General features: G+C 40.6%; 4 protein-coding genes and 1 pseudogene across 4 annotated transcripts; 2 read left to right on the top strand and 3 right to left on the bottom strand.

Annotated features, from left to right (window-relative positions):
• Positions 1 to 46362: 46362 nt before the first annotated feature.
• LOC123335205 (ras-associated and pleckstrin homology domains-containing protein 1) lies at positions 46363 to 48824 on the bottom strand. The gene is made up of 2 exons (XM_044948557.1): positions 48389 to 48824; positions 46363 to 46922 (listed from the first exon to the last, which is right to left on the bottom strand). Exons 1-2 carry the CDS (start codon positions 48734 to 48736, stop codon positions 46779 to 46781), a joined length of 492 nt encoding a protein of 163 aa, XP_044804492.1. The 5' UTR covers positions 48737 to 48824; the 3' UTR covers positions 46363 to 46778.
• CTNNA1 (catenin alpha 1) lies at positions 48694 to 227803 on the top strand. The gene is made up of 18 exons (XM_006070838.4): positions 48694 to 48828; positions 74220 to 74326; positions 75405 to 75600; positions 106050 to 106216; positions 106727 to 106846; positions 115469 to 115738; positions 118176 to 118379; positions 178687 to 178767; positions 179958 to 180110; positions 192893 to 192985; positions 205701 to 205857; positions 216845 to 217045; positions 217791 to 217942; positions 222197 to 222307; positions 223842 to 224023; positions 224146 to 224251; positions 225575 to 225709; positions 226614 to 227803. Exons 2-18 carry the CDS (start codon positions 74222 to 74224, stop codon positions 226899 to 226901), a joined length of 2721 nt encoding a protein of 906 aa, XP_006070900.3. The 5' UTR covers positions 48694 to 48828; positions 74220 to 74221; the 3' UTR covers positions 226902 to 227803.
• LOC102407186 lies at positions 125498 to 127746 on the top strand (annotated as a pseudogene).
• LRRTM2 (leucine rich repeat transmembrane neuronal 2) lies at positions 163352 to 165396 on the bottom strand. The gene is made up of 2 exons (XM_006070836.3): positions 165255 to 165396; positions 163352 to 164898 (listed from the first exon to the last, which is right to left on the bottom strand). Exons 1-2 carry the CDS (start codon positions 165256 to 165258, stop codon positions 163352 to 163354), a joined length of 1551 nt encoding a protein of 516 aa, XP_006070898.1. The 5' UTR covers positions 165259 to 165396.
• A 2337-nt stretch (positions 227804 to 230140) lies between the features above and the next one.
• LOC112587047 (transcription and mRNA export factor ENY2-like) lies at positions 230141 to 230595 on the bottom strand. Its single transcript, XM_044948558.2, has one exon. It carries the CDS (start codon positions 230533 to 230535, stop codon positions 230245 to 230247), a length of 291 nt encoding a protein of 96 aa, XP_044804493.1. The 5' UTR covers positions 230536 to 230595; the 3' UTR covers positions 230141 to 230244.
• Between the last annotated feature and the right edge of the window lie 2755 nt (positions 230596 to 233350).

Here is a 233350-nt window from a genome sequence, read left to right as displayed (position 1 = left end):
AAATAATTTGTAATTATCAAACTCCAGTTAGGCTAGAAGACTCCTTGCAAAGGACTTTGATATGATTAGGGAAAGGCTTGGAAATGTAATTTGCATGGTTCTTGTCCTCTCTGCCAATGACATTCCTGGAGAAATCACCTTCCTGGCAGCAGAAATTCCAAGGGCAGATAGGAGCTGGGGACCAGACTTCAGAGTCCCTGGGGCTGCTTGCTCTAAGGCTCGCCCAAGAAGAAGATGCTTTCCTGGAATAATGAGCCTGAAAGGTTTCCTATCTCAGCATTTCAAGAACTGAGAGTCAGGGAGTGGCCCAGATGCTGCTGCTGCTGCTGCTGCTAAGTCGTCCCAGTCGTGTCCAACTCTATGCGACTCCATAGATGGCAGCCCACCAGGCTCCCCCGTCCCTGGGATTCTCCAAGCAAGAACACTGGAGTGGGTTGCCATTTCCTTCTCCAATGCATGAAAGTGAAAAGTGAGAGTTGTGTCCGACTCTTAGCGACCCCATGGACTGCAGCCCACCAGGCTCCTCCGTCCATGGGATTTTCCAGGCAAGAGTACTGGAGTGGGGTACCATCACCTTCTCTGTGGCCCAGAGGAGACAGTGCCAAGTACATGCTGACCTGCAGCTGTGCCCAGCACCTGGCATGGGTTATCCCAAGAGAGCCCTGGTCTTGCTCCTGGCTGAGAACAATCCTACCTATCCCTTCCCTCATCTTAACCCTTCAGCTCTGTAGCAGCTGAGGCAGAGAAGGATAAAAGTTAAGCAAAGGTACACTGAAAAATAAAAATATTATGGAAAGAAAGAAAGCCTAAATAAATGAAAATATATCCCATGTTTGTTACTGAACCAGGTTCATTTCCTTTGACATGCAGCAAGTAAAACGCTGAGATGCAGCAGAGAAAAGGGTTTATTCACAAAGCAGCCAAGTGAGAGATGTGAGAACAAGTCTCAAATCTACCTTCCTGAAGGTGAAAGGCTTGGGATATTTATGGGATAAAGAAGCAGAGTGGCCTGAGATATGGGGAAAGATAATTGGAGGCAAGAGAAAGGTGAAGCAATTGGCATTCCACACAGGCCTATCTAAGTTACATGCTTCTTCATGGGATGCATGTTCAGAAAATGGCTGCATTAACATGAGGATAGAGGTTTTGGCCCTCTGATATCCAAATGTTATCCTTCAGAAAGTCGAGCAGACTCAACTGAATGGTTGGTGGTCTTGACTGGTTTGAACTGGCCAAGACTAGCTCCATGTTTCTAGAAAACAATGTAAGCAACGGTTACTATAGTGATCCATACATCAGAGGTATTATCTATAAGATCTGTCAGTTAAAGAAGTCTTATGGTATGTTGTCTAAGTGATGTAAAGCTTAGAGGGTATGTAATTGCAAAGACAATTGCAATGAATTGCAAAGACAATTAAAGCAAGCTTAGTTAGTAAAGGCAAGTTATGGGCTATTATTTATTAAGCAACTTATAGTTTGAGGGTTCTAACTGATAACTGCCCCGATTTCATATTCATGGAAGACTCAATATTGTTAGGATGACTGCTGCTGCTGCTAAGTTGCTTCAGTCGTGTCCAACTCTGTGCGACCCCATAGAGGGCAGCCCACCAGGCTCCCCTGTCCCTGGGATTCTCCAGGCAAGAGTACTGGAGTGGCTTGCCATTTCCTTTTCCAGTGCATGAAAGTGAAAAGTGAAAGTGAAGTCGCTCAGTTGTGTCCGACTCTTAGCGACCCCGTGGACTGCAGCCTTCCAGGCTCCTCTGCCCATGGGATTTTCCAGGCAAGAGTACTAGAGTGGGGTGCCATTGCCTTCTCCTGTTAGGATGGCACTACTGCCTAAATTAATTTACAGATTCTGTTCAATTCCTATCAAAATGCCCACTGTCTTACAATAAGAAAAAAAAAAAAACTAAAGATCAACAACTTTTCTTAGACTCATCAGAAACTGAGATCACAGGACAAACTGCCATCCTGAAAATGAGGGAGCTAGGTGAATGCAGAGAATGCAGACCAGTTTACCTGAGGAAGAAGTGGCTGGAGCCAGGAACCAGTAGCACTGAAGTACTGATACATAAGGCAGTATAGATGAACTTTGAAAGTAAAATGCTATGTGAAAGAAGCCAGTCATCAAAGACCATACATTATATAATTCCCTTGAAATGGGTATCTGGAATCCACAGAGACAAGAAAGATTAACGGTGGCCAGGCTGGAGTGAGTGGGGAGTGAGGAATAGCTGCTAACTGACGCAGGATTTCTTTCTGGGATGGTAAGCATGTTAGACTGTGGCGATGGTTGCACAACCATATGAATATATTAAAGACCATGAAACTGTATGTTTTAAAATAGTATTAATCTATGTGAATCGTATCCGTTAAAAAGTAACAGTTAACCAAAGATGATTTGGAGTGGGAAATTCAAATTTCCCTTCAGATTCAGCTTCCAGACCATTTTTGGGAGCCAGAGCCTCTGTAGGTCATTTTCCTACTGATTGAGCAACCCAACTTTTGGCCATTTTGCTCCCACCTCTCCACAAGGCACTCCCTTGGGCTTTGCTGATCCAATTAGAGGAGTTCTGGGATATGAAAGGAAAGAGAGTAAAGAAGGGGCCTGAAGGAAGGGGGCTAGGGCCGGGAAATGCTTGAAATGAGACTCCAGGGCCTTGTTACTGTAGCTGCTCTTCTGCAGGTAGCTACCTCCTCCTTGAAGTCTCCCTGGTTTCTTCTTTCCCTAATGCATTTCATCTAACATGTATCATTTTGACCCACAGACCTCTCTCTCTACTGCCTTGCTGCCTTGTAGGCTCTCTGTTTAGCCTACAGTGGGCTATTTTACTTGTCCCAGATATGTATTCCCTCCACGACAATACCACAGCCCCTTCCAGGGAAGGACCCCTGATCTTGGTCTCACAGATCCTTAATGTAGGAAAGAATTTTGGGCATCACTGGCCCTCTGTTCCTATTTTTTTTTTTTAAGTAATAGAGCCATTTTGTAAGATAGACTGGTAGTTTCTTTTAAAAAAACATTTATTTGTTTATGGCTGCCCGGGGTCCTTGTTGCTGTCTGCGGGCTTTCTTCAGTTGTGCTGCATGGACTCGGGGCGCACCGGCTCAGTAGTTGTGGGGTGCACAGGCTTAGTTGCTCTGTGGCATGTGGAATCTTCCTGGAACAGGGATTGAACCCGTGTTCCTTGCATTAGCAAGTGGATTCTTAACCACTAGACCATCAGGGAAGTCCCCTTCCTTCCTCATTTCAATGTAATTCAGCTATCAGCCTCTTGGGTTTATCCAAGTCTCCCAGACTCCTGGGGTCTCTTTCCCCTCATGTTCAGCTAGGAGGACTTACCTTATGCTGCTCCCCACCCTCAAGTACAATAGAAATCTCCATGTCCTGAGCCCCGTGTCTTGGGAATTCTTGTGAAGTGTTTGAGAAGAATGGCTTTCGGGCCTTTGTTCGCATTCCAGCTCTGCCATTTATTGGTGCTGTGACCTTAGACAAGTTATTTAACTTCCCTGCGCCTCAGTTTCCTTGTATATAAAATAGGAATAGTCAAAGCTCCTCCTTCATAGTATTAAATGAGTTACCAGTAATATATGAACATAAGCCACTTAGAACTGTATCTACCACTCCGTTAGGGTTATAAAAATATTTACTCTTATCACCTATTTCTGCTGAATTCTTGACCTGCTGTGCCTCTCATCCCTTTCTTCTCTCAGGCCGCCAATATTCTTCACTCTTCAAAGCATCTCTAATTCAAGTCAATATGTGACAGCCTTTTACTGAAAGCTTGAGGAAAAGCAGAAGGGGCCCCATACCACACAGCTCATCAACAACTTAAAATTTTGTCTTGGGCCTCATTGTTCTTCAAAGTCCCCTGATCATTCTTGCCACCAGGGATCTCTCAACCACCACCAGCTTGCTGCTTTGCTCTGTACACCCAGTTTCCATCAACACCTTCTCTCATCTCTTCCCTTTCCCCAGTCAGCCCCTTATCCTGGAAACTTGAAATTTCCTAGTGGAATTCTGTTCTCTCACTAAGCCTCACAGTAGTCATCTAAACCTTGCATGAGGGGTGCAGGGGAGCATAGGGCGAAGCAGGGAGAATATCCTGCATCCAGAGAGGCCTGGGAAGCTGGTTTCCTGTTACAGAGGACTCTCACTACCAGGACTCAAGGAGGCCCAGCAGGAGCCAGGGATACCCCCAAGATTCCCCTGATGGAGAGAAGTTACCATCTTCCCGAAGAATGCATTTCACACCCAGCAAAAGCTGCATAAAGCACCCACTGCACAAAAGACTAGCCAGAGAGCCTCAGAGTAAAACTAGCTTCTTTGTGCCACTTGCCTTGCATAATTTGTTACTAGGCCCAGATGATCATGGAGTTATTGTTTTCCCAGGAAGGGTTGGAGGTGATATTTTAGCCCATTTAGGCCTCTGCTTCCCTGGGCCTGATTTTCCTCTGGCTCCGCATTGAACTTTTCCTCTAGCTGCCAGAGCAGGCAGGATTTCAGGCGAAGGTAATTTATGTTAATTTTTTCCCTTTCTGGTCCATTAACTTTTGTGATGTTAATATATCTTACTCGGGCCTCCTCATCGCACTAGCTGCTGCTTCGGCTGGGAGCTGCAGGGCCTGCTCAGGGGGGCGCCTGCTGGCTCGACCTCCTGGGCCCTGAGCATGCCCTTCCTCCACAGCTTGAGGATGTTGGTTGAGGGCTCCCGCCCGCTCAGATGAAAGTTAATGGTTCCCTGAAGTGGGATTCCTGGAAGCTCTGGGAGAGAATGTTGCCAACAAAGATCTTCCCTGGGCAATTCCTTCTGGCCACCCCCTTTCCACACACACAATTTGATAGAATGCTAATGAGAGCTCTCCTGAGAGGAGGCTGGGGTGGAATAAATTGAGCAACGCACATTTCCTTACATTATATGTGCAGTCTTGCAGGCAGAGCTTTGGGGATTAGAAAAGGAATAAAAATCACGTTGCCCTTCAGGTGCTTTTCCTATAGTTCGGGGGCGGGGAGCAGAGGGTAGATGTACCCAAATAGGGTCAGATCTGTTAGAAGGTAATGCTGAGGAGGGAGAAATTTCCCCCTCTACTTCTCTGGAGTTCTTGTGAACTGATAATAAAATGGACATCAGACAGATTAACAGGAAAAAAAGAAACAAATTTTAATTCATATGCATGGAGGTTCCATAGAAGTGGCACTTAAGACATGGCCAAAGCAGGCAGTTTTACACTTTGAGAACAAGGAAATAATAAATTAGTGAGAAATTGACAGGACAAAGAAACCTGGGTTTTGAACGCCCAATTAGTGAAGAATCTAAACAGTGTTTGGGCTTGGGGTAGCAAATTAAAGAAGTAACATGGTTCATATACATCTCTTGGCCTGAATTCCCTGTCTGTGGCCATAAGGGTGTCCTTTTACCTCCAGATGCAGGATGCATCTTGCACATGAGAGATTGATTTCCTGCCTTCAGGGAGACAGAAAGGAGAGTCACGCTGTCCCTCTTGTGTTGGCAGTTTAAGTAATTTTAATTTAAAATAAGCAAAATGCCATTGAGGTACATTTTGGGGTAGCCTAACCTGGGCCCCAACAGTGACATGTGTGCTCATAAACATCACGGAGCTTTGCAAAATCCCTCAGGGCTTATAGAAAAATGGGATTAGGAGCACAACAGTGAAAACTTCACCAGTGACACATTTAAAAAAGATAAAAAATGATAGCATAGCTTTGTAGATGTTAAACAGTTTAAAAAAAACATAAATATTATAGTAAATATAACACTCTGATTTGAAAAAAAAAATAACTGCCGTTTGTGGAATTTGGTGTTGGCAAAGTTGCATCTTGTGAATTGTGAAGTGGAAGAAGGTGGGCTATTTGAATTTGTTGGGAAGTCGTCACACTAGATGTGGATGGGTATGGATCGTAATACATGTGCGGTGTTTGTGTGTATTGTATTGTGTGTTTTTCTATGTGGGTTGATTCAGGTGGGTGCATTTTTCTGCACTTATCTTGTGTTTCTTACAGATGAAGTTGCACAGAAGCAAACTTTGCATTTTTGTTCAAATTGTTTTCTAATATATTAATCAGTTTGGAACAAATTCATGTTTTCAAAATAAGCCTTATAGAGACATAAGACTATACAGACACCAAATTCTATAATATAGGTTTATAATTGGATAATTTATTAAGATAATAATTCATTAGTTCTCTCTACAGTTTTTTCCTCTTCTCCATTCCAAGCAGATGGCTAAGTTCTTTGTAGTTCTTTGCTTCCATGACGTTTGCAGAATAGAAAACATGCAGTCATTCAATCAATAAATAAACTTTCATGAGTCTCCTATGCACCAGGCAGGGTTCTATGCACAAGAGGATAGAGCAGTGAATGAACCACACAGCCTTTGTTTTCATGGAATAAGGGTTCTAGTGGGAGAGAGAGACTAAGAACAAATACAGGTATCATAGAATGTCAGGCAGTGAGAAGTGCTGTAAAGAAATATAGAGCAGAATAAGTGGTTTGAGTGTGACTAGGGGTGGAGAGAGGGGACATAACTCCTTTAAAATCAGACGAAATAGTGGTGGGAAAGGGGCCATTTGAGCAGAGATTTAAGTGAAGTGAGGAGGTAGGCCATATGAGTATTTAAGGTAAGCATGTTCAAGGCAAAGAGAATAGCAGGGGCAAAGGCTCTGAGGAAGAACCATGCTTGGTACATTCGAGGAATTTCAAACAGGCTGAGGGCTGGAAGGAGTGAGAGATGGAGAGGGCAATAAGGAAACTAGATAGGAGGCACAGCAGGAACCTGGTCACACACACACAAAAAAAGGAACCTGGTCACATAATGTTGTAGGTCATGGTCATGTCTGTGGATTTTTTCGGGAGGAGGTGGTTAAGTGTGATAGGAAGTCACTGGAGCACATCGAGTAGGTGCCAGACATCTGACTGAAGTGTTAAAAGGCTCACTGTAGGTCGATGCTGTCCAAAAAATCTTTCTTCAGTGATGAAAATGTTTTGTCTTCTCTGCCCAGTGTGATAGCTGTTGGCCACATGTGGTTATTGAGCATGCAACGTGTGGTAAATATGATTGAGGAAATAAAATTTCAATTTATTTAAATTTATACTTGAATAGCCACATGTGTGTGTGTGTGCTCAGTCGTGTCTGACTCTTTGCAACCCCATGGACTGTAGCCCACCAGGCTCCTCTGTCCATGGAATTTTCCAGGCAAGAATACTGGAGTGGGTTGCCATTTCCTCCTCTGAGGGATCTTCCCAACCCAGATATCAAACTTGCATCTCCTGTGGCTCCTGGATTGGCAGGTGGATTCTTTACCACTGCACCACCTGGGAAGTCCTCCACGTGTGGCTAGTAGCTAATATAGTAGACAGTGCAGTTCTAGATGCTGAGCATAAAACAGACTAAAGGGGATTGAGAACTGAAGCAGAAGGACTAGTTATGAATGCAGTAGTCCAAATAAGAGGTGATAAGCGTGTGGACTGAGGTGGTAGCATTGGACGTGGTAAACAAGTGGTTTTATTTTTATTCTGGTTATATTTTGAAGATAGAGCCTTCAAAATATAGATATATATAGAAGATAGAGACTGATGGATTAAATATTATATAGTGTAAAAGAAAGAAAGGAATTGAAAATGATGCTTAAGTTTTTGGCTTGAGGTTGAATGAAACAGGGCTTTCATTTCCTACTGTGGAAAATAATGGGAAGTGAGCAGAAAGTTTCCTTTTTGTGTTGTTTTGTTTTTTCTCCCAACCTAAGCTCATTGATGAGGCTGTACTAGGGTCCTAGAGTGGGTAGGAGAGAGGAAGCTGCCCTGGCAGGCAGCCAGGTTGGGAAGAAATCTAAAGTCAGGAGTATTCTAAACTGAGCAGACCTAAACCCTACTCCTGGCAGAACCTCTGAGAGAGTGCAGTAGAGAGGTTGGCACCCCAAGAACCCACTCCAAAGCAACAGAGCTTCCTGATCCAAAGGCACCAGGGGGCTGGGGCCGAGGGTGTGTCAGAGGTGGCTTGGGTGGCTGACATGTGGAAGAATCTATATGACTCTGCCTGAGACGTTGAGCTTTGTGAGGGTGGGTAAATGATTAGACATGAGTGTTCTACCAGCCTCAAGAGATGGTTATTTGGAGTCATCTTTGGGCTTCCCAGGTGGTACAGTTGTTAAAGTATCCGCCTGCCAATGCAGCAGACCCAAGAGACACGGATTTGATCCCTGGTTGGGAAGATCCCCCAGAGGAGGAAATGGCAACTCCCTCAAGTATTCTTGCCTGGAGAATCCCATGGACAGAGGAGCCTGGCGGGCTATGGCCCACGGGGTTGCACAGAGTCAGAGGTGACTTAACTGAGCACAGAACTTCACATGCGTTTAGAGTAGAGAAAGAAGTGTAGGTCCTTGAGAAGCCTTGTGTATGGACTGAGGCACTGTGGACGGCTGTGGCGGGGGAACTGGGAGATTCAGAGGCGGAGTTAGGTGCTTCTGCTGCATAGACTCTAGATTCTGAGTCCCACAGTTAACATTTAGTTTCTTCTAGAAACTTCTCAAGAGTTGTAAAAGAGCCTTTCATTCAAGTCATTCAATAAACATAGTGGAAATAATGTTCAATCTCTCCTGTTTTCATTTTGAGGAGGTGGGGGTCACATGCTAGGATGTCTGTGTCAAGGCAGGGATATACGTCTCACAGTCAGTAGGTAAAACGAAGAATGCAGAGTTAGCAAATCTGAATCCCAGGTCCTTCCCACACTAGGTGTGTGATTTGGGGCAATTAACCTCAGTTACTTAATCACTTTTTTCTGAGTCTCAGTTTACTCATTCATAAAATGGAACCTCCCAGGCCTGAAATGAGGAATAAATAATATATGTACAATATCTCGCATGGCACCTGGCACATAGTAAGAGTTCAGTAAATGCTAATTTTCCCTTCCTATAGAATTGCCCAGAGTTGCTCATTGTAGCTTTGGTCCCAGAACCCTCTAACACGCTGCCTAGAATCTCCTATTTGACCTGGGTTGTCCATGACCTACTCAGGTCATATCATGGCTTTTTTTCCCCTGCATTAATGCTAAGCACTTCCTGTTAGTCAAGCAAAATTCTCTCTTTGCCTCATACCTTGTGATCTGAAAAAGGAGCTGTAAATAGAAGGTGTGCCCCCTGTGATGCAGCACTGTTGGCATTTTGCTCTTTAAAGGTTAATGGCCAGGGCTGTACCTTTGGAAAACTCAGCCTACAGCACTCACCAGAAATTGCTATGCAGGAAAGTGGGTTTGAGAGGATGTGGGGAGGGTGCTAAGGAAGGTCTGTGGAGTGGAATTGGGAACCTGTACAGGAAGAATTGTACATTCTGAGGAAAAAAAGATGGGCCAGGGAAGCCCCTAGACATGAGAGGTAGCAGGACTATGGCCTCCATCTGGCCCCCTTCCTAGATGGGATGAGGTCTTATTGTCTGTCTATTGATAGAGAATTCCTGAGAGGATTTGCAGTGATAATTTGATGCTCGATTATGCTTCAGTTGCAATTTATTTAAAGTCGACACTAGGGTTCCTGCCTTTTATGAGCAGATTCCCAGTAGTTGAATCTCTGAGGTTGGATTTTTTATCTTGATAAAAAAGAAATTATATTCCACACTTATTACAGCACCTGACACCTGAAATCCTTCAGAGACTATAGAACTAATGAAATGAGACCCTCAGCACCATTGTAAACAGGGAAGAGAGTAGAAAAATCAGACCCCATCTCCTCTCGCCAAAGGAGACAAAGGATCAAACCCGCCTTACCTTCACCCTACAGGTAAATCCATATTTTTTTTAAGCCCATCTTCAAAGGGCTTTTGATTGGTTCTCAAAGGGATCCTAGCTCACAGCATCTCCTGGAGGTCAGGATCTGCTTAAAAAATGAGTGAATCAGGCACCAGCATATAGCTCTGATGTGTATGGAGATGAGTCTTGCAGACCCAGGAATTCTGTTCCAGCTTTTTATGCTGAGCATCAGACAGTAACAAAGAACCTGGATTCATCTTTGCCAAATGTCCCTAGGGCTTGAACTATATGGGCATTTCTGCCCTGAGATGGAAAGGTGAATGCAGGATTTGGGGTTCAACCAAGGAAAAGCACAACCATATGATTCTCCCAGTCCTGCAACCCAGCTGTCCTAATATCTCATCCCTGATTGGGTCCCTCATGGAAGAACAATGGGCTTTATAGTCAGAAACCTTTGCCACTTTGTTGTTTAGTCACAAAGTCATGTCCAACTCTGTGACACCATGAACTGCAGCATGCCAGGCTCCTCTGTCCTTCACTATCTCATGGAGTTTGCTCAAACTCATGTCCATTGAGTCAGTGATGCTATCCAACCATCTCATCCTCTGTCGTCCCCTTCTCCTCCTGCCCTCAATCTTTTCTCAGCATCGGAGTCTTTTCCAATGAGTCGGCTCTTTGCATCAGGTGGCCAAAGTATTGGAGCTTCAGCTTCAGCCTCAGTCCTTCTAATGAATATTCAGGGTTGATTTCCTTTAGGATTGACTGGTTTGATCTCCGTACTGTTCAAGGGACTCTCAAGAGTCTTCTCCAGCACCACAGTTCTAAAGCATCGGTTCTTTGGCTCTTAGCCTTCTTTATGGTCTAACTCTCACATCCGTACATGACTACTGGAAAAATCATAGCTTTGACTATATGGACCTTTGTCAGCAAAGTGATGGTCTCTGCTTTTTTAATATCCTACACACACACACACACACACACACACACACACACACGTTTGTCTTTAAAAAAAAAAACAAACAACCAATTTGTCATGCTCACAGATTCTGCAGGTTAGTAATTTGGACAAGGCACAGTGGAGATGAATTGTTTCTGCTTCATGACATCTAGGGCTTCACTGGGCTGACTTGAAACTGGGCTCGCCAGTCAGAATGGCTGCGATCCAAAAGTCTACAAGCAATAAATGCTGGAGAGGGTATGGAGAAAAGGGGACCCTCTTACACTGTTGGTGGGAATGCAAACTAGTACAGCCACTATGGAGAGCAGTGTGGAGATTCCTTAAAAAACTGGAAGCAGAACTGCCTTATGATCCAGCAATCCCACTGCTGGGCATACACACTGAGGAAACCAGAATTGAAAGAGACACGTGTACCCCAATGTTCATCGCAGCACTGTTTATAATAGCCAGGACATGGAAGCAACCTAGATGTCCATCTGCAGATGAATGGATAAGAAAGCTGTGGTACATATACACAATGGAGTGTTACTCAGCCATTAAGAAGAATACATTTGAATCAGTTCTAATGAGGTGGATGAAACTGGAGCCTATTATACAGAGTGAAGTAAGCCAGAAAGAAAAACACCAATACAGTATACCAACGCATATATATGGAATTTAGAAAGATGGTAACAATAACTCTGTGTATGAGACAGCAAGAGACACTGATGTATAGAACAGTCTTTTGGACTCTGTGGGAGAGGGCGAGGGTGGGATGATTTGGGAGAATGGCATTGAAATATGTATAATATCATATATGAAACAAGTCACCAGTCCAGGTTCAATGCACGATACTGGATGCTTGGAGCTGGTGCACTGGGACAACCCAGAGGGATGGTATGGGGAGGGAGGAGGGAGGAGGGTTCAGGATGGGGAACACATGTATGCCTGTGGCGGATTCATTTCGATGTATGGCAGAACCAATACAATATTGTAAAGTTTAAAAAATAAAATAAAAAAAAAAAGGGAAACTGGGCTCAGCTTGGACTGTTGACCATGGCCTTTCCATATGGATTGGGCTTCCTCATAGCATGGTGGCCTCTTGGCCTTCTTACATGATGATTCCAGGTTCCAAGAGTGAATGTCCCAGCCAGCAAGGCAGTAACTTCATGGCCTTTGATGATCTAGCCATGGGGCTCACATAGCATCATTTGTACCCTACTCTGTAGTCAAAGAAGTCACCAGCCTGCCCAGATTCAAGGGGAGACAACACAGGATAGGTATCACCTTTTGCTGGAAGGAGAAATAAAAATTTAAAGCCATGCTTTCAAACTGCCACGAATTCCTCCCTCATTGGTTCCTGAGAGGAATGATATAACAACCTTGTATATAGTAGGAGCTCAATAAACAGTATTCTGTATTCTCTTTATCTCCTTTGGACCTTGCAGAACCATTTGCACTCACTCCAAAGGAGAGGAGCACAACCAAAGCTGCCAAAATAAGCAAGACTGCGTCTCTCTTTTCTGTCTTATGTCCAACTCTGGATGATCTCAAACCTAGCAAAATGGTTCCTCAATGCCAAATCTTATGATGGTGACCTGGGGTAGGTAGGTGATTTAATGTCCCTTGGGAATTTTCAGAGCTACTTCTCAGGATAGAAAATTAAAACAAAAAGGGGAAAACCGAGTTAAGAGTTTGAATCCTCTGCTGATAGAGAATGCAGCCCTATAAGTCAATTCTCAGTATGTCCAAATCCTGCACTATAGCTTTAAAATAAGCCTGTATTTGTGTATTTCCTTTGTGCTCTGTGAGGAAACTACCCTGGGAGTGTTTGCATATCTCTGATGGAAAGAGCCGTCCAGTGAGGCAGAGGGACTGAGTCAGAGGAGGACAAGGAAGCAGCCAGGTTTGGAGTCCACTTAGAGAACACAAATTCCAGATTCAAAATCCAGCTCCAACGTTTTGAGGTCCAAGTTTTGTTTTCTCTTGGTAAGCTCACTTCTGTTGTTCACAGAGAATAGAAACTTTTTTTTTTTTTTTTAATACCACCAGTGATCTATCCATCCACATACCTTCTCACCCACTCACATACTCATCATCCATCCCACCAGCCAACAGACATTATTTAAGAGTAGAAGCTTTAAGGGTCTCAAAGATAGACCTCTCTTACACCAAAAGCCCTTTCTCAAGGCCATGGGGAAAAAGTTAAGTATACACAAATCAGGAAGTTAATGCTTCTTTTTTTCCTTTGAATTGTAAATAAGGGAACATAAATTAAGGGGGAAAACTGCTAAGGGAAAGTAAAGTGGGCAGAGTTTCAGCCAACTCTGAAGCTTTGAAGGCATCTTGGGAATCATGTTGTGATGCCTTCTACTAGGCCCAGCAAGAGATGCTGGTGAGCAGACAGACAATGAGAACGATGTGGGACAAGCAGAAAGGCCTTGGGTATCAGGGGGAAGGAGGTATATTAAGGCAGTATATTAACCTATTGCTGTGGGAGAAGGCAATGGCACCCCACTCCAGTACTGTTGCCCGGAAAATCCCATGGATGGAGGAGCCTGGTAGGCTGCAGTCCATGGTGTCACTAAGAGTCGGACACGACTGAGCGACTTCGCTTTCACTTTCCACTTTCATGCATTGGAGAAGGAAATGGCAACCCACTCCAGTGTTCTTGCCTGGAGAATCCCCTGGACGGAGAAGCCTGGTAGGCTGCAGTCCATGGGGTCGCACAGAGTCGGACACGACTGACGCGACTTAGTAGTAGTGGTAGTGTAACAAAGTACCCCCTCCCTGCAATGTAGTAGCTTTAAACATTTAATATCTCCCCTAGTTTCTGAGGGATGGAAATTGGGGAACGGTTTAGCAAAATGGTTCTAGCTCAGGGTCTCTCAGGAGATTGCATAGCCTAGGACTGCAGTCATCTGAAGGCTTGACTGAGGCTGGAGGATCTGTTTCTATGATGAGTCACTGTTATGGCTGTTTGCTAGAAGTCTCATTGTCCCCAGAGATGCTTATGAAATGGCAATGGAATCTGAGAGAAAATAATGTGAGAGAGAAAAGCCCAAGACAGAAGCTGCAGTGTCTTTTATAACCTAATCTCAGTAGTGATGTACCATTCAGTTCAGTTCAGTTCAGTCGCTCAGTCGTGTCTGACACTTTGTGACCCCATGAACAGCAGCATGCCAGGCCTCCCTGTCCATCACCAACTCCCGGAGTTTACCTAAACTCATGTCCATCGAGTCGGTGATGCCATCCAGCCATCTCATCCTCTGTCGTCCCCTTCTCCTCCTGCCCCCAATCCCTCTCAGCATCAGGGTCTTTTCCAGTGAGTCAACTTTTCGCATGAGGTGGCCAAAGTACTGGAGTTTCAGCTTCATCAGTTCTTCCAATGAACACCCAGGACTGATCTCCTTTAGGATGAACTGGTTGGATCTCCTTGCAGTCCAAGGGACTCTCAAGAGTCTTCTCCAACACCATAGTTCAAAAGCATCAATTCTTCAGCACTCAGCTTTCTTCACAGTCCAACTCTCACATTACTTCTGCCATATTCTACTGGTCACATAGACTGACTCTGGCACAGTGTGGGAAGAAGCCACACCAGGTGTGAATACCAGCAGACAGCATTTATTGGAGGCTGAATACAGATGGGAGAGGCAGAGACCAGGAAGGCAGTTGGATCTGGGATCCTCCCAGAATGTTTTTTGGATCAAAGAAGGGCAGTCTTCCTATGATCTCCATTCTGTCTCTCCCTTCTGCACCCCTAAAGGTCTGTAAACTCTGTAAGGAAAGAAACTGCGGAACTGTGTCTGTCTTGGCTCTTCCCTGGTGCTTGGCCCATGCATGTTATGTAGAAAGCCTTTGATTTAAAAAAAAAATTTTTTTTTTAATTTATTCATCTGTACCAGGACTTAGAATTTTGGTACACAGGATCTTTGATCTTCCTTGCAGCATGCAGGGTATTTAGTTGCAGCATGAAAACTCTTAGTTGCAGCATGTGAATCTGGCTCCCTGATCAGGGATTGAACTTGGGCCCTCTGTACTGGGAGGTCAGTGTCTTAGCCATTGGACCACCAGGGAAGTCCCTTGATGTTTGTTGATTAATGAGATACATAAGAAAAGACAGAAGTAGATTAGGTAAAGAATGGTAAATTGGATTAAAGCATTGAATTCCAGGCTCAGGAATTTTGTATCCTGGGTGATGGGAAGCCACTGGGAGGGGTACCCTTAGGCCTGATTTATGAGCAGACTCTTATGGCTTCTGCTGCCTGGAATACTCTCTTTAGTATTCCTGCTCCTCCTTTAAGGAGGGTAACTGATAATAGAACAAAGTCTTGGAGGAAGCAAGAGGTGTGTATGTGTGTGTCTGTGTATGTCTGTATGCAGGCTCTTAGGCACATACGTGTGTGCATGCATAAGCTCAGATGGAAGGGAAATATTCCAAGAAAAGAGCATAGAAAATAAACATGGGTTGAGGTTCAAGAATATTTTGAGGTAGAGAAGAGGGACCTTTTAAGGCCATAGAGACAAGAGAAAAGAGGAAGAGTGAGGGGTTTCGTGCTGCCATAGCTAGCTACTAGGGATGATAAGGGAGAGGGGGGATAGCTTAGTGAGGGGCTGTTTAGTTTCAAGGGATAGAAACCAACTCAAAGTGGCTCAAGTTAAAGGGTGTTGATTGGAAGGCTACAGCAGTTTGTATCAAACATCGCTGTTGTTTAGCCACTTCAAGTTGTGTTCGACTCTTTTGAGACCCCATGGACTGTAGCCTGCCAGACTCTTCTATCCATGGTATTTTCCAGGCAAGAATACTGGAGTGGGCTGCCATTTCCTTCTCCAGGGGATCTTCTTGACCCAGGGACTGAACCCATCGTCACCTGCATTGGCTGGTGGATTCTTTACCACTGAGCCACCAGGGAAGAAAATGTTGCTGTGGCCCTGCTCAAGTCCTCTCAGTGCTCACCTCTACTCACCAGAGGCTGCTTGTTGCAAACACAGGGGACTTTGCCTGAAGGCTTTGTTCTGGCCAAAGGAGCACACTTGGCCTAGACACAGGGAAAGTGAGGAGCACCGGGGAGTTCATGGCTCAGCTCTGAGCACTACTGTCAGCCAGTAATGGGAGTGTGCATGTAGCCCAGCTTCCTCATCCCTCAGCAGGTAACCCTGGGGCACCTTCACGTTACCTTCCAGTCCCCAGTACATCTGAGTTCCAGTGGTCCATGTAACTTTATAACACACCCTTTATTGGTTTCCTTTCCTTCTTTGTCTCACTTCTCACTTCCCTACCAGTGTTTCTTGGATCAGATCAGATCAGATCAGTCGCTCAGTCGTGTCCGACTCTTTGCGACCCCATGAATCCCAGCACGCCAGGCCTCCCTGTCCATCACCAACTCCCGGAGTTCACTGAGACTCACGTCCCTCGAGTCAGTGATGCCATCCAGCCATCTCATCCTCTGTCGTCCCCTTCTCCTCCTGCCCCCAATCCCTCCCAGCATCAGAGTCTTTTCCAATGAGTCAACTCTTCACATGAGGTGGCCAAAGTACTGGAGTTTCAGCTTCAGCATCATTCCTTCCAAAGAAATCCCAGGGCTGATCTCCTTCAGAATGGACTGGGTGGATCTCCTTGCAGTCCAAGGGACTCTCAAGAGTCTTCTCCAACACCACACTTCAAAAGCATCAATTCTTCGGTGCTCAGCCTTCTTCACAGTCCAACTCTCATATCCATACATGACCACAGGAAAAACCATAGCCTTGACTAGACGAACCTTTGTTGGCAAAGTAATGTCTCTGCTTTTGAATATGCTATCTAGGTTGGTCATAACTTTCCTTCCAAGGAGTGTTTCTTGGAACCACCTCCCAAATAAACAATTTGCACCTGAATCCCTGTTTCAGGGTTAGTTTTGTGGGAATCGAAAACAAGATGTCTCAGAAAATACAGGTAGAGATGTTAGTCTTTAGGTCTTGCTTGGAGGAGATGCAAGACAGGGTCTGCTTTTCCAAAGTCCAAAGTCAGGCTTAAGCATCTACAAGATGCTTTTCCCTCTTATGGTCTAGCTCTGTATATTAGTATATTAGTATATATGTACTAATATAGTACATATGTATACATGTATACATTAGTATACATGTATATGTATATTAGTATATATACTAATAATGTATCTTTTCTCCAACAATCTCTCTTTCTCCATCTTTTCAAAGCCTGCCTTCTAATTCCCTAGTTTGGTATGTGCCACAGTCCCTGCTCTGTCGCATATGCCACTGAACTCATCTTACCTGAAAGAGCTTCATAAATGGTGGTATTGAGCAAATAGAAGAAGGGAGGAAGAGGGGGAGAAGAAGGAGGAAGAGGAAGACAGAGGGAGGGAGGTGGAAAGTCTATAAAGTAGGACACCTGATGCAGAGTCTGGCATAAAAGGCAAGGGCAGGGCAAGGGGAGGTAGGTTACAGAAAGGAACGAGTTTGGGCACTGAACTTTTGTAGGAGGCCAGTGTTGGAACAGCCTGTGAATAGCAGACACGGGCCTCCGCTTGAGCGGTTCTTCAACGCTCCTTGACTTCATTTTAAGGAACCCTTCTGCCAGGCTGGCATGTGGCAGACTGAAGCTGCAGTGACTGTGCTGGGCTGCTCACAGCTGTACTGTGTGAGGCTGTGTGGCATTTCTTCAGTTTTCTCTTTTGCTTCTGTGTCTGCTGGTAACTGGGAGGGGTGGCTCAGAGGACCTGCAGAGCTGAGCCATATACTGTTCTGGATTGTAACACTCAGAACCCTCCCTGGAGCTAACTGCAGATCACTAGATACACAGTATTGGCTTTCTTCAAGGCTAAAATCCTGGGGGTGGAGCAGAGGCAAGAGAAGGGTTAGGAGAGTGGTGGGGGTTGGGGGGACTTAGGTCAAATGTCTAGAAGGCCGACCTAGCCCTCTGGGTGTTCTGGGGAGAGAATGCAAAGACTGCAAAACTGACAAAGAATGCAGGGTAACTGGGGATGAAAGCTGCCTTTGCCCTTTCCCCGGAGAGGAGCCTTTGTGCTTCGTGCTTTCCTGGAATTCTGCAGCAGGCAGGGGCCTGGCCCACAGTGAAAAGGCTGGGTTTGCAGAGACTCATTAGGACACAGGAAACAAGGCCAGGAAGGGGGAAGGGAGTGGTAAAGGGTTCAAACCGCGGAATGAGACCATTTTGGGGTGGGAAGAGCCTTTGTTGTGTTCATTCATTCACTTATGCTTCCATTCATACATTCATCTACTCGCAGGCGTCTATTACCAGAGGTGCTGCACTCAGACAGAGGCGGCCGAGGTGCACAGAGCTTTCAACTTGTGTGTCAGGCTGCTGCCCTTAAGGACAGCTCGCCGGCTATGCTGAAACCAGTCTTTTCTGTCCTCTGAGGTGCAGATTACCATAGTTCAGGCACAGGGGTAGTTGTGAATTCCAGACTACTGCCTGTGGAGGGCATAAGCTTTCAGGGGTAGGAGGCCTGCCAGGATCAGTGTGCCTCACTTTCCAGCCCATCTCCCACATCCCCCTGAACCCCAAAAGAGGACACAGCTGTGTCTGTTGCAGCATGTTCCTTTATTTATTCACTTTTAAAACTTTTAATTTTGTATTGGGGTATGGCCAGTTAGCAATGTTGTGGTAGGTTCAGATGCACAGGGAAGGGACTCAGCCATACATATACATGTATCCACTCTCCCCCAGAGCAGCATGTCTCCTTCACTTGGGCAGTCTACCTTTTTGCTTCCTCGGTTCGTCACTCCAGCACTGCCTCCGTCCACTGAATGGGAGGGACTTGCAAGATGATATATTCTTCCTTCTTTCCACGTTTTCCCTTTCCTTTCCTTCTTCTAGTATTTACTGAACATCTGCCAAGAGCCAGGCACTCTACTCGGCCCCTTCCTTAAAGCTGTTGGAGTGAAATGGTACTTTCCAAACAGGAAGTATTCTGTAGTCATTCCTCTTTCTTTAGCCACGTGGAGCTAGGCAGAGATGTTTTTTCTCCCTCTCTCTTTTCTCCACCTCAGCTTGTTTTTCTGAGGTCACAAAAGCTCACCTTTGGCTCCCTTCCTGAGGACAGCCCATTACAGCCCTCCCTTCCTTTCCCCACTTTCTTTGGCATCTATGGGCCAGATGAGACCAGAGCACCATGAGTCCAGCCATCTTTGTCACTTTAGGGTCTCTGGGAGCCAGGACGCTTTCATAAACCCCGGAGAAAACCAAAGCCACCCCTTCTGGATGCCAAAGGTTCCCTCCCATGTGGCTTCTGAATCAATAATCTACCCACCTCTCCCCACCGCTTTATTCTGGTGGTTTTTTTGGTTTGTTTCTGCCTCAGGCACATTTTCTCTGTAATTTTTGGAACCCAAATATAAGGGAAATCTCATTTGCTCCGTTCTGACTCATTTACAATTAAATACACTTGTTCCCATCTGTGTCTGTATACATCTGCATACATTTGCTATAGCATCACCCTTAATTTTGGAAAATGATGCTCCTGGTGTTATTTTTACCCTGACTGCCAAATTGGCTGAGACCAGTGGGTGTTCACCCACCCAGTGACAACCCCCACCCAGGCCTGTCCCTGAGGGAGGTGGTGACATTTCTTGCATTGGAAAGACATCAGACCCCTGACCAGTACTGATCTTTGTGGTTGCCTGTCTTAGAGGGTCCAGCTGCCAGGTCTGGGCATGTTCCTGTCCATCTCAATGCCAAGGCCTCCCTGACCACAGAGATGGGCGTTCATTCCCTAGGCCACTTGGTGGCAGCTGCTTTGCTAAGCATGGAATTTACAGTGGAATGGGGGGCTTGCTGATGTTCAAGGAAAGTGACACTGAGGAAGCACTGCCACGTCACCTCAGCCCATCCCTCTTGGTCCAGGAGAAGTGAGGAGCTGTCTCTATTTTTCAGAGGGATGTGGTGACATGTGTGAGTGCCTACCTTACCTACGTACCTAAAAATACCAAAGCATGGTTGTCTACCACTTTCTTCCTCAAAAACCCAAGTTATATTCATATTTAATGGGATGATGGTGCCTCTCAGTACACATTGAGACCTTTTTATATTATCTAATTGAATAATTTCATTTATGGTCATATGCTAAAATAGAACTTGGTCAACAATAATATAGAATGCAGAAAATAAGATGTCAGCTGCTGCCAACCAAAAAAAAAGTTTATAGCAAAATAATTCTTGAAACAATACTCGCTTTTTGTTGATCGTTAACATCTCTTGGAAATTCTGTGATGGGCAGTGTTGCTATTGCTGTTGATAAATAATTCAGATCTTCTCAGAGAAAGGCTAGGCTTTCGTATTTTTTCTGCATTACTTCCAAGACCCTGGAGTCTATTCTTCATGCTGATGCCAGAATTGTCTGGAGTGTGATTCTTTAGCCTGAAACCTCCTTAGGCTGAGAAACAATGATCCCTGGGCACTAGTCATAATTAAGAACCCTGTTACTTGACTTTGTCCTGGACCTAAAGTCTCCACAGAGGGGGAGTAGCTGCCATCCTTGCCCTTGGAGAGCTGAATGCTTGGCCAGTATTTCCAATCTAAAGTTGGGGATCAGTTAGCTACTCTCCTCTAGTGGGTTCCTGGGTCTCTGCCATCTCCATTGAGAATGTCTGCCCAAGATTCTTCGACTGGTTAAGGCCTTATCCCTTGCTGAGTCTGAGTGGCTGCTAATCACACACACACACACACACACACACACACACACACAGTTAGTTGTTTACAGAGTCAGCTGCTCCTTAAGCAATCAAATCTACTATGCATGATCCCCTATACCTAGGTTCTAGCCCTACAATGCCTCTTAAAATTTCCTGTCTTCTGGCTGGTTAATTCTTTGCCATCCCTTGAGTCTTGAATGAGATACCACCTTCTCTAAGAAAGCAAGTTGGGAAGTTGGGCTGGGTGGCCCTGCTCTGTGTCTATACAGCAGCATATTGTAAATGCCTAGAGAGCGTCTTTGGTTACATTGCAGACAAGAGCTATCTGTCTTACATCCCTTGTGCCTAGAGCAGGGCCTGATATTTGGTAGCTGTTCAATAAATATGTGTTAAATGAGTGAACGAATGAATGCATTCCTAAATTATTTTATACAATCCAAATTCCATAGTCATTTCCACTCAATCCATTCTATGAAAGAAACCAGTTTGCTTAAAAAGAAACTGATGTTGCATATGTAGAGATAAACATCTAGAGAGAGCTACCCCAAAATGAAACAGTAATGACGTTAATGGTTGAAAACAATATGAGGTAGTACAATAATGGGTACATTTAATTTTCTTCTTTTTACTTGTGTGTTTTCTAACTTTTCTACAATGAGAGATATATACCAAAAGAAGTTATTATGCACAGTTATGCTATATAACTGTCCTAAATTATTTTTATGAATTTGCTTTATATGCTTCTTCCCCTTCCCAAGAAATAATGATAATGATAAATAATGTTTATTAAGAAGCTGTTGTGACAGTATGGTCCTCTGAGAAATAGACATCAAGATGAGATTAGGCATGCAAGAGATTAATGGGGGAGCATCTGTGAAGGATAAAGGGAGAGGGAGCTAGGGGAGATGATGAGAGTCTTTTGACTACAGTGCAGATTAAACAACATGGAAAAGGAGATGGGCAATAAGGGAGACTTGGGTAGAAAGAGCTTCACACTGAAGTGCAGTTCTGAAAAAGTTTCAGCCAGGCTCACTGACAGTCCTGAGCAAAGGTTGGCAATCCAGTCAGAGAATAAACAAAATGAAAAAAAAAAAAAAAGAAATTTGCATGGTCAAATAAAATTTTTTAATTAATTAAAAAAAGAATAAACAAAATGTCATATATACAAAACAGAGTATTATTCAGTCTTAAAGGAAAGGAATTCTAACACATGACAACATGCATGAACCCTGATGGCCTTATGCTAAGCAAAATAAGCTAGTCACAAAAGGAAAAATACTGTAGGATGCCACATACTTGAAAGACCTGGAGTAGTCAAATTCATACAGATAGAAAGTAGAATGGTGGTTGCCAAGGGCTTCAGTTGGGGTGGGGGGCGGGGAATGAGGAGTTAATGTTTAATCGGTATGGATAGAAAGATGAAAAAGTTCTGAAGATGAATGGAGGTAATGGTTGCACAACCATATGAATACACTTAATGCCACTGAACTGTACATTTTAAAATGGTTAAAATGATAAACTTTATGTTATATATATTTTACCATACACACAAAAATAGCAATCCCATATAGGGCAAGGATGACCCAACTCCAGTACCCCTGCTAGGTTCAGTCATAGGTTGAGTGTGGCCCAGAGGATGCGTGGCCTTGGTGTGGATGCTGTGATAAATCTTGAAGTCAGTCAGCTCTGCTCACTGTAGGAGTTTTCGCAAAGGGAAATCTGAACAGCACATCACTGGCCACCATAGCCACCACAAGTGTGTAATGCCTCTGGACTTCAACTGCCCGGGTTCAGCACCTAGCTCGGGCACTTTCTCGCTCTGTGACATGGGCAAATTACTCAGCTTACCTTTGTGCACCTCAGTTTCTTTATCTATACAAGGGCTGATGGTATTAGTTCATACCTTATAGGGTATTATATAAATGAGCTAATCTATGTAAAGTGATTAGACCATTGCCAGTCATAAAGTAATGCTGTTTGTATTTACTAGTATTATCATGAAGCAATTACTGTGGTATAGGCTCTCTGATAAAGAGCTTATTTGGTTACTTCCAAAGAGCCTCCCAACAACCTAAGAGGTAATCTCTCTCCATTTAGAGATGGAGAAACTGAGGCTTGGTGGGGTTACACAGCCGATCAGAAGTAAAGCCCTGAGGTGGTCACTGTTGCCCCAGCTTGAGTTCAGACAATTATTGGGCTGTATCTTGATCAGCCCTTTGCCTGAGGTATTGGCTGTTGCTCCATTCTAAGGACAAGGGTTCCCTCTTGGCCCTTGTCCTCAAGGATAGCCTCTGCATCATTATCATTCTCAAACCTGCCATCATCTTCAGCAGCATCAGCATCACCCAAAAGGCCTTTATTAAAAGCAGCTAATTACAAATTCTACTGTTCTGTATTTTAGGCAGTAATTATACAGACTTCTAGGAGCTTAGCAGCTAAAGCTTGGATGAGCATGTTGCTGCTGCTGCTGCTGCTAAGTCGCTTCAGTCGTGTCCAACTCTTCGCGACCCCATAGATGGCAGCCCACCAGGCTCCTCCATCCATGGGATTTTCCAGGCAAGAGTACTGGAGTGGGGTGCCATCGCCTTCTCTGGATGAGCATGTTAAGAGTTCCCAAATAGCAGGATAAAAGCACAGCTATAGAGCAACTCACTCCTGGTGATGTCTCCTTGAGCAGGCAGCTCTCTGAGCCTCTTTGATAGGATAAAACCTACTTTCCTTCCCCCAAGACCCTAGTGAGATAAGGCTTGAGGACATGCTTGGAGGAGTGGGAAGCACTTTAGCTCAGAAGCTAGCACTTCTCCCAGGCCTCTTCGCTTGATCTTGCCAGAGTTGATAGTGAGAATGCTCCTGTACTTCTCACCTGTAAAGTCACTGCTCTTTTTCACTTCGGGAGTACATGGATAATTAGAAGTAGCATCTTTCTGGCCACACCTTCAGCCTTTTGTTCTTAGTTATCAGGATTTAATATGGTGTTATTTTCTGGTTTGGTCCATAGGAAGGGGCTGCCTCTCTGCTTTTAGGTCTCGATTTATAACAACCCATCCTACTCCTGCCATAAAAATGACCACAGTTTCCTAATCCATATTTCTCTGAACCACATTTTTCTTAATCAGTCAGCAAACATTAGTGAAGTATCTATCGTGTGCTGGTTATTGTGTTGTGTGCTAGGGATAAGGAGGTGAATGGACGCCTCCTTGAGGAGCTTACAGATGTGGGCAAGTGGGGTAGATGACAGGTAAACATCTCATTGCAATACGGGAAGATCAGCCTTGACAGAGGTGTGTACCACGCTTGAATATCTGGGAGGATTTCAGAATTTGGAAGAAAAGAGAGAATAGTTGTAGGGGTAGGAAGGTAGGTGGTGGGGAGAAAAGGAAACTTGTTCCAGGATGAAGGAATTAGAGGCTTTGATTAGTGAAGCAGGTCTAAGGATCTCCATAACCCTCCATCCTTCCAAAGCTCAGGGAATGAATGTAGGAATTGAGTGGTATAAGGTTGGAAAGATAAGTTAACACCATTCATTCATTCAGCACCTACTATGTGCCAGATATTCTCTAGGTACTGGGGATAAACCAGTGAATCAAGACAGACAAGGTCCAAGATGTCAGGCTACATCCTCGTGGGAGAAGACAAATAACAAGTGGGTAGACAAATATGAATAATTTTGGATGGTGACATGTACTTGAAGAAAATACAGCGGCATGATGGGATAGAGAGTGACTATCCAGTTACCTTAGCGTGGGTGATCAGGGAGGCTGAGTTGAGGCAGTGACTTTAGAGCTGAGACCTGAATGATAAGAAGGCACTGCCATAGAGAGATTTGGGGAAAGAGCCCACCAGGCAGGGAACAGTTGGTAGAAGAGGCAGATCCCCAAAGGCCATGGAGGCAGGCTAAATTGTTTAGGTTTGGTCCTGTAATAATGGTAAGCCACCTGAGGCAGGGAGTACCTGCCTAGGCCACATTTTGGAAATCTTACCCTAGTCTCCTGGGCCTCAGCCTCAGTGAAGACACAGGACAACTTCTCCCTACCCCCCAAACTGAAACACCCCTTGATGGACAGGGTAGTCAGAAGGTATTGCTTACCACCAAGTAAAAGGTGCTTTGGTCCAGAGAGCCAGATGTTTGGCTGAAAACTCAAGGTAAGAGCAAAATGCTGAGGGCAAATGATAGCAGTCAGGGGATCACATTCCTCACCTTAAGCAAATTAATGAAATGAATAAGGCATTGAGATCTAAGGGGACCTTGCCCTGTGTACTCCATTGTGGCTTATGAGGCAGAGGAAGCTCATGTGCCCAGTCTTGGAGGCACTGATGGGTTGTTTCTCAGCACAACAGGCAGATGTCTTCTGCATTCACAGCTGCTATTGGTCCTGAGCTAGGCTGTGGATGCTGGGGAGAAGTAGTAATAAGGTGGCTAATTTCATTTGCTAAATTGGACCTCACTTAAGCCAGGAAACCCCAAGAAGGGTTTCACTGAGGGCATAATGCCCACATTCAGTAGGATCTGCTGCTTTAGATAAAAGTGTGGCATGTTATGGGGGGCAGAGTTCACTTTCCTCTCTGTGTCCAGAGACGTTTCTAATCATCTGACCTCATCGTTCTCCTGCTTAAAATCCTTTACCAGTCAAAAGAATTTATTAGCATGGCATGATTCTAACCTGCTTGCCTCTCTATTCTCTTTAACCTTGCTGTGCCCTTCTTATCTATAGCCCAGCCATATTGAACATCTTGCTTTCCTCCAGAATCTACTATGTTCTGTAGCCTTTGTGCCTTTGCACACATTATTCCTTTGCTCTGGAATGTCCTCTGTTCACCACCAACAGCCCAGCATTGTTTCCTTTTTTATTTTTAAATATTTATTTAATTTAATTATCTGTCTGTGCCAGGTCTTAGTTGAGGCACCATCTTTGCTGAGGTATACAAACCATTAGTTGTGGCATGTGGGATCCAGTTCCTTGACTAGAGATTGAAACTGAGTCCCCTGCATGGTGAGTGCAGAGTGTTAGCTGCTGGACCACCAGGGAAGTCACCCTTTTTTTCTTCCAGTTTTATTGAGACACAATTGACAATCTTCCTTTCCTTTTTTACCTACCTTTTTACTTGTAGCTCATCCTTTGTCTCCCGCATCCTCCCAGACTAATCCAAGCTCCCCTATTATACATTCTCACATTACTTTTCTTTCATAGCTCATATCACAGAGGGTAATGATATGTCTGTGAGAGTGTTTAATTAATGTCTGCTTCTGACATTAATCTGTAAACACCATGGAGGTATGTATGTTGTCTGTTTTGTTCATCATTGCATTCCAAGAGCTTGGCACATAAATATTTACTAAATGAATGAATGAATTCCCTGGGTACCCTTAACAAATGGAGATTACTCCCAGCACAGCACTTAGCTCTTTATAACAGTTTCTATACTTCTCTGTCTCTCCAGTTATCTTGTAAACTCCCTGAGGGGAGGAATGTTGTTCGGCTTATCATGATTTCCTAGTGCTTGGCATACGGTCTGGCAGTTAGCCGCTCAAAAAATATTTTTGAATACGTGAATAAGTTAATGTATGATGACAAGCATTCACTCATGTTCTCTTATACTTCATTCTTTTTTTTTGGCCACACCCCGCAGCAGGGTAAGGGGGATCTTAGTTACCTAACCAGGGATTGAATTCCTGCCCCCTGCAGTATAAGCACAGAGGTTTTTTTTTTTAATTAATTGCTTTACAACATTGTTGGTTTCTACCATACATTAAAATGAATCAGCCATAGGTATACATATGTCCTCTCCCTCTTGAACCTCCTTCCCACCTCCCACCCCACCCACCCTTCTGTGTTGCCACAGAGCACCTGTTTGAGCTCCCTGAGCCATAGCAAATTCTCACTGGCTATTTTACATATGGTAATGTATATGTTTTCATGCTACTCTATTCACCTCACTCTTTCCTTCCCCACTGTGTCTACAAGTCTGTTCTCTATGTCTGCATCTCCTTTGCTGCCCTGCAAATATGTTCATCAGTACCATCTTCCTATATTCCATATATATGTGTTAATATACGATGTTTGTTTTTCTCTTTCTGACTTACTTCACTCTGTATAATAAGCTCTAGGTTCATTCATGTCATTAGAACTGACTCAAACGTGTTCCTTTTTATGACTGAGTAATATTCCATTGTATATATGTACCACAGCTTCTTTATCCATTCATCTGTCAATGGACACTTAGGTTACTTCCATGTCCTAGCTATTGTAAATGCTGCAGCGACATTGGTGGAGAAGGAAATGGCAACCCACTCCAGTGTTCTTGCCTGGAGAATCCCATGGACGGAGAAGCCTGGTGGGCTGCAGTCCATGGGGTTGCACAGAGTCGGACATGACTGAAGTGACTTAGCAGCAGCAGCAGCAGTGACACTGGGGTACATGTATCTTTTTCAATTATGGTTTTATCAGGGTATATGCCCAGTAGTGGGATTGTTGGGTCATATGGTAGTTTTATTCCTAGTTTTTTAAGGAACCTCCACACTGTCTTCCAAAGTGGCTATATCAATTTACATTCCCAGCAATAGTGCACGAGTGTTCCCTTTTTTCTACACGCTCTCCGGAATTTATTGTTTGTAGGTTTTTTGATGATGGCCATTCTGACTAGTATAAAGTGATACCTCATTGTAGTTTTGCTTTGGATTTCTCTAATAATTAGTGATGTTGAGCATCTTCTCATGTGTTTGTTGGCCATCTGTATGTCTTCTTTGGAGAAATGTCTGTTTAGGTCTTCTGCCCATTTTTTGTTTGGGTTGTTTGGTTTTTGATATTGAGCTGCATGAACGGCTTGTATATTTTGGAGATTACTCCTTTGTTGGTTGCTTCCTTTGCAAATATTTTCTCCCATTCTGAGGGTTGTCTTTTTGTTTTACAGTTTCCTTTGCTGTGCAACCATGCTTCATTCTTAATATAGCAGTCCAGTGACCTTTTAAAAATGCAAATCAGATCATGGTCACTTCATTTCTTAATAGTCTGAGGGGGTTTGCATTGCTCTTAAAGGACAACCCAAACTTTTTACCATCACCTACAAGGTCCTACATGATTTGGCCCCTGCCTATGCCTCTGACCTTATGCAGTACTATCTTTTCCTCATTTTTTACTCCTTACACACTTGCTTTTTCATGTTCCTTGAATATGCCAGGCTTTTCCCCATCCTCAGGCCTTTACACTTGCTGTTTCCTCCCATGAGATATCCTATCCCATCACAGGACTCTTTCTGGTCATTCAGGTCTCAGCTCAAAGATCACCTTTTCAGTGAGGCCTTTCCTGACCTTTCTATCCAAATAAGCATATTTCCTTCTAGTCACTGTATCTGAAATCACATTGTTTATTTAATTGTTACTTACTTATTGTCTTTCTCTGTCTCTGGAATGTAAATTTCATGAGGACTGCCCACTACTGTATTTCTAGGATCTAGTACAATGCACATCTCATAGTAGGTGCTCTAAAATATTTGTTGACTGAGCAAACAAATGGATGAATAAATGAATATGGTAATTGTCTTCTGTGATAGAGGGGCAGGTCCTGCCAAACTCAAGGGCAGATAGAAGAGTGAGTTACTGTGACTAAAGAAATAAAGAAGTTGGACTGGTAAGAACTGATGGCGGGAGACAGACAAGAGGGAATGTATGTTGGCCAGACTCTACTGTGAGCTCATAGAGTCTAGGAATCCTAGGGCCTACTTGACCTCCTAACTCTAGTCAACCCAGAATCAAATTCATCCTGGGCAAACCAAAGACAAAGGCTGCCCGGCTTCTACTTTAAGTTCTCCTGTATTCAGTGTCCATCTGGGACACACGTGGGCATTAAAGATTCTTGGCAGATGTATATCTCTGCTCTGTTCAAACAGGTTTTCTTTTTCTTAGAATTTCTTGGAATTTAGAAAAACTGTTGTTAAGCAATGAAAGCAATGAATGGAGACAAATGACTCATTCACTGCTGCTGCTGCTAAGTCGCTTCAGTCGTGTCCGACTTTGTGCGACCCCATAGACGGAAGCCCACCAGGCTCCCCCGTCCCTGGGATTCTCAAGGCAAGAACACTGGAGTGGGTTGCCATTTCTTTCTCCAATGTGTGAAAGTGAAAAGTGAAAGTGAAGTCACTCAGTCGTGTCTGACTCTTAGTGACCCAGTGGACTGCAGCCTACCAGGCTCCTCCGTCCATGGGATTTAGCCACCGCCATTTTGGAATCCTTTTTCCTATTCTACCTACCTAACATTCCCCCCCCAAGAATTCCCAGTTCTTCGGGAATAGGGGCGTCGAGATCTTTCTGTCTACTTCCTGGTGAACTGGGACGGTGAGGGGTATTGGGCCTCCCCATCTTGCTAGTCTCAATCTTCAGAGTCCTTATAGCAGTGTCCAAGGGTGTGTGATATTTTCCGTGGTCAGCTGTAGTTTTATATCTTTGTTGAACTGGCACTGCATGTTGTAGCTGGTTGACCTGGCTCTTCTTTTTCCATCCAAGACAAAGCTGCTTCCATCAGTGTACCAGACTTCCTCAGGATTGGTCAGAGGATCTTCTGACAATCCCTCTCGGGGTTTTGTCCAGTGGTCCAAGGTTTCTTAACCGGAGGTCTTCTGGAATCTGAGACTGGGCCGCGTGAGCTTTCTGCTGAGTTCGTTTTTCACTGTCCCGGTTTCCAGTATGATGGGCCTTCCCCTGTTGGGCTCCTGCTGTGCTTGGCCTCTTCCACTTGGACTCATTCACTAATACATCTTAAATCTAAAGTGTATTAATTAGTTTATATTACAGTGCAACAATTCTTATCTTGATAGAACATTTCATACCCTTATAAAAATCTAAAAATGTCAAAGAATTTTTAGAATGGTGAATACAAACAACAAGCTTTCTATAATAAAGCCTACTGATACTTTAAAAAGAAGAATAAAGCACTACACCCATCTCCATCTCCTTCCCTTTTTAAAAGACTTCTTTTAGATATGACTGTGTTTGGTTGTCTTTAACTTTTCTCTTTTAAGGTTCTCTTTCTCCATTGTTATCAATAAAAATACAAGCATGAAAGGGCAAGGGGAGTGTTTGTTTTTGTGTAAATGTCTTTGATCATATCAGAGGAGAAAGAATCATGAACACCCACTGATTACTGATTTTAAGAACTAAATCTTGATTTTAGTTTCTACAGGGAAGATGAATAACACAAATAAAGAGAACATTATGCATGTTTCATAAGTGTCAAGGACCTAAGTTTGGTTGTTTTTATTTAAAACTTAACTCACTGATTAAAGCCAGTAGCACTCTCTTATTAGAAGAGGCCTGTAAAGGATACAAGTGAGCACCTGTCCTGGCACCCCACCTCCTAAAAAACCCCCAACCAGCCCCACTTATCACATTGTTGTAATAGTATAACAACTAGGGATTGAAATTACCTCCATCATAATATAGTCTTAAAATGAAAACTATTCTGAATGTAGCAGGTCAACAAAGAGTTTTTAAAAGCCATTGATGTTTCAGAGGCTAAGTGGGACAAAGTTAAGAGTCTTGTTCTGGATTCTGGTTGATCTGGGTCCCAGCACTGCCATATTCCCAGTGATCCAAAGTTCTGTTTCTCATTTACAGAATGAGGAATACAATAGTAACTTCTTTAGGATTGTTAAGAAGTTCTGTTTCTCATTTACAGAATGAGGAATACAATAGTAACTTCTTTAGGATCGTTAAGAAGTTTTGATGACATGTGAAGCTCTTAACATGGAACAAAAGTTCTTAACATGTATCTAAGACTTAGTAAATATCAGATCAGATCAGATCAGTCGCTCAGTCGTGTCTGACTCTTTGCGACCCCATGAATCACAGCACGCCAGGCCTCCCTGTCCATCACCAACTCCCGGAGTTCACCCAGACTCAAGTCCATCGAGTCAGTGATGCCATTCCAGCCATCTCATCCTCTGTCGTCCCCTTTTCCTCTTGCCCCCAATCCCTCCCAGCATCAGAGTCTTTTCCAATGAGTCAACTCTTCGCATGAGGTGGCCAAAGTACTGGAGTTTCAGCTTTAGCATCATTCCTTCCAAAGAAATCCCAGGGCTGATCTCCTTCAGAATGGACTGGTTGGATCTCCTTGCAGTCCAAGGGACTCTCAAGAGTCTTCTCCAACACCACAGTTCAAAAGCATCAATTCTTCGGCACTTAGCCTTCTTCACAGTCTAACTCTCACATCCATACGTGACCACAGGAAAAACCATAGCCTTGACTAGACGGACCTTTGTTGGCAAAGTAATGTCTCTGCTTTTGAATATGCTATCTAGGTTGGTCATAACTTTCCTTCCAAGGAGTAAGCGTCTTTTAATTTCATGGCTGCAGTCACCATCTGCAGTGATTTTGGAGCCCCCAAAAATAAAGTCTGACACTGTTTCCACTGTTTCCCCATCTATTTCCCATGAAGTGATGGGACCGGATGCCATGATCTTCGTTTTCTGAATGTTGAGCTTTAAGCCAACTTTTTCACTCTCCACTTTCACTTTCATCAAGAGGCTTTTGAGTTCCTCTTCACTTTCTGCCATAAGGGTGGTGTCATCTGCATATCTGAAGTTATTGATATTTCTCCCAGCAATCTTGATTCCAGCTTGTGTTTCTTCCAGTCCAGTGTTTCTCATGATGTACTCTGCACAGAAGTTAAATAAGCAGGGTGACAATATACAGCCTTGACATTCTCCTTTTCCCATTTGGAACCAGTCTGTTGTTCCATGTCCAGTTCTAACTGTTGCTTCCTGACCTGCATACAGATTTCTCAAGAGGCAGGTCAGGTGGTCTGGTATCCCCATGTCTTTCAGAATTTCCCATAGTTTATTGTGATCCACACAGTCAAAGGCTTTGGCATAGTCAATAAAGCAGAAATAGATGTTTTTCTGGAACTCCCTAGAAATTGTTTTTATTTTCAGTTACTGAGTATTAAAATAATTATGATTGTGTGAAGAAATGAATTAATGAGTGAGTTTTAGGTATGTGTGATTTGACTTTATTTTCTGTCCAGCCTTAGATAAATTATCAGTGATTCTCAATTCTGGCTGCACAGGAGAATCACCCAGGGATATTTTTTATTGTTGTTGTTTATATATATATTTATTTTTAGTTGTGCTGGGTCTTTGTTGCTGCTTGTGGGCTTTCTCTAGTTGTGGTGCATGGGCTTCTCATTGCAGTGGTTTCTCTTGTGAAGCGTGGGCTCTATGCATATGGGCTTCAGTAGTTGTGGCACATGGGCCTAGTTGCCCCTTGACAAGTGGAATCTTCCCAGAGCAGGAATCAAATCTGTGTCTCCTGCACTGGCACGCAGATTCTTAACCAACGGATCTCCAAGGAAGTCCACCCAGGGAGATTTTTAAAATGCTTAGTCCCTACCTAAGAACAACTGAATCTGAGTCTTTGAGGTGGTACCTGGGTATCATATTTTTAAAAAACCTTTCCAGGTGATTCTAAGGTACTGACAGCATTGTGAACTGAGCTACACAGAAATGAGGAAAATCTCTGGTGTTAGCTAAGCTAATAGATAACACTGCCAGGATGGCAGGGCTTTATGGCTTTCCCCTACTCATCTGAAAGGGAACGGAAAGGCAAGCAGGACCAACAGGCATCCAACTGCCTTTGACCCTGTTATGGTCCCACCTTTAGGTTTTACCTTTAGTGTTTTTCTCTCCTGTCCAAATCTGACTTTGTTTGTTGGCTTTCTTCAGGCTAATCCAAGAGTCCTTTTGATCTTTTCTATGGGCCTTATTGGGCTTCCCCAGTGGCTCTGTGGTAAAAGAATCCTTCCGCGATGCAGGAGTCACAGAGGACGCAGGTTTGATCCCTGGGTCAGGAAGATCCCCTGGAGGAAGTCATGGCAACCCACTCCAGTATTCTTGCCTGGAGAATCCCACAGAGAGAGGAGCCTGGCGGGCTACAGTCCACAGAGTTGCAAAGAGTCGAACACAACTGAAGCAACTTAGTACCATGTACATGGGCCTTATTGGGGGAGGGGGTGCCCATCATTTCATGGCAACAAACAAGTGGTAAAGTCTTCCCAAACTCTGGCTGCAAAGCTGCCCAGTCAGTTCTCATCTTCATTGTTTTTAGATCTTTACTCATTCTGGTTCTTCCCTCCTCAAATGAGATAACATTCAGGAATGTGCTTTGTAAACTGGTAAGCTATTTACCAGCACATGTAGATAAATAATAATGAAATCCTCACAATATAGCCCTTCATGGATCACAGCCTTGTTGTGGTGAAGGGGCTTGACTCAATGAAGCTATGAGCCATGCCATGCAGGGCCACCCAAGACCGATGGTCATAGTGGAGAGTTCTGACAAAATGTGGTCGACTGGAGGAGGGAATGGCAAAGCACTCCAGTATTCTTGCCTTGAGAACCCCATGAACAGTATGAAAAGGTAAAAAGATGACACTGGAAGATGAGCCCCCCAGGTCAGAAAGTATCCAATGTGTTACTGGGGAAGAGCAGAGAAGTAGGTCCAGAAAGAATGAAGAGGCTGGGAAATGACACTCAGTTGTCTGGTGGTAAAAGTAAAGTCTGATGCTGTAAAGAAAAATATTGCATAGGAACCTGGAATATTAGGTCCATGAATCAAGGTAAATTGGATGTGGTCAAGCAGGAGATGGCAAGAGTGAACATCGACATCTTAGGAATCAGTAAACTAAAATGGATGGGAGTGGCAGAATTTAATTCAGATGACCATTATATCTACTATTGTGGACAAGAATCCTTTAGAAGAAATGGAGTAGTCCTTATAGTCAACAAAAGAGTCCAAAATGCAGTGCTTGGGTGCAGTCTCAAAAATGACAGAATGATCTGTTTGTTTTCAAGGCAAACCTTTCAACATCACCGTAATCCAACTATATGCCCCAACCAATAATGCCAAAGAAGCTGAAGTGGAAAGTTTCTATGAAGACCTACAAGACCTTCTAGAACACTAAAAAAGATGTCCTTTTCATCACAGGGGACTGGAATGCAAAAGTAGGAAGTCAAGAAATACCTGGAATAACAAGTAAGTTTGGCCTTGGAGTACAAAATGAAGCAGGGCAAAGGCTAACAGAGTTTTGTCAAGAGAACACAATGGTCATAGCAAACACCCTCTTCCAAAAACACAAGGGACAACTCTATACATGGACATCACGAGATGGTCAATACTGAGAACAGATTGATTATATTCTTTGCAGCCAAAGATGGAGAAGCTCTATACAGTCAGTAAAAATAATACAGGGAGCTGACAAGGCTCAGATCATGAGCTCTTTATTGAAAAATTCAGACTTAAATTGAAGAAAGTAGGGAAAAGCACTAGGCCATTCAGGTATGATCTAAATCAAATCCCTTATGAATATACAATAGAGGTGATGAATATAGATTCAAGGGATTAGATCTGATAGAGTGCCTGAAGAACTATGGACATAGGTTTATAATATTGTACAGGAAGCAGTGACCAAAACCATCCCAAAGAAAAAGAAATGCAAGAAGGCAAAGTGGTTGTCTGAGTAGGCTTTACAAATAGCTGAGTAAAGAAGAGAAGCCAAAGGCAAGGAGAAAGGAAAAGATATATCCAACTGAATGCAGAGATTCAGAGAATAGCAAGGAGAGATAAGAAAGCCTTCTTAAATGAACAATACAAACAGCAGAAAACAATACAATGGGAAAGACTAGAGATCTTTTTCTTGAAGAAGAAAATTGGAGATATCAAGGGATCATTTTAAGCAAGGATGAGCATGATAAACGGCAGAAATCAGAAGAGATTAAGAAGAGGTGGCAAGAATACACAGAAGAATGATATAAAAAAGGACTTAATGACCTCGATAATCAGGATGGTGTGGTCACTCACCTAGACCCAGACATCCTATAGAGTGAGGCATTACTACAAACATACCTAGTGGGGGTGATGGAATTCCACCTGAGCTATTTCAAATCCTCAAAGATGATGCTGTTAAAGTGCTACACTCAATATGCCAGCAAATTTGGAAAATTCAGCAGTGGCCACAGGACTGGAAAAGGTCAGTGTTCATTCCAATCCCAAAGAAAAGCAATACCAAAGAATGCTCAAACTACCATACAATTGTGCTCATTTCACATGGTAGCAAAGTAATGCTCAGAATCCTTCAAGCTAGGCTTCAACAATACATGAACTGAGAACTTCCAGATGTACAATCTGAATTCAGAAAAGACGGAGGAACCAGAGATTAAATTGTTAACACCTTTTAGATCATAGAAAAAGCAAGGGAATTCTAGAAAAACATCTACTTCTGCTTTATTGAATATGCTAAAACCTTTGGCTGCGTGGATCACCACAAACGGTGGAAAATCTTCAAGAGATGGGAATACCAAACCACCTACCTGTCTTCTGAGAAACCTGTATGCAAGTCAAGAAGCAACAGTTAGAACTAGTCATGGAACAATGGAGTGTTTCAAAATTGGGAAAGGAGTATGACAAGGCTGTATACTGTCACTCTGCTTATTTAACTTATATATGCAGAGTACATCATGTGAAATGCTGGGCTGGATGAATCACAAGCTGGAATCAAGATTTCCAAGAGAAATATCAACAACCTCAGGTATGCAAATGATACCTCTCTAACAGCAGAAAGCAAAGAGGAACTAAAGAGTCTCTTGATGAGGCTGAAAGAGGAGAGTGAAAAAGCTGACTTAAAACTCAACATTCAAAAAACTAAGATTAAAAAAAAAAAACACCTAAGATCATGACATCTGGTCCCATCACTTCATGGCAAATAGATGGGGGAAAAAGTGAAAGCAGTGACAGATTATAATTTTGGGGGGCTCCAAAATTACTGCAGATGGTGATGATGACTGCAGTCATGAAATTAAAAGATGCTTGCTCCTTGGAAGGAAAGCTATGACAAACCTAGACAGCATATTAAAAAGCAGAGACATCACTTTGCCGACCAAAGTCTGTGTACTCAAAGCTATGGTTTTTCCAATAGTCATGTACAGATGTGAGAGTTGCACCATAAGAAGGCTGAGGGCCAAAGAATCGATGCTTTCGAATTGTGGTGCTGGAGAAGACTCTTGAGAGTCCCTTGGACAGCAAGGAGAGCAAACCAGTCAATCCTAAAGGAAATCAATCCTGAATATTCATTAGAAGGTCTGATGCTGAAGTTGAAGCTCCAATACTTTGGCTACCTGATGCGAAGAGCCGACTCACTGGAAAAGACTGTGATGCTGGGAAAGATTGAGGGCATAAGGAGAAGGGGGTGACAGAGGATGAAATGGTTGGATAGCATCATTGGCCAATGGATGTGAATTTGAGCAAACTCTGGAAGATAGTGATGGACAGGGAAGGTTGGCGTATTGCAGTCTATGGGGCCGCAAAGAGTCGGACACAACTTAGCAACTCAACAACACCACAATGTAATGTAGAAAATCTTTAAAATGATCTCTCATGGTTCATCTTTATTGACATTTTGACATTATTTTATGTTACTTTTCATAATACTCCATTAAGTCTTTCTGATTGACTTTTTTGGACTATTTTTTCCTTAACATACTGTTTTGGGGGGTTTTGTTTAGAACTATTAGACTTCCCTGGTGGCTTAGATGGTAAAGTATCTGCCTACAATGCAGGAGACCCGGGTTCAATCCCTGGGTCGGGAAGATCTCCTGCAGAAGGAAATGGCAACCCACTCCAGTATTCTTGCCTAGAAAATCCCATGGACGGAGGAGTCTGTTAGGCTACAGTCCATGGGGTTGCAAAGAGTCGGACATGACTGAGCAACTTCACTTTCTTTCTTTCTTAGAACTATTATTTTTTATTAATTAATTTATTATCTTTTATTTTTGGCTGTGCCAGGTCTTCATGTTTTGCGTGGGCTTTTCTCTAGTTGTGGCAAGTGGGTGCTACTCTTCATTGCAGCATGCAGGATTCTCATTGCGATGGCTTCTCTTGTTGTAGAGCACAGGCTCTAGGTACGCAGGCTCAGTAGTTGTAGAGCACAAGCTTAGTTGCTCCAAGGCATGTGGAATCTTCCTGGACCAGGCATGTGAAATCATCCTGGACCAAGCACATGGAATCTTCCTGGACCAGGAATCCATTTCTCCTGCATTGGCAGGTTGATTCTTATCCACTCAACCACCATAGAAGTCCTCTTAACATCCTTGATGCACGTTAATCAACCTGAAGTTGAAAGGTGAAGTTTCAACCCAAATACCATCAACTGACAATAGTGGACAAGTCCTTGACTTTAATGACACTTGGCTTTCCTTCTATATCTATGGCCACTCATTCTTTCTCCGAATATTTTTAAAGTGTATTTTATCTTCCAGGCACTGTGCTAAATTATTTGAGCAGAGAAGTAAAAAATGTCAGACAAGATTCCTATCTTCATGCAGTTTATAATATAATAGAGGAAATAGAAAATAAATCAGGGGTTTCCTTGGTGGCTCAGTAGTAAAGAATCTGCCTGCCGGAGTGCAGGAGACATGGGTTCGATCCCTGGTCTGGGAAGATCCCACATGCCCCAGAGCAACTCAGCCCATGTACCACAACCATTGAGCCTGTTCTCTAGAGCCTATGTGCCACAACTACTGAAGCCTGTGTGCACTAGAGCCTGTTCTCCACAAGAAGAGAAGCCACTGCAATGAGAAGTCCATGCGCTACAACAAAGAGTAGCCCCTGCTCACTGCAATTAGAGAAAGCCTGTGCAGCAAGGATGAATAAGCACAGCAAAAATAAATAAATACATAAAATTATTAATAAATAAAAGAAGTCATTAGACAGGACAATTCTAGAGAAGGGATAAGTGCTGTAAGTAAGAGAGTGTAGTAACATGGGTGGAGAGGGACTGGGGTGTAGAGGATGTGGTCAGGGAAGGTCTCTGTGACCAGGAGATGTTGAAACCCCTAATATGTTAGGTGGTGACAAGTGCTAAGAAATAAAATGGAGAGGGGAAGAAAGGGTGCTAGTGTTATTTTACTAGGGAAAGCCTCTTAAACAAGATGATATTTGAACACAGATCTTGGTGAAGCCATGGAGTGAGCTAAGGAGCTATCTGGGAGACTATTCCAAGCAGAAGAAACGGGAAATGAAAAGGCCCTGAGGAGGGAAAGTGCTTCATTGTGTTATGGGAATGTCTAGGACTCCAGTGTAGGTGGGAGTGGAAAGATAGAAGGGAAAAGCCAAAGACGGGTTTGAGGTTGCTGGGCAAGACCACTCTTTAGAGTGAGATGGGAAGACCTGGAGGTTTTGAACAGATGGTGGGATTTAAATGGCTCAGATGATGTGAGAAAAGAGCATTAAAACAAATATGTATACAGTGTTCAAACATAAATGGGATATTATGTGCATTGCTTTACAATCTGCATTTTTGCAAAATGAATTAAAAAAAAAACCCAAAATGTGATCAACTTACCTCTTTGTTTGAAATCCTCTGTGGTCCCCATTCCCTCACAATCAAGTCTGAAGCCTCACAAAGCCTTCTCCAGTTTGGCCTCTGCCTGCTTTACTGCTCCCAAATCACAGAACTTCTTTTCCAGTAGTGGGATTTGGGGCTGTCAAACTTGCTTGTCCCTTGTCTAGAATTACTCTTTCCTTCCTTCCCTATCCATACAGTCAATGACTTTTCTATATATCTCATGCATTCTTTCTTTCATGTATTTAACAAATGTATATTGAGGGACCTGCTATGTTGGAAAAGGAAATGGTAACCCACTCCAGTATTCTTGCCTGGAGAATCCCATGGACAGAGGAGCCTGGACAGTTCATGGGGTTGCAAGAGTTGAATATGACTTGGCAACTAAACCACCACCACCACCATGTCCTTCAGGTCCTCTGCTAGAAGTATATTCCAGGTACCAGGGATATAGCACTAAAGAAAACAGACAAAAAGTCTAACCCTCATGGGGCTTAAATTCTAGTGAGAGTTAGACAGGAGAAAACAATAATTATGAAAATATATGTATAAATATATACTATATGATTTTATATGTAAGATGGTGATACATCCTAAGGAGGAAAATAAAGCAGTGAAGGAGGGATGGGATGCTGGGGGGAGGGAATGCAATTTTAGATACTGTGGCCAAGAAGAAGCCTCACCAAGAAAGTGAAAGCTGAGCAAAAGACCTGGGGGAGGTGAAGGAGTGAGTCAGGCAGCTATTTGAAGGAGAACATTCCGGGCAGAAAGCAAAGGCCCTAAGGCGAGAGCCTGCCTCCAAGTGTTCCAGGATTAGTAAAGAGGCCAGTGTGTCATAGGGGTGTGTGGGGGCAGGTGAGCTCTGGAGGCCCTTATATGGAATTTGCCTTTTAGTCTGAGACAGGAGCCACTGGAGGGTTTGGGGTAGAGTAGTAGTGACATGTTTGGATTTATTAAATTTTTTAATAGAATCACCCCAGCTACTGAATTGAGAAAAGACTGAGGGAGGCAAAGGCTGACGTAGGAAGACTAGTTAGGAGTCTCCTGTTAAATTCCCAGGTGGTAAAGAATCTGCCTGCCAATGCAGGAGCCGCAGGTTCAATCCCTGGGTCGGGAAGATCCCCTGGAGGAGGAAATGGCAACCCACTCCAGTATCCTTGCTGGGATAATCCCATGGAGGAGCCTGGAGGGCTACAGTTCACGGGATTGCAAAGAGTCAGATGTGACTGAGGTTGCACGCACATGAAATTCAAGCTAAGTGATGATGATAGCTTGACTCAGGATGGTAACACTGGAGATGGTAAAAAGTTGGTAGATTCCAAATATATGTTGAAGAAAGAGGCACAGGATTTGCTGAGGAATCAAATATGAAATGTGTGCATGAAATAAAATAGTCAAAGATGACTCCAAAGTTTTGGCTTAAACAACTAAAGAATGGGATTGCAATTTATGAAATGAAGAAAATTGTTAGATTGGTAGGTTTGGACAGAGGTTTCAGGAAATCAGCTTTGGACACATAGATATACAGTGTGAGATGCCTAAGTGCCTTCTGGATATTCTTATGATGGTATCAAGTAGGGAGCTCGGTCTGCAAGTTTAGAATTCAGAGGGAAAGGTTCAGGTTGAAATACAAACCTACAGTTGCCAGCATATTTAAAGCAAAAAGATTGGATGAGATCACCAGTGGATTGATGGTAGACAGAAAAAGAAGTTGAAGGATGGAGTCCTGGGACACTCTTAACAGCAGTTCTTAAACTTTTAAGTCTCAAGATCCTTTTACACTCTTAAAATTTTTTGAGGATCTTGAAGAGCTTTTCTTTATGGGAGTTTATCTATCAGTATTGACTGTAGTAGTGCATGTTATCATAAATAGCTTTTTTTTTTAGTATAGAAAGTCTTAAAGTTTATTTTGGCAGATCTGCTTTTATAGGCATTAGTTTAAAGTAAACAGTATTTTTAAAAAGAAAAATAACAGTGTTTTCTAAAACAAAAGAAAATTCAAGGGGAGAAATGTAATTGTTTTGCATTTTTGCAAATTTTTTAAATGTCTGGCTTAATGAAAGGTAGCTGGATTCTTGTATCTGCTTCTGCATTCTGAGTGATACCATATTATACATCATGTAACCTATAGACTGCTTCCCAGCTGGCTCAGTGGTAAAGAATTTGCCTGCCAATGCAGGAGACCCAGGTTCGATCCCTAGGTCAGGAAGATTCCCTGAAGTAGAAAATAACAACCCACTCCAGTGTTCTTGCCTGGGAAATCCCATGGACAGAGGAGCCTGGTGGGCTATAATTCATGGGGTCACAAAGAGTCGGACACTAATTAGCGACTGAGCATGCACGCAACCTGTAGAACACTCTACTCCATAAGAGATTGTGAATGGAAAAAGCAAATGCTATTTTAGTATTACTATTAAAATAGATTTTATCTTACAATCCCTTGGAAAGGTTTCAGGAGTTCTTAGACTGCACTTTGAGAACTCTGGAAACTATTTAGAGGTTGCGAAGATGTAGAGGAAATTAATACAGAAGACTCCGAAGTTGTATTCAGGGAGACTGAAGGAAAATCAGAAGAGCCTAGTGCTTGGAGATCCAATGGAGATGGTATTTTAAGGGGGAGAGTGACTAAACACTGCTGATGGTACAAGTCAACTGTGGGCAGAGACTGATCACTGGATTTGGCATCATGGAGGTCATTACTGACCTTGATAAAGGGTGGAGTTTGGGTGGAGAAGTGAGTGAAAAAGTCTGGCAAGAGTGGGTCACAGCATAAAGGAGACTTCCTTGGGTCACTGAACCCCAGATTAGGTTCAGTTCAGTTCAGTCACTCAGTCGTGTCCGACTCTTTGGGACATCATGGACTGCAGCACACCAGGCTTCCCTGTCCATCACCAACTCCCAGAGCTTGCTCAAAGTCCTGTCCATTGAGTTGATGATGCCATCCAACCATCTTATTCTCTGTCATCCCTTCTCCTGCCTTCAATCTTTTCCAGCATCAGGGTCTTTTCTAATGAGTTAGTTCTTTGTATCAGGTGGCCAAAGTATTGGAGTTTCAGCTTCAGCATTAGTCCTTCCAATGAATATTCAGGTCTGATTTCCTTTAGGATTGACTGGTTTGATCTCCTTGCAGTTCAAGGGAGCCTCAACTGTCTTCTCCAACATCACAGTTCAAAAGCATCAATTCTTTGGTGCTCAGCTTTCTTTTTTGTGTATGTGCTTTGATATTTTTATTTATTTATTTATTTATTTATTTTTTAGGTTTGATAATCTGCATTGGAGAAGGAAATGGCAACCCACTCCAGTATTCTTGCCTGGAGAATCCCAGGGACAGAGGAGCCTAGTGGGCTGCCGTCTATGGGGTTGCACAGAGTCGGACATGACTGAAGCGACTTAGCAGCAGCAATCTGCATTTTATTTTTTTACTTTAAAATATTGTATTGGTTTTGCCATACATCAACATGAATCCGCCACAGGTGTACACATGTTCCCCATCCTGAACCCCCCCTTCCACCTCCCTCCCCTCAGGTTTCTTTATAGTTCAACTCTCACATCCATACATGACTACTGGAAAAACCGTAGTTTGACTAGATGGACCTTTGTTGGCAAAGTAATGTCTCTGCTTTTTAATATGCTGTCTAGGTTGGTCATAGCTTTTCTTCCAAGGAGCAAGCATCTTTTAATTTCATGGCTCCAGTCACCATCTGCAGTGATTTTGGAGCCCAAGAAAAGAAAATCTAAAACTGTTTCCATTGTTTCCCCATCTATTTCCCATGAAGTGATGGGACCAGATGCCACGATCTTTGTTTTCTGAATGTTGTTTTAAGCCAACTTTTTCACTCTCCTCTTTCACTTTCATCAAGAGGTTCTTTAGTTCTTCTTTGCTTTCTGCCATAAGGGTGGTATCATCTGTGTATCTGAGGTCACTGATATTTCTCCCAACAGTCTTGATTCCAGCTTGTGATTCATCCAGTCCAGCATTTCACATGATGTACTCTGCATATAAGTTAAATAAGCACAGTGACAATATGCAGCCTTGATGTACTCCTTTCCCAATTTGGAACCAGTCTGTTGTTCCATGTCCAGTCCTAACTGTTGCTTCTTGACCTGCATACAGGTTTCTCAGGAGGCAGGTGAGGTGGTCTGGCATTCCCATCTCTTTAAGAATTTTCCACAGTTTGTTGTGATCCACATAGTCAAAGGCTTTGGTGTAGTCAAAGCAGAAATAGATGTTTTTCTGAAACTCTCTTGCTTTTTCGATGATCCAACAGGATGTTGGCAATTTGATCTCTGGTTCCTCTGCCTTTTCTAAATCCAGCTTGAACATCTGGAAGTTCATGGTTCATGTATTATTGAAGTCTGGCTTGGAGAATTTTGAGCATTACTTTGCGTGCATGTGAGATGAGTGCAACTGTGTGGTAGTTTGAACATTCTTTGGCATTGCCTTTCGTGATTGGAATGAAAACTGACCTTTTCTAGTCCTGTGGCCACTGCTGAGTTTCCCAAATTTGCTGGCATATTGAGTGCAGCACTTTAACAGCATCATCTTTTAGGATTTGAAATAGCTCAAGTAGAATTCCATCACCTCCACTAGCTTTGTTTGTAGTGATGCTTCCTAAGTCCCACTTGACTTCCCATTCCAGGATGTCTGGCTCTAGGTGGTTGATCACAGCATTGTGGTTATCTGAGTCATGAAGATCTTTTTAATATAGTTATGTGTATTCTTGCCACCTCTTCTTAATCTCTTTTGCTTCTGTTAGGCTGATACCATTTCTGGCCTTTATTGTGCCCGTCTTTGCATGAAATGTTCCCTTAGTATCTAATTTTCTTGAAGAGATCCCTAGTCTTTCTCATTCCATTGTTTTCCTCTATTTCTTTGCATTGACCACTGAGGATGGCTTTTCTGTCCTTGCTATTCTTTGGAACTCTGCATTCAAATGGGTGTATCTTTCCTTTTCTCCTTTGCCTTTAGCTTCACTTCTTTTCTCAGCTATTTGTAAGGCCTCCTCAAACAACCATTTTGCCTTTTTGCATTTCTTTTTCTTTGAGATGGTCTAACCCTGCCTCCTATACAATGTCATGAATCTCCATCCACAGATCTTCAGGCACTCTATCAGATTTAATCCTTTGGATCTATATTCATCACCTCCACTGTATATTCATAAGGGATTTGATTTAGATCATACCTGAACGGTCTAATGGTTTTCCCTACTTTCTTCCATTTAAGTCTGAATTTTTCAATAAAGAGCTCATGATCTGAGCCTCGTCAGCTCTCGGTCTTGTTTTTGCTGACTGTATAGAGCTTCTCCATCTTTGGCTGCAAAGCATATAATCAACCTGATTTCAGTTTTGACCATCTGGTGATGACCATGTGTATGTAGAGTCTTCTCTTGTGTTGTTGGGAGAGGGTGTTTGCTATGACCAGTGCTTTCTCTTGGCAAAACTGAGCCTTTGCCCTGCTTCAGTTTTTACTCCAAGACCAAACTTGCCTGTTACTCCAGGAATCTCTTGACTTCCTACTTTTGCATTCCAGTCCCCTATGATGAAAAGGACATCTTTTTTGGGTGTTAGTTCTAGAAGGTCTTATAGGTCTTCATAGAACTGTTCAACCTCAGCTTCTTTGGCATTTGTGGTTGGGGCATAGACTTGGATTACTGTGATACTGAATGGTTTGCCTTGGAAAGGAACAGAAGGATCATTCTGTCGTCTTTGAGAGTAAATCCAAGTACTGCATTTCGGACTCTTTTGTTGACTATGAGGGCTACTCCATTTCTTCTAAGGGATTCTTGCCCACAGTAGTAGATATAATGGTCATCTGAATTAAATTTGCCCATTCCAGTCCATTTTAGTTCACTGATTCCTAAAATGTGGATGTTCACTCTTGCCATCTTCTGTTGTGCCATCTTCTGTTTGACCACTTCCAATTTACCTTGATTTAAGGACCTAACATTCCAGGTTCTTATGCAATATTGTTCTTTACAGCATTGGACTTTACTTCCATCACCAGTCACATCCACAACTGGGCATTGTTTTCTCTTTGGCTATTTCTTCATTCTTTCTAGAATTATTTCTCCACTCTTCTACAGTAGCATATTGGGCGCCTACCGACCTGGGGAGTTCATCTTTCAGTGTCCTTCCTTTTTGCCTTTTCATACTGTTCATGGGGTTCTCAAGGCAAGAATACTGAAGTGGTTTACTATTCCTTTCTCCAGTGGACCACATTTTGCCAGAACTCTCCACCATGGCTCGTCCATCTTGGGTGGCCCAACAAGGCATGGCTCATAGTTTCATTGAGTTAGATAAGGCTGTAGTCCATGTGATCAGTTTGGTTAGTTTTGTGTGATTGTGGTTTTCATCTGTCTGCCCTCTGATGGATAAGAATAAGAGGCTTATGGAAGCTTCCTGACGGGATAGACTGGGGAGGGGTGGGGCCATGCTCAGTAAATCTTTAATCCAATTTTCTGTTGATGGGCAGGGCTGTGGTCCCTCTCTGTTGTTTGACCTGTAATGAAGATAATGGCGACCTGCTTTAAAACGTCTGTGCACCCATAGATGCACTCAGTGCCCCAGACCCTGCAGCAGGGCACCACTGACCCACACCTCCGCTGGAGACTCCTGGACACTCACAGGCAAGTCTGGGTCCGTCTCTTGTGGGTTAACTGCTCCTTTCTCCTGGGTCCTGGTGTGCACAAGGTTTTGTTTGTGCCCTCCAAGATTCTGTTTCCGCAGTCCTGTGTAAATTCTGGTGGCTCTATGGTGGGGTTAATGGCGACCTCCTCCAAGAGGGCTTATGCCACACCAAGGTCTGTTGCATCCAAAGTCCCTGCCCCTGTGGCAGGGCACTGCAGACCCATACCTCCTCAGGAGACACTCAAACACTCAAAGGCAGGTCTAGCTCAGTCTCTGTGGGGTCTCCTGGTGTGCACAAGGTTTTGTTGCGCCCTCCAAGCATCTCTGGCGGGTATGGGTTTTGATTCTAAATGGGATTTCACTCCCCTTATGGTCTTGCTGGGGCTCCTCCTTTGCCCTTGGACAGGGGGTGTATTTTTTTGGTGGGACCCACCATTCTCCTGTTGATGGCTGTTCAGCAGCAAGTTGTAATTTTAGAGTTCTTGCAGGAGAAGATGAGTGCATGTCCTTCTGCTCTGCCATCTTGGACTCATTTCCAAGGGATGCAGGTTGGATTGAACCCATATCTCTTACATTTCTTGCATTGGCAGGCAGGTTCTTTACTGCTAGCACCAACTGGAAGCCCCAGATTAGGTTAATTTCCCCCAAATCGACTTGTTGCTCTACCCTATTTTCACACTTGACCTTTTTTTTTTTGTAGTTTACTTGTTTTAATACCTGTCTCTTCTATTACATTTCAAATTTGTGAGAACACGGATCTCAATTTTATCTCAGTTTTAAAGTCAGTTTTATTCATTGCTGCTGCTCCATCACATAGCAGGTACCTTGGACTTAATGAATGCTCAAGTTACCCCTAGTAAGCTTGTCATGGTTTCTCAGGGGTCAGGAAGTGACTCACCATAGCTTACAGGGAACACTGCAAGTCTCTTATCATATTCTTTTTCTGTCACCTGATCCAACAAAGGTCCGTCTAGTCAAGGCTATGGTTTTTCCAGTGGATGTGAGAGTTGGACTGTGAAGAAAGCTGAGCGCCGAAGAATTGATGCTTTTGAACTGTGGTGTTGGAGAAGACTCTTGAGAGTCCCTTGGACTGCAAGGAGATCCACCCAGTCCATTCTGAAGGAGATCAGCCCTGGGATTTCTTTGGAAGGAATGATGCTAAAGCTGAAACTCCAGTACTTTGGCCACCTCATGCGAAGAGTTGACTCATTGGAAAAGACTCTGATGCTGGGAGGGATTGGGGGCAGGAGGAGAAGGGGACGCCAGAGGATGAGATGGCTGGATGGCATCACTGACTCGATGGACGTGAGTCCGAGTGAACTCCGGGAGTTGGTGATGGACAGGGAGGCCTGGCGTGCTGTGATTCATGGGGTCGCAAAGAGTTGGACACGACTGAGCGACTGAACTGAACTGAACTGATCCTTCTTTTCCTCAAACAAATCCACACACTTTCATCTTTAGGGCCTGTCTTAGTCTTTTGGGACTGCTATAACAAAATGCCACAGAATGAGTAGCTTATAAATAACAGAAATTTATTTCTCAGTTCCAGAGACTGGAAAGTCCAAGATCAAGACATTTGCATCATCATGTTGTAGGGAGAGCTCTCTTCCTGATTCATAGTCAAAGCTCTGTTCTGCCATGGCAGAAGGGGAAAGGGAGATCTCTGGGGCCTCTTTTATAAGGGTACAAATCCCTCATGACCTAATCATGTACTAGAGGCCCCATCTCCTAATACCATCACCAAGGGCATTAGGTTTTCAACATAAATTTGGGGGAGAGGGGAAACAAACATTCAGTCTATACCAGGGCCCTATGCTTAGGAAGGCTTCTCATATGTGTGTGTGTTTGTGTGTGTGCACGTGTGCTCAGTTGTGTCCAATTCTTTTTGACCCCATGGACTGTAACCCACCAGGCTCCTCTGTCCATGGAATTTTCCAGGCAAGAATCCTGGAGTGGGTTGCCATTTCCTGATCCAGTAGATCTTCCCAACTCAGGGATCAAACCTGCATTTCTGTGTCTCCTGAATTGGCAGGCAAATTCTTTACCACTGTGCCACCTGGGAAGCCCCATGCTTGGTTTAATGCTCCAATGTTGGGATCTTGTAATTGTTAGCAATTTTTGAACATGGGACCTTGCAAACTAAGTAACTGGTACTTCAGTGAAGTGATGAATATACAAAGTTATGGAACATAATCCTTTATTTCTTGTTAGTTCAAATATTTATTGATTGAATACTATGTTCTAGGGTAGCTAAGTACAGTGGGGGAGGGGGAGGGAAGCCATAGCCACTCCAGGCAGAGGCCATAGGAGCAAAGGTTCTGAAGCTAGACATAGAATGAGATGTGGCTGGACAAAAATTGCCTTGTTAAGGTCTTTCTCTTGAAGGTTGTTCTCTCCCTTCATGGTCCTACTGCCTTTTGTCAGCAACTCCCAACTAGCACAAATCCATAGTGCTTTGAATTACAGCGGACACATTCACCCACAGACATTAATTGCCTAGGGGATGAGCATTGTGCTGGGTGCTGTAGGGAACACAGCTGCTGTCTTCTAGGAGTTTGCATTTCCTGGGAAAGGGAGATATAAGTAGTAAAGGGTAAACATGTTGAAGGCAGGTCTCCCTAGCACCTTGTTCAGTGCTCTGTGGGTATTGTTGTCTTGCATTATTTTGGATTTATAGACCAATACTGAAGTGAAAGAGGAGACTGAAAAAGTTGGCTTAAAGCTCAACATTCAGAAAACGAAGATCATGGCATCCGGTCCCATCACTTCATGGCAAATAGATGGGGAAACAGTGGAAACAGTGGCTGACTTTATTTTTCTGGGTTCCAAAATCACTGCAGATGGTGATTGCAGCCATGAAATTAAAAGATGCTTGCTCCTTGGAAGGAAAGTTATGACCATCCTAGACAGCATATTAAAAAGCAGAGAGATTACTTTGCCAACAAAGGTCCATCTAGTCAAGGCTATGGTTTTTCTAGTGGTCATGTATGGATGTGAGAGTTGGACTATAAAGAAAGTTGAGCGCCAAAGAATTGATGCTTTCGAACTGTGGTGTTGGAGAAGACTCTTGAGAGTCCCTTGGACTGCAAGAAGATCCAACAAGTCCATCCTAAAGGAGATCAGTCCTGGGTGTTCATTGGAAGGACTGATGTTGAAGCTGAAACTCCAATACTTTGGCCACCTGATGTGAAGAGCTGACTCATATGAAAAGACCCTGATGCTGGGAAAGATTGAGGGCAGGAGAAGGGGACAACAAAAGATGAGATGGTTGGATGGCGTCACCGACTCGATGGACATGGGTTTGGGTAGACTCTGGGAGTTGGTGATGGACAGGGAGGCCTGGCGTGCTGCGGTTCATGGGGTCGCAAAGAGTTGGACACGACTGAGCGACTGAACTGACTGAAATCAACCGTGTTCATCATCCCATGATGGAGAAAAATGTCGTTATTGTTTTTTGTACCAGGCTGATAGTGAATATGTATTTTGTTTATCTTGTAGTTTTTTGGGGGAAACATTTACCAGGAAGTTAAGAAAGGAAGACAGGGAATAAAATTCCCTAAATGGCCAGAGGGATAGGGACAGATGCCAGGTCCTTCAAATTTGTGTGTGTGTGTGTGTGTGCGCGCGCGCGCGCGCGCGCGATTGGGGGCAATCTCTGGAGGGGACACCTCGTGACAAGACTCTTGTCCTCCATCAGGATAGCTCTCGGTTACCCCATCTGTCAAGTGACAGATGGATTAGGTTATTTCTCGGAGTGCTTCCATCGCACATTATGAGGTCCTTAGAGTCGGATTCTAGCTCCACTTCGCCTCAAGCTACGGGGCCTCAGTTTCTCTTGCTGTGAAACTAGGAGCGGGGGCTAGAGCACTTTTTTCCGGAAGCCGGTCATTGAAGAACACCTGTGGCACTCCTCAGAGGAGAGTGCCCGGGACTCGGCGTTTCCTCGCCCAGTCCCTGGGGCACCAGCGAGGGGGTGGGGCCTGAGCCGGCCGCGCCCGGGGACTCACCTGTGCGCAGAGCGGTGACTCACCTGCTCTCCCCAGCTCGCGGGCTGTTCCAGGAGTGAGCGTTCCTCCTTCCTCTCGGGGGTGGGAGGGGTGTCACTCCCATCTTTGGTTACTAGTAGCCTGGGATGAAGTAACTCAGAGGTGAAGGGCGGAGAGCGAGAGGTCCTTTTAGGGGTCCGGGTCTGCCATTGCCAGCCTCTTTGGCCGAGGATTCGCCCCCAAAGGGAGAACTGGGAAAGCTGGGCGGCAGCGGGAGGCGCTGGGAAGAGCGCGCCGGAGGGAGGTGCTGGGAAGGGCGGGCGGGGCTCGGGCCGCGGGGCGGGGGCCGCGGGCGGGGGGCGGGCCGGGGGCGGGGGCGCCGGGCGGCCCATTTCCTCCTCGGAGCAGGACTTGGGGAGACAAAGCGAGGGCCCGTCGTCTTCTGGCCTCTGGAATCTTCCAGCGCTCGCCCAGCTCGCCGCAGGTAATTGTCTTCGTGCGGGTGCGGGCTCCCCAGCCGTCCGAGGGGCTCCTCGAGTGGGCGGGCCGGGCGCGGTCACCTCAGCGACCTTCCCCTGAATCGGGCTTCAGGCCGGCGCCTTTGCGGCCTTCGGCCCGCTTCCCCGGCGGGGCCCCCGGCCTGGGCCCTGGCCCGGCGGGCGGGGCCGGCGCTTCCTGGCCTTTGGGAAGTTGAGGGGCCGCGGCGGCTGGAGCGGAGCGACTGGCGGACCCCGCGCTACCGCGGCGCTTCCCTTCTGGAAAGTTTCTCCCGGTGTCTAAACTTTGTTCAAGTGGGCTCGGTGCGCGCGCCAGACCCGCGGTGGGCCCCCGCGGCCGCCTTGCTTGCGGGGAAGAGTGCGCGTTGTTGGAGGTGCGGGTGGTTCCGGGAGTTGAGTTTTCCTCTGAAGTTCGTGTGGTTTGTGGTATCTGTGGTCGCACCCCTCCCCCACCACCGAAACTTCCAGGTCAGGTGGACGCGACGTAGGCTGAGCCCGCAGCCCCGCATTGTCGGCCGGAGCGAATGGAAAGTTTGTGGCCCTTTCCCTGACACAGCCTGGCTGGGAATGGGCGCCACACCCGTGTGTGGACTTTTGGCGTGCACCGAATTAACCTTTGTTTTGAAATTACTCTGACTTACTGTGCTGGTTAATTGAATACTTAATTCTGATTAGTCCTAGTTTTCACGAGTGGCGTTGGAATCTCTTTTTGTTAACTTTTAAAGGAGTGTGCTTGTGTGAAACACTTGTTGGAAAAAATGTTGACTGAATGCCTAACCTTGGCTTGGCAGGAATGGCTTCCTAATAATGCGGGCGGCAGTTGGCTCAGATCCAGGACTCACACCCTCTTAATGTACCCCTAAGTCTTCGTAATATTTTGTGTGTGTGTGTTTTGGACAAAACTTACAGTAATTTAGAATAGAGTAAGTTGTGTTAAGTCTCCAACCAAGTTAAGGACTTTTCTTGTTTATGGTGAAGGAAATGATTACATCATTGTATTGTTGCAACAGGATAGGCATTTCGGTAAGAGGGTATTTTCTTTAGCAGTGATTTTTAAAGACGCTACAGGTGTATGTTCCTTTAGGAAAGGATGAATTTATAAATCAAGTTAATTAGGATGTTATTTTTACAAGAGGAACGGGTTGAGAAGTTATTCAGAACCTCTGCCCAGTTATTTACTCTTTTTGAGTTTTACTAAGTGAAATATTTTTTTATCCACTTTAATTTTAAGAAATGATATCTAACCCCAAGACCTCACACTGTAATAAGAGACACATACACCCCAGGTGTAGTACAAGAATGATGACGTTTACTACCATAATAGTGTTGATAAGAAGCTTGTGAATGGTCAGTCTTACATAATAATAATGATAAAAACTGGTGGAGACATGGAAAGGGGGCTAATGAGTTTTGTTGGATAAGACCAGAATGCTTCCAGGGGAGGACAGCTTTTGAACTGGATGAAACAGGAGTAGGGTTTGGTTAGGAGGAAGCATAAAAGGGCAAAGGAGTTTGTGGAATTGTGATCTAAGTCTCTGCTGGTTTTCCTTTTACTCTTGGTTCTTGTTTCTCACTCTGGGTTTTTGTTTTTGTATTTGTTTTGGTTTTACTTGTTCTATACACTCTTATCAAGAATTCTATCCAACGTATCTCGAAAGCCTTACATCATTGATGGGGTGTCACCCTCCTTTCATTAGTAACATCTCATTCCATACAGTGACTTAGAGATCAGGGGTGCCCTCTTCCTCTAAGTTGAGAATCACTTTTCTGCATAGTCTTCCTGTCATCAAACTTAGGTTAAAAATCCAACACTGATGCTAAAGTGGAAGCTTCTTTTTTGAATTAGAAAGTCTCACTTGATCCCTAGGGTCACTTGTGCACCAGAGAACTGCTTGGGTGTCCCAAGAGGCTTCTCAAACTCGAGGACCAAAATGAGATACCTTTTTCTTTTTTAGACCTAAACCAGATGTGGAGATGGGCAGTAACTGGCAGAGTCCTGAGATTTCTTTGAAAAAGGGACAGTGTGAGATAGGATAGAGCTGGTTGTTGTGGTTTGTTTGCTGATGAAGATCTGCACAGGGGGAACAGGGATCTCTGCTTGTCTGAAGGTCCTGAGACAGGAAAGAACTCCATGTGTTGAGAGACCTTAGAGAGGACTTGTGTAGCTTTAAGTTCTTTTAGAGTAGGGGGAAGGCCTCACATGAAATTGCCAGGAAACTCCAGATCACATGTTTGGATTTTCTTCTAAGAGTTGTAAGAAACTGTTGTAGTGAGTTTCATGGTCTGATTTCCTTTTTAAGATCACTTCTGCTAGTGCTTACAGGGCTTGTATTGTGTACAAATGGAAGTAGGGAGTTGAGCTAGGAAGATGGTGGGACTGAGAGTGGTGAGATAAAGGGAGCTGTATTTTGGAGAAATGAGATAAGCTTAACATATGAAATATGAATTGGACATGTTGTTTGCTCAGTGATGAACCCCCTCCCCCTTTGTATTCCATCATTTTTATCCTATTACAAGACTTCAAGCTAGCACTTTCCTTTTTGGTAGCAGATCTCTTCCACCAGGTGGTGTACTCCATTACACTATACCTTGTTATTGATATCGTTGTTTGTCTTTTCTGTTAGAAAGTGAGCCTTGATCTTTGGCATGGTACCTGGCCTGGAGAGTAAAGAAAACATTAGATGCCCATTGAATGAAGGAGGAAGGAGTCTTTTCTTTATGGAATCTGGCTTCTGGGTGGAACTATGACAGATGAGCAACAGTCAGATTATGGATTACCAAGTTGGTATTTTGAGTGAATGATAACTATGTTCATTTCATTCTTACTCCTTCCATCCAGCTGTAATCAGATTAAATCCTTTCCATTTTGTCTTCCTCTTATAAGTTCTTGTTTTCCCTTCTCTCTGCTTCCACTCTAGTTTAGATTAATTTTTGAACTATCAAAACTGCTTGTAGTTCTCTGGAGAACTTGTTTTATAATTCATGTATATTTTAATATATTTATAGAAACAAAAATTACATTTTATATAATTTATATTTAGAAATTTTATAATTTCTACTGGAGAAGGTAATGGCACCCCACTCCAGTACTCTTGCCTGGAAAATCCCATGGACAGAGGAGCCTGGTAGGCTGCAGTCCATGGGGTCGCTAAAAGTCGGACACGACTGAGCGACTTCACTTTCACTTGTCTCTTTCACACATTGGAGAAGGAAATGGCAACCCACTCTAGTATTCTTGCCTGGAGAATCCCAGGGATGACGGAGCCTGGTGGGCTGCTGTCTATGGGGTCGCACAGAGTCGGACACGACTGAAGCGACTTAGCATAGCATAGCATAATTTCTATATATACATTTTTCTAAAGGACCTCTTGATGAAAGTGAAAGAGGAGAGTGAAAAAGTTGGCTTAAAGCTCAACATTCAGAAGACTAAGATCATGCCATTCGGTCCCATCACTTCATGGCAAATAGATGGGGAAACAATGGAAACAGTGAGAGACTTTTTTGGGGGAGTCTGGTATGCCGCAGTCCATGGGGTCGCTAAGAGTTGGACAGGACTGAGCGGCTTCACTTTCACGCACTGGAGAAGGAAATGGCAACCCACTCCAGTGTTCTTGCCTGGAGAATCCCAGGGACGGGGGAGCCTGGGAGGCTGTTGTCTATGGGGTCCGACAGAGTTGGACACGACTGACTCGACTTAGCAGCAGCTTAATGAATTGAGTAAATACCACCATGTCCACCACCCAGATCAAGAAACAGAAAATTACTAGTACTCTAGAAATCCCTTTGCAGTCACTACCCATTCCTCCTCTCCCTTCAGTTTTTATAATCTGAGAATTTGGAACATTATTGTTGCTCTATAAATGTCTGCTAAAGTTAATTGAATTTCTTACTGTTTTCCCCTCCACCATTCAGTCTTTTACATACAAGCAATACTTATTCTTTTGGGGAGATACACTGCTGTCTTGTTGCTGCACTAGTCAGAATTTTAGATTGGCATTTAACACCTTCTGAGTCTTGGCGTTAACTTATTTTTTCAGCCTTATCTTCTATTGTGAATTGTTGCTATATGTCTCTGCATCTGCCAGGCATTTGTTCTGGAATGCTCAGTTCTTCTCTTGACACAAATGCTATCCATCTGATCGATATGCCTCTTCTGTTGAGACATTGATCATTGTTGTTGAAAGTGATCTTTAACTTACTGGAAATTGTGAAATTTGCACCTGATTATGACATTCTCATTATCTTTTAAAAATATACATAACAAGATGTACCGTTTAAATTATGTGTACACTTCAGTGGCATTAAGTGCATTCACTTTGTTGTGTAACCACTGTCACTGTCCCTATCCAGAAAAATTTTCATTGTCCTAAACTGAAGCTCCATAACCGTTAAACAATAACTTTCCATTTCCTCTCCCCCTCTGGCCCACTGGCAACCTCCATTGTACTTTCTGTCTCTCTGAATTTGACTGTATTAATACCTGGCTTGTTTAACTTAGCATAATGCTTTCAAGTTTTACCCATGTTGTCAGTATATCCTTATTTTTAATTGTTGAGTACTCCATTATCCAGTCATCTGTTGATGAACACTTAGGTTGCCTCCACATTTTGGCCACTGTGGATTATGCTCCTGTGAACACAGGTATGCAAATATGTGTTTGTGTTCCTGCTTTCAGCTCTTTTGGATATATACCTAGAAATGGAATTTCTAGTTCATTTGGTATGGTAATTCTGTGCTTAAATTTTTAAGGATCTGCCATACCATTTTCTACAGTAGGTGTGTTATTTTATATTCATAACAGTAATGTGTAAGTGTTCCATGTTCTCCACATTTTCATCAACACTTGTTAATTTCTATTTTTAATTTTTACAAAGATTTGTTTACTTTTTAATAAGTTATCCTGATAGATGTGAGTTGATGTTTCATTGTGGTTTTGATTTGTATTTCTCTAATGTTGACTGATGTTGACTGTTTTTCATGTGGTTATTGGCTATTTGTGTATTTTCTTGGAAGAAATCTCTTTTCAAGTCCTTTGCCCATTTTAATTGTTTGGGTTTTTTGTTGTTAAGGTATAGAATTTCTTAGTGTCTTCTGGCTGTTAATCCCTTATTAGATATAGGACTTGAAATATTTTCTCTCAGTTTTACCCTGTTGGTATGTCCTTTAGTGTTCAAAAGTTTTAAATTTTGATCAAGTCCAGTTTATCTATTTTTGTTGTTGTTGTTGTTGTTCCTCATGCATTTGGTGTCTTCTAAGAAATCATTGCCAACTCCGTTGTCATAGAACTGTTCTCTGTGTCTCCCCCCGCACCCCTTCCTCAGCTGAGCTGTGACTTCTTTGAGAACAGGAGATAAAGTTTTTTATTGTGATCTCTTTACAGTAAGCACATAGTGAGGAAGGAAAACTTACGAAGAGAATTTTTTTTAATGTAATTCTTAAAATGTCATAACAAACAGTAATTGTATGACAGGGTATTTTCTGCTGTTGATAATTTGTCATTGATTATGTGTCTGTTACCTGATTTATGATGATAACCTGCTTGTAGTGAAAGTCACTCAGTCATGTCCGACTCTTTGCAACGCCATGGACTATAACCTACCGGGTTCCTCTGTCCACGGAATTTTCCAGGCAAGAATACTGGAGTGGGTTGCCATTTCCTTCTCTGGGGATCTTCCCAACCCAGGGATCAAACCCCGGTCTCCCAGGTTGTAGGCAGACGCTTTACTGTCTGAGCTACCAGGGAAGTCAACTGCTTTTAGGGGTTTTTAATCTTAATGAATCTCAGCTGGAGAATTTGAACTTTGTCGTCTGTGTAACAAATGTGATGAACTTATAAAGGATATTTGGGCTTCCTTATTGGGTTAGATGGTAAAGAATCTGTCTGCAATGCGAGAGACCTGGGTTTGATCCCTGGGTTGGAAGATCCTCTGGAGAAGGGAATGGCTACCCACTCCAGTATTCTAGCCTGGAGAATTCTGTGGACAAAGGAGCCTGGCAGGCTACAGTCTGTGGGTTCGCAAAGAGTTGGACAGAACTGAGCGACTTTCACTTTCATAAAGGATATTTATTTTTAATGTCTGATGTGATAAAATGCTAATGTATTATTTTACTTATGGAGTGCTGTTATTTACATAGCACTGAGTTGCTGATTTACCTTCCTAAAGGCTCTTGTGGACCATAAATTCTTTTGCTACATGATGAGTTCCTTCAAGGCCATTACATTCTTTAGCATTTTTCAGTCTTTTGTGATACCTGACTCATGTCTAATATGAGTAGATATGCTATATATAGGATTTGCCAGATTGATATGGGGGTGGAGGCAGCTTGGCTTTACATCCAATTTTTTTTTTTTTAAACGTTTTATTTTTATTTATTTGACTGTTAGTTGTGGCATATGGCACATTCCCTGACCAGGGATCAAAACCAGCTCCCTGCATTGAAAGCATAGAGTCTTAGCCACTGGACTGCCAAGGAAGTCCCTATACCCAGTTTTTTTTTTTTTTTTTTTTTTTTTTAAATAAAACCACCACTCATTTTTATCACCTAGGGATAAACACTGTTAACATTTTGGTGTACATCCTCTGATATTTTTTCTAAGAGTGTATTGACTATAACTTTTATAAAAACTAGATTTTTACTTTATTTGCTCTTGTCCATTTATCATGCTCGAACATTTCCCCTGTTAATAGCATTAAGATTAACCTTTATTTTATGTACCACTGAGAAAAAATAAGGGCTTCCCAGGTGGCTCAGTGGTAAAGAATCCGCCTGCCAATGCAGGAGACACAGAAAATGTGGATTCTATCCCTGGGTTGGGAAGATTCCCCTGGAGTAGGAAATGGCAACCCACTCCAGTATTCTTGCCTGAAAAATGCTATGGACAGAGGAGCCTGACAGGCTACAGCCCATAGGGTCAAAGGGACTTGGACATGACTGAGCCCACACACAAGAAGTAAACACTACTAAATACACTAGGAAATACCATCAATTTTAGAACACATCCAAAGTTTAGAGACTTAAAGATGTGAAATATGTATGCTTTAGAATTGATGAAATATGTTAATCTCACAGTGTTAACATAGCATGTTAATGATCCCCTACTGTTCCAACATAGCTTCTTTAATCAGTCCTCTGTTGGACATTTAGTTTGCTTCCAGAGTTGCTTTAATTTGCAGCTGAATCTTCTGCCTGTCCTGATATCTTAAGGGAAACTTCTTTTTTTTGGGTGGGGGCGGAGGGGGGGAACTTCTTAGGAGTGTAATTCCCCAGGGAAAGATTTGCTACTCTTAAAAGAATTTTTTTTTTAAACTAAAGTTATTAAATATATATAACGTAAAGTTTACCATTTCACTATTTTTGAGCATTAAGTGCGTTTATATCATTCCCATCCGTTTTCAGAACTTTTCCATCATTCTGAACAGGATCTTTACTTATTTAGCAGCAACTCCCCATCCTGCTCTCCTCCCAGTTCCTGGTAACTTCTTTTCTACTTTATTTATCAGTTTGCCTATTCTAGGTAGCTCATATAAATGGAATCATATATTTGCCTTATTGAGGACAACAGCAACATTATTTTATATATATTCCAGTTAGCTTATCCGTTCAATTGTTAATGAACATTTGGATAGTTCTACTGTGAAGAGTATACTGCTGTGAACTTGGTTCAAATATCTCTGAGACCTTGCTTTCAGTTCTTTTAAGTATATACCCAGAAGTGGAATTGCTGGATTATATGGTAAGTTTATTTTTAACTCTTTGAGGTACTGCCATACTATTTTCCACAGTGGCTGTACCATTTCGCATTCCAACCAGCAGGGCACAGAAGTTCTAATTTTTTTCCATATCTTTACCAACACTTTTTTTTTCCTGTTTTCTTTTGTTTTGATAGTAGCCATCCTAATGAATGTGAGATGGTTATCTCATAGTTTTGATGTGCATTCCCCAAATGATACTGAGTATCTTTTCATGGGTTTATTGGCCATTTGTATATCATCTCTGAAGAAATGTCTAGTATTTTGCACATCATTGAAAGCATCACTATGAACAAAGCTAGTGGAGGTGATGGATTCCAGTTGAGCTATTTCAAATCCTGAAAGATGATGATGTGAAAGTGCTGCAGTCAATATGCCAGCAAATTTGGAAAACTTTCCAGTGGCCACAGGACTGGAAAAGGTCAGTTTTCATTCCAATCCCAAAGAAAGGCAATGCCAAAGAATGCTCAAACTCCTGCAGAATTGCACTCATCTCACATGCTAGTAAAGTAATGCTCAAAATTCTCCAAGCCAGGCTTCAGCTATACGTGAACCGTGAACTTCCTGATGTTCAGGCTGGTTTTAGAATAGGCAGAGGAACCAGAGATCAAATTGCCAACATCCGCTGGATCATGGAAAAAGCAAGAGAGTTTCAGAAAAACATCTATTTCTGCTTTATTGACTATGCCAAAGCCTTTGACTGTGTGGATCACAATAAACTGTGGAAAATTCTGAAAGAGATGGGAATACCAGACCACCTGACCTGCCTCTTGAGAAATTTGTATGCAGGTCAGGAAGCAACAGTTAGAACTGGACATGGAACAACAGACTGTTTCCAAATAGGAAAAGGAGAATGTCAAGGCTGTATATTGTCACCCTGCTTATTTAACTTCTGTGCAGAGTACATCATGAGAAACGCTGAACTAGAAAAAACACAAGCTGGACTCAAGATTGCCGGGAGAAATAACAATAACCTCAGATATGCAGATGACGTCACCCTTATGGCAGAAAGTGAAGAGGAACTCAAAAGCCTCTTGATGAAAGTGAAAGTGGAGAGTGGAAAAAGGTGGCTTAAAACTCAACATTCAGAAAACAAAGATCATGGCATCCGGTCCCATCACTTCATGGGAAATAGATGGGGAAACAGTGGAAACAGTGTCAGACTTTATTTTTCTGGGCTCCAAAATCACTGCAGATGGTGACTGCAGCCATGAAATTAAAAGACGCTTACTCCTTGGAAGGAAAGTTATGACCAACCGAGATAGCATATTCAAAAGCAGAGACATTACTTTGCCAACAAAGGTCCGTCTAGTCAAGGCTATGGTTTTTCCTGTGGTCATGTATGGATGTGAGAGTTGGACTGTGAAGAAAGCTGAGCGCAGAAGAATTGATGCTTTTGAACTGTGGTGTTGGAAAAGACTCTTGAGAGTCCCTTGGACTGCAAGGAGATCCACCCAGTCCATTCTGAAGGAGATCAGCCCTGGGATTTCTTTGGAAGGAATGATGCTAAAGCTGAAACTCCAGTACTTTGGCCACCTCATGCGAAGTGTTGACTCATTGGAAAAGACTCTGTTGCTGGGAGGGATTGGGGCAGGAGGAGAAGGGGACCACAGAGGATGAGATGGCTGGATGGCATCACTGACTCAAGTGAGTTTGAGTGAACTCCGGGAGTTGGTGATGGACAGGGAGGCCTGGCATGCTGCAATTCATGGGGTGGCAAAGAGTCGGACACGACTGAGCGACTGAACTGAACGGAACTGAGTTTTTTTGTTTTTGTTTTTGTTTTGGTGGTTGAGTTTTAGTTCTCTGTATATTCTGGATATTAATCTCTTGTCACACGTGTGTTTTGCAGTTATTTTCTTTTGTTGTCTGGATTGCCTTTTCACTCATGGTAGTGTCCTTTTATATACCAGTTTTTAAGTTCAGTTTTTTTTTTTCCTATTGTTACTTGTGTCTTTGATGTCATATCCAAGAAAGCATTACCAAATCCAGTGTCATAAAACTTTTGCCCTGTGATTCTTCTCTAAAGTTTTATAGTTTTAGCTCTTAGGTTTAGGTGTTTGATCCATTTTGAGTTAATTATTAAATATTATAGAAGGTAAGAGTCTAACTTGATTATTTTACATGTGGATATCCAGTTTTCTCAGCCCTACTTACTGAAAAGACTATCCTTTCCTCCTTGAATGGTCTTGACATCCTTGCTGAAAATCGTTTGACTGTCAGAGGGTTTGTTTCTGGGCTCTTCATTTTGTTCTGTTGATCTCTTAGTCTTACATGGTACTTTATGCCAGCACCACATCGTTGTTTACTGTAATTTTGCAGTAAGTTGATGCCAAATTTGATCTTGAAGTAAATAATTTTTTGTACATTTATCTTGTGTGGTTTAGTTGAATGTGTGTGCTGTTGTGAAAATAACATTCTTTTAACTGTTCTGTCTCTTGATTTTGGAGGTGATTACACAACTGTGAATTTTTCAAAAGTTGTAGAATAGGAAACTGAAGTGAATTTTACTGCATATAAAAAAGAAAAACAGGTAAAAATAAATTCATTTAAAAAAATCTGTATTTTGAAAGTTTGACCTTCCATATAAACACATAGTGAAAAACATGAAATCAATTATTCTTTATGCTTTCCCAGCCCAATTAAGTTTTTTTCTCTTGAGTGACTTTGAAGCCATACCCTTAGAAATCTTTAAGCAGTTTTAGTTATACTTTATGTGTTGGAGGATTTAAGTCTTATTAGTACCTTCTGTTTTCTCTTAAGAAAAAAAGTTAAATACACCAGGCATTGTAGAGAGTCTTACAAAGCATCAGTTACTGAAATTTGAGTGTGCTTGCTTTGAGACGGTGAGAATGTTGTTTGTTTCTTGTGCACTGTGGTGATTGACTGAGCCCCCATGTTGTGGGCCTGGGCTGAATGGGCTGAATAGGGTGGTGAGGTGAACAATCTGGCCTGATTTACCCTGTTTCATGCTGTTTTTGCCCACTTGCAAGAGCACTGTACTAAATTTGTCCATTATTGAAAGTTCAGAGTGTGCAGAAATAACTGCTTCAAAATAAAACTTCAGCATTGCCCTTTCTCTGTTGGAGCTTCCAAATGTTCATTTTCCCCTTTAGTTTTTTTTTTTTTTTTCTTTTCTTTCTAACAACAAACTTTCTCCATGTGCAAGCATACCCCCTACCCCATTTCTAATGGAACTTGAAATGAGCATACATTTCTGTTTACTTGTTGATGGACTGTCATCTATCAAGCCCCCTTTTGATTGGGATTTAATTTGTGCTTTTTCACTGGCTGCAAGTTTGGAGCAGTGCATTTAAGGCAAATACAGTTAGAAAGGCAACTTTGAGTGTTTTTCTGAATATTTGTAGCAAAGATTTGATCGTTTGGAACAAGTATTGTATGAGTAGTGTGATTAGATTTTAAAATTTCTTGTCTATTCAGTGTTCCCATTGTAGTAAAAGAAGAGGGGGAATTATATTGTGGAAGTTATTTTCATCTGTAAGAGTTTTTGAAAAAAGACTTCAAGAGCTTTACTGAAGAAAAAAATGTAACATTTCTGTTATTTTTTTTTTTTCTTTTGGTTCTCTTTTGTGATGAAATAATTTAATCCAATTTAATCTTAGTGTTAAATAACTGATGTTATTCCTTAATTGCTAATTTAAAGAGTAGTTCTTTTCTGGATTACTTCATTTTGGCTCTTCTACTTCATTATATTAAGCTGTGGATTACTTTCTTTCTCTTGCTCTGAGATTTCATTGTTAAATACTGTCATAAACAAGTGGAACATCGATTGTATTTTGAAAATATTCTATTGCTCTGGTTTATTTTGTTAGTATTAGACATTATAAATTGAGGAGTAAGTTGGAAGCCTGGTTAATTACCAGATTACATAATCTTGTACTGGTTTATTAGCCAGGATAGAGTGCAGGCTGTTCTTGAAACTGAAAGTGTGGTCCTAACTCAGAAAACGCATTCACAGTGGCCCATTTCAAGTTACATGAAGGATAGGAGCCTTTGCTAATAGTCCATTTGCCCTGTATACGTACTTTGTTTCCAAGCAAAGATGATCCAAACAAAGCATTGTTAACTAGTCCCTCATGATATGTTGAATATTTCATTATGTTAAATATTTCAATATTAATCTAGACTGTTAATCATGGTTTATGAAAAATGATAGTGCACTGAGTAAGGCAGAGCTGTGAGGGTAAGTTACTATTATTGATGAGTCAGTGTTCATGGGGATTTTCTGTTCCTGGGGATCTCTAAATTGGCAAAGTTTTCTTAAAATCATCTGTTACCATTTTCTTGCTTCCTTGGACCTGGGGTCATCATGTTCTCAGAAAAGCTCTGGACTGACTTTGAAGTGTATCTTTAGAAACCTGTCATTTTGCACAGAAGTGGGAAAGTGAAATGTGAGCTTGATCCCTTGGGAGGAAAGGAAAAAATTCAAGGAAATGGAATATGGCAACCCTTGAGAGAAATTTAAACTTATTTGGAGTCACTAAGACCAGTGGAAAGGTGGTATTTTCGAGGTATCTTTATTGAGTTAGAGTCTAAGGCTATATTTGCTGTATCTCAGCTTCAAGGAAGGGTTCAGTTAAATACAGTGCATTTATTAAGCCTGACTCTAAAAGCAGGTGCTAGGGGAAATGTTAAGAATGTGCAAGTGGTACTTCCTTGGCTGTCCAGTGGTTAAGACTCTGTATTTCCACTGCAGGGGGCACAGGTTTCATCCTTCTTAAGGGAAATGATCCTACAGGCTGTGTGGTGTGCCCAAAAGAAAAAAAAAGTGTAAGTCACCATTGCTAAACTCAAGAAGTTTACAAACTAATGACATTAACTTTGGTAATATCGCTGATAGGTAAGAATTAGCAATCTGTACCTGTTTTGCTAAAGTATTACAGGAGAGAGAGAGTTCTTAATTCTTTCCACATGTTTCAGTGTTACTAGATGAAATCTTAAAACAGTTAAGCCAATTCAGTTAATCATTTATAGAATGTTGTTAGATGAAAGTTACCGTGCTCACAAAAGGCATGGTCCCTGTGCTCAAAGGAGCTGTCAGCTTTATGGGAGACGGACACACTGCTATCCATGCTATGCAGCAAGTGCTGTAATAGAGATGCTTATAAAATGATAGGGGAACCAGAAAAGAGGGAACAGCTCTTAGAAGCAGAGGACATCTGTGTGAGCCTTGAAGGAAGATGGAAGAATTTGAAGGTCTGCCCTGAGCAGAGGATCCAGGTTACACAAAGGTCTGGAGACATGCAGTCCCTGGAGAAGAGTTTGGAGTGCAGGCAGGTGATGAGGTTGACAGACCAGTGTGAGTAAGGTTGGTCTATTGGAGTTTCAGCTTTATACTGTCTTTGGTTGGGGAAGCAATCTTGTGTATTTTTAAGAGGGAAGTTGATGCCATGGTTATGATAACTGTCTGGGGCTATCTGGAGAATGATTGGAAATGAGAACATTCCTGAAAACAGGGAGGGTAAGTAAAGTAAGGTGCAAGGAGGGGAAGGAAGAGGAAGAAACGGGCCTAGTTAGGTAGAGCTTTGGTCAGTGGAGATGAGGAGAACCAGAGGGGGAGTAGATGAGGAGGAAAATGCTTGGCTCTGGCCTTGCGGGTTTTGAGGAATTGAACTCTCCAGTGTGGGTGTGAAGGCCTTTAGACTGGGGAAGTGCTACTGGCCAGGATGGTACTGGCTTGTGGTTTTTAATATGGTTATTGTAGGGGGGGCGGTTTGCCTTTTATCTTTGTGTTTCTTTGGTGGGGGGTGCTTTTCAGGATTTCTCAAGTAATATAAATAGTAAGAATAAAATTGTATTTTTAAGTTAAGATAATCTCCGATGCCTTCTTGTTTTGCTTATCTTTCAGCCTTATCTTCTGCCATTTCACTATCTAATATTTTTCCTTCACACCTGTGGTTCTTGGAAGGTGCCAAAGGTCTTTGGTCCCTTTGCACAACCTGAAACAACTGCCCTCCCTCCTAGGACAGCAGATCTTCAGTGATGACTCTCCCCACTGGGGATTCTCTCCCGGGTGCTCCTCTTGCACCAGTGGATTGCTTTACGACTTTATTCTTTCTGTTGTATTATAAACTGTTTTTCTTTCTAGACTGTGAGCATTTCCCTCAACTTTCTTTTTTTGAAATTCTTCAAATGTACAGAAAAGTCAAAACTAATACAATGAGTACTTGATTCTTCAGTTCATCTAGTTTCATCAGTTGCTAACAGTTTTCAGATTTCCTCCATTACTGTATATAAATTTTTTATCTGAGGCATTTGAAAATAAACTGCAGATACCAAGTATTTCACCCTTATGTTTTTTAGCATGTAACTCCTCTAAGAGTAAGGACATTGCCTTACTTAACTAGCTATAATATATAAGAAATTTTACTTTGATATAGTAACATGATTACTTTTAAAGAGTAGTCCAGAGCCAATGTCTGCCGGCCCTGGAAACTTGTGAGAAATGCGGACTCTTAAATATCACCCTAGACCTACGGATGCAGAATTTGCCTTTAACAAGATTCCTAGAAGTCCTGATCTCCTGTACAATCCATATTCATGTTAAATCCCACCAGTTGTCCTGGTGATGTCCTTCATAGTGTGTTTTTTTTTAATGCAAGAATCAATAAAAGATCCTGTACTGAATTTAGTTGTGTTCCTTTGGTTTTGTCAGTCTTTTTATTTTTTCTATGACATTGACACTTTTGGAGAGTTTAGGCCAATCGTAGAGAATGTCTACAGTTTGGATTTGTCTCATTGTTTCCACTTGTGGCAAGAACAGTACATATGTGATGATGTATCTTTCTCAGCATTGAAATGATTGTCAGGTTGTTCCACCTGTGGTGATGCTAATAAGTTTAAACACTTGTGATTAAGTGGCATCTGCCAGATAGCTCCATTGTAAAGGCACATTTTTCCTTTTGTACTTAATAATTGATTGCTGTGATTGCTATGATGATCTGGTAGTGGTTTCTGATTAGTGTTTGTGTGCCTGACACCTAGCAGGATCCTCAGGATGTGGTAATTGGTCAGTCATTGACAAATGAATGGTAACCAAGCCATCAAAGGTATATGCTACAAGTTTTAGAGACATTTCTTTTTTTTTTTTTCTCAGTTCTTTCTCACTCAGTCTGGATAACTTCCTCTAGTCAAGTTTGGGCATCTTGTCTCCTGGCTCTCTAAGAAAAGTACAGTCTTCTTATTCCTGTGTAGCTTCTCAGCTGGGTGAGAAGTTTCTCTGCCTTTTAGTCCCATTGTTGTAAAACAAAACCCTCTTTTCCCTTTTGTCTCTGTTTTCTTGAGCTTCCAGTCCAGATGCTGGCTTCATCTTTGTTTTTCAGACCATCCAGTCTCTTATGGAAAAAGGGACTTCCTGTGCATCCATAATCAGTTATCTGTTGTGAGGGCTTGGTGCAGTTTTCTCTTAAACACTTGCATTGTTAATGGTCTCAACCATGTGGAATGGAAGCTGAGTAAATGGACATAGATATCCGGCCCACAGTGCAGTTATTCCAGCAGCTCTGGAGCTTGTTTCTGTTGTTCTCTTCATTTGATCTCTTACTTCTTCTCTATGCTCCAGGCACACTGATCACTTCTTTCTCTAAGTCCTGGGAGATTCTGCCTTATCTCTGTTATCTCTGTGTGCAATGCTCCTCCCCCAAATAATTCACTTGATTGGCTCTTTATTGACTTTCAGCTCAAGTGTTATCCAGATAGAAAGGTCCTGGAAGAATCCTACCTCATTTCATTACCATTACCCTGCTTAATTTTCTTTCTAGCACAGATATTGTTTTGTTTACTTATGCTGTTACTACAGTGTAGTTTCATGAAGACTTTTTTTTGGTCTTGAATAGTGTCTGTACAGAGAAGGCAGTAAAATATTTGATTGAGTGACTAGTGGACCAACCATTGTTTTTTTAGGTTTACCTTTTGTCCTTTGCTTAGTGCTTTTGGTAATCATTGTGTTTCCTGTGTTTCCCTATTACCTTCAATACTCTAGAGAAGATAAGAAAATGAGAGTGATGGTATGTTTTATTATGATTAAAAATAATTATAACCTTTAGAAGTAATAAAATCATCATAATATTACAACGTTGAAATAAAACAAAGACCTAGCCGTGTCCTTTTTCTTCTAGGTCTGTATATCTGAGTGACAATTTGTATTGTGTGCCATATAAATGGTATAAAATGTATATGAGTGGATCACATAAGATGATGGTTTATGTAATCCAGTACTCTGCTGTAGATGGAAACTTTTTACTCGTTATGTTTTGGCTCCCAGGTTTGACCAAGGCTAAGTATTTTTTTTGGAATGGGCGGGTGATGATACTGTACTTGTAATTAGAAAGAGACTGCATTTTTTTTGGAGCGGGGAGAAGGGAACAAGTTTTCTTTTTGTTTACATGAACCTGTGGTTTTATACATCTTATTTTCTTATCCCTCCTTGTCCCTCTTCCCCCTATTCCCAGCTAGTTTACATTTTAGGAGAAAGTGATGGGCTTGGGGACCTGTGGGTGCACCCGTGTTTGCTCAGTCATGTCCAACTGTTTGCAACTCCATGGGCGGTAGCCTGCCAGGCTCCTCAGTCCATGGGATTCTCCAGGTGAGAATACTGGAGTGGGTTACCATTTCCTACTCCAGGGGATCTTTCCGATCCAAGATCATCATAGGACCACTGGGGGAGAAACCCAGGCTTGGGGATGGATTTATTCAAATAAACAGGTGTCAGTCAGTTTTAATCATAAGGTTTTGTTTTGTTTTGTTTTCTTCTTCTTCTTCTTCTTTTTGTTTTTTACAGTACCCTGGAGATGTGAAGGTTAAGATCCCAACAGCTTTGTTAATTCTGTTTAATACAGATGTAGCCTAGCATCCCTAGGACTGCACTGATTAATCCACAATCCTGTATCTTGTGCACTGTGACAGTTAGCATTACTGTGGGTGCTTTTAATTTCTAAATTTCTTGATTTGCATTTAAATGAACCATCCAACCATTGCATTAACTTAACCTTGCTGTTTATATGAAAAAAATAGTTGGCATTGAGTAGCTAAGTAGGGATAGTCTAAAGCTTTGGAGCAGACACATTTTAAGAATGATGTGGCCATTCCATTGTAAATGAACATTTAATGTCTTTGGAGAAGGTATGTAGCTCTTTGCATGAATGAGGCCATTTGCCAACCATCAGCCTCCTTGGTTCTGGAGGAGCTGTGCTTTTACTTTCTGCTTCTCCATCTCTCTTTGTCTCATGAAGATTGCTAGTCAACTGCCCACTGTCTCTGCCCCTTTCTGAATTTATAGTGAACTTTTGCTTTATAGCTAGGATTGCTATTTATAAGGTATTGAAGACTGAATAACTACAGTTTAACGTTTTATTTAGTTTCACCAAGCATGATCCCCTCCTGGAAAAACCTCAGGTTGCTGTAATTCATTAAGGTTGGTTAGCTCTAGTAGGTTTTGTAATAGATCTTGTGAAGGAGTACTCTGTAAGTTAATTGGAAAACTAGAAATTGCCTAGAGTTTAAAAGTTATTTGTTTAGCTACTTTAAATGATGTCATTAATTGTAGAGAAGCAGAAGATATGACTAGGATTGAGGTAGGAGCTTTGTCTTGATAGGCTTGTAAATATTTTAAAATCATATTGCATAAATATAATTCAGCTAATACTGTGTCTGCTCTGCATAAAGCATCTTTGCTTAAAGCACCTTGCCAGCAACTTAAGGCTTGTAAAGAAGCATAAGCATAGTTGTCATCTTTAAACTTACGATACAGCTAGGGTTACCACAGTCTAAACCTGGGAAAATTAAATTATATTTAATTAAACAATTCAGAGGCTATTGAGAGATCATTTCAGTGAAAGGAATACTAGAATTTCAGAACTGAAAAGACTTGGAGCTTAGAATTCAACCCCTTCCATTTTGTAGATGAGAAAACTGAGGATTCAGAAAGCTGAGGTAACTTGCCTGATGTCAGAGAAAACGTAAATGATGAAGCTGGTTCCAGGAGCCATGTTCTTTCCAGAGAATATGTTTTCATTAGATTTTAAATGTTCTACCTCTACTTTTTGAAATCGTTTTAGGGTTGTAGTCACAAAAGCATAACTTGATTTTGTAGTATGGTTTAATAACGTTTGGTGTCACTCATGGCAGGACCTTTGATTAAAGATGCATCACAAAGCAGTCTGCTTCCTTCATGGTTGTTAAGACTTGAAAACACACTGAATGGGTTCTCAGTTTTCAAGTGTCAGTATATTTCAAGTTTCTCAATGGAAGTGAGTGAGTGAGTAAGTGAGTCCTTTGTCTTAACGTCTTTAGTGGGAGCCTGAATCTAGTGTATCTTATGGGGGAGGCTGAAGACCTACCTCCTCAGAGACATTACTTAAGAGGATGTGGAGTTCTGGAATGTATAATCAGAAAGGACTTCATGGGAAAATCTTTAGTGACTGCAAAGTGGTGACCGAAAGGGCAAACATAGTACTCAGACATGATTGTCCCATACAGTGGTAAAATTTTTTGGAACAAGTTTCTAACAGTAAATTTGGAAGATTTAACATAAAAATCTGCATGTTCGGATCTCTTAAAAAATGGAATGATCTGCCAACCTTAGATGTGTGTAATAAAGACTGCTGCGGCTCATGGGAAGCTGGGCACAGGCTTTTCCCATTTACCAGTTCCCAGACCCAGAGAGGTCAGGGTTGTTTCAATTTTGTTATTGTGTTTACACTCTGCCTTTTTTCCAGTTAACAAGAAAGTGAAATTACTTTATACCCCAGAGTATCAAAATTAGGGAAACAAAAGACAAAAAGACATTTTTTGAGAATGTTTTGATCCTTTTTTTCAACATGTGTACGATAATCAGGGGACTCTTGTTCTTTCTCTAAGGCAATTCTAGTTTTTCACCAAGCGTCTGAAGCCTTTTTTACCCCATGACTGGACTGGTCCAGTTTGCCCAGGCTCATCTTGGGCAGCTTGTTCCCTCTTTGAGTTATCTGTGAATAGCTTTCCTTTTCCTTGGCAGCTTTTCTGTGGCCTGAACCCTGTCTTTTAGCTAAGGATTCTCATCCTGGTCTTCAGTTTTGCTCACTGGGCTTGAGCTGTGAATTCTGAAGCAATAAGAATGCATGTGTACGGTGTTTGGATTTTGATTTGCGGGTTCTCAAAAGTGATCAAGTCCTCAGGCTTGGTGCTTTTCCCCAGGCAGGGATTGACCTAATGTTTTTCTCTGGGCTCCTTTCATGAAGGCTTTTTATTTCAAGAAAAAATGAGCATATTTCTTTGGGAAAGTGAATTGTTGTGTGTCGTACTTGTTTAATAATTAAAATCCAAATGTGAAAATGTGACTACACGTCTACTTGCAAGTAGCTTCACTTGAGTTGTCTTTGGGCTCATTCCCTTTACAACCTTTGAAATAATTTCTGTTTTGTGTTGATACAGTGGCTGGAATACTAGGATACAGAAATGTGGGTCGCATGGGGAAAATCATTCCTTCTGAAATGTCTTATCTTTGACATTTCATGACATTTGCTTGAGCTACAGTTGTCAGCCCTGTAGCGGTATAGACTAGTCCCATCTCCTAAGGTTTACTGACTTGGATTGATCAGTTTAGTGGACAAATAACCTTTAAAAACCAGAATATAGGCTTTACACAGTATGAGTGTAGAGAGAGCAAATTTGCCCACTTGAGGTGAGACAAATTCTGTGGAAACTGGCATTCTTTGTTACCAGATTAAGCAAATCTACATTCCTTTTGGCATCCTATTTTCAGTGATTTTAGAATTTGTTTAATTTTATTCATTTATTTGGCTGTGCTGGGTATTCATTGCTGCATGGGCTTTTCTCTAGTTGTGCTGAGCGGTGTTGGGGGGTGGGGGGCGGCGCTACTCTCCAGTTGTCTTGCATGGGCTTTTCATTGTGGCAGCTTGTCTTACTGCAGAGCACAGGCTCTATAGAGTTTTTGGGCTTCAGTAATTGTGGCATGTGGGCTCAGTAGTTGTGGCTCATGGGTTCTAGAGTGCTGGCTCAGTAGTGATGGTGCAAGGGGCTTAGTTGCTCTGCGGCATGTGGGATCTTCCTGAACCAGGGATTGATCCCATGTCTCCTGCATTGGCAGGTGGATTCTTCATCACCCAGCCAACAGGGAAGCCTAGGTTCTAGAATTTTTGATGCTTACATAAGTCTTTGTGAAATGTTAGATGATGCTTGCAGTAATATTTTCAGCAATATCTAAAGCAGTCTTATCTATTTGTGCCTCAAGCATTCATTTAGGGAAGAGGATACAGACCGATGTTTTTATATTTAAGTTGTTAGGAGTGGACTAGTCACAGACATGTGCAGTTCTACTTTGTCCTGGTCATTATTCAAATATGAGATGTAGACGTCTGTTGCTATTCTGTAGAGGGTCTAGAACTGTGCTGTCTGATAAAGTAGTCATTAGTGGCTATTTAACATTAAAATGAAATAAAAATTAAAAAAAAAATCAGTTCTCAGCTACATTAGCCATTTCAGGACGTCTCTCTCCTTCCTTGGCCGCCCGCCTCCCCCCCCCTTCCCCTCCCTCTCTCCTGCTACCGCTCCCTCTCTCCATCCCTTCCTTCTCCCTATCCCACATTCTTCCATTCAGTTTCCCTCTGTTCATTATCTCTCTTCTGCCTCGCATTTTTTCATTCTTCTTTGAGTATATGTATATATTTAAGAAATTATTTTTTTTTCTAAACCATATGAGAGTATGTTGTAGATATCATTCCCATTATGTGTAATAAGGACTAGCTACAATATGATGATGGGAATTTTCAAAATTTAACATTGATATATTACTATTTATTATCTATTTCAGAATCCCTGATCAAATTATATCAGTTGTCTCAATTGTTTCTTATTCCTAGTGCAATTTTCAGTCCAGGATGACTGCATTTAGTTTTCATGTCTTTTTTTAGCCTCTTTTAATTTGGAAGTATTTCTCAGCCTCTTTGTTTTTCCTACCTTGACATTTTTGAAGACTGTAGCTAGTTACTTTATAGAATATCCATTACTTTGAGTTTGTCTGATGTTTCCTTTTGACAGGATTGGGGGTTATGTCACTTCTAAATACCACAGAAGGCAATGGTGTATCCTTATTGCATTGTATTAGGAAGTACATGATGTCCATTTATCCCATTATTACGGATATTTTTGTCACTTGGCAAAGGTGGTGTTTGCCAGGTTTCTGCTCTGCAGAGTTAAATACTTTATTTCCCCTCTTGGTAATCTGTTGGTAATCTCTTGGGAGTTACTATGAGACTATGTAAATACTCAGTTTCCTTTTTATTTAAATTTATTTTTAATTGGAAGATAATTGCTTTAGGATGTTGTATTGGTTTCTGCTGTACAACAACAATGTGAATCAGTCATAAGTATACATATATCCCTTTGCTCTTGAACTAACCCCCCCTCCTCCCCAATCCCACTCCTCTAGGTTGGCACAGAGCACTGGGTTAATACTCAGTAAACTTTTCACCTGTTTGCTTTAGCATTCTTTGCTAATTCTTGCCTGAATATATTGTGAGGTTTCTTAAATGGTGATTTTTCTATATGTGTTACTCCTTCTATATATGTTAGCTGATTTCCTATTATGGAAGAACTTTTCCTTCTTTGTTGGTGTTATCATGGATTCATTTAATTCAGTGGATCATAGTCTGTTTAATTTTCACACAGGCCCTCTAAAGATAGTGATAATCTTTTTTTTTTAAGTAAATGATAACCTTATTTTATAAATGAGGAAACAAGTTCAAAGTGGTTGAGTGATGATCAAGCATGCCTTTTGATTATATTGTCCTCCTTGCACCTTGTAAAATAAAGATTCTACTTCTTTTATTACAAAAGCAACTTTCTAAATAGCTGTAATTTTATAAAATCAGAGAATACAATTGTGAAAAAAGAAAGTTAACACCACTCCTAATCCCCCAATCTTAAGATGTAACATCGTTGTTAATATTTTGGCTTATATATCCCACTGCAGTTATACTTCATCTTGTTTTTGAAATCTACTTTCTGTCTTCAGTAGTATGTATTTTGAACATTTTCTCATAAACCTCTACAACATTTTCTTTATTTTTAAGATGAGAAATTTCAGGTGTACCCAGCCACTTCACACGATCTCCATCTAGATTTAATGGTTATGAATATTTTTAAGTAATTTGTGGTCTCTCTGTGTATGTTTACTTTTGCTGAATTTGAAAGTTGCAGTCATCCTGACATTTGATTTCTAAAGATTTCAGTACAGATCTCCTAAAAATAGTCCTTTTTCTATATAGCTGCAGTTCATTATCACACCTAAGAAAAAAAGAAAGAAAGTGAAAGTTAAAGTTGCTCAGTCTGTCCAACTCTTTGCAACCCCGTGGACTGTAGCCCACCAGGCTTCTCTGTCCACAGGATTCTCCAGGCAAGAATACTGGAGTGGGTTGCCATTTCCTTCTCCAGGGGATCTTCCCAACCCAGGGATTGAACCCAGGTCTCCCGCATTGCAGGCAGACGCTTTAACCCCTGAGCCACCAGGGAAGCCAGCTATGAAACTGAGCATTAATTCCATAATATAATTTAATTTGTTGTTGTTCAGTCGCCAAGTCGTGTCCAACTCTTTGCGACCCCAAGCATGCATTTCATACTGTCCTTGGGGTTCTCCAGGCAAGAATACTGGAGCTGGTTGCCATTTCCTCCTCCAGTGAATATAATATTTATTATAAAAATTTACCAGTTTTCCTACAAATGTCTTCTTAATAGTTTTTTGTTTCAAACCAGGATCCAAATGAGATATGTGTGTTGGTTTAGATTCTTTTGTCTCCTGAGTCTTTTAGTCTAAATTATGTCCCACACCCCAATATTGACTTTTTGAAGAGTTAAGGCCACATTGTTTTATAAGAATGCCTTATATTCCAATTGTCTGTTCTCTTGTGGTATTTAACATGCATCTGTATCCCTTATATACTTCTGTGAAATTCAGTTCAGGTTAGGGTTTTTGAACCTGCACTGAATATGGATTGGAAAAGTTTTGTCTTTGTTATTATTAATAGGAATTTATTATTAACAATAGAAAACAAACTCCAACTTCAGTTGAACCTATAACTTTGTCCCAACAGTAGGAATCTCAGGGCTTTTCATACATGAAGTAATTGTAATCTATCTTGAAAAAGTGTGTGTTCATTATTACTTTGAAGTAGTTATCAGAATTCTTGACATCTTATTTAGTATGTTAATAAAGAGCATATATATTGCTTTTGATAGCTAAATCTCAATATATATGTTTCCTTTGTAATCTTTTGAATTGTATTTCATGCATTTAAAAAAAAATTCTGAGAAAGGGTCTGTAGCTGCACCGTGCAGTACTGAAGCCACTATCCACATGTGGCTACTGAGCACTGGAAAGGTGACTTGTCTGAATGTAAATATGCCTTAAATGTAAAACACACCTAGATTTCCAACACTTAGTACTTTTAAACTATCTTATGTAATCAGTAATTTTAAAAAATCAGTTACATAATGAAATGATAATATTCTGGATATACTGTGTTAAATAAATAAATTCATTAGTTTCTTTCTACTTTTTAATGTGGCTACTAGAAAAATTTAAATTGCATAGGTGGCTTGTATTATATTTCTACCAGACAACATTAGTCTATAAGATTCACTAGACTGCTTAAGGGATCCCTGCATTGAAAAAGGCTTAGAATCCCTATGCAGAGGCTTCATTAGACTCAGGTTAAATATTTAATTTTCATTTTTCTCTTGGACAATTAACTTTGCTCAGTTTATATAATACTGGGGCTCTTGAAAAACATCTAAAACTTTTTTTTTTCATTAAGAATACTTTTTAGGGAATATAGGGCACTTCATATAGGGCACTTCACATGCCAAGGCATGGCATGTGAGGCATGTAATATCAGAGTTGCATTGTTAGCAATGCTAAATTTTGTTACTTAAGGAGATGGCCATTAGATCTCAGTGTTGTAAAGATATGTCTTGCCCCCTTTGTAATTATAGAAGTGAAACCTGTCAGGTGATAGTTTGGCACCTTACAGATAGTCTGTTCCCCAGTAGTCCATCACCTAATGGTGTTAATATCCATTGATAGTCCTAGTTTGAATCAGTTATTACATTGGGGTTTACAAAATGGTCATTTTTTAATTCTATTGTACATTTATGGTACAGAAATTTTCTTACCCCTTTCTTTCCTTTTGAGGATCCTTAGAGCTTCCCCTGTGGCTCAGAGGTAAAAAATCCACCTGCAGTGCAAGAGAACATGGGTTGGGTCAGGAAGATCCCCTGGAGGAAGGCATGGCGGCCCACTCCAGATTTCTTACCTGGAGAATCCCATGGACAGAGGAGCTTCGTGGCCTATGGTCCATAGGGTTGCAAAGAGTTGGACACAATTGAGGTGACTGACCATGCATGGTCATAGGATAGCTAATAGGCAGTTACAGTCATCTTTTTGATATTCAACTTGTGAATTTAGCCAGTGGAGCCCTTGGTTCTTGTATCTTTTTTAATATGCTCTTGTTAGTCATTGTGTCTTTCCTTGCTTTCTGCATGATAGGATATATCAGACCTGGAATATACCTTTTTAAAAAAATTTTTTTTTTAAAGGCATTAGTACTTAATAGAAATAAAGACCTGGGCAGTGAGAATACTATTATTTCTTCCTAAATTTTGTTACTGTAGTTTTTTAAGAGCAGCACAGTATCCAATTTTGTGATTGGTTCTGTGATTTATTTATTTAGTGGTCTATTTTTTGAAATATAGATAGTTTCCAGATTTTAATGACTATATATAGTGCTTTTGTAAACATCATTGTACCCAGGTTTGTCCATGGACCTTCATTTTTCTTTTAGAGTGAAAATCAAGAGGTAAAAATTCATAAGAATGCACCCTTTTAAGATTTGTATTTCTATGAACAGGTTGTTTAGTGTTTACCTCATCTACATACCTCACCTGTTTTTCTGTTTAATCTTTGAGGCACTGCTTTTAGAAGCAAACACCAACTGCTTGGTATTATGGCTGAAGTCTTTTCCCTTAGTCTTAAGACCTCTGTCTAATAGAAGTTTACCTTGACAGTGATACAGTGATACTTGACTAGGTGTGACTTGAAATTTCTTCAGGCTGTGAGTGATAATAGCTGTAGGTACAGAAGACAGTAGATTGAAGTGTTAGGTTTTAATACAGTAAGATAAGATATTCTCTAAGAATCCATCAGAAAATGAAGTGAGGTTTACCTTTTAGATAATAGTGTGTTATAACCATTGCGGAATAAGACAAATCAGCGTCTTCTGTATTAGCCTTCTTTTCCTTGAGCTTTTCATCCCGATTCTAGGTTAGTATGAAAAAACTGGAGGTAGAAGTGCCTTGGTGCCAGAGAAGCCCAAGGGGAAAAGCTCATGATTTGGGAATGCCTTCTTGTAGTACCCATAATGTTTGTAAACTCAAAATCTTATGTGTAAGAGGTTGTAAGAGTTACTGGGCCCTCATGTGCAGGCGGGTAAGAATTTCTTTCATCTTGTGGTGACTGTAACTTTCCTGGTGTAAAAAAGTCCTTGAGTAAGAGAAAATTTTTTATGTTTCATATGTGTGTTTGATATTTGCCTTACTGGCTGTTTCTCTTTCAGAAATGACTGCTGTCCACACAGGCAACATAAACTTCAAATGGGACCCCAAAAGTCTAGAGATCAGGACTCTGGCAGTTGAAAGACTGTTAGAGCCTCTTGTTACCCAGGTAAGAATCTGCAAACAAATACATAGTTGTTATAATATGGTTCCATAATAGTAGGCCTGGGTAATAAACACAGGGCACAGTTGTTTAGTTCAAAGCCTTAATTTGAGTGGTTGAGTTTAGGCTGATAGTAATGAGACAGTTTGGCTCCACTAATAATTAAATATTTATGTGTGGATTCATTTAGCCTTTTAGAAATATATTTGATGCCATTTTCTTCAGTCTTGATTGGCAGTAATAGGGGCTAGTGGTATGCAGTGCACACCACTTAATACTTAAAATTATTTCTAAGAAAGATAGGATATGGAACCTTGACTATTAAGTCTGTTCACCCTGCTTAATACACCTTTTGTTGTCCAGCATCAGTTAGAAGGTCATTTAATTTGAGAGCGTAGGTTTGGTATGTTCTGTTACAAATACAAATATCACAGTGTGATGACATTTCATTAAAGTGTTAGCAGCTTGCTGTGCACATGTAGCATTTTGGCACGTGTCTGTGTCTGTGTGTGAGTGTGAGGGAGACAGACATTGTACTCGAGCACAAAAATGAGAGGTAGTGGCATGGTTGTAGTCACCATCTGCAGTGATTTTGGAGCTCAAGAAAATAAATATTTTAAATATAAATAAAGATATTTTAAATATAGATATAAAATATTTTAAAATTATAAATAAATTATTTTCTTGGGCTCCAAAATTCATTGTTAACGCCTTTCTAAACTTCTTGATGACATAATAGAAACATGTAATTTGTTTATTGTTAGTTTTTAATCTGTAAAATGAAGCTTAAAAGCCTAATGATCATGTTTGAGAAGTTAAAATATTCATTATAAATCTTAACTTACATATTGAGATAGCTAAATTATTTTGGAAACTAAATATGGTGTATCATTGCTGAATATTTTAAAATATGGAGAGAATTTTATCTTATTTGTTATTACTTACTAGACTCTCATAAATGTGATGTTTCATTTTACTATGAGTAATTTATTCTTGCTATCTGTAAAGATGTTACTCTTAGTGTTTTTTTTTTTCTTTTAATTTTAGTTGGCTACAGTTTAATTTTCAAAATTGAAACTTTTAGGTTACAACCTTGGTAAACACCAATAGCAAGGGGCCCTCTAATAAGAAGAGAGGTCGTTCTAAGAAGGCCCATGTTTTGGCTGCATCTGTTGAACAAGCAACTGAGAATTTCTTGGAGAAGGGGGATAAAATTGCAAAGGAGAGTCAGTTTCTCAAGGAGGAGCTCGTGGCTGCTGTAGAAGATGTTCGAAAACAAGGTAGGTCAATACCACTTTTTGTATGGGGAGAGCCAGGCTTTTTTAGAAAAATAATCCTTGAAGGTGACTTTGTGGTCAATATTTTCATTCTTATATATTGCCAGTTGCTCAAGTAACTACAAATATTCACTTATTGGAAATGTATTAAGTTGTACTGGCTTAAGCTTTAATCAGGAGTGATTAACGAACATCTTTTTTGGAGAAACTGAATCCAGTTCTCTCCAATGTTCTAAGTAATAGTTGTAGGAATGTTGTAACACAATTTGATGGGAAATATATGGGGCAGGCTATAGTTTTTCCTGTGGTCATGTATGGATGTGAGAGTTGGACTGTGAAGAAGGCTGAGCGCCAAAGAATTGATGCTTTTGAACTGTGGTGTTGGAGAAGACTCCTGAGAGTCCCTTGGACTGGAAGGAGATCCAACCAGTCCATTCTGAAGGAGATCAGCCTTGGGATTTCTTTGGAAGGAATGATGCTGAAGCTGAAACCCCAGTACTTTGGCCACCTCATGCAAAGAGTTGACTCATTGGAAAAGACTCTGATGCTGGGAGGGATTGGGGGCAGGAGGAGAAGGGGACGCCAGAGGATGAGATGGCTGGATGGCATCACTGACTCAATGGACGTGTCAAATTCATCCCTGTGACAGTACCCAAAAAGGGCAAGGCATTAAATGGAGATGCTATCTCCTATTGTTCTGAGTTTGTGAATAAATCTTTCTAATACTGAAAATGGTGAGATTACTTAAGTTGAATAATCCTAGCTGAGTGGATGTGTTAGTTTTCTCTGGCTGCCATAGTAAATGACTACTAATTTGGTAACTTAGAACAACAGAAATTTATTTTTTTGGCATTCTGGAGGCTAGATATCTGAAATCAAGGTGTCAGCAGGATTCATTCTTGGGGCCTTAGTTGAAGACTGTTCCATGTTCTTTCCTAGCTTCTGCTTGTTGCTGGCAGTCCTTGGTGTTCCTTGACAGGTAGACAGGTCCCTCCAGTATCTGGCTTTTTTTGTCACATAGTACTCTCCATGTATCTGTGTTGCCAAGTTCCCTCTTAAGAGGATGTTAGTCATTGAATTGGGGTCCACTCTAATCCAGGATGACCTCATCTTAATTTGGTTATATCTACAAGGACCCTGTATCTAAATAAAGCCACATTCACAGATTCTGGGAGGATCTCAATTTTGGAGGGAAACTGTTCAACCTGGCAGAGTGAATTTTGATTGAACTTAAAGTGATTTAATTGTCTGATTCAGGACCATTTTTGAGCTTTTTGCTGAGGAAATCAGGATGACTGTTATTTCTCTGCCCTCTGTGAGAAAGTTTTGCTTCCTTGGTCTTCTTACTTCCCCTAATGAAACTCACAGTATTAACAGGTGAATTTGGTCAAGTGCTTATGGGTCTACAGAGACATTTATTTTCAAAATACGTTGAATTGTAACAAATAACTTTTTCCCCCTACTATATATGTTCCTTGTTCCAGAAGTTACTCTGATACACATCTGTAGCAATTGTGATATAATACACCCTCCCACCTCCCAAGCACAGCCCCACCCCTCCCAATTGTGAATGCACATCTAAATTTCAGTTTCTGTTATTATTGTTTGTATCTGAGAAAATTTTTTATGTGGCACTGAATCATAAATGCTATCTGTTCCGGTACAACTTTGCAATTATTTTTGATCTGTTCATGATCTCGTCTCCATAATTTTCCTTCTCCTTGCGGGAAAACAAAACAGAACTAAAACTAAAGCAAATGTATAACTGCCTCCCATCACTGTTACTGTGTCAGATGTGAAAAACTGGAGTACTTTGCCTTTCTTCTGTTGGCTTACTTTTTTCTTTGGCGAATGTTAACAAATAGTGATACCGTCTCTCTCCTATGACAAATAGAACAAAATACATGGTATGATAATGGTTAAGCACAGATTCTTGAGTCAACCAAACCTTGTAGGTTATGTTGTTGAAGCTGTTTGCTCATCATTTGAAACCCTGAAGTGATGTTAATATATGAAGATTCTTTTAACACCTTTTCCTTAAAAAATGAGGCCTAACTTTGACTTTCTTGAATATGTGTTGTACTTAGAGACTCTTAGTTCTGTAAAGAAATAGAATGTGGTGTGGAAGTTACACTATCTACTTTCGAAGCAAAGTCCTAAGGAGAGTGTTGTGTTTTCCTATCTCTTTCTCATGGATTATTGACTCCAGGGGAAGCTGGCTAGGTTATGAGGACACTCAGGAGGTCTTGTGGAGAGGAACTGATGTCTCTTGTACCAGTTTACCAAGCATGTAACCAAGCCACCTTAGAAGATATCTAACTATAGTTAAGTTTCAGATGATGGCAGCCCCAGCCAACCCTGAATTCCTGACCCACAGAAAACTTGGGGAGATAATAAATGTTTAAGATACTTACTTGGGGGTAATTTATTGGGCAGGAATATATAATTAATACAAAAACCTTTCCCAGGCCTGCTTTCAGCAATCCTGAGCACTTATGGAAAACTCTGACCTAACTGCTCTGAATTTTACTGGTATATAAAATGTAGAGTAATTAAAATTTATCAAGAACTCCATGGTGGATTGACTAATGAAGTAGAGTTCTTTGCATTTCAAGTGTGTTGCTTATCCACTGGAACATCTTTAAATTGCTGAAGGATGTATAAAAAGATGTTTTTGTTCTGAATCAGTGTGGGCTACTGTCATCCAGTACAAGTTGGCCAAGTAGTAAGGATTTTAGACCTTATTGGCGATAAGGTTTCTCTTAACACTATTGAGTTCAGCAGTTGTGTTGGGAAAGCAGCTATTCAGTGTAAAAACAAATGGGCATGGCTATATTCCAGTAAAACTTATTTATGAAAATGGTGGATTGGCTAGATTTGACCCACACAGGCCATAGTTAGCTGACCTCTAATCTAGGGTTAAAGGTGTGAGCTTACTGTCTTCGAATAAATAGTTGATTTATGTTCTTATTTATAATGCTTTTGAGCCAAAAATTGAACCTTCTATATCTTTTGAGCTTGTATAAGCTCTGTCTGTGCTCTTCTGTGCAATCATTAATAATCAGAGACTTGAATGTATGCAGTTTTTCAGCATAACTTAATTTTCTTTTTGTATTTGCCCCTGATTACATGAATAATAAACACAAACATTTGTGAGGACACTAAAACCTTATCATAACACTGTCAGTGGGTAAAACATACACATACATAAATGCAGGGTTGCTTTACCTCAAGACCAGGTGAGTCTCCTGTGGTGAATGGGAGCCAGTAAACAATTGCATGGCCTCCAAACCCCTGTGAAACAGGGGTTTTGTTGTACTGCTTGTCAGCCCACATTAGTTGTTAACTACCTGATACGGGCTGAAGCTTACATGTGTCTCTTAGAGATATGTTTTTTGGGGACCCTGCCCACCCTCACATTTCCCACTCTGATTAGGTCATTCTTACCTTTATACTTTTTCTTCCTAGCTCTTGGCACAGTGATAGTTACATAGCTAGTTATCTTCCCCTCTTAGGCTCTAGCAGCATAGGTTCTGTGATGGTCTGGCAATTGTTTTCTGTGGCAGCTATCATGGTGCCTGTCTATGATAGGCACTTAAATGTTTGAGGAAGGTAATTGACTATGTTCTCCAAGAAGTATGTGAGAAAAGGTGTTTCTTAAAAATTAAGATATTTTCGCCCCAGTGCCAAATGTAAGTACTGGGATACTGGTGGAGAATCTTACCTTTAAAAAAAAAAAAAGAGAGATAATTCACTACACAAATTCACCATTTTAAAATGTATACGATTCAGTGGTTTTCAGTATATTCACCGAGTTGTGCAGCTTCACCATTATTTAATTCCAGAACATTTTCACCACTCCCAAAATAAATCTCATACCCATTAGCAGCCTTTCATTATACATACATACTTTAACAATACCTATGTGTTGCAAAGAGTATCTAAAAGTATTTCATGGATACTTGAATAGGGCTCTGATGAGAAAAAGAGGGCTCTTAACTGGTTAGGGGACATCCAAGAGGCAGAGATGGGAAAGCCTAATTGACACTTGTTTGAAAAGGGGGGAGACTTTTAAAAAGGAGGACCAGTGATGATAGTAATAAATAGGAAGTTAAGTGATGAGGAATGGTTTCTACTAGAACAGTGTTTTTTAATCCATTAGCTACAATTTACAGTAGATCTCAAAGGCCAAGAACAGAGACTTGCTGCTGCATCAGTAACTTCTTCCCTACAGCTCATGGGCATTTCTGGGTGAATGAGGGAGAAGGTCCCAAGAGTCTCAGGTGCACCTTTGTGTATTCTCATATTCTCACACGGCTTCTAAAGATACTCTTCTCAGCAAAGGGGTAGATGATTGGTGAGCTGTAGGTTCACAACAGTGGATTTCCTGGGGAGAAGCTTGTGTTAGGCCAGAGTGGGGAAAGGGTTGGGTGACCATGTGCGGTCTCTCGTGAAGAGAGACTGTTTTGGGGAATTCCCTGGAGGGTCATTGGTTAGGACTCTGTGCTTCCACTGTAGGGGGCCTGGGTTTGATTCCTGGTCAAGAAACTAGGATTGAGCATGTAGTGCAGAGTGGCCAAAATAATATTAAAAAAGGAGAGAGAGACTGTCTTCTAGCAGACAGGAGGCTGTTTTTACTGTTTTTTTTTGTCTTGGAGCTTATAATCAGGACATATGGACATAAAAAATTAATAGCATGAGTAGCATGCAAAGAATGGAATGGAATAAGAACGTACGCACGGGATTAGAAAATCTTCCTGAAGGTGTACTGGATCTTGAAAGGTAAAAGAAGGGAGGGAGAAAAAGTCATTCAGATAAGAAAAGCAGCAGACAAAGCAAGATGTGCACAGGGAACAGTAAAGGCTCTGACTCGAGAGGAGTGCTGGGAGGAGAGGTTGGATACAAAAGAGCTTGGAGCTAGGTTTTAGAGGTGGCTTGGAATGCTAAGTGAAGAAGGGAGAACTATCAGGGAAATGATACCAAGTTAGAGAGTTCTGTGGCTGTAATAGGTCTCCCAGGTTCAGGTTCCCATATACTTAAATATATCTAGTGACACAGGATTCGCACCTCTGGAAGCAGCTTTTTCCAACATGGCTTTGTGTTTATTTTTAACGCCTTTTTCTTCTTAAATTAAACTGAAATATGTCTCCTTAACTTTGTTCCTGTTTTAAGAAGTTCTACCATCTGGATAACATGGACTATGAAAAGAAATGGTGTTTAGGGAAGATTAGTTTCTCAGGTGTGTACAGGAAGCCTTAAAGGGGTTGGGGGAGAGCCTGGAGGCTGGACTAACAGTCAGGAAACCACTGGGGTCGCGGGAGGTGAGATGGTGCTGTTAAGGAAGGGACTGCTGCGACAGATCATGGAAAGGGAGAATTGGCCAGTTGTCATGCAGTCATGCGGTTGCCAAGAGTTGGACACGACTTAGCAACTAAGCGCACGCACACAGGCATGCAGGTTTACTGCCAGCTTGGCCTGTATAGACGGCTGCTCTTTATAGATAAAGCTGAGGGACCTGGTATGTGAAAAATTAAAATATCTTCCTCAGACATTAATCACTTAGGGTATATATTGAGGCAGTGTGTGCTACTAAAAACTCCAGGTGAATTACCTAACATTAACATACTCTCATCAACTTAGAGCCACTCAGATTTTGCTGTGCAGTCTTCTGTCAAATGAAAAATTCTGTTACATTGTTTGCTTCAGTGTTTATTTACACTAATAAAAAGTTAAGTAACAGATTTTTTTTTTTAACTTTTAATTTTGATTAACAGGGAGTTGCAAATATAGTATAGAGTAGTCCAGTATACCATTTACCCAGTTTCCCTCAATGCTTACATTTTATGGAACTATAGTACTATATCAGCAGCAGGAAATTGACATTGGCACAGCAATTCTCTGGTTTTAACTTGTGAAGATTTGTACAGCCACCTCTGTAAACAAGATATACAACTATTCCATCACCACAAAGCTCTCCCTCTTGATACCTGTTATAGTCATACCCATGTTGCTTACATTCCCCATCATCCCTCACCCTTAGCATCTAATCTGTCTCCATCTCTAATTCTGTCATTTCAAGAATATTGTATAAATGGAATCATACAATGTATGATCTTTTGAGATTGGTTTTCCCCACTCCCCCCCCCTCCCCCAACACACACACACACACACACACAACTCAACATGCTGCCCTTGAGAGCCCTCCAATGTAGCTTTTTAATTACAGGCAGGTATACTGTGAGTACTCCGTAATGTGGATGTAGCCTGTCTTTTCACCCTCTTAACAGATCTAAGTTTTAAATAGCATACTAAGTTTTTAATTTTGGTGAAGTCCAATTTATTGATTCCCCTCTCCCAGTGTATGGATCATGCTTTTGGTGTCATGTCTAAGAATTCTTTAACAAGCTTTATTTAGCTCATGAAGATTTTCTCCTATTTTCTTTTAGAAATTCTATGTTTTACTTTTAACTCTTGGGCTCATTTTGGATTATTTTTGTATAGCATGTGAGGTTTAGGTTGAGTTCTTTTTTCCTTTGTGAACATCTAGTTGTTCCAGTATCATTTGTTGAAAAGAATATTTCATTGAGTTGCTTTTGCACCCTGTTAGAAATCAGTCAGCTGGGGAAAAAAAATCAATCAAGCTGTACTTGTGTGGGATTATTTCTGGGTTCTCTATTTTGTTCTATTATCTATGTGTCTATCCCTCAGCCAATGCTCACAGTCTTTATTGCTGTAGTTATGAGTCTCAAAATTGGGTTGAGTGATTTCTCCCTCTTTATTCTTTTTCTGAATTGTTTTAGCTATTCTAGTTTTTTCTTTTTGCTTTTCCACATAAATCTTAGATAATCTTGTCTATAGAAAATCTGGGATTTTGATAGGGATTACATTAAACTTTGGGGAGAGTCAACATTTTTACTCTGAGTCTTTTATGAACAAAATACATTTTCATCTATTTAGATCTTTTTAAAATTTCTTTCATTGGTGTTGAGCAGCATGTATATATACAATAAATATATCCTCTATATTTTGTTAGATTTACATTTTTGGGGGGTTATTATAGTCTTTTTTAGTTTTCTGTTTCTTTTTAATTCCTTGGCTACATATATGCATTTTATTTCTAGCTTATACCATTTTACTGTTTTCTTTTAAAAATTTTAAACTAATAACAGGCATTATTTTTATGATTTACTATAACCTTGGTATTTATAATCTTTAAAACTATATACTTTCTATTGTATCATTTCCCTGTTATTGGACTTAGTTATTTTTATGTTTTTGATATAAAAATGCTGTTGTCAGTGAACCCTACACATATAATGTTTTCCCTTTAAAAAATTTGTATCTTTAAGATTCCTGGAGTAGGAATATAGGGGCACAGATCTTTTAAAAAAAACATTAAGAGTATATAAAGAAAGAAAGACTATAAAGAAAGCTGAGTGCTGAAGAATTGATGCTTTTGAACTGTGGTGTTGGAGTCTCTTGAGAGTCCCTTGGACTGCAAGGAGATCCAACCAGTCCATCCTGAAGGAAATCAGTCCTGAATATTCATTGGAAGGACTGATGCTGAAGCTCCAATACTTTGGCCACCTGATGCAAAGAGCTGACTCATTTGAAGAGACCCTGATGCTGGGAAAGATTGAAGCGGGGAGGATAAGGGGACGACAGAGGATGAGATGGTTGGATGGCATCACTGACATGATGGACATGAGTTTGAGTAGGTTCCGGGAGTTGGTGATGGACAGGGAAGCCTGGCGTGCTGCAGTCCATGGAGTCGGACTGCAAAGAGTCGGACACGACTGAGCAACTGAACTGAACTGAAGAGTATATATTTACATTATATATAGCAAAGTATACAGATTGGTGTACAGTTTGGAGGAGTTTCCAATATATGTGTACTCATCTAACCATTCAGAAAGTTTCCTCAGGGACTTAGATTTTAGGACTTCAAAATGTTCTAAATTGTTCTCTAGTAGGGCTTCCAGGTGGCACTAGTGGTAAAGAACGCACCTACCAATGCAGGAGACGTAACAGACACGGGTTCGATCCCTGGGTCGGGAAGATCCCCTGGAGGAGGCCATGGCAACCCACTCCAGTATTCTTGAATCCCATAGACAGAGGAGCCTGGTGGGCTACAGTTCATAGGGTCACAAAGAGTCAGACTCAACTGAAGCGACTTAGCACAGCCCAGCACATATGGGGTTATATCTGTCTATATTGCTTAATATTCATATAACCTCACCCATTACAAGATACAGAAACTCAACTCAAACTTGTTTAAACAAAAAGGGACTTTTGGGGTCTTTGTTGTTGTTGAGTTGCTAAATTGTGTCTGACTCTGCAACACCATGGACTGTAGCCCTCCAGGCTCCTCGTCCATGCAGTTTCCCAGGCAAGAATTCTGGAGTGGGTTGCCATTTCCTTCTCCAGGGGATCTTCTGACCCACGGATTGAACCTGTGTCTCCTGCTTGGCAGGTGGATTCTTTACCACTGAGCCACCTGGGAAATTCTTACAAGTTTTAGTTTGGCAATTCCAGGAGTAGATCCAGAGTTCAAGCATAGCCAGATGTGACTGACTGCAAGGATGCGTGACTTTCTTCATCAAATTTGTCTCCTTGTGTTTACCTCTATTTCCATATATACATATTGGATAAGATGCCCACCTCTAGTTGGAAGTGGTCGTACTAGTTTTTTCATCCCAGCAGATAAAACTTTTCTTAGTGTTTATATCTTAGTCATGGAGGGGACTGGTTAGCTTTGCTTTGGTCATGTTCAGCACTGAAACACTTCCTACTGCCAAAGGAGATTATTTAGCATGTTCACCCCAGGACACAAGGAATGTGGGAGCTCCCCGTTCTCCAAAGGAGCACAGCATATAATAGTAATATGATGTTTAATGAAAACAAATTATCCTTCTTGAAAAGTAATGGGATAGTCCATTAATATTTTTTGCTGTCTTTAGAGGTATAAAATGCTACTTTCTTTTTTAAAATTTGCATTATTTGCAGTAATTGATGTTGACCATTTCTTTGTGTTTATGAATATATCTGAAACATGATGGTGCTTGTGAGAGTCTCTAGGGCAGTGATAAGTATTTATAAATGATAGTGCTCCTTTGCAGATTTGTTGAATCCCTGTTATTTTTCTTATTGATTTGAATTCTGCCAGGTTTTCAAAAATTGAGATTTGGCTTATTGGCCCGGAGATGCTAATCTTCTAGGTTTCTCATCGCTAGTCTATTGGTATGCAGAGGTAGCATTAACTTGGAGTTGAGAATCAAGACGTGATTGTGTCTGTCTGTAGTGATTTTAATGGTGGGATCTGATTTATGGTAGTCCTTGAAAAGGTGGTTGAGTTCTGTTGAATAGAGCAAAGACTGCAGCTAAATCCATGGCTCTTACTGCCTCACAGATTATTTGTTTTGATTTTTGTTCCATGACTGCCTTGCTACTAAGGTCACCTCTCATGTATGTGTTATTATTCACATGGTGAACAACATGAAAATATCTAGATAATTCACTGTAATAATCCTCTCCAGTATTTGGAAATTTCTCTAATATTGGAAAAACATTTAATAGTAACACGTACATACCCCTTCTCTCTAAATGGATAGAAGGTGAAAATAAGTAAATTTTTTTACTAAATGTCTTTGTTCAGTAAACAGAAAGCAGACATTTTAATGTTTGGCTTATAGTTTTCCACCTTTTGTGTCTGTTTATGTCAGGCAGTATTTGTGTTAAGATTTTTTTGGAGACTTTTCCAGTTCTGGTTTTGGGATCATAATTCCTTTTCAGGTAGACTTTGATTATAATGCAAGCCCGTTATCCTTGAGTAGAGGAAGGACTTTAGCTTATGAGAACAGTCAGTGTTGTTCAGTACTTAGTTGCATTTGTTATAGGAACTGTCTTTTCTGTAGAACGTGTCTTGTCACTTAGAGCAAGAAAGCAGTGTTTATTGGTCTTCTAAAACAATAGTTAAAGCTGTTGAGTTTACCACCTTCTTGTGATTTAGCAGTTATAGTTCATTGGTGACTTGGACTTGTTGCACAAATGTCTTCTTAGCTTTTTTAAATCTTGAAAGTACAGAATTACTTGATAAAATTGTCTTTTAAGGACATTGTCATAAAGAAGGGATAGGCAGTGAGGGTTTTAAATTGATACTAAGAGACATTCTTTTATTTATCATAGTAATTATGTAGTGAAATTGAGGACAGAGAGGCCTTCTTCCTTGTTATGTGTGTGAATGATTTGTATAAAGGGAGAAAATGGTATATACATATGGAGAAATGTGTGTGCACCCACAGGTATATGTGTGTGATTGTACGTATGTGTGTGTGTATTTATTTTATTGTAAATCTTGGCAAAGCAGTTTTAGGGAAAATAATGATGTATTTTATCCCCGACAAAAGAATATTGAGCACAAGCTGTCAGGCTCTTGAGGCATAATTTTCTCCCTGGCAACTGACTAGAGTCAGATTGAAGGAGGTGAAAATTGGTCTCCTGTCCAGTGCAGATGTTGACAGCTTTAGACTGATGTACCCACATCTGATATAGGCAGCCTGCAAGATAGATGTTAAAAGGCAGATGTGATCAGGACAAAGCAGCTGTCAGTGACTGTTTCGAGTAGGATTTGAGAGGTAGACAGGAGACAGAGTGAAGTCTGGGCTTGCTAAGTTCATGATGTGAAGACTTGAAACATAGCTTCGAGGAGCTTTGTGTGGGTGTGTGAGAGAGACTGCATTTTAATTTGTCTGGTGCTGTTAGTGTGGTTTTATTCAGGTTGGAATCATGAGCTGGATCTTATACATGGGCTCTTTAATTTTTCACAGGAGAAAAATAACGAGTATTACTACCCTGGAATATTGAGTACGGGCTTCAAAAAGTGTTAATGATGCTATGGAAGAGCAATAGCAGAGAAACATTTAACATTTTGAAAAAGATTAAATTTAAGTTAATTAGGTTTCCAGATTAGTGTAATCACTTTCTTCATTAAACTTAACAAGAAATCTGCTGATTTTTCTCATACTCTTGCTTTAAGTTCTGCCTTCTCATTTGTTATCCTGTCTTTTCCCCTTGCTATCTCAGTAGATTTTTCATCCTGTTTTCACTGCTTATTTTTCTGGATGTCTCTTTGTGTGTGATCCTGTGATGGCTGTATCTGTTGTGTAAAGGGTTACCAATTCCTACCCTTCATATGTTCCTGAGGACTGTGATTAATTTAAAACTTGTTCATTATTGACCCCTGTTCCTCTACTCTATTTAATCCATTTTCTGTTGCTCTTCATTTAACTTGAGCAGGAAAAGCAAAATATAAATTACAAAAAATCATTAACTGGTTGTCATCCAGGTGTTTTATGTCTTAAAGTTATCTGTTTGACTTAAATGGTAAGCCTTTGAGGGTGAAGGCTGTATTTTCTTGCATTTGGGATGTGTCAGGGATGCTGTCCACCCCTGGATCACTGTTTTGTGTGAGCATGTGCTACTTTGCAGAGACTTGGGTTCCGGTGTAGCCATCTTGAGAGTGAGGAAAGGAGAATGAAGTTATTAAATTCTGATGTTTCCTGTCATTTTGAAATTGCTCCTCCCCTTTTTTAAAGTCTTGTTGCTGCTGCTGCTGCTACTGCTAAGTCGCTTCAGTCGTGTCCGCCTCTCTGGGACCCCAGAGACGGCAGCCCACCAGGCTCCCCCGTCCCTGGGATTCTCCAGGCAAGAACACTGGAGTGGGTTGCCATTTCCTTCTCCAATGCATGAAAGTGAAAAGTCAAAGTGAAGTCGCTCAGTCGTGTCCGACTGACTCTTAGCGACCCCATGGACTGCAGCCTACCAGGCTCCTCCGTCCATGGGATTTTCCAGGCAAGAGTACTGGAGTGGGTTGCTATTGCCTTCTCCAAAGTCTTGTTAAACTCACAAAAATAATAGTACTAACCAGGATAATAATACTTTTAAGATACAGTCGATAGATAATATTCCTGCCTTAATATATTTGTACAGTGTAGCTGAGGAAGTTAGGTACTGAATTTTTGACTTTGGCCTGACTTCAACCATGATATAGAAAAGTGGTTTCTACTAGTTAATTTCTTAAGAAAGTGATTCCAAGTTGAAATGCATGTTATGCATTTATTTGAATGTGTAATCAGGAAGTAAGTGCCTCTCTTTGGAGTGTTTTTGAATAGCAGCAGGGCACACTTGAATTAGTAAGGAAAATGAGAACATGAATATGTGTGGTACTCTATTTTAATTTTTTAAAAAAATCCATTCTGTCTAGTAGAAAAAGTAGAAATTCAAAACTCCTTTTCTTACCCACAGTGGATGGAGAAGGGTATAGTTTGAGAGTTTTTCTAGGTGTTCCCTGAACTGATTCAGATGGACTTATAGTATTTAAATAACATGATATTAAGTATTCTGGGTTGATTTTCTAAAGATAAACAGTTTTGTGGATTAAAAATGGCATCCCAGGAAAATGAAAAGAGACGCCATTAAAAATGTCATCTGTCAGAAATTCTTCGAATCATGGTCAGTTTTTCTATAACTCTGGAGTTGTCATTCAGGGCTCTGTGGTTTTTGCCGAATATCCCTCATTGATGAATGGAAAGGTGAAGGCGAAGAGGATTAAGTGTTTTATTCATGCTCATCTGAGTGTCATAGGGCGTGTGAATTATGCCAGATATATTCCACCATTTGGTTCCTTCCCATAAGTACTATGTTATAAAATCTGTTTTTCGTTGCAAGTGTACTGCCAGTTTGTCTTCATTGAAGAGCATGGAAGATGTCTTACTCTATTACCAGATCATGGAAAATGAATTTAAAAATTTTGAGGACTGGGGGGAAGGGATTGGGACAGGTTGGAAAATGCATGCTAGTCCTTGATTATCTTGAAGTTGGCAAATAATTTTATGAAGACTTGGTCCTATCAGTTTATTATTTTATAAAAAGAAAGTTGGTAGAATGATAACAAAGAAATAAAAACAGTTATCAGTTTTTGGTGAGATCCTTTAATCAGATAAATTTAGAAAATTTGGTATAAAGTAAGTTTTATCAGTGGAACTAAAGTGATAAAAAAGTAACTTTCAAGAATTAGGAATCCTGTGATAGGGAAGTTCTAGGTATTCAAATTTAGGGTTGGTTTTTTTTTTTTTTTGCTTTCTACTGTGTTAAAATGCTCATCTGTTAAGTACAGGGCTGTTTGTAACAGACTTAATTGTGATGTTGGTTGCTTGGGGTTTTTTTTTTCCTCTTCTTCCTCTGGATGCTCTGGGTAGAACTAAAAAATTCCTTTAGCAAAAGTTAATTTTCTCCCGTTAACATGTTTTGATAGAGCAAAAAAAGAACTAAAAATCAGTTATAGTTTTGTTGTTACCCATAGATGAAGTCAATGGTTAATATTTTAATCTAGACCCTTCCAGTTTAAAAAAAAAACAAAAACATTATTTGGCCTTAGTTGCAGTATGTGGGATCTAGTTCCCTGACCAGGGATCAAACCCGGGCCCCATGCATTGGGAGTGCGGAGTCTTAGCCACCAGACCACCGGGGAAGTCTGCATTTTTTTTGCCACTTAAATTATTTAGTTTTTTAATTGAAGGATAATTGCTTTATAGAATTTTGTGGTTTTCTGCCAAACATCTACAAGAATCAGCCATAGCTACACCCATGTCTTTGATGAATGTACTGACATGGGTAGAATTATGTTTTGCTTAATTTTACTTTTTTCCCTTAATGGATCCTGAACAACTTTCAGTATCTTTAAGTACTCTACTATAACATAAGTTTTAATGGCTGAATAATACCCTCTATGGAGTAATATGATTTAAGGAAGTTATTTTGAACCGGAAAACTAATGACTCCTCTTTAAATATTGTTATGACCAGAGTTTTAGTCAGTTTTCAGAAATTTAAAAGGAGTGTAATAAATAGGGCAGTTTTAAAGACTGAACATTGTTAACAAGGATAGTATGAGATATCTGAGAGGATGAAAAATTTTAGCCAGTTAAAATCATTTTGAAATGAAGAGATCAAAGTGACTTGAGCAAGTCATCCAGGAAATTAGTGGGAGAGGGGGAATTCCACATATGGTCATGAAATTGATCATGAAATGAATAAATAATTGGAACATCTTTAAGATGATAAATGGCTTTAAACTCTTCTCCTGGACACCTCTGTTGTTTTAACACTGAACTGTATTTGTTGGGCTTCAAAAGCATATTTGGGTGGATGTTTTAAAATACCTTTTTTTTTTTGGATCTGGCAGTTGATAAAATATGCTTTTATAAAATGTTCTGTTTAAGAAATGTCTATTAAGGTCTGTATAATAATTGAACTTGTCCTGCAGCAACTCAACAAAAAATAATGACAGTGAGATTGGGGCTGCAAATGGGCCCCCTCTTTATTTTACTCCTTGCTTTTCCATATTTTGGATAAGCTTCTCAAGATAGCTGATTTTACGAAGCTTTTATTTCATAATGTATGCTAATTTTCCTTTTTTGCACTGACACTAGTAGCCATGGGATTTTTTTTTATACTTCTAAAAAAAGAAATTTTGCATATAGGCTGTTTTGGAGTGTTTTAAGTTACTCTTTTTTAGGAAAACCTGAGTTTCATGTGTCACAAACATGAATTAAGGATATTTTACATTTTAAAATCATTTGAAGACTTTTTTCTTTAAAAATACATTCATTTTAGAAAGTTCAAAAAGAAAACCCACACAGAGTAGAAAATAATCACCCATCGTGCTATACAACCTGATGATAAACCACCTGTGTTAGTATTTTCATGTATGTTGAAACACCTCCCCCATCCCACCCTAATGATGTAAACACGTGATTTCTGTTCTTATTGTGCATACAGATTCTTGTATATCTGTGATTTAAGATAGAAATTTTAAAAAATTCTTTTTTTTTCATTAATAAAGATACCTGAAGTGGGTGGATTATGTAATTTACAGAAGATAAACCATGTTCCTTTGCTGGGCTGGCAGAGTTCTTTTTTTTCTGCACCTAAAGGTAGTAAAAGTTCTGGCCAAGGAACATATTAGAAGTATCCTTCAGTTCAGTGCAGTCCAGTCTCTTGGTCGTGTCCAACTCCTTGCGACCCCATGGACTGCAGCATGCCAGGCCTCCCTGTCCATCACCAACTCCCAGAGTTTACCCAAACTTTAGTATTGTTTTTAGGAGAAATATAACTGTATCTTTTGAGTCTCCTTGGATGTTTAGTGAAGTGAAGTCGCTCAGTCGTGTCTGACTCTTTGTGACCCCATGGACAATAGCCTACCAGGCTCCTCCCTCCATGGGATTCTCCAGGCAAGAGTACTGGAGTAGGTTGCCATTGCCTTCTCCAGGGGATCTTCCCTGACCCAGGGATCGAACCCAGGTCTCCCGCATTCCAGGTAGAAGCTTAAACCTCTGAGCCACCAGGGAACCCCTTGGATGTTTATCCAATAGAAATATAACTTTATCTTTTGAGTCTCCTTGAGATGTTTCCATAGCTAAATTTCTGAGGACTTGGTATCCTCTGCTATGGCATTGTGATTGGAAGCCATTCTTATGGTATGGCATGGGCTTTTGGGGATGAGAAGTTGTAAATAGGATATATGAGGAAGATGACATATTTTTACAAACTTGGAGGAACTTCAGATTGGCTTAATTCCCGCCTTACCCCTCCCCTGGGGTCTCTCCCTCTCTTAATTCTAAAAATCAGATGGAGAAGCTAAAATACCCAGCCGTGCATGCATGCTAAGTCAGTTCAGTCATGTCCGACTCTGCGCAACCCCATGGACTGTAGCCCGCCAGGCTCCTCTGTCCATGGGGTTCTCAAGGCAAAGAATACTGGAGTGGGTTGCCATGCCCATCTCCAGGGGTATCTTCCCAACCCAAGGATTGAATCTGCATCTCTTACATCTCCTGCTTTGGCAGGCAGGTTCTTTACCACAAGTACCACCTGGGAAGCCCCCAGCAAGGGTAACTATAGCTTTGCTTGTAGTTATCACAAAAGGATCAGTTTTTACCACTTTCTGCACTATGGAGACTGGAGTGAAGGAGGCACCTCTTTTACTGCTTCATCACTACAAATTAAAAGTCAATTTTTCCTTCATCATTTAGGAAACTTGCTAACATGACCTTATTTCTGAAAATTAAGAAATGATTGATGTGAGAGCAATGACAGTGTTCTGAATAGTTTTAAGAATTGGAGAAGGTAGGTGGGAAAGTGGAAGGGGCACAGAAATAATTGTTGAGCTTTGTATTTATTACCTCATTTAATTTTCAAAACAGCCCAGTGGGGGTGGGAGATAGTATTCTGATTTTACAGAAGAGAAAACAGAGCTGAAGCAACCTGAAGTGAAGTGAAGTCACCCAGTCATGTCCAACTCTTTGTGACTGAGAGAGTCATTTCCTAGGCAGGTTGATAGGGAGTCTAGGGGGGTCCCCAAGGAGAGAGGGGTCTGGAATTATCAAGGAAGAAGAAAGGACAAACTTTTTTCTTTCTCCACATTCCTTAGGATTATATAACAATAATGTATCCTGCCTAAGGACAGTCTTTGGATTAAACCTGCTGTTATCTTAAAATGTAAATTATGGGAGTAGGTCTGATGAGGTCTTTACAACCTCCAGACATTCTTTGGATTATATAACCTCATTGTTAACACTAGCAAGCGGGTACTCTTTCTGCCCCCTTCTGATGCCTATGTCAGAAGCTTTCTCTATCTCCTTTATACTTGAATGAAACTTTATTACACAAAAGCTCTGAGCGATCAAGCCTCATCTCTGGCCCCGGATTGAATTCTTCTCCTCGGGGGGCCAAGAATCCCGGTGTATTCGCGTGATTCAACAACAGCCTTTCATGACCCCATGGACTATAGCCTATCAGGCTCCTCTGCCCGTGGGATTTTCCAGGCAAGAGTACTGGAGTGGGGTGCCATTGCCTTCTCCAGGGGATCTTCCCCTACCCAGGGATGGAACCTGGGTCTCCTGTATTGTGGGTAGATGCTTTATCCTCTAAGCCGCCAGGGAAGCAACCTGAGTTACCCCAAATAGCCAAGCTGGGATTCAGACCAAGTTCAAATATCTTGTTTGCTCTATGCCAGACAGTGTTAGGGGAGAAGTGTATATTCACTAACATAGCTACATCCTTTGTTTTAAAGGAGCAATATAATCTCTCATAATATCTCATGTTTCCTAGGCTTAAGTTAGAAAAAATAAGCCTTCTCTCTGTTTTTTTCTTTTCCTGTCTGTATGTGTGTGTCTGTTTCTCGTACACCCACACACACTTTTCTAGCCTGTCGTTTCCCCATAATTTTTTATAAGTTAAGATTGTTTTGGAGGGAATTTACTCAAGGTATTTGCTTCAGAAGGCCTTTATTTTGTCCTGTTCTAATGTAGAACTGTGGTTTTTAGTTTACTTTATTTACAGTTGCCCTTTGTTCTTGTTTTGAACTCCAGAGGAGCTTAACTTTTATCCCCAGCTTAGTTAGGGGGAAATGCCAGGGGATGGACTTGTTGACAGATCTGTTTTTACGGTTGATGGAACAGTAGTAGTGCGTTCTCTTAAGTTCCATGTCCATTATATCTTGGCTAATAAGAGAAGCCAAGTAGTAGGCTCTATAGACAATTGAGTCACGGGTAGAAGACCAGCTATATTCTCAACCTGTACTGCTGACTGTGAGCAGTCTGTCTCAGTTTTCCTAGTTTGCCTTTTTTGTGTACAGAAAGTGCATGTGGTAACTTTTACATGTCTGCATTGTAAACTAATTGACAGTTACATTTTATTGTTTTTAACTTATCAGCCATCAGTTCAGTCTCAAAGTATCATGTTCCTTTTATAGAGATAACCATTTAGCAGGAATTTGAGCCCCCTGCTGTAAAGCTAAAGAGATATTTTCATATTTGTTTATAGTTTTGTGAGTAGAAAAACGTGTATGTTTTAATGCATCATACAGTATGTTTCTCATGTATATTTTCATTCCTAATAACGTATGTTTAGCTATGAAGTTAAAGATTTGCCATTATGGTTGTGAGCTAAGAGAGATGAGGGTGGATGTGAATGTATTTTACTTTGATTCTTCCTTTCAGTTCCACTTACGTGTTATCTGACTTGATACTATTTTGGAATGATATCATGCTAGCTGTAGAGGCATGAAATTGTTTAAGAGGAACTTGGGTCGGAATGAGAATTTGGAAGGAGCGGGTTACAGTGCAAAAAGAAATTAGAGCTGGGAGTAAATTGGTGGATTATTACAGTGAGATTAAGTAATTAAAGTTAAATTTAAATTTTAAGACTTTATACTTGTCCATTTGAATGTAAGCTAATCATTAAATAGTTTTGATTCATTTAGACGGTCTGTAGCTTTAAGAATCTACTTTCAGTTGATCCTGTTTGGCTCACTCTGGGCCTTTAGTTCTTCCCACAGTTCTTTCATTTACCTCAGGTTAATTCCCTTTTTCATTTTCTATAGCAGCTGCTTCAGAGTTTCTTCCACTCACCTCAAACCCTCATTTCCATTTCCATCTTCAGTTTTTTAGGAGAGCTTCATTTACTGCCTCTGAGAAAACAGATTCTCTAGCAGTGCTGAACTTCATATTGCCAGGAAGCCTCTGCTTTCACTTCTTACCCAAGGGTACAAGAACTCCATGGCTCTCACTTCCTCCTGTGGTCCTGATTATGTGTGTTCCCTGATCTAGAATCTTCATTCTTTAATATGTGTCTTTAGTGCCATTTTGCATCCTTTCCCTGCTCAATCTGTCTGTAACTAATTCCAGTAGCAATAAAAAGGATAGTATGCGAGTGCAGGCACTGTTCTAACCCCTCTCCTAAACACTGGTTTCATATGCCTGGGAAGTTGATAGAGGCAGTTCTCACTTTCCATATATCCAGTATGCTCAGATTTGTTACCACAGTTTAGTATTACCAGTCCTCCAATAACATGGTTCAGATATTAGTGTATTAGCTGAGTGCTTGCATAAAGTACAGACTTTGCTGCTAACTGTGAAGTGTACAAATCATTACATAAATAAAAGGTGTGCATCGAGATCACTGACGAATCATGTTCCTTCTTTCATGGTCTGTTAGTGATTGATCACTGCAGCTGTTCAGTTCATGCAGTGTGTAGTTGCATTGCCTCCTTGTATCTTGGTGATAAGCCCATATGAGGCATTTTATAAGAGAGCCTTGAAGGAGGGAATTTGCAAAGATGAAAGTGCAGCAAGGAAAGGAAAAGTAATAAATCCAAGTTACAGAAGGAATTTGCTGCCTGAGGAAATGTTGACAGTGCTGCTGTTTAAGAAAGTTTGGATACTCAGAGTAACTTTGTGAAGGCTAACTCTAAGTGAGATAAGTAGTTGTGATGAAAAGGATAATGATGTCCAAGAGGAAGTGATGTCATCAAAACTTTCGTATTAAAGGGACTCTTGGAGATAGTTCATGACTGTGAAAGTGCAAAGGATAAAATGTTTGAAACTGATCCAGACTTAGAAAGAAATAGGATAATTTGTGAAGTGAGAAAAAATGCTCACTCTGTATCATGTTGAAAAAGGTGATCATTTTTCAAAAACTGCTTTTGAGTAGTTTTCATACAAGGAAACATTTTAGTTCTCAGTGTTCATAATGTTTTAAGCTACATATTAAATAAAATAAATACTAGTTGTACTATTTTAGTTTCATTTCCCTGTATGTGTGTGTGTGTGTGTGTGTGTAAGGAATAGTAAGCTTTTAACTGTTTGAGAGAAAATTTTGAAGATCACAAGACAGTTGTGATTTTTCCCATTGGTAATTAAGATCATATTGCATTGTTTCAGTTTGTGTGATCATTTTTATAGACCTGCACTACTGTGCAAAGTGAGGGTCACCTGTATTATTTGTTACACAACTGTGGAAACTGATCTGGTAGTGGTGAAGCTACAGTTTCTGTCTGACTTGTAAATTCATGATCATACTCTCTTCCATTCTACTGCTGATGCTGCTACTGCTAAGTCACTTCAGTTGTGTCCGACTCTGTGTGACCCCAGAGATGGCAGCCCACCAGGCTCCCCTGTCCCTGGGATTCTCCAGGCAAGAACACTGGAGTGGGTTGCCATTTCCTTCTCCACATTCTAATCCTGCACAAAATAAATTTTTTTGTTAATAGGCTGTTGATTTTTCTTCCTAGGAGCAAATCAGATTCTTGAAAGAACAGTTTTATTTCTAACTGGTTCTGTTACCCATTAGATCTGGCTTTTGTACCTCCCCCAGTCCCTCTTCCTCATTACCTCCACTGGCTTTCTTGGCCTTCCAAGATCATTTTAGAGTTCATCTACCCTAGGGTCTTTACTTGATGTTTCCTCTGCTTGGAATCTTGCCTTGAGACAGCCACATCCCTCCTGTGCTGCGTTTTTCAAGACTCCCCAAGTGTACCTTTTCATTGAGACCTTCCTAGAGCCCCATTTTAAATTGTATCTTATATCCCCCCTCTCTGTCCTTTCTTTTACTGCCCCTCCATAATTGATTTATTTATTATGTTTGTTATCATTCCCTCAAATTAAATTGTAGGCTCCCTAGAACCAGGAATTTTTGTCCGGTTAATTTCTATACCAAGTGTTTAGTGCCTGGCTCATAGCAGGCACTCAGTAAACACTTGCTGAAAAAAGGCAAGAACGCCCTTGAGGAACATTGTTGGACAGATTTAAATACTCAGGAAATGCAATGAAGATCTTTTCTCTGTCTTCTCATTGTGTTTTGCCTAATGGTAATAATTTCTACCAACCCTGTATTATCTCCCAGTGCAAGGTAATAAAGTAGGCCTTTTATATGTGTTATTAGTTGACCCTCACAGCAAGGTACTCTCTGCATATTTCAAAGGAAGAAACAGGCTTTGGAGTTTAGTCACATAGCTGGTAAGTGGCAAAGTCAGACCTTAAGCTAACCTCTAACTCCACAGTGAGTACACTTTTAGGTCACTGCATTTAATACTCTTCTTTGTCTTTATTGAGTCATAATTCATATAGCACAAAATTCCCTCTTGTAAAGGATACAAATTCAGTGGTTTTTAAGTGTATTTACAAGGTTATAAAGGCCATCGCCACTATGTGATTCCAGAACATTTTCATTACCCTAGAAGGAAACCTCAAACCTATTAGCAGCTAGTAATCCTCAGTCTTTCTTTCTGCCCCAGCCCCTGGCAACAGTGATAGTTTCTGTCTCTATGGATTTACCTATTGTGAACATTTCATATAAGGGGAGTACTACAATATATGGCTTTTTGTGGCAGGCTTCTTTCACTTTGCATAATGCTTTGAGGGTTCATCTGTGTTGTAGCATGTATCAGTATTTTATTCCTTTTTATGGCTAAATATTTGATTGTGTAGATGCACCACATTTTCTTTATCTATTAGTTGATGAGTGTTTGGATTGTTTCCATATGTCAACTGTTAAGAATAGTGCTTCTGTAAACATTCATATATTTGTTTTTGTGTAGGCATTTGTTTTCATTTCTCTTGGGTATATACCTAGAAGCAGAATTGATGGATCACATGGTAATATATAGATAGCATCACTGACTCAGCGAACATGAATTTGAGTAAACTCTGAGAGATAGTGAAGGACAGGGAAGGCTGGCGTGCTGCAGTCCGTGGGGTTGCAAGGCGTTGGACATGACTTAGAAACTGAAGAACTATGGTAACTCTATATTTAACCTTTTGAGGAACTGCTGGTTTGTTTTCCAAAGTGGCTGTACTATTTTATATTCCCACCAGTGGGCTGTGAGAGTTCAAGTTTCCTGTATCCTCACGAACATTTATTGTTGTTTGTCTTTTTTAAAGATGGACAGAACTTAGCAACTAAACAGCAACAACAACAATTCTAGTAGATATGAAGTGAAATTCCGTGATTTTGACATGCTTTGCCCTTAGAGCAGTTGAGATTGAGTGTCTTTTCATGTGCTTATTAGCCATTTACGTATCTTCTTTGGAGAGATGTGGTATAATTCCCTTGCCTATTTTAATTAGTTAATTTATTTTTGGCCACACCACACAGCATGTGGGATCTTAGTTCCTCCACCAGTGGTTGAATCCATACCTCTTGCATTGGAAACTCGGAATCTTAATTACTGGACTGCCAGGGAAGTCCCCCTTTGCTTATTTTAAATAGGATTTTTTGTATTTTTATTGTTGATTTTTAAAGAGTACCTTTTTTGATATGCATTTTCCTTTTTTTAAAATGGTTTTTGGCTGTGCGGGGTCTTTGTTGCTGTGTGGGCTTTTCTGTAGTAGTGGTGAACTGGGGCTACTCTCGAGTTGCAGTGCGAGGGCTTCTCATTGCTTTGGCCTTTCGTTAAAGAGCATAGGCTCTAAGGCCCGTGGGCTTTAGTAGCTGTGGCTCCTGGGCTCTAGAGCACAAGCTCAATAGTTGTGGCACATGGGCTTAGTTGCTCTGTGGCCTGTGGGGTCTTCCTGGATCAGGGATTGAACCTGTCTCCTGCATTGGCAAGCAGATTCTTTACCACTGAGCACCAGGGAAACCCAAGACTTCTTTATGTCTTATTGGTACTTTGATCCTTATCAGCACCCCAGATTTTCTCCCATTCTGTGGGTCTTTTTACTTTCTTGAGCCTGTCCTTAAAAACACAAACATTTTACATTTTGATGATGTTCAGTTTGTGTCTTTTTTCTTTGTTGTTTGTACTTAATGTGTTATATCTAAGAAACTATTGCCTGATTGGAGGTCTTGAAGACATATCAATGTTTTCTTCTAAGTGTTTTAAAAATGTAGCTCTTAAATTTGGTTTTGATCTGTTTTGAAAGTATATGATATGAATTTGGGGGTCAGGCTTCATTTTGTTGTATGTGAATATTCAGTTGCCCTAGCACTATGTGTTAAAAATATTTTTTCCCCTTTATTGAATGGTCTTGGCAGCCTTGTTGAAAATTAGTTCATTGTATTTCTGAATTCTCAGTTCTCTCCTGATGATCTACATGTATATATTTGACTTTGTTGACCACTTTCGTATGCAAATACTTCTTGATTTTGACAGTCTATCATCTTAGGTCTCCTTGTTTCTCTTGTCATAGAGTCTTCCTTCCCTTACTCCTAAATCCACAGTCTCAAGGACTCCAGTTTTAAAAAAAAAAAAAAAAAAATCTTCCCTGGTTCATGTGCACACGTTTAGTATGCTCTGGCTCTCTTTTCCATCTCAGGACAGGTATACCTTGAATTCTTTAAGTGATCTTCCATGCTTTCTTTTCCTTCACTCCTTTTTTTTTTTTTTTGGTGGGAGTGCCATGCCAATGAGCTTGTGGAATTTTAGTTCTCTGTCAGGGATTGAACCCAGATCTTCGGCAGTGAAAATGCAGAGTTGTTACCACTGGATCGCCAGGGAATTCCCTCCCTCACTCTTAATAATCAAGGGTTTTCATATCATTTTACCCCAGCCTTTATAGTTTACTATTGCTCTTTCCTGGGCTCTTTCCCTGCCTCCCCAAATTTATTTATTTTTATTTGGCTGCTACAGGTCTCAATTATAGCACACAGGATCTTTAGTTGTAGTATGTGGGATCTAGTTCCCTGACCAGGGATCAAACCCAGGCCCCCTGCATTAGGAGCTTGGAGTCTCAGCCATCTGGACCACCAGGGAAGTCCCCTTTCCTGGGCTCTTCTTGTGGCTTTGTGATCCGTATCTCTGGCCAGGTTTATTATATGTTAGGTTGACTTTGATTTCCTTCTTTGGCTTAGGGATTCTTCTTTGTACTCTATGGCCTTCCACCCTCCATCATCTGATGCTTGCTTTTATACACATCCCTCATTTCCAAGTTAGACTACTCAGCCCTCAGATACACCTTTTTATTGTATATGCAGCCTGATACGTGGTCCTAAGACCATAAGCATTAAGCATTACAAAGCCTGACTCTGTCATTTACTATTAGGTGACTTGGTTAAGTTAGTTAACTTGTCTAAACTTGAGTTGTCTCTTCTGTATAGAAGGGCTAATAGCACCTACTTTTCGGTGGTGGATAGGATTAAATAAAATATGCATAGTGTCATGGAGTGGGCATTTAATAAATGTTAGATATTGGTATGTTGCTGTTTCTTTTGCTTGAGGTACTAACTCCCTTAACTCTACTGCCCCAAATTCTTCCTGTCCTTTGACGGTAGAGTCTATTTCAGAGTACTGTGTCTTCCATAAAACTGTTGCTGGCATTTCACTTATATCCCAACCTGGTCATTAGTACTTCCTTTTTTGGCCCTATGCTATTTTATGCCTTTCTTAAAGCTTGTATGTTAAAAATGACACATAATTTCTGTATGATCACTTCTCATTTATAAACTATTTGAAAGTAAGTCTTGCTCAGCTTCATATATCCCTGGCAGTGGATTTGTTTTAGTGTGTAATAAGCTCTCAATAAATAGATGGAACTCTATTGCTTAGTATTAAGGCAAATATCTTTTTTGCAAGACTTTAGAGACAACTTTGTACATGAGTAAAGAGCTTTTCCTAATGTATTCCCATAGCATCTTGTCCACAGGGCTATTTTAATTCTGGTTGCATTGTAATATTCCCTGATTTGTGGGCCCTTTGAGTAAAGATGCCTTGTCTTAATCAGCTTTTAATTGTTTGCTTGTCTGTCTTCCCCCTCCATAGAGCTCAAGGAGGACATGGGCTGTTTCTTGAGCACTGTATCACTGGCACCTAATATAGTCTTTGAGGTGCTCAAATATTTGTTGTATAAATAAATAAATGAATGATTGAGCACTCATTTTAAGTACCGTAAAATAACATTTTTGTTAAACATCCACGTAATTGTCATGTGTCTGTATCTTAGATCCAGGAAAACTTTTAACTATCAAATTCTTCATTGTGAGTTATTTCTTACAATACACATAGACATATATACAGAGCTTGTCTTTACTCTTAATACTGTATGGTTCTTCTTAGCCTAATTAATATATGAATCTGAGGGTGAATTTGTTTCTGCCCTCCAAGAGTCTGTTTCCCCAGTCCTGTGGAAGTTCTGTAATCAAATCCACTGGCCTCCAAAGTCAAATTCCCTGGTAGTTCTCAGCCCCTTTGCCGATCCCTAGGTTGGGAAATCTGTTGTGGGTTCTAGAACTTTCTTAACAGTATGAGAATTTCTTTGGTATAATTGTTCTGCAGTTTGTGGGTCATATGCTCAGCAGCTCAATGGTGGGGCTAGTGGTAACTTCCTCCAAGAGGGCTTATGCCACACGCTTTGTGACCCAAGTCTGCTGCAGCCAGAGCCCTTGTCCGTGCAGCAGGCCACTGCTGATCCGTGCCTCCGCAGGAGACACTAAAACCCTCAAAGGCAGGTCTGGCTCAGTCAGTCTCTGAGGGGTCTCTGGGTTCTGGTGTGCACAAAATTTTGTTTGAGCTCTCTGAGCATCTCTGGCGGATATGGGGTTTGATTCTAAACATGATTTCGCCCCTCTTGCGAAAGGGGGTTCTCCTTTGCCCTTGCACGTGGATTATTTTTTTTGGTGGGATCCAACATTCTCCGGTTGATGGTTTTTCAGCAGTGAGTTGCAATCTGGGAGTTCTCCCAGGAGAAGATGAGCGCACGTCTTTCTATTACACCATCTTGTTAGTAAGACTTGCTTACTTACCATGTTGTTATAAGACTGAGCCAGACTTGCTGTGAGTGTCCAGGAGTCTCCGGTGGAGGCCTGGGTCTACAGTGTCCCGCTGCAGGGTCAGGGGCAGTGAATACAACAGTGCATGCTTTGAAGGAGGTTGCCATTACCTTCATTACCCCTACCTAGTTTGGCCTCAGGCCAAACAACAGGGAGGGAACACAGCCCCACTCATCAACAGAAAATTGGATTAAAGATTTACCAAGCATGGCCCCACCCATTAGAACATGAGTCAGTTTCCCCTACAGTCAGTCTCTCTCATCAGGAAGCTTCATAAACCTATCCATCAGAGGGCAGACAGAATGAAAACCAGTCACACAAAACTAACCAAACTGATCACATGGACCACAGCCTTGTCCAACTCAGTGAAACTATGAGCCGTGCCATGTAGAGATGCCCAAGACAGATGGGTCAGAGTGGAGAATTCTGACAAAACGTGGTCCACTGGAGAAGGGAATGGCAAACCGCTTCAGTATTCTTGCCTTGAGAACCCCATGAACAGTATGACAAGACAAAAAGAGAGGACGCTGAAAGATGAACTCCCCAGGTCGGTAGGCGCCCAATATGCTAGTGTAGAAGAGTGGAGAAATAACTCCAGAAAGAATGAAGCGACTTACCGAAAACAGGAAAAAGCGAAAACAATATCCAGTTGTGGATGTGACTGGTGATGGAAGTCAAGTCTGATGCTGTAAAGAACAATATTGCATAGGAACCTGGAATGTTAGGTTCGTAAATCAAGGTAAATTGGAAGTGATCAAACAGGAGATGGCAAGAGTGAACATCGACATTTTAGGAATCAGTGAACTGAAATGGACGGGAATGGGCATATTTAATTCAGATGACTGTGATCAAAAATCCCTTAGAAGAAATGGAGTACCCTCATAGAAAACATGAGTCTGAAATGCAGTGCTTGGGTTCAAAATCTCAAAAACGACAGCATGATCTCTGTTTGTTTCCAAGGCAAACCATTCAATGTCACAGTAATCCAAGTCTACGCCTCAACTGCAAATGTTGAAGAAGCAAGGTTCTATGAAGACCTACAAGACCTTCTAGAACTAACACCAAAAAATGATGTCCTTTTCATCATAGGGGACTGGAATGCAAAAGTAGGAAGTCAAGAGATACCTGGAGGAACAGGCAGGTTGGTCTTGGAGTAAAAAATGAAGCAGGGCAAAGGTTTAACAACATTTTGCCAAGAAAAGGCACTGGTCATAGCAAACACCCTCTTCCAACAACACAAGAGAAGAATCTATACATGGTTATCACCAGATGGTCAAAACTGAAATCAAATTAATTATATTCTTTGCAGCCACAGACGGAGAAGCACTATAGAGTCAGCAAAAACAAGACCGGAGGCTGACTAGGCTCAGATCATGAGCTCTTTATTGCAAAATTCAGACTTAAACTGAAGAAAGTAGGTAAAACCACTAGACCGTTCAGGTATGACCTAAATCAAATCCCTTATGATTATACAGCAGAAGTGAGAAATAGATTCAAGGGATTAGATCTGATAGAGTGCCTGAAGAACTATGGATGGAGATTTGTGACATTGTACAGGAGGCAGGGATCAAGACCATCTCCAAGAAGAAGAAATGCAAAAATGCAAATTGGTTGTCTGAGGAGGCCTCACAAATAGCTGAGAAAAGAAGAGAAGCTAAAGGCAAAGAGGAAAAGGAAAGATACACCCATCTGAATGCAGAGTTCCAAAGAATAGCAAGGAAAGATAAGAAAGCCTTCCTCAGTGATCAATGCAGAGAAATAGAGGAAAACAATAGAATGGGAAAGACTAGAGATCTCTTCAAGAAAATTAGATACATTTCATGCAAAAATGGGCCCAATAAAGGACAGTAATGGTATGGACCTAACAGAAGCAGAAGAGATTAAGAAGAGGTGGCAAGAATACACAGAAGAAATATACAAAAAAAGATTAATGAGCTGGATAACCACAGTGGTGAGATCACTCACCTAGAGCCAGACATCCTGGAATGGGAAGTCAGGTGGGCCTTAGGAAGCATCATTGGGAACAAAGCTAGCGGAGGTGATGGAATTCCAGTTGAGCTATTTCAGATCCTGAAAGATGATCTGTGAAAGTGCTGCACTAATATGCCAACAAATTTGGAAAACTCAGCAGTGGCGACAGGACTGGAAAAGGTCAGTTTTCATTCCAATCCCAAAGAAAGGCAATGCCAAAGAATGTTCAAACTACCACACAGTTGCCCTCATCTCACCACGCTAGCAAAGCAATGCTCAGAATTCTCCAAGCCAGGCTTCAACAGTACATGAACCAAGAACTTGCAGATGATCAAGCTGGATTTAGAAAATGCAGAGGAACCAGAGATGAAATTGCCAACATCCGTTGGATCATTGAAAAAGCAATAGAGTTCCAGAGAAACATCTACTCTGCTTTATTGACTACGTCAAAGCCTTTGACTGTGTGGATCATGGAAAATTCTTCAAGAGATGGGAATACCAGTCTATGGGCATACCACCCTGAACATGCCCGATCTTGTCTGATCTCGGAAGCTAAGCAGGGTCGGGCCTGGTTAGTACTTGGATGGGAGATGGGAATACCGGACCACCTTACCTGCCTCCTGAGAAATCTGTATGCAGGTCGAGAAGCAACAGTTAGAACCAAACATGGAACAACGGACTGGTTCCACATTGGGAAAGGAGTACATCAAGGCTGTATATTGTTACCTTGTTTATTTAACTTATATGCAGAGTACATCATGTGAAATGCCGGGCTGGATGAAGCACAAGCTGGAATTCAGATTGCTGGGAGAAATATCAATAACTTTCAGATGACACCACCCTTATGGCAGAAAGTGAAGAGGAACTAAAGGGCCTCTTGATGAAAGTGAAAGAGGAGAGTGAAAAAGCTGGCTTAAAACTCAGCATTCAAAAAATGAAGATCGTGACATCCGGTTCCATCACTTCATGGCAAATAGATGGGAAACAATGGAAACAGAGACTTATTTTCTTGGGCTCCAAAGTCAGCACAGATGGTGATTGCAGCCATGAAATTAAAAGACGCTTGCTCCTTGGAAGAAAAGCTATGACCATCCTAGACAGCTTATTAAAAAGCAGAGACATATACTTGGCAGACAAAGGTCCATCTAATCAAAGCTACAGTTTTTCCAGTAGTCATGTATGGATTTGAGAGTTGGACCATAAAGAAAGCTGAGTGCCTAAGAATTGATTCTTTTGAATTGTGGTCTTGGAGAAGACCCTTGTGAGTCCCTAGGACAGCAAGGAGATCAAACCAGTTCATCCTAAAGGGAATCAGTTCTGAACATACATCGGAAGGACTGTTGCTGAAGCTTGAAGCTCCAGTACTTTGGCCACCTGATTTGAAGAACTGATTCATTGGAAAAGACCCTGGTGCTGGGAATGATTGAAGGCAAGAGGAGAAGGGGACAAAAGAGGATCAGATGGTTGGATGGCATCACCAACTTGATGGACATGAGTTTGTGCAACCTCTGGGAGTTAGTGATGGACAGGGAAGCCTGGCGTACTGCAGTCGATGAGGTCGCAGAGAGTCAGACATGACTGAGCGACTGAACTGAGGGTGAATTTAACTCCCCTGCTAAAGCTCATATTCTACGACTAAAATTTTGATAGTTAAGAGAAGTTTTGTAGGTCTCTTCAGAATTAGTGTGGCTTCATGTGAATGTGCTTTTTTTTTTTTTTTACATTTGTGGAAGAGATAAGAGAGTGAATAGCCTTTAGGCTTTAATCTGAAGTTGAGGGAGGGAGTAATTGCTTTTTCAGGAATCCAAAGATAGTCACCATAGAGAGGAACAGACCCTGGCACTCCTGCTACTTCCAACTATAAGAAAAGAGAAAACGATAAGCACCTTCAATGATTATTATTAGAAACACATAACAAAAAAGTATAAGTTACTTTACAAGTTTCTAGGAAATGTTAGAACTTCTTGGCATTGTTTAAGGTGGGATTGTATAAGTTGGATATTCCTCATAACTGTAGTAAAATGTATATATTTTTAGGTTAATTTTTAAAGTTATGAATATGATGTCTGTTATAGAAAATGTTTTTATAAATACAGAATAATATAGAATTAGATTGTATCTTGTATAATTGTTGTGTTTTTACTCCAATCTTTTTCCCTTTTTTTAAAGCACAGATTACATACATTTATCATTTCATCTTTTTTCTGTTTAAGATTTCATAAACTTTAACATTTTTCATATATATTTTAATATTTGCATAAAAGTCAATTGTAGGTTTTACCTTAATTTACTTAACTAGATGCTTGCTTGGGTATTTGAACTGTTGGAAGTGTTATGCTATGAGGAAAATGAATGAGTCCGTGACAAGCTCTTGTCTTTTCACATACCAGTGAGTTTCTGTTTGAGCTCTATGCATTAGATAGTTGAAATGCTTAATGAAGTGTGGTGGTTCTTCATAATGGTTGCTATGTTTCTGTATCATTCTTTGGATGTGTGGGTAGATTGTGTTAGATCCATTTTTTTCCTCCCATTCAAATCTTGAATTTTTTTCACGGTTAGGATACATATAGTGGTCCTTTTTGGAAAGGAGTATTATTACTAGATGAATGGAAACAAGTATTTTTTTTCTTATTGGGAAGAAGTATTTTTAAGGCTTTTGATACGTAGTGCTAAATCACTTTGCAGATACTGTGCTTTTACCAGGAATATATGTGGTTGCTTGTCTTAGTGACAGCTAGAAGACAAATGCAAGAGGAAAATAGCAAAAATAAAAATCCTTAAATTCTGTGTATGAATATACAAAGTTTGAATTACTGTTTTTTAAAATGTAGACCAGTTATTTGGTTCATTCCTGCTGAATTTATTTTCCATTCTGTAAAACAGGTGATTTGATGAAGAGTGCTGCAGGAGAGTTTGCAGATGATCCCTGCTCTTCCGTGAAGCGTGGCAACATGGTTCGGGCAGCTCGGGCTTTGCTTTCTGCTGTTACCCGGCTGCTTATTTTGGCTGACATGGCAGATGTCTACAAATTACTTGTTCAGCTGAAACTTGTAAGTACAGGCTGATGTCTGTAATTTGTTCTATCACAGCAAGGCTGCTGCTGGCCATACTTAGTTCAGCATTCCTTACGATTTGGTTTGGTTATGAACTTGGTTTACCTAAGTGGACCAGGAATGTTTTTAATTTCCACTTGCTCCTCTATTCCACGTGGACATCATACTGGCTGTGCTGTGGGCCTATGGTGTCTTTGCAGAAAAGGTATTGTTTTTGACTTCTTCCCTTTTTGTGGTAATGATTAAGCATTTCTTTGTACCAGCAGAGTTCCAGAGTTGAGAAATCAAGATATGGTAAATTATATCCTTTTACATGAAAGTCAAAATAATACGGTATTTTCCTACCTCCCGTAAAACTCCCATGTGGTACCTGCCCAAATGTAAATTTAAGAGGAAGTTTGGATTACTATCTGAGTAGCTATTGAAAGGAATAAAAAGTTCTAGATCTTCTTTATGTACAGACTTGCATTGTTGAGAATTTTTCTTTTGTGGGGGTGTGTTTTATAGGTAGAAGATGGTATCTTGAAACTGAGGAATGCTGGCACTGAACAGGACTTGGGAATACAGTATAAAGCCCTGAAACCTGAAGTGGATAAACTGAACATTATGGCAGCCAAAAGACAACAGGTACAGTCATGATTTGGGGATATATTTAAGTTGTTTATATTATTACCTAGTGGGAAAAATTCATTTAACCTAAGTCTTCAAAAGGTGCCAATATCTCCCTCTTCTAATATAGTTCCATTAAGACATTTAGTTTATGATGTGTCCTTCAGTATTGTTACTAAAGTTAGAATTAGGTTGTATCCATATTATGCTCCTATTTTGATTCCTGTGAAAATTTTGCTTTAGGTACCTTAGCAGTTTGCAATAGCATTCTGAGAAGTGATACACCTTTCTTCTCTGTGTTCAAGGATGAACTTGAGTTGATGGTGAAATTTAATTCAGACTTCTAAAAATCCAGTCAAAAACATATTGGAATTCTATATCAGAAAGTACCTTGCCCTCCATATTTTGTAACTTTTAAGTATTTCTTATCATTTGTTATTACTAGATTTTATAGTATTAGGAATTTATGTTGTGTGACATATGGATCAGTGTTCTTCTTTTTCCAGCTTTGGCTCACCCTTCAGTGTTTTGCTCTTGGGATGCTTGAAGTCTTCCTGTGCCCTTTCTATTGGATGCTGTGTGTTAGATGTGTGTCCTCTAGAGGGGATGCATGTGTCACCATCTGGCTGTAATAACTTGCATAGCCCTGATTAAGCTTGTGCTATTCTTGCTTTTTAAAAGTCCTGAAAAGATGAATTCTTATTATTGTTAGCTGATACCTGTGTTGGTTAGGATAATTTTGCACTGCAGTTTACAGAAAACCTAGTTCCTAAATTGCATGACCATTGGGGGGTTTATTTTCTCACTGATTAGAAGCCCCAGGATAGGTTAAGTGACTTCAGGATTGTTAAATTTAAAGGTTTTGCAAGTATCATCAAGGTTTCCATGTCTTTACATTTTCCAGCACTGCCATCTTCAGTGTGCCTCACTGAAGAAGCTGTAGGCATGGCATTTGCACACAGTCAGTATGTCCAGTGAGGGAAGAAAAGGTTGTTTCTTCCATATGTCTCTCTTAATAAGCAAATGATCTAGAAGCCTTTAACAGATTTGCCCTAAATAATGGATTGTATAATGTGCCCATTCCTTATTGATCATTGGAAAGAGGAAAGCAGTTAACTATATCTGACTCAGGGTAAAGAAGATCTCCTTTCTGCTGTGACAGGGTAAACCTTCCTGAGTACAGGAACATTCAACAAGAGCGCTCTAACAGGCATGAGGAACATGGGGTCAGTACTGTAAATGTCCAGTATATTACAGCTTCAGCTTTGGAGACTTAGACTTTGGTTACATTAACATTAGAATAAAAATTGAGAAGATTGAATTAAATAATGTATGTGAAGTATTTAATATAACACCAGATTCTTAGTAGGCCCTCAGCAGTGGGCAGTTGGTGAATAGTAGTTACTGCTCATATTTCAAGCTATAAGATGTGATCAGACTGAATCTACACATACGGGATCCTGATTTTACGTTCCCAGTACTTAGTATTATATATGATAATATAGCTAGATTTGTTGTATTGCCTGAGTAATTTAGTTAATGTAGGCTCAGTGCACTTTTATCATTTGTCCTTGAATTAGCTTATGTCTCTATCACATAAATCACAATTATTTTTTTCTTTTTGCTGGACCTGTTTAATCCTAAGAAGAACTTGTTGTATGATGGTATGGTTATTCTATAAATATGGCAAGCTGCCAAAATTATGTTCACAATTGATTTTACTGGATGTTCTTGATATAAGTTCTCTTTTGAATATGTGAAATAAATGTTATATTTAAAAAATAAAGTTTGATGAATAGTCCTACTCTCTTAAAACCTAGTCTGATCTTGATTTATGAAGACTTACTATTATTTGAGGAAAGTGAGAACATTTAGACTGACTCTATTGCAGCATATTCAAAAGCAGAGACATTACTTTGCCAACAAAGGTCCGTGTAGTCAAGGCTGTGGTTTTTCCTGTGGTCATGTATGGATGTGAGAGTTGGGACTGTGAAGAAGGCTGAGCGCCGAAGAATTGATGCTTTTGAACTGTGGTGTTGGAGAAGACTCTTGAGAGTCCCTTGGACCGCAAGGAGATCCACCCAGTCCATTCTGAAGGAGATCAGCCCTGGGATTTCTTTGGAAGGAATGATGCTGAAGCTGAAACTCCAGTACTTTGGCCACCTCATGCGAAGAGTTGACTCATTGGAAAAGACTCTGTTGCTGGGAGGGATTGGGGGCAAGAGGAGAAGGGGACGACAGAGGATGAGATGGCTGGATGGCATCACTGACTCGATGGATGTGAGTCTGAGTGAACTCCGGGAGTTGGTGATGGACAGGGAGGCCTGGCGTGCTGCGATTCATGGGGTTGCGAAGAGTCGGACACGACTGAGCGACTGATCTGATCTGATTGCATATCTTTCAAAATGGTGAAATAAGTAAATTGATGATGTTCTTGAGATAAACACAGCAATAGTCCAGAATTTTGTATGCTACTGGAGAAACGTACTGGAGAGTAAAGTTACCTGAGTTTTAATTCTGTGTGCTTTGAGTCCATGAAGAGTTCCTTAATTATAATCCCCTGATGTATTAAAAAACAAAACAAAACAAAAAAAAAAAAACACTTCCCAAATAAGATGTCATAAAAATCTTGAGGTTACTCATTAATGTGCCGGAAGATCTTCTATAAGCTCCTCTATATCTGTTTTCTGCCCTTGATCACCCTACTGTCTGCCCCAGAAACCTAACCTATCTACAGGACAGCATCCAGGAGCTTTTTTCCCCTCTGGCTTCTGGTTGGGTTGGCTAGCGGAAGCACCATTAGGAGATTAGAGGGCAGTAAAATGGGGTTTATCCCTACCTCCTGGTTGTCCTTGGTGGCTAAATGTCATAGCCTCTTTTGGATTGTGTTCTCCCTCTGCCTCATTCCCTGGTTTCTGATAACTGCTGTCTCATTTTGTCTCTTTGGGGCTAAGTGCCCTAATAGCCTGTGGTTTTTCTGTACTTTACCCCTATAATTTTGAAGCATAGTCTCTATAAACATCTTTGAATTACTTCGTTTGATCTTATCATCTGTTTTCTGCTGGTATCTTGAGTGATAGATTCTAAAGTTTGTCTTGGGTTTGTAGTATTTCATGGTCACTTACAGTTTTCCTTAGGCCTGATTCTTTAACCTTTATCCTCCTACAGTAGTATTTGTTGAATAGGCTGGCTGTGGGCGCCTGTGTGCCCCCGATCATAATACAACCTTTTATGGGACCTGGGGCTTGGTGTGTATTTCTTGAAACTAATGGAAAAGGTCAGTTTGCATTCCAATCCCAAAGAAAAGCAATGCCAGAGAATGCTCAAACTACCGCACAATTGCGCTCACTTCACACGCTAGTAAAGTAATGCTCAAAATTCTCCAAGCCAGGCTTCAGCAGTACGTGAACCATGAACTTCCAGATGTTCAAGCTGGTTTTAGAAAAGGCAGAGGAACCAGAGATCAAATTGCCAACATCTGCTGGATCATGGAAAAGCAAGAGAGTTCCAGAAAAACATCTACTTCTGCTTTATTGACTGTGCCAAAGCCTTTGACTGTGTGAATCACAATAAACTGTGGAAAATTCTGAAAGAGAAGGGAATACCAGACCACCTGACCTACCTCTTGAGAAACCTATGTGCAGGTCAGGAAGCAACAGTTAGAACTGGACATGGAACAACAGTCTGGTTGCAAATAGGAAAAGGAGTACGTCCAGGCTGTATATTGTCAGCCTGCTTATTTAACTTATATGCAGAGTACATCATGAGAAACGCTGGACTGGAAGAAGCACAAGCTGGACTCAAGATTGCCGGGAGAAATATCAACAACCTCAGATATGCAGATTACATCACCCTTATGGCAGAAAGTGAAGAGGAACTCAAAAGCCTCTTGATGAAAGTGAAAGAGGAGAGTGAAAAAGTTGGCTTAAAGCTCAACATTCAGAAAACAAAGATCATGGCACCCCGTTCCATCACTTCATGGGAAATAGGAAAACAGTGGAAACAGTGTCAGTCTTTATTTTTGGGGGCTCCAAAATCACTGCAGATGGTGATTGCAGCCATGAAATTAAAAGACGCTTACTCCTTGGAAGGAAAGTTATGACCAACCTAGATAACATATTGAAAAGCAGAGACATTACTTTGCCAACAAAGGTCCATCTAGTCAAGGCAATGGTTTTTCCAGTGGTCATGTATGGATGTGAGAGTTGGACTGTGAAGAAGGCTGAGTGCCGAAGAATTGATGGTTTTGAACTGTGGTGCTGGAGAAGACTCTTGAGAGTCCCTTGGACTGCAAGGAGATTCAACCAGTCCATCGTAAAGGAGATCAGTCCTGGGTGTTCATTGGAAGGACTGATGCTAAAGCTGAAACTCCAATACGTTGGCCACCTCATATGAAGAGTTGACTCATTGGAAAAGACCCTGATGCTGGGAGGGATTGGGGGCAAGAGGAGAAGGGGACGCCAGAGGATGAGATGGCTGGATGGCATCACCTACTTGATGGACATGAGTTTGAGTAAACTCCGGGTAGTTGGTGATGGACAGGGAGGCCTGGCGTGCTGCGATTCATGGGGTCACAAAGAGTCGGATACTACTGAGCGACTGAACTGAACTAAATACTTTTCTTGGGAATTAAATAGCAATTCTATTTATCCTAATGTGCCAGTCTGGTGAAATCTTCACTGTCCGTTTTAGGTACTTTGCACTGGCCTCCTTTAGTTCCTGGTCACAGTTTTTCACACTTTGTGTTTTCTGGCAGAATTCCTCTATTGCTGTATGCCTAGTGTCCTAGATTGTTTTCACCTTTGACCTTTCCTTCTTTCCCCAGGTGTGGTATGTAATAGTTCACCTCCTCATCAAGCCTTTTATCTTTATAGGCAACCCTAGTCCAGAAAAGGCATTTCCTCACAAGCAGTATTTGGATATGATGTGCATACTTGGCTGCTTTAGCTCCCCTGTACCATTTAAGCAACAGCCACCCAGTGAGGAAATGCTGAACCTTATAAGGTGTACAGGAGCTCTGGAATTTACCAGTTTGTCTTTAAGGGTTTTTTGGAACATGGTGTAGGGCTGAGGATGTTGTTGAAAATAATAGTGAATAACTTTCAAAAGGTGTTTACTATGCACTAAACACTGTTATAAGTACTTTGTAAGGACAAATTTGTTTAATCCTCACAAAAGTAGTATAAAGTAGATCATATAATTGATCAGATATTAATTTTATAGATGGAGGAACTGTAGTGTAGAGAGGTTAATTAATTTGGCATGGACATTCATCTAGAAGTGGTAGAGCCAGTTTTGAACCTAGGCTGTATGGCTCCAGAAAACAGACACATTGTTTAATCTGCTACTGTAATCCCTAGTACCTAGAACACTGCCTAGATGCAATAGTGTTCAATAAATACTTGTTTAACAAATGAGAAAAAAAAAACCATTTTGCTGTACTGCAGATCCATCTGGAATGGGATTCTGTGTGTGGCCATAATCTGTTACGTTCTTGGGTTAGAATATTATTTGCTGAGTAGAAGTTTTGAATTTCCATTCGACTGGCTGCAGACTCGTCTTTGACTGTCAGGGTGAAATAGATGGTAGGGGTAAGCATCTGCCATAGCACTGACGCTGGTTTTTCTGAGGAGGACTATTTCTGCCTTACATTGTCAGCTCTGCCTCCCCGGTATGCTAAAGATGGACTGCTTTGATGTTTACATTCCACCCACCCCGGTACAGGAGCTTGTTGAGATGGGTTTGTTAAAAACATAGTGCTTCTTACCTAGTCTGTCAACTCTGATTTTCGTGATTCTTTTTCTGAAAGCATGAACAAATTTGTAGTGGATAATATTGCCACTGTCTGTTTTATGTGTAAATCATGTGGACTGGATGAGTTTGACCATGGACCATTTTTTAAGTGTAGTAATTTGAATCCAAGAGAAGACATCTGATCAAAAGTAACTATGGCTGCAATTTTATATTGTTAAGAGGTACATGAGAGGAAATTGTCATTTGAAGTTCCAGATCTTGTTTAGAAAGTGTTTTGGATTGCTTAGAATTTAACTTCTGTTTCTTGGTTACTTGTGTGATGGTTAGTTCAAATTATGTTGGAAGGAGTCATTTCCACTTTGTTTTGTGTCATTTCCACTTTGTTTTGTTTGTTCCTGAGTTTGTTTGGTCTCAACTGGGGAATTATGAAGCCTGAAGTAGACCAAGGAACTCTAATTTTGTATGTAATCTATTACATTGCTTAATAGTTTATTTCCCCCCATTAATGTGGATTACTTACCAGACCCATGTATCTTATTTTTGGCTGCATTGGATTTTAATTGCAGCATGTGGGATCTAGTTCTCTGACCAGGAATCAGACCTGAATTGGGAGCATGGAGTCTCAGCCACTGGGCCACCAGGGAAGTCCTAGCACTGTATATTTTGAAAAGAATTCTTATGATTGATCATTTTTCTTATTATAGTAAATAGTGCTGCCTTGTGATAGTGTCTGTTTTCCTATCTTTACTTAAAATCTAGTTCTTTATCCTATGGCAGAAGCACTTCTAAAAAGAGAGAAGCTATAACACTTTAGCAGTTAGGACAAATGATGGTAGCTGTCATTTTCATCATAGATTCAAATGCATCCTCCTTACTTGTAAAAAGAAGTCTGTCAAAGATACATTGTAGTGAGGGCAAGATCTTTAGAAAATGCCACACAGCACGTGTGCACCAGCGGCTTTCATATAATGGTGAGCCCTAGCCCTTTGTCGTAGCTTGAGTCTTAAAATGATCATCCTCTAAGTCCATGGTGTCCTTTTTGAGTATTGAACCTCATGTAGTCTTTGGGAAGGTAGGAGTTTATCATACCAGGCTGGGAAGTGGCTCTAGAAAAATTATGTGAACAGGAATTGTGGTACCTATTGTAGCTTTGGGTGACTACAAGTGTCTTTGCTTAACCTTTGCAACAGACTATGCTGATTTAGGCTGTGGATACTTAGGAAGTCTCCACAAAGTTGATTGCAAAGTGTTTTTATGAAATAGAGGACATTATAAAGGCAAATGCCTTCTTAGAAAGCATAAAAGTCCCTGAGGTTGTGGTGAGGGAAGACATTAAGGAAATGCCACGCAGAACATGTGCACCAGCTGTTTAAGCATAATGGTGAGCCTCAACCCCCTGTCGTAGCTTGAGTCTTGAAACGATCACTGATAATCAAAATCCACGGGGTCCTGTTTCTAAATATTTAGCCTAATGTACTGTGCTACAGGGCATTTGAAGTGCTATGAGCTATTACTTGGCAAATTCAAATTCCAAATGAGAAAAGAATTCTAGCAGGAAAAGTAAGCTGTCATATTGTACAAAGTTTCAATAAAGATGCAAACCTAAAACATAGTGAGATGAAGTTTCAGAAAAAAGCCAGTTTGGTGTCTCTAATGCTTAATTAGGAACTCATTTAGAAAGATGACCCATAAACAGTTAAGTCAGACTTTAAATTGAGTAATTGACTTTGGCCTTTCTAAGTCAGTTTTCTCTTACTGTTTGCACGTGTTGTACTTACTTTAAAAACATTTAAATTATACTCTAGGACTCAGTTGATGACATTAATGTTTAAATTCTAGGATCACACATAAAATAGAGTTGAAACAGTTGGTGGTCAGTTATGGTTATCACTTAAATTTTTCTTCTGTGGTAGCAAATCCACATTTACTGAAGACTTAGTTTTCTCTGAGTAATTGCAGTAACATAGGAATACCAGAAGTACTCCCTTCCCATCTTGTTTATTGTTGGTATCACTTAGCATATTCACCCAGTTTACCAAGCAAATGCTGGTAGTTGAAACCATGTTAGGAACCTCAAATCATTTTAACTGTGGATTATAATTATGGGATAGAGGAAATTGAGAAAGGACAGTTCACCTAAGATTGCATGTCTATAGAGTATTATAGTGAAATATTAATACAAACCTTTTGGGTTAAAGTCATGGAGTCCATGGACTTCAGCTTTATGCCCTAATAATCTGGGTCCTAAGGTGGTCTTTGGGATGAGAAAGGGGAAACGAGATGTTCTGTACTTGGAATAACAGCCTTCCACATCCTCACCTGGCTGGTTTGAGTAGTTTGTGGTTTTGAGATATCTGTGGTATCTCATCCCAATTTTCACAAAACTCTCTCAATGAACTTCTATAACTTAATAAAAAAGAAGTCCTCATAATAAATTTTGCTGTGTTTAAATGTCTCTTTATCTTTTGTATTTTAGTTGAAATAGGTATATCCATCTTAATAAGGTTGTAATCAAGATGTTAGTTTTCATGGTTTTGTTTTTTATTAGTGCTGTTCTAGATGGCTTACATGTGTTGGTCCATGTAATCCTCAAGGCATTTGTAAGAGAGCAAAATATTGCTCCTATTTTACAGAAGGAGAAAGTGAGTATGGAGAGTTTAAATAGGATCATAACAGTAAAAACTAGAGCTGGGGATTCAAATTCAGGTCTTCGTGTTTTGGGAAAGTTTGAACTCTCAGCTACTAAGCCATACTGTGTCCTTTGTGATGAACTTTCAAGCCAAACTGTTAATGAAAATAACATCTGATTAGCAGAAATTCTAATTTTTTAGAATTCACTGACAAATTTTTATGAGTAGAACCCATATTCTTGTTTTACTTTTGTAGGAACTGAAAGATGTGGGCCATCGTGATCAGATGGCTGCAGCCAGAGGAATCCTGCAGAAAAACGTTCCAATCCTCTATACTGCATCCCAGGCATGCCTACAGCACCCTGACGTTGCAGCCTACAAGGCCAACAGAGACCTGATATACAAGCAGCTGCAACAGGCAGTCACAGGAATTTCTAATGCAGCCCAGGCCACTGCATCAGATGATGCCTCTCAGCACCCGGGTACAGGAGGAGGAGAACTGGCCTATGCCCTCAACAACTTTGATGTAAGTTATACTTGGGAGGAGACTTCAGGCTTTTGATGATCCCTCAAAATTAACAGATTTGTGGGGAAATGTGATTAAGGTTTCTCATGATAGCTCAATTTCAACTTAGATTCGCAGTGTAAGTTGAAAGAAATTTTATGAACCATCATTCAACTTGATCTGCATTTATCTTTTCTTCCCCCTCCCCTCCTGTCCCTTTTCACCGTCCCTTCTCTTTTCTTTTTTAGTTTTAGTTAAACTTCTGAATTTTTTTTAATGCAACTTGTGTTTCCTAAGAGGTCATTCTTGAGATATGAGTTCAATTCATTTCAACCAAGATTTTAACCTTCTGGGAGATGTGAACCTATGGAAAATACAGAGGCAAAGTGCACTTAGGCTGTGTGCTCCAGGTACTCACAGTCTAGTGAGAGTTATAGACACATCATAAATGACTACAGCAAAAGTGCTGTCATCTTAATCTTATTTGCCTAGACACACTTCTCAATAACTAAATTGTAATAAAGACAAAATTCAATCAAGTGGGAGCAAATTTAGGATTAAAATACTTTGTTAGCATAAGGTCATATAATCACTTTTTATAAATGATGCCCTAGATATGTTCTGTGTATATATTCTGTGCACACACTATCCTATGTGTCAACTCTAATTGTAATTTTGGGGGATGTATTTTATGGTTTTAAATTTCTACCCACAATGCCTCATGGCTTCCAGTAGATGGCAGCAGTTCAAGATTTCTTTAAGTTTGTTTGTGTTTGTTTGTTTTGAACCCAACTGTTAATTTTTTTAAAAATTAGCATTAAGAGAAAATTACCTTCTGGGTGACAAGCATCCTTTCATAAGTAGGAATGCTTTAAAGTATAGAATAAATATAATAGAGTGCATTTTAACAGTTTTTCTTGATATTTTTTCCTTTGTCTCACCTCTTTACTTTGGCTTGGGTAAAGACAGTGTTAAGCCAAAAGTCTATGATGTTAGAACTGAATTTTTACCTTGGAGCCTTAAACATTAAATGAACTTACAGCAAATTCTTAAGATATATCTTACAATTAACTGGCACTGTTGTTTTTCCCTTTCAAATTTGACAGTATTAGCACTGGCCTCATTCAAGGCAATAAGGGTTACATTTTGCCCTAAGTTGAGTAGTATCTATTAGAGGTCACTTAACCTCTTCAGGGTACAGAGAAACTTCATTCATAAAATGAGGGGGTTGGACTAAATGTTTATAGGTCTGTTGAAGTTCTGTGACTATTAAAATCCTGTGACCATTCCTTCCTCCTTCCTATTGGTCATTGTGAAGAAGGCATTGTGTATTCAGTTTTGACCAGAGAAATAACTGCAGTAACTTAGTCTGGTAAGAAAAATGATCAGCTATCATGTACGTTAATAATAAACTGAAGGAATCGTATGTTCAGTTTTGAAATAGATGATTTTTTGGAAAAGAAAGAAGAAATGTATACTTATTGGAAAAGGGCAGGCTTTTTTTACAGGGGAAAAAAACTTGGCATTTAAATTGAAATCAATAAGAACATAGTCCCTATAAAGAAAAATAAAGGCAAAATATTTGTACAGACATTTACTGGTGTGAGGATGAATTGTATCAAGTGGAAAGTCTATGGAAGGCCAGTAGATCCTGTCCTGTGACTGTTGATGTTAGACCTTGTACCTATAGCTTACTTGTGACCTGACTTTATTCATCAGTGGTAAATCTCAATTTGAGTGGAGTCGGGGGAGTAAAGGGGAGACAGAGGAAGGATTTATTCTTTTGGGGGTAATTGTATCTTAGAGAGTGGCTTTTTTGGGACAGATTACTGTCATCTCTTACAGAATTACCTGAAGGTCTTTGAGGTAATAAAGTCTCAATTTGGAATTAGCAGAATAAATTTGAGACTGAATCATTTATAAACTTTGAAATGTATAAGGTGAGGACAGTTGAAACTGATTATAAATGACTTTTCTGAAACCTTGAAGACAAAAGTCAGTGCTTTGTTTTTATTTTTTTTGTGTGATGAAACAGTTCTGTTACTATCATGTGACAGTTTTACACTCTGTACATAGAAAAAGAGTGCTGATGTTTATTTTTCTTGTAATTCTTATTTGGTAACTTACTAGACCTTTAGATATTCATATTAAGTTGCATGAACATAATTTTTATGCTGACATATTTCTGTTTGCATTTGAGATATCATACCTTATTCAGACCCCTTCAGCTTGAAAGTATTGCTTCCAGTGCCTTTTTTAAGAAGTAATCCACCATTAGCCAACTTGTGTGGAATGCCCCTCATCTGTATAATGTATAAAGTTAACAAGTATAACTTTGTTTCAGGCATTGAAATTTTTTGTGTTATATGTTGGTGTTTCTAAACAGCATTTTCCTCACCTTCTTGAATATTGGAGGAAATAGAGATGACACTAATAGTCACTAACGCTTCCTTTGCAGAAACAAATCATTGTGGACCCCTTGAGCTTCAGTGAGGAGCGCTTTAGGCCTTCCCTGGAGGAGCGCTTGGAAAGTATCATTAGTGGGGCTGCCCTGATGGCTGATTCGTCTTGCACACGTGATGACCGGCGTGAGAGAATCGTGGCAGAGTGTAATGCTGTCCGCCAGGCCTTGCAGGACCTACTCTCGGAGTACATGGGCAATGTGAGTAAGAGGAATTTTCTCTGACAGGTGTTGGTTCTAAGGTGTTTTTCAAAACTTTCTCTGAAGTAACAAGAGTTTTCTGTAATAATTGTTGGGTCTGAGGTGTTTCAACTGTAAGTGTCAAATGTGTTTTTAGCTTATTGACTTGGGTGGAGTAAAATTTTTAAAGGAATGGATAGATAGCTTACTGTGTGTCCCCTTTCTCCTCAGCTTTTTAGTGTGAAAAATTTTAAGCTTATAGAAATCATATAGTAAACCCTTTATCTTGATTTACCAATTAACGGATAAATATGTTTGTGTGTATAAATATATGTTGTGTGTGTGTATGTGCGTATATACACCCCTTTTTTCTATGCAACATTTGAAAGTAACTTGCAGAAATTGTATTTCTTCACCTTTGTCTACATATTTCAGCATGTGTCTACATGGATAGTAACCTTCAACACCCCTGAAATTGTTTTACCACATCTAGGTGACCATATAATTTTGAGCAAAAGGGAATATTGAAAATATTTATAACAGATGAAGTTTCTTGAATGAACTGTATACAATGTGATAAGACTAGGTTTTTGCCAAGTGGAGCAAAGTTGGACATGACTGAGTAACTGAACTGAACTGTTGTGTTAGGTGAAGTGAGTAGTGTTTTTGAACTTTAAGATTTGTGTTTAAAAACCAATGCTGTGAAATTTAACACTTTTTTTTTTTTTTTTTTTGGCTGTGGAAAATACTGTACTTGTTTTCTCTATCGGTAATGTCTTTTTTACTTCCTTAATACTTTTACATTTCAATTATTTAATGCTGGTTTAGGGTTACTACAGTTTAGATCTTGCACCCAATATTTTACTGTGGCAAAGAAGGAATAAATTAAATAAAAATTATAGAGAATCATTTTAAAGGGAAGAAGGACAATGCAAATTATTTCTAACTTGTGATTTTTGTCTACTTAATAGTTTTCAGGAAAAGATCTTTGATACTTTCTCATGTTCATTTGCCATACATCTTGTTTGTTCATTTATATTCTTACCTAAGTGAACATATAATGGTGGGTCATGATGGAATTCCTGGGGTGAAGATGAATGCCTTCCTGTGTTTATCTTGTTTCTACCATATTGCGAAATTAGTCAAGCATATTGAATTTTTTTAAGCCATTGCCATGTTTTGATCGTACGCAGTCTACCTCAGAAAAATGAGATTAGAGGCTTAGTTAAATCAGATGGAAAAAGCAGTTGATAAGTCCACAGTGAAAATGTGGGACACATTTAAAAACCCATACGTAAGCCTGGAAATCAGAAAATGTAAAAAATGAATAATTTGAAGACTAACTCACGATATTGGAGTCTTAAAGAGGGAAACAAAGGCCTCATGGCATGTATGTGAATCAGTTCCCTGCTATCATGTGCAGTGCTGAAGTGATGTGAAAGTGTCTAATAGTTATGATTGGGAAGCCACTTTAAAAACAGCCTTTGTAGGGGAGAGTATGTGATAAATCTGTTCTCATTGCTCCATACCAGAGCTTCCTAACCAGTCTAAAAAAATATTCCTTCAGTCTTAGGTTTGGTCAGGTCTCGGGCTAGTCACCTCTGGTTGTGAGTCACCTCTTCGATTCTTTTAAATAGTACTTTCTATTTTGTGCCATGGATGTAAGTAAAAGTGGGAGATATTCATTTATGCTGAAGATATGGGGATCATAACAGCCATCTTACATAACATCTTACTATGTAAGTGAAAGCTAGAACAGTGATTGATGTTGGGCAGAATTTAAAGGATTATGATGGGGCTTTTGAAGGGAATTATGTCAAGAATCAGAAATACATTTTAGAAAAAAATTTTCTGAGCATGTTTCTCCTGAAGATAAAAATATTTAATAGTTCGCTTGAATTGACTCACATAACAGTGATCAGGCTGTGTCCTGTCCAGAAGTATTGGAGTGAGGATAAAGTGGGAAGGCAGTGAAGCACATTTGAAGAAACCTTAGGGTAAAAGGATCTGCAAGAAGCAGAATCAACTGGGGATAGGGTTTGCTTATTCATGAAGCATTCGAAAACCTCCAGTGACAGTCAGAACTCACCTGGCAGTATCTTCTTGTCACTCAGTTTATACTGTGTGTCATCTGCAGAGTAGTGTGCTGGGCACTGTGTAAGAGGAGGAATGAGGCTCTGGTCCTTCCCTTCGGAAATGTGCAGCATCTCTACAGTACATTTTTTGTGAGTGCCATCATAGGTTTTACTCAAATACCATGGGAATTGGAAGGAGGGTGAGTTTATTTCTAGCTGGGAAACCTGAGGCAATTTATCAAGTATTTATTTTATAGTCTTTGCATTGAGCTTTACCTTGATTTTTTAAAAATGGTTCACTTTCAGTTTTGATTATTTCTTTTGAAAAATATTAGATGAGTAATTATGGTATATGGAGAATTGGGACAGTTTGGATTAAAACTGGTTTAGTACATAGAACTTGTTGATGGAGTGGTAAAAATCCAGAAAGGCTCGTGTATTTTTACTTTTTCCTCTTCTTGAATTCTTCTAGTCATGTCATAATTTTTATAGATACATACTTCAAAAATTTTGTTGTAATTTCTTGAGCCTTCCTTCTTCATCCTGTGTTGCCACTTAACAAGTTACACTGGTGTTTCTTCTGAGGCAATGATTCTTTTTTTATAAAGTTTTATTTTCAACTACAGTTGATAAGATAGGTCAGTGATTCTTAACTTTGGATGGAAATTAGAATCCTTGGGCAATTTTTAGAAATCCTGATGTCTAGATTGTACCCAAATTAGGTCAGAATTACCAGATTCAGTTCTGGGCATCAGTATTTTTAAAAGTTCCCCAAGAGATGCCAATGTACAGGTAAGGTGGAGAAGCTGCTAAGATGGTTTATTACATTTGTCCTTTTTTGTCTCCATTGCCATTGTCTTATTCCAGGCTCTATTCACTTTCTCCATTTCCAGTTTGTTCTACCTGCTCAGGTCAGTCTGAGCTTATGCGTTCAGTAGGACATTGTTTATTATGTTTTTGAAATTCCCTTCCTACTTGATTAAATGTAACCTGCTCTTCATTCAAGGCTGACATTCTGTCCCCACCCTCCCAACCACCCCCCGCCACCCCCATCTCTTTTCTGAAGGCCATTTCAAACTACACCATTCTATATTATTTCTTGCTACTTGAAGCAAGTCGCACTCAATTGTTCCTTGAATTGTTGCTTAATTGTATTTCCTTTATCTGCAGCTGGGTTTTAAAGTTTTTGAAAGATGAGCCTATTTTTAAAATATTCTTTCAGGGTCCAGTGTAATGCTAGAAGAGATACTCAATAGGTGCTTGCTTCATAAGAACTCATGCTGACTTGGGAAAAATGGATAAAGTGAACAGTTTGGGATATTCTTGGTGCTAGGGATACATTAGTGAAAAGAATAAAGATTCTTGTTCTTATTGGTCACATTCTAGAGCGTTATGGAGGAGGAGGCCATGGGTGGTTTACCCCTGCTTCTGGTAGATTTTTCAATTTTTCAGTATACAGATGACATTTTTGGAAAAAATTAAATCAGATACTCTGAAATAAGCTGTGAGGGTAAATGATTATAAGGTGAGGGCCCAACTCTCTTTTAAAGGCTCCGAGGGCCCGAAGGTCAGCAGCCTTAATGCTGCTTCTTGCATTGTAGTTTGGAGAGTTAAGAGATGATGTTAGATCTGTTGCTGACTTACTCTGAAGCTTTAAGAAACATTGATGTTAAAAATAATTCATTTGACCCCTGCTTACTTAACATTATGGAAATACTTCAGATGCCTGACAGTAGAGGGTTTTTGTTCAGTGGATGTCTGTAGTTTCACAAATGACTTCCCAGGTTTCCTTGATATGAAATGTGGTTATTGTGGTTAAGTTTAATTTGTTCTTGCTTTATCAACCTAAGGTTATTCTGCCTGTGAGGATTCTAGGGAAAGAAAAACAGCCTGGATGGGTTTAAAAGTGAATGGATTGAAATTGAAATGTAATTGAATTTGAGAAAAGTTATTGCCACTTTGTTTATTTTTTCTAATTGAAAGTCACACAAGTGCATTAAATGATTGAACCACCATTGCTACTAACATTTAAGTATATGTATTTCCAGTTTGTCCATTTTCTTGTATGCATTGTTTTCTAAATTTTAAAATGTTTTAACCCTCTTAATATTCTCTACATAGTCATAAGATATTCATAAAATGTTCAAACTGTTAAGTTAATGGGACATCAGCATGGATGGACCTGGAGGATATTATGCTGAGTGAAATAAGCCAGACACAAAGGACAAATCCTCTATGATCCCACTTCCATGAGGTTCCTAAGAGTTGTTAAATTCATAGAGACAGAAAGGAGAGTGGGAGTGCCAGGCACTGGGGGAGATGGGAATGTTGAGTTACTGTTTAATGGGAACAGAGTTTCCCTTTGGGAAAATGAAAAGTTCTGGAAATGGATGTGGTGATGGCTACACAGTAATATAAATGTTCTTGAGACTTGTGACCTATATGCTTAAAATTGACTAAGATGGTAAATGTTATGTTATGCAATTAACATAATAAAAATAATAAAGAACAAAATGAAAAAACAAACAATTAACTTGAATGTTAATTGTTAAATGTTAACAATTTTAAATTTAACAATGTTAAATGTTAAACCAGGGTTTAACCTGGTTAACAGGTTAAAACCGGCTACTAGTTCAATGTGTTCAAATTTGTTTCTTAAATGTGTAGTTGACTTTGGAGCCCAATTCTGTGTTATAATATTCTCTGAAGATATTTCAGTGCCAGTGAAACACCTCCTTCTGAAGCGCTCTGTACTTGGTACAGCTGAATTCTTTATTTCACACTCTTCCTTCTGCTAAGGGATATGCTGATCTTTAATGTGGTTCTTTCTTCCTTTGTTAGGCCATGCGCTTTGAGTTTTTCCCGGTAGTAGAATTTATTAGGACCAAATGTTTCTATTACCATATTCACATTCCCCTCAATAAACAAGTGAACAACCCTTCCCCCGCACCCAAAACCCTCTTGCCCCCCAGTCTGAAAATTCTTAACACAATGTCTGAAACATAAAAGACCTCAGTCTTTGAAATGAATTCCATTTGGGTGTGTTTTGTTTGTTTTTTTTGCCACATGCACAGTTTATGGGATTTTAGTTCCCTCGCTAGGGAGCAAACCTAGTACCTCTGCAATGAAAGGGCAGAGCCCTAACCATTACACCACTAGGGAATTCCCAGAATCCCACTTGGTTGGGAGCTTAGCAGTCTTGTCTAGCAGTTCAGTCATGTGGTGAGTTACTAGAATTAGAATTTGTAATTGGTGAGAAGAAGTACATGTCTTGGGCTTGAGTAGCTTTAGCTTGGTTCCATCCAGTGTGGTAACCAGTAGGCATATGTGTCTATTGAGCACTTAAAATGTGACAGATCCAAATTGAGATGTGCTGTGGGTGTAAACTATACACCAAATTTCTAAGACATACTTCACTGAAAAAGCTGTAAATACCTCTATCTCATTGACAATGTTTTGGATATATTGGGTTAAAATTTGTTCTTAAACTTATTTTTTTACCTGTTTCTTTTTACCTATGGCTACTTGAAAATTTTAGATTACATATATAATTTTTATTTCTTGCTTGCCTTATATTTCTCTTGGGTAGTTACAACTACTGGATAGCCAACCAGTTAAGAGGAGTAGCTAAAGAGTTAAGCCATCAACTTCTTCCTTCAATATCTGGATGGTAACTTACATAGTAGCTATTATAGCTTGTATTTTTTTATACCTTAAACTAGTTTTAGGCAGAATAAAATTGGTACAGCTTAAGACCTGGTGAGGATGATGATGTTTAAGGTTAAATTTGTCTTGGTTCTTGCCCTGAAACATTGGAGACAGTGATTTTAGGACCTTTAAAGAGTAATGAAATAACTAGACATTTTTTGTATTGGACTGGGCCTGTATTTGAGGGGTTTGATTATGTTAACATATCAGGTATAAAATTTTTATCTGATTAAGATAATAGATATGGAATGTATGAATAAGGTGCAGTTAATTTTCGCTCTCAAAGATATATTGTTATTGCAGTGAAGGGAAGCACTTAATCAAATGCTGATCTCTTCTCAGTTTTGCAAATGCTTTCCTGGAACCACTTTAGCAGAGCCAGACCTTCCAAGCTTTGGAAGGACTCTTCAGGAGCTTGTTACTGTGTTATTTTGTGGCTACATTTTCGAATTTTCAGAATTAGAATAGGTTATTTTATTTCTGATTATAAAGTTCTCTGTTCATTATATATCACCATTTTTGGTATATAGCATGCCAGACTTCATTTGGACTGTGTGTGTATGTACACATTTATCTGTTCTCATTGTTTATTTTTTTGATAGCAGAACTAAGGATTATTGTACTATTATAGTGCTTACCATATACTGGTCATTGTGCTGAGAGACATATATTATTACCTGTTTGACTACCATAGTAACCCTTATTGAATTGTTACTTGCTCAGAAATGTGTAATCATATAGCTGCGGTTTGAACTCATATCCCTGTGATCTGAAAATCTGAACACTTACTACTTTTATTATAATGCATCTTTGTAAGTCAGAAAATATGATTTTATACCATCATCTTTAATAATCATGGAATTTTTCACTGTATAGCTCTATAAATGAAACTTATTACTGAAATACTTCACAGTAAATAAGGTAAACCCAGGTCTTGTATAGCTGCTTGAAGTGAGCTAAACAAGAAAAGAAAGCTCTTTTAGAGTATCCTGCAAAGCTAGACTCTCTGGTGTTGCTTGATGTCATGGATGTTTCAGTTGGTTCTATGATATGCAGCTATAGGGCCTGAGTTTTGTTATATAATATGCTACAATTTCCATCTTTGTGTGAACCCTTGGGTTTCCTGCAGTAGACTCTTCCCTGTATTGCTAGTCCATAGTTCTGTAGCTGTATGATTTTATTGATTTGTTAGTATAAGCTTCAGAGAAGGCAATGGCACCCCACTTCAATGCTCTTGCCTGGAAAATCCCATGGACGGAGGAGCCTGGTAGGCTGCAGTCAGACACAACTGAGCGACTTCACTTTCACTTTTCACTTTCATGCATTGGAGAAGGAAATGGCAACCCACTCCAGTGTTCTTGCCTGGAGAATCCCAGGGACGGGGGAGCCTGCTGGGCTGCCGTCTATGGGGTTGCACAGAATCGGACACGACTGAAGCGACTTAGCAGCAGCAGCAGCAGTGTAAGCTTTTCTGTGATCTGCCTAGCATATTTGAAGAATTTAGGTATAAATAGATGTTGCATTGAATGCAAAATTCAAGCATGTGTAGGACTTCTTCTTCTTGACATTTATGTAATTTGGAAAGCATATTTGTCAAAAATTGTATGATTTTCTTGTGGTGTGAGATGAGAGGTTTAAAAGACCTTAAGTCTGAGGAAGATGTCTCTAGTTGTATTTTATGTTGCTTTCTAAGAGGTTTGAGGTACTTCTAGCTATGCCACTCTGGCATTATGATTTGCAGTATTTAACAGGCAAGATTGTAACCTTTTGTACACAGAAAGATGCATGTTTATATATTAGATAAAATGGCACTGGCTTGATGGAGCAGTAGTGGAGCAATCTCTTGAAATTAGGATGATGGAGCAGGCCCAGAAGCCTGTCCATTGTCAGGCTGCAGATGCATTGAGTTTTAGCCTTTACCTTAATAATGTGATTCTTTTTTTTTTTGAGGTAATGATTCATTTAGGACTAGTTTGACTGAGAGAGTGAGTTGTTGGAGGGAGGAGGGTACTTTGTTTACTACAGTATATACTTGTAGCAAGTCTTGATCAAAACAGTCAGTTAGGAACAGTGTTGGTCTGAAGAAGACCTTTAACGGTGCCCTGGCGGAGGGAACAGGCACTCTGGTCAGAGATACGTGTAACACACCAACTTACTATGACCTAGGAAAGGCTGCCAAAGATGTCTTCAACAACGGATATGGATTTGGCATGATCAAAATAGATCTGAGAACCAAGTCATGTAGTGGAGTGAAATTTTCTACTTCTGGTCATGCTTATGCTAATAAAAGGAAAGCATCAGGCAACCTAGAGACCAAATACAGGATCTGTAACTGGACTGACCTTCACCCAGAAGTGGAACGGACAGAAATAGATATCACTTGGGAGAATAAGTTGGCTGAAGGGTTGAAACTGACTTTTGATCCCATATTTGTACCGAACACAGGAAAGAAGAGTGGGAAATTGAAGGCCTCGTATTAATGGGATTGTTTCAGTTTTGGCAGTAATGTTGATATAGATTTTTCTGGACCAGCCATCTGTGGCTGGACCGTGTTGGCCTTTGAAGGTTGGTTTGCTGGCTATCAGATGAGTTTTGACTCAGCCATATCCAAACTGTCACAGAATAATTGTGCCCTGGGTTACAAGGCTGCAGACTTCCAGCTGCACACTCATGTGAATGATGGTACTGAGTTTGGAGGGTCGATCTACCAGAAGGTGAATGAGAAGATTGAAATGTCGATAAACCTCGCGTAGACTACCAGCAGTAACACCACCTGCCTTGGCATTGCTGCTAAGTACAAGCTGGACTGTAGAACTCTCTCTGCTAAAGTAAACAATGCCAGCCTGATGGGACTGGGTTACACTCGGACCCTTTGACTAGGAGTGAAACTGACCCTGTCAGCTCTAATCAATGGAAAGAACTTCAATGCCGGACGGCACAAGGTCAGACTGGGATTTGAACTAGAAGCTTAATGTGGTTTTGAAAAAAGCATCAGCTTTGTTCCTGGAGGTGAAGAGAAATGAACCCACTATGTTTTGACCTTAAATTTCCAAAGTGTGAACTTTTTATTCTTCCAAAGAATTGTAATACTCCTGTAATCCTGCCCACACTGAAACTTAGGTACCGAGTCCACCTTAAGGGAGGTGCTTGAAGGCATGCCTGGAGGTTGTCACGTTCATCCACATTTCAGTTCAGTTCCTCAGTGTTCTTTTCAGTGTGTTCTGCAGTGATGGTGTAGTGTCATGTTAAAAAGGAATTGACCATACCCTCTAGTTGTCCATCATGTCCTGCATGTCCCACACCACTTTTTCATGATCTGGTAATATATTGATCTCTGTACGGTAGTAGAAATCTTTGGTTTTGCATCAGAGTAAAATAAACCCATCACATTTTGGGGGGGAAAAAGTCAGTTATCTCTGTGATAGGGTTTGCATTATCTTTTTTCTTCAATTATTTATCAGTGATATTTGACCTTGAAAGGATCAGATCAGATCAGATCAGTCGCTCAGTCGTGTCCGACTCTTTGCGACCCCATGAATTGCAGTACGCCAGGCTTCCCTGTCCATAACCAGCTCCCGGAGTTCACTGAGACTCACGTCCATCGAGTCAATGATGCCATCCAGCCATCTCATCCTCTGGCGTCCCCTTCTCCTCCTGCCCCCAATCCCTCCCAGCATCAGAGTCTTTTCCAATAAGTCAGCTCTTCACGTGAGGTGGCCAAAGTCCTGGAGTTTCAGCTTTAGCATCATTCCTTCCGAAGAAATCCCAGGGCTGATCTCCTTCAGAATAGACTGGTTGGATCTCCTTGCAGTCCAAGGGACTCTCAAGAGTCTTCTCCAACACCACAGTTCAAAAGCATCAATTTTTCGGCGCTCAGCCTTCTTCACAGTCCAACTCTCACATCCGTACATGACCACAGGAAAAACCATAGCCTTGACTAGACAGACCTTTGTTGACAAAGTAATGTCTCTGCTTTTGAATATGCTACCTAGGTTGGTCATAAGTTTCCTTCCAAGGAGTAAGTGTCTTTTAATTTCATGGCTGCAGTCACCATCTGCAGTGATTTTGGAGCCCCCAAAAATAAAGTCTGACACTGTTTCCACTGTTTCCCCATCTATTTGCCATGAAGTGATGGGACCGGATGCCATGATCTTCATTTTCTGAATGTTGAGCTTTAAGCCAACTTTTTCACTCTCCACTTTCACTTTCATCAAGAGGCTTTTGAGTTCCTCTTCACTTTCTGCCATAAGGGTGGTGTCATCTGCATATCTGAGGTTATTGATATTTCTCCCGGCAATCTTGATTCCAGCTTGTGCTTCTTCCAGCCCAGCGTTTCTCATGATGTACTCTGCACAGAAGTTAAATAAGCAGGCTGACAATATACAGCCTTGAAGTACTCCTTTTCCTATTTGGAACCAGTCTGTTGTTCCATGTCCAGTTCTAACTGTTGCTTCCTGATCTGCATACAGATTTCTCAAGAGGCAGATCAGGTGGTCTGGTATTCCCATCTCTCTCAGAATTTTCCACAGTTTATTGTGATCCACACAGTCAAAGGCTTTGGCATAGTCAATAAAGCAGAAATAGATGTTTTTCTGGAACTCTCTTGCTTTTCCCATGATCCAGCGGATGTTGGCAATTTGATCTCTGGTTCCTCTGCCTTTTCTAAAACCAGCTTGAACACCTGGAAGTTCACGGTTCATGTATTGCTGAAGTCTGGCTTGGAGAATTTTGAGCGTTACTTTACTAGCGTGTGAGATGAGTGCAACTGTGCGGTAGTTTGAGCATTCTTTGGTATTGCCTTTCTTTGGGATTGGAATGAAAACTGACCTTTTCCAGTCCTGTGGCCACTGCTGAGTTTTCCAAATTTGCTGGCATATTGAGTGCAGCACTTTCACAGCATTATCTTTCAGGATTTGGAATAGCTCAACTGGAATTCCATCACCTCCACTAGCTTTGTTCGCAGTGATGCTTTCTAAGGCCCACTTGACTTCACATTTCAGGATGTCTGGCTCTAGGTCAGTGATCACACCATCGTGATTATCTGGGTCGTGAAGATCTTTTTTGTACAGTTCTTCTGTGTATTCTTGTCACCTCTTGTTAATATCTTCTGCTTCTGTTTAGGTCCATACCATTTCTGTCCTTTATCGAGCCCATCTTTGCTTGAAATGTTCCTTTGGTATCTCTGATTTTCTTGAAGAGATCCCTAGTTTTTCCTATTCTGTTGATTTCCTCTATTTCTTTGCATTGATCGCTGAAGAAGGCTTTCTTATCTTTTCTTGCTATTCTTTGGAACTCTGCATTCAGATGCTTATATCTTTCCTTTTCTCCTTTGCTTTTCGCTTCTCTTCTTTTCACAGCTATTTGTAAGGCCTCCCCAGTATAGAATTATAAATTTTAGAATTTGAAAGTAACATTAGTTATCATAGTGTAGGGTTGACAAACTTATTAGGTAAAGTCTTGCCTGCCATCTATTTTTGTAAACTTTATTGGAACATAGCCATGCTCATTTGTTTACTTGTAGTCCATGGCTGCTTTTCCACTGCAGTGACATAGTTAAGTTGTTGTGACAGAGATGGAATGGCCTTAAAAGCCCACAATATTTGCTATCTGGCCCTTTACAGAAGTTTGCCAAGCTTTAAATCTAGTCCAGCCAACTAATTTTTTGAAGGTTTTAAAATACAAACTCAGTTTTTCTTATTGGATTATTATATAATCCAATTATTATATAAGTATATAATTATTATATAATCCAATTATTATATAATCTTATGATATTATTTAGGTTATATATTTCTTCTTAGATAAATTCTTAAAGTTAGTGGCTTTTAAGGAATTTTATCCATTTAATCAAGTTTTATATGAGAAAATTGTTTGTAGCAGTCTCTTATTATCCCTTCAGTGTTTGTGGGGAGTCTATAGCCATATTCTGTAATTCATTTCTAGTGTAGGTAATTTGTGTCTAGTCTCTCCATTTTTTTTTGCCAGTCTTGCTGTAGGTTTATCAATTCTATTTATCTTTTGAAAGAACCAGCTTTTTATGGTTTCATTGTATGTGTGTTTTTCCTCCATTGTTTTCAATTTCACCAATTTCATTTTTTCTTCTGTTTCCTTTAGGTTTATTTTGTTATTTTTCTAGTTCCTTGAGGTAGGAAATTAGGTTATTGACTTGAGACCTTTTCTCTTTTTTAGTGTTAAGATTTAGGGCAGATTTCCATATAAGCCCTGCTTTGTCTTCATATTTCATTTTTGTTTAGTTTAAAATGTTTAAAAATTTTCCTTGAGTTTTCCTCTTTGACCAGTGGATTATTTGGAAGTACAGTATGTTTAGTTGCCAAGTACTTTCTTGTTAAATTTCTGTTACTGATTTCTTGTGTATGTGTGTGCACAGTTGTGTCTGACTTTTTGTGACCCCGTGGACTGTAGCCCACTCTTCTCTGTTGGGTGGGTTGCCATTTCCTACTCTAGGGAATCTTCCTGACCCAGGGATCGAATCCTTATCTCCCACGTTGACAGGCGGATTCTTTACCTCTGTGCCGCTTAGGAAGCCTTTACTGATTCCTAGCTTAATTCAAATTCAGTATGGTCAGAGAACATATTTTGCATGACTTTAGTTTTTTTAATTATTTATTGAGATTTGTTTTATGACCCAGTAGTGCTACCTTTGTGATGTTCTATCTGTACCTGACTGTGGGGGTTTTTTTTTTTTTTTTTGCTATTGTTGGTTGGAGTGTTCTTTTAATATATATGCTAATTAGATTCAGGTTGATGACATTGACTGATTCAGTTGGTTTAGTACTTCTGTACCTTGATTGTTTATTTATTTGTTTATTTAGAGTCTGCTTGTTCTGATAGTTACTGAGACAGATACAGCCCTGTCTGCCAACTATAATTGTGACTTTGGCCCTTTTTCATTTCAGTTCTCAAGATTGCTACTCTGTATTCTCTCCAGGGTTTTTAGTTGCATTCATTGGGATAGACAGGGTAGAATGTGTTTATCTCATCTTAATCAGAACTAAAACCAATAACCTATTTTCAAAACAGTCTAAAACCTGGAAGTAACTTGTCCCTGATCATACCCAGGTAAGAATAGTTAAGATTAGAATTGAGGCTTCTGATTTTTAGTCCAGAGCTATTTTTGGTGGTCCCTTTCATATGTAATGCCAAGGATGGTAGGTAATAATGCTTACATCGAATAGGTATCATTAAAGCTTGATCCAATAGCCTCCCCCATAGCTGTTTTCTCAGCTGTGAGACAGCCATTAATAGCTGCCCTTCTGCCTGACTTTGTTAGAAGGCACAGAGAACCACTCAAGACCAAGCAAAATGAAGAAGATGGGAAAACTGATGGTGGCAATGCAAAATATCAAAACTCCTTGAGAGAAAAGAGCATTAAATGAACTGTAGCCTGGAACAAGGTGAACAGGGATCTGGGTAGTCAGTGACTGAAGCTGCTGTCCTGTCTTCTTGGCTCTGCGTGATATCTTGGTTTCTTGCTCTGTCTATAGCAGAGAGCCAAAACAGCAGTCTCCACCCTCAGTGTGCATCATCTTATAGTTCAAGCATCTAATCTTAGCTGACAGAGGATCTTATTCCCACCCCACCTCATTTGAGTGTGGAAAGGAAAAGGGATGCCATGTTTGACGTGAGCATAGAACTAGAAAATGCTGTGTACGTGTGCAAATTGGTATTGTTTTGGAAAATTAATAATACAGTTCCTCCTTCCTCATCTATTCTTTTTACTTTTGGCAAAGTTGTCATGTTGAGAATAAATCCATTCATTAAAAAATAGTGTCATTGTTTAAATGTAGCAAATTAGGCATTTTATTTTTTTTAATAAAATAAGCCTGTCTAGAATTACCCATATAGGACAAAATGTTAAATTAAAAGCTTATCAATCATAACTTTCTACCCTAATATTTTCTGTCCAATGATCTTAAAAATTTTTTTTTTTTTTTTTTTTTTTCATTTAAATTGGGTGTTTTAGAGGACCTAAGGTAGTTAGTTAAAAAGAACTCATTGAGTTTCCAGACTGTCCTTGCCAGAGAGAGATGTAGCCCTGGCTGCCAGGAAATTTCTTTATGTGATTTCATGCCTGCTCTCTTGAAAGTTACTTTGGTTTTTGTATTTCTTCATCACAAAAATCAGTGGAATGTGATGTTTTTCTTCTCTGAGTGGATGTCCCTTTTATTTTTTATGTTGAATCTGTGTTCACATCAGATGACTGCTAAATAAGTACTTGACAGCTGATAATTTACTTATTTTAAAGTGGAATATTCAGTATTTAGAACCAGAGACTGCTAGGAACGGATTTTGTTTGGTCATTCTCTGAAAACAGCATAAGACCTTTTCATAATGGTGTAATTTGGAAATGTACCATAAAGAAGATATTTCACTTGAGTTGCTTTATGCTAAAATAATAACTAGTCAGTAAATTGTCTTACAAGTATTATTTTCAGGTGGAGTGAAGTGATTGACCTCCTTGTTTTACTCCAGTTGCAGATATTCTAACTTCGGGTTTTGTAATTTGCAGTTTGTACCTATAGATGCAGTGTGGCATCTTACTTCAAGGCTTCCTTGCTAATTGTTCTTTAAATTTAACTCCAGAACTTACTTATCCTGAATTACTTCTCCCTGTTTTGAAGGAGAATTATTGGTTTTGTAAACTCACATAAACTCATCCTCTAGGAATAAAAAGATCTATGTTTTGACTTGCCCTTGTTTCTGTATGAACATTGCATAACCTGAAATATTTTATAAGAAAAATGCTAGATGTTTGATCAGTGTACCCAACTATAATCTTTAAAGCTCCTAACAATAAATGCACTTGTGTCTGGGAAATAGATGTATGTGTTTATGTTGCCTTTAAGATTCTGTATTGGTGAAAATACTGGAAAATAGTTTTTTTAAAGTTGGTCATTTATATATACTCTTACTGAGTCACTTTTTTGGTGATAAAGGAATCTCTTGTCCCCTTAAACCTTTTCAAACATGGTTTATCTTAGGCTACCAAAATTTCTTAATTTAGGAAGTGGACTTCAAATCATTAGTAAGACATTTGTTGAATTTTTGTGTTTCAAAGCAGTATTGAACTTTGTAGCATTTACCAAAAACTTCCATTTAAAAGTGGAATTCTAATCATAGTGTTTGTTAAAACGGATTCCATTGACTAGCTCTTATTTGCTATCTGTAGATCTTTCATTTTGGCAAACTCCAGAGCACAAATCAAACTTTTTTTTTTTGACTTGGTTTTCCCTGCCAGTGCAAAGTTAATTATTTTCTTAAAACCACTCTGAATCAAGAATTACAGTAGTTTGGGAATTCTCTGGTGGTCCAGTGGTTAGGACTCTGCCCTACCACAATCCCTGGTCAGGGAACTAAGATCCCACCCATGCCGTTGCTGCTGCTAAATCACTTCAGTCGTGTCCGACTCTGTGCCAACCCCATAGACGGCAGCCCACCAGACTCCCCTGTCCCTGGGATGCTCCGGGCAAGAACACTGGAGTGGGTTGCCATTTCCTTCTCCAATGCATGAAAGTGAAAAGTGAAAGTGAAGTGAAGTCGCTCAGTCATGTCCAACTCTTTGCGACCCCATTGTAGCCTACCAGGCTCCTCCGTTCATGGGATTTTCCAGGCAAGAGTACTGGAGTGGGTTGCCATTGCCTTCTCTGCCCACCCATGAGGTATAGCCAAAAAAATAAAAAAGTTTTATTCGTTTTAGGGTTTTGATGATAAAGGCCAGTAACTGTATATTTGCAATTTGGGGTTTTGGACAAATGACAGTTCTTTTAACCCTCAAGATTTGACCATCCAGAGATGAACATAGGTTTATGATGAATGCCTTATGAAATAACATGATGTTGTAGATTTGTTTTAAAATACCCTACCCCAAAACTAACAAAACTATTAAAAATGAAACAAGAAAGCAGAAAGTTGATGGCTGGTAATACTGCATAAGGAAGTTCTTTTTACTAGTCTTAATCTTTTTGGATGTTTGAAAAAATCCCATAATAAAAGTTAAAAGGCATATCTTATTATTATGGTTATTTGAGTAGATGCCAGTATATTAGATATTTCAGGGCACAGTCTTTGCCATGTCTTACAGTCTTTCTGCGGAGAAGGCAATGGCACCCCACTCCAGTACTCTTGCCTGGAAAATCCCATGGATGGAGGGGCCTGGTGGGTTGCAGTCCATGGGGTCACTAGGAGTCGGACATGACTGAGCGACTTCACTTTCACTTTCCACTTTCATGTGTGCATTTGAGAAGGAAATGGAAACCCACTCCAGTGTTCTTGCCTGGAGAATCCCAGGGACCGGGGAGCCTGGTGGGCTGCCGTCTATGGGGTCGCACAGAGTCGGACACGATTGAAGTGACTTAGCAGCAACAGCAGCACAGCCTTTCTGAAAGCATTTGTCGGTCTTGCAGAGTCTAAAAGAGCTAGCTTTATTCTATCCAGCCCCCTTCTCAGTCCCCAGTTCTTAGGTTAATTAATTCTTTTGGGAATTTGTATGGAAAAATTAATGAGAAAACAATGCAGTTAGTAAATGAAAACTGAAGTAAGAACTTATGCCATTAAGTAGAGTCAAGGTCTTGAGGGGTCATGGCAAAATGAATTTGTGGGTGGGTAGCAGCTGTGAATTAGTTAGGCCCCATGGAGGGTAACATTGGGTCAGGCATTTGAGACTGGAGAGTGGTGCAGCCAGTTAGGAGGAGGATCCTAGGCTTCCTGTATCGCTTCTGAGGCCTGTTGCCCAGCTGTGCTTGGTTTCTTGTGCATTTGTCCTTGAAGTAAACCCTTTGTCACTGTATTTGATTTGAGTTCCTTGATTCTCTAAAAGGAGTGTAACTAGTGTAGTCATTGAATGATGCAGTGTTCTAGGCTAAATTGTTAGCAAGCACTTTTTTTAGAAGGTCAGAAATGGTTGAACGCATCTAGGCGTTCCGTAGTCTACTGCCTAAAGCATTATCACAGCCATTGCCCTCCCCTGAATCATAGTTTTAAAGCTCTTATCATGTGTAGTAAGAAATTTTTGTTTCTTATCTATTCTTGACTGTTGTATAATTTAGTAGTGATGTTGCCTTTGTTGTTCACTAAACTTTGAACAGAATATAATAAATGACAGTAATTAGCCAGGCCTGCCCCCCCACCCCCCCGTCACATGACTTATCTCCTATAGACTTCCTACTGATTAAGAAGTTGCCTCAGCACAATTTTAGGTGGCTTTAACAGTATTTTGTTGGCCATAATGGTTTCAGATTCCTTGCTTTCACTGTTGATTATGAAAATACATGGCCTCTAGCTAGGGAACACGGTGCTTGAATATAAACATTCTTTGTACTGTTGCGTTCCCCCCCTCTCTCTTTTTTTTTTTTTTTAGCACTCTTTTTGTGGGCAAAAACCAGAATGAGGCGATCTGGCTTAGAAGAGATAATGCTGGTGCAATAAAGTTTTTTATAAAAGCACAAATGAAATTATTTTATTATAAAACACTGGAGCAAGTCTAAGACTATACCAAATAGAGTATTCAAAGACAGAAAGACAAGGTTGGCATTGAAGAGTGGGTGAAGGGAGAAACAACAATAATAGATATAGAATCAGCAATTAATTATTGTACAGGGGATGGCAGACCTGGCTTGATGGGAACGAAGAACCCTTAAGGTACCATTTCACAAGGAAGATTTGCTAGAAGCAGTCCTCTTTTCTCCTGTTAGTGGGTGGCTCGCTGACAGTTAGAGGTGTTGGGAAATGTTTGCTTTTTCCCCTTTAATTTGCACCAATGTAGAAAGTTACTATTCAGATTCTAGTGATAAGGGGCTTATGGAGAGAGGAGTTTTAATCATATTACTTTTATATTATAACATCTTTGATTGACAGCATTCTTGTAAGGTGGTTTTAGCCTTTGATATATTCCCTCAGGCCCCAAAAAATGATCTACTAAAGCAGAAAGGAACGAAACCATTGCATTTAGCCTCTAGACAGCGACACATTAAGGACTAATGACTGCCAAGAGGAAATGTCAGCCACTGAGCTAGTCTACTTTCGTTGGCAGCCGAAAATCCGGTAAATCAAGTTTTGGGGGTGTATATTTAATGTGGGTGGAGGAAAAGAGTGTCTAACATTCTTTAAGGCCCTGTTAATTTTGGCACAGTTGGACTTGGAGCCCGTTTCTACTTTTCTAAACCCAAGAAAGGCACGTGCCATAGAATAAGGATGATTACTTATTATGTAGATAGTATTGGATAGACACATTTAAAATGTGTTTGTAGGCTTTGTTTTTATGTATTTTTGTTTGTCGAGGGAATGTACTTAAGAGTTGATTGCCTTGATACCCTTTTTCACAAACAGAAATTACCTGAAGAATGGATAAAATTGTGATTGTGGAGGTTTAAGGAACAAATTTAGACTGAATACTAAAAATTACTTTTAAGAAAAGGACAACAAATTTAGGGCATTAATACTTAAAACCAAGTATGCTCACCATGTCCTGGATATTGAAACTTTAATGTTGATACTTAAATATTCACATCTAATGATTGGAAGAGTGATAGCTAAAGGGTGTACAGGGCTCCTTTTTAGGTGGTAAAAATGTTCTAATGGTAATGGTTGTATATATCTGTGAATATACTTTATAAAACATCAAGTGGTATACTTTACCTGGGTGAGTTATACATCAATTATGTCTTAATATATACATTATAATAAATACATATATCTTAATACATAAATACATATCTTAATAAAGCTGTTTAAAATAGTCACATGCTTTTTCACATGTATGTATCCTAATGATGTGATGAGTTTTTTAAATTATAGTTTCTTTAGATTGATGCAACTCGTTTATCCTGTGTGAAGCAGACTGTTGTCCCCGTTTTGAGGTGGGGCCTGTGTCTGTTATTGCCATCAGAATGACTTTGGCCACATTAAAAGCCCACATTGTGTATTTAAGTTGGCCTCTTTAATTTTCTGGCTTTCTGTTGAACAAACTAATGGCCTGTAATTTTCTGTGGCTATTTCATCTAAATTATGAATATGTCAAGTAAAGAATTGTTGAATCAAAAATAATTTTAAAAACTGAGAAATCAGATTGAACATTTCAGAGTGACTATTTTTATTTTTATTTTGTCTCTGAAAAAGTGGTGGATCTGTACAATATGCATATTGATGGCCCTTAAGCTATCACATTTTAAATATTATGGACTTTTTAATGGGATGATTCTGCATATAATCACTAGAATTTGATTAGCTTAGAACTCTAAGACCTATGAAAAGGAATCAGCTTTTGTATTAATTACATAGTCTTTTTAGAGTAAAAACTTTTTTTGATCACAGGACTATAAAGGATTTGAAGGAGGAATTTTGATAGAAATAATGGTTTTCATTAAATTATATATATCTCATAGCTATGTTCTTGGACCACTTGGCCCAAAAAAGATGTAGCAGAGATTGTAAGTGAAGTGGCTTGTGTAAAGCAATATTACTTTGTTAGCCTATAATAGATTTTTTTTCCCTTTGTGGGTTATTATTTGTAGATCAACCGTATGGCTCTTCAGTTTATGTCATACTGGCTTTTTCTGATCTTTGTGCTACACCTACCGAAACAGCATGGTTGCTGCTGTAGGGTTTGCTTGTGGAGTTAAACTGCAAATCTGTCAACTTTGGTGAACCCAAGGGGCTTATGTATGGTAAAATTTAGGCAGAAGTTATCAGCCTTCTTCCAGCTTTCAGTGATTCTTGGACTTCAGAAGTATGTTCAGTTCCATCATAAAAATCAACAACAACTATACAAGCTTAAAATAACTTGTGTATAAAATATATATAAAATTACAGTTACTAACAAGGGTTCAAATTAACCATAATGACTTCTTTTCAGTGTTTTTCCATTTATGTTAACCTGCTAGGTAGTTAGTACATTTTATTTCCCAGTGTTTTCTACCAGACCAAACTGTTAGAGGCTCCAAAAACATTCATATGAGAGAAGGAATTTTCAGAAGTTCTTAAGCTTTTTCTGAAGCAAGGGGGAAAACTGTAAACATTCACTTTTAGCTGTCATAATTTCTTACTTAAAATGTCAGTTGAAATACACAAATATAATCTCTTTTCCCCAGTTTTTGTTGTCACTTTGTTTGGGGATATTTGTACCTCCTCCCTTTTTTTTCCCCCTTAAAGAAGACTCTCAGAGAGAAGCTTGATAGAATATCAGGCACAATGGCAGAAAGTAAGAAAAGATGTGTTTTGGTAGATACAGTCACCCTCGGATCAGTGTGGACAGGTGTTTGTGAAGCCTATTTTGAGTAGGGAATCTCTCTCTTAAGCTGATGTCCTGGGAGACAGAGCATATGTTTGCTGCCCCAAGTAAATTTTCAATGGATTATAGAAAGGGACTATTTGAGTAGCTCTAGCTCTTAGTTCTGTTGTTGCTGCTTTGATGTTGATATTTCTTTATCTGGGGCTGAGGAGTTGAATAGAAGCTGAAAATGACAAAGATTGTATAGGCTAGTGGATTTCTCATTAGTTGTGAAGTTGTCAGGGATGCTTATGTACATGCTCAGTCAGTTTGTGTCTGACTCTTTGAAACCCCATGAAATGTATCTACTAGGCTCCTCTGCCATGGAATTTTTCAGGCAAGAACACTGGAGTGGGTTGCCATTTCCAACTCCAAGGGATCTTCTCCACCCATGGATTGGACTTAGATCTCTTGAGTCTCCTGCATTGGCAGGCTTATTCTTTACCACGGCTCCACCTAATGTTACTTATGTTTCTGCAGAGAAATCAGGTGTCTCCTCTGTGTGTTTAAAAATCTTTTTGCTTTGTTGGAATTTAGAGGCCTGCTCTGGGGTGGTGAAATCTACCTAATTGGAAGCTTTGTTTTCCATCCAGAGATCTTTCAACTCTGTGTTTACTAGTATGTATAGGTTGTTGGCATTAAGGTAAATTTCTTATTGAAAGGATTGTCAGTGGAGTGATGTTGTTCTGTTTCTTGACAGCTTCACTGAACAGGAAGAGTCACTTCCCAATCTCGGTCGTTTCAACACTGAGTTCAGGTGATGGTTGTGCCTACGCAGACAGCTTGGTTGGGAGCTTGTGAAACAGCCCCTGCTGTTCTTACTACTGCTACGACTACCACTACTCTTCTAATAAAGTTTAGAATTTTAAATGGTTAATACTTTAAGGCCTCTGTTTTTTATTTTTACCTGTCCTGCTTTCCAGTCATTTCTTAGAGTAGTTGCATTTCTCCTGCTGAGTCAAAGAGCTTAATTCTAACCTTCTTCCCTTTACCTTCTCCTCTCCTCTCTCTTTGCAGTGGTCAAATTCATTTGGAGAATCTTTTCTTTCTTATGTGCATTCTGGTAATAATATCTGAAGATTGTATTAATTTTTAGCAAATACACCCCTACTGAGTGTTGCAGAGGTTATTTTATTTCTTTCCATTTGTTTTAACTGTCTTGCCTGAAGTTGGTGGCCTTATTCCCAGATTCATAATATATTCTCCTTACTGTTAAAACGTATACTTTGCTTGGGTCTGGCATACTTTATAGATAATTCCGAGTTTCCTGGCATGGAGAAGCGAGGCTCTTGACTGTCAGTGTTCATTCTCTGAATTGAGTTTTGTATAGGCATCTCTGTATAAAATCTCCTCATTATTCTTTCCTGCTCATTTTAGATTTATTTGGTGACTGCATTTGAAGTAGATTTCTAAAAATTTGAATACTATGACTCTCCATATAGTTTCTTTTCTTGTTCTCTTTTTTTTTCCTTTTCTTTATTGCTTTTTGTTTGGCTGTGCCTTGTGGCATGTGGGAACTTAGCTCCCTGACCAGGGGTCCAGTCTGAGTTGGAAGCACAGAGTCTAAATCACTGGACCACCAGGAGGTCCCTTTCATTCGTTTTTCTACAAGTCACGTTGATTTGTTCTCTGTAGTTTATTGAAACTTCTTTCTAGCACCAGAAGATGATGTTATGAATAAAACTTTTTCTAGTCTTAATAAACTCACTAGCTCACTGTTTAAGAGAATTTACACTCCCTAGAGCTGGTTAAATAATTAACCGAAACAATGTTTAGGTGTTGCATATGTAGTATTAAAAAGACACTGGAACAGGTAATGTGAAGTCTAGAAGGTTTCTTTACCCTTTGATGTTTATAATCTTTATTTCTTTTTAGAGTTCTAAAATGGCTGAAGGGAAAAATCTTTGTAGTTAAGCTGGGCTGACTTAGAAGTGAGGTATGTGGGCTGGCTGACATCATCAGTCTTCACTTAGGAGATATGAACAGTTGCCTTCGGATGTTATCTGTGAATTTACTCATCGGATTAACAGTTAGTTGCTTCAGAAATGATACGGGGAAGTGGGGAAGTGTTTCATTTGCTGACTCTGATAGGTTTGTTTTGAAAAATGTAGGTCTTTATTGTTAAGCTGAGATCCTTATGACTATGGTATTGCTTTCTACCTAATAAAAGGATTTTTAATTCTTAAAATAGGTAATATATTTACATAGTGCAAAATTAAAAGGGTATAAAAGAGTATAGTGAGTATATATGAAGTCCCCTTTCATTCCTGTTCTCTAGCCATCCATTTTTTTCTTCTTATATTTTGTTTCCTTCCAGAAATGTTTTCTGTAGATACAGTAAAGTGTATACACACACACACACACACACCCCCCCCCCATTAAAGATGTCTGTTTTGAGAGTTCAGTTCAGTTCAGTTCAGTCGCTCAGTCACGTCCGACTCTTTGTGACCCCATGAATCGCAGCACGCCAGGCCTCCCTGTCCATCACTTAATTGTAAAAGAGACTTTAAGATAATCTCCTGACTTCTGCTTGGGTTTCTTAAGTATATTCTTTGCTCATATGACCACTGAATTGCATTCCACAGCCCCCTGTTTTTGGTCAGAAGTTTCTGCAATTTTTTTTCACTCCTAGGAAAGCTGTTTCCTGTTTGTCATTGCTTTCCTGCTACTTTCTTAGGTATTTAATCTGCGGCCTCTCTTTTATTCTCTCTACTGGGGCATCAGTTTCGGTCCCTTATTGTAATGAAGTCTAAACCTCACATGCTTGGAATGTAGTCATTGTGTCGTGTTTCATGTCTGAATTGTTTTTCAACCAAGTCAGATTGAGTAGCCCTAGGCTAGCTGCTCGATTATTGACTGTTCTGTATAATATTGAGGTTACTTCTCTTTAACAAATAATTACTATTATGACAGCACATCTTAGTGTATTATCTGTATAGCCAATAGGCATTTACTGTTCTCTTTGAAATGTTTATTTCAGAGTGTCAGATCTCTTTACACTTCATAATATATTACCTTTTCTCATCACAGATGGTTTATAGTAGTCTACATTCACTATAATAATTTTCAAGGTTTTATCATTTCACCATAGTCTCTTTCAGTTTTGCATATCTGAGAATTCCTGTGGTCTTTAAATCCTAACTCTGGCTCTTGTCCAGAAAAAACATTGAATGATGGTTTCTGGTTTTAGAGCCCGAAAGATAATACCTCTATGATTTTTTTTGCCTATTAACCACTACTGGGTGGTGGGGAACCCTGTCTAATAAGTCTTTTTGTGACTGATAGTAGTTTCTGCTTTCTAATATTGGATCTTTAACTTCAGCCATAACAGAAGGAGTTTTTAGATTGAGTTTAGGGGATATTGTGCATTGCCTATAGCCATGGTAAAAATACTCCCACACTGTGCTATAGGAAGAAAGACTATTAATAAACAAAAAGTACTCTTTGCCTTGTGCCAGTGGAAAACATGCAGTAATGTAACCAGTGATAGGTGCCTGGGGAGTGCAGTTTCAGGGATACTTTCACAAAATATTCTGTGTTGAGTATATCATAGGTAATCAGGAGAGGGGAACCTTTGTTGCCTTCACTGGGCTCCTATCTCACTGAGCCTCTCTTCTTATATTGCTGGACACTATTGTGCTTGATCTCTGACACCTGGGCTTCTAGGTCCCTAACTTCACATCTTCAGTTGATTTTCCAGTTGATCAAGGCAACTGGTCATCTTGGTAAGTTATGCTGCAGCGCTTGTGGGTAAAGGTGAACCATGATGGGAATGCATGGTTTCTGTCTTTAAGTCGGAGAGATACTTATTATAGGTACAACTGGTTAATGTGGGTGGTGCCCAGTCAGCATGCTGTTGTACTGGGGCAGGATTCTGGAAGCCTCTATCAGACCTGGCATTAACCTTTTAAGTATTGGTGTGGGGGTGTGTGTGTGAGATATTGCAGCACTTTTGACAGTGCCTCAGTGCATTCTCATGAGTATGGGCCTTGCCTGTGGGGCTGTGGGCTAATAGCCACCCCTGACCCCTGCCTCCATCAACATTTCCTGCTTCCAGGCTCAGTTCAGGGAGCTACTTTCACCTCTTTCTTGGCAATTTTCCATGACAGTTATTCCAGCCTCTTTTCCACTGTACATCCTCTTTTCACTGCCTTCATTCTTTTTTCTGTCCACCCCCTCCTTTTTATACCTTCGTACTTTGCTTCCCAGGATCCAGTTAATCTGGTGATTCAGTTCAGTTCAGTCGCTCAGTCGTGTCCGACTCTTTGCGACCCCAGGAATCACAGCACGCCAGGCCTCCCTGTCCATAACCAGCTCCCAGAGTTCACTCAGACTCACATCCATCGAGTCAGTGATGCCATCCAGCCATCTCATCCTCTGGCGTCCCCTTCTCCTCCTGCCCCCAATCCCTCCCAGCATCAGAGTCTTTTCCAATGAGTCAGCATTCGCATGAGGTGACCAAAGTACTGGATTTTCAGCTTTAGCATCATTCCTTCCAAAGAAATCCGAGGGCTGATCTCCTTCAGAATGAACTGGTTGGATCTCCTTGCAGTCAAGGGACTCTCAAGAGTCTTCTCCAACACCACAGTTTAAAAGCATCAATTCTTCAGCACTCAGCCTTCTTCACAGTCCAACTCTCATATCCATACATGACCACAGGAAAAACCATAGCCTTGACTAGACGGACCTTTGTTGGCAAAGTAATGTCTCTGCTTTTGAATATGCTATCTCGGTTGGTCATAACTTTCCTTCCAAGGAGTAAGCGTCTTTTAATTTCATGGCTGCAGTCACCATCTGCAGTGATTTTGGAGCCCAAAAAAATAAAGTCTGACACTGTTTCCACTATTTCTCCATCTATTTCCCATGAAGTGATGGAACCGGGTGCCATGATCTTCGTTTTCTGAATGTTGAGCTTTAAGCCAACTTTTTCACTCTCCTCTTTCACTTTCATCAAGAGGCTTTTGAGTTCCTCTTTACTTTCTGCCATAAGGGTGGTGTCATCTGCATATCTGAGGTTATTGATATTTCTCCCAGCAATCTTGATTCCAGTTTGTGCTTCTTCCAGCCCAGCGTTTTTCATAATGTACTCTGCATAGAAGTTAAATAAGCAGGCTGACAATATACAGCCTTGACGTACTCCTTTTCCTATTTGGAACCAGTCTGTTGTTCCATGTCCAGTTCTAACTGTTGCTTCCTGACCTGCATACAGATTTCTCAAGAGGCAGGTCAGGTGGTCTGGTATTCCCATCTCTTTCAGAATTTTCCACAGTTTATTGTGATCCACACAGTCAAAAGGCTTTGGCATAGTCAGTAAAGCAGAAATAGATGTTTTTCTGGAACTCTCTTGCTTTTTCCATGATCCAGCAGATGTTGGCAATTTGATCTCTGGTTCCTCTGCCTTTTCTACAACGAGCTTGAACACCTGGAAGTTCACGGTTCACGTACTGCTGAAGCCTGGCTTGGAGAATTTTGAGCATTACTTTACTAGCATGTGAGATGAGCGCAACTGTGTGGTAGTTTGAACATTGTTTGGCATTGCCTTTCTTTGGGATTGGAATGAAAACTGACCTTTTCCAGTCCTGTGGCCACTGCTGAGTTTTCCAAATTTGCTGGCATATTGAATGCAGCACTTTCACAGCATCATCTTTCAGGATTTGGAATAGCTCAACTGGAATTCCATCACCTCCACTAGCTTTGTTTGTAGTGATGCCCTCTAAGGCCTGCTTGACTTCACATTCTAGGATGTCTGGCTCTAGATGAGTGATTATACCAACGTGATTATCTGGGTCCTGAAGATCTTTTTTGTACAGTTCTTCTGTGTATTCTTGCCACCTCTTTTTAATATCTTCTGCTTCTGTTAGGTCCATACCATTTCTGTCCTTTATCGAGCCCATCTTTGCATGAAATGTTCCCTTGGTATCTAATTTTCTTGAAGAGCTCTCTAGTCTTTCCCATTCTGTTGTTTTCCTCTATTTCTTTGCATTGATTGCTGAGGAAGGCTTTCTTATCTCTCCTTGATATTCTTTGGAACTCTGCATTCAGATGCTTGTATCTTTCCCTTTCTCCTTTGCTGTTTGCTTCTCTTCTTTGCACAGCTATTTGTAAGGCCTCCCCAGACAGCCATTTTGCTTTTTTGCATTTTTTTTCCATGGGGATGGTCTTGATCCCTGTCTCCTGTACAATGTCACGAACCTCCGTCCATAGTTCATCAGGCACTCTATCAGATCTAGGCCCTTAAATCTATTTCTCACTTCCACTGTATAATCATAAGGGATTTGATTTAGGTCATACCTGAATGGGCTAGTGGGTTTCCCTACTTTCTTCAATTTAAGTCTGAATTTGGTAATAAGGAGTTCATGATCTGAGCCACAGTCAGCTTGTTTTTGTTGACTCTATAGAGCTTCTCCATCTTTGGCTGCAAAGAATATCAGTCTGATTTCGGTGTTGACCATCTGGTGATGTCCATGTGTAGAGTCTTCTTTTGTGTTGTTGGAAGAGGGTGTTTGTTATGACCAGTGCATTTTCTTGGCAAAACTCTATTAGTCTTTGCCCTGCTTCATTCCACATTCCAAGGCCAAATTTGCCTGTTACTCCAGGTGTTTCTTGACTTCCTACTTTTGCATTCCAGTCCCCTCTAATGAAAAGGACATCTTTTTTGGGTGTTAGTTCTAAAAGGTCTTGGAGGTCTTCATAGAACTGTTCAGCTTCAGCTTCTTCAGTGTTACTGGTTGGGGCATAGACTTGGATTCCTGTGATATTGAATGGTTTGCCTTGGAAACGAATGGAGATCATTCTGTCATTTTTGAGATTGCATCCAAGTACTGCATTTCGGACTCTTTTGTTGACCATGACGGCTACCCCATTTCTTCTGAGGGATTCCTGCCCGCAGTAGTAGATATAATTGTCATCTGAGTTAAATTCACCCATTCCAGTCCATTTCAGTTCGCTGATTCCTAGAATGTCGACATTCACTCTTGCCATCTCTTGTTTGACCACTTCCAATTTGCCTTGATTCATGGACCTGACATTCCAGGTTCCTATGCAATATTGCTCTTTACAGCATCGGACCTTGCTTCTGTCACCAGTCACATCCACAACTGGATATTGTTTTCGCTTTGTCTTGTTTTTGGTACGTCTCTTCATTCTTTCTGGAGTTATTTCTCCACTCTTCTCCAGTAGCATAGTGGGCACCTACCGACCTGAGGAGTTCATCTTTCAGTGTCCTATCTTTTTGTCTTATCATACTGTTCATGGGGTTCTCAAGGCAAGAATACTGAAGTGGATTGCCATTCCCTTCTCCAGTGGACCACATTCTGTCAGATCTCTTCACCATGACCCGCCCATCTTGGGTTGCCCCACGGGCATAGCTTAGTTTCATTGAGTTAGACAAGGCTGTGGTCCTAGTGTGATTAGATTGACTAATTTTCTGTGAGTATGGTTTCAGTGTGTCTGCCCTCTGTACAGTAATCTGGTGGTTACTGTAGTTTAATTATAGCTGCTTTTTAGACTCTATATTACCTTTTAAAATAAAATTATAAGAAATTAGGAGTCACTTTTAACAGGTGCAATTGTACAATACAGAAATTATAAAGTCAAAGATAATTCTTTTAAAATTTATATACACCCATACACATGTACGTAGCTTTCTACACAGGCGAAACTGGAGCTGTGCAGGGAAGGGAATTCTGGAAAGTATAGTTCTGAATTGGGTAAATTGACCGAACACAAATCCATCACAATCTCTCATTTGCTTGATGTGAGATAAATGCTCCAGTGTTTCTTCCAGTTGGACTTAACGTTTATAACTGTTCATTAAATAAGCTATTGCTGTTTGTGTATATGCAGAAGTAGTACCCAAAAAAGAGAAAAGATGGCTTTATTCTGGTTCTAGGAAAAGACTTTTCAAATGAGAGTATCATATAAATTGACATAATCCAAGTACAAAGTCCTTTGTAAAAATTTCATGGTTGAATACAAAGTTAATTGCCTAACTTTGAGCTTCTATATAATTTTCCAAAAAGATTTTTCCCCCACACAGGCTATTTTAGTTGTTTAGGAATAGAAGTCATTTGTCTTGGAAGGAAAGGGAAGAAGCCCAATCATAGAGCTGGTTTAGTGTAGGTTTTCAGAACATTTCCTTCTATATAACATTCTATGGTAAACTTGTCTTTCACAATTCTCATTGACATCACATCTGCAGGATTTCTATACTTGTAAATAATTTTAAATATATTTGTTTTTATTTTTACCTATGTCTGCACAATTTGGGTATCTGTAGTTTACTTATGGATATACAGGTTCTTGAATGCAAATATTGAATGTAAGTATACATATTCAAGCAAGAGCATCTTTCTTTAATCAAGTAAAAATGGTGATACAAGACTTGAAATCAGAGAGAGGTGCCAAAGTTTAAAAAAAAAAAATATTCGACAAGAAATGAGCTAAATAATAGCATTCTCTTTGAGACAAATAGAAGCTGTTTTATTTTGTCTTGACATAGGTCTTTTTACTTTCGTTTTCCCCCAACTGAACACAGAGGACTTGTGTCTATTGAAATACTCTCTTCCATAGACTTAGGTGAAAAGTGTAAATGCTTGAAAGCTCTCAAGTAAGGAAAGGCTGAATGAGTAGGCTGTCAAGCATCACCAGAGAGAAACTTAAGTGAGAGAAGAGAAGGAAGAAAGAACAGTTTGACAAACTTCTCTGGCTGCAGTAGTGTAAAATACAGACATTTTGTGATACAGTGACAGTAAAGAATTTTACAGTGGGATTCATTTGACCTACTGTGTCCCTCTGTTAGGAAAAAAAAAAACCCCCTAAGCCTTTCTATAGACATTTTTTCTAGTTCCTCCCCCACCCCCCTTCACCAGACTAATTTGTTACGATGTCATCTTATTCTTTCTTATCTCGTGTGGTACTATTCATTTAAAAGGGATAAGGTTGGCTTCTATATTATATTGTATGTAGAGATATTTCTTACTTCATGGGATGTATACTGTTGATTTCTCCTTAGCTTTTCAGTGATAATGCTTTTCACTGATAGCCTCACAGTTTTGAGTACCAGTTGTAACCATTGACAGATGTTTTCAATTTCACAGACAAAAAGTTTTGAGTTCAGATTGTGAAGAGCAAATCTGATCTCTACAATGACCAAACCCCATGACTGGCCTTTTAACCAAGCTAACTCACCAGCCAGTTGTATATATAAAATTTATTGTGGATGTGTGGGAAATTGTAGATACTCCAGTAGAAACCCTGTAATACCAATACAGAAAATATAATACAGGCTCAAGAGGGAGCATGTATATAGTTTATATATATAATTAAGACTGATTCGAGTTGTATGGCAGAAATCAACTCAACATTCTAAAGCAGTTATCCTCCAGAAAAAAAGAGAAAATCTAATACATAGTGGGTAAAACATTTTCCCCCACCTGTCTCCTAAAAATTTGTTCTTTTTTTTTTTTTGTACTTTTTTGAGAACTGTATTTTACCAGTGGTTCTAGTTGCAGACCCTCACCTGAAGGTGTTTTGGTGTCCCACACATTCAGTGTTTGGTGGGTGAGACAGTGAGACAGTCTCTGTTTTTTCCGTCTCTAGCAGAAGGGGAAAGCATGTCCCCTTTTTTTTCTTGTAAAAAGAGCTGCAGAAAACAACAGAACTTGGTATATGGTAGGATATCCCCATTTACAGTTTCCCCTACTTTGGTTAAATTTAAAAATACCTGCAAGGAGAGTGAAAAAGTTGGCTTAAAGCTCAACTTCAGAAAACGAAGATCATGGCATCCGGTCCCATCACTTCATGGGAAACAGATGGGGAAACAGTGGATGACTTTTATTTTTCTGGGCTCCAAAATCACTGCAGATGGTGACTGCAGCCATGAAATTAAAAGACACTTACTCCTTGGAAGGAAAGTCATGACCAACCTAGACAGCATATTAAAAACCAGAAACATTACTTTGCCAACAAAGGTCCATCTAGTCAAGGCTATGGTTTTTCCAGTGGTTATGTATGGATGTGAGAGTTGGACTCTAAAGAAAGCTGAACACCGAAGAATTGATGCTTTTTAATTGTGGTGTTCGAGAAGATTCTTGAGAGTCCCTTGGACTGCAAGAAGATCCAACCAGTCCATCCTAAAAGAAATCAGTCCTGGGTGTTCATTGAAAAGACTGATGTTGAGGCTGAAACTCCAATACTTTGGCCACCTGATGTGAAGAACTGACTCATCTGGAAAGACCCTGATGCTGGGCAAGATTGAGGGCAGGAGGAGAAGGGGACGACAGAGGATGAGATGGTTGGATGGCGTCACCAACTCGATGGACATGGGTTTGGGTGGACTCTGGGAGTTGGTGATGGACAGGAAGGCCTGGCATGCTGCGGTTCATGGGGTCACAAAGAGTCGGGCACGACTGAGCAACTGAACTGAGCTGAATATAAATTATATAATTATATATATATTATAATCTATATGCACACACACACACACACACACAATTTGGCTGCATGGCACTTGGGATCTTAGTTCCCCCATAAGAGATCAAACTTGTGACCCCTGTGCGTTGCCTGCAGTGGGAGCATGGAGTCTTTTTTTTTTTTTTAATCTAATATAATGAGTTTATTATAGAAAACTCATCTTTATGCTTTTTTTTTTTTTGCATGGAGTCTTAAGCACTGGACTGCCGACAAAGTACCTTAAGTCAAAAATTATGTAGAATTCTTTGTTGTTCAGTCGCTCAGTCGTGTCCGACTCTTTGCGACCCCATGAACTGAAGCACACCAGACTTCCCTGTCCTTCACAGTCTCCTGGACTTTGTTCAAACTCATGTCCATTGAATCAGTGATGCCATCCAACCATCTTGTCCTCTGTTGTCCCCTTCTCCTCTTGCCGTCAATCTTTCCCAGGATCTAGGTCTTTTCCAGTGAGTTGGCTCTTTGCATCAGGTGGTCAAAGAATTGGAGCTTCAGTTTTAGCATCAGTCCTTACAGTGAATATTCAGGGTTGATTTCCTTTAGGATTGACTGGTTTGATCTCCTTGCTGTCCAAGGGGCTCTCAAGAGTCTTCTCCAGCACCACTGTTTGAAAGTATCAATTCTTTGGCATTCAGCCTTCTTTGTGGTCTCTTTCTCACATCTGTACATGACAACTGAGAAAAACTTTGACTAGATGGACCTTTTTGGCAAAGTGATGTCTCTCCTTTTTACTATACCGTCTAGGTTTGTCATAGTTTTTCTTCCAAGGAGAAAGCGTCTTTTAATTTTGTGGCTGCAGTGATTTTGGAGCCCAAGAAAATAAAGTCTGTCAGTGTTGCCACGTTTTCCCCATCTATTTGCCGTGAAGTGATGGGACTGGATGCCTTGATTGTAGTTTTCTGAATGTTGGGTTTTAAGCCAGCTTTTTCACTCTTCTCTTTCACCTTCATCAAGAGACTGTTCAGTTCCTCTTCACTTTCTGCCATAAGAGTGGTGTTATCTGCATATCAGAGGTTATTGATATTTTTCCTGGCAGTCTTGATTCCAACTTGTGCTTCATCCAGCATGTACATCTTTCCCAAGATGTACTTACTCTGCATATAAGGTAAATAAGCAAGGTGACAATATATAACCTTGATGTACTACTTTCGCAATTTTGAACCAGTCTGTGGTTCTCTGTCTGGTTCTAACTGTAGAATTCTTAAGCTTGTACAAAAAAATCTGTATATCTGATAATTTTCATGGTTTATCTAAATAGAGAAATTTATCAGCTAGTCTTTTTTTAAAGCGGAAAAAACTGATGTATTCTTTTTTTCTCCTTTCATGTACTCTAAAAAATACATAAGTTTCTTACACAGTTTTTCCATTTCTTTTGTACAGGTGTATTTAAAAGAGTGCTCAAATTGCCCTATATGTTTTCAATTTTCCCTTCTTTTTTTTTTTTTTTTCAGGTAGTCTTGATTGTAATGAAAATCTGGAAAAATAAAAATGTATTTTCTTATTCGACACACCGAAGAACTCTTAAAAGTATGATGGTTTCTGAATCTTTCTAAAGAAAGAGAAAATATTTGATTATAGAGAGGGAACCAAAAACATGATGGTATTAAATTCGGATAGGAGATGAAAGGATTCTGAAATTCTGAAACTTGTTGCTGTTGTGAAATGTAACCCTTAAGGTGTCATTTTTTCATCTTCAATTTCTGTTATTAAGATAGTATGTAGATAACGTTTGGGGCTTCATTAAAATTATATTGGCAGCCATTCCACAGTTTTTAAAAAAGTAGCAATTTCACTGAGGTATCTAACAGTGAAGCCATTAATGAACCTCTATATATGAAAGTAACAGATTAAACCTTATAATAAGATTCTTTTGTAGTATGTGAGAGAGTTAAATTAGCAGGTTGTCACTACACTGTCCTCCTGCATTTCTGTTTAATATTTGTACCATACAAGGGAATCAGAAATTATTGTTCTCAAAGTTTAAAATTTTAGCTTGCAGAGAATTCAAGAGTGCATAGTAGATTTTATTAGAGTGAAGGGAACCCAAGCAAGGGATTTGCTCCATACTTCAAAAAGTAGAAACTGGTTCTACCTTTTCTGTGTCTCATTCAGTAGAGGGAGTCCTTATTGACACTTGAAAAGAAAGTTGTAAATATGAAAACATGAAGAAACCATGTATCTTCTCAGAAAATAGTTTCAGATTGGAGATTAATAATGAAAACTTAAAATTGACATGGGAACTTGGACGCTCTATTTAGTACATGCTAGTGAAGGAATGATTTCTTACATTTTTGCCCCTCGTGCTGCCCTCATTTCTCTTGAGCAAAGCTCTGAGAGAGTCATTTGTTTTTTTCTCAACTGGCCATTGGTTCTTACCCTTTGTCTGTTCTTCATATAAATCTTCTATCCGTCTTCTACAGTCCTTCTTTGATAGTTAAAATTATAGGTTTTGTTTTTCTCAGCAAAACAAGAAAAATTGCTAAAATACATTTTCTAAATCACCACTTTGACCATCATAATTCTAGTCATCTCCACAAATCTGGAGTGGCTGTTCTTGTTGACCATGTTAAATCTGAGCACCTTTGCTGGTCCCTGAAGCCCCTTGGCATTTGGACTTACCTTTGCTCACTTACTGGTATCAGTTTGTCAGATCAGAGGCTTTGGCCACCCCGCACAGCCAGTCATATTGAAATCGTGCTTGTACTTTTGTACCTAGGTTAAGGCTGTTTTCTCCACTGCATTCTTCAGTGACCACCCGCCACCCCCACCCCCCCTTTCTAAATCGATCAGCGATCTAGGTGGCATCATCCAATTCACATTTTGGGGGCTTCTTTTATTAGTTACTTATTGACTCTTTGAAATTTAACCTCTGACTAAACTATAAACTCCTGAGGGCAAGTGCCTATATCACCTGAACATCTCATATAGTGAAGGTTGAAGTACTTGTTGAATTATTTAAATATATTACGAAGTAGTAGTAGTAATACAGGTCACACTTTAGCACTGTGTGCCAGGAATTGTTCTGAGTATTTCACACACATTCCCATTTAATCTTCTAAACATGAGCTTCATACTGTTAAGACAGAGAGATTAAATGACTTATTTAAGATCTCACAGGTAGTAAGTAAGTTCACAACTACACTTTGAACTTAGCCTGGTTCCAGACTTTAAACTCTTAGCCACCATGCAACACTATAGTTCCAGTTGAGAAGAATAGTGTATTAAATGGCCCATACCATAAATTAGACTTGTGATTATATATTCCCTTTCCTCCCCAAATTTTGTTATGAAAAATTTCATACATATATAGAACTGGAAAGAAGTTTTCAATTGAACATGCATGTTTACACACACCTATTTTGTAGATTCTGTGATTGGTTTTTTGATATTTCCTTTATCACATATTTATCCATTCCTGTGTCCATCATATTAGTGTTTTATTTATTTTTGAGTTGTTTTGGGTGGGGGGACTGTGCTGGGTCTTCATTTTTGCACTCAGGCTGTCCCTAGTTGCTGTGCACTTGGTTCTCATTGCAATGGCTTACCTTGTTGCAGAGCACAGGTTCTAGGGTGCGAGGGCTTCAGTAGTTGTGATGCATGGGCTCAGTAGTTTCTGCGCACGGGCTTAGTTGACCATAGGTATGTGAAATCTTGCCGGAGCAAGCATTGAACCTGTGTCCCTTGCATTGCCAGGTGGATTCTTAACAACTGGACCACCAGGAAAGTCCATCTTATTATTGTTTTGATTCATTTCAAAGTCAGTTGCAGATATTTGGCATATTTCATCTGTAAATGTTACAGCGTGCATCTGTTTAATTTTTTATGGTGAATTTTATACAGTAAAATGTACAAATTTTAAATATTTGATAGGTTTTGCTAAATGCAAATCCCAGTCCTCTATGAAGATAGAGAACATTATATGATTATCATTTTATTGAATACTTGCCTTGTATTTCAAGTAAATAAGTCATACATTTCCCCCCATATTGAAACCTGCTTTTCTGATTGTCCCAAGTTCTCTTACTGGATCTTTGGTTTATTACACAGACCTCATTGAGGGCAGGATCATCTGTTTCAGAACATACTTAGAGGTGTGACTAATGGTGGATATACTGTAGTAGTAACCATTCTCCCTTCCTAAAGTAATGTGGATCCTTAATAGTACCAATTCCTTTGATATGCAGTGTTTCATGAATTAAGTTGACCTTATTCCTGTTAGTTTTCCAATAGAATGTGATTTGCTCGTGTGACTTTGATGTTGAGAGGAGGGTGCTGCGCTTGCATCCCGTCCTTTTTTCATTGACTTATTTGATAGATAACTGTTTAAAGGTTTCTCAAATTGAGTAGGAGAAGAGTGTGGTTTTATGAATCCCTTCTCCATCTCTCAGTTCCTTGAAGTCATTCAGTCTTATGACTTAAAAATTCCTCTATTCACGGATGATTTCAAAATTTATATTTCCGGGCTTGATCCTTATTCTAAATTTGTCATCCACTACTTGAATTTCAGCTTTTAACATGTGGAAAGCAGAATCTTAATCTTTTTCACTCCTCCCCTTCTCAATGTCTGCCATCTATAGTGTTCTTACTCCCAGTTGATATTAGGTCTTGGAATTCAATTAGTTTAAATTCTAATTCATAAATTAGACTAAAGAATATAGCCTTTCATAGGTTTTATCTAATCCCTAGGCCCCTCCCTGATCCTCTCTTCAATTTAAACTGAGGAGTGTGTATGTGTGTTTGAAAATTGACATAAAATATTTATAAGGCATGATCTTAAAAATACTGATTATTATTTTGGGAAGCTGCTGCTGCTGCTGCTAAGTCGCTTTAGTCGTGTCCGACTCTGTGCGACCCCATAGACGGCAGCCCACCAGGCTTCTCCGTCCCTGGGATTCTCCAGGTAAGAACACTGGAGTGGGTTGTCGTTTCCTCCTCCAATGCATGAAAGTGAAAAGTGAAAGTGAAGGCTCTCAGTTTGTATTTTTAACAGTTGTATTTGCTAAATTGTTTTTGTAATAACTTAGGGTGATGTCTGTGCTGGGAAGGTCAAGTCCACTTTAGATAAACCCTTTTATAAGTTGACTCTTTCTTCGACTTCTACCTGTAATTCATCTCATATGTAATTCTAAGTGAGCGCAAATTGGATGTCTAGATGATGGTATTGCTTATGCACTATAATGTCTTTTGACACTTCAGGAATGCTGCATCAAAAGGAACAAAATTCCTGACCACCTGCTATTAGGTTTTCATGTAGAGGAGTAGGTAAATCTTAGACTAGCAGTTCTACCACAATAATAAAATGGGCTGTAGTTGTTGGAAGTTGATGGCAAATGTCAGAGAGCAGTTTTGCACCTACTGGCCTGAAGGGATTGTCAGGAGACAAGAGGAAGACGTGATGACCTGGCACTGTCCTAGAATGCCTGTAGAAGTGTGCTGAAGGTGGTATATTCTTTTTCCTTTTTTCTTACTGCCATTTTCCCTTTTGAATTTCAAGGGAGAGTTAGGGAGATTGATCAGAGAGAAGGTATCATTGGCAGGGTTATTTCTGGACCCAGTTTCTTAGTGTGTGCCATGGGTGACAGTCCTAGCATGAAGCGCCTAATGCTCTTGTCTTTCTATTTGGAGCAAAAGCTATGGCAGAAAATACTTTCACATGAAACATCAGTGTTTTTGTTGTCAATTCAATGGAATTCTGACAAAACGTATATGAAAATTTAGAGCACAGATGAGGGAAGTAAAGATTACCACCTGTGATCTTGAGAACTCTACACTTGTGAAATTTTTAGAACCATGTTCTCTATACCTGTGTCCTTTATCCCCTAGGGTGCATTCCCCACCCCCCACATTAACCCAGCAAAATAACTACTAACGTTATATATGTGAAGAGTGTTAGGGATTTTATTTGGTCATAGACCTGAAGTGAGTGCTATTTATTAAGAGCAAAAAAGTCACTATCCTTACATGGCTCATATTTCTTATCTTTTGACAGTATAAGAATGGTGAATAATATTATTTGATACTTGAATCTATACAAAGGGAAGGGTAGACTAAGAAGACAACTCAAGATGTGTACTTGTGTTTCTAATAGTATTTCCCAAGCTGTATAGATTCATTTGCAGCTGATGGGCATTTGGTTTTGCGGAGTCAAGGAGTATTTTTGAAATTATGGCTATTTCTTTAAAAGGGGTTGCTTAGCAATGGATATATGACAGTTGAACTTTTCCCTCTTAATAGAGTAGCTTACTTTTCGAGTTTTGGAAAGCATGAAGAGAAGTGGATTGTGGTTGTAAAAGAGGAAAGAGAGCAATTAGGGTCAAGAGATGTGGGAAAGTGCAGAAAAGGTATGGGTAAAGGAACAGATACAGAAGTTTGCCTTGTTGGATAAACCAGATAATGATCTTGAAAAGAGAATATCAAGAAAGAAGTTCTTGAATTGAAAAATCTGGGCCACATGATCTATAGGCTTTGATATGACCAAATGTAGGTCTTCATTCTGAGAGGTTAATTCCGTTTAAGTTTTATATTAAATAGAGATTTTGGTAATATGGAGGATCACTGTCCAGCAATCATGAAACATACTCTGTTTGACTGATAGGTTATCTTTGTCTTAAAATTCTCTTACTTCACTTGATCAGACCCCTCAGTAGTTCTGGCAGATCTGCCTAGGACCCAGATCCTCCACAATTGGATGGGCTGCTTCCTAAATTAGACGTAGACTTGAAGTATGTTTTTTCCTAAGCAGAAAAACCCCAACATAATAGTGATCCTTAATCTTCAGTTATGTATTTTGTCCTAAAATAAAATTGTCAGAGGCTATCAATGAAATTATTTTATATGTCTTTTGAAAAATAGTGTCTGTTTATGATAATGGATAATATGTGTTGGCCTATATAATTACTTGATTTTTAAGTGCCTTACTCAGAAGGAATTTTGGAATTAGGAATTCTGAATCTTTAAATTTAGCCTTGATTCATAAAGCCAAATCAGAATAATGCTGTGTCTAATATTATAGTACATTTATATAAAGCAGATTACTTGACTGTGAGATAATGTGGTCAGTTCTATATTAGTATTAGGTATAAGAAGTGTATCCAGGTTGTTGGCTTATTAAAAGCTCTTGCTAATTATCAATCTTCATTTTGGATACCATATGTTAACTTAGTGTAGAAAGTAATACTGGAAAGGAGAGAGTTTCTGGGAGCAACTCAGGAACCTAATATGTCTTTAATGGGATTAAAGATGGATCTGTCACATCTAGTTCTCACGTATTGTTATTAAAAATAGCAAATATTTGTTAAGTATTTACTGTGTGCCAGCCTCTTCTCAGGACTTTGCATGTATTAAATTAAACTGCTATTAATTCCATCTTAGGAGTTAGAGACCCAAGGCACAGTAAGGTTGATGAACTTGTCCAGCGTGACAGGCCCAAGTGTGGAGCAGGTCTCTAATCACAGGTGTCTATTTGCTCTTGTTGAAATGTAGAAGGTTTTGCTAATGACATACAGAATGAGTTTTAAATTTTAAAGACAGTTAAATTTCTGACAGCTATTCACACTAGTGAATGCTTTATCTTTGTAAGTGTGTTCTTTCTTAGGAAATTGGTAATCATCTTATAGATTCTATCCAAATCATTCTTTATGATTATCATCAACATAACTAGAGATGCATGAAATGTGCTTCTCTTCATTCATGATGTAGTGAAAGATTTTTAAATTGTACTCCTAGCCTGGAAGATTTATAATGTAATGGTAGGTTAGGAATTTACTGGATGTCCCTATGTGATGAACACTCTAGCTTGGGTCCCAGGGATATTATAAGGAGGAAATGCAAACTGTACTTCCAAGTTGGATACATATTCATTCTTGCTGACTTTATAGGCTCTTGCCTTGGGTTACCACAAAGGCCAGATCATACTACAGAGCATGCATCATGCATGCATAGCTTCCTTTTCCATAGTTTTTTCAAGAGTTGATGTGAAAAACATCAACTTTTTACCTATTCTGTAAAAGCTCTTTGGAGGTACTGACATGTTTCCTTATTGTTCCTACAGCTGGCTCTTTTTTAAAGGCAATTCAGACTTTTGGATTTGTATTATTCCCCCCAAATAAATTGATGTGCTTCCTTTATCAGATGAAAGCTGTTGATTTTGTTCTTTCCCTTGACTACCAGGAAGATCAAAGCCAAACTAGTGTATACTAGAATACTCTGTTAGGGCTTTATGGGTGAGTTAACCAAAACGGTTTAGGATCTGGTAAAATTTATAGATTTATACACAATATTCACAATATAGTTTCAAGAAATTCTTGGCATCCTATGAAACATTCTCGGCTCCCTGCCTTTGATCTTTTTGCATCGGTATTTCAACCATTCTGTATGTGTGAATGTATTTTACTCAATTTCCTTGACTTTATAGAAGTAGTAAATAATAAACACATTGCTTTCAGAGATTTTGAGGTACTGAGCAGTTGCCTTCTATGTATAATATTTGGCAGCAAGGCCAGGGGAACATTTTTGGTTTTCATGATAATGACACACATAAATGGCTATAGAGTTTTTATCTTATGGTTTTCCAGAAAATGTGAACTGGAGATTGTGTGTGTGTGTGTTTGGTAGAAATACCAGGGCATAAAGGTGGAGTTTTTGTGCACTGAGCACAGTTGTGAATCTATATTCAGTCAAGTTATGACACTTTTGCTTCTCTTCACTGTGATTTTTGGTGAAGTCTCTTCATGGAAGCTGTGAAAAGTCTTTGGAAATTGTCTCTGGGGCCACAGTTTTAAAATCTGGTCCCAAATGAGGAAAGAGCCTTTTCTCTTTGGGTGGTGGTGTAGCCATTGGCCCCGGCCTTCAGAGTTGTTGGTGGTTGTTCATAGGTGCTCCGTCATGTTGGGTTTCTAGCCAGGAGGCCTGGGCTAGCTTTGCTTTTGGTCCTCCATGTATAAAAGGAAGGTATATTCAGTTTGTGGGCTCTACAGGATAGCATGTTTCATTGTACTTGCCTTCGGAGATTTCTTGCTCTTTAATGTCTCCTTCAGATAGGGCTTTAGGAAGGTTAAGCATCTGTCCCTAAGACTGTTCCCAAAACATTGTCTAGTAATGAGGAAGTCATGCTATGGGGAGATGTTGGGAATAGCTATGATTTTCACCTTTTTTTCCTTTTCTTTCTTTGTAAAAGACAATTTGTAGTACATTTTGTCTCTCTAAGGGAGACCAGAGTACCCAGCTGGTTAGATATATTTAAAGAAAGAAAAAAATCTCTTTAAACAGACCTTGAAGAATTCTATTATAAATCTGAGTGGGAACCTGAGAATGCTGTGGCATACAGGCAAAACTAATTAAAATAACCGATAAAGAAATCAGATGTAGCTTTACATGGGATTTTCAAGATTAAAATGTACGAGAATTATGTTAATAAACTCTGCTTTTAACTCCATAAAGGATAGGATCTCATTTCTTTTGTGTAACTTGAAACCACAATCATCTGTGCCCTCTAGTGCATACTGTATGAGTTAGTTTGAGTCAAATTTTGTATTGTGCTTCCTGCCTCTGCTCTAATTACTGCTGAGGTTCTTGGTGTAAGAACTCTCTTAGCCCCTCTGATCTCCTCATCCCTGGATGTTTGTTCCTGTCTATCTGGTCTTGCTGCACTGCTGGTCTGGAGAACTGTTAAGGTCATCCTGACAAGTACGGCGACCTGTGGCAGTCAGTTCTCAAGGCCAGGTTAGCTTCTGCCCACAGTGCTGCCCAGGCAAAGTGCCCTGTCCTTGGGATGTTTATGCCAAGCAAGGAGAGATTGGTTAAAAATATTCCCTTCCTTTCCCCTATCCATACTTACTGAGCTGCTGGCTGGGACAAGGTGGATCATGTAGGGATCCTAGAGACCTCAGCATGGTCAGTACCTGTGGACTTCCCTTCCAGGAGTGGTGTGCAAGGTACTGCTAGGATGTGTACTAACAGATCCCTGAGGTAGAGGCCAAGTTGCTATTTGCTGGGTATAGGCAATTGAGTACATTTTTGAGGTTCCCTAGGCTGTGGCAGAACACAAATGTTAGAGGGGTGGGGGATGGTGGCCAGCCTTGGGCCCGGTGAGCCCCATAGACAGCTGTTGGTCCAGTAGCAAAGGCTTGTGATAGAGCAGCTTCTTATTGTATGACTGCTGTTTATCAGCTGGGTGGTTTTTTTGCCAGCCCCTCTCCCCCGCTTTACTTCTTGGCCTAGTTTTTTGCCTGTCTTTGAATGAAGACAGGTGATGATTAGCTGCCCTATTTCCAGCTGGCACATTTGGCATTATAGAGAACATGGTACAAAACAACTGTTCATTTAAGGTTTCTGTATCTGTCATAAATGATTCTTCAAGTTTCACATGTCAGAATTGATAGGTTCCCAAGGAAAAGCTTCAGGAAAAAACAGAATTCACTTTTTACAGTATACACAATTTTAATAACAAAACTTTCCTGTACACTGCACTTGGTTACCCCCTGCCCCAGTATAATAGTATTTTCTTCTCCCTTCCCCCCCAACCCACTTGACCACCTCCCACCCCACCCCACCCCCCTACCACTCCCACCAAAAATGGCTCTTAGGGTGATTGAACACAATATGTTCGGACTGTACTTTTAGTTTCCAGTTTCAATGTTGGTCGGAAGGTTCATCAAACATTCCATAGATTAATTAGGCTTTTAAAAATTACCAAGGAGGAACAGGTTAATTGCAGGAGTAGCAGACATTTCCAAAATGTTTGCAATAATGATATGAAAGCTTAAATAGCCATTTACTATTTGTTTTGACCTTAAATTAAGTACTACGTGTTTGCCCTAGGTTAGGAACAGAAATATTTAATTATCTATCTTCATCTCTTTTATCTTTTTCTAGTTGAAGCCGTTTAACCTGTAAGGTATGAAAAACATGTCCCCAAACAGATTTTTGAGTCAGATCTGTCATATTGCTTTATTAGGAAAATGATCATGTAAAAATAATATTTCAAAATTTCATATTGATAGCCATACTTTAGAGAGAACAGGGCATTTATAGTCTCCACCCCCCATCGTTGTGTAGAGGAGGTATGCCTAAAGAAAACGGTGTGCCTGTTTTGAATTTAGGATTAAGACCTAGTGTTACATAGGTAGGGCTCATTTTTATTGGAAAGAGTCTAGATCTTGGTGACCAGCATTAGAATAAGCAAATGGATTTTAATAATTAGTGGAGTTGGGAAGTTCAGTCAATTCCATTCATTGAATTGGTACAGAAATTAACTTAGCCACATTAAGAAATTACGTGTGTTAGTGCAGATTTTTGGCTTAAAAATTAGTATCTTTTCTGTTTGTTGTTGGCAGTGGGTATTCTCTGAGTTGTATGCATTTGTAAATTTATCAACTCACTCTAATTTCAGAAAGGTGATTGAAATCCTGGCAAGCTACAGAAATGAATATAAATAATTCCAAACTAGCTATTGGTTACTAGGTGGGTACAGTATCAGAGCCTTCGTTAGCTTCCGTTTTCCAGAGAGATTTATTTTTCTGGTTTTCAAGTGGTCATTTTCTTCTAATCTTAAAAATGAAAAGGGGGGATGGGGGAGTTGAAGAGAATAAGACAGTAAAAAAGACCTAACATTATATTGCCAGCATCTGCAGTGTAGTTGTGATGCTCTTGCACTCGAACCAGTTGGTAAAGAGAGCACATATGACTAACAGTCTCATCTTCAAGCCTGTGCTGATACAGAAATACAAATAGACCAAAATTAAAAGGAATCTTGCCTTCTATAGGCATTTGAAAAGGGAAGCTTGCTCTTTAAATGGAAAAGGAAAGTGCTGTTTGGCACTGTTATTCACTTTTCTCAGAGAGCATTGCCCAAAAGATGAAGGGCCAAAAAAATCTGTTATTTTTCAACTGAAAAGTATGCCTTGGTGGCCTTGGCTATGCTGTTCCCCTGAATTACTAAATGGCTTGATTTTCCAATTTACTTTCCTATGTACATTAAGGATTTTGCCGACTGATGGTCCATTTTACTAACTGTAATCTTGAGGATTAATGTGGGGATTCCCAGCCAATATTTCTCACCCTTCTGCTCACAGTTTCAATTAATTTGGGGTTGTGGTTGAAATGATGGAAACTACTCTGCTATCCTCCAGAGCTAGTGGAATCTTGTATGTCTAAGACACAATTGTATTGTGACAAAGCTGTTCCCTTACAAATGGCCATGCTTATCCTTATAAATGTATTGGTAAATTTTAGCTTGTGGAGCTCTCATTTGTTACAGGGGCTTCTGATCCAGCCCTTCTGTAAGGAAAGTGTGAGCTGTGCCCTATGCTGGGAAATCAGCTTCTATCCTTGCCCAGGCAGGCCTAGGGTCTAGTTTTATTAAGAGATGAAATGTTCACTGCTCAAGATCTGCTGAGGTGGACTGAGACTTTACCAAACAAATCTGCCCACCTTAGAAATTGTAGAGAGCACATTTTTACTATAATTTGTGATCTTGTCTGCTTTTTACTGAGACACATTTTCTTTGAAATGTAGGTAGACATCTTTCAGTATTAAATCTCATGGGTTAAACTATAGTCTTAACATGTTTCAGTTCCATCCTGGGAAGAAATATGCCTTGAATGAAGTAAAGGATAACTTTTTTTTATGGTAATGATTTTCTCTGAGAATTTATGCCTTTTTTCCTTCATCAGCAAATGTCAGTTTTCATCTTCTAAAAATCAAGTCAGTAGTCTAATTTCATGGTTTTTGCTAGTGGAACCTCATTTATGGAAAAATTCTGTGTGAATTGGTAACTTACATCTAAATCATAAATATGTCATAGTCTCTCTGGGGAAATCATAATTGAATAAACAAAATACTTGTGGCTCTTTTCTACACGAGAAATGTGATATCATTATCATTTTTAAATTGCTAAACATTTATATTAATAACAGAGAATCTCCCCCCTCACCCCTTTCCAGCTGCAGGTCCCAGGGCCTTTGCCCTGATTGATTCAGATCATGTATAGTTGCCCATTTGCTTTGCTTCCTTTTAACTTTGCTAACCTGTTTCAGGGAGAATCAGATTTCAAAATGCTGCCTTTCTCTCATCCCCTCACCTCCTTCGAGTTACCACTGTGTGGCTGCATAGGCATGTGGAGTGTTCTGCCATGAGAAGCTTTGCTTCAAATCTGTGTTGTTCCCTTTACTTAGAAGGACCTGCTCTTAAACAGTAAGAATTGATATCCATTAAAAGGTCAAAGTTTAGCATGTAATACTTAGAAAGTACTTTTTAAAAATGGTTCTTTTAAAATATATTCTAACAAGAATCAGTATTATGCCTGTTGCTAGCCATTTATTTTTAATTTGGCTTTTTGAGGCTTGAAGATCAAGGAAAGGCAGAGGAAAGAGGTTTAAACCCCTTTGTCAAGGCATCTTTGATCATGACAGTTGAGGGGAGGGGGAGGGAGAGAGGGGGACAGGGAGGAGAGAGGGGGGAGAGAGAGAGAGACAGGGAGTGAGGGTGTATTTGTGTGTGTGCTTTCAAACTAGAGTGAGAAGCTGGTCATAAGATTGTTAAATTGACTTAGTTTATCTCTTTGTTCTCCAAAATAATTTCTAAATCTTTTTTCACATATAAATGTAAGTATAGGATTTAGTAAACTAATTAGTAAAGTGATAATTTAACACTAGTTTAAAATAATTATCTAAATGCCACAAAAATCAACATGTCCATTATAAGTCAAACTAGAGATATGATACGAAGTCAGTGTCATTATTTAGTATTGATTTCATTGTAATGATACCTTTTCACAATCACTTGAATTCATTGTTTATATATATTAAAGACTCACTCAGCTTATTAGAATTACATAAAGGGTTCTGATTTCATGATATGGACTTTGATAATACCTACTAACCCAGGCAAAAACTCTGGAAGAAGAGTGTTTAATATTGACCAGTCTTCAGCATACATAAAATTCTACTCCCCACACTGGCATTAAATTGTAGGTTTGAGTAAATACCAAATTATCATACAAGAGAACTTTGCTAAGTCTCCTTTTAAGCAGCAAGCCAGTTGTGGTACTTGGGGTGGAGAGCAATGATCAAACAAGTATTAATCCATATCTCTCTCTGCTCAGTAGCATCTTTCCAAACTGTTTTCAGTAGAAAAAAATAGCATATGGAGACCTTAGTGTAAATGTTTACACACAGTAGTATATAATTACATACATGAAATGTCTTATTTTGAAGTAAGCATTTTTAGACTTTCCCACAAGAGTGCAAATTAATGTGAGCATTGCTTCATTTAACACTTAAAATATGGTTTCATTTAAAAAAAATTAAAAATACTTCAACACGTCAGAAACCTAAGTCTCCACTTGGTTTGGAAAAATTAGGCTTAATGTCACCATTGGTAAAAATTAGATATGTATTTAGCCCCTACTATGTAAAATAGGTTACTTATCTGATGTAATTTTTGATGATGGGTAGATATTATACTTCACATTCTTTGTATGGCAGCTGCTGACACTTGCACTGTCCGTAACCATTAATGATGATGAAGGGTCCTTCATGGGTAGGTTCATATTCATTATATGGTCCTTGGTCTGACATGTTTGACATATGGAGTCGTGTTTGGGATCGGAGCTGCCTGTGGTTCTGAATCATTGAGCACTGCCTAATTCTTCTTAAAGTGGGAGGGCAGCACTTCCTGGAGATGAACACTATAAAAATAATAAAAAAGAAAGAAAACAATAAAGCCATTGTTCCTGTAATTACCCGCTGAGTGAAGATGGCATTGTCTGGTTCCGGGAAGTGTTCCTCAGTAGTAACTGCTATGCCTGCAGTAGTTGGGATTTCTTTGTCTCCCACATGGTAACTTGATGAGCTTATTCTTTTTGTATATTCAGTGGTTGGATCTTTATAAGTTGTAGCCATGGCAGTGACGGTGGTTGATAAATTCCAGCAGAGCTGAAATCCATGGACTGCGTCTAGTATATCCTCTCCCTGGGTGTGGTCGGGGCTGTGGCATAGGATGGAATGCTCCCACCGACCTTGGAAACTGCCCAGCCAGGAGGCCAAAGCACATATTCGAGGGCTGCATTCCCACAGATTGCCAGAGAGGCCAACGGTTGTGAGGGACCTAAGGGAGTTTAAGATCTTGGAATCAAGGCTGTTTAACTTGTTGTTATCCATGAGGAGTATTTTAAGATTAGGCATTGTTTCAAACACTGTCAGATCGATGGCTTTTATTTCATTTCCAGTCAAGTCTAGTTTTTCTAAAGTGCCCCAGGTCCACTCCATCCCACATGTCAAGTTGCTAATTTTGTTCCATTGTAAGAAGAGCGTGTGCAGACTGCTTAGCCGTAGGAAATGAGCAAAATTAATCTTCGTCAGCTGGTTGTGCTCTAGATGAAGCTCTCTCAGTTTGATTAATCCCGCAAATCCATTGCGAGCCAAACTTCGCAAACGGTTTGTGCTCAAATCCAGAAACTCCAGACTACGACAGTCCCAGAACAGGCGTACTGGGATAGTCCGCAGGGAGTTGGACCGTAAATGCAAGGTCTGCAGCTTCCGGAGGCCATAGAAGAGCTCTGGGTGCAGAGATGACAGCTGATTAAAAGACAGGTCCAAATTTTGCAGGTTAATCAGTTGGGTAAAAGTTGTGTTTGGCAAATAAAATATTTTGTTGGAACTCAAGATTAATTCCTTAAGTTTATATAGTCCTTGAAAAGCATCTTCTTTTACTGTTGATATTTGATTGTGGTCTAAGTGGAGCCAGGTGAGTTGACTGAAGCTGGCAAATTGATCCCTTTCGAGCTCTGTGATGTGATTGTGCCTCAGGGACAGGCCCAGAGAGCCCTTGTCTGTGGTGTTTGGCACTGAGTGGAAGCCCTGAGAGTCGCAGTAGAAGAGCAGCTTCTCACAGCGGCATTTGGGTGGACACGCCATACCCAGCGCAGGCAGCATTTTTAAAACCATACTCATTGCATATATTGCTGCTAGCATAGGGGCCCCTAATGGCCACTTGAAATGTAAGCCTGCAGGATATAATTTAAGGAAAACAAGAAGATAGAATATTTTTCAGCAGAGCATACGGGCTTTTAAAACAACAACAACAACAACAACAACATTATGGCAAAAGATTTTCACTACATATAACTTATTTTTTCATTTGCTGTAAAAAAACTAACCTTGTTAGTATGACTAGAACAAAACTTAAACCATTAAGAAAGGAGATACAACACATCTGTCATCAGCAATATATATTTTACCTAAACCTCAAAATCCAAAAATGTGACAAGTGATTTCTCTTATAAAATGTGAATTCAATGGCTTATTTTAAAAGCGTGACTCCTTGCTGACTGTACAAGACACATTAAATACATGGACTTACCCATTCTTCTGAGCACATTGGAGGCTGCATTCAGTCTCGGTTGTCAGACTCAACGCAGTGAGTCTGTAAAAGGCTCTAACATGCAGGAGCCTTTGACCAGTTTCCTGTTTTCTGTGTCCCAGGCTTTCCGAGTAAAATTGAAATCCACCAGGGCGAGTTGTTTTTTCCTTAGGATATTCCTCTTGAAAGCATTGGTTTCATTTCCTTTGACCACTCTAAATCAGTTTTGAATATAAGTTATTAATTTCGTCCTCCTCTAACTGCTCAGCTGGTTAATCAAAGCTTCAGCCTCTCTTTTCCGCAGCCGTTAGTTCTCTCGGTCTTAACTTGTTGATGGCAGATGGGCGGCTTGTTGCAGAGAAGAGCTCCTGGAGCAGCATGAGTGCATTTACTGAAAAGCTTTTCCGAGAAACGGCACAAGAATGGATTTGCTTATGTGCTGCGACCACACAGAACTGTATATAGGCTGACGTCACCGGGTGACGTGTCTTTTGTTTGGGTTTTCCAGAAGCTTTACTGTTATAAAGCAGCGTGCTTTGTAACAATGTCAGGGTCGTTGTAAGACCCCCGATTATAATAAAGTGAGAAAGGAGAGCTCCTGACCTGAAAACATGGTATTCCTTCAGTGTAGGAAGCAGCAGTGAGGTTGTAATAAAGGCTGCATTCAAGAAGATCCGTCTGAACAGTGAGTTGGGTTAGCAGAGTGACGATTTTTTAATGCTTGGAAGAGCCAGCATTAGACTGCCGATTCTGCATAGAGAGAGCATCTAAATGGGCAGGAGCCTGCACGATTTATGAAGTGTTGATTTAACAGCATTCTATGTGAGTGCCTGCTGCTCTGGTAGTTTGGAAAGCTACTCAATCACTTGGTTGTCATGCTTGGTTAAAATAGAAGTTACGACAATGATTTGCTTCAGATGTGTTGGTAAACTAGCTCAATAGGCTTTGCTTCTTTGCCATTAAGAGTTTAGCATTAAAAACCAAGAATAAAGGAGGGGAAAAGGTTGGAAAACAAAGAATTTGGTTATTCTACTCTTTGAGAATTTTAAGAGAAAGCTAATTAAAATGATTTCTCCTCTGTCTTATTTTATATAATAGTGTTTTATCACAATACTAACTGAAAAATAATAATCCAGAAATCTTTGGATGTCTTGGTAGGAGAAAAGGGTAGGTTGATATAGTCATTTAATATTGCATGCTCTAAGTGTTAACAGTGGAACAGAAATAATTTAGGACAGGTGGTACAGCATGGCTAGATTCTGACATGGTCGCTTGTATTTACCTCAGAATTTCACTTACTCCTAAAGCTAAAAGCCTCTAGTGATCTGGGTTGGGGTATTGTGGCCCTCAAACAATAGAGCATTTGCATGCTCAACAGCGCCTATTGGCACACTTAAGAACTGAGTCTCATACTAACTGTTGTTAGAATCTCTCTAGGGAATACAAAAGGTCACTTATACTTGGGAATAGAATTTTTGCTTTGGCTGTTTTTACTTGACCAAACACTTATCTTCTCCTGTCGAATAGTATCACTTTTCAGAATTTGGTTACGAATATACAGCTCCATGTTTACTACTGTATAAACATGAAAGTTATTTCTAGTGTGAGTTAGGGTCATAGTTTCAGGCCTGATGAAGGTAAGGCCTCTTGTACACCTGACATTACTGATTTGGCCTTCTTGGCCATTTCTCCCATACCATTTCTCTCATACTTAATCCTCAGTAGGTCTTGTCTCAGACTTGAAGGCAGAAATCTGAGAACTGCCCCATGGTATCTGTGAAACCAGAACACCATCAATCTGTTGGCTTCCAGGCGCTTTATCACACTGGGTGTGTGTAAGAAGTTATTTTCTCAAGGGGTGTTGTGTCTGTATTGGAATGCAGTGCCAGAGTGAGGACTGAAGACTCCAGGGTGCTTTCCTCGGGTCTCTGTGGAGACAGCAGCAATTGCAAGTGTGTAGTTTGGCTCCTCCTTCTAACAGACCCCAAGATAGGATAAGAGGTATAAGAATTTTATTGAGGAAAATGCCAGGAATGTGTAAAGGGAGAGAGAAGATAACTGAAATACTCCTTAGGTTTGGTAGAGTGTAAAAACCCGTGGGGCATGTCTGACACCTGTGAAAGGAGAGGGGGAAAAACAGACCCTACCAGCAGGACATTTCTCAGTCAGCTTCTCCAGGCCAGAGAGAAGTCCCCAGGCCAACGTTGCCCAAGAGTGGAACCCCTTATTCTCAGGAACTAGAATTCCCAGTTTTCCTGTTTCCTGGTTAAGGAAGAGAGGGAGAGGTCCTCGTTTAGAATTCAGGATGCCATTCCTCCACTGACCTGGATCCTTTCCACAGTCTGTCTCTCTGTAGGCTGGAAGTTCTTAACCCGAGTCCATAATTGGCCTGTAGAGTTTTGTTGCTTGTGCATTTTTCTGTCAATAAAGTTTAATCAAATTCTTAGAGAGTCTGTGACCCTAGGTTTCAGAGTGACCATTCTATAGAAACAGAACTTGTTCACAAAGCTTCCAATGAGGGGTGTCTGGTAAGGGTGGTCTCTCATTTTTTTTTTTTTTTTTTAAGGAAAAGAAGTCCTGGGGATACTGTAAATGCTCTTACTGAAGTTAGTCACCCTCTGATGAAAAAAACCTTTGCAAGGCAGGAGGAGCTGGATTAATTTCTCCCCTAAAGTAACCACTTTAGTTCCATGTGGAGAAAAGTGTTGAAATCAATTGGATTAGAGCAGCCATGATTAGGAATGAGTTATATGTGAAAATTTAGAGGGAAAAACATTTCCTTCCCCTTGAACTCTTGGTTCCCTTCTGCTTTTGTACTCTACTTGGCCTACTTACAGTATACTAACAGATGAAAAACCCTTAAATTACATTATCCTAATACTATTATAACAGATTTGTGGGCAAGGAAAATTGTTCAGAAAAGCACCAGTGCAATCAAGAGTATTTTTTGATGCACCTGGAGAAGTGGGCAGTAATGCCTGCTATACCACAGTACCCAGAGAGCACAGTCTGTCTAGGTCATTAGCTGGCTTGCCTACTTCACTTCTCTTTGGGTTCAAAAGGTTTAGGCTGTGGAATTAAAGAAGATGTGATGTTGGTCTTAAAATGGGTTGGAGTACACTGTTCCTATTGAGGGAGATTTGTATCGTTTTTTGATCTTTATCTCTCGTTAGCTAGAAGGACTAAAAAGAAACCCATGTTCTTTCTGAATTAAACCTTTTCTTGGTTTCATTTCACAACGGCTTTATTCTGCATACATATGCCTTTGACTTAATTAAAGTGGCAATACAACCTCTGGAAAGTACTCTTGATATCATCTGTTTCAATTTTCACTGTTACAGTTGTTCGTGACAAGGCAAAGGACAAGTAAAATCTAGCCTGTCTGTCCTCTCTGTGAATGGTTTTAAGCAAATTAAATGAGTCATGTGGCGGGGTTTAGGTGTTAATACTTATCTGCATTACTTTTCATGAAAGTTTGCTTTTAACATATATTGCTAATCAGGAATAAATATCTCTTTGGAAAAGCAGATGTATAATGTGAAATTTTCTAATCTTTTGTGTTAGGGAGCTGGATTTTGCTTTATGCTGAAAAATCAGGTGTTTCTTAACCAATCGTGCCCGACTCCCAAAATTTTCATATCCCAGAGGTGCTCGGTTAAAGAAAATCTTCTGGCTACCAGTCTTGGTCATGGTTCTTTGGAGGTCTCTTCACAATTATCAAAAAGTTGCAAAAAGATCTAAGATTTGTGGGTCTGAATATATCCCTTCCCAAGAACCTTTTAGGATTCTTAGTTGGCAACCACAGTTGGGCCTAAAGATGCTGGTATCAGTATCTTTATTTCAGTGAGTTTTATCAATACTAGCCTTTTTTGAGAGGTGGGAGGGAACGAGGATGAGAGAAAATTATAATAAATCCTAGAGTTCACTGCTTTTAAACATGTGTTTGGAGGCAAAGATTGACTATTAAGTTTTTTATTTACTCTTTATTTTTTGCTGTGCTGTGTCTTTGTTCCAGTGTATAGCCTTCTCTTGTTGTGGAGCACAACCTCTAGAGTGCACAGGCTTAGTAGTTGGTGCTGTGTAGGCTTAGCTGCCCCATGGCATTTGGGATCTTGGCTTCTAGTTCAAACCTGCATCCCATACATTGAAAGGGAGATTCTTAAACACTGGGCCACAGGGAAAGTCCGTGATTTGCTCTTTAAGAAATTACTGGGATTTGGCACTAAACATCAGCTTGTTATCTTCCCAAGAAACAGAATCTGTCTGACAGAGGCAGATAGAATATATAAGGATTGATGGCCTTTCCAATCTGTCATGTTAGACATGGGCCAAAGAGTAGTTAATTGATTATCAAGTTAATTGATTATCCTAGGTAGAGCCAGAGAATCTGAGAACATTCAAAATTCTAGGCCCTTAGATTTTTGGTGAAAACACAGAGGACCACTGTTGAGTGTTACTTATCTCTGTTGCTGAGAATCCTTCCTTCCAAAAGCCTTTTAAGAAGTAGACTGTCTACATTAGGCCTACAGAATCCACAGTTTGATCCCATCCTTGCCTTTCATTGATTGTGATATTTTAAAAGTTCTTTTGTTACTTTCATTAAACATGACTGAGAAAGCAGTAGGAAGGAATGATGGTTACACTAATGATGATGAGCTGTGTTCCTTTTGATGCTGTGACTTTTAAAATGTGGGATTTCTCCTAGTTTTGGAGACATGTGTTTTTGGGCAATTGTTGCTATTGGCAGGATGGCAGAACTAGTGTCGTGTGCTAACATTGTGTTCTGTGCCCAGAGCTAGAAAATTCAGCAGTAAATCTTAGGGTGATAAATCTTAGCTAAGGGAAAATCTTCCATAGAAGTTTGAGCTGAGGTGCTTTTAAACCACAGAGATCTTTTATTTTACCTATTGTAGACATCAGACCAACCCAAACCAAACAGAACGGTCCTGAAGTCTTGATAAGTACATAGACTGATTGAAATTTATATTACCAAGCCCTTGAAGATTCCCAGTGGCTCTATGGTAAAGAATGTGCCTGCCAATACAGGAGGCTTGAAGGTTTGATCCCTGGATCTCGAAGATCCCCTGGAGGGGGAAATGGCTACCCACTGCAGTATTCTTGCCTGGGAAATCCCATGAACAGGGGAGCCTGGTGGGCTACTGTCGATGGGATCACAGAGAGACGGACTCAACTGAGTGACTGAACACACACACATTTCTTACTCTTGCCTGCCCGTGGCTTTATTGTGTTCATGTTTCCCCCATCCTCTGTATGTGGTAGGCTTCATTTTTTATTCTGAAATAGAGCCAAGTTTGGATTTGTCTTTCCTGCTGCTTCTCCCTTTCTGCATTTAGAGTAACTTTCTACTTAGATTATGTTTCCTCCTGCCTACATAGACGACCACAGGCTATACGAAACCATTTGCACAGGATAGGATTAAGAGTTGAGATACCCATTCATATTTAGAACAATCTCTTTCAATTTTAGTGGGCTCTTTGACCCACTTGGCTAGGTTTAAGAGGGTGAATTCGTAGTATATCAGCTATATGCAGTCTTGGTTGTTGAAGCTTGGAAATGCCGTTCCTCCCTCTTAGTGTCCTCTAGGGTAGAGAGATGGCAACATGTGCTTAAGGCAAGCAAAGTATTTGAACATGTGATATTGTCAATGCAGAGAAATCCAATAACAAAAATTCGGCCCAAAGAGAACAAGATCACTTCTTATTAGGAATGGCTCATAGCAGCATGTCAACATTATAGCTGCTGTTGATATATTGACCCCATGTTGCTAAGACTTGAGCTCCCATGGGAGCTGATTCTTTTCCTCTGTTTTTTTTTTGTGCTTTTGAAAGTGAGAACATGGTGGGGGTCTATCTAATGGCTTCATAATTTTTCCCTGTGTGTGAGCATACATGTGTACCTAATAGCTTCATAGCTTTACCCTTGTATGGCTATACTATAATCTATGGACATGTAGTTTTTTTTGAGGCTTTTGAGACAATGTAAAATGAATATTCTTTTAATATCTTTGCATACTTAGGCAAGTTTATATATAAGGTAAGTTCCTAACAAAAAATTGTTGGGTTGTAGGGGGTATATATTTAAAATTGATAGACATTGCCACATTACCTTCCAAAGAATTTTAAACCATTTATACTTCCCTCAGTAATCTGTAAATGTATACTAACCTTCCCCCCACCCTAACACCATAAAGCAGACTTTAAAATTGTGAATCTGATAGGTGAAAAATGCTCTCTTTGATGTGTTATGAATGAGATTGAGCATCATTTTGGATGTTGGTATACTGTTAGTTTTGTTCTTTTCTGTGGATTGTGTATTTCATTTGGTCATTCCATTTCCCACTCCTACAGTTGGTCATTTCTTTAAAGATTTGCAGGGATTATTTGCTTATTAAAGAAGCTAATTTTGTTTGTGACATATTTTACAAATATCTCCTCCAGTTAGTCATTTGTCTTTTAAAGGTTTTATGATCTTTGCTATATATGCTTAATTTTAATGAATAATGAAACAGGTGATAATCTTTCTTAATATTAAGACACACACTTGCCATATTACGGTAACGATCCAGTACAAGTTGATGAACATGAAATTTGTAGTATCTTCAGTAAACAGATTCCCTATTAACCCATTATCTTTAGCAGAGAAGAGGATCAGATCCTTCAGAAGGTTATTTATTTTTAAATCAATGCAGAAACCAAAAACGTTTCCTGGTTTATCACAAATCTTAACCTGATTTTACCAGTTAACTGAGCTTTTAAAAATCCTTCTGTGCAGGGCCGCAATGGAGACACAGACATAGAGAACAGGCTTGTGGACACGGGCAGGAGAGGGTGGGACGAATGGAGAGAGTAGCATGAAAACATATACACTACCATATGTAAAATAGAGAGCCAGTGGAAATTTGCTGTATGACTCAAGGATCTCAAACTGGTGCTCTGAGACAGCCTAGAGGGGTGGGATGGAGTAGGAGGTGGGAAGGAGCTTCAAGAGGGACGGGACATATGTATGCCTCTGGCTGATTCATGTTGATGGTATGGCAGAAACCAGCACAATATTGTAAAACAGTTATCCTTCAATTAAAAATAAATTTTAAAAAAGATCCTACAGTTTTTAAAGGAAAAAAAAATCCTTCTGAAATATCTTTACATTTGAGTCATTTTATTTTTTCCTGGATTATTAGTAGCTTCAAAATTAAGGCCTTTTTAAATGACCTTTATATATTTAATTTGTATACCTATTTGTGCTTCTGGCAGCTTCCCAAATTACTATGCACAGCACATATTTAACAAGTAGATGGTTTTTTAGGAAGAAAACTGGTGTCTCAAAAACGATTGAAATATCTCAGCTACATGCTTCAGTTTGTTCTTTTCTCCATTATGGATTTTGTTTTCCCCAGGAAGGGAAAGTGGTAGTTCATACATTCATTCTGGTCTCCCCAGGATTTGGTGGAAAGGTTGCAACATATTCACTACAGTTCATTTAGTTCTGTGCTATAGTGGCCATGTAAAGGGACATGGCATAGTTATGCCATAGTGGAATGTTAATGGTGGTTGTAACACCTAAGCTTGTTAGACCTTATAGGCACATTTTCAGGTGTAATATGGCATGGGGCCTAGAAAAATCTAAAGGTAGTAAGCAAGGCTGGCTATTATCTGAGAAAATACTCAGATGAACCAGTAAGGCTCATTTCTAAGCTTATGCCTTTGAGGGGAGAGAGAAAGAAAGCAAGGTTATGGTATGTAACATTAGAGTTTCTTACCCAGTTTTAACATTTTTAGGATGAAATAGGTAACATTAGGTAAACCAGAAACTTGTCTTTTGCAACTGTAAGGAGGGAGAGGATATCTTTGAAAGAAATTTGGGAAAGCTGGTCTATTTGACCATTATATTCTAATATTAAGTTACTTAATCTTTGCCTCAACTCTTGTCACATTGAGTTGATACAAAGCCCGTCAGCCATGTGTAGGCGAGGTAAAACAAGAAGGGTCAAATTGCTGTTTCTGTTATCTACCAAATGTATATTGTATGATAATGTGTTGCCCATCCCACAGCAAACTTTTTAGTCCTACTTAGGAAGGTATAGGGTTTCCCAGATGGTGCTAGTGGTAAAGAACCTGCTTGCCAATGCAGGAGACATAAGAGACTCAGGCTCAATCCCTGGGTGAGGAAGGTTCCCTGGAGGAGGGCATGGCAACCCACTCCAGTATTCTTGCCTGGAGAATCCCATGGACAAAGGAGCCTGCCAGTCTATGGTCCATAGGGTTACAAAGAGTTGGAATGACTGAAACAGCTTAGCATGTGTGAGGATACTGACTGAACTCAAGTCTCCCTGGGTTTTCAAAATATTTTTCTTAAGAATTTCTTTAATATCAGGTCCCCTGTTCTTCTCTGAAGTCTTCCAGCAGCATCTTGGTAACACTTCTTTCTAAAGTTCCTTATCCCCAGCTTTACCTGATGGCAGTATAGTGGATGACAGGCCTCATTTTCCCCTTTTGTACCTGCAGGTAACAATGCTGCTCTGTTCTTTTCTCTCTCTCATTGTCATTGGGGGAAAGAGGCTTCAGATGCCCATTCTGACTTGAATCTTATGAAATGTCATGGTTCTTAGTTTAAATTTTAATTTTCTAATGGCTGATGGAGGCATTGTATTGAACTAGACCTTCCTATTAAATTAATCGGAACGTCCTATTTCCTTTTAAATAGTTCTTAAATGTTCCCTTTTAAATAGTCCTTAAATTAGATTTTATCCTCCGCTGCTATTCTCTTCCAGCCTTACTCTAGATTAAATATAGAAAGTATTTGGTAGACAATATTTGAGGTTGTTTTTGAAAAGCCTTATATTTTCACTGATAACAGGAAAGCAGGAACTGATAATATGCCATGTAGATGACACACTAAGTCCTATGACTTTTAAGCACGTCTTTGGTCACTGGTTTCTCATCTTGTTCATGTTAACAGGTGTCCCAGGGTATGATTTGAGAATGGCTATGAGGGGAAACATGAGGTGCCGTGGAAGCACCCCAGAGGGACACCTAAATGAAACTTAGGGTTGGAGGTGGCCACGGGGAACTTATACAAGGAAATGTGATACCTCATCTAAAGGATGGGTAGGAGTTAGAAGACGGATGGGAAGAGTATTCCAGGTAGGTGATCGAGACCTTGGCATGTCTGAAGAATTTAAATGTGTGTGGATGGATCATATCTTGAGTGACCAGAGGCAGTGAAGTGATGGGAGTGGCTCGGCTCTGGCAGGTTGAGTGTGCAGAATTAGAAGGAACCCTCTCATAGAAGAGCCCCGAATGGATCATGCAGAATCTTCAAATTAGTGTACTTTTCACCCTGGAAGTATTGTGGAAGTCTTCACTTTGTGTTTTTCCCTGGAAGCACTGTGTTTATTTTGTGCTGTTACTTTTTGGGCGTTCACCTGGGAACCTTTATCACATGGCGTCTAGGGAATAATGTGCCTTGAGATGCCACCTGCAGTGCAAGGGACATATTCCATCCCTTTCCAACTGGGAAGAGTTAGAATGAAGTTACGGAATGGACAGATGGTAGGGTATGGGCAAGGAATTGGTGGACCTATGTGCCGGACACAGTGCTGACACCTGGTATTGTAGCCATGCATTCCGGGAAACAAACTCTCTCAGAAGGACAATGCAGATAGTGGAGTTCAGTTTATTACACCGGCGGGCCCAAGGCAGAGTCTCCTCCTAGCCAAGGACCCCGACCAGTCTTTGTGAAAACCTTATATACCGCAGGCACTTGCCTTGTAGCTCAGTCGGTAAGGAATCTGCCTGCAATTCAGAAGACCTGGGTTCGATCTCTGGGTCGGGAAGATCCCCTGGAGAAGGAAATGGCAACCCACTCCAGCATCCTTGCCTGAAAAATCTTAGGGACAGAGGAGCCTGGTGGCTGCAGTCCACGGGGTCACAAAGAGTTGGGCACAACTGAGCGACTAACACTTACTTACTATATACCCCAAGTGTATACGGTTCCCTGAAACTAGTCTGAACAAAGGAAAAAGAAAGATACAATCAAAGTTAACCCATGATTCATGCCTTAAGCCTAGGTGGTTAACAGTAGACAATTATCAATAGGCTTGTGGTCATACCCCAATAAGCATAATAGAATGTATGATTCTATTCGGTTACACATATAATTAAGGTATTCTTTTAGGCGATGGAGAGCCCTGGGGATCTTCCTTCCTGGGGCCTGGTTTTCCAATTGGTTTGTCTTTCTGTAGATACTGGGCATATAGCTCAAAGTCCACAGTCCGGCCCAAGATGGAGTTCTGCTTTCAAGATAGAGCCTGTTCTGTTTCCTCTTTCAGTCTCACCTTGAATGGTTGAGAGTTGTAGATTTGTTTTAAGAGAATGCTTATTGTTTCTGAGGCAGGAGACAGTTTTTTGGAAGAGAAAAAAGTTTGTTCGCTCAGAAGTCACCACCAAAATGGGTAAAATCCTCCAGAAAATTCTAGTTCTTAATACTTTAAAAAAAGTTCTTTTAAAGTTCTTAATACTTTAAAAAAAGGTCAATGCCAAACTTAAATGTAACTTCCTGTATGACTTTTATGTACTGCTCTGACCACTGTTAATGTCATTCAGAAGTCCTGTCAGGCCCAGCACAATACAGGGTCTTGCTGAATTAGGAGTTGCTCTGAATTATTTTATCTCAGATTAGAAACCTTCTGAGAAAGAATTACTGCTAGTCCTGCCTGCTCCCGTGGATGCAGAGTACTCACTAAAGAATATCTAAATAAATAGAAGCAGGAGGAAGGTGAAGTGGCTTCCTCATGCTTCTCTTGAAAATGGGTTTTGAAAGCCCTTTTACTGTCTCAACCAAAACCTAGTTGCTTAGAGGCAGTCACAGCTAATAACCTTTGTCTCATCTGATATTTACTTGTTGAGGAGGAGATTTATGTTGAAACCCAAACATGCCTTATGTTTTTCTTAGAATGCCTTTGTCACTGCTTAGCAGGGGCATACATATCAAAACTGAGTGAGCCTAGGTGGTCTCTCTACTTGGTAGAATAGTTTCTCAGTTAGGTGGGAGCCAAGAATTTACTTAAATTCATTGGGCAACTTAACTTTGGTCTAGCCAAAGCTAGAAACAAAAGATCATAACAGCTTTAATCTCAAAGAGAAGATGTTATTTTACAGGTCAGCAAGCTTTCTGCTTTCGTCAAGCTTAAGTTTGTAAGTGTGTGTACTCACCTCTATTATAAATGATTGTAACTATAAACTTGCTGTTTGGACTGGTTCTTTGTTTTTTTCTTTTTAAAAGGATGCTTTGATTTAAAAGATGATCTATTTAGTATAACCTAAAAACGTCAGTAAATAACTGCTTCTGAACTGTGGCGCGCGCGCGCGCCCCCCCCCCCCCCCCCCCCCCCCCCATTAATGAGGCATAAGCCTCTATTTCCTAAAGTAACAAGAAAGACAAATTAATTTTTAGGATAGTATGACAAAGGATTAACAGATTCATGTTGTGTGTTGCATCTTAAAGTGAATTTTGCTGTGTGAATGTAATTCCCTCAAAAGTCAAGATTAAGAATTTGCTTTTATATAACTTTCTAAGTAAATCCTTCTCCCCAAATTGAGGACATTTCTGGCATTCAGTGGTTGCAAGTAATTAGGTGCTCATGAGGTCGTTGAACTCAACCTTTGAGTTTCAGATAACATGTTTTCTGAAATAAATGATCTGTTAGGAAACCCCCCCCCCCCCCCCCCCCCCCCCACACACACACACACATAGCTAGATATGACAGATTGTACTAGGTTTACTTCTGAATGAATGCTTGGGTTTCTATGAAATGTGCTGAGATTTTCCTGATTTAAGCATTAATTATGAGGTCAGTTTTTTTTGGTTTTTTTTTTTGTTTTTAACTTTAGCCACCTTTGCCTTAGATCTTGTATTTTGATCTTTGAGGTTGTCAGTAACTAATTATGCTTGTCAAGTTCTTTTCTCACTGATGCCCATGAATAAATCACAGTTCATTCCTAAAGGTAGAAGAAATTCTCATACTTCCTCAGTTTTTGTTGAGATTTTTTTTCTTAAACCCATTAATATTAGTGAATTACTTAATTTTATTGACAGTACAGGTCGAGAAAAGATTTGGAATGTGACCCTGACTAGATTTGATAGGGACCATATCAATGTATTGGTTGTATTTCAACTTTTAATGTTTTGTCTCCTCCTCTCTTTTGCTGCATAACCTATATCCCTAAATATTCCTTCTCTTTTTTCCTAATAGTCCAGAGATGGAGGCAGAGGGACAAGTATCATTGTCCACATTCAACAGATGGGGGATAAGGGAGAAATTGAATAACAAATGTTAAAAGGCACTCAGAAAGTGTATAACTACATCTTCTTGGCTCTTCATCTGCTATACTGACTTAGGTAGATGGTATATGTATATCAGAATACCTTGAGGGCACCCATGGCTAGAGGAACACTGGGTTAAGTTCCTTTGTCCATTTGTATCTCTTCTGTAATTACTACATGCTTTACAGAATGAACCACATTTGTTGACTGGGCACTTTGTAAGGAAAAGCTTTTAATATATTTCATAGTTTAACCTGATGTCTTACAAGGTATTTCTAAGCACATGGCTAGCCAGCTCTACTTGGGATGACTACCTTTGTCCCTTTTCTTTCAATTACCATCAATTTTGATTCTGCTTAGAATGTTCCCCAAGCAAATGTCCACTCAGCCCCCTGCCCTCTTAAGAAATGCTGATTTATATAGCATTATACTCTCTCAGAGTGGCCGATATGTTCTTTTCTATGCAATGCAGTTGCATTAAGCTTAGCCTAGACTTTTTGCGTAATCTTACAAAGCATTCTTATTTGGCCTATATGATATATAGTATTAACTGAAGTAGTCTTATAAAGCACTTTTTTATTTGAGCTGCATAAAATACATTATTAACTCCTATCCATTATGATACATCTTTGTTTTAAAACTTATTGTTTCACATTGTTTTAGTGCCAGGTGCCATCTTTCACATTTTGACATTCCTTATATCTTAAGAGTTCATCAAAATCAGATATTACCTTTTCTTGCCTGCAATTCAAGGAGAACTGGTTCATTAGTGAAATTGTATGCTGAACCTTGAATTAAAATATACATTTAATTTTTCTAGCAGAACTTTAAGCAAAAGTCTTGCCTTTTGGCTTCTCTTGTTTTGGCAAAACTCCCTCAGTTTCCATCATGAAATAATATGGAGCCTAAGAGTTGGGTTAAAATTAGGGTTTTATGAACAAAGCCACATGGTGCTCTCCTCACCCCAATGTATATCCCAACTTGGGGCTTAAAAAATTGATTTTTCAGTGTTGATTTGAACTTAGTTATTGACTGCCATTAAATTTTCTTATAAATTACTGCAATGTGCACCTCTTTCCTTGTTTTCCAGGCTGGACGTAAAGAAAGAAGTGATGCACTCAATTCTGCAATAGATAAAATGACCAAGAAGACCAGGGACCTGCGTAGGCAGGTAAGCTGAGAGAAGTGCTGATTGCTTTCCCAAGTTCTTGGTTTTGTTATTTTGGTTAAAATTCCAACAAATACTGGACCCATATGCTTTCTTGAATTAAAGGATGACTTTTCACCGGAAATTTGACTGTTTTGTTGCTAATAAGCTTCTGTTAAATGGCTACTAAAAATCTCCTGGGGACCTGGAGTAATACAGTCCTACTGGAATGGACTGAATAAATTATGCTATAAAAATGATGCTCAGGTAAGAAAATCAACTTAAAATGACTTGGGGACCTCAGAAAATACCCTGAAGGATCTTGTGATGTTAACTTACAAACAGTAGAGATAGAAATTGAAATTATGTATTTGACTTGCCGCTTTCTGATTTTGATTCTTGGTGAAGATGTGTTTCTAGTACAGATATGCTGAATATAGTTATTTGGGGCTCTGAATTTTCTGAGTTTGTAAGTATAGACATCTTTCTTTTCATTTAATGTTAAAGAATCTCATTAACATTTTGGGAGCAAATTGAGTATTAATCTTTAAAAAAAAGATAGGATTGACTTCGTAAAGCAACATTAAGACTTAAAAAGAAGTTGTAATTGTTGTAATACAAACAATTTCCATACTTAGTGGAGAAATACTTTATTGTTCATGTCTGGTATATAGCAGAATTAAAGATGGAATGTAGCTACCCATCATCCTTTTGGTAAAGTAATATCACACATGGTTATAAAGATAACTTTTCAGTTTTAAGGTTCATAGTGTGCTAACCCTGTTCAGAAAGTGCTAACACCCTCTCCCTTCTCATTTTTATTTAGCCAATTAGGCCAATTATATTCCAAGGCTATGTGCTAATTCAACCTAGAGGTCATTTCTGTTTAGTTTTTTTTTTTTTTTTTTTTTTTTTTTTTTTTTTTTTACTCCTTTAAGATAGAAGCTTTAGTTTTGTAATTCCCAAGAAAAAAGGGTTTTATTTTGAAAACTGAGATTCTGTTGCTGAAATGCTTTAACTGTAGTATAAGCTGTTATCTCCGCAATTGTGTTTCCTGTGTTGCAGATTATATAACTGCATGGCTTACATGAGGGGTTCTCATATAAGTGCAGCCAAACTGTCATGAATTTCCATTAGATTTAAAAGTGCAAGAGAAGAAAGCAGTCTAGCTTTTTGGTAGAAACAAAATCAAATTTTTACAATTTAATTATTAGCTCCGCAAAGCTGTCATGGACCATGTTTCAGATTCATTTCTGGAAACCAACGTTCCACTTTTAGTATTGATTGAGGCTGCGAAGAATGGAAATGAGAAAGAAGTTAAAGAATATGCCCAAGTTTTCCGTGAACATGCCAACAAATTAATTGAGGTAAGTGTGTTAGCCGTTTTGTTAACTATGGGTAACTTGGTGGAGTGTGGTGATTTTTAATCATATTATTGAATCAGCTAAAGAATTTAGGGACTCATGTTATTTACAATATGTGTAAGACAAAAATATTTTTCATAATTACTTAAATATCTATCCCAAACTACCATTTTGCTAAGTTTATGTTAATTATGTACCTGATTAAATAAAAATAGTCCCTATTCCTGGAATCTTAACATTTCCACTTAGTGTTAATGCAGATACAGATAGATCATGACATGCTTAATCTCAGAAGACACTGGAGAAAATAGTGGCTAGAAGCTGGAGTTTAGAAGTCATACTGCCTGGGCTTGCATCTTGGCAAGTTACTGAATCCCTATGAACTCCATTTCTTTTCCATAAAATGAGAATATACTAATGATGCCTATCTAGGTATTATTTTGAGATTTAAGAGATGATGTGTGTCAAGTGCTTAACCCTTTGCATGAGAACAGCCTCCTCTCCATCACGCTTTTTTAAAACTAAAGAAATTGGGAACTTCCTGGCCTTCCAGTGGTTAACACTTTACACTTCACTGCCAACGGCACAGGTTCAATCCCTAGTTGGGAACTAAGGCCCCACAAGCCATGCGACACAGCCGCCACCTCCTGGCCCTAAAGAAAGAAACAGCCCTAACATGCTATTAATTAGATATGTTTGAATAGTAGAAATCTGTATGTTAGTGTTGGTTTGTTAAGGTGACAAGAAGAAAGAGTAAGTCGCTATTTAATTTCCAGATAAGTTAGGCTTGCTCCTACCTTTTGATTACTGAAATTATATTACTGTTTAATTGATTCATTATTACTATATTTCAAAAGTTTGACACATAGTAAGTATATGGCAAGTTATTTAATTTTGTAGCCCAAATGTAAAACACCTAATATTTGGAAGAGATATTCTATAGACCATTTGGTAAGTTGGTCATTATGTAACAACAGAAAATGAGCCTTTTATGTAAAATGTGTTTCTTGTACACTTGGATTTATAGTGATATTAGGCCAGGTTAATACTGTAAAATAGTCTAAGGAAAGCATCAGTTATTACATTAAACATGTTAATAATTTTACATCTAGTTTTCTTTGAACATTGAGCATTATCCTTAACTGAATTAATTATGTACAAAATATGTAGGTCAGTCTTCTATTCAAGTTAATGATTGTGGCATTTGGTCCAAAGGCTTGCAGTTTGTGTCTCCATTAAGCATAATCTTTTCACAATAGTTGTATGACTGCATGAGGTATAACCTCTAAATATACAAAGATTGTCTTCAGGAAGCCAGCCTCCCGTAAGTAGCCTGCATCTCAGAAAGTGTGCCTGTGAGATAGGAAGCAAGGATGCTGCCAGCCCACAGCCTGGGGTAAAAGGCTACTGGAGTGGCATGGGAAAGGGCATCTGAAAGGGTGTGGCAGGCTGAACCTTCAGGGCAGTCCTGGTCTGTTCTTCAGCTGGAGGAAGGTCACTTTTTAAGGACTTGCTGTACAATCCTTATCCTCTCCATCCAGCAGAACTGACACTTGCTGAGCACCTACTGTGTACCATGTATGGATGCAATATATGCAAATACAGTGTACATTCCTCATTTCTCAGGTAAGGAAACTGAGACTTAGGGAAGTTAAGTAACTTAAATCCCTCTTACACTGAAGGCTGTGCCACTTGGGCTCACTGGTGTAGTAGACAGCCTGTGCCCAGGAAGAAGCACTAGGTGGGCCTAGTGGCTTTGCAGACCTTGCTCTAGGAACTCTGTCAGTGCTCATACTTTTTATTTCATTCTGAACTAACCAGGCACCCAGTAGTGTTCAGAGTTGGATATTCCCTGTCACAGCTCACTTCTGACTTGTTTCTCACCTCTCTCCCCTCTCAGTGACCTCCACCCCTACCATCCCCCACACATAATATATGTATATTAAACGACGCGTGGCCTAAGGTAATGACACCCCACTCCAGTACTCTTGCCTGGAAAATCCCTTGGACAGAGGAGCCTGGTAGGCTGCAGTCCATGGGGTCGCCAAGGGTCGGACACGACCGAGCGACTTCACTGTCACTTTTCACTTTCATGCATTGGAGAAGGAAATGGCAACCCACTCCAGTGTTCTTGCCTGGAGAATCCCAGGGACGGGGGAGCCTCGTGAGCTGCTGTCTGGGGTCGCACAGAGTCGGACATGACTGAAGCGACTTAGAAGCAGAAGAAGAAACCAAAGGCCTTATAGTACCATTCTGCAAACATTTAAATTACTCCATGGTAATAGAGGTACTAAGATAAATAATTGCATGTGTGCATAAAAACAAAATGAATTTTTAGTGTTTGTTATAGAAGCCTCATATTCCTGATTCAAAGAGTAACTTGATTCTTCAATGACAGGCCTTCTCCTCCCCACACTAGTACTTTTGTATTGTAATGAAACACTGAATTAGAGAGAGACTTGTTTTAAGCAAAGGTAAAATACTCCATTGTGATTATTTTGTTAATCTCCTGCCATCTTCCTTTCTTTCTATTAATTTCCCGTCTTGAGTGGAATAAACGTCTGCAGCCAGCTTTGGTTTTAGGGCTATTTGCTGTTTTTTTCCTGAGGGTTTGGAGGAAGTGAGAGTGCTAAGTGAAAGTTGGGAAGGGCTGGTGTTGATAGGCCTCTGGCAGGAAAGGAAGGGCTCAGATTCTGCAGCCACTGAGAATTCTGCCAGACTCTTTTGTTCTAAAATAATACAGTTCTGCCACTAACTACTTGGAGTTAGGATAGACTCCACAGGTAGAGGGCATAAAGCCCAGTAAGATTGAGCTCATTGTAGATGCCAGCTGCAAATTAGGGGGTCCCTATCCCATCTGTACTTCAGACCCAACTGTGTATAAATTTGAGGATTCCCATGACCAACTCACTCTCTGTTCACAAGACTGCCCTCATTACAAATGCCAGCTGCAAGTTTGGGGGTCCCCAGTCCACCCAATCTTCGGATCAGCCAGCTACAAATTTGGAGGATTCCTTTGGCCCACTTCAGGTTCAATAATTTGATAAAACAGCTCGTAAAACCCAGGAGAGTGTTCTCCTTATGACTCCCATTTTAGTGTAAAGGATGCAAATCAGGACCATCCAAATGGAGAGACACAGAGGGTGAAGTATGGGAAAGTCTCAGAGACAGTGTTTCCTGTTTTCTCTCAATGGATCACCCTCCTGGCACATCGATGATTCAGCCTGGAAGCTCCACTGAGTTTCAGTGTCCAAAGATTTTATTGAAATTTCATTACGTAGGTGTGATTGATAGAATCCCTTTCTCCCCTAGATCTAGGTTTTTCCTGAAAGCCTCAGTTCTCTAATCACATGGTTGACATTGGCCTCCTCTTCGTGAGTTGTCTCATTAGTCTAACATGTAGTGGCTCACCTCGAGTTACCTCGTTAGCATAAGTGATGAGTAGCAAAGACAGTCCTCAAATCTCCTAAGAATTCAGAAGTAATCCAGTGCAAAGACTACACTGTGTGTGTGTGTGTGTGTGTGTAGACACACAACAACTCCCCATCTTGAAGGTACATGGAGTATATGGTTTTCAGTTAGCTTGCTACCCAGCCATAAACACCACACAGGATAAGTGAGACAGGGCAGATTTGTGTGCTGCAGCTTTATGTTGATCCTATTTGTGGCCAATTACCCAGTGATTTACCGCTTGTCTTATCTGGTGTTCCTTGCATTGTTCTACTTTTCGCTGGAGGTTTGCCCTTATGGAGCCTAGTTTTCTGATTGAGTCCATCTCTTCTCTGTGAAGTAAGAGGTCCTTTCTCATAGAAGTATTGATTGTCCCTCTGGTGTGTAAATCCCATTCTGTTTAATACCCATGCATTGACACTTAACCTTTCTTAGACTCCTTCAGCAGTGGGAGACTCCCTTTTTCCAGAGCATCACATTCCACTGGTGGATTCTCTGGTTGTAGGAATGGGGGGGGCCACAGTCGTCTTCTCTGGAACTACTCCTGTCCATCTTTTTATTGCTGCGCACAAGTGAATTGAGAGGAGCTATAAATGTAAAATATATACCTGATTTCAAAGATATGATATGGAAAAAGAATATACTTAACAGATATCATTAACTTTTTAATTGATTACATGTTGAAATGTATTATCTTGAGTTTAAGTATTTTTTCTAATCTCACCTCTTAATGTGGCTCACATTGTATTTCTGTTGGACAGCACTAGTCTGGATGATTTCCTCAGGCCTTTGAGAGGCTCTCTTCATTCTGCCTCTTCTCTGAATGCTCTCTACTAAAGTGCCAGCCCTTGTCAAACACTTGCTCCATGGGTGGGTGGATAGACGGAGTCGGACTGCCAAAGCTGCCATTGGGCAGTGACCTCACGGTCAGCCAGCTCCAGGGTTTGCCTTCAGAGGTACGGCTGCTCAGGTGCATCTTCTCAGTTCTGGTCATTGTGGGGGCAGTTGGGTTTTTTTGGAGTCTCTCTATTTTGACACTCATCCAGAATAAACTTCTTAGATTCAGTCTAGTGTTCTATCTGTCAGGACTGTTGCTGGCTTCACTGTTAATATTATTGACAACACCTTCCAAACTAGTCATTTCTTTCTTTTTTAAAAAGTAAGCATATCTTTTCTCCTTTTATCCAATCTGATGTTTATAAAATACTGTCTGAGACAAGGCATAGGATAGAACCTTTCACATTGCCACTAGAAATCATTGTGTTGTTTGTACAATTCTTTGTATATAGTTTACTGCTCAATCAGTTACAAATTCCTTAATTTTTGTCCCCCCAATAAAATAATGTAAAAAGGTTATGCCTTAATTTTGGATGTCATGTAAAGTTGCTTTGAATGTATTCATGGTTTCTGAGTAGTATTAGGGATAGCATTCACTGAGAAATGGGAACCTTTTATGGTACCTTCTCTGTACACCACATTTTGAAAATATGAGATTAGTTTGAAGAATAAAAATCACATACTGACTCTTAAGATTTTAGGAGCAGAAGTGAATTTCTCCAGCCCCTCTGTGTGGGCATAGTATTTGGAAGGTTGTGTGGTGCCTGCTGCCTACCAGATCCTTATTAAATGACTTTGTGATTTTACTGGAAAAAGCAAATAACAGTGTTTGCTGTGTGACTGTCTTATTTTCTCAGGGTCTGACTAAGACCTCTGACACCTCACTACAGTTGTCAGTGGGATCTGTTAGCTCCACACATGGTATTGAGTTCCTTTTCTTATGTGAAGGGCACATAGAGGTTGTGCGTCTCAAGGCCAGTGAGTAGGGGAGCAGGAGCTAAGGGTCAGTATTAATGAGCTGGTGACCCTTCTCGCCACCGTTTTCTTCTGTTCTGGAACATAGCACTGAGGGCTTGTCTTTCATCTGTTTATGAAAGGGCATGGCTATGCTTCATAATAACAGTAACACCTTTTCTACCTGATTTTCTCCCATATCAAATTAATGATTTCTTTATGTTGCTTGTCAATTTAGTGTATTGAGGTGAAAAATTTGTTTTCTGTCAGAAATATTAACCTTTTTGTCATTAGTGCAATATCCACATGTCCTTTTTAATTGCCTCATTCTTTGCCTACCTCCTTTGTGAGCAGCTTAATAACTAAAGAGGAATCAGTTTTCCTCTTTTAATTTTGCTGTCTTCTGGGTCCTTTTTCAGTTTCACAAATTGAGAGTGAAATAGGAAAAATATAATTCATGAAATCTTGCCTATAAAAACTATCATTTAGTATCCCTTTCCCCTCAGTCCCAGACATTGTATTAAAACAGGCCTCTTATTATAATGAACTTGCTACAATAAGATAGTATTTTATTCTTTGTCTTGTGAATTAAGAACCAAAAAGTAAATATAATTGGTACAATTTTGAGCTGGATTATCATTATTTGCTATGCCACTCCCCCAGTCCCCCCCATCCCAGGTCCAAGTATTTCCCATTTTCTGGGACTTCATAGGGTATGGCTTTATTGGCTTGAAATGTGTATTTTAACTGCAAATTGAGTGATCTGCATTATAATTTTTATTCTGTGGTGTGCTGATAATACGCAGGAAAGTGACCTTGAAGAAGCCTCTGTAAGGAGCATTTGAATTAAACAATGACCTTATACTATCTACCTGTGACATCTTGGATATTTTCTCAGTATCTCAGTACAATACTGTAGGCTGAAATTCTTGCAAACAGCAAATCAAATGAAGCTTCAATTTTCTAGTACTGTAGGATGTTTGCATGAAAGCAGTGAAGTATTCTTGGGGGAGAATGCTGACCTTTAAATTAGGAATAACTTCCTAAGCATATTGAGCTTAATTTTCTCAAATTTTCAAGGGTGTCCAATTTCAGATAAATGGGGTGTGTAAGACAAAGGTGTCTTGAATGTACTATTTTAACACCTTAACCCAAAACAAGCTTTTTTGGCTGAATTTAACCACCTACTCAAATTTTGGGATGGTCAGGTGAAGGTGATGGTTGCATTTTGTTCTTAAGAAGCATTGAGAATCTTTTCTCTTAGGGCCTTGGTAGGAATGATTAAGGAATCGCTCTGCTTCAGAAAAGAGTGTAATCCTGTTGCCTCACCAGTAGAGTTGATGGACTAGTGTTTAGGCAGGCACCATTCTTAGCTTTACTGACTGATTATTCAGGAGGTTAGACAGAAATAGGGAACTTGTTCAAGTGGTCCATATAGTAACACGTAAATGGAAATGATGACAGTTTCATCTGAGTGGTTATCTATACATGAAAAAAAAAAGCTTTTTAAAAGTATCAGATAACAAAACTGTCTAAAATAGTTTATGATGTTTTAGTAAATTCAAGTTCTAATCCTGTTACCGGAGATCCTTATATTTATATCCTGCCTTTTCTTAAAATTTGATTTGGTATGGCTCATTTTGAACAAAAACATAAGATAAGGCAGATGTTGAAAATCATGATGCAGATGAGAAGTAATACACTTCTCATCTAAACTATAATTGCCATGCTTGTGTTTCATTGTGGCATTGCACTTCCTGGTAGCATGGAGGAAAGGAAGAAACACAATTGGTTGTCTAGTTTTTGTCTTTAGAATGGAGGAAGTATACCCGCTTTTTCATGGGAAATAAGCCTATTGTAAAAACGTAAAAAAAATTCCTAATGTGGCACTTTCACATAAGGGACAGTGAATGAGTTAATAGATAGGGCCCTCAGTATTTTAGTAATAAATGTAGTGGCAGATACCATGCATTTTTTCCCCCCCTTGTACATTCTCTCTAAAAAGGCAAGGTCATAACATTCAGTTGACGCCAAGTTGAGTCCAAACATCTGTTATTTTTTGAGGGGCTAACCCAGCACTTGTCCTTCAGCCTCCCTATGAAAATATTAGAGGAACTAAGGGGCTGTGAGTCCAGTGCTTTCTCCCGATCACGCCAGTGTAGCTTGCTTTCTTTTTTAAAATAATGTTCAACCCTTCTGTTTCTTTGTGCTTTAAATGTGTCCTGTAAATAGCATAAGTTTAGTTATTGTTACTCAGGTTAGCAGGGTTTTTTGTTGTTGTTGTTTATTACGGAGTTTTGTTCACTGAAGTGTGGCATGACATGTGGATTCATTCTTACTACTGCGTTTTTATTCTCTCTTTCCTTTTAACTCACTGCTTTCAATCCCTCTTCTATTTCTGACTCTATTTTTCTCTTTTGGATTGGTTGAGTCCTCCCACTTCTTCCTATTTTTTCACGCCCTCTTCTTGTTTGGAAATCATACACTCTGTTTACTAGTAGCAACTCCAGATATTTTTAAGCATGTATGTTTAACTCAGAGGTTGAGGTTAGTGAGTATCTTTTTCTCCTTCTGAAACAATATGAGAATCTCAGAATGCTTTAACTTTAGTTATTCTCTAACTTAAATATTCTTGTACAGTATTTCATTTCTCTAATTTTTAGCCCCATGAGTTAGACACCATTGGTGTTTCTTTAATAACTTATTTCAACTTTGCATAAATTTTACTTGATACCCTATTTTCATGGCTTCTCATTTCTTCTTGGACATTAAACCTTATGGGATTGTTTCCTTTTCCCTGAAGCATCTTTGTATGAAACGCCTTTAGTTGAGGCAGGAAAGATCTGCCTGGAATAAGTGCTCTGAGATTGTTTTTGGTTTTGTTTTGTCTTAATTTTTTATTTTGCCTTAATTCTTGAAAAAATACAGTAGTTTATTGGACATATAATCGTAGGAGGATTTCCGCCCCACTATCCTCTTCAGGGATTTGATGATGATATTACCCTTTCTCTGGCTTCCATTGTTGCTGTTCAGAAAGCAACAGGAAGTCTCACTGAGCTTTTTTTGTAGATAATTTGTTTTTACTTTCTGGCTGTTTTTAAAATCATCTTGGCTTTGTTCTAAAGCTTTACTTCAGTGTATCAGAGTGTAGATTTCTTTTTTATTTACTCTGCTTAGAAATCTGTCTTCCCAAATCTAAAAATTGTTTTATCCTCACCTACCTCTTTGAGTATGGCCTCTTCCCCATTCTCCCTGTATTCCCTCCCGAAATCCTCAAAGTTGAATAGTAGACGGTCTCAATTTATCTTGCATGTCTCTTAATTTATGGATTCCGTGTCATGAAAATGTCTTAGTTTTCCTGAATAATTTCTTCAGTTTGACCTTCCAGATGAATAATTCTCTTTTCAGCAGTTTCTTGTCAGTATTATTTTAAATTTCTAGAAATGGTAGTCACTATTACTTTTCTCTTGAAATTCTATTTTGATCCTTCTCAAATCTGCCTAGTTATTTTTGAGTGTGTTTTTTCTTTTCTATATTTTGTATGCTTTGTTATTTCCGTTAATGTAAAAAAACATTTTTTAATACTCCACTTTTGATCATTTGATTATTTGCAGTCATGGATCTGATTACACAGTTCTTTTGCTTACTTTTGCCCAAGATCCCTATTTCCTTGTATGAAAGTGAAAGTAAAAATTGTTCAGTCGTGTCTGACTTTCCCACTCCGTGGACTATACAGTCTGTGGAATTCTCCAGACGAGAATACGGCAGTGGGTAGTGTTTCCCTTCTCCAGGGGATCTTCCCAACCCAGGGATTGAACCCAGGTGTCCCTCATTGCAGGCGGATTCCTTACCAGCTGAGTTTGGTGGGTTCACATTTCTGGTATTCACATGTGGGAGTTCTTTGATGCCTGGGTTTAGATTACCTTCCATCACCAAAAATTTCCATTGATATTTACTTCTGCCAGTTGCTTGTAGATACTAATACATGATTGAGGTATAATTTACAGACCATAAAATTCACCCATTTTAAGTGTACAATTCAATTGTTTTTACTAAATTTACGTAACTCTACAGTCATCATCATAGTCCAGTTTGGAACTTTTCTGTCACCCATGTGTGCTTCACTTTTGGGTAAGCTATCTTATTCCTCCTAATAAGACTGTCAGAAGACCCTTTCCTGGAAATTGGAAAGTTAGAAGCTTAATCTCTGTTCCATCATCATTTCTTCTATGGGTTTGGAAATGATTGTTAAAAATGTCTTGTGTGGTTCTGATATTTATGTGATGTGCAATTGGAACTTCTCTCTTCCTATATGACAAGTTTAGAAAAGTTGATTTTATTATTACTTTGGGTTTTTTTTGAGAGTACAGATCGCTTAACCATTTTTAAAGAAATCTCAGGTGGTAGCTTGACCTAAAACCATGTAGCAAGTGATAGAGGTTTTGAGCTTCAACTTTATGGCTTGCTACTCAGGTTGTGGGGTCATTACTTAGACTTAAAAGCTTCCGGTTTCACAGTTCTTCTTACTTGTTTCACCTCCACAACAGGTATAGACTACTATGAGAGTAGGTCATTAATTTATTACTAAGAACAAAAAGAAATCTCTTCTTTTCTTCCTGTAAAGGTTCCAGTTTAAGGGGCAGTGGGAAGCAACTTGTGTTTGACTTTAATTTTATTTTATTTTATTTTATTTATTTATTTATTTTTTTACTTTAATTTTAAATTTATTTAAAGTCACCAACACATGTATAACAGGAAAATTTGTCATAATTACATAGTTTTTCTGCCTTATAACTTTGCTTAATAACTTTTATTTAATAAAGAAGTTCTGGAGCTTTCCTCAATGTCTGAAAAGTTGTCTTTTCTGTCATGTACAGATGTCATATTTGTTGATTTTACACAGCCTGGCTGTGACAGTTTTTTTCCACACAGCACAGATTATTACTAAACCCAGCAAAAGCCCAGGGCTGTTTTTTGGGGTAGTTGAATGTTTTATGAAATGTTGTGCTTGTCTACAAGGTCCACACTTAAATGGAATAGGCAGAGGTGGTGCAGAAGCAGCGTCACAATTTCAAAGGTGGGAGTCATAGTGTCAATCTTAGCCTACCTCTTAGATTAGTGGGAATCAAAGACATTTAAATTATTAATACATGAAGTTACTGTGGTTGCAAAGATAAGACAATTTATTCCCAGAGCAAATTAGAGACTCATCACTCTCCAAAGTCTCAGCTCTGTTAGGTTCTCTATGGAAGTCAGCTGCTTTGAGTGTTTTTAATTCAGATTTTAGAAACTTCTTCAGTCTAGTTAGCTGCTATCCAAATTTCTAGAGCCCCACAAAGAGATTATTTAGGAAGCCCCTTCCCTTATACCCAGCTTTCATGGCAGTCAAGCCTGGCACTAGTATATGAATTTAGCTTCTAAGAGAGCTGTGGTTGAAATGTTGCATTTGCACATTTGTCATGGTAAGAAGTGAGTAGCCCTGTCCCTGGAGGGTGAATTGAAGCTTATTCATCTGGAGAAGACTGTCAGTGACAGGCGCCCGCTTCCTCCTCCCAGGGCAGGTGGGGTAGCCTCCTGAAACAGGCGGTGTACTCTTGTAGAACATTACTGCTTCAACAGTACATCAGAAACACTTTAATGTCTTAAAATAAAGAATAAGTCTTCCATAACTTTTGTTTTGTTAGGATTTGTGTCGGAAAACAGGAATGATGGTGTACAGAATTCAATTTGTTTCTTAACTTAAATATTTTTTTCTGAGTTTTACAGATTTATAAAATTGGGAGAATATGAAATTGTGTGGTGGCCAGAGAGTTGAAGGCAGAAACAGTGACAGACCTTCCTGAATCTAACATTTGACTGGCCTCCTAAAATTAAAATGTTGGGCATGGGGCGGGACCAGGTGTCTTTGTTAGTCCCAAATTGCTAATTCAGTCATCAGCCTCCAATTTTATATTTGGTTTCAAAATGCTTTCTTATTTGGTTTCAAAATGCTTTCTTAAGGCAGTGAAGCAATAGAAGCTATGGTTTCATAAACACTTCTAATTAAAGCTTTCTCCTTCAGTAGAGCACCATAAAATGTATATTTGAGGAATAATGTTTGTAAACGTTTTATGTCATATTTTGCAGCACTTTAAAGCAAAGAAATAGAAATCAACAATCAGCTCTATAGGTTGTCATCATGAATAGAAGTGCCTCTTTGCTCAGGTCCAGTTGACACTGGAAAGTGGAGTTGGAACCTTCAGGGAGTGTAAATGTTACTTCTGTATGTGATTTTGAAGGCCCCTACACATTAAAATCTGACTTAATTTTCTTTTTCCATACATTTTTGTGTTTAAATTGCATGTTCTTTTGTTTCTCCTTATGATTAAGCGTTGCAGGATTCTAGTTATGATAGTTAGCAGTCTTACAGAAAGCTGATAATCCCTAACTGTAACACTGCAAACAACAGTAATGGTATATAATTTTTCTTGTGTCTTTATGTGTTTAACTTGGGTGAAGCAGTGAAAATCAAAGATTATTGCAATTGCCCTTGTTTACTCTGGCATTTTAAGTTTTCAGAGTGTGCTTCTGATACTCAACTACCTACGTGTCTATCATTCATTACTCAGTTTGCAACTGGGGAGAAGGTATCTCTTAGCACCATGTATTCAGTTGGTCCTTGGTATTGCTAACAGAATTGGCAAACCTGTTTATTTAGAAACATGGATAAGTGGTCACGGCACTAGCAGCCACTACAGAGCAACATTCTCAGCACAGCCAGAGCTTCAGCAGAAGAAATATGACACAACTTGGAAAGATTGTCTCTGGCTACACGAGCAGTGTCATTGAGGCAGTTGGATGGGAAGGTAAAGATTTTAGTTCAAATGAAGTAGCATCATTCAGGAAAGAGTCCAGCTGTCAGTGCTTTGAAGAAACCAGTTGAAGGACAGTTTTATTCTTATCTATGGGATATCATCTCTGTTTCTTTTCCCATTTCTTATGAGGATGGCCTTACCTCCATCTCAATGTGTTAATGCTATTCTTTTTTATTTGAAAAATAGCCTTGCGTTCAAATAAAACTCATCTTGACTTTTAAGTATCCATTCACCTGTCAAATGAGAATAGCAACTTAGAATTTCGATTTCCTTCCTTCAGGAATAGCTGCAAAATACATTTTTATTGTAGTTGAGGGTACCAGTGATTCTTTAGTGCCTCAGTTCCTTAGCTTTCCTCACATCACTGCCCACACCAGCAGACCCTTGTTCTGAGGTTACTGTTCAGGCAGGTTAGAGCCCATGTACATCTGGTGAGTTATAAGCCCTAGGATCTTTCAGGGTTCTGCCACCAACAATGTGACATGTGTTAGGAGTCTGTTTAATTTCCTTAGCACAGAGCTAAAAAATTTGTCCTCATAAGCAGGTAATCAGTCTGTGAGAAATAAAACCTACCTTTGGTGCTTTTTTCATTTGTTCTCTAAAGGTCAGGGATGGGATAGATGTACATTTGTTTTCCTTTGCAGTCAAAAGAGAAAAATCTTCAAAGACCTTTTTTATCTTTTCTTCTAGGTGGCTAACTTGGCCTGTTCCATCTCAAACAATGAAGAAGGTGTAAAGCTTGTTCGAATGTCTGCAAGCCAGCTAGAAGCCCTCTGTCCTCAGGTAAAGTACAACCAGCAGTGTTTAAGCTATCACCAATTGGATTTGGGTTATTAAAGTGGAAATGAATTTTATTTTATTAGTTTCATTTTTAGGATCTTAGATAGAAGCCTTGAGGACAAAATACTGATCCACAGTCCATGTAGAGAAATGTATATTTAACTTCCAGTGATATTTCCTTAAGGCGTCATGTGTTACTGTCTCCTTGCCCTTCATTTGAAATGTATAGCCTTTTTCACTGCTGGCAAATGGAGGGCAGGCAGTGGCCATTGCTAAGGGCCTTTCTAAGGGAGGGCCACCTGCAACATGTGGTAGTCCTGGCATCAGGATTGTTACCCCATGAGCCTGAAAGGATAACTGCTGCCCACCCACACTCCATCTTTATGCCCAGTGTTTGGATCTTGTTAGAGGGCATGAGATTCAAGAACTGGAAGCCTTAATCTGCTGTGTCCTGAAGTACCCTTATGATACAGATATTAATAACGTATTTCAGCCTGCTACTGGTAAAACTTGAGAACTTTTCTCCATTTCTAATGGCATATTGTAAGGCTGGTGATTAGGCTAGGTTAAGCATCTGGGGCTTTAGAAAGACTCTGAAGCATGCAGAAGAATGCTTGTTTTGTTAAATGTTAGATGAGCTGCTCTCTCCTGTGAAGTGTGCTGATCCTGTTTGTGTGGCTTGATACTCCGTGCCCCTCATAGGGGTTTCTGAGTAGTGTCAGTGCTGTTTTGGTGAAGAGGTTGCTTCTCCAGTTTCTGAGGCAGAGAATGGTCATGGGCATACCCTAAACCTCTTTCTAAATGTCCTGCCAGATGACATTGACCACAAATAAAGAGGAATAAACCAAGGGAACTGGAGTATAAGAGATCACAGGAATGAAGTTTCTGTGTTATGCCTGCCACCAGCTTTAAGATACACCGTAACCATTACTTTGGCTCTTTCATATGCATGATTCCTGACCAAAATAAGTAAAGACTGGTGATTAATCTGGGATCCTGACTGGTACGCAGGTTAATTAGAGCCTTTGTTCTCATTCTCAACCATGTGGGTTAGTTTGCAAATGAAAGTTGCTTCCTCTGGGTGTTAGTGTGTTGGGTCAGCTGTGGATCCACATGTTCTGATCAATGTTTCTTCAGCTTTAACCCAGTCATTAAGTCTGTTACTGGCCAGTCAGTAGCTGTACAGATAATAAGCACAGTAAATGTAATCACGTCCAGAAAGTTCATGGATGAACAAGTTGTATGAAATAAATTTAGAGCAGGTTTTAAAGATTTGGCATTCTTTTCTCAGGCTTGCCTTATTACCCTATCAGTGCTTTATTTTTAATGCCTTTGGTTCTCCATTTGATTTTGAAATGCTTGAAAAGCGACAATGCTTTCACATATCGGCTGAAACAGATGGTAACATACGCTGATCACACCTACTAAGAGTATTTATATAAATGATATTAAAGCCTTGAAAAAGAGAGTCTAGTAGATTCTAATGGGAGTGCTGGTGTGCATAAGTCACGTTTGGCTGGGGCTTGTTGCCCAGGCTCTAGGTGCTTTCTGAGGCAACCTTTCTCCCTCTCTTCTGTAGTTCATTTCTCCTACTAGAGCAGACCCCAGGACAATACCCGGATGATTCCTAGGATTAGGTATAGAAAGAAAAGAAAGTGAATTCACTCAGTCATGTCCGACTCTTTGCGACCCCATGGACTGTACCCTACCAGGTTCCTTCATCCATGGAATTTGTCAGGCAAGAGTACTGGAGTGCCATTAGTTGCCATTGGGTATATGTCCTCGATAAAAAGGTGTTACTTGGTGTGATTGTTCTCCCAGATTCCTTTCTAGGCTCCATCCTACCCTGGCTTGCAAATAGGGCTGGACAGATTCAATGACAACAAATACAGCAGACATTGAGGGCATGGTAATGACAAACTGGATAGCAGGTGCCATTTCTAAATGAGGTAACTGTGACTCCATTCCAGCCCATTATTGCTAGATTCTTTCATTATTTGTAAAGAGAAGTCAACAATCCAGATTTTTTGGTAAGTCCCAATTTTAAAGGATTGGTAACTAAAATTTTGAATTTCTTTGAGGAGGATAAAACAAATTTCTAGAAGCTGCATCTCACCTACCCTGGCCCATGTGTTTCATACTCGAAGGACCTCTCCTTTAAGGTGGCTAATGGCTGTCCCTCTCTTCAGCCTGGTATGGGCAGTAATGTGAGGCCTCACTGGCTTGTTTGATAAACCCTAGGCAAACTAATCAACTTGAATAAACTAGTTAGTTAATTCACCAGTAGTTTAACACGATGTTTAATATGCTGTAGCATGTAGACAGTATTAAAGTGTATGTTTCTTTGAGGCTACTGTCAGCATCCGTCCACAGTATAGACTGTGTGTTGGGTTTTTCCAGTCTCTTTTTATGTTTCGTACCCACACTGCTGCATTCAGGCAGCCCTGGCCCCTCTGTTGGGGGCTTTTTTGTGACCCCCACCTACAGTGTGGAGTTGGCTCCTAGACCTTATTGTTCCTTTCTGGAGGGGAGAGATGACAGATGGAACCTGTAGAAACCTTTCTTCCCCATGTTTCCGTTCACTTTTGGAAATGGGAAATTCTGTTCTAAAGTGCTAACTTTTTAGAAGTTAAGCGATTTTAACTCCAAATGTTTGTGGTATTAAAGTTGAGTTCAGACGAAGTAACCTGAAGGTAGATTTATTTTGTTGCTTGGGGGAGAAAAGCACCCCATTTTTTGGTGATTTACTGTTGTCATGAGTAGGGAAGAAAGTAGGTCAGCACTCTCTGCATTGCCTTCTGCTTTGTGTCTGCATTATCTCACTCTGTTCTCCAGAACAGGGACCTACCTCCATCTGAGCAGATAGCACCAGTCTCACATGCTCTTATCAGGGGGAAAAAAAAAAACTGTTCTGGAAAAGGACCTGATTCCCCACATCATCTCACTCATGGTTGTGCTCAAGTCTTATTCTTTGGTAGCTGCTTAAAAGATTTTCATTTTTCAGTTCATCCAATGCTGGTGAAAACAAAATGGAAAAACCCTGCCAACAGCAGGTTTTTGACAATTGAGTCTTTAAAATCGGAGAATGGCATTTTGGAGATGATCTGACTTAATATTTTATTTTTCATAGTTCATTATGCAAGAATGAGCATTGTATATTTAAGTTAATACAAATCTGGCAGTTTAATATTTCATATGGCTGGGTTTAATGCATGGCCTTTCTTGGAAATTTAAGCAAGGGTGAATCAAGTCTTTGAAGCTGCTGCTTTATCTACATTTTTTGGCCCTTTTTTGGCGGGGGGAGGGGTGGATTTCTCGCTAACTGAATTGAGAAAGAAGAAATGTTATTTTTTTTTTCTTCTGCGTACTTAGATTTATCTTTCATATTATTGCTTCTCCCATTGTGCTATGGGAATTCTGATCATTTTTGTGGCTAACAGGCTTGATAAGCATTTGTTGTTGTTCAGTCCCTATCAAATAAGCATAAACTCAGACAGGCCTGGTTTGAATAGTTAATGAGAAAATATATAGCTCTTAAATGAGCTAAAGCATACCAGCCAGGGAAGCCTGTGGCATCAAGCTCTCATTCATACGTTATTCCGCTTCTGATTTTCTCTTAACATTTTTACACAGCAGTTGCACAGAAGAGCTCAAAGGAGATGCTTCTGACTAGAAGTTTTCTCACAGCATTTTCTGTGTCTCTTTCCTCCCTTAACCCTCTCCCATGGAGGTCTGCAGGTAACAGGGCCCCAGAAACACTCTTAGTCTCCTTGTAAGCCTTGTATATTGATACTGGTCTGTTGTTTTATTTTGTTGTAAAGTCTGTTTTCCATACCGTAAGAGGTTTCCCTCTTCCATTTTCTTGAAAAGTCTATATAATTGGTATTAGTTCTTTAAATGTTTGGGGAGAATTTATCAATGAAGCCGTCTTGCCTGGAATTTTCTATATGGGAAAGATTTTAAACTAAATTGTTTAAACTATTATTTAAACAATAAGAAATTATTTATTTAATAGATATAATGATATTCAGATTACTTGTTTAAACATTAGCTGTTTATTCTTGACTGACTTTTGATAATTTGTATTTTATCAATTGCTACTCTATTTTTTTTCCTTCTACTTGCTTTGGGTTTATTTTCCCCTTTTTCTAGTTTCTTAAGTTAGAAGCTTTTAAATCATTGATTTGAGACCTTCTCTTCTAATGTAACTTGTAATGTTGGTGTGTAGCTTCTCAGATTGCTCAGTGGTAAAGAATCTGCCTGCCAGTGCAGGAGACACAAGGATTGGGTTCAATCCCAGGGTGGAGAAGATCCCCTGGAGTAGGAAATGACAATCTACTCCAATATTCTTGCTTGGGAAGGCCCATGGACAGAGGAGCCTGGCAGGAGCTACAGTCCATGGGGTCGCAGAGACTCGGACAGGACTGAGCATAGACACACATACACAGTGTTGGTGTGGATGTTAAATCGTGTGATTGGGATGATCAATAAAGACCTCACTGAGAGAGTGATGTAGAAGCAAAGACCAGAAAGGAGATGATAGAACAAGCCAGGGACAGTGTCTGAGGGGGGAGCAGTCCAGGAAGAGGGAACAGCAAATAGAATTTGAGGAAGAAGGGTGAAATATCTAACAGAAGTGTGAATGGTATAGAGCCTTTTATATGGCCATGGTAAAGCATTTGGTTTTTTTGCTTTGAGTCACATGGGAAGCCATTGACAGGTTTTGAGTAGAGAATTGACATGATCTAACTTTGATTTTACCAAGGTCTCTCTGACTTCTGTGAGGAAAGTTAGAGAGACCCCCTTAGGAAGCTGTGGTAAGCAGAATAATGTGCTGTCCCCACCCCCAATATCCTAATTAGTAAAACCTGTGAATATATTGCCTTGTATGGCAGAAGGGACTTGGCAGAGATAAATAAACTAAGGATCTTAAAATGGTTAAATTAACCTAGATTATCCAGGAGGTCCCTAATATAATCTCAAGGGTCCTTATATGAGGAAAGCAGTGGTGGTGGCATCAGAGGAGGAGATGTGATCATGGAAGCAGGAGCTGGAGTGAAGTGGCCACAAGCCAAGGCGAGTGGGTAACCTCTAAAGGCTAGGAAAGACCAGGACTGGATTTTCCCCTAGAGCCTCTGCAATGAACGTTCTGCTAACACTTTGATTTTAGCTCTATAAGACCCACTTTAGACTTCTGCCCTTCAGAGCTGTAAGATAACACATTTGTGTTGTTTTAAGCACAACTAGTTTTGTGATGATGTGTTACAGCAGCATAGGAGACCGAAACAGAGGCAAGAGTACAGTGGAAGTGGTAAGCACTGGTTATAGAGTCCAAATATATTGTGAAGGTGGAATTTACTGAAGGTTTAGTGAAGTGAGGAGAGAGAAGAATCAGGAAAAATTCCAGGTTTTGATCCTAGTAACCAGAAAGATGGAGCTATCATTTAATTTTGTGGTTCCTGTTAGACATGCAAGCAATAAAGTCAAGCTTAGGGAAGAGGTCTGGACAAAATGTATAAATGTGGGATTCTTTAACACACACGTGGTGCTTAAAGACATGAGGCTTGATAAGTTCACCAGTGGAATGCATAACCCCAGAATAAAAAGGTCTGGGAAATAAAACTGGGGTTCCCTGATATTTAGAGTTTGGGGAGGTGAGCAGTATCCAGCAAAGGAGATTCAGGAAGTATTATTGACCAGAAGAGCACCAGAAGCTCACTCTATCTGGGAAGACAAGTGGGGGAAATGTTCCTAGGAAAGAGTCATTATTCATGTCAGATGGTTATAGAATGTGACCTGAGAATTGATCCTTGGATTGAGCAACATATAAAGATCACAGATGATCTTGGACAAAGAAGTTTAGGTGGAATTTAGGAGCTCCACTAGAGTGGATTCAAGAGAAAAGAGATGAACTGAATACAGCAAGTTGATAGCTCTTTCAAATTAAATGTAAGGATAATGGAGACATGGCGTGGTAGCATGTAGTACATATGGAGTTGAGAGTGACTTTTACTTTTTATTTTTAGTTGGGAGCTTTTTTTAACATTCAGCTGATGGAAATAATCCAGTAGAAGGGAAATATAGATAATAAAGACTAGAGCGGAGAGAATTACTAGGATATTGTCCTACAGTAGAGGAAAGGAAGTGAGATCCTGTGGATAAGTGGCAAGACTGGTCTGAGATGGGAGCATAGATAGGAACATTCACAGTTAAAAAGATGTAAGACAGAGCATGTGGCATAAATGCAGGTAAATGGGTAGATGCAGTGATAAGATTCACAGACATTCTCTTTTGATTGTATTCATCCTTTCATTTAAATAGGAAGCAGAGCTATAAGCTGAGAGTGATGATGCTCTCAGAAGTGTGACAGGTTTGAGGAGAAGATATGGAATGATTACTCTTTTAGAGTCCAGACTGGAGGAGAGGAGGATACTGATTGGACTAAGGAAATCTAGTTCTCTTGCTGTCCCCAACACTGTGAGTCCTCTTGAAGTTGAGTGATAGGTATTTTAAAGTGAGATGCATTCAACATGGTTGGGAGCAGGAAATCATGAGTTTTATTTTGGACATGTTTATTTTGAGGCATCTGAGTAGAGTGCTGGGTAGGAAATGGTTAGGAAATGAGTTGGGGGCTAGATTGAGTGGTCTGGGATGGAGATGTGGGAGTAGTTGGCAGATGGGTGGTATGTAAAATCATGAAACTAGAAATTGCTCACAGGTGGGAGAAGTATAGAACAGCATAGGATCAAGTCTTGGAACTCCGGCATTAGTGGAAGAAGATGACAGCAAAAGAGACACAGAAGAAGTAGCCAGAATAGTGGGAATGAAACAGGAAAACTCTTTGACAGAATCTAACATCCAGACCTGATTAAAGACACTGTAAACTAGGAGTAGAAGAAAATTTCCTCAGCATGATAGCATCGTACTCAATCATGAAATGCTTGCGTACTTACCCCTAGGATCAGAACCAGACAAGAATGTCCTGTTCGGTGTTGTACTGGAGGTCTTAGCCTACAGTAGCATTTAAAAAGTTGCCATTGATATGTGGTGGTAGTGCCTAGTTTGTGGGTCTTTGCAAATATAATGAGCAAGGATAGTGACTCACATTAATTTAGAAGTGAGAGTAAATATTTCCCTCTTGTTGTTTCTTAACTAGGTCACTTTAGGTAGGCTGTTCATGTCTTACCTCCATTTTATACCAGTATTTTAATGTTCTCCTTACTGATTTGTCAGACATTATATACTTCATCTGTCATGTATACTTAAATACAAATGTAAGCAGAGAATTTTCTTTTTTTTTGGTGGGGCCAGGGTTGGTACACAGCATGTGGGATCTTAGTCCCTGACCAGGGATCAGATCTGTGCCCTCTGCAGTGGAAGCATGGAACCTTAACTATTCTATAACATAAGAAATATTTATTTGTTCAGTAAGTGCATAATTAAACACATTCTTTTAGTCATATCGTTTTAAATCTAACTCATTATCTATTTGGGAACAATCTTATTTTGCACATAAATATAAGTATGAAGTTCAGACATTGACTATTTTTTTTCCAAATAGCCCATCAAATGTAAAAATGGACCATCCCTCATCACTGACTTGTGATGTCTCTTTTGTCATATATTGACTTCTGCTTTACGATAGGGTGTGTTTTTAGATTTTTCTTTTCAATTACTTTAGCTTTGTATTACATTTTAACTCTTCATTCCTCTTGATCTCTATCCCATGTATATATTTGCTGCTCTCAGCCATTAACTATTCCAGATTAATTGGTGAATAAATAGGTCAGTCCCCCTACTCCTAAACATGGACTGTGTTTCTATTTATTCAAGTTTTTTTAATAATGTACTCGGAAAAAGTTACTTTTGATATCTCCGTCCTTTAGGTTTCTTTACAGATTCACATATTTCCTATTGTTTTCATGAAGAGCTAATACTCCCTTCATTTTATGTCCTGTTTTCTGGTATATAGAAATGTTACTCATTTTTATATATTTACATTGTCTCTAGCTACCTTAATGAACTCTTGTTAATTCTAAGAGGTTTTTCAGTTGACTTACTTCAGTTTTCTAGATAAACAAAGATGTTCTACATTGAAAAGTAATTTTATTGTCTACTTTCTAGACAGCCTTTTCTTATTTCCATTTCCCACTTTATTTCATTAGATAGAAAGACCATTAATTAAGTAATGATGACAATAAGTATTCGGTCAATAACATCTTGACTTTTTTAAAGTAAATGATTCTAGAGTTTTCCCTAATAAGTGTCATGTTGGATGATTATTCAAAGTATTATTTTAAGTGTCTTTCTAGTCCCAATACCAGAGAAGGCAATGGCACCCCACTCCAGTACTCTTGCCTGGAAAAATCCCATGGATGGAGGAGCCTGGTAGGCTGCAGTCCATGGGTTCGCTAAGAGTTGGACACGACTGAGCGACTTCACTTTCACTTTTCACTTTCATGCATTGGAGAAGGAAATTGCAACCCACTCCAGTGTTCTTGCCTGGAGAATCCCAGGGACGGGAGAGCCTGGTGGGCTGCCATCTGTGGGGTCGCACAGAGTTGGACATGACTGAAGTGACTTAGCAGCTAGTCCCAATACATCAGAAAATAGTATTTAATTTATTATGTCCCACAGTTTTGTAATCAAAACAAGAAAGTTCACCTTAGACAAGGTGCTTTTCCTCCATTATACTGTATAAGAAAAGATTACAGAACAAAGGGAGCAATTTTCTCTTTGTAAGGGAAAATTATCTTAGTATTTAAAACATATAATTAATTCCCTGCTGGTGTTTACTTGGCCCTCTTAAGAAACATTTTCTTCAGCCAGGTATTCTTAAAAGGTCTAGCTCCACTCTGATTCATTGATAACATTAGTGAATTAATGAGTTAATTAATGAAGAGTAGTCCACAATCTTGAATCACCCAGTGGGAAACAAAGGGAAGAAGGAAAAGAGGTCAAAGAACAAGCCTGGAAATGATGAAAATAGGGGAGACCATGGTATAACACATGGGAAAGCTAGGATACTTTTGACAAATAATTTATTGTCCAAACCCATTCACTTTTGAAAGTGATAGTTAGTGAAAGTTAAGTTGTTCCGTCGTGTCCAACTCTTTGGGACCCCGTGGACTGTAGCCCACCAGGCTCCTCCATCCATGGGATTCTCCAGGCAAGAATACTGGAGTGGGTTGCCATTTTCTTCTCCAGGGGATCTTCCTGACCCAGGGATCAAACCCAGGTCTCCTGCATTAGAGGCAGACGCTTTAACCACTGAGCCACCAGGGAAGCTTTTGAAAGTAGTGGGCTATTAATAGTAATTGGGTTGGCCTAGTCTTCAAAACCTACAATCTGTAGTTGATAGTTTCGATAATTTATCCCTTACAGTTAGCTGGGAGGGAAGAGGAATTAGTTATACCAGTCAGGTGGGTCTGATTCTTCTTTAGTTTTTTGATTACAGTCTATGAGGGGTAATTTGATAACCTCACTCTTGGATACCCCTCCAATATATTGGGAATTACAGACATAACCTGAAGACATGCGGTTTCTGTAGCACCGAAAAAACATGATCCCAAACTCCTGCTCTCAGGTACGATGCCCAAATGACTCTATGATAGCTGCTGTCCTACCTCGCAGATCTCAACTCCATCACCACCAGTTTCCCCTGTCCTTGCTTACCTTCAAAGTTGCATTACTATGAACACATTTATTTCCAATAACCCATAAGCACCTGTACCTAGAGATCTTCCTAATGATTCTCTCAGCTCTTTTTCAAACTACTTTCATTATTTATTCATTCATTGACTATATCAAAGGATCTGAAAGGTATTTCTCCAAAGAAACTAGGGGTCAATAAGTACGTTAACAGACAATATCATGAGCCATCAGGGAAATGGAGATCAAAACCACAGTGAAATATCACTCCACACCCACTGGGATGGCTGTTATTTAAAAAATGGAATAGGGAGAAAGGGAAAACAAGTGTTAAGGATATGAGGAAATTGAAACTCTCATATATGCTGGTGGAAATGAAAAATGGTTCAACTGCTTTGGAAGATAGGCAGTTCCTCATAAAGTTAACCATATGACCCAGCAATTCCATTCCTAGTTACATATAAAAAAACAGTGGAAATAAATGAAACACATATGTAAATATTCATAGTGTTATTCATAATGACCAAAAAGTAGAATTCATATGTCTGTAGCTGATAATTGAATAAAGAAAATGTGGTAAATTCATATAATGGCATATTATTTGTCAGTAAAAAGGGTGAAATACTGATACATTTTATAGTGTGTATGAACCTTGGAAACATGTTAAGTGAAAGAAGCTAGTTCCAAAAATGCACATATTAATACGATTCCATTTATAGGAAAAGTCTGGAATAGGTAATTCATAAAAATTTACCAACATACATTAATTTAAAAAATCACAAAGTTAAGTTACTGGTTGGTGGAAGAAAGGATTAGGGGAAATAGGGAGGGACTGCTAGTGGATATGGAGTTTCTTGTTGGAGTGATAGAAGTGTTCTAAAAATGACTGTAGGACTGGAAAAGGTCAGTTTTCATTCCAATCCCAAAGAAAGGCAATGCCAAAGAATGCTCAAACTACCGCACAATTGCACTCATCTCACACGCTAGTAAAGTAATGCTCAAAATTCTCCAAGCCAGGCTTCAGCAATATGTGAACCGTGAACTTTCTGATGTTCAAGCTGGTTTTAGAAAAGGCAGAGGAACCAGAGATCAAATTGCCAACATTCGCTGGATCATGGAAAAAGCAAGAGAGTTTCAGAAAAACATCTATTTCTGCTTTATTGACTATGCCAAAGCCTTTGACTGTGTGGATCACAATAAACTGTGGAAAATTCTGAAAGAGATGGGAATACCAGACCACCTGACCTGCCTCTTGAGAAATCTGTATGCAGGTCAGGAAGCAACAGTTAGAACTGGACATGGAACAACAGACTGGTTCCAAATAGGAAAAGGAGTACGTCAAGGCTGTATATTGTCACCCTGCTTATTTAACTTCTGTGCAGAGTACATCATGAGAAACGCTGAACTGGAAGAAACACAAGCTGGAATCAAGATTGCCAGGAGAAATATCAATAACCTCAGATATGCAGATGACACCACCCTTATGGCAGAAAGTGAAGAGGAACTCAAAAGCCTCTTGATGAAAGTGAAAGTGGAGAGTGAAAAAGTTGGCTTAAAGCTCAACATTCAGAAAACGAAGATCATGGCATCCGGTTCCATCACTTCATGGGAAATAGATGGAGAAACAGTGGAAACAGTGTCAGACTTTATTTTTTTGGGCTCCAAAATCACTGCAGGTGGTGACTGCAGCCATGAAATTGAAAGATGCTTACTCCTTGGAAGGAAAGTTATGACCAACGTAGGTAGCATATTCAAAAGCAGAGACATTACTTTGCCAACAAAAGTTCGTCTAGTCAAGGCTATGGATTTTCCAGTAGTCATGTATGGGTGTGAGAGTTGGACTGTGAAGAAAGCTAAGCACCGAAGAATTGATGCTTTTGAACTGTGGTGTTGGAAAAGACTCTTACGAGTCCCTTGGACTGCAAGGAGATCCAACCAGTCCATTCTGAAGGAGATCAGCCCTGGATGTTCTTTGGAAGGAATGATGCTAAAGCTGAAACTCCAGTACTTTGGCCACCTCATGCAAAGAGTTGACTCATTGGAAAAGACTCTGATGCTGGGAGGGATTGAGGGCAGAAGGAGAAGGGGACGCCAGAGGATGAGATGGCTGGCTGGCATCACTGACTCGATGGACATGAGTCTGTGTGAACTCCGCGAGTTGGTGATGGACAGGGAGGCCTGGCGTGCTGCGATTCATGGGGTCGCAAAGAGTTGGACACGACTGAGTGACTGAACTGAACTGAACTGAGTGGTTACAAAACTGAATGTACCAAAAATCTTTGCATATTGCAGTTTAAATGGGTGAATTGTTTGGCATATAAATTATATCTCAGTAAAGCTGTTTGTTGTTTTTTTTTGTAAAGAAATGACTTCTTATTTTAGAAGAAATAACTTTTAAACTTAATAAATATTATACTTTCTTTGAAGTTGTATGTCAAGTACAGTATGCCTCAGAAAAACAATTTTTCACATACGTAGTCTGAGAACGTACCAAGAGCCTAAAATGCCAAAGTTCATCCCAAGACTAAGAATGATGGGTGACTGGAACAAACATAGGCATCCTGCAGTCGGAGTAGTGATGTGCATCTATAAGGTGCATCTCTAAACAGTTAATGTTTTAACATACATTTAATGATATGGAGAAGTATTTAAATGAAGCAGGATAGTCAGTTTTATTAGCATATAATTCTAATTGTGAATTTTTTGACTTGGCACATGTACATGTGTATGTGAGGAGAAAAAGCCTGGAATATAAATGTCAAATTGTGAAGAGTTGCTGTCACAGAGTGGGGAGATTAGAGATAATTTGTGTTTGTTACTGCCCATAGTTCCAGTATTTCTAGTACTGTATTTCTGATGAATTGCTTCTCCATTCATATGTAAAGCCTTTTGTTTAATACTTCTCTGTTTCCATCTTTGTAACTGTTTAAGTGGAGCATGTGGTATTGTGTGTCCTCATGAAATGCACAGGAGACAAAACCATAGCCATTCCACCGACCAAAGTGTCTGGCTTATTTTATTTTCTTGACTCTGAAAGAGTATACAATGAACTTTAATGTCTTCGCAGGTTATCAATGCTGCATTGGCTTTAGCAGCAAAACCACAGAGTAAACTGGCCCAAGAAAACATGGATCTTTTTAAAGAACAGTGGGAAAAACAAGTCCGAGTTCTCACAGATGCTGTCGATGACATTACTTCCATTGATGACTTCTTGGCTGTCTCAGGTAATGAGCTGATTCCCCAGAGAAGTATGTGAGGATGTGCATAATTACTTTCACCTATGTTACAATAATGGACAATAAAAACACCCCCAAGTCTGGCCAGGTAAATTATTCTAGCAATAATACTATGCTGGTGTTCATTTTAATTAAAACAGCTACCATTGACTCCCAAGCAGTTGGACATGGGGTTGGAGTTGTTCTGCTTGTGGTGGGGCTGGTCTCAATCTCAGAGGTGTGAATCAGGAAACTGCCTGGAGGAAGTTGTTCTCTGTGTGGAGTAAGATTTTGCAGCTGTGACCTGTACAACTCCATAAGCATCCACCTTTCTTGCTGCTGTTGTGTGTAGAAAAAACACTGACCTGCTGGACTGTGGTGGTTGGTTATGAGCCTGTGAGACTTGGGAGACAGGATTCCCAGCATCATCAGCTTCAGTTTCTTTTGTAAAAATTGTTCCGCTTGGAAAGCATCTCTCTCTCCCTCAGAAATGATCGTAGTTTAACTGCCTACTTTCGAAAGACTCTGTCTGCATGATGCACAGATAGAAAACAGAGAGGAAATATTTAAGTACCATTTAATTATGAACTTGCAAAAAATAAATCTGGGTAATTCACCTCACAAAAACAGTTGATTTCATTATATAAACATAAACTGGTAATGACATAGTAAATTGCATTCATATAGAAAATGTCTGTCAACTGCAATTCCCTGTTTATCACACAGATAAATTTCAGTCCATCTCCTTAGAGTTGAGCAAGTATAAATGCATTCTCCATTTAACAGGCCTCTGCTGCCCTTGGCCACGCTGCTTGCTCTCTGGAGGTGCCAGGCTTCGCGAGGCCAGTGGCCTGTGGGCAGTCAGTGGCTGGTCCTTGTAGGGCTGAAACTACCTGTCACCCCAGGGAACCACAATCTGGAACGTGGGAGATGTGAGCGGCAATGGGGCTTGAAACAGAAGCGGTACTTAAGTACATGCACAGCACAGTCCTCCAGCAGTGACCTATATAAGGTGACACTGTGTTCTGCATACCAATGTTCCCCCGTCTCTGCTCACTCTCCTTGGGACTGGAGCATTGGCTCTGCTTGAAAGATTGGGGAGCAGAGAGTCTGTAAACTGCAAAACAAGGGGGTGAACCATGCTGCTGCAGGACTGCCAAATTGCAGGTGCTGGTACTTTAAAACAAAAAACCTATTTGCAAGCACATTTTTGCAGGTGCCAAAAATGCAGCAATTGCTTTTTTGGGAAATCTTGGCCTTCTGTTGTTTTCCTAATGAAATACTGAATTATTCTTTTTCATAGGTTTAGAGAAAAACATTCCACCTTCACAGCACACTTTTAAGCAAACAACAAATTCTGAAATCTAAATGCAAAGCCCCCCTCTGGAGATAGGTATTACATTCCTAAACTTACTTACCAAGTAAGGCTTGGTCTCAAGGGATTTCTAGTCCTCTTACAGCAGAATAAAATATAATAGAATCAGATGTCCCTCATGCAGCATTCTTCAGATCAGAGAACAAAGGGGATTTTGCAGTGGCGTTTAGTGGGATCCAGGCAATATCTTTAGGGTATATGACATAAAACAGAAGAACAGTAAAGAGAAATCAGATTTTCTAACAGATAACTTTTGTCTGGTGAGTATGTTCAATTTTTATGCAAATGTGGGAAAATAGAAGGGTTGACTTGATGGAAAAGAGTTTAGACAGTTTCCATTTAGCAAATAAACACAGAACAGTAGTCTCAGTCAGGAGGTGGTAGTGCTTTCAGAGCATCTGAATTTCAGAGACCCTCATTAGTGTGTTTCTCTAAGGTTTTGTCATAGGCTTGCTTAGTTGTCAGGTAATTAATTAATTAACAGGACAAGGCTATTACTCAGAATTCCTCTGGTTGTCACGGTGTGCTTTTCAGAGGCTTGGTTTGAAAGGAAGAGACAGGCAGATGCCTGTGTAGAGTGCTACTGGATTGATCAGTTAAGTTTTGGCATTTAGATTCCTTTATACCCTTACACACTAACCTCATCCATGGCAGCTTTAGCACTATTTATGTGGCAGATTAGAGATATCTCCCCATCTCACCCAGCAGACTGGCTTTCGTTGAGAGGAATCCCATTTTCTAGTGGGCAGGCACCCAGTGGTCCCCAGCTCACAGCCTCTTGAGAGGGCCCCCCCCCCCCCCCCCGGTTGGACAGCAGGTGCCATCTGTAGCAGCTGTGTGCTTTTAGCAGTCTTTCCAGCAGAAGCCAAGGTCTGCCCTCTCTGCCATTTCCCATTGCCCAGAGGCACAGTGGTGCTCAGTAGTCCCTCAGCAAAGTGGGCATGTTTCTGAGTAAGGGGCTGCTGGGCAACTGCCCAGCACAGGCTCTGGCTTAAGGTTGGTGCACTTCATGAAATTTGACCTAATGAAAAGTAAGAATGCGACTTGACTCCTTGGAGTATTGGTGTTTTCCCATGTCCTGGGGTTTTGTGGCCCTTTGGCAGTGGGATAGGTTTGGAGGAATATTTCCAGTAATGACTTTACCATCAGTCCCTCTTGGAATCCATGGGGCCTGTGTGTTTGCTGTAGCCCTGTCTACTCATGAGAGCCCTTCCAAGGGTAAGTTACTTAGGGGATAGGACTGAAAGGACCCTCTGCTGTTTTAGCTCCATTATTTCTGCATATTCTGTCCCATTGGTTCCAGAAGTTCCCTTGTGCTTATTATAAGTTATATCCCAAGTTTTGCAGCTTAAAAAATAATGGTCATATTGTGTATAACTTGGTAAAGCCACCAAGACCCTGATAGCAGTGTTTCATGAGGCTGCAGGGCAGGGGCAACCTGAGTCACTGTGTGTCAAATGTGAGCCAATGGCACTTGAAAATAAAAGGGACATACAAGCCACTTCCAGGGAAGAGGGAGGGGCACTCGTTTTCCCTAAGCTATTCTATTCAAAATGTTGCCTTGTAAATATTGGAGGTGATTTAGGATGCTACACAACATTCAGTAAACCATGAATATATTTATATGGACTGATTCCTTAAGGACAGTGGTTTGAAATTTATCAAAGCGATAAAGACTGTTTGAATTTCATTTGAATTGTATTTGATAAATGTTTTCCGTGGAAATGCAGTTTACTTTCTCATTTGTTTACTCAGCTTTCATGTGGAAGTTTTGATTCCCGCACCCTACCCCCTCCCTTCTTTTTTTTTTAGGTTGCAAGTGGTTGGTTAGAGTGGTTATAATTGGGTTTATTGTTTTTTCTTAACCAAGTGCTCTTGGAAACAATATAATGCATTAGATACTTTGGGGCAACAAGTAAGAGTAGTAATTTGTACTCTGCTTCATTGTCACTATGCCAAAATAATTTGGTTTGATTGGTCTAAATAAAAGGATTTTTGTACCTAGTTTTTTTTTGTTGGTTGGTTGTTTAATTGCAAAACTCCAGGACTGAAGATAAGGTAGGGAAGTGGTGATATTTGATCTCTGACTCCCATGCATCCTTAATGAATAAGTCACTCAATACTTCTGTGCCTGGTTTCCACAGTAATTAATAGTGATTTTTTATGTTTTCTTTTTCTTTTTTTTTTTTTTAATAGCGATTTTTTAAAAAATGGTTACTATAGAGTGAGTTAAATGTCAGGCACTCAGGCTCTTCTCATAATATTGGAGTACATTCTCTATATAGAGTATCAATATTATCATCTCTTGTGTATGCTTAAGGCTGCACTGATAAAGATATCCAGAGCAATGGGAGGGCAGAATGGGCCCTGTTAGACATTGTGGACTGAGTGTAAGTTCATGCAGGCTTTTTGAAGAATACCATTTGGCTTGATTCCCAGAGGGCAGTTAGGCATCGTACATCTACTTTATACACATTTGCCTTTTGACTTAGTAATCCCATTGCTAGAAATTTTCCTGAGGATGGGTACACAGATGTTTGCCAAAATACCTTGCAAATATGTTCACTTCAACCAGAACGCCTAAGAGAAGACTAGATAAGCAAATGATGGCCCTTCCGTCTGTTCAGTAGGGTACAGCACAGCCATTGACGTGGCTGAGGTAGATATGCAGAGGCAGTCCTAGAAAGATTTTCAAATGAAAACCAGATATATTAATGTCCATAATCCCTTTTGAGAAAAGAGTGTTGTGTTTGTGTGTGTGTTTTCCTGTTTGAAGCATCTACAGATAAAGACTAGATTGAACCATCAGAGTTTTTAATGGGATCCAGATTGGTGTGTCTACTTGGAATGGAGTTTCCTTAGAAATTCTGTTAAAGTAACTTATGGCTTAGCGTGGGTACCTCCAACCCTCCTATCTTTGAATGTATGTCCATTGGGAATTCACTTCTCCCTTAGGGCTCAAGTATAGAGAGCAGGTTGGTTGTGTCCTGGGTTCGTAGTGGCTTCAGCTGGCTGGGGCTTTCTCAGTGAGGGTAGAAAATGTTACTTTAGTCAGCTTCCTGAAATAGAAGCCTTCCTTGGTGGCTAAAGAATGGCAGGCCCTTCCCTGGTTTGGGTTCGTCTGGAAGAAAACCTGTATGAATTCAAGAAAATCTAAATTGATTTTTAAAAACTACTTGCCAAGATGAAGGTTAATAAATCCTTGGTGAAGTTTGGGCCACTTTAATGCATGAAAAAGAATGCCAAAGGTGCTTTCCCACCCCAAGTATTAATAATCCTGAAACTGGGATGAGTCTTGAAAATCAGTGATATGCGAAAACTTTGGTTCATAGTTTAATTAGCAACATTGTTTCTTTTTTTTCCCTTCTCTTCCCCTTCTCCAGATGTTGTGTTAGATTCAGTAAAAGTAGCAATTTTTAGGGTTAGTATGGTAGGCAGGCTCAGTACCAGTCTGCTTAGTTTAAGTAATATGTAGATATTATTTATATACATATTGATATAATAAGTATATAAAAGATTTTTCTGATCTAAACATGAGCTCTAAATCCCTTTATTCTTATGATTGGTTCATTGTTGTTCAGTCGTGTCTGACTCTTTGTGACCCATGGACTGCAGCATGCCAGGCTTTCCTGTCCTTCATGATCTCCTGGACCTTGCTCAAACTCATGTCTATTGAACTCATGGTCATTGAGTCAGTAATGCCATCCAGCCATCTCATCCTCTGTCGTCCCCTTCTCCACCTGCCTTCAATCTTTCCCAGTATCTGGGTCTTTTTCAGTGAGTCAGTTCTTTGCATCAGGCAGCCAAATTAATGGAGCTTCACCATCAGTTCTTCCTATGAATATTCAGGACTGATTTCCTTTATGATTGACTGGTTGGATCTCTTTGCAGTCCAAGGGACTCTCCAGTCTTCTCCAAACCACAGTCAAAGGATCAGTTCTTCAGTACTCAGCCTTCTTTATGGTCCAACTCTCATACCGTCCATGACTACTGGAAAAATGATAGCATTGAGTATACGGACCTTTGTCAGCGAAGTAATGTCTCTGCTTTTTAATATTTTGTCTAGGTTAGTCATAACTTTTCTTCCAAGGAGCAAGCGTCTTTTTGGTGGCTGCAGTCACCATCTGCAGTGATTTTGGAGCCCAAGAAAAGAAAGTCTCTCACTGCATTGTTTCCTTATCTGTTTGCCATGAAGTGATGGGACCGGATGCCATGATCTTAGTTTTTTGAATGTTGAGTTGTAAGCCAGCTTTTTCACTCTCTGCGTTCACCTTCATCAAGAGGCTCTTTAGTTCCTTTTTCCTTTCTGCCATAACAGTGGTGTCATCTGCATATCCAAGGTTATTGATATTCCTCCCAGCAATCTTCATTCCAGTTTGTGCTTCATCCAGGCAGACATTTCTCATGGATGTACTCTGTACATAAGTAAGCTGGGCTGGAAGAAGCACAAGCTGGAATCAAGATTGCCAGGAGAAATATCAATAACTTCAGATATGCAGATGACGCCACCCTTATGGCAGAAAGTGAAGAGGAACTAAAAAGCCTCTTGATGCAAGTGAAAGAGGAGAGTGAAAAAGTTGGCTTAAAGCTCAACATTCAGAAAATGAAGATCATGGCGTCCGGTCCCATCACTTCATGGCAAATAGATGGGGAAACAGTGGAAACAGTGTCAGTCTTTATTTTGGGGGGCTCCAAAACCACTGCAGATGGTGACTGCAGCCATGAAATTAAAGGACGCTTACTCCTTGGAAGGAAAGTTATGACCAACCTAGATAGCATATTCAAAAGCAGAGACATTACTTTGCCAACAAAGGTCCATCTAGTCAAGGCTATGGTTTTTCCAGTGGTTGTGTATGGATGTGAGAGTTGGACTGTGAAGAAAGCTAAGCGCCGAAGAATTGATGCTTTTGAACTGTGATGTTGGAGAAGACTCTCGAGAGTCCCTTGGACTGCAAGGAGATCCAACCAGTCCATTCTGAAGGAGATCAGCCCTGGGATTTCTTTGGAAGGACTGATGCTAAAGCTGAAGCTCCAATACTTTGGCCACCTGATGCAAAGAGTTGATTCATTGGAAAAGACTCTGATGCTGGGAGGGATTGGGGGCAGGAGGAGAAGGGGATGCCAGAGGATGAGATGGCTGGCTGGCATCACTGACTCGATGGACAGGGAGGCCTGGCGTGCTGCAATTCATGGAGTCGCAAAGAGTCGGACACGACTGAGCGACTGAACTGAACTGAAGCACGGTGACAATATACAACCTTGATGTACTCCCTTCCCAATTTGGAACTAGTCTGTTTTGTCATGTCCAGCCAGTTCTGTAGCTTCTTGACCTGCATACAGGTTTCTCAGGAGGCAGGTAAGGTATTCCCATCTCTTTCAGAATTTTCCATGGTTTGTTGTAATCCACACAAAGGCTTTAGCATAGTCAATAAAACAGAAGTAGATGTTTTTTCTGGAATTCTCTTGCTTTTTTTTATGATCCAGCAGATGTTGGCCATTTGATCTCTGGTTTGTCTGCCTTTTCTAAATCCAGCTTATACATCTGGAGGTTCTTGGTTCACATACTGTTGAAACCTGGCTTGGAGAATTTTGAGCATTACTTTACTAGCATGTGACATGAGTGTAACTGAGCAGTAGTTTGAGCATTCTTTAGCATTGCCTTTCTTTGGGATTGGAATGAAAACTGACCTTTTCCAGTCCTGTGGCCACTGCTGAGTTTTCCAAATTTGCTGGCACATTGAGTGCAGCACTTTCACAGCATCATCTTTCAGGATTTAAAAGAGCTCAACTGGAATGCTATCACCTCCACTAGCTTTGTTTGTAGTGATGCTTTCTAAGGGCCCACTTGACTTCACATTCCAAGATGTCTGGCACATTCCAAGATGTCTGGCTCTAGGTGAGTGATCACACCATTGTGCTTATTTGGGTCATTAAGATCTTTTTTGTATAGTTCTTCTGTGTATTCTTGCCACCTCTTTTTAATCTCGTCTGCTTATGTTAGATCCATACCATTTCTGTCCTTTATTGAGTTCATCTTTGCATGAAATGTTCCCTTGGTGTCTCTGATTTTCTTGAAGATTTCTCTAGTCTTTCCCATTCTATTGTTTTCCTCTATTTCTTTACATTGTTCCCTTAGGAAGGCTTTCTTAGCTCTCCTTGCTATTCTTTGGAACTCTGCATTTGAATGGGTATACCTCTCCTTTTCTCCTTTGCCTGTTGCTTCTCTTCTTTTCTCAGCTATTTGTAAGGCCTCCTCAGACAGCAATTTTGCCTCTTTGCATTTGTTTTTCTTGGAGATGGTTTTGATCACCATCTCCTGTACAATGTTATGAACCTCCGTCCATAGTTCTTCTGGCACTCTATCAGATCTAATCCCTTTAATTTATTTGTCACTTCCATTGTATAATTTGCTTTAGGTCATACCTGAATGGCCTCGTGGTTTTCCCCTGTGTTCTTCAATTTAAGTCTGAACTGGCAATAAGGAGTTCATGATCTGAGCCACAGTCAGCTCCCTGTCTTGTTTTTGCTGACTGTATAGAGCTTCTCCATCTTTGGCTGCAAGGAATGTAATCAATCTGATTTCAGTAATGACAGACTGGTGATGTCCATGTGTAGAGTCATCTGTTGTGTTGTAGGAAGAGGATGTTTTCTATGACCAGTCTGTTCATTTATTACCCCTAAAATCGGTTTATGTGAAAAGTTCAATACATTTTATGTTTTAATAGTGCAGTGGTATAAACTCAAAGTCTCCTAATGTTTGAATTTGTTGTTGTTTTTCAGTCATTAAGTCATGTGTGAATCTTTTTGACCCCATGGACTGCAGCACACTAGGCTTCCCTGTCCTTCATTGTCTCCTGAAGTTTGCTGAAACTCATGTCCATTTGGTCAGTGATACTGTCCAACCATCTCATCCTCTGCTGTCCCCTTCTTCTCCTTTTGCCTTCAACCTTTCCCAGCATCAGGGTCTTTTCCAGTGAGTCATGTCTTCGCACCAGGTGGTTAAAGTATTGGAACTTCAGCTTCAGCAGCATTCTTTCCAATGAATATTCAGGGTTGATTTCCTTTAGGATTGACATATTTGATCTCTTTACAGTCCAAGGGACTCTCATTAGTCTTTTCCAGCACCACAGTTCAGAAGCATCAATTATTTGGTGCTAAGCCTTCTTTCTAGTCCAACTCTCACATCCATTTGTGACTACTGGAAAAACCATAGTTTTGACTATACAGACCTTTGTTGGCAAAGTGATATCTCTGCATTTTAATACGCTGTCTAGGTTTGTCATAGCTTTCCTTCCAAGGAGCAAGATGCTGAATTATGGTCTTGTTAGCTTTCTTGTGGTAATTCATTCTCCCCTCCCCGCCTTTTTTTTTACTGCTGTATTTTGGCTCCTTGGAAAGATATTTAATTGATGATTTCAAAAAAAAATTTTTTTAAGACTTTTAGAGCAATTTGAGAGGAAGCCAAATTAAGAAGAAGGTACAAAGATTTTTCTATCTATTTTCTGCCCCCACACATGCACAGCCTCCTTGTTACCTACATCCCCCATCATAGTAGCACATTCATTATAACTGATGAACCTACAGTGACACTGCTCACTCCTGGTAGGTACAGATGTAGCCATCACTGTAGAGTCATACAGAGTGTTTTCATTGCCCTAAAACCCTCTGTCCTCGACCTATTCACTCTTTCCTGCTCCAGAACCTGGCAACTCCTGAGGTTCCTTCATGTCTTTTCATACCTTGATAGCACATTTTTTTTTTTAAGTGCAGAATAATATTTCACAGTCTGGATGTACCACAGTATTTCAGGTCGCCTACTGAAGAACACCTCAATTGCGTCCTAGTTTTGGCAGTTATGAGTAGTTATGCTGTAGACATCTGTGTGCAGGGCTTTGTGTGGACTTATGTGTTTAGCTCCATTGCATAAATACCATGGGATGCAATTGCTGTATCACATGGTAAGAGTATGTTTAGTTTTGTAGCTGTAAGCCATGCCTGCCATCTCCAGGGAACTACAAAATGGAGGGCCCTGTTTCTGGAGCCTGCTAGGTATCTGGAAGCCCACAGGCAGGGCCTTGTGGTGGCTCTGTTCTTTGCTGGATCTGCTAAGCACTTCCACTTGCCTCTGGCTCCCCTTGAGATAAGAGGAAACGGCGTCATGTCCACTTGCTTGTTTGAGGTATCTGAGGAGGTAAAGCTATTGTAATCACTCTTCTAGACATTGTGTTACGTAACATGACTGTGTCAGCAGAGGCTGAGAGGGAAGGGTAATGACTTTTAGAAGGGAATTAAATCAGGAACCAGTCCTAGATAATGACAGGTCAAAACTATAAGGTAACCAGGATGGCAAAGAAATGGTCAGCTGTGTTTCTCGGGTTTTATTATTTATAATTTTATATATGTATGGCTCTGCTGGGTCCTCATTGCTGCACCTGCTTTTCTCTAGTTGCGGAAAGCGGGAGCTCCTGTTGCGGCGTGTGGGCTCTCGGGCTTCAGTAGCTGAGGCATGTGGGCTCAGTAGTTGTGGCACCTGGGCCTAGTTGCTCCGTGGCATGTGGGGTCCTCCAGATCAGGGACTGATCCCATGCCTTCTGCATTGGCAGGCAGATTCTTTACCACTGAGCCACCAGGGGAGTCCCCAAATGTGTTTTTTAAACTGATTACATTACAGTCCTGACTCTTCCAGAAAAACCAGAGCCATTAGTCTTTCACCTGTTGAGACATGAACTGTCTTGGTTTAAGAAAAGGAGCATGTCTTTAACAGACAATGCTTCTCAGATTTCTTGTGTGTCTTAAGGAAAGCTGCTTTTTGAGCAGGAAGGAAATAGCCAGACCATGACCTGGAGACTGTGTCGCTCACCCACCGGCCCCATGCGGTGTGGGCAGCCCTGTCATGAGGGCTGTCTGCTGGTGGACTGCACAGTTCCTGGTGGTGAGAACATTCCCTTTCCCATTCTGCATCAGCCCCTGCAGATCCTCATCCATTTCAATGGCTGCACAGTGCCCATAATTTATTACTCCATTCTGGGACATTTTGGTTGCTCCCACTTCGCTATTATAGATGAGGTTAACATGAACTCCTCATTCTGGGGTTCCCAATACCCAGGGTGAAGCTTTGTCTTTGAGGAGAAACAGTTCTGGTAGATCTTCCAAATCCAACTCCAACGAGGCTTTTGCCTGCCTTCCAGGCCCTTCTCATGTTCTAGAGTTGTCCTGATGTCTTGGTCGTTTGTCTGAATACCATTGGCATCTCCTGGAGCGAGGGACAAGGGACTGGGAATAGTGAACCTTGTCTTCTAATTAGACTTCGGGATATAAAATCAGTTAAATTGTTTAAGGGAAAGAGAAATTATCAAGGATTCTGAAAGATGGGCATCTCTGCCTGTCTCTTCTAAACCTGGAATAAAGACGGTTATTCTTGGAGGTGATTACAGGTCCAGTTTCTGGGGGAGAGTTGATCCCATGGGTAATCTGGTCTCTAGTGAAATGATGTGTGTAAAGCTTCTGGCACAGTAGCGGGCACACAGTGAGCACTGGATGAGTGACAGGTGCCAATTTTAAATTGTCGCCTTCTGGTGGGAGGCCTCCTCCCTCATTCGGCTGTTTTTGTTTGTTCCTCAGAGAATCACATTTTGGAAGATGTGAACAAATGTGTCATTGCTCTCCAAGAGAAAGATGTGGATGGGCTGGACCGCACAGCTGGTGCAATTCGAGGCCGGGCTGCCCGGGTCATTCATGTCGTCACCTCAGAGATGGACAACTATGAACCAGGGGTCTACACAGAGAAGGTGCTGGAAGCAACCAAGCTGCTCTCCAACACAGGTGCGGGATTCCCTCCCTTACCTGTGCTCCTCACATACAGATGGCCCTGTGGTTAGGAAGTAGGACATTGGGACTCAGTTTGATTTTCGGTCAAGAGTTCTGGAAGGTACATCAGATTGATGAGTCATTGGTCAGCCACAGTAAGACCACACAAACATGTTTCCCTTATTTGTGTCCCACAGGTAGTAATGGGAGTCACTCTAAACTCAGTATTTTAAGATGAACTTCTGAGTTATATCTCTAGTTAATGAACACACTAAATTAAGGAGGGTCCCATTCTAGCAAGGCCTCTGCTGCTGCTGCTAAGTCACTTCAGTCCTGTCTGACTCTGTGCGACCCCATAGACACAGCAGCCCACCAGGCTCCCCCGTCCCTGGGATTCTCCAGGCAAGAACACTGGAGTGGGTTGCCATTTCCTTCTCCAATGCACGAAAGTGAAAAGTGAAAGTGAAGTCGCTCAGTCGTGTCTAACTCTTAGTGACCCCATGGACTGCTGCCCACCAGGCTCCTCAGTCCAAATCCCAATTCAAATTCTCAGCCATCTAAATCCTGTGTTGCAGAATCTGGCCAGAGACAAAGAAGAGGATTCAAGTCTTTGTAAAATATGGCATTTAATTTATTTGAACCATAAATACCCCTCACATAGGTAGAAGCAGAGGCTCTTCATCTTCCACTCTGCCTCTCTGCATCTGACTGAGGGATTTAGGAGGGCTGGTGGTGATGTTATCATCTCTTTTCTCCACAGTCATGCCGCGTTTTACTGAGCAAGTGGAAGCGGCTGTGGAAGCCCTCAGCTCAGACCCTGCCCAGCCCATGGATGAAAACGAGTTTATCGATGCCTCCCGCCTGGTGTATGATGGCATCCGGGACATCAGGAAAGCGGTGTTGATGATAAGGGTGAGTAACTGCATTTCAGATGTTTTAACAGCTTCCTTCTTATCATTTGCTAAACTTGAGCAATGCATCATTCTGGAACTCAACAGATGTGTTGGCAGTATATTAAAACCATGAATCTAAGGGCTGTTAGGAGGAGATATGTTTAATTACGTTGTCTAAAATGACTTTTACTTGCAAGTTAGAGCCCAAACTTGGGCTGAGAAAAGGGGACCTAGTATGAGTTGAGGCTTCCTCTTGAGTTAAAGGGCAGTGACAGAAAATAAAGGCTCCTCAGTGAAGGGAGTATTTCCTTTATTCAGGTTGAAGCTGTTCTTTACATGTAGCACTCCTCACCTCAGAAGGGTGGCAGGCAGGCAGGGGACTAGAGCCCCAGGGTGTTGAGGGGGAGGATGAGGGGCTGTGCAGCCCTCGGTGATGCTCCTGATCTCAGGGCCAAGTGTCGAGCCCTCTAACCATGGCTGAAGGGAAGTGCCACCCACTCTGGGCTCCGTTTGACCTGTCTTCTCTGAGCCAGCGGCAGTTCTCACCATCTGAAACAGTGTCTGGGGTCCCCTGGGTATGAACAATGGGGTTTTGAGAAACCACCACCTCCTCTGTGATCATCCTGTGTCTTAGGCTGGGACTCACATAGCAGCTGATCCCTCACACGCTGTTCTGAACATGAATGTGTTGCTCTGGAAGCTGAGAGCAGGACCTGTGCCAAGCTTTCCCGGGGTCACCTGGATGCCCCCAGGCTCGGGCCAGGCCTGCTGAGTAGACGGCTGCTGGGCTCTGTTGACAGTCTAGTCATGTCAGGGAGTTTCCATTACACCTTCATGGTTTGCTGGTCACACCTTCCAAGATGGACAGGGTTGTGTCCCCCTTTTTACCAGAGGCCATTCCTAAGGTAGTTGCATCAGGCTGGATGCATTCTGTATGTAACGTAGAAACACTTGGGCATTACTGCACTCCTCTCAGGGGTAAGGAGCAACGAGAATGGCTCAAGGGTTGTATGGCTGGCTGCTGGCTGTTCCTGCAGGCCCAGGTCACCTGCACATACTGGGGGTTGGGAGGGGATCTGGGGGAGCCTGTTGCTTTCTTCACCCCTGCTGCTGTGCTGGAGGGCAGCCCATGCTCAGGGAGGCCTGGCCTCCAGAGGTGCGAAGGGATCCCTGGGTCAAGCGCACCAGTGTGGCAAAATGCAGCCCTGTTTTTCCAAAGTTCTTTGCGTGCAGACAGAGAATAGAAGAAACATTAATAATCATGAGTTGTTGAGTGTCTGAGGTGAATGCCTTTGGGGTTTTAAATGAGCTGGCACTGCACACACCCCAGGATACCTGCACATCTAGGGCCTGTTCTGTGGAAGCAGGATTCCTCCTCACATCTGAGACTCTCAGCAAGTTCCCTCATCTCTCTTAAGATGCAGATGATGGTGTTGATAGCTTTGATGGGATGAATTGGAGATAATGTGCTCAGGTCAGGACCTGGCATGTAGTAGCTGTTTCTTGTGTGCTTACTGCTGTGTTGGATCGTTAAGTATGAGAGGCCCTGGCAGGTGTGGTGAAATGGAACCTGGGTGTGGTCACCTGGGAGGGCTCAGAGAACAAGGACAAGTAGGTCTGTAGCAGCCTTGGTTTAGCTCCTTTTTGTCTTGATTTAATCCAGGAACCATCCTTCCAACCCCGGGGCCTCTTGGTTTCTTGATGTCTTGTCCTCCCCCATACTCAGCCTCTTTTGCCTACTCTTGCCTGGTCTTTGTCATAACCAGCATCTCCATCATCCCTTCGATCAGCTGCTTGCTCCCTTTGGTTCTGTGACTCCCAACAGTGCTTTGAGTCCGTCGAGATCTTCAGCTGGTTGGTCCTCCCCACTTGCAACCCTCACTCAGCCCCTCGGGTCCTTGCCTCACTCCTATTCCAGCTTCTGTTTCATCAGTACAATCTCTCTTGCACCTTTTTACTCCCCTTATTTGCCTTTCAAAATACAACCCTAGTGAAATTCTGTCTCCTGCTGAACGTGGTGCATAAAAATACAGTCATCTGACTGGGGTCACTGGACCCAGGATGTCAGGGGACTGTTGGTGCTACACAGCCATAGAGTCTGGGAACACTTCATACCTTCTCCCCTTTCCCCACCTGTGCCCCATCCTACCTGTCTGGCCCTGGTATCCATTTCACTGAGGATCCTAAAAAAATGAAAGTGAAGTCACTCAGTCATGTCCAACTCTGCGACCCTATGGGCTGTAGCCCACCAGGCTCCTCCTCCATCCATGGGATTTTCCAGGCAAGAATACTGGAGTGGATTGCCTTTTTCTTCTCCAGTGGATCTGCCCAACCCAGGGATCGAACCTGGGTCTCCCACATTTCAGGCAGATGCTTCACCCTCTGAACCACCAGGGATTCATCGTTCCCGAGGATCCTGAGGTGGTTTAAACATCTGCTCCTGGCTGAGCCTGTTCCCTGCACTGGGTCTCGCTCCCTATTTCTCCAGCACTTTTCCCCCAGCAGACAAACATGCCTTAATGTCGCCCATTGTAAGAAAATCCGCTGGCCCCCTCCTCCTCAGTCTTGCTGGTTTCTCCTCATCCTTCATCTTCACAGCCCGTGACCACGGGTACACCCTGTAGCATAGTTTCTCACCTGTCTCTTTTCTGACTGTACTCATTCACTTGGAGCATAAAGATGAGAGAAAACCAGCGAGAGGCTGACTCCCATGGTCCACTCCTCCAGCCACCCTGCTTGCTGCCCCTTGCTTGTCATCCCCAAAGTGAGCTCCGCATCTCTCCACCCTGCTCTCTCATCAGTTGATGGCACGTCTGTCTTCCACTTGCTTAGGCCCAAATTTTAGATTCACCTTTGATTCCACTTTTTGCCTCATACACTGAATCGGATTTATCAGCAGAGCCTGTTGGGTCTACCTTCACAATAAGTAGTGATTCTGAACACGGTTCCTGCCCTGGTCTAGGCCACCAGCACCTCTCACCTGGATTCATGCACCTGCTTCTCAGTCTTGCTCTTCACATCCTTGGGTGCCTGCAGTCTTATATCTGTGAGAGCGGGGATGTTTGTCTCTGTCATTCTGTACCTTACGAGCCCAGAACTGCTTGCTTGGCACACAGAGATTCAACAAGTGAATGAACAGATAGAAGATAATTTGGTTTCCCTAATTTGGTTTCCCTGGTAAGAACAGTTCTTCGGTCTGTGATGGGCTATGGAGGAAGGTAGGGAAGTAGAGATCCTGTTAAGAGGCACCCCTCACTAAAGGCTCAAGTGTCTGTCACTCCAGAATCACAATGGCCAACAGCAGCTGGACTCCAGGTGTTGCACTGACGTGTAACTCACTGGTGCCTCAGGTGACCCCCATTGTCCTCACTTTCACACGGAGGGCCCGGCCCAGCCTTCACGTGTGTACAAACCCAACATACTCTGGGCAGTCTGGATGCTTCCTCACAGGAAGCCCTCAGGCTGGGGTTGGATTAGGTCCTGGTGCAGATGAGGGACTCGCCTCACTGCCCTCTTGTCATAGGCCGACCGGCTGGGCCAAGAGCCAACCCCAGCTGTTCTGCCTGCTGCCCTGTTGCTGATAATTTCCCGAAGATTACATTATGTTTCAAGTCAGTAGCTAATCACGAGAGGCTGGAGGGTGTACAAAATAAGAATTTTTATTTCATAATTAAAGCAAAAAAGTGATCAGTTCCTTTGGTATTTACTCAGACTTTATCTGCCATATTCTCTTTTCCTTTAATAAAAGTACATAAAAACACACTGCCTGTTTTTACTCCTCAGATCAACCTTTGCTAACCTAAGAGGTATCCCAGTATTAATTCAGTTAATTTTCTTTTTTCCGTTAAAAAATGGCAAAGTTATAAGAATCTGTTTAATGTATGAAACTGCTATTTTTACTACAGTACGTTTTCCACCCAGAACAACTCTCACATTTGTCTTAAGATGCAGGTGTTGGAGAAGTACATGAAGTGAAAACCTTTTGTCAAGCAGAGTCTTGACTCTTTGGTAGAGACTGAAACCCTCCAGATCCTTTGGGAATGCTGGTGTGGTGCCTTTGCTCGCTGTCTGTTGAATGGACTGCTTGGCACATGCATCGGTGAAGCAGGGTTCAAATATTGAGCAGCTTTAACTTTATTCCTCATGGCTGTTTGGAATATTGCAGAAAATTCTGGATGTCTTTACGTCAGACCCTGGGGCTGTGGGCCCAGGGGCTCGGGGCTGCTGGTGGCCCAGGGTTGTGTTTGACTTGTCATTTCTGTCTTGGTGGCAGACCCCTGAGGAGCTGGATGACTCTGACTTTGAGACGGAAGACTTCGATGTCAGAAGCAGGACAAGTGTCCAGACAGAAGATGACCAGCTAATAGCTGGCCAGAGTGCCCGGGTAAGGACCAGGTTTAACTTGTCCTGCAGACCTTCCTGTCTCTCCCTGTTCTTAGCTTTTTCTTTTCCAGAAAAAAACTCTCATTATTGAAAACACCATTTTTCCTCTCATTTACTCTGGCAGTGGAACCTTATCCTAAAGTTGTGGCACCTGCTAGTCCATTGTAGGTTCATCCAGAATGTCTCCTCAGCGAGAGCAGCGCAAGAACATGGCCCCCTCAGCTGTACCCTGAGGCTTTGGTTTATGAAGAGCCCCGAGTCAGGAAAGCGCTATGCTCCAGTCAATGCAATGTTTGTTAATAGGACAGTGAAACTCAAAAAAGATTGCTGTCTTTGCCTATCTCAATGATACCACGGGCATGAACTATTTAATTATTCATGGGGAAAAAAATAACAGTGGTACATTCAAGAAAATCAGAGCCATTGCATTCATTTGAGTCGTTAAATCTTCAATCAATTGCATTTATGTTTTTGGGAGGATGCCAAGAAATATTACTAAGGAGTCTTTTTTCACCCCTTAGAAGTCGTTTTGAACAGCGGGTTCATCTCTGCTTTAAGCCCCACTGGGTCCTAGCCCTTGGGGAGCTGAGTCGAGAGGAGCCCTAGGCCTGAGTCTGGGGCTTGAGGTCGGCAGCGGGCCTCCAGGTGCTGCAGGCTCAGGTGTGAGTGCTGTCTTGAGTGCCTGAGAAGTGTGCTCTGCAGCAGGTTCTCTCCTGCCTCCTTTAAAACTTACATTTTAAGACTACTGGGTCATCTTGGAAAGTTGGAGATGTATATACTGACACCAGGGAAAGGCCTGCATGCATTAGCCCCTCCCTCATCCCCATGGCAGGAGGCGAGGGTGACATTTTTTTTTTTTTAAGGTTAATGGAAGTTTATTTTTCTTCAAAGTAATTTTATTGGAGTATAGTTGATTAACAATGTTATGTTAACTTCAGGTGTACAGTAAAGTGATTCAGTTATACACATATTCATTCTTTTTTAGATTCTTTCATAGGTTATCACAGAATATTGAGTAGAATTTGCTGTGCTATACAGTATGTCCTTGGTTATATGTATAAAATACTGTATGTTCATGCCAAGCTCCTGATGTACCCACACCCCATCACGTTTCCCCTTTGGTAATCAACCCTAAGTTTGTTCTCAAAGTCTGTTTCTGTTTTGTAAATAAGTTCATTTGTATCTTTTTTAAAAAAAAAATCCGATTCCACGTATGTCTAATATAATGTGATATTTGTCTTCCTGACTTCAGAAGATGAAACTTTTAAAGAATTAAGCAGGTTTTGTCCCTGTGCAGGTGTGATCAGGAAGCTTGTACATTAGCCTGCAACCCCTCACACCGTTATTCTTGAAAGTGGGTCGGGAAGCTATAAACTTCACAAAATGAGAATAAATGGTTCTTCAGGCAAAATGAAACCTATTAAAGCACCATCCTACCTATGTCATAGATTGCTTGGTGGAAATATTCTTGGTTAATGCACTGTGAGAACTTCATATTCTCTTTATGTAAGAGCTTTCTGTGCTTCTGATTTCAGGCGATCATGGCTCAGCTTCCCCAGGAGCAGAAAGCAAAGATTGCGGAACAGGTGGCCAGTTTTCAGGAAGAAAAGAGCAAGCTGGATGCTGAGGTGTCCAAGTGGGACGACAGTGGCAATGACATCATCGTGCTGGCCAAGCAGATGTGCATGATCATGATGGAGATGACGGACTTCACCCGGTGAGCAGCGCCTCCCTGCAGGCCACCTCACGCAGGCAGGATGTGCTGCTCCGTACATCCTTTGCTGTTCATCTCCACCTACGAGGGCTTTAGTTACAATCATCCTTGTTCCCTTTTTTCAGAGGTAAAGGACCACTCAAAAACACATCAGATGTGATCAGTGCCGCCAAGAAAATTGCTGAGGCAGGCTCCAGGATGGATAAGCTTGGCCGCACCATCGCAGACCATGTAAGTAACAGACTTGCCCCACAGGTCTTAAAGTTCATGCTGGACTCGGGCAGCCCAGGGGTGGTAACAGTGTTTTTTCATGAGCCACAGCACTTTCCTAATCTCAAACAGTGTTCTTAACTCACCAACCTGCTTGATTAGCATCAGCATAGAGTTTTAAGGATTTCTGAATTCCTGTTTCTTTGACAAGTTTTATAAGACAGGCCCAGTTTGCATTACAGCACATCTCTGCATTACATCACATACACACATAGGTGTGTATGTCCTAAAATCTTGCTTTGATTGACACCTAAAACCAGCCTTTACTGTTAGCTCTTCGGATCTCTTTAGGATGTCAGCTCTGGGTAGGAGCTAATTCTGCAAGCCCCAATAATATACTGAAACTAAGTGCGTTAAGAGCCTCTTATGGGTGTATTTCATGTAAGAATCAGGAGCTCTTTTGTCTGGTGCTTTGGAAGCATGATGTGCCGAAGTGGGGACAGACGTCTGTGTTCCCAGCCACCCAGCCTTCATCCCTTTTCTCTACTGATGTGTTGAAAAAAATGTGTAAACCTCCAGGAAAGTTTACAAGCTATTTTCAGCTATAGTTACAAAGCCTTCCCACTGCTTTCCCTCAAGTGTCCACATGCTCAGCCTGCACCAGGGCTGCAGGACAGTGACAGTGCTCAAGCCAAAGACTGGGAAGCCCTCCTTAACGCCCCTCTTTAAGGGCTTATATCTGGTACTCAGCCCCAGTACATCTACTGGCCACATGAATGTGAGCGCCATCTGGTCTCTTCCTCTCAGCAGCCACCACTCAGTCCATCGTGCACAGCCTGCGCCTGCAAGACTGGCCTACCTCACTGACTCCCTGCTCCACCCTCCACACAGCTCCCAACACAGTCTTCTTACACAACCATCTTAAAATGCAAATGAGGCATGGCTCTGCCATGCTTCAGGAGCTGCTGAGAATAAAAAACCCCAGCCTCACAGAAGGGAGGTGTTTGCGTCAACACTTGAGAGGTGCTCTGCTTGCTTTGGTTGACGCACTTGTTCTCCATCTTTGCCTAAAATGACTCTCCTTTCATCAGGTGTTTAGAGTGTGCACCACTGAGCAGATCTGGGCCCTCTTGAGCAGACAGCCCTTCACTCTAGCTCATGACACCGTCACTTTTCTCCAGAGGCAGGGACCCCAGCAGAGTTGCTGAGGGTGGTGACAGCCCGGGTACTTGGATAATCCTCTCTCATCCTTGCTGCAGCACAGACTGAGCCTGTCAGAATAGCCCTAGGAATGGGTGTGTTTGGGCTCAAGAGTGCTTGGTGCTAAGTCCGCTCTCTCGTCAGTGCCCAGACTCAGCCTGCAAGCAGGACCTGCTGGCCTACCTTCAGCGCATCGCCCTTTACTGCCACCAGCTGAACATCTGCAGCAAAGTCAAGGCCGAGGTGCAGAACCTTGGTGGGGAGCTGGTCGTCTCTGGGGTAAGTTTCATCTGTCAGTGGGAGGAAGTGCTGGGAGAGGACCATAGTTTCCTCTCGGAGGCTGAGGGCTGCACGTCGGCTCCTCTGTGCATATTGCAGCTCCGTTGAACACGGTTGGAGACAGCTAGGAGCCCTTACTGTGCTGGCCTCTTCCCTTGTGCTTCTGTGGGAAAGAGTATTTTTATCCTCCTGTTTTTTCTTCTTCTAGAGAGAAAGTGAGCCTGTTCAGAAATTGCAGAGACATACAGCCTTTCTCAAACCCCCTCCACCCTCAAAGAGCCCCAGTACACTCTCTCCCCTTGTCTGTTTCCCAGGTCACATCACACAGTTCTGGACCTGTCACCCTAGGGGAACAAGGACACCTCCCTCCATGGAAGCCCCGTGGCTTCTGCTAAACCCCACACAATTTCCTTTCAAAGAACTTTGAATGTTGGACATACTTAGACCATTTGTTTACCTGCTCCAACATCAAATGCCCCTGTCTCTGGGGACAATTATCCATCTTCTCTAAATGTGAGGGCAGTCCCCTGGGTCATTACTGAAAGCATGGGGCGCTCTGTCCAGGAGGCTGACCTAAGCCCCCCACCCCATGCCTGTGGCTGTTGACAGTGCTTGTTCTGCAGATCATCCCCCGCCTTGTTTGAGTGAAAACTGTTGAGGGCTAGGGCAGGTAAGGTAATGGTACCTTACGTTTTTATTACTCGTCCCTTCAGAAGATCTGAAATACAGGCATTTTCAGGGTGTTTGGATGAGAGCACCTAGCAGTTGGGAAAGCTGATTAGGAATGAGGACTGGTTCCGGGCCCCAGGGGAGTGGGGACTCCCTGTCGGGGACTGACAGGCCAGCTGGACCTTCCACCCCAGACCCTGGCCTGTGCTCCTCACCTCCTGTCTGTGCCTCTCAGGTGGACAGCGCCATGTCCCTGATCCAAGCCGCAAAGAACTTGATGAATGCGGTGGTGCAGACAGTGAAGGCATCGTACGTGGCCTCCACCAAATACCAGAAGTCCCAGGGGATGGCGTCCCTCAACCTCCCTGCTGTGTCGTGGAAGATGAAGGCGCCTGAGAAAAAGCCCTTGGTGAAGAGAGAGAAACAGGATGAGACGCAGACCAAGATTAAAAGAGCATCTCAGAAGAAGCACGTGAACCCCGTGCAGGCCCTCAGTGAGTTCAAAGCTATGGACAGCATCTAAGGCTGCCCGGGCCCTCCTAAAGATCCCTCATCGTTCTTCACTCACGTATATTTGCTAAATAGAACACTGATGTTAGATCCCATAGGGAAATAGATTCTTGAGACCTGGCCAACCTGGTGACTTTTGTAAGGACATACTTGTGTTTAAGTCATAGAATTCAGGGGCATATATCTAGCTATATTTTTTATACTCCTAAATAATTAAAAGTAAAAATTCCATAACCAAAGAGACTCCCACATGAACGTGTTAGTAACACTGTTGACCAGGTTGAGATGCCTGTCCTCCCAGTGGTGGCAGCAGTAGCTTTAGGAGAGGGGAGCTGCCTACATCTTGGTTCAGGGAGGGGCTTCCCCCAGTTCTGGCCACTTGGCTGGTAGTAAATGACCAAAGACGACCCGGAGGAAGCATCCCGGGCGTCTTAGGAGGCCTTGGAGAAAGGAACATTCCCAGACAGGTTTTGAGAGGGACAGACCACACAAAACTAATTAAAACAATGTATCACAAAGAGAATGGATTGCTCTCTTTATAACATGAAAGGAGGATTTTAATGCATGGTTACAATTACTAATGTACTCTGCTGTGGGACATTAATAAAGTTGCTTTTTTTCAGGCTAGAATGTTGTGATGCCATAATCAGAACATGCTCTTTTAACTTCCTTCAGCTTCCAAATGCAAATTCATCATTGGGTTCACTTCTAATAATTGCAGCGCTTCCTGCCTTGGGCTTAGGAGAAGCCTGACAAAATAATAGTGTTTGCTTAGGCAATAATTTAGACTTACCTTATTTGTGATTACTATAGCGATTACTATAACTACAAGGTATAATTTTACTTTATTTAAATTTTATGAATTTGAATGTTTTTTACACTAACTTTTCCGAATAAAGTCCACTATGAAACCAAGTCTAAGGGGCCAGAGTTCTTTTCTTTGCCTTCCCATAGAGTGGAGTTTTACATCAGACATCTCCTGGATTTGCCCCCAGCATCTGCCATGCTTCGGCCTCCCGTTGGCCCTCTTTCCTGGATGGTACTGCCCAGGGAGGGAGCAGACTGTGCACAGGGCTCCAGACTGTGCCTCCCTGTAGCTTCCAGGCTGGGAGGGCCACGCCCACCGTGGGAATTCACATGTCTGCACTTCAGGGTGCAGGGCAGAACCTCAGAGGCATCCTTGACATCTCCCTGGAGGTCACCCTCCCCTTCTGAATCATCCCTACTGGTTTGTAACTGTACCAAGATGATGGCTGCCTTACAAACCTCCTAAACCTGCTGTCCTTTCCCAGCCTACATCCCCATTCCTTTAAAGAGTGTCGTCCTTGTCTCCCCTTCCTCACTTCCTGCCGCTCCAGTCAGCTCTGCACGCCCATATTCCTCTCTGCACCGTCAGTGGCCGAGGTGCACAGGCCCTCCCTGCTCACAGCTCCTCCTCTGCCTCCGAAGCACCTCACTCCGGTTTCCGGTTCTTCACAGGGTGCTCCTCCTCCTCTTCCTAGCTGGTCAAAGTTTCGCTGTCTGTCCCAGGGCTCAGTCCTCAACCTCTTCTCTTTGGTTCTGCTTACTCCTGATCTTAGCCAGATATCTGGCTTTAAATACCATCCAAATGCCAACTTTTCCTAGAACTAGACTTCTATAACTGGCGGTCTCCTCAACTCTCCACTTGGATGTCTTTATACATATTTCACACAGATTCTTCCCTTTGAAATGTATGCTGGGGCCAACTACTTCTCACCAGTTCTGTTTGCCGTCACCTGGTCCAAGACCTCATCACTGCATTAACTTCTCTTAGCATGTAACAAACTGCCCTCAAACTCAGCAGCCAAGACAACAAGCATCACTCACAGCTTCTGAAGATCAGGGATCCAGGAGCAGCCGAGTGGAAGATTCTGACGCTTGGGTCTCTTGTGAGCATAGGACCCACTTCCAGGCTCCTTCACAGGGCGGGGGTGGGAGGCTGCAGTCCGTGCCAGGTGGGCCTGCCTTCCCACAGAGTGGCTCACGCCCCCACCAGATTGAGCGAGCCGAGAGGATGGCAACCAGATGGAAGCTACGGCGTGTTTTAAAAACCTGATCCCAAAAGCGATACGTGATGCCTTCAATGTTATGTTGGTGACACAAACCACCCTTGGTCCACAGTGGGAGGGGACAACACAGGGGCACAGGCCAGGAGGTGGCTCCCATGGTCGTCTGCATGTGGACACTGCAGTAGGCTCCTTCCCTGCACTGCCCCCCCCAACCCCCACCAGGCGTTCCCCCTCAGAGACAAGCCAGAGCATGTCTTTCTCTTAGCTCAACCTTCCAGTGGCTTCCATGTCCTAAAAGCCAGAGTCCTAATGATGAGTGTGGCCGCTTTTGTCTCTGGCCTTTCTTTGCATCTGCCCTTTGCCAGTTTTGGTTCTGCTCTCCCCAGAAACCCCCCACCCACCCCACTCCCCATTTCCTTCTCAAGATCTCCTTCAGATGTCTTGTCAAAAGTCTATCAGAAAGACCTCCCCTGATATTTTGCCTCCCTGCTTCACAGGGATAGGAATCCACTCTCCAAGGCCCAGGACACAGTGAACAGATACCCTGGGGACCTGGGGGTCCCTCGTGGGGCCAAGCCCACAGACGCTGACCTCCCTTCACTCGGCCCTTCCTCCTGACTGACTCAGAATCCACGCTGACACTTGGAACACTCATGGCTTTTGTTGCCGTGACCTACAGCCCCGCACCCAAGCGCCACGTAGACCATCCAGTCCACCTGTCTGCTCAGCCCATCCACTTCTCTCAGAGGCTGAGCCCACCCTGGTCTAGACAGCCCCCTCCCTCAGCCCCCAGCATCCATTACCCACTCTCCACCAAGTGGTAAAAGAAACATCCAAAAACATTTCTCAAGAGTCAGCCCTCTGCACACAGCCCTCAGGGACCCCATGCCTGCTCTGGCAGTATCTGGACTAACCGTGCCCTTTGCACCCACACTGCCTGCCAGACGCGATTCCTAGGATGTCCACACGCTGCCCCCCATGAGCCCATCACTTGCATGTCCCAGGCATCACCCTCACCATCCCAACATTAATAGCACACGTTCCCAAAAGATGCAAGTTCTACTGAGCTTCACTTCCTCCTTAAGCAATAGCTATGAAATGTTTGCTGTGCTACAGTTTTTCTTTTTTTTTTTTTTTTTTTTTCATTCATGAGATATTTATTAAAATAACACATTTAGGGAAAAAAATCAATACAATGTATACATCATTACTGAAAACTGTATACCATCATACAAAAAAGGATTTTATTTTGGGAAATCGATTCCTAATTTATGGCAAGTTTTACTTTAGAAATAAAACCACAAAACAACACAATCTAATTCAATCTTAAAGGCTGGCATGCTGAGCAAGGAATGTTCTTATTCTTTGTAGGAGTTCCTTCTTTACACTGTCGGGTACCAGGGCTCTGCCTTTTGGTGTGATTTCAGCCACCAAGTCATCAACAGTAACGTGTTCTAGTCCCTTTTCTTTAATTACCTCTTTACAGTGTGCCTTCAACTGATCCTTCCAGCCACATTCAATTAATTTAGCTCTCAGCAACTCTTTGAGGCGTTCTCTTTCTCCAGTTTCTATCAACTTTTGGTTAATCGCTGCTCTCATCTGCGCATCTTTGTTCATCTTGCTAACCACACTCTTCGGCTGCCCGGACCTAGACCCTCAGTAGCTCGGGCACCTCTACAGTTTTTCTAATACACATTAAAATTCACTTTAGTAAAGTGTTCATTGCTATAGCACCTAAAATCTCCCCTTGTGCCATGACGGGCAAGCGTGGCCCACGACCACCCCCTTCTCACCAGGCCTTGGCCCTGTTGCCCCCAGCATGTGGCATCACAGTGCCAGCTCACACAGGGCTGGTCTGGCATTCTTTGGGGAAAAGGCGGTGGTCTTGGTGACCCCGTAACCTCTCAAAGGCCCTGGCACGTGCTTGAGAAATAGTTGAACTGTTCGAATGACTCACTGCTTATTTAAACCAATCAGAAGATACTGGGAAGCAGAAAGCAGGTCACAGAGGCGGCACCAGAGGTCTTAACCAGCGATCCTGAATCCTCCATCCTCCTCACAGACCGTGGGCTGAGCTCAGGGGAGACCAACCTCACCGTGTCCATGCGGGGGTTGCTCCTGCCCCTATGCCACCGCTAAGAGGGCTGTCTCCCCTCACATCCCGAGGTTTCTTGCTTCTCAGCCAGGGTAGCCATGACCCTCAGTGTCACCTCCCTGGGTGACACCTCAGGCCAGCTCCTCCCCTGGGTGCCTCAGCCTGGCATTACGGGCCAGCTGCCCCGCACCCCTGCTCTGGCCATGACCTCACGCAGGCTGGGCAGAGCCCCGCTGCTCTCCCCTCTGCCCTGCTAACCATAGGGCAGTGCCTCCCACAACCCCCGGGCAGACACTTCCAAGGGCCCTCCTCACCTCTGCAGCCTTAATGCTCAGAGCGTCCACTCTCCACCCAGGCAAGGATTGCCCCCCCACTGAAGGAAGAGGAGCAGCTGCCTCATGCTGGGCACACCCAGGGCCCGTGTAGGCCTTCACCCACATCCCCCAGTTGTTCGTTTGCTGCCTGTGACGTGTCGCTATTACTGCCCCTCAAACTACAGGAGTGGCGACCAACTCTCTCACCCAAGTCACACAGCTCACGAGTTGCCCAGCCCCTCCTCCCAGCCGCTCAGTCAGTCCCTCTAACGCCCCCAGGTTCAGACCAGCCCTCAGGAGCCCCAGAGGGCAGGCTCTTCTCCCCAGCGACGCCCTCAGACTCCCACCGCACCTGCCCGTTCCTGCATGGGTCCTCAGGACTGCGTGTCAGCGTGCACGGGTTCTCCAGGCTCTTGGGTGAGGTCACCCTGTCACTCACTGGTCACGGGACCCCAGTCCAAAGCATTCTAGCCCTCAATTCTCACACCCCCATTTCCTGCCTGACCAAGTTTGCCTTCCCTCAGTGGTTCTCATCAGCACACAAAAACATGTCATAGACCCCCGAGTTTAAAACAAGGGGACAGAAAGCTTTTCTGGGTCCATGTCTCCCTCCCCTGAGACAGAGCTCCTCAGGGGAACGTTGGGACCGTGTCCAGTGCCCACCACCACTCTCCCCGCTCGGTCCAGCCCTCCTCTCGGCCTGTCGTGCTGCTGGCAGCCACGTTCCCTCCTTGTCACGCTTTCTTCAGATTCCCACCATCACATCCTCACTCACCTTGCTCGAGTCTCCTTAACATGCTCCCCCTCTTGGTCTCTAACACTCAGCTAGTCCAGGCCACTGACCTTGCTTCTCTTCTTCTTGATCAATAATGTGCAACAACCAGGTTTTCAGGGAGGGATGGGGAGAGGCTGCATATATATATCCATATATTTTGTTACACATTTTACTCCTATAAAGGAATTACAGTACACAACTCAGAATTAACAAAATAGGCAATATTCTTTACTCTCGATTCCACACAGCTTAAATTCCACTGAGGCCTTCTTTGATTTTTGCTCAAATCTTGCATCCATAGCCAACCTATGGTTGAAACTGACAAATGAGTCTAGTTCTGACATGAATGTTGGTTGATATTTTTGTTTACCTTAAGGAGTAAGGAAGTGAAAGAACAAAAATAAATGTGGGGATTTCACTTGTCAGTGAACGATGACTTTGCTCAATCAGATAATATCTGTCAAATACTGTAAGATAATTTCCTCATTTTTTTGTGCTAAATATAGATGACACACAAAGCTTAATTGGCATTAATGTCTTCTTCATCACCCTCTTTTAAGTCTAGACAATCAACAAAACAATAAATTAAGCCTTGATTTGTAACATTTCCCGACTTCCCTGGTGTAAATACTCCCACCACATCAGATTTCCAGCCACCCACGAGGTGTCCTGCTGGTGGAGCAAGGAAAAGAAGTTCGAGTGCACGGTTAGTGTTTCCACCATCAGATGCGATAGACATTAAGTAATCTCAGAAGCACACAAATGCTAGGAAAGGAAACGTCTGAGTATTTCAAAGTGTTAGTCGCTCAGTTGTGTCCAACTCTTTGTGATCCCATGGATCCCACCAGGCTCCTCTGTTCAAGGGATTTTCCCAGGCAAGAATACTGGACTGGGTTACCATTTCCTCCTCCAGGGGATCTTCCCAACCCAGGGATCAAACCCAGGCCTCTTGCATTGCAGGCAGATTCTTTACCATCTGAGCCACCAGGGAAGTATTTATTACAATTTTTTAGATGTAATTTACACAGTAAAATTCACTTTCTGGGGTGTCTGAATTTTGACACATGTAGTGGTTGTGTAACCACCACAACTGAGACACAGAACATTTCCAACATGCTCCCCAAAATTCCACTGTGCCACCCCACTGTTGTTGAAATGTCCCCTAAGTCCTGAACAAGCCCTTTCCCTATAGTTCTGCCTTTTCCAGAATGTCCCATAAGTCAACAGTATGCAGCCTTCTGAGCCTGG

This window comes from Bubalus bubalis, chromosome 9, assembly GCF_019923935.1.
Source record: "Bubalus bubalis isolate 160015118507 breed Murrah chromosome 9, NDDB_SH_1, whole genome shotgun sequence".
Lineage (NCBI taxonomy): Eukaryota > Metazoa > Chordata > Mammalia > Artiodactyla > Bovidae > Bubalus > Bubalus bubalis.
This window is presented reverse-complemented; position numbering and strand designations above follow the sequence as displayed.

Bases quoted from the DNA above. Each gene is read 5' to 3' on its own strand.
- LOC123335205 (XM_044948557.1), bottom strand. From the start codon at position 48,736: ATGGGCCGCCCGGCGCCCCCGCCCCCGGCCCGCCCCCCGCCCGCGGCC. The intron at 46,923-48,388 runs GTGAGTCACCGC...TCCCTTTCCCAG, and splicing joins CCGCGAGCTGGGGAGAGCAG to GAAATGCAAACTCCTAGAAG.
- CTNNA1 (XM_006070838.4), top strand. From the start codon at position 74,222: ATGACTGCTGTCCACACAGGCAACATAAACTTCAAATGGGACCCCAAA. The intron at 115,739-118,175 runs GTAAGTTATACT...CTTCCTTTGCAG, and splicing joins ATGCCCTCAACAACTTTGAT to AAACAAATCATTGTGGACCC. The intron at 180,111-192,892 runs GTAAGTGTGTTA...CTTTTCTTCTAG, and splicing joins ATGCCAACAAATTAATTGAG to GTGGCTAACTTGGCCTGTTC.
- LOC112587047 (XM_044948558.2), bottom strand. From the start codon at position 230,535: ATGAACAAAGATGCGCAGATGAGAGCAGCGATTAACCAAAAGTTGATA.